At 37.1% G+C, this 246,003-nt stretch overlaps 2 protein-coding genes across 3 annotated transcripts; both read left to right on the top strand.

Annotated features, from left to right (window-relative positions):
• Positions 1–63,787: 63,787 nt before the first annotated feature.
• On the top strand, positions 63,788–155,569 carry ITGAV (integrin subunit alpha V). 2 transcript variants are annotated; one of them, XM_050752499.1, is made up of 30 exons: positions 63,788–64,480; positions 76,073–76,203; positions 96,059–96,150; positions 99,257–99,371; positions 104,568–104,626; positions 107,375–107,420; positions 110,448–110,573; positions 111,433–111,477; positions 112,941–112,984; positions 113,074–113,130; positions 115,520–115,572; positions 116,316–116,518; positions 121,281–121,472; positions 124,236–124,281; positions 126,414–126,521; positions 129,405–129,463; positions 130,976–131,130; positions 133,773–133,910; positions 138,518–138,585; positions 139,239–139,386; positions 139,861–139,953; positions 141,422–141,501; positions 141,874–141,954; positions 142,395–142,500; positions 143,472–143,630; positions 144,687–144,800; positions 150,265–150,378; positions 150,481–150,588; positions 151,489–151,611; positions 151,883–155,569. In XM_050752499.1, the coding sequence occupies exons 1-30, from the start codon at positions 64,296–64,298 to the stop codon at positions 151,976–151,978; spliced, it is 3,144 nt and encodes a 1,047-aa protein (XP_050608456.1). In that variant the 5' UTR covers positions 63,788–64,295; the 3' UTR covers positions 151,979–155,569. The 2 variants fall into 2 exon arrangements, with proteins under 2 accessions (XP_050608456.1, XP_050608455.1); XM_050752498.1 differs by having other exon boundaries at positions 104,565–104,626.
• Positions 155,570–166,127: 10,558 nt separating this feature from the next.
• On the top strand, positions 166,128–238,231 carry FAM171B (family with sequence similarity 171 member B). Its single transcript, XM_050752497.1, has 8 exons — positions 166,128–166,553; positions 212,847–213,080; positions 216,044–216,136; positions 219,634–219,792; positions 223,548–223,718; positions 226,380–226,496; positions 233,426–233,549; positions 233,794–238,231. Exons 1-8 carry the CDS (start codon positions 166,325–166,327, stop codon positions 235,136–235,138), a joined length of 2,472 nt encoding a protein of 823 aa, XP_050608454.1. The 5' UTR covers positions 166,128–166,324; the 3' UTR covers positions 235,139–238,231.
• The last annotated feature ends 7,772 nt before the right edge of the window (positions 238,232–246,003 follow it).

The raw sequence follows: 246,003 nt of genomic DNA, 5'->3' as shown, positions 1-246,003 counted from the left end.
TTGTTTTTTAGTGGCAGGATTTCACTGTGTTCCCCAGGCTGGCCTCGAACTGGGGATAAAGTGATCCACTTCAGCCTTCCAAGAATCTAGGACTAAGGCATGTGCTACAACACCCAGCTTGCCATTGGGATTTTGATAAATAATGCATTGAATCTGTAAATGGCTTTGGATAGTATGGGCATTTTAACAAAATTAAAGTTTTTCAATCCATGAGCATGGATGTCTCTCCATTTTATCTTTTTTGCTTTCTTTTAGCTATATTATATAACTTTGAGTATTCAAGTCTTTCACCTCCTTGATTAAGTTTATTCCTAAGTATTCTATCCCTTTTGATGATACAGCAAATGGGACTTGTTTTTAAATTTCCTCTTTGGACTGGTTATTTTTAGAGTATAGAATTGCAGCTGGCAGGCCGGGCATGGTGGCTCACGCCTGTAATCCCAGCACTTTGGGAGGCCGAGGCAGGCGGATCACCTGAGGTCAGGACTTCAAGACCAACCTGACCAACAGGGATAAACCCCATCTCTACTAAAAACACAAAATTAGCTGGGCGTGGAGGCGCATGCTTGTAATCCCAGCTACTTGGGAGGCTGAGGCAGGAGAATCGCTTGAACCTGGGAGGCAGCGGTTGCGGTGAGCCAAGATCGCACCATTGCACTCCAGCCTGGGCAACAAGAGTGAAACTTCGTCTCAAAAAACAAAAAAAAGAAATGAAATGAAGCTGGCTTTTATATGTTGATTATATATCCTGCAAATTTGCTGAAATTATTAACGGGTCTTTTTGGTGGTATCTTTATGGTTTTCTAAATACAAGAGAATGTCGTCTGTGAATAGAAATAATTTTACTTCTTCCTTTCCAATATGGATGCCTTTTATTTCTTTTTCTTGTCTAACCGCTGTGACTAGAATTTTCGGTACTGTGTTTCACCTATTCCTAGTTTGTTGAGTATTTTTATCATTAAAGGGTATTGAATTTGATCAAAGTTTTTCTCTTTGCTTAAACCCAGGAGTTTGAGGTTACAGTGAGCTGACTGCGTCACTGCACCCCAGCCTGAGTGACAGAGTGATACCCTATCTCACAAGAAAAATTTTTTAAGACTTCTGCATCAATCAAGATGATTGTGTGGTTTTTATTTCTCAGTCTGTTAATGTGTGGTGTATTACACTGATTGATTTTCATATGTTGAATTAACTTTCTGTTTTACACATGCCTATTTGGTTTATACCATTTTTATAAGGAGTGTGTATTCTAAAATACAAAATTATGTTTGTGTAATATTTGCATATATACATGACAAGATTAATATGTTTACTGCCTAAAAATGTATTAAAAGCTTAAAATAAAATGTTTTGTTATATAAAATTTGAAAAATATAGAGAGTATAAAAAAGAAAAGTTACCAAATCGCACAACTCATAAACACAGTTAATATTTTTCCTCCATTGTGATTGGGAATTTTTTTGTTCTACATTATAGTATTACTTTCCTATCTTAAAAACTATATTGAGGGGCCGGGCGCGGTGGCTCAAGCCTGTAATCCCAGCACTTTGGGAGGCCGAGACGGGCGGATCACGAGGTCAGGAGATCAAGACCATCCTGGCTAACACGGTGAAACCCCGTCTCTACTAAAAAATACAAAAAAACTAGCCGGGCGAGGTGGCAGGCGCCTGTAGTCCCAGCTACTCGGGAAAGGAGGCAGGAGAATGGTGTAAACTCGGGCGGCGGAGCTTGCAGTGAGCTGAGATCCGGCCACTGCACTCCAGCTTGGGCGACAGAGCGAGACTCCGTCTCAAAAAAAAAAAAAAAAAAAAAAAAAAAAAAAAAAAAAAACTATATTGAAATCATTTTAATAAGTTGAATGGCAGAAACACTCATGGGACTATGCCTAAATTTCTAAAATATTTATATAGCATGAATATAAGAAATATATATTTAAATTTGCATTTTATTGTAAATATAATTATACAAATGAGATATTATAATTAATTACTGGATATTTAAAGTACTTTGAAGGGTTTTTTAAAATTTGGATTTTGTTAATTATTAAGTTTAGATTTGATTTTCCTTTACTTGGAGCTCAAACCCAATGGAATTGAGGAGAAATAACAGTCACATAAGGAGCAGTAGTAGTGATGATATGGAGGAAGAGGAAGAGGAGAGGAGGAGAGCAATTTATGTCTACTGAGCACTTACTATGTCCCAGGCATCATGCTAAATTCTTTACATGATAATCTCATGTATTCCTCACAATAATCCTATCATCTGAGTACTGTTATACCTATTTTACATAAAATGTAAATGAGGCCCAGAAAAGTTAAGAAGATTACCCAAGGTACAGAGCTAGTAAGCATCTGAAGCAGAATTCAAATCCTGATTTGTCTTAAGAGCTTTGCTAAGGGCATTATTTTATGAGTAGCTCTTTATTCCTAACCTAAACTTTGAATACTGTGGGGCTATTATAATTACCAATATAAAAATCAACATTACTGTGATTTAGTTAGAAGAATATCTGAGTCTATTCAGCAACTCATTTCTGGGCAATGGATCTGCAATATTAATTAATTGAATCAAGGCATAACAGATCCATTCAAAATGGATACTGATCTCTCTGTGTCAAAAAAAGATTGTGAAATGACAGCAGTGAACTTCTAAAGCAGGCCGCTTAGCCATTAAATGAATCCATTTGTTACATTCCTATATGTACTCATTCCTTGTTTCTCAGTGTGACATCCTTACAGCAATCCTTATAACTAGAACTTTTTAATTAGAATGATCAAAGTGCCCCATCAATAATATACTGCCATTATACATAATGTTAATGATGTGAAGCTAACGTGCTTGCTTCACATGGAGAACTTCTTGCTACAGAGAATAATTTACTTGAAATAATTTTAGGAGCAGAGATCAGTATGGAAACTGGCCATGTGGGTGCTGTGTCTGCTTAGCAATGACTCCAGTTTGTTTTTGTTTTTTTCAAACATGGAGGCAAAAAGTAGTCAAATCCCTACAGTTTTGTTCCTTTGTTAAGCATCTCAACTTATTTCCTTCATTTATTCAACAAACTCTTGTGCAGCTACTATATGCCAAGCACTGTGCTGGGTACTGGGGATAACAGGAGAAAAAAAAAATCCTGTCTCCAGGAAGCCCTAGCCTAATGAGGAAGACAGAAAACTAAATGGTTTTAATACTGTGTGATAGAGAGATGCATGTGTGCTATGAGAGCATGTGAGAGGAGCATCTAACCAAAGCAGGAGCAAGATGGAATAATGCTTTCACTAAAACTTGAAGTGCAAGTTAAAATTGCCCAAATGAGTAAGTGAAAGTTGGTGTTTGAGCAGCATTAGCAGAGGTACAGGATGTGAGTGAGCCCAGCTCATGTAAAGGCCCTGAAACTAGTTCAGTATAGTTGGAACATGAAGCTAAGGAGGAGTGGTAAGAGATTTCTGATTTAGTTGAAAACATTCTAGACCTAAGGAAACAATAATTAAGAGTTTCAGAACTCCAAAAGCAAGCTTTCACAGTCAAATAATTATTGCTAAAATTAAAGGAATGTTTTTGTCTTGGCATTCCTCCAAAGTGATCAAATTATTAGATGCTGCTAAGGCTTTTAATGATAAACAAATGTCATGCAGTTTTCCTTTAGATAAAGCTAGAGAGTAAGATAAGAGGTTCTGAGGTGGCTTGCGCAGAGGAATGAAGACTATAGTAAAGCTCATTCCTGAGATATTTCAAGAAATAGCTCACACAACAAAGCTAGTCAGCTCCTGCTTCTTAAAATCCGATAGTGGCTAAGAAGCCCCTGCCACTATTGAGTCCTCACTGTTGCCAGAAATGGTGATCTTTAGCAAAAAATTTCATCAAACCCAAGCAATAACTGAGTTAATTTTATTGACTATTATGCCATCAAAAAGGGCCAGATTTTTAACCCCAAAATGATGTTCTCCTTGCTTATATATCCCACCTTCCCTAGCTTCCTCTGAATCTGAATGAATTACTCATCAATAACTTTCAAATATAATTATTATTAATAATGTCTTGTTTTAATATGCTTATAATTTGATAGGCATTAGCCAAACATAGAACAAAAGTTAGATTTAACTACATTGACCAAGTTCTCTCATATTTATTGACTTAGATAACCCAGAGAAAAGAATTAAACAATACTAATTTACATGATAAATGAAAATTTTAAAACAGAGTAAGCTATACATGTCCAGTATTAACACAGAAAATGGTGTGTGTGTGTATGTGTGTGTGTGAGAGAGAGAGAGAGGCTGTCCTGCTGTCACCAAGGCTGGAGTGGTATGATTACAGCTCACTGCAACCTCAACCCTCAACCTCCTGGGCTCGGGTGATCCTCCCACCTTAGCCTCCCAAGTAGCTGGGACTTACAGGCTTGCACCACCACACCTGGCTAATTTTTGTATTTTTTTGTAGAAACAGCATTTCACCATGTTGTCCAGGTTGGTCTCGAACTCCTGGGTTCAAGTGATCTGCCACCTCGGCCTCCCAAAATGCTGGGATTACAGGTGTGAGCCACCAAACCCAACCTAGAAAAATTATTATTTAATTATTTCATATATTCAACATGAAAATGAAAAAACACGTTTCCAGTGTTTACCTCAATTCCAAATTAGTTTCTATCAACTGTCTAGGTCTTTCGACCATTACCTTAGGCTTTTCTTTCTAAAGAATAGCAAAATAATATTGGAGCTTAATATTTCCCACTAAAGTGGAAGATGTTCCTATAAATATGTTTTAGAGTTGCATGTTTGAAAATGTATCTCAACATATTGTATGTAAGGACAGAGAAACGTTTTTTCTCTCTCTTTATACTCTTCCATGGATGCTGCCCAACTTATGCACAGACCACAAACTGACAAAAGTTGTATGTCCCATAACTGTTAAAGAATGCAATTATGTAGTAGTCATAATTCCTTGCTTATTAGGGTCCCTGAAAATTGCCTCACATTCAGAACAAGCATAGATGCCCCACCCAAACTCCAGAAACCGTACAAGTAAGGCAAGGCTGCCAGAACTGATAAGGGTTTCTTGAACCTGGACACTCAAAAGCCCAAAGTGGATGAGAGAGTATGAAAGTGCAGGCAGAAAGGCCCTTTTGGCCTCAGAAGCAAAAATTCAGTGTGTCATCTTCCTTCTCCTGCAAGAGTATTGTAGTCTTGTTTTCCAAGTGTTTTTCCCATCTATGTACAGACACTGCTGTATGTGTGTATTGAACGGTATGGTTGATTTGGAATTGAATAACCCTTTTCTTGGAAACTTCTAACTGTATGACCTAACACCATGAACAACTTCCTTATTATATGAAAGGATAGCACAGTGACACACTAGTGGCCCCAAATAGAGAGTGACTACTATTGCAAATTGTTGAGAGAGCGGAAACAAAAGGCAAAACATTTATATAGATTACAACATGTTCTTGGCACAGCACAAAAGTTGAATGGAGGTGAGGACAGTCTCAACAACAAATGAATTAAACATTGAATCTAAAAGGAAAACATGACTATCAAACTTAAAGTAACAGAATGTCAACAATAAACCTTGCAGATCAGCTGTCCCAATAAAAAACCAGAATGTTGACTTTTTAAACACATATGTATCCAGAAGAATTATTGGGAAATTATTGTATCCATTTCTAAGTATCTCTAAGTACTGGGAATATGTATTTTGATACAGATTCAAAAAATAATTAATGTGTAAGACAAACTATTTTAGAAGGTATTTAAAGGATATATTTAGGTTGGTTAGGCAAAGGACTGAAAAAGAATACCCTGCCCTTATTTCAATTCTTGCTCTGTGAAGGAGTGGAGCTGGCCAACTTAAATTATTTCTTTGTGCCCAGGATATAACTCATCCCAAGTAGCTTTTGAATTTTCTGGGAGCTCACAAAAGAAGAGGGGTCCCTGAAGGATTTCTAGGGCTATGAAATCGTTTGAGTACACCATGCTCTCTTTGTACACAGTATCCAGCTGAGTTCAAAGTACAAATAGGCACTTAGTAAACAATGTTGACTTGAATGAATTAACTAGATTTTTTTCCCCGTAGCTTAAGGTTAATCTCTCCTGAGACAGCATCACATTGTTTTTCTTGAAATATTTCTAATATGATACAGTTTAAGCCCCAATCTATATCATAATACAGTGAATAATCATAGTTTCTTAGACATACACTATTTCAAAATTCTTTGCCCCCTGAAAAGTAAGTTCAGGGAGACCCTTAAACCTCTCCTTACCCTAGATACTAAATGTCACTGCTTCTGGCAAGAACAGATGGGTTAATGCATTCTATTTATAGTTGATTCATATCCTTCTCCATCATAGAATGGATTCCAGGAAAGAGGCAGGATATTGTAACTGTGTGCAGTAACATTTCATAGTTCTTTAATACATTGGAAGTGCTGATGGAAAATTTCTTCCCTTCCTCATATTTTTGTGAAAGCCTAAGTTGCAAGATTTTAAGCTGGATGGTAAGAACACAGTTACATATTATCACGCTTGACATTTGCAGACTGAAAAGAACTCTTTTTTCGACTTGGTTTCTGGCTTCACTCACTGACTCAATAAACAAGACTTATTTATTGTAGAAAGATTTAAAGACCAAACCCAGCATGGTAAAATGGCAAGAGGATGGGTCTCAGAGTAACACAACCCTAGTCACAAATCCTGACTCTTTCCGCTTAATAGCTGGATGACCGTAACCTTCTGACCATCCTCACCTGTAAAATGAAGCGAAAAAGACTCGCCCTGGGGATGCTGAGTTTTGAAGAAGAAAATGTATATGAAGCACTTAGCACAAAGCCTGAATGTTCATAACTTTCTCCTCCCTTTTCTTTATCTCCTTCCCCTCTCTTCTTTCACTTCTTTTGATGTTGTACAATATAATCATGTTTCCAGAAGAAAAGATTAAGCCATGAATTTCTTTATCCTCTATTTACACAAATTACATGTTTCTTTCTAATATGAATCATTATGCAATTCTACCACATTAAAATAACAACTTATGATTAAAATATACTACTACTAATGATATTTTCAATGTATATCACCTCCCAAGTTTGAAGAACTTGCTAAATATTATAATAAACTCTAAAGGTCATGATTGCCTCCTGTAACTGAATCTATCAATAGGCAAGCCTTGATCTATGCTCAGAGGATCTCATCAAGAAACTGATTTTGTAGTTTTTGCTTAGTGCACAGGCTGCGTTGTCCCCTCATGGCCCTTATGATGCAGGAGAGAGAGGAAAATTCTTTGAGAGAGACACTGGAGAAAGTAAGAGAGGATGAGCAGATATTTGGGCAGATTATCTTGTGGGAAGAACATACTAGAAAGAAGGAAATCAAATGCAAAGGTAATGGAGCAAGGAGTATACTTGATATATTATACACTAATATAATATTTTTGCCATTAAAAGTGATGCCAAAAAGAGCAATTACTTTTGCACCAACCTAATATAACACACTAGTGGCAAATACACTAGCAAGAAGGCTAATATGGCAGAAGCAGAGTGATCACACAGAGTGGTAGGACATGAGATCAGAGAAAGATCAAAAGGCCAGTTAACATAGGGTTTTATAGGGCATTGCATGGATATTGGCTATGGCCCTGCATAAGATTGGAGGATTTTGGAAAAGAAGTCACATGATTTCACATTTTATAAGAATTACTCTGGGTGCCATGTTAAACTGGACCACAGAGAAACAAGAGAAAGCAGGGAGACTTGTTAGTACATTTGCAATAAAACGGGTGGAAAATAGTTATACCTTGGATAAGGATGTAGTAATGAAGTTATTGGAAAGAATTTGAATTCCAAGTATATTTTGAAAGTAGAACCACTAGGATTTTCTCATAGACTAGATGCGGTATACGATAGGAAGCAATAGTAAGGTATGTGAGAAAAGTCTGCAGGAGGGGGAGTTTAAGGGAGGACAATTGGAAGCTTGGTTTTGTACTTGTGACATTTATGGTGCCTATTAGACAGCTTACAAGATTATAGCTGATTATATAAAGTACTTACTCTGTCCCAGACAGTTTTAAGTGCCTAATCAACATTAATTCATTTAATCTTCACTACAGCCAGTAAATGAGGTATTTTGAATTGATGTGTCCTCAGTTCTTAGTAGGATTTAAAAATCACAAGACTGAATGAGATCACCAAGAAAGTAAGTGTAGATGGAGAAAAGAAGACCAAGGACTGAGCTAGAAGCACTCTAATGCTTAGCATTTAGGGACATCAGGGGACACCAACAAAGGAAATCAAGAAAGAGTGGCCCATAATGGAGGAGGTGAATGAGTGTCCGAGGAATCAAGTGAAATAAGTTAATCAGGAAAGATGAAGCATCATGGTGTCAAAGCTACCGATATTTCAAGTAAGATGAGGACTTACTTGAGTATTGCCCACATTTCAGTGGAATAGTGAGGGCAAAAGCCTGGTGGGAACAGACTCAAGAGGGAATGGGAAGAGAGGAAATAAAGACAACTAGTGAGCATAGGCAACTCATGAATTTTTCTGTAAGATGCAGCAGAAAAATGAGATGGTGACTGGAAGGGATATGAGGTCCAGGAAGGCTCTTTGTTTTGTTTTGTTTGTTTCTGGTTTTGTTTTATTTTTAACGACTTTATTTTTCAGATCTGTTCTAGATTCACAGCAAAATTAAGTGGAAGGTACAGAGATTTCTCATATACCTCCCTGCTAAGCCCACATGTGTGCAGCCTTCTCCACTATCAAAACCCTGCACCAGAGTGGCACATACGTTACAATCCATGAACCTGCATCGATACATTATCACCCCAAAGTCTATAGATTATATTAGGGTCCACACTTGGTGTACATTCTATGGGTTTGAACAAATGTATAATTACGGGGGATTTTGAAGGGGTTGTCTGTTTTTGAAACAGGATATTTTTCTTTTACCCACCCTGCAGTGTAGTGGCACAATTGTGGCTCACTGCCACTTTGAACTCTTGAGCTCAAGAGATCCTCCCACCTCAGCCTCCCGAGTAACTGGGACTACAGGCACATGCCACCATGCCCAGATAACTTTTTTTTAATCCATTTTTTGTAAAGATGGGGTCATCTCACTGTGTTGCTGAAGGTGGTCTTAAGCTCCTGGCCTCAAGGGATCCTTCCACCTTGACCTCTCAAAGTACAGGCATGAGCCACCATGCCCGGCCAAGTGTATAATGGCATGTATCCACCATTATAGTATCACACAGAGTAGTTTTACTTCCCTAAGAATTGTCTGTGCTCCTCCTATTTATCCGTCTCTCCCACCTAACTCCTGGCAACCCCTGATCCTTTTATTGTTTTCATAGTTTTGCCTTTCCCAGCATGTCATATACTTGGAATCATAAAGTATGTAACCTTTTTAGATTGGCTTCTTTCACTTAGTAATACGCATATAAGTTTCCTTCATGTCATTTTATAAACTGATAACTCATTTTTTTGGCATTGAATAATACTCCATTGTCTGGATGCACCACAGGTTATTCATCTATTCACCTACTGAGGGACATTGTGGTTCTAATGTCAAAATTCAAAGTTTTGGAAATTATAAATGAAGCTACTATAAACATCCATGTGCAAGTTTCTGTGTGTACGTGAGTTTTTTTGTTTTTTCGTGGTTTTTTTTTTGTTTTGTTTTGTTATGTTTGGTTTGGTTTTTTGAGATGGAGTCTCACTCTGTCACCCAGGCTGTAGCGCAGTGGCGTGATCTCGGCTGACTGCAAGCTCCGCCTCCCGGGTTCACACCATTCTCCTGCCTCAGCCTCCCGCATAAGTTTTTAACTCATTTGAGTAAATACAAAGGAACACAATTGCTGGATCATATGATATGTTTAATTTTATAAGAAATTGCCAAGCTGGCAATTTGTCTTCAAAGTGGATGTACCATTTTGCATTCTCACTAGCAGTGAATGAGAGTTCCTGTTGCTCCACATTCTTGCCAGTATTAGGTGGTGTTAGTGTTTTGAATTTTGGCCACTCTAATAGGTGTATAGTGATAGCTTATTATAATTTGCAGTTTTCTAATAACATATGATGTGGAGCATCTTTTCGTATGCTTATATGCCATTTATATATCTTCTTCAGTGAGTTCTCTGCTCAAGTCTTTGGCCCATATTAAAATTGTGTTGTTTCTGTTGAATTTTCAGGATTGTTTGTAATATTTGGGTCAGGTGTATGGCTCTTGAGTTTAATCCCAGCACTTTGGGAGGCTGAAGTGGGTGGATCACCTGAGATCAGGAGTTCAAGAACAGCCTGGCCAACATGGTGAAACCCCATCTCTACTAAAAATACAAAAATTAGCCAGGCGTGGTGGTGGAGACCTGTAATCCCAGCTACTCAGGAGGCTGAGGCAGCAGAATCACTTGAACCTGGAAGACGGAGGCTACAGTGAGCCCAGATCACACCACTGCACTCCAGGAGCCTGGGCGGCAGAGTGACAGTTTTTTTGTTTTTTTGTTTTTTTCAAAAAAAAAATTGTTTATATATTTTGCTTAATAATCCTTTATCAAATATATCTGCAAACATTTTATCCCAGTCTATGGTTTGTCTTCTCATTCTCTTGACAGTGTATTTCATAAAGCAGAAGATTTTAGTGCAGTCCAGCTTACCATTCTTTTTTCATGGATTGTACCTTTAGTGTTGCATCTAAAAAGTTATTACCATACCCAAGGTAATCTAGGTTTTCTCTTACGTTATCGTCTAAGGCTTTTATAGTTTCACATTTTACGTTTGGTGTATGATCTACTTTGATGTAACTTTTGTGAAGGGTGTAAGGTCAGCGTGTATATATATATATACACACACACACACATATGTATATATATTTGCATATGGCTCTCCAGATATCTTATTTATTAAATAAATTTATCGAACCATTTATTGCACCATTTATTGAAAAGACTATCTTTGCACTATTGTACTGCCTTTGCTCCTTTGTCAAAAACTAGTTGGCAATGTAAAAGTGTGTATGTGGGTCTATTTCTGGACTTTCTCTTCTGTCTCAATGATCTATTTGTCTATTCTTTCACCAGTACCACACTGCCTAGATTACACTAGGTTTGTAGTAAATCTTGAAGTCATTTATAATCAGTGCTCTTTGTTGTTCTCCTTCAATATTGTGTTGGCCATTCTGGGTCTTTTGCCTCTTCATGTAACTCTATGGTCAGTTTATCAATATCCAGAAAATCTTCTGCTGGGATTTTGATTGGCATTGCATTTAACTTATAGATTAAGTTGAGAAGAATTGACATCTTGACATATTGAATCTTCCTGTCTGTGAACATGGAATGTCTATTTAGTTCTTTGATTTCATCAAAGTTTTATAGTTTTCCTCATACAGATCTTTTGCATATTTTGTTAGATGTACTCCTATGTGTTTCATTTTTGGAGTGCCAATATAAATGGTATTGTGTTTTTATTTTACCTATTTTATCTATTTTATCTTTATTTTTATTTTTATTTTGTTGTTGTTATTGTTGTTGCCCATGCTGGAGTGCAGTGATGCGATCTTAGCTTACTGCCACCTCTGCCTCCTGGGTTCAAGCAATTCTCCTGTCCTCAGCCTCCCTAGTAGCTGGGTTTACAGGTGCCTGCCACCTCACCTGGCTAATTTTTTTATTTTAGTAGAGACAGGCTTTCATCATGTTGGCCAGAGTGGTCTCGAACTCCTGACCTCAGGCAATCCACTCACCTTGGCCTCCCAAAGTGCTGGGATTACAGGCATGAGCCACTGTGCCCGGCCGGTATTGTGTTTTTCATTTCAAATTCCACGTATTAATTACTGTTATGTAGGAAAGTAATTGACTTTTACATAATAACCTCGTATCCTGCAACATTGCTATAATTACCTATTAGTTCCAGGAGTAGGGAGGAGGTTTGGTGATTCTTTTGGATTTTCTCCCTAGACATTCATGTCATCTGCAAACAAAGACAGTTTTATTTCTTCCTTTTAATTATAATACTTTTGTTTCCTCTTCCTGTCTTATTGTTTTGTTAGAACCTTCCAGTATGGTACTGAAAAGGAATGGTGAGAGGGGACATCTTTACGTTGTTTCTGATCTTAGTGGGAAAGCTTCAAGTTTCTCACTATTAAGTATGATATTAACTGTAAGTGTTTAATTTGAGGAAGCTCAAATTGAGGATCAATTTGAGGAAGCTCCTCTCTATTGCTTTTTTGCTAAAAGTTTTTGTTTGTTCGTTTGTTTGTTTGTTTTGTTTTGTTTTGAGATGGAATCTCATTCTGTCACCCAGGCTGGAGTGCAGTGGCCTGATCTCCGCTCACTGCAACCTCTGCCTCCCAGGTTCAAGCAATTCTCCTGCCTCAGCCTCCTGAGTAGCTGGGATTACAGGCCTCCACCACCACACCTGGCTAATTTTTGTATGTTTAGTACAGATGGAGTTTCATCATGTTGGTCAGGTTGGTCTCGAACTCCTGACCTCGTGATCCACCCGCCTCGGCCTCCCAAAGTGCTAGGATTACAGGTATGAGCCACAGCGCCCAGCCTTAAAAGTTTTTATTATGAGTGAGTGTTGAATTTTGTCTAATGCTTTTTCAGCATCTACTGATACAATCACATGACTTTTCTTCCTTAGTATGTTTTTATGTAATGGATTATATTAATTGATTTTCAAATGTTGAACCAGCCCTATATTTCTAGGATAAATTCTTTTTGGTTATGGTCTATAATTTCCTTTAATACATTGTTGGATTTGATTTGCTACATAATTGAGCACATTATTACTATTATTATTTTGAACAAACTGTATTTGTTAGATCAATTAAGAATGAGAAAAATAAAAGTTTTAATTTTAACTATACTTATTCCTTCTCGATGTTCTTTTTTTTCTTTTTCTTTTTTCTTTTTTTTTTTTTTTTTTTTTGACATGGAGTCTCACTGTCACCCAGGCTGGAGTGCAATTTTTTGAACTCAGCTCACTCCAACCTCTACCTCCCGGGTTCAAGCGATTTTCCCGCCTCAGCCTCCCAAGTAGCTGGGGTTACAGGCATCTGCCATCATGCCGGGCTAAATTTTGTATTTTTGTAGAGACAGGGTTTCTCCATGTTGGCCAGGCTGGTCTTGAACTCCTGACCTCAGGTGATCCACCTGCCTTGACCTCCCAAAGTGCTGGAATTACAGGCGTGAGTCACCGCACCCAGCTTTCTTGATGTTCTTTTCTTTATTTATATCTCGGCTTCTGACTTATATCATTTTCCTTTTTTTCTAAATAACTTCTTTTAACATTTCTTGCATGGCAGAGCTTCTAGCGACAAATTCCCTCAACTCTGTCTAAGAAAGTATTTCTCCTTCACTTTTGAAAAGTAATTTTGCAGAGTATTCAGTTTTAGGTCAGTGGGGTTTTTTTTTTCTCTCAACACTTTAAATATTTACTCCACTCTGCTTGCATGGTTTTTGGGCAGTCAGATGTAGCTCTTATCTTTGCTCCTCTATAAGTAAGATATTTTTTTCCTCTGGCTTCTTTCAAGACTTCTTTTTAAATTTTTTATTTTCTGCAGTTTGAATATGATATGTCCAGTAGTAGTTTTTTGGTTTTTGCTTCTTTGGTGAATGATGAACTGCAATTCTGCTTCTTTAGATCTCAATAAAAGTGGAGGAAACTCCTTTTAACTTTAGGGAACCCCTTTCATCCAAAAGAACACTGTGGAATTTGATTCAAACCCAAATGAGAAAGAGGCAGACTTTAAACACATAATCTCTCACACTTCAATGATGAAAAGAGAAACATGCCAAGAAAATGACAAACACTTAATGCAAATCAGAAAATTCTGCAACTTTGTTGAAAGTAGTCTCAATTTTTTCTGCTGTAATTGGTTTAGTGTTGCAGGATTGGCTATAATCCCTGCTCAAAATCAGCCTTAGAGCTGTTTTTGTACTACCAGTTTCAGAAGTCTAGAGTTACATGGCGGCTTGCTGCATATCTTAAGTGTTCCGTGTTCACTGGCCACAAAATTACTTCCATATTCTTATTCACAATCTTTTGTCAGAGAAAGTGCAGTTTCAGTGTTTGCTGCTTTTACAGAGTTCCATAAGAGTTTCTCTATTTTCTTATTAATTCATTGACTCTCATATTTGTCAAGAAGATCTTCATTTCCTAAAGTATCATAAGGCTCTCTTTTAGAAAAGGGAGAAAATAATCTTTTTATGAGGCAACAAGGCATTTTTTGGTCATACAAATGAGTAAGTGAAGTCTAGTGCTTAAAAGCATGGCTCTGCAGCCAGACTGTTCAGAATCAGCTCCCACCTTTCTTCACTACCACTAGCTGTGCATCCTTGGAATTTTCTCTTGGTTTCTCCTCTGTAAAATTGGCATAACAGGTTTGGGTGTCAGGATTAAATAAACATATACATTATAAAATTTGTAGGACCATACTTGACAGAATATACACTCAATAAATATTATACGTCACAACTAAGTAAGTAACACATGAATGGATTGTAGTATTTTGTAGTTTTCTTCCTAAGTGTACCTTGCCTTGGGATTCAGCATGACTAAAACACATTTGCATACCCACATCCTTTTTTTCCTTTTTTTTCCTTTATTTCTTGTGTGGGATTTTTTACTTTTTTATTTTATTTTATTTTATTTTATTTATTTATTTATTTATTTTGGCCTTTTCGCAAATAATCCTGGGCTTGTCCCTACAAAAACTAAATGCCCTGGGTTTGTCCCTATAGAAACTGTCTGTTATCTTAAGGATAGTTCAGTGTTTGAGGGGTGAAAAAGACAAAGCAGAGATGTCTCGGGTAAGATCATGAGTTCATATTCTCTGCCATATGTTGGTTGGTTTGTGTTGAGTTAGGGTTGAGTTAGTATGTATAAAGTGCTTAAAACAATGCCTGACTGAAGTGTTTGTTTTCCATTAGGAGAGAGGGAGAGAGAGGAAGAAAGTAGCACAGAATCTGAGAGAGAACTCTCTCCAGTTATCCGAGTCATTACCAAATCCTCCTAACTAGCTTGGGGATGCGTCACCCTTTCTCCAAGTTTCCTGAACACACAACGCTGTCTCCTGATACAGGAGCCCTGTGAATGCTTGTTGTTCTGCCTGGAATGCCCATCGCCAACTCACCCACTCTTTCACCTTTTCACCTTTTTTTTTTTGAGACAGAGTTTTGCTCTGTCGCCCAGACTGGAGTTCAGTGCTGTGATCTCGACTCACTGTAACCTCCGCCTCCCGGGCTCAAGCAATTCTCCTACCTCAACCTCCCAAGTAGCTGGGATTACAGGCATGCACCACCACACCCGTCTAATTTTTGTATTTTTAGTAGAGAGCCTGTTTGACTACGTTGGGCAGGCTGGTCTTGAACTCCTAACCTTAAGTGTTCCACCCGCCTTGGCCTCCTAAAGAGCTGGGATTACAGGTATGAGCCACCACGCCTGGCCTACTCTTTCCTTTTTTTTTTTTTTTTTTTTTTTTTTTTTTTTTTTTTTTGAGACGGAGTCTCTCTCTGTCGCCCAGGCTGGAGTGCAGTGGCCGATCTTGGTTCACTGCAAGCTCCGCCTCCCGGGTTCACACCATTCTCCTGCCTCAGCCTCCTGAGTAGCTGGAACTACAGGCACCCGCCACCACGCCCGACTAGTTTTTTTGTATTTTTAGTAGAGACGGGGTTTCACCATGTTAGCCAGGATGGTCTCGATCTGCTGACCTCGTGATCCACCCGCCTCAGCCTCCCAAAGTGCTGGGATTACAGGCGTGAGCCACAGTGACCGGTCTACTCTTTCACTGTTTAACCCCTGCTCCTCCTTCAAATCTTAGCACAGACATTGGTCCTTCCTGAGAGAAGGTTTTCTCTGACTCCTAAGTCCTTTGTTGTAAGGACGCTTCGTAGTACTTAACTTTGTCTGAGATTGTGTTTATGGTTATTTGGTTAGTCTGTCTACTTGTGGTTAGTCTCACACATGCTAACCAATCTGTAAATATTTATTAAATAATAACTCAATATTTGTCTCATACTCACAATTTGAACATTTTCTTCTTCTCCCTAACTTCTTCACCGTGAATGTCTGAACAGTGACTTAAAGAAGTAGCCGCAGGAGAAAAGAGTTGGGGGCTATTTCATCATGTGGCTACATCACCTCATGGTCACATCATTTCATGGCTGTATAACTAGGGCAAACGCGAAAAAGGCATATATCTTTTCTTTTCTTTTTTTTTTTTTTTTTTTTGAGACAGAATCTCGCTCTGTCGCCCAGGCTGGAGTGCAATGGCCGGATCTCAGCTCACTGCAAGCTCCACCTCCCGGGTTCACGCCATTCTCCTGCCACAGCCTCCCGAGTAGCTGGGACTACAGGCGCCCGCCACCATGCCTGGCTAATTTTTTGTATTTTTAGTAGAGACAGGGTTTCACCGTGTTAGCCAGGATGATCTTGATCTCCTGACCTTGTGATCCGCCCGCCTCGGCCTCCCAAAGTGCTGGGATTATAGGCATGAGCCACCGTGCCCGGCCTTTTTTTTTTTTTTTTAATTTGAGACAGAGTTTTGCTCTTGTTGCCCAGGCTGGAGTTCAGTGGCGCAATCTCGGCTCACTGCAACTGCCGCCTCTCCGGTTCAAGCGATTCTCCTGCCTCAGCCTCCCAAGTAGCTGGGATTACAGGCATGCACCACTACCCCTGGGTAATTTTGTATTTTTAGTAAAGACAGGGTTTCACTATGTTGAACAGGCTAGTCTTGAACTCCTGACCTCAGGTAATCCACCTGCCTTGGCCTCCTACAGTGCTGGGATTACAGGCGTGAGTTACCACGCCTGGCCATAAATCTCCTTTTAAAAAGTGTAGGATACAAGAGTTGGAAGTGTTCTTACAGACTCTGTAGTCCAAATTCTTTGGTATTGACAACACAGGAAAATTCATCATTTAGTGTTTGGGTTTGAGGACTTTATCCAGTCACCTTCTAAGCAACAACTCCATATACAAATAAAAAATGTGTTTTAAACTATAAGAGCTTAAATGTGACTCATCAACATCTGCTTTCATTAAATATTTTTCCCTCAGAGACTAAAACCACTTACAAAGTTAGAATAATACTTGTAACTTAACACATGGCAAAGGACAAGTCTTTTATGCCACTTTCTTTGTAATTCTCTCATTTTAAATCTTAAATGACTTTCCTCATCACAGGACTTTTGTGAAGAATGTTTGAAAGGATCTGTTGACTCATAGCTGCAGAACTGCTTAAGTTTGCTTTGATAAGGGAATAATCAAACGCACATCTAATTTAAGTGGAAAACTACTATATTTTGATATTGTAACCTCAATATTAGAGGATTAAAAGAATTCCAGGCTGATGGGAGAAAACTCAAAAGTTTATTTTGGTCATCTTTGTTTTTAATCTCCCTTCTTTCTTCCTAAAACAGAGAAATTTTGCCTCCTCACTGCCCAGAGCCTTCCATAATAGTTCTTCAAATAGCAGGGCCCTATACTGTTTTTCATACTTTGCTTACTTTATCTGTACATCTCATTCCTGCTCTGTTCTTTCTCTACTCAGTTAAAATTTAAAAAGGAAAAACATTTCATTAAAGAACATAATCGTTGTTAATGTGTTAATAGGTTTCAACAACATAATAATACTCTTCACCAAGTTAAAATCTCACATTCCAGAAAGTCCCTCAGGAATGACTAATCTGGGGGATTCCAGTCATGGCATCAGACTCATGGGTTGAAGTATATTTTAGCAGTTCAGGCTTTCTCTCTTTATTCTTTAAATGACACTGTATAAAGAGCTTCCTGTAATTGACTTTGGGCAAAGTAGACTCTGGAAATCAAACAACCAGTTACTGCCAGTTAAACAGCCTAAGAATCCAAGAGGACAAAAAGTTTTGTGCAAATTAAAAGTTGTTTCCTACTTGCAAATTAAAACTTGTTTCCCTTGTTGGAGACATCTTCAACAAAGCTAAAGCAAAGGATAGATGAAAATAGCAATCAAAGGATTAATATTCAGACTATATGAGGAATTTCTACAAATTAAGAAAACATAAGCAATCCAGTAGAAAAACAAGCAAAAGTGATGAAGAGGAAATTCATTAAAAATTAAATGCAACTGATCCACAAACATTTGAAAAGATACTCAGCCTCATTTGTAACCAGAAAAATGCACATTGAAAAAACAATGAGACATGGTTTTTTGTGTACCAGATTAGCAAATATTTAAAAGTTTGATATTATCAAAATATGAGTAGGAAGTAAGGGAATCCTTAGAATTTTTTAATATACTGCTAGTGAGAGTGTAAAGTGATAATTCCATTTGTAAGTATCTGCAATGTTTAAAATGTGTGCTCTTTGGAAGCAATTCTATATCTTCCTATTCATCCTAGAAAAATACTTCACATATGTATAATGAAGCATTTCTAAGGGTGCTAACTGCAGCATCATTTGTATAACAAAATATGGAATAATACTTCTCTGCTGCCTTATTCTCCAAACTGAAATCAATAGGTGCTAGCACCCTCACCTTCTAGAGGGATCTACTAATGATCCCCAAAACTTGTTCCCCAAGGATATCTAAAACTGCAGGCATAATAAGAAGAGCATGACAGAACATAGCCCAAGAGGACCAGCAAACAAGCAGAGAAATAATCTGAGTCTTTCAGGATAGCATTAAGCCAATGGCACTAAACTTTGGAGCCATTCTACTCCATTCTACCTAAAACGAATTTCCTTTTTTAAGGTCGTCAATGTCTGTTGCAGGCATTTTTATTAGGTTTCTAGCCTTCTTTACCCAGTCATCCACTAACCTCTAAACCTGATACCTTCTTCATAGACTTTTATGCCCCACTCACAGTCTTTCTCTGCACCTTAACCCATGTCACTCTCCCATGGATAAACACTGACATATGAATCATGAAGATACTGAAAGTAACACTAAATAATAAAAACTATACTTCCAGCCCTTATTAGGTGTCACATGTGAGATGCTTTACATATATTATCCCATTTAATCCTCACATCAGTTCTAAAAGCCGGGAAATAATATGACCTTCATTGTATGGATGAGAATCAGACATGGAAAAGTTTAGGAACTTGCACAGAGTCACCCAACTAGAAAGTGGTAGAGCTGGGATTCTGACTGCAAAGCTGATGTCTGTAAACACTGGGTCATATTCCTACACAGTCTTTCCTCACTGTTTTCTGGACTTCCTGAAGCAGACCTCCACCTGTAGGCAAGACCTACCCAGATTTACTTGATGTGGTTTCACTTCCAAGATTTTGATCTTTGGAAATCCACAGTCTGACTTCAACCTCAAATCCTCCGTTTCTTCATCATCACTGAACTTGTTTTTAATCCTACTGGTGTTTGCTTGTGTCTTGAACTCTCTCTTTTCTTCAGTTTATCCTCCCTTCTCTGAGTTTATTTTTAATGTAAATAATATGCTTATTCCTGACAGTAATACACTCTTCACCGCCTCACAGCATCCCTTGCCATTTTTCTTTTCTCTCATTCCTGTCTTAGCATTTTCAAGTTCAATATAAAGAAAATATGCTTTCTCTACTGTCACTTTCTGGACATTTAACACTCTTAGGGAAAATGAATATGCTGGGTCTACAGCAATTTAATATGTCTAATTTTAGCTAAGCTCTCATTACTGCCCAGAAATTATTATATTCAGGTACAGTCAACTCTCAACCTTCCATGTGGCCCTCCTGTCCTTCAGCTCCCACCCAATTTCTGGTTATTTCTCAAAATATACCAATCACTTTCTCATTTCCCAGTAAGATTCAAGATATCAGATGTAGACTTTGTGCAGCTTCATTCTCTCCATCTCAGTATCTCTTGGTAATTTTAGTCTGTTCACCCCTTTCCTTTGCTCATGCCTCTAATGATGATGGAAGTCCTCCCTTTATGAGGTTCAACCTGGGCTCTATTCCTATTCTTCTTCACTTCCTTTAAGATCTTATGCACCAAGGGCCTCTCTTGATGGTGTTTTAATTTGCTCTCTGTTTGAGTTTCTAAAAATATTCCCTCTCCTTATAAAGATCCTTCCTTTGACTTGCTGCCCTCTCAAGTTGCTGCCCTCTCAAGTTACTGCCCTGTGTTATTTCTTCTCTTCTTTGGAAAACATATTTAAAAAGTAGGCTACCATCATAGCTTCCATTTTTTCCTACCACCCACTCATTCCTCAGATCCTTGGAATTTTAACTCCACCCTTGGTTCTCTTTCTAAAACTATTCTCTCAAAGGTCACCAATTACCCCATAATTGGCAAAGCCTACATTTTTTCTCAGGCCTTTGTGTACCACTCAGCATTGTTGAACATTCCCCTGTTTCTTGTAATTTCTTCCTTCCTTGGTACTATGACTGGTATCATTCTGGATCCACTTCTGGATCACCAGTCTTTCCTTATGTGTCCTTTCCTGTCTTCTCTTCCTTCTTCCATCTGCAAAGCACAGATACCTAGTAAGGCTCATCAGTGCACCTTTCTCCCTATACTTGCTCAGGATTCTTAAGTATCTATATGCATACCATTCTAAATATACCTAAGGTTGTGTGCAGGGGCTCATGTCTGTAATCCCAGCACTTTGGAAGGCCCAGGTGTGTGATTCACTTAAGCCCAGCAGTTTAAGACCAGCCTGGGAATACACACTGAGACCCTGCAACTACAAAAAATAAATTAAATTCATTTAAACTAAATTTGAAATATAGATATAATTAAATATATATATATATACTTAAAACCCAGATACCCCTAAGTTCCTGAAATGCATAGAAAACTACCCTCTATATATCTTCAGTTTATATTTTAAAATAGCTATATCTAGCTATCTAATATCCAGTTTTCTAAGTGAGATAGGTACTGACAAAATTCTTTAAAGAACCCATAGTGAATAGAGAGGTGACAGTGAATTATCTATCTAATATAATTGGTGTTGTTGTAGTAGTAGTAGTAGTAGTAGTACTAGTACTAGTAGTAATTATAGCAATGATAGCTAACATGTATTGAATCTTGGAATATATGTCAGCCATCAGGCTAAATGCTTTATATTTAAGAATTTATTAAGTCTTCACAACAACTTTATGTGGGAGTTACTAGTACTAGCCTTTTAAGAGATTATATACACAGATTTCTCACAAATCATTACAACTACCATTACAGTAGTTATTCTTATTATCCTCATTTTGAAGATGAGCAAACCAATGTTTATAGAGATTAAATATCACACAGCTAAGTGATGGAGACAGTATTTGAACCTGTGTCAGTAAGGATGATGACGATGGTCATAGTTACCATTTCTTAGCACCTACCACATTCCAGGACTGTGCAAGGTAAGTACATGTGTTATCTAACCTTCAGAAATCTATGAGGTTTTCCTTCTGACATAGTAGGAAACTCAGGCTAAGAAAGGTTAAAAAAATGTTCTAGGTTATAGAGCAAATAAATTGCAGAATTTGTGGGGTGGATATTAAAAATGGCAAAAAGAAATTATTTGCAATTCTTGCCACAAAGAGTTAGTCTATTTCTCCACCACTAGAAGGATAGAATGGAGCCAGAAGTGTCTAGAGTTATTCATTTGAATGTCCCATTGGCATTTCAAGCTCAATATCCAAGTCTGAACTAACTGTCTTATCACTTGTGTTGGTTAAGTTTATATGTCAACCTGACTGGCCATAGGATGTGCAGAGGAGGCATTACTTCTGGATGTGTCTGTGAAAGAGTTTCCAGATTAAATTACCATTTGAATCAGTAGACTCAGTAAAGTAGATTGCCCTTCCCAATACAGCTGTGCATCATCCAATCCACTGAGCATCTGAATAGAACAAAATGTGGAGGAAGGAGGAATTTTCCCTTTTGCTTCCTGCCTGTCTGCTTGAGCTGGACAAGTCATCTCATGTTCTCTGGTCCTTGGACTGGAATTTACACCATCAACTCTCCTGGTTCTCAGACTTCCAGACTTGGAATGAATTATACCACCAGTTTTCCTGGGTCTTCAGTTTGTGGACCTTCTCAGCCTCCGTAATTATGTATGTATACGTGTGTGAGAAAGAAGTAGCAGACAAATGTCTGTAAACAGATAGACACATATCCTACTGGTTGTGTTGTTTCTCTGGAGAACACTGACTAATATATTCCCCTAAAGTAAATCTATTTTATGTGCTTTATTCTGATATATCATGGTTTAGAATTAGGGAACTGAATCTCGACACCAATTACTCTCATCCCCCAACCTTTTAATTAAATCTGTGTTATATACCATTCCCTGGTTAATATCCATTAAATGCAACCCTAAAGTTAGTTCTCTGTTCAAAATCTTTCTGTGACTTTCCATTACCTCCCTCCCCTAACATACATACTCATGCTTTTCTGCCTTCGTGGCATTGCACTTTGCTTCTCCCACCCCATATTAAATGTTATCTGTTTTAGTCTGTTCTGTGCTGCTATAACAATACCACAAACTGAGTCATGTATAATGAATATAACTTTATTGGATCATGGTTGCAGAGGCTGGGAAGTCCTAGATTCAAGGACTGGCATCTTGAGAGGACTTTCTTGCTGTATCATCCCTTGGCAGAAAGGCAAAGAGAGGGCCAAAAAGACCAAGAGGGGGTTGAACTTACTTTTATAATAAGCCCACACTTCCAGGATAATGACGTTAATTCATTCCTGAGGTCAGATCCCTCGTGACCTAATTGCTTTCAAAGGTCCCACCTCTCAATACTGCTGCACTGGGGTTTAAGTTTCCAACACGTAAACTTTGGGGGACACATTCAAACCATAGCATCATCTCTTCCATGAGATTTTTTCTTTTTTCAAATTGATACCTAATAGATGTACATACTTTCAAGGTATATATGATATTTAGATACATTCATATAATTTGTAATAATTGAATGAGGGTAATTGGGATATCCATTACCTTAAACCTCTATCTTCTCTTTATGCTGGGAAAATTCAAATTATTATCTGCTAGCTATTTTGAAATATACAATAGATTATTGTTGACTATCGCCACTCTACTTATTTATCAAACACTAGGTCTTATTTTTTCAATCTACCTGTACTTTTTTCTTTTTTCTTGAAACAGGGTCTCACTCTGTCACCCAGGTAATGGCAAAATCATGGCTCACTGCAGCCTCAACCTCCTGGGCTCAAGGGATCCTCCTGCCTCAGCCTCCCAAAACAACTGGGACTATATTCATGCACCACCATGCCTCACTAATTTTTTTTCTAACTCTTTGTAGAGATGGGGTCTCACTATGTTGACCAAGCTGGTCCTGAACTCCTGGCCTCAAGGGATCCTCCCTGTTTGGCCACCCAAAGTGCTGAGATTACAGGAGTGAGCTACCACACCCAACCACTACTGTAATTTCGTACCCATTAATCAACCTCTCTTTATCCCCTCATTAGTTTTTCTTGATGCCACTGCATGGCAGTCATGTCTTCTCTCTTTGAATTTTTCATAACACTTTGTTTTGCTTTTCTTGTTTTAATTACTCATCTTGTGTTATAGGTATTTATGAAAAGTCATCATACATTTTACCAGATATCAACCTCTATAACCAAGAGATGGTGTCTTAGTCATTAATGTCATTAGTCATTAGTCATTAGTCATTAGTGTATTATCTGTAGTAACCTCTCAGAACCTTACACACATAGGTTTTGAAAATTTGGAAACCCAATTAATAAAATATTATTTTTCTTCTAAACCCAACTGAGGAAAACATATTGAAGTCAGATTTATAGAGAAATATCAGCTTTATTACTGATTAAAAAAAAAACTCAATTGGAAAATGTGATTAAATGACTTGATATTGTAACTCTAAAATAGTAGGCTTATCATCTACCCTGTCATGGAAGAGCTAGACAGGCCAAAGTCTTCCCCAAGGGCTGGGCCTGACTGCCTAGTGGAGACCTAGACCAGAATGTACCTGGTCAGCACAATGACAGATCCACTGACCACACAGCCCAGTTCCTTTTCCCAAACCCACCAATCAAATAAGTCACCCCTCTTTCAGAAGAGAAGTGAGTGACAGGGAAGAGAGATCTGAGGTATTGATCCAGCTGAATTCTCTCCATATAGAAACATGAGGATTGGCCTTGATGAAGATGGTGAAAGCTGAAAGGACAGCCTATCTTCAGCTAACAGCCGACCACATTTATGGAACAAGGAATAGATAAAAAGTGATTTAATCTAGAGGTATACATTAATATAATAATGATGAGCGTGATGGTGCAACATAATTTTACAGTGAGTTAGGGCATCTTTCTAAGCCTTTTCATTGTATTAACTCAATTATCACCCCTATAATGACGGAGCATGTACTATATTATTATATCTTCACTTTACAGCAAAATAAACTTTGATAAAGAGTTTAAAATTTATCCAAGTTCACACAGCTAGTAAGTGTGAATTCAAAAACAGTCTTCCTCTAGAGCCACTGTAAGCTGAAAAATATTAATGATTCTTTTCAAATGTCTGTGCTGTGTAAACCTCCCCAGCCCACACACCACTTACCTGCCCTCAGCAATTTCAATAACTCAAGGTTTCTCTTTGTCATAAATAGGTTATTATTGCTTTGAAAGTTTTCAAATGAAGAATGTCTGTTATTGTGTGATCAAACCTTAGACAGTTGCATCATTAATGAAAACCCCAGATTGCTTTCCAGAATCTAGATAGCCTTCTGAAAGTAACAAATAGTATCCTCTGGTTCTATTTTCATTGACTGTTTTCCATCATAAAATGTGTATTTATTTTATGTGATAAAATTATCTTGTCTACAGATGCCTCTCTCATTCACCAACCCATGTAGTATTGGTTTTATTTTCTAAAAAGTTCAATTTACTACTAAGACACTTTGCTTAGCTAAGAAAACACGGTAGAGGCTGTGTGGAATGAAGGTATTAACACAGGAATTTAAAAAATCCCTTGATGATTACATTCCGGCCTGGAAGACTGAAATGATTGTCTCTTAGGACACACTGAATCAGCACTAATCAAAAGCGATGTGTTATGAAAAGAAATAGGTACATGCGATAGTCAGTTATCGGGGGTGGTTGCTAAGTACGTTAGCTGCCACCAGTACAAAGCTCCAGAAATCCACCCTCACGCGTGTCTAACACCAGATAATAAATGCCCCCAGCACTGGTGCAAGTCGAGGATATGTGATTACATGCACTTTAGAAATCCCAGAGTACCCTGACTAGGGTAGGGTAGAGTAGGGGAAGCAGGATAAGGTGGGGAGAGAAACACACACAGATATTTTTATAGTGCCACAGTCATTCAGTTGCATTTTGATAGCTACTTTAATGAAAAGTTTAAATTATCTTTGGAATTTGGATAAAATCTGGGCAGAATCCAATATGCCTTGCTACACTTTAAGAGTCTCTCCTCAGCCACAGCCAGGGCCTTGGACACCCCATAAGAAGTCAGGAATTTCACTTAGCTGCTCAGGGAATGTCTCTTTGTCTGCCGTCAACCCTTCATCCCTGGTTCCATTCACTTTATTTTGGCAAATGCAGTGTCATTATTATTCATGAGTAACAAGGGACCTACATAAAATAATTATAATTTCTACCTTCATTAAAGCTGCAGTATTAAAAAGAAGGATAATACATTTTTCTTTATAGTACTTATATAGTACTTAGTGCACAGTAATTGTTATACAGATATTAGTAACAATAATAATAATAATGTTTCCTATTTTACTTGCCCAGAATTAGCCTCTTTGCTTATTTATCTTAAACTCATGCCTTGGCTGAACTCTGGTTTTTGCCCCCTTGGCACTTTCTTGTATCCCCCATGTTTTTCAGATAGCTGGCCAATTTTTGTCATTTTGTCTGTGTTCTCTCTCCCTGTCACTCACTCACACACACACACACACACACACACACACACACACACACACACACCCCTGCCTTTAGGATCAGAGGTCAGGTTCAGTGCCTCAGATTTAAATAGATACTTCTCAACATTTAAATTGGTGAGTTCACAAGATGAATAAAAGACTTAAATGTAACCCCTAACACTGTAGAAACCCTAGAAGACAACCTAGGCAATACCATTTTGGACATAGGTCCTGGCACAGATTTCATAACAAAGACACCAAAAGCAATTGAAACAAGAACAAAACTTGACAAATGGAATCTAATTAAACTTAAAATCTTCTGCACAGCAAAAGAAACTACCAATAGAGTAAGCAGACAATCTACAGAATGGGAGAAAATGTGTGCAAACTATGCATCTGACAGTCCAATATCAAGCATCTATAAGAAACTTAAAATTTACAAGCAAAAAAAAAACAACCCTATTAAAAAGTGGGCAAAGGCCATGAACAGACATTTTGCAAAAGAAGACATACATGCAACCAACAAGCATATGAAAAAAAAAAAAGCTCAACATCACTGATCACTAGAGAAATGCAAATCAAAACCACAATGAGGTACCATCTCACAACAGTGGAAAGGCTTTTATTTAAAAGTTAAAAAATAACAGATGCTGGCAAGGTTTTGGAGAAAAGGGAACACTTATACACTGCCAGTGGGAGTATAAATTAGTTCAATCATTGTGGAAGACTGTGGCGATTCCTCAAATACCAAAAGACAGAAATGCCCTTTGACCCATCAATGCCATTACTAGGTATACACCCAAGATACATACATCATTCTACCACAAAGATACATGCATGTGAATGTTCACTGCAACACTATTCACAATAGCCAAGGCATGGAACCAACCTAAATGCCCATCAATGAGAGATTGGATAAGGAAAATGTGGTACATATACACCATGGAATCCTATGCAGCCACAAAAAAGAATGAGATCATGTCTTTTGCAGGAACATAGATGGAACTGGAGGCCATTATCCTCAGCAAAATAATGGAGGAACAGAAACCTAAATACTGCATGTTCTCACTTACAAGTGGGAACTAAATGATTAGAACACATTGACACAAGGAGGGAAACAGCAGGCACTGCTGGGGGTTGCTCCTTGAAAGAAGGAGAGTATCAGAAAAAAAATAAATAACTATCGGGTACTGGGCTTAGTACCTGGGTGACAAAATAATCTGTACAGCAAACCCCATGACACAAGTTTACCTATATAACAAACCTACATGTACATCCCTGAACTTAAAATAAAAGTTTAAAAAATAAATTTAGTGGAATTTTGTTTTTGTAACACAGATTAATTTCATAAAGATTAGATAATGATCTATCACCACAGAATGTTTTAGGTTTGTAAAATTATGCTATTGATTTGAACTATTCATTTTTGCATAATTTTTAAAGGTAGATAAATCATCACTAGCATAACTGATAAAATTTTTTCCCTTGCATATGATTTTATTCCTATGTTCAAAGATTTTATTTACAAGCTAATATAAAACATTTAAACTTAAAAAATAAAAACTGAAAGTAAAAAAAATTTTCCTGTTCTGGAAACATTGTCTGTGTTCAAAAGTATAATACCATAGGCCTATCTGCTAAAAACACACTGGTAAACAGTCAAACTTAATTACTTGAAATTTTGTTTCCATGTAAAATGTAAGTGTTGAATGAGCAATTGCTCTGTTGAGGGATTATATACATGTTTCCAGTCAGCAGGATGTTGTTCAAACTATGTTTCTAAAGAACATGAGTTATGATGATTTCACACTTGCCAAAAAGAATTATAATTCCTGTTTGAAAGCTACTGGAAGCTCAAATGTTTCTGACTGTGTCAGATCTGACTGGAAACAGAGCCCTTAAGTGAATGAATCATTGAACAAAATCACTTATTCATACTGACATTTCATGAGGAACCCAGCTAGACCCTTGCCTTACAGCAGCTTGCAGTATAATGAGGAGCTAGGACAAATGCATATGTAAAGATGAACGCTAAAAATCAGCCTGGGTTATGTACCAAATAAATAGCACAGCCCAGTACTGCTGAGATATCTAAACTGGAGTGTGGAACAATTACCAGCACCTTTTTACCCATAAGGGAATTTCACACCTAATGGCAAAGCAAGGATATGTTTTCTCAAGATTCCCACTATGTAATGTAGCAGCATTTCAGTGATGCCTGCAACACATGGCAAGATAAAATAATGAGAAGTGGAGTAAACTTATCCAATATCTGTACAACTCATGCTTGGGAATTAACTCCCTATACACTCTCAGTCTATGCAGATAATTTCCTAAGCAGCTAATTCCACTTCTAGCTCTGAAGCATGTTATGTGATACAGATGTGGCCAGAGTATCATTTTATATGGTGCCCATTATTAACTCACAAGCAGGTCAATCATAGTAATGAGACTGTCACACTGTGTTAGAGGCATCAAAGTAACAGACTCCTTTCCTGCTGGACTCGAACCAGAAAGATTGTGAAGATGAGGCTTGTGCAGCTCTCTCATCACCACAAGGAGTCTTAGAATGAAGCCTTAGCATATCTCACACAGATCGTAATATGGAGATTAAACTTGAGTCAAGAGATAGAAGCCAAGCCCTTCCTGCTTCTGCATTTTTCAGTTATGTAAGCCAAGAAATTTCTTTCTTAAGGTTGTTTGTGTTCGAGGGGTTTTTGTTTTTGTGATTTGTTTTTGTCTCACATAACTTGTAAGTGTGGTAAATTTTATCTTAGGCAAACAGAGGCCAACTCAGGAGTTCAACATTAAGGAATTTCCCTTTCTCTCCAATCATTGAATCAATGCTCTCTCTTCTCAAGAACCCATGAGTCAGGTGCCTGCAGCCTCACTGGCAAAAAAGATCAGTGTGCCTGCCTTAATGGAACTTACACTGTTAAAGTATATATTATACAAAGAAGTGTTAATTTCCAATTGAGATAAGTGTTTCAAAAGAGAGATGGATGGTCCTATCTATAAGGACCTGAGACAGGAGAAATAGCCCAGTGAGGGAGGCCAGGGCAGCTTTCCTTTAAGGGTAGACCTGAAGGAGTGTAGACATTTCCTAGATGAGGAGGGGCCCTGTGAGAGAAGAGGATACAGCAAAGTTGAGGTTCTAGAGAAGGACAGTGTGGCTGTGACACAGGCATCGAGGTTTGTAGGATCGTGTAGGACCTCAAAAACTATGTTTAGGATTTCAACATTTTAAGAATGAAATGGAATTAATTTGATTTCTGTTTTAAAGAAATAGGTCTCATTTATGTCCCTGTTTCTGATCTTACTGTAACACCTCTGAAGCAAAGCATGTGTTTCTTTCAACAAAGATTATCCAGTTCTTCATTCTATAATATATTGGATATAATATATATATCATATAATATTCTATAATATGATATATTCTACACCCGATAATATATTGATGTAATATATATTATATATAGGGGTGTGTGGGTGTGTGTGTGTATATATATATATCTCCTGCAAAATAATTTAACAGAAAGAAAGAAAGAAAAGGGTGGGGGAGAGGGAGGGAGGGAGAAAGGAAGGGAAGAAGGAATGGAGGAAGGGAGGGAGGGAGGGAGGAAGGAAGGAAGGAAGGTAAGAAGGAAGGAAGGAAGGAAGGAAGGAAGGAAGGAAGGAAGGAAGGAAGGAAGGAAGGAAGGAAGGAAGGAAGGAAGGGGAAAAGAAAGAAGGGAGGAAGGAGAAAAGATATATGTTTCAAGAAGAGTTGTTTACACTTTCAGTCCCTACATTTGTCTCCATCCAGACACTCCCCTACATTATTTCCTTTCTCATTCTCAACTTCTCAACTCCTTCATGTCCTCTACCTTGAACGCCCACACTCCCCCACAACCAACCCACACACACTGCCTAAGTCTGCCCTTCCTTACCCTTTGTTGTGCTCTGAGTCATTCCTCAACTCTAGGTCCTGATGGAAACATACATATCTTTGTCTTACTCCTCAGGCCTTATTTGATTTTATAATCATTATAGTTGTGATCACACTGTATAAATGTGACAAAAACTGCCAGCTGCCTAGCTAATGTCCACTGGTTCCTTCTTTCTAAGTATTATAATCGTGATTGTATTTGATTTATTAAGGTGAATCCTCTCAAACCCTTCTGCCACCTTCTCAACTAAGATTGTGGAATATTCTGTTTCTTTTTTGTTATTCCTACAATGTTCACAGCATCTTCATCAGGAGTAGGTTCCATCTCAAGAAACCATTTTCTTTCCTCATTCATAAGAAGCAACTCCTCATCCATTCAAGTTTTATCATGAGATTGCAATATTTCAGTCGTATCTTTATGCCTCATTTCAAATTTCTTCTATGTTTACCACATCTGCAGTTACTTCCTCTACTGAAGTCTTGAACCCCTCAAAGTCATACATGAAGGCTGGAATCAACCTCTTCCAAAATGCTGTTAATGTTGCTCTCCTCCCATGAATCATGAAGGTTGTTAATGGCATCTAGAATGGTGACTCCTTTCCAGAAGGTTTTCAATTTGCTTTATCCAGATCCATTAGAGGAATCACTACTTATGGCAGCTATAGCCTTACAAAATGTATTTCTTAAATAATAAGACTTGAAAGTAAAAATTACTCCTTGATCCATGGATTACAGAATGTATGTTGTGTCAGCAGGCATAAAAATAACATTCATCTCCTTGTACATCTCCATCAGAGCCCTTGGGTGACTGATTGCCTGGTCGAAGAGCAGTAATCTTTTGAAAGATACCTTCCCTTCTGAGCAGTATGTGTTAACAGTAGGCTTTAAATATTTGGTAAACCATGCTGTAAACAGATGTCCTGTCATCCAGGCTTTGTCCCTCCATTTATAGAGCACAGGCAGAGTAGATTTAACATAATTTTTAAGGGCCCTGGGATTTTTGAAATGGTAAATGAGCATCAGCTTCAACTTGAAGTCACTAGCCGCAATCACACCTACAAGACAGTCAGTTAGTTCTTTGAATCCAGTAATTAATTTCTTCTCTTTAGATAATAGCTATAATAATAATAAGTCCTAGATAGCATCTTCTTCCAATATAAGGCTGTTTCTTCTGCATGGAAAATCTGTTGTTTAGTGTGGCCACCTTCCTCAATGATCTTAGCTAGATCTTCTGGAGAACTTGCCGCAGCTTCTACACCAGCACTTGCTGTTTCACCTTGCACTTTATGTTATGGAGATGGCTTCTTTCCTTAAACCTCATGAACCAGCCTGTGCTAGCTTCAAATTTTCTTCTGCAGTTTCCTCACTTCTCTCAGCCTTCATATAATTGAAGAGAGTTAATACCTTCTTCTGTATTAGACTTGGCTTAAGGAAATATTATGGCTGTTTGGTCTTCCATCCAGATGACAAAAACTTTCTCAATATCAGCAATAAGGCTGTTTCACTTTATCATTTATGTGTTCACTGGAGTGGCACTTCTTATTTTCTCCGATAACGTTTCCTTTGCATTTACAACTTGGCTAACTGTTCAGCAAGAGTCCTAGTTTTCGGCCTATCTCAGCTTTTGATATGCCTCCCTCACTAAGCTTAATCATGTCTACCTTTTGATTTAAAGTGAAAGACATGGGAATCTAACTGTCACTTGAACACTTAAAGGCCACTGTAGGGTTATTAATTGGCCTGATTTCAATATTGTAGTGTCTCAGGAAATAGGGATGCCCTAGCGGAGGGAGAGAGGTGGGGGAATGGCCAGTTGGTGGAGTAGTCAGAACACACACAGTGTTATATGGTCAGGGTTCTTAGTCCCTCTAAACATTTATGATAGTACCATCAAAGATCACTTATATGGGCAGGGTTCTTAGTGCCTCTAAACAATTATGATAGTAGCATCAAAGATCACCGATCACAGATCATCATAACTGGTATAATAACAATGGAAGTGTTTGAAATATTGCGAGAATATTGTGAAATGAACACATGCTGTTGGAAAAGTAGCACTGATAGACTTGCTTGATGCAGGATTACCACAAACCTTCAATTTGTAAAAAATGCAATATATGCGAAGTACAATAAATGAAGCCCAATAAGATGAGATATGCCTACACAACATCAGGTATTCCCCCTAAGAATTTGTGTGGTGTGTTTTATTTACTTGGATAAATTTTGCTTGGGTGTCTTAGGTACCTGAAGTTTCTGGACTTCCAGGTATTTAACTCTAGGCTTCATCCTTTGCAGGGTGCTTTCACTGTTGCCATATTTTGGAAGTCCATATCCCACTTTTCCTACTTGTTCAAAACTACTTCTCAGGGGCTATCCCCATTTCACACTCTACTTTGCCTTGTTTCCAGATGAAATTCCTGAAGTATTTAAGCTGCGTGTCCTATTAGGCCATCATTTATATTCCATACTTTGAAAGCTCCTTCCCCTACTCCCTAAGTATGACTCAACTTTGATTCTGGGCTTTGGATAACTGGTCTTCAGTAGACTAAGTTTATAATATCCAAATGTAGCTTCTGATATCTGTTCCTTTATTTTGGAAACTAAAAACTGGCCCTAATTAACAACGAATCTTGCTAGCTTTTTACTAACTCTCCTCCATCTCTTAGTGATTAGTTTTGCTTATTATCAATTTGTCACCTTTACAAGGTGAGGCATATGGGTAGTTCCTAACCCTCCAGGTCTCTCCAGTTTGCTAAGAGCCAACCATGACGAGCAGAATTGCTGTTACATCTAGTAGAGAGATCATTGCCAAGTTAATTTGGTGAGTCGGAGCAGACTCAACAAATTGTTGATCTAATAAAATATTAACAACTGTGTTAATTGTTATATTAATAACCCTACAGTGGCCTTTAAGTGTTCAAGTGACAGTGATAGCATCCACACAATGAAGGCTGACATTTATTATGCAGTTAATTATGTGCTTGACATGTCCCTAAGCATTTAAATCTGTATCTTATTTATCCGTACCAAAACTGTGTGTGGCACATGCCATCATATTCTGTATTTCATATATGCAGAGATAAGAAAATGGTTCTGGGGGTGTGGTGGCCTAAACTAATAAAGAACCCTTCCTACCATTACTTAGAACTGTTAAACAAAATAAAATAAATTATACTGCAAATACCAAGGTGAGCTTGCAAAAAATAATGGGAAACTTCCAGGTATTAAGAAGAAATAGGCATTAACATTTAGGGATTTGGACTTTAAAACTCAAAAGAAACAAGGGACAAGTTAAAGATTTGAAGGTGAGACCTCTCTATAAACCAAGTCTCACAAAGGCCCCCACTGTCAGTGAAAGGAGAACTAGAAAAAGTCTGCGTATGGGTCCCCAGAAGGGAGCAAGGAAACATCTCTGCCTGGACAATTGGGTTGTGGAGCAGTGATGATCAGGGATGCCTGGTAGAAACAAATGAAAGAGCATTCTGAAGAGCACTTCTATATATAAGGCAACAGGAAGTTCTTATAAGAGAAGCAAAACCCTGATGAATTCTAAGACACACAAGGAAATAATGTGTCGTAAGCCAGAGCCAGCAGATACTGTAACTGGGGGAAATTAGTACATCCAAGAATGCAGAAAACAGAATAATATGAAATAAGTTATGAAATAAATATTTTGAAAATAAGTAAACACATGAAAGAAGGAAGAGAAACATATGGAACATAATCACAATGAAAAAAGAGCAGGTGGATTTTAAAAAGGATAGAATAACTGAAAAGGAAAACCATAGTCACTGAAAGGTTGAATAACTTGCTTGAAGTCATTCAATCAGAAAGTCACAGAACTAGAGCTCAAAACTCAGCTTTGTCAGTCACATGCTGTATATTCTGAATATTAATACACACGATCTTCCTATTGATCAAAATCTAGGCTGGGGGTAGTGGCTCACGCCTGTAATCCCAGCACTTTGGGAGGCTGAGGTGGGAGACTACTTGAGCCCAGGATTTCAAGACCAGTCTGGGCAACATGGATCTCATCTCTACAAAACTTTTAAAAACCTAACCAGGCTTTGTGGCACATATCTGTGATCCCAGCTACTCCAGAGGCTGAGGTGGGAGGAATGTTTGAGCCAGGAGGTTGAAGCTGCAGTGAGCTGTATTTGTACCACTGCACTCCAGCCTGGGCAACAGAGTGAGACTCTGTCTCAAAATATAAAAATAAATAAATAAATAAATAAATAAATAATAAAATAAAACCTGAACTAATGAATTCCATAGGAAAACGTCACCCTTTTGATGTGGTGAAGTCTCTTTGGAGTGAGCATATTACTAAAAATCACATGTTGAGGTAAAATAAAAAAAAATCCTTACTTTTCTATGGGAAATTAACAAGTTATAACAAAAAAAAGTGTTGAAATTGGTAAAGTCAACAGAAAGATGTTTTGCAAATTATTAATTGAACAGATCCATCAGTGGCTGTGACAATGAATGGCACATGTCTTGCTTTTCAATTAAACTTCTGATCTATTTGTCATTTGTTGTGTATGGTTATTTGCATGACTGGAGTAGGAGTCTGGGTTGGAGATGGATCATTGAGACATGCAGGTGATGTTTAAGAAGAGAACTGAAGGTATTTACTGCTTTAAAAAATGGGGATCCTAGGCTGGGCGCGATGGCTCACACCTGTAATCCTAGCATTTTGGGAGGCCAAGGCAGGCAGATCACCTGAGGTCAGGAGCTTGAGACCAGCCTGACCAACATGGTGAAACCTCATCTCTACTAAAAATACAAAATTAGCTGGGCATGGTGGCTCATGCCTGTAATCCCAGCTACTCGGGAGGCTGAGGCAGGAGAATCATTTGAACCCAGGATAGGGAGGTTGCAGTGAGCTGAGATGGCACCACTGCACTCCAGCCTGGGTAACGAGAGTGAAACTCGATCTCAAAAATAAATAAATAAATAAATAAATAAATAAATAAATAAATAAATAAATAAGTAAAATGGGATCCTGCTCCAGTTAGCTCTCTTTTTTTTTGTAAGTATTCTACCAATTTTGACAAACAGGCAATTTATAGATGATTACTGCAAACCGAACAATGATGGAGAATGAGAAAGCATTTGGTCAGGTTTATTGTTCCATAGTATTGTCAATAACCACACCACAGAAACACCATTACTTTGGGCCAAATTCATGTCATGGAGCTAGATTTTTAATTTCAAAAATTTTTTATGAGGTTTGCTATATTGGACATTTAATAAGTTTATCATTTTCAAATAATATAGTTTCCAGTGCAAGGACCTATAAAGACTGTTATTAATGACAAATTTGTTGTTTTGCCCGTCTCACAGATGAGCATCATTGCTCAAGTACTTATCTCTTTGTCCACAGAATCTCCATGTTTTTAATGCCTCATGTTGTTCTTTCCACACTTTTCATTATGTCCCCTTATGGGTCTTCCATAATGTATTCAAAATGTTACTGAACACAGAAGAATAAAATATGGGAATTACGTGATTGATGCCAGGCAGTAAGACGTGATCAAATAAGTGTGCTATATCTCTAAGTGTTTCCTGGCTACAGGGCCGATTGTGTCTCTTCTCCTCCAAATATGATACAGCATTCAAAGAGGTCATTATTAGAACTGAATTATCTCAGTGCTGTGTATGGAAACTTAGATTTTGAAAAAAGATAGCTTAATTGTGACATGTGCAGACTAAAGAGCCCTAGGGCCTTGAATAAACATCAGTTGTAGCCAGGCAATAGTTACCACAGCCCTTGGGCGAGATCCAGTACTGTGCTGGCTTCAGGTATGACCCAGCACACACATAGCAGTGATGGCCACAGGAATGATTGTGTTACCCCTCCCCTGGTTCCAGGAAGTTCAGCCCAGAGAGACTGTTTTTTTAGGGGAAAGTAAGGGAGGTGAACAAGGGTCTCTGTCTGGTAATTAAAAGAATTCTCATGGATTTTACCCAAGACCACTAAGACAGTATTTTTGCAAGCTTACAAGAGTTACGGTGTTACTAGCTTTGGAGTGTGCCCTAATGCACATATGGCCGCAGTGACTAAAGACTTACATTACAACATTCAATTCCCTGTGAATACTTCAAAATCCTTCACAAGAAAGACAGGAGCAAATAAGCTCAGACTGCGAAGATTAGAATAAATACCTAACTCTTCAATGCTCACAACTGAGGAACATCCACAAGCATCGAGACCATACAGGAAAACATGACCTCACCAAACAAACTAAACAAGGCAGCAGTGACAAATCCCAGAGAAACAGAAATATGTGATCTTTCACACAGAGAATTCAAAATAGGTGTTTTGAGGAAGCTCAGCGAAACTCAAGATAACACAGAGAAGGAATTCAGAGTTCTAGCAGATAAATTTAACCAAGAGATTGGAATAACTTAAAAAAATGAACCAGAAATTCTGAAGCTGAAAAATTCAGTTGACAAGAATGCATCAACTGTTGAGGTCAGTCTTTCAACAGTGGAATTGATCAAGCAAAAGAGAGAATTAGTGAGCTTGAAGACAGGCTATTTGAAAATACAGTTAGAGTCCTGGCTAACACAGTGAAACCCCGTCTCTACTAAAAATACAAAAAAAAAAAAAAAAATTAGCCGGGCATGGTGGTGGGCACCTGTAGTCCCAGCTACTTGGGAGGCTGACACAGGAGAATGGCATGAACCTGGGAGGTGGAACTTGCAGTGAGCCGAGATTGCGCCACTGCACTCCGGCCTGGGCGACAAAGTGAGACTGTCTCCAAAAAAAAAAAAAGAAAGAAAAGAAAATACAGTCAGAGGAGACAATAGAATAAAGAATAAAAAAGAATGAAGCAGGCCTAGAGGATCAAGAAAATAGCCTCTAAAGTGCAAATGTAAAAGATATTAGCCTTAGAGAGGAGGTAGAGAGAAACTGGAGTAGAAAGTTTATTAAAATAAATAAGAAGAGGGAACATTCTGAACCTAGAGAAAGACATCAATATTCAAGTACCTGAAGGTTGTAGAACATGAAACAGATTTAACCTACATAGGACTATCTTAAGAAAATTAATAATGATACTCTCAAAGGTCAAGGATAAAGAAAGGATTTTAGACGGGGCAAGGTGGCTCATGCCTGTAATCCAGCACGTTGGGAGGCCAAAGCGGGTGGATCACCTGAGGTCAGGAGTTTGAGACCAGCCTGGTCAACATGGTGAAATCCCATCTCTGCTAAAAATACAAAAAATTAGCTGGGTATGGTGGCAGGTGCCTGTAATCCCAGCCACTTGAGAGACTGAGGCAGGAAAATCACTTGAACCAGGGAGGCAGAGGTTGCAGTGAACCAAGATCACACCACTGCACTCCAGCCTGAGTAACAAGAGTGAAACCTCATCTCAAAAAAAAAAAAAAAAAAAAAAACCACAAAAACACAAAAACAAACAAACAAACAAACAAAAAACCACAAGGATTTTAAAAGCAGCAAGAGAAAAGAATCAAATAACATACCAAAAAACTCCAATACTTGTGGCAACACACTTCTCAGTGAAAACCTTACAGGCCAGGAGAGAGTGGCATGACATATTAAAAGTGCTGAAGGAAAAAAAAAAAAAAACTTTTATTCTAGATTATTATATCCAGCAAAAATATGCTTCAGACATAAAGGAGAAATAAAGACTTTCACAGACAAACAAAAGCTGAGGGATTTTCTCAACACCAGACCTATCCTATAAGAAAAGCTAAAGAGAGTTCTTCAATCTGAAAGAAAAAGAGAAAAAGACATTAGCAACCAATAAGAAATCATCTGAAGATACAACACTCACTGATAACAGTAAGCCTACAGACAAATACAGAATATATAACACTGTAATTGTGATATATAAACTGCTCATATCTTGTGTAGGAAGACTCAAATATCAACCTATAAAATATAATAACTACAAAAACAGTTAAATACATAGATAACATAATAAGATGTAAAGAGAAAAAACAAAAAGTTTAAAAATGGGAGGACAAAGGTAAAGTGTTTTCTCTTTGCTTGTTATTTTGTTTGTTTATACAATCAAGGTTAAGTTGTCAACAGTTAAAATAATGGGTTATAAGACATTTGCAAGCCTCATGATAACCTCAAATCAAAAAACATACAACAAATACCAAGCAAGAAATTAAAATGTACCAACAGAGAAACTCACCTTCGCCAAAAGGAAGATGGGAAAGAGCAAAAGATGGAAGAAGAGAAGACCACAAAACAACTGAATAACAAATAACAAAATGGCAACAGTAAGGTCTTACTTATCAATAATACATTTAATATACATGGACTACACTCTCCAGTCACAAGATATAGAGTGGCTGAATGGATGAAAAAACAAAACTCAATGATCTGTTGCCAAAAGAAACGTACTCCACCTATAAAAACATAATAGATTGAAAATAAAGGGATGGAAACAGATATTCCATGCAAATGGAAACCAAAAAAGAGCAGGAGTCACTGAATTTATATAAGACAAAATAGATTTCATGATAAAGGCCACAAAAAATAAAAAGAGACAAGGTATTATAATAATGATAAAGGGGTTGATTCAGCGAGAGAATATAACAATTGTAAATATATATGCACCCAACACTGGAGCACCCAGATATATAAAGCTCATATTATTAGAGCTTAAGAGAGAGAGACGACGCCCATACAATAATAGCTGAAGACCTCAACACCTCACTTTAACATTGGACAGATCATCCAGACAGAAAATCAACAAAGAATCATTGGACTTAATCTGCACTGTAGACCAAATGGACCTAATAGATATTTACAGAACATTTCATCCAACGGCTGCAGAATACACATTTTTCTCCTGAACATATGGATCATCCTCAAGGATAGACCATACTTTAAGTCACAAAACAGGTCTTAAAAAATTTAAAAAAGTGAAATTATATCAAACATTTTATATCACAATGAAATAAAACTAGAAGCCCACAACAATATTTGGTAAACTATACAAACACATGGAAATTAAACAACATGCTTCCAAATGATCAGCGGGTCAGTGAAGAAATTAAGAAGGAAATTTAAAAATTTCTTGAAGGCTGGGCAACATACTGAGGCCTCATCTCTACTAAAATAAAATAAATTAGGTGGGCATGCTGGTTTGTTCCTGCAGTCCCAGCTACTCGGGAGGCTGGGAAGGGAGGATTACTTGAGCTCAGGAGAGTGAGACCACAGTGAACCATAATCTTGCCACTTATTGCATTCCAGCATGGGCAAGATCCTGTCTCAATTTTTTTTTCCTTGAAAAAATGATAATGGTAACAGAGCATACAAAAACCTATGGGATACAGTGAAAGCAGTACTAAGAGGAAAGTTTATAGCTATAAGCACCCACATCAATAAAGCAGAAAAATGTCAAATAACCTCATTATACATCTTTAAGAATGAAAAATGCAAGAGCAAACCAAACCCTAAAAGTAGAAGAAAAATAATAGTAAAGATCAGAGCAGAAATAAATGAAATTGAAATGAAGAAAACAATAGAAAATACCAATGAAGTGAACAGTTGGTTTTTTGAAAAGATAAACAAAGTTGACAAACCTTTAGCCAGACTAAGAAAAAGAGAGAGAAGACCCAAATACATAAATTCAGAGAAGAAAAAGAAGATATTACAACTAATACTGCAGAAATTCAAAGAATCATTAGAACCTACTATGAACAACTATATGCCAATGAAATGGAAAACCTAAAAGAAATGGATAAATTTCTAGACACACACAACCTACCAATATTGAACCACAAAGAAATCCAAAACCTGCACAAAACGATAACAAGTAATGAGATTGAAGCTGTAATAAAAGTTTCCTAGCAAAGAAAAGTCCAGGATTCAGTGGCTTCACTGTTGAATTTTATCAAACATTTAAAGAAGAACTAATACCGATACTACTCAAACTATCCTGAAATATAGAGGAGGAGGGAATATTTCCAAATTCATTTATGAGGTCAATGTTACCATGATACCAAAACCAAACACACAACCAAAAAAGGAAACTTGCAAGCTAATATCTTTATGAACATTAATGCAAAAATCCTCAGAAAATACTAGCAAACTGAATTCAACAACACATTAAAAAAAGATGGTTCATCATGACCAAATGGGATTTATTCCAGGGATCCAAGGATGGTTCGACATATACAAATCAATCAATGTGACACATTATATCAACAGAATGAAGGGCAAAAATCACATGATCATTTCAATTGATGCTGAAAAAGCATTTGATAAAATTCAACTTCTCTTCATGATAAAAACCCTCAAAAAACTGGTTATAGAAGAAGATACTTCAACACAAAAAGCTGTATATGACAGACCCACAACTAATATTATACTAATTGGGGAAAAAATTAAAAGCTTTTCCTCTAAAATCTGGAACAAGAAAAGAGTGCTTACTGTCATCATTGTTATTCAAAACTGGAAGTCCTAACTGGAACAATCAGAAAAGAGAAAGATATAAAGGGCATCCAAATTGGAAAGCAAGAAGTCAAATTATCCTTGTTTGTAGATGATATGATCTTTACATTTGGAAAAACCTAAAGACTCCACCGAAAACTGTTAGAATTGATAAACAAATTTAGGAAAGTTGCAGGGCACAAAATCAACATACCAAAATCAGTAGCATTTCTATATGCCAACAGAAAACATTCTGAAGAACAAATCAAGAAAATAATCTCATTTACAATAGCTACAAATAAAATAAAATACCTAAGAATAAACTTAACCAAAGAAGTTAAAGATTTCTACAATAAAAACTATAAAACATTGACATAAGAAATTGAAGAGGACCCATAAAAATTGGAAATATATTCCACATTCATGAATTGGAAGAATCAATGTTATGAAAATGTCCATACTACCTAAAGCAATCTATAGATTTAGTGCAATCCCTATCAAAATACCAATGATAGTCTTCATAAAAATAGAAAAAAATCATTCTAAAATTTATATGGAACCACAAAAGACCCAGAATAGCCAAAGCCATCCTGAGCAAAAAAAAAAAAAAAAAAAAAAACCCGGAGGAATCACATTACCTGGCTTCAAATTATATTACATAGCAACCCAAACAGCATAAGACTGATGTAGTAGCAGACATACAGACCAATAGAACAGGATAGAGAAAATGAACCCGGAAATAAGTCCATTCATCTACACTGATCTCATTTTCAACAAAGGTACCAAGAACATACATTGGGGAAAGGACAGTCTCTTCAGTAAATGGTGCTGGAAAAACTGTATATCCTTATACAGAAGAATTAAATTAGACCCCTATTTCTCACCATATAAAAATCAAATCCAAATGGATTAACGATTTAAATCTTTTTTTTTTTTTTTTTTTTTTTGAGAGAGCATCTCACTCTGTCACCCAGGGTGGAGTGCAGTGGCCCGATCTCGACTCACTGAAACTTCCACCTCTGGGTTCAAGTGATTCTCCTGTCTCAGCCTCCTGAGTAGCTGAATCACAGGTGCCCGCCACCATGCTTGGCTAATTTTTTTTGTATTTTTAGTAGAGATGGTGTTTCACCATATTGGCCAGGCTGGTTTCAAACTCCTGACCACAAATGATCCACCTGCCTTGGCCTCGCGAAGTGCTGGGATTACAGGCATGAGCCACCACGCCCGGCCTAAAGACTTAAATCTAAGACCTCAAACTATAAAACCACTAAAAGAAAACACTGGGGAGAGTCTCCAGGACATCGGTCTGGGCAAAGATTTTTTGAGTACTACTCCCAAAATATAGGCAACTAAAGCACAACTGGGCAAGTGGGATCACATCAAGTTGAAAAGCTTCTGCACAGCAAAGGACAGAATAAAGTGAAGAGAAAACACACAGAATGGGAAAAAATATTTGCAAACTACTCATCGTTCCAGGAATTAATAACCAGAATATATAAGGAGCTCAAACAACTCTGTAGGGAAAAAATCTAATAACTCCGTTAAAAATAGACAAAACATCTAAATAGACATTTCTCAAAAGAAGACATACAAATGGCAAACAGGTATATAAAAAGGTGCTCAATATCTTTAATCATCAGAGAAATGAAAAGCAAAACTACAATGAGATATCATTTCACCACAGTTAAAATGGCTTTTATCCAAAAGACAGGCAATGATGAAGGCCGATGAGGATGTGGAGAAAAAGGACACTTGTACACTGTTGGTAGGGGTGAAAATTAACACGGCCACTATGGAGAACAGTTTAGAGGTTCCTCAGAAAACTAAAAATAAAATATCATATGATCCAGCAATTTCACTACTACCTATATACACAGAAGAAAGCAAATATATTGAAGATATATCTGCACTCCCATGTTTATTGAAACACTATTCACAATAGCCAAGATTTGGAAGCAACCTAAGTGTCCATCAATAGATAAGCAGATAAAGAAAATGAGGCACATACACAATGGAGTACTATCCAGCCGTAATAAAGAATAAGATCCCGTCATTTGCAGCAACATGAATAGAACTGGAGGACATTATGTTAAGTGAACTAATCCAGGCACAGAAAGACAAATTTTGCATGTTTCCATTGATTTGTGGGAGCTAAAAATTAAAACAATTGAACTCATGGAGATAGATTGATGGTTACCAGAGTCTGGGAAGGATAGCGTGTATGGTGGGGGTAGTGGGGATGGTTAATGGGTACAAAAATATAGTTAGAATTAATAAGGTCTAGTATTCGATAACACAAGAGGGTCACTAAATTCCACAATAATTTATTATACATTTTTAAATAACTATAGGAGAGTATAATTGGAATGATTATAATACATGGAAATGAGAGATGATTGAGGGGATAAATACCCTATTTGTCCTGATGTGATTATTACATATTGTATGCCTATATCAAAATATCTCACATATCACATAAGCATATACATCTACTATGTACTCATGAAAATTGAAAATTAAAAAAAATTTTAAATAAATGTGAGAAAAAAATTACGTGATGTCTTCTTTTGAGAAGTGTCTGTTCATGTCATTTACCCACTTTTTAATGGGTTTTTTTTTTCTTGAAAATTTGATTAAGTTACTTGTAGATTCTGGATATTAGAACTTTGTCAGATGGATAGATTGCAAAAATTTTCTCCCACTCTGTAGGTTGCCTGTTCATTCTGATGATAGTTTCTTTTGCTGCACAGAAGCTCTTTAGTTTAATTAGATCCCATTTGTCAATTTTTGCTTTTGTTGCAATTGCTTTGGGTGATCTCATCATGAAATCTTTGCCCATTCCTATGTCCTGAATGGCATTGCCTAGATTTTCTTCTAGGGTTTTTAGAAACAAAACTCAACATCACTGATGATTAGAGAAATGCAAATCAAAACCAAATAAGATACTATCCCATGCCATCAGAATGGTAATTATTAAAAAGTCAGGAAATAACAGATGCTGGCAAGGTTGTGGAGAAAAGGGGACACTTATACACTGTTGGTGGGAGTGTAAATTAGTTCAACCATAGTGGAAGACGGTGTGGTGATTCCTCAGAGATCTAGAACCAGAAATACTATTTGACTCAGCAGTCCCATTACGGGGTATATAACCAAAGGAACAGAAATCATTCTATTACAAAGATACATGCATGTGTATGCTCATTGCAGCACTATTCACAATTGCAATGACATGAAATCAACCCAAATGCCCATCAATGATAGACTGGATAAAGAAAATATGGTACATATACACCATGGAATACTATGCAGCCATAAAAAGGAACAAGATCATGTCCTTTGCAGGAACATGGATGGAGCTGGAAGTCATTATCCTCAGCAAACTAACTCAGGAACAGAAAACCAAACACCACATGTTCTTGCTTATATGTGGGAAATAAGCAATGATAACATATGTACCCAAGGAAGGGAACAACAAACACTGGGGCCTCTCAGGGGGTGGGGTGGGGGGAGGGAGAGCATTAGGAAAAATAGCTAATGGATGCTGGGCTTAATACCTAGGTGATGGGTTGGTAGGTGCAGCAAACCACCATGGCACGCGTTTACCTATATAACAATCCTGCACGTCCTGCACAGGTACCCCCAAAACTTAAAAATTAAAATAAAAAAAAAAAAGAAAATAACCACGAAACTAGGATTTTAAATGATCTTATACAGCAAATGAAACCTGTGGTCTCATGTTTTCTGCTTTTGTGTTTTCACTGTCTAATTTAGTTTTTCTTTTTGTGAAGCCCATGTCCAGGAAAATTTAAGAACACTAACTAAAAGTGGGCCATCTATTTATCCAGGCTGTGCTCAGCAATAGCGCTGAGCTGATCATTTACTCAAGCAGCTCTGGAAAAGGGTCTCTGCCGATACAGTCACTCAACAAGAGAAAGCAGTTTGGTCATCCTTTCAGGCCATAATTATATTCTAGTTCAGTGAGCAGTGGTAATTAATTGTACTTTGTGCCCAATGTTAAAGCAAACAAACAAACACAATGGGGAAGTGCAGTGTTGGGTAAATGCCACAGGCATCCTTGGAATTTAAGCTAGTTTCTTTGAATGGTGTAAAGGAAGTTAATGTCTCACCTTCTCCCAGAATAAAAGCAGGTTTTAATAGGCAGCAGACCTATAACAGCACTTTCACCCCACCCCCAAGGGAGACTTTAAATTTGATAGCTTTTGATAACAAAACAGAAGCTTTACAAAATAAAGCATTAGCATTGTTTACATTCTCTCAAAACCTATACAAAGCTTCTCCTAGGTAAGTACTTTGGAAGAAAGGCAAATAAATGGAAATAGGTACAGATTTTTTTTTTTTTTAAACTCTAAGTGAGAAGATTGTCAAAGGAGATTTAACCCACACAGTTCCATACTGATGTGGCTAGGAAAAAATGTACAAACCATTGAGGATACATTGAGTGTGGAATCATAGACTAAACGGCTAGAATAAACTATTTAATTTGTTTTGTTGTTGTTGTTGTTGTTGTTTTTTGAGACAGGGTCTGACTTTGTCACCCAGGCTGGAGTGCAGTGGCACAGTTACAGCTCACTACAGCCACGACCTTCTGGGCTCAAGCAATCCTCTCACTTCAGCCTCCAGAGTAGCTGGGACTACAGGCGTGTACCACCATGGCTGGCTAATTTTTGTATTTTCTGTAGAGAAGGGTTTTCGCCATGTTTCCCCAGGCTAGTCTTGAACTCCTGGGCTTAAGCAAACAGCCCATCTTAGTCTTCCAGAGAGCTGGGATTACAGGCATGAGTCACTGAGCCTGGCCAGAAACTAATTTATCTTTATTTCTTGACGGAGAAACTGAATTCAAGGAATGTATGAGAACCTGCCTAGGATTAGTCAGTGGCAGAGTTAGGATCCGACCTTTAGCCTGTGAAATTGTGTCAACAGCTCTTTCTACAACATAATAACACCTCACAGGAGTGAATGAGGAGTAATTGTTTTATACTCTAGAAGCCCTAGAACAGAATTCAATGGCAGCTAATGTTCTGTTCTCTTCAGGATTAAATTTTTTATTTCTTCCTTAATTCCAACATTTTCATGCAGCTAGTAGAAATAGGACTGCAAAGTCTTTTTGTTTTGTTCTTGTTGTGTTGTTTAAAGTAGTCTAGACTGCAAACATTGGCATATTACCGGCATGATTTTTGACACATCTGCATGTCAACTCTACCATGTACTTTTTTTAAAAAGTATATACATGTGAACTTTATTTAAAGAGGACATATATTCATGCCTAAATAAACAAGCCAAAATCATTTGCCATAAATATAAAATAATCTTAGAAATGAACAGAAAATAATGTTACTCTTGCCTACCAGAACTTCTCAGCCTAAGGCCTGCCTTTCTTTGTTAAAAGATTAGCAAATATGAGTAGAGTTGCCAACGCAAGTTAGCACCAATCTGAGCCTTTTTTTTTTTTTCTTGAGACGAAGTTTTCACTCTTATTGCCCAGGCTGGAGTGCAATGGCATGATCTTGGCTCACTGCACCCTCCACCTCCCAGGTTCAAGTGATTCTCCTGTCTTGGCCTCCCAAGTAGCTGGGATTAGAGGCATGCGCCTCCACACCTGGCTAATTTTGTATTTTTAGTAGAGACGGGGTTTCTCCATGTTGGTCAAGCTGGTGTCAAACTCCCAACCTCAGGTGTTCCACCCACTTTGGCCTCCCAAAGTGCTAGGATTAAAGGCGTGAGCCACCGTGCCCGGCCCAATCTGAGCCTTTTGTAGTAATCAGAAAGACTAAAAGAATATGAAAGGGGAATAAAATTCTTACTGTGATTAACCTTTATGTAATATCAAGCTTGTGTAACACTTCAAATAACATTTTTAATCAGCTTGGAGAAAACTACTATAGTTAATGCATTTATCAACATTAATATCTAAAATCAGGGTCCTTTAGAATCCTGTTATTCTCCAAGAGAACTATAAAAGGCAATACAGCATAGTGGAGGCCCTAGATATATTCAAATGTACAGCAGCTAAGCTCTCTAACTCAATTTGTTTGGATTCACATCCTGTCTTTACCACCTGATTACCAGTGTGACCATGGGCAACTCATTATTCTCTAACCCTTATTTTCTAAAATGGGGGTTGTTTTCAAGATTTAAAGGTCTAATTGCATATAAAAATTTACAATGTTGAATAAACATTAGTTTAGTTATTGTTCTGTCACCATATTGTACACTGTTCCGAGTTTTAAGAAACTGCGTATAATGGGCATGGTGGCATGCGCCTGCAGTCCCAGCTGCTACTCCAGAGGCTGAGATGGGAGATTCGCTTGAGCCTGGAAGGTTGAGGCTGCAGTGAGCAGTGATTGTGTCACTGCACTCCAGCCTGGACAACAAAGCAAGACTCTGTCTCAAAATGAAATGAAATGAAATGAAATGGAAACTGTGTATGAGCCTCCCATGACGGCAGGAAAGGTAAGCTACTATTATTTAGAACAAAAACATTTTTAGGCAGCTGACTTTGTGTGAAGGTTAACTTTTCCTCCTCATTGTGGGAGGCTCATGTTGCATAAGAGATGCATTCCACTTTGCCCTAGCTCACCTCCAAGCCAAAAATTTTCCAAAAGGGCACACTACAGAAAGGACCCATAGTTAAATGTTTGCAAAACAATTTGCCACCCACCCTCTTCTGAGTCACCTCTTCAAGCTGGCAACCTTTCAACCTGCTGATGTTGCCACCCAGTATCAGGGGCATGTGTGGACTCCTTAAGGTTTTTTCCCAAGGCATGGTAGCAGCTGCTGGAGTTGGTGAGGGGGACAGGTCAAGTAAAAGACCTGGTCACAGATTCTAGATGGTTAGGACACTAAAGTAGAAGACTGGCCGACCGCAGTGGCTCACGCCTGTAATCCCAGCACTCTGGGAGGCCAAAGCAAGTGGATCACTTGAGGCCAGGAGTTCGAGATCAGCCTGGCCAATGTGGTAAAACGCCATCTCCACAAAAATACAAAAATTATCCAGGCATGGTGGTGTGCGTGCACACACACACACACCCCAAACAATGTAGAAACTTAAAAAAAAAAAAAGTACAGGACTGAGCGGAGAAGAGATAGAGGGAGCAGGCTAGGCACACATGAATAAAGAGAATATATGATGAATGAAGTGGACAAAGAAAAACCAAGATAAATAAAAAAGAAAAGAAAGAGAAAGAGTCCATGGGACAGCACTCCAGCATAAAGTACAAGGTACCCTAAAGGCATTTCTCAGTCTAAACAAGACTACAAAAAGAAGATTGTGATTTAGGGAAGATGGTAAAAAAATGGATGGCACCAAAGTGACAATAATTAGAGGAAAAATGAGGAAGGTGTTTGGTTAAGAAACAAGGCTTCTATAGACATTTCTTTTTATATTTTGTGTAAGTATGTGTTATGTATATGTTATGTTCATATCAGTAGCTTTGAAAGCATACTTTTATGTTATCGACATGTCTTTATGTGAAAAACGACAAGACTTAAAGATTTGATTTTCATCCGTAAACCACATTCCTTGACTCTAGTCAAGCCTCCCAGAGTAACAGACAATAAAAACTAGTCTTTTCCAAGCCAGTCTAACTCTGAGGTGGTGGCTATTAGGTTTCTATTAGAAACATTAAGAAAAATAAATGATTTTAGAATCATGGAAAAAGTACTTTCCAACAATCTTGGTGCCACAGATATAAAATTTTTGAATTTGGAAAATATTTAGTGAGAGATATTTATTATAACAGTTGAAATAATAAAAATCTATTGCTTTCTTGCCACTGAGCTTAAGCAAAGAAAAAAAAAACTATTGCTTTTCTCAATTGCTTAGAAAGCATAACTGAAAGTGGACACACTGAAAAGACTGCAGTGGAGATCCTTCAATTTCAGCCTCTGGAGATTATAGTTACTTACCCCATAAATATATATATCTACTATGTATCCATGAAAGTTAAAAATAAAAAAAAATTAAAACAAAGATTACAGTTACTATGTAACAACCAGAGTTCTTTTTTTTTTTTTTTAAGTGATTGCCTTCCACTAAGGATATAAAGATAAATATTAACCAGTGTTGCAGTGAACTGGTTGGCCAAAGATAGCAGGTCTTAACATTGGTTGTGCATAGGAAACAACTGAGGTGCTTAAAAAAAAAAAATACTGACACCTGGCTCCCACTCCCAGAGATTTGGATTTTAATAGGTGAGATGCAGCCTGGGCATCAAGAGTTTTAAAAGCTCCCCAGATTTTTCTAATATACAGCAAAATTTGAGAAACACTAAAAACCTTGCTACTGACCAGTATGGTCCATGGACCAGCAGCATTGCTATTACCTGAGAGCTTTTTACAGATGCAGAATATCAGGCCTCACGTCGGGCTGATGAATTAGAATCTGGATTTTTCCAAGGTTCTCATGTGGTTTGGTTTATATGTACATGACTGTCTGAGAAGCACTGCTCTAAGGAATTCTTGTCACTAATCATTTTTTCTTTCTCAGATGTTAGATAGTAATTCCCTAGTTAATAAAAGATGAAAGAAAAATAACTCAAATTTCATTCTCTAAAACTCAGGAAAAAAAGACTTTCATCTGTGACATTCTGTAGCATGATAAAAGGTGATTGCTGTGAGTTGAGATCCATATATGTAGGGTTGCCAGATAAAATATAGGATAGTCAATTAAATGTGAATTTCAGACAAGTGATTTTTTTTATTTTTAGTGAAAGTATGTTCCAAATATTGCACAGGGCATATGTATACTAAAAAAAAACTATTCATTGTTGATTTGAAATACAAATTTAACTGGACATCCTGTGTTTTCATCTGCTAAATTTGGCAACCCTACATATATTCCCAGGAGCCTCTCTTTGCTCTCTAGGCTCTCTTAGTTAAAAAAAAAAAAAAAAAAGGAAATGATACCATAAATGGCCAAGTGACTGCCCCCTAAGCTGTCTAGACTGATTGCCTGTAATGTTGTTTCTCATCCAGCCCAGACACAGGACTCTGACTTAGGGAAGCCAGGCTGGTGACTCATCTAAGTGGGAAATTTACTTGCTGACTCAGGAGGACATAGTTCTTGGCAAACTTTTGCCTTAGTATAAACCAAAATGGAAAAAAATATATAAGCAAATGTTAAATACAGGAGAATGAATTCAAACACTTTAACTGGAGGCAGAAGGCAAATTAATCGCATATTTTCTTTCAGTTGATTAAATGAGATATTCGTGGTTTCCTCTTTTACCAGAGCTTATCCTAAAAAGGGATTTTTGAAAACAGCAAAAGGTTTTATTTAAATATGAAAATGGTAGAGAGAATAAAGATGGACTGAAGTCAGTTAGGTATAGAGCATAAAGTTCATTGCTCACTTTAGGAGAAAGACTGAGATAGCTGACTTGCCCATGGTTGCACTCAGGGTTTGGCATTTTTCTTAAGAATTAACTGCTAGTTGGCCGGGCGCGGTGGCTCAAGCCTGTAATCCCAGCACTTTGGGAGGCCGAGACGGGCGGATCACGAGGTCAGGAGATCGAGAGAGGATCCCGGCTAACACGGTGAAACCCCGTCTCTACTAAAAAATACAAAAAAAAAAAATAGCCGGGCGAGGTGGCGGGCGCCTGTAGTCCCAGCTACTCGGGAGGCTGAGGCTGAGGCAGGAGAATGGCGTAAACCCGGGAGGCGGAGCTTGCAGTGAGCTGAGATCCGGCCACTGCACTCCAGCCTGGGTGACAGAGCAAGACTCCATCTCAAAAAAAAAAAAAAAAAAAAAAAAAAAAAAAAAGAATTAACTGCTAGTTAAGTCCTCTCAGAGGCCACTTTCCAAGAATAAGTTTTAAATCAGTTTTCTCAATATTCCATGTAACTTGTGTATTCACGAGCAAATTCTTGGAGCAGAGATGTAGGTGTGGCTTGGGTGGAAGCTCTCCCTTTGCAAGCCTGGTAGAAGAGGAAACTAAATTTACTTAACCAGTTCTGATTGTTTTCATATTTGAAAAGGTTTTGATGGGAAAAACCTGAATAAAATAATTGTGGATATGTGCAATTCTGTTGTATTAATAATTTTTTTCTTAAATAAGCCCATAGTTGTTTTTCAGTAGGTCCAAAATGGAAGTTAGATACCAACTCTTTTTTTTTTTTTCTTTTGAGCTTCTGAATCTTTTCGACTGAAGTTGGACCCTTATATTTAATGACTATTAGCTATGATATTAACAATCCTGGTTTTAGGACTAGAAAGCAAAACAACCTGTTTCCAGCAAGTACAGATAGAAATTATCATTTCAAAGCAAAGCCCATAAAAAACATACTATAGAAGTTTCATAAACACAACAGTCCCTGCAGACATGATGGAGAAGGGACTAAGTATTAAGAACTATGGTGTACAGGAAAAATAAATACAGTCACAAAATGCTTTGTGACTGAATCTATCAAGAAATGAAACCTATTTTTTCTCTGCTTTGAACTTGGTCTGGCCATCTCACTTGCTCTGGCCCAACAAAATGTGGCAGAAATGATGTTGCACAAGCAAGCCTAGGCCTCAGGAAAGCTTGCAGCTTCCACCTTTGCTGTCTTGGAGCATTGCCCTGAGGAGCTTCAGCTGACTGGAGGATGAGAGGTCACAAGAAGAACTGAGATGCTCTGCTGCTAACAGCCAGCAGCATTGCCAAATACATGTATGAGGCCATTTTGGACCTTCCAGTCTAGCCATACCTTTACCAGAATGATGCTGTTTGAGTGAGCCCAGGAGATGCCAAAACAGAAACTACTAGTGAACCTACACAGAATCATGAGAAATAAGAAATCGTTGTCTAAAGCTACTGGGGTTGTCAGGGGGAAGAGTTGCTATGTAGCAATAGGTAACTAAAAAGATGGAATGCTGAAATTTCACTAAGTTTAGTTTCACTAAAACTCCCCAAAAGAAGTTCTTAAAAAAAAAAAAAAAATCAGGTCTCATCATCTCCACCCCAGAAATCCTGATTTGGCTAGGCCTGGCATCCCACTTTTAGTACAAAGACCCCGGATGGCAGTGGTCCTCAGACCGCCTTTTGAGATACACCCCCTAGCAAGATTTTCTTCAGCACAGGGGAGGCTTGAGGTAGGTGGCCATATAGCTGTGTATTGCTCCTGCAAATGATGCCACTGGAGCACGTGCACATTTGTATCATCGTCATCATACGCAGTGTCCCAGGTACCAACAGAGCATTTTTGTTTATATATATCTAATTATAAAATGGAAATTGAAAAGATTATTTCTATTCTTCCTCACGTATCTAATATGGATTATTGGAGAGGGGGTTGAATGGGAGCAAAATAGCACCGTCCCCTGCGGAAATGGGCTTGGTGGAGACTTTGACTGATATGGGTTAAAGTCTTGATATGGGCTACACAGCAAAAAATGCAGCTGAGATGAGGCAGAAGTGGGATAAAAAGTGTGCAGATGTTTTTGAGCATTATGAAAGGGAGAGGAGAATAGGGAAGGTAGATGCTCAGGGAGGTTTATTTGAGTGGAGAACCATATAAATTGTAGGTGAATATGCTGAAACCACTATAAAAAAATGAAAATGAATGTGCCTGAGGGAAATGACTGAGTCTTTTATTTATTTGTATGCTCTCATCATAGCTACAGCATAATAGGTGTATCATAAAACAAAGGTGGTGTGAAGTGTTGAAAGCTGTAGTTTTCAGGTGTACTTGACGGTGGTCCTCTGGCAGCGTCTGGGTCCTGCTTTTTCTTAGTCTTATATATGTAAATTCAGTTGGTGTGCCATTTGAAGGGTTCCGCTGCTAAGAAACGTTTGAAAACCAATGAGTTAAAGCATGAAGGAAATGCTATTTAATTGAAGAGAAGGATTGATTATTAGACAAGTGATATTGACATTTCTGAGATGGCTGCTTTTCAGTGGCAGGTGAAAGATTCAAATGTAATCTTCCTGGGGTTCTCTTTTACCCTCAGGAGGTGAGGAGAACCCAAGAAAACTCAATAGTAGCCACTTCCCAAGGACATTTAGGGAGATCAACCTGCATTTCTTTTGCTACAGTGAAAGTGAAAGAACTTGTGGTGAAAACACACATTTCTAGTATAGTAACAGAACTTCTACTCAGAATTTTTTTAAAAAGTTATTTGTGACATTTTAGTTGCTGAAATAAAGAGTATGATGAAATCATAGATACGTACAGATAGTTGGCATAGTAGATCCCTTCTGACTCTTCTGAGCCTGAACTCACCAAAGAAATATTTTGAACTCTGATACTCATTAAATAAGGATTGTTTTCCCTTTTTCTTGGGAAAAAGGTGAAATCAACTGTTATTTGTAGGTATCACACAAATATATGTATGTTTTTGTCTAGAATAGAAATTATATATGTTGTAGTAAAAGAAAATATATAACATTTCATAATTACCGTGAGAATCCTTTTTGTTTATAAATTATGCCTACATGTAATTTAATGTATCCGTATTCCTCAGGATTGACTAGGCGGTATTATAGTATCAAACTAACACAGAGATCTTGGCAGCTTAATGCAATAAAAGCTGTATTTCACTCTATTGCATGTGAGACACATTTAGTAAAAATATATAATGGAAACATCAGGCATTTAATTTCACTCCATACACCAGGCAGCATGAGTATAAAATAATACAAATGCTTTCTAGCAAATGAAATTTCTCTAAAAATAATGGTAAATTTTGTTGTCAAGGCTAAAATACATTGTCTCCAAATACAGTACCAACCAAGGTGTAGCAAGGTTTACAGTTTTCAAATCATCCCAACCACAGAAGTAGGGTTAACTGAGGAAATGGCTTGTTAGCTGACATAGTTCCCACAATATCTGAAGATAAATGTATAATTTATAATACAAAAAGTTTTAAGCCAACATTGTATTTTAACCACAAAAATATTATGCCAATGATTACATAATTTTCATACTTGGTTTAAAACTAACAAAAGCAGATTTAATTAACAGTAAGAAGGGCTAAGGTAATATTTTTCAAGTTTCATAATCAGGATAACTGATTAATATTGAAACAAAAAAGTGGGGGCACATGTGGGAATTATTTTCCTCTTACATAAGTACCAAGAGTTATATGTGGAAAACTCCTTGAGGACAGGACATGTTACTTACGAGTCTGCAGTAGCCAAATGTTGTATTTGTATGCCTGGTTACATCTCTATCTTTGTGGAACTGCCCTTCCTCCATCTTAAGTAATAACAACATTCATCGACCACAGTGCTGTGCCACATTCTTCCCACAGGAGTTATCACCTGACCTGTAGCCAACCATAGTATCTCACTCTCTGAATACAGTGATTGGTTCAGGGGTGAGCAGTTATTATAAACACAGTCAATATAAATCATTCCCTTGAGTTGAGATACTTACTTGAGAAGAGGGAAGCTTTATCATCTATGGATTGCTAAACTAGGACATATAACTATTTTCCCTGGTCAATTGTACAGCCTGATGCAGTCGGAGAGGGTAAGGCTAACATAAAGAAGAAAGCAGAGCTGGAAAAAGAATTGTGTTGTGTTTGAAGTCAGAACCAAAGCTGCACTTCTGGGTTATGTGAATCAATCCAGTCTCTTTTTCACTTTAGCTAATGTGAATTAGGATATTGTCACTTGTAATTGAAAGAGTCCTGACAAATACTTCATTTCATTCCTTTTTTTTTTTTTAAAGAGAGAGGGTCTCACTCTGTTGCCCAGGCTGGAGTGCAGTGACATGATCATAGCTCACTGCATCTTCAAACTCTTGGGCTCCTGCTTAAGTCTCCTGAGTAGCTAGGACTACAGGCATGGGGCACCACTTCTGACTAACATTTTTTTATTTTTTGTAGAGACTGAGTCTCGTTGTGTTGCCCAGGCTGGTCTTCAGCTCCTGGCCTCTAGCAGTCCACCTGCCTCAGCCTCTTCATTCTTGAAAGTGCTGTAGGATGTACCACAATATGCCATAGCATCTTGTATGTAGCACTGAGTCAGTAAAGGTTTTATAATTCAATAAGCATTGGTAAATCTATCTTCTGGCATCCTCAAAAGGTATTCTTGGTGATCATGGCATAATTTTGTCAAAATAATTATCATTATCTACTTGCTTCTCTAACTCAGTTCCAAGAGGAAAAAATTTTCTCTCTCTTTTTTTTTTTGGTTAAAAGTTCTGCTTCCTATATGTAACACTGGATTTTCAAAGTATTGGCTGAATTCTTAACTAATGTGCCCATGTGAAATACCATTTAAAAATACATATATACATCAAGCTATGTTCACTTTTTTACCTATGCATTTTTCATTTTTATATGATTTATTTTTCAAATGTTTGTTATGCCATTTTTGGTAGTCAAGAAAGATTTCCTATTGGATATAATATGTAAGTAATTATAAGATTCTCAGACATGTTTATAAAATCTTATTTAACTCATATTGTTTATGGTGATAATACAATAGAAAGATAAATCCCTTTCAAGAGACCTGCATTCTAGTCCCTGTAACACCTTTTATTGCTTTTATGACAATGGCCAAGTCCTCTCTGAGGCATCTTTTTCTCGTAACAATATATACTTATATAGCATATGTAGTCATATGAGAAAGAAAATTGTATTTCAAACTCAGGAACGAGATCCTTTTTAGAGTAAGAACATTTTAAATTTAGTTTTTCATTCAAAATTTTGAGACTTGCAATGTATATCCCAAACATGGTCTGAAAAAAATAGGGCAAAACAAAGAGAAGTCTTAGTTGCTCAGTATGAAATCTGAGAAAGATTGAGACATGACCTTGGCCCAGAAGGAAGACACAGGGGCCTAGGAATGAGGACAAGGGGAAAAAAAGAAGGTCTGATGGCAAGGAGTGCACACAACACAATGGCAGGCCAGGAGGCTGAGAAGGAGACACAGTCAACGCAATGTTCCCATGGTAGGAATGGCTGAGGGCTGTAAATATGTCTACTATTCAACTGTAAGTGGTTAGCTGGTCTCCACTGCATTACTCTCAAATACTACCCTCCACCATCACTGTCAGACTTTCTACAGAATTCTGCTACATGCAACCACCATGCATTCAGATTCCTTTGTGGAATAAATGTAAAAGGGGCGATATTCCATTTTTCAGTTTGGATGAAGTATGTGCAAGGTTGAGTAAATAAACCAGATGCAGAAGGTGAGGTACCAGTGAGATTGGGAACTTAATGTTGGCTTAAGCCCCTTTGAGAATTCTTGGAACACTGGCAAGAATCCTGGCAACAGTGGGCATTATGTACAGCCCACATGCAATCTCACATGTGCAAGTAACATCACATTATTCACATTAAAATCAATCTGATCTGACTCAGGGTCCTTATTATTCCTGCACGACCCCATATATTTTTGTGGGTTTGCTCCTTCCAAGCAGAGAAATATCTGCTGAATCTGGAAGTCCCTGCATTTAGGGTTTGGTGTCCATAGCCTGGTACCTTGCTATCACATTTGACAGTGAGACATGAGTCCCAAAGGAGAAGAGATATTGAAGGCAGTGAAAGGGAAAAGCAAGGTCAAAAATGTTGATACCAGAGCAGCTTTTTTTTTTTTTTTCCACTGCACTTGGCACACTAAGTCTATGATGATTAAATTAATGAATAAATGAATTCCTAATATTAAAGACAGAAAAATTTGGTTGAGAGCAGAGCAGTAATGGAGAAAAAGTTTTACCATTTATTTTTGCAGCTATGGCAGTATAAAGTTAGAAGAGACTTTAGAATCTATGAAATCTGATTCTTTAACCTCTGCATCAATACCATCTATAACTATGCTATCCAGTTTGGGAGCCATTAGATACATGTGGCAATGAAAATATTTTTTAAGTTGAAATTTAATTTTTCCATCATACTAGTCAATTTTAAGAGCTCAAGAGCCATAATGGGTAATGCAAGTATTCAGACAATATAGATATGGAATATTTTCATCATTTCAGAAAGCTATAGTAGACAACACATATTTATTACATCTCCTTATCAAATGATCATCTAGCCTTAGTTTTCATATGTCTTAACAAGTGTTCTTTATTATTGCATTTCAGGCCAGTCATATTGTTAGGTTGTCCTTGAAGTTTCTTCCATATATTTATCCTAGATATTTTAGACGTATGAACAAGATTTATTCTGTATAGAGAGTACTTCACTAAAGTACAGCTTAGAAATTCTTGTTAACAATAGGTAGTCTAAACTGAAATAGTTAGAACAACTAGATAGAATAAGAAAGTTTCCTAAGGACTCTCTTATAACTAAAGAATACAATTAATTCATGTAACCATCTCCATACTGGCAATTTAGTCAAAACTTAGAAGAAAAGAAATCCAATGGTAGAACCCTTTATGCTTCACAAAATGCTGAAATGCATAAAACCTTTAATTTTTTTGTTTCTATGTGCTAAATCTAATGCTATTTTGCAATTAAGAGTTCTGTATCTAACATCTTAGTGAATATCATCGTTTTCTATTAAATCCAAATATATCCATAAAGACTGAAAGGTGAAAATCTTTCACTAGTTTTCAAGTTTTAGAGGAAGTAAGGGTGGATATTTTAGAAAACCTCCCAGAAGGAACAAAATTAGTGATGGCACCAGACCATCTGAAAATTAGAGTATTGCTCACAATGACTTAATTCATACTTGTTTTATTAATGTCAACAATTAGAAGAGCTTCCATGGGGCATATAAACTTTTAAAGACCCTAAACAGTGAGCTGACACATCTTTCTGTACATAATAATAACCTTGTATCATCAAAAAAAACTACCTGACAATGTTTCTCTTTTAGCTACTCCTCTCTTTTAGAGTGGTCAGTATATTTAGAATAATTTTTGTCCAAATAGCTTAAGAATAAAGATTTTTGGCACTCAAAATTTAAATCTCTGTTTGAGGAATTAAGGTGAGTATATCAGTTAAGATTAGGTTAGTCAAGGTATAACTGAAAATCCAAGTCATAACAGCTTAACAAAGATAAAGGTATATTTTTCCATTGCATAATACAGGTTTACAGTTCGAAACCAGTATGATGGCTCCATGGTTACCAGAAACACAAACTTTCTGTTCCATAATTCTTAGGTCATGACCTATATTACCAAGTAGGGCTTCATGTTCACAATGTGGCTGCTGCAGCTCCGACTATCACATCCATGTCTTAGGCAGCAGCTACACAGAAACTGAAGCACAAAAAAGGTTCCTTGTGATAGTTAAGATAGCTCCCCTAAAAGAAATTCCCTATAAGCTCCACCTGACAACTTCTACTGGCATATCTTGTTCATCTGTAGGAAGCTGGAAATGGTTTCTTTTTTTCTAGCTAGAGCACTGTTGCCACCACACAGTATAGGGATTTTATTACCAAACAAGAAGCAGACAATGAATATTGGATAGCTAGCTAGCAGTCTCTGTCTGAATAAGTGAATTATCCTTTCTTTGTGCTAAACTTACATTGTTGCACAGGCCATACTGTATATACTTACTTACATTGAAAACAGAATTGTGTAGCAATAGAGAGCATAGGATGTAATTAGGATGATCCTATGTTCCAGTTTGCCCTGGAAAGTTCCAGTGTATAGCTGTTGTATCAATATAATTATTATTAGTGTTTCTATTAGTCTCTAAAGCGCCTCAGTTCAACAATAAATTGCATGGTCACCTTAGCTATTATAAACTGGCTAGATCATCTCTAATACTTCCTAGCTCTGTGACCTTAGCAAATTACTTTTATAAACTCACTGTATTAGTTATCTATTGCTGAATAACAAATTTTACACCCCAATTATATTGGCTCAAAACAACAAACATTATCTCAGTTTCCATGGGTCAGTAATTAAAGAGCTACTTAGACGGATGGTCCTGGCTCAGGGTCTCACTTGAGATTTATAGGCTGGCAGGAGTTGCTATCATCTAAGGGCCTAATTGGGAAGCAGAATCCAGTCTGAAAATTATTTGTTCACATTGCGGTTGGGAGGAGGCCTCAGGTCCTCACCATGTGGGCTTCTCCATAAGGCAGCTTGTGTGTCCTCACAACATGGCACCTGGCTTCCCCTCCAAGAGAGAACAAAAGGAAGCTTCAGTGCCTTTTATGCCCTAGTCAACAAACTCCCACAGTCACTTTCTCTTTATTCTCTTCACTAAAAGCAGTTCACTAAGTCCAGCTCACACTCCAGGGGGGACTATAGGCACATGGCAACATGTCTGGGTAATTTTTTTATTTTTTGTAGAGATGGGGATTTGTCATATTGACCAGGCTGGTCTCAAACTCCTTGGCTCAAGCGATCTGCACACCTTGGCCTCCCAAAGGGCTGGATTACAGGTGTGAGCCAATGAACCTGGTCATGATTTCTATTTTGGTGCTTTGAATCTCAGTTTTATATATCTTCTATCATAGATTGTACCAACTCTGAAAGATAAGTATGAAAAAGGAGGCTTATGGAAATAGGACCACAAGGAAGGTGCTCAATAAATGTATAACTCCAGGAGGAAATATGACTTGATATTTACAATGTAAGTTTGACTCTAGTAGAAACAATAAGTTTTAATATATATTTATGACATATATATGTATATGTATACATATATGTATGGAGAGATAGCAAGAGACAGACAGAGTATTGCTCTATTGCCCAGACTAGAGTGCAGTGGTGTGATTGCAGTTCACTACAACCTCAAGCTTCTGGGCTCAAGTGATCCTCCTGCCTCAGCCTCCCAAGTTTGTAGAAATCGGGTCTCGTTATGTTGCCCTGGTTGGTCTCAAACGTCTGACCTCATTCCATCCTCTTGCCATGGCTTCCTAGAGTGTTGTGATTACAGGCATGATCTTCCTTGCTTGGCCAATGTATGTTTTCTTAATCTACTCATTAACTTTCTCTTCATACTTGAGTTTATATAGTAATGTCATTGAGTTCTTGCTATGCTGCCCAGGCTGGTCTCAATCTCCTGGGCTCAGGTGATCCTCCCACTTCAACCTTGCAAAGAACTGGAAATATGTTAGTTATTATTAAGTCTCTGGACAATGGAATTAATTCCTAAGGTCCTGTAAGCTCCAAGAATACAAAGACAATAAGGTATGGTTCCCAATGAGTCTTCCTAGGAGACATGGATTCTGATATGCTGCCTAGGTTGGTCCCAATCTCCTGGGCTCAGGTGATTCTCCCACTTCAGCCTTGCAAAACAGTGGGGATATGTTAGTTATTAAGTTCCTGGACAACGGAATTAATTCCTAAGGTCTGTAAGCTCCAAGGATACAAAGACAATCGGGTGTGGTTCCTAAGAGAAGTCTTTCTAGGGGACAGGATGATGCCTAATACAAGCAATGAAAGAAGAGTAGGAAACAGCCACTTTGAGGACATTGTGTATGTTTGTATATAACAGAAGGATGGGAGCTTGTGGAAAATGTTTGCAGGGAGAACTAATGTTGCCCAGGAAGATGGAGCCCTTTGAGCAAAGATGGCACTCTGGAGAAATGTTAAGTAATTTAATATGGCTAAGGCTCCTTTGTGAGGTGGGAGGTGGTAAGAAGTGAGAGTTGAGAGCATGACAATGCATAAGATCACCCTGAGGAGAAATGCAGTGAGTCAAGAACTGAGACTTGGGGAATCCTAACATTGAAGGGGTAGTTTAGGAAACATGGCCCAGAAAGGTGACACGTTTACTGCCTACCTTCTCTTCTTTCCCATTCACCCAAAGAGCAGAAGTGCTGGCCAGAATCTTTTCTGTTAGAGATCAGATAGGAAAGGGCAGCACTGGGAGTGGAGGTTATGGGGGTGAAAAGAGAACAAGTCAATCTCCCTAATAAACAGCCAAGAGAGGAGAGACAGGAGTGAGTTAGACAAAAACAGCAACAAAAATTCTAGGGCAGGGTTTAGTGGGTTAAAGCCTCCAGAGAAATGGAGAGTAGAAGAAGCAGATTTCTGAAGTTCCCATGGGTTATGATCTGAATCTCCTTTGAGGTTCTTTGAGAGAGATAAAATTTGAAATTCCTCTTAAATTATGGACTAAGTTCCTTTGTTTGCAGAGACAGAGCTGCGTGAAGCCCTGGTTTGATTACGGTTATTGAAGGACCTGTTGGATAGGCACTAGGGGAACTAAGAGAGTGTAATAATAGTCATAAAAATTTACAGCAGGAGAATTGCTTGAACCCAAGAGGCCGAGGTTGCAGTGAGCTGAGATGGCATCACTGCACTCCAGTCTGATGACAGAGTGAGACTCCGTCTCAAAAAAAAAAAAAAAAAAAAAAAAATTTGCTATTGCTACCATGGTAAACTATTAGTCGTAAAAGTATTAATGGCAACAATAACTTTTGTTGTTGAGATAGACATAGTATTATTTCCCTTTCCCTTTCACAGATAAGAAAACCGAGGCACAGACTGGTTGATTGATTTGCCCAGGGTCACACAACTGGTAGTTGGCAAAGCCAGGAATGGAACCCAGGCGCTTTATTTTACAGAAACCACTGGAATCAATATTTTTACTAAAGTATAGGGTAGTAGAGGATAAAATTCAAAGTACAAATTCTTTTTACTATCCAATATTTTATTTTCTAAGAAAAGGATTATATTCAATGAATACTTAATGTATACACAGAAGTTCTCCTTTTAAGTTGGAAAACTGTTATAATGTAGTTTAAAGAGTAGTGTCATGGGGTGGGGGAGGGGCATCACCATTCTTTCATAGACTAAAACATTCTTTTCTCTCTCCCATGCACATAGCACCAGGTGGAATGTGGATTTTGAATCAGCATTAGCTGAATTGACATGTTCTACAATACAATTTGCAGGGCACTGTGTGAGTGGCTGCTCAAGTATGGTCACACAAAGACATGCCTGCATTTATAACCCCAAGTTTCTAAAGCCACTGGGTTAGTCTGCTTCATAGTTTCCTAATTGAAATGTATGTTTCCTTTTTTTTGTTGTTAGACAAAGTCTCACTCTGTCACCCAGGCTGGAGTGCAGTGGCCCACAATACCACAATATCTTAGCTCACTGCAACCTCCACCTCCTAGGTTCAAGCGATTCTCCTGCCTCAGTCTCCTGAGTAGCTGAGATTACAGGCACACACCAGTACACCTGGCTTTTTTTTTTTTTTTTTCCTGAGACAGAGTCTCATTCTGTCATCCAAGCTAAAGTGCAGTGGCGTGATCTTGGCTCACTGCAACCTCCACTCCCCAGGTTCAAGTGACTCTCCTGCCTCAGCCTCCTGAGTAGCTGCGATTACAGGTGTCTGTCACTGCACCCAGCTAATTTTTGTATTTTTAGTAGAGACAGGGTTTCACCATCTTGGCCAGGCTGGTCTTGAACCCCTGACCTCGTGATCCACCCACTTCGGCCTCCCAAAGTGCTGGGATTACAGGTGTGAGTAAGCCACCGCGCCTGGCTAATTTTTGTATTTTTAGTAGAGATGTGGTGTCACTGTGTTGGCCAAGCTGGTCTTGATCTCCTGACCTCAGGTGATCCACCTACCTTGACCTCCCAAAATGCTGGGATTACAGGCATGAGCTATAGTCCATGGCCTGTTTGCCTTTTTAAAAAAAACAAATTCCTTGATTTTCAAGACTGCTCATTCAAAATAAACTCATAAAGAATGGCTCAAGAATAAGTGCTTTCAGTAATTTGTAGACCTATTTGGGGGTGTGTTGTTCACTCAAGTTTTGGTGGGTGTACATGTGTCGTCATTTTGTTGGCTTCTTCCTTTCCCTGGTCCTCTCACATTTCTTCACTCCACCCTGGTCTGTTGGACCCCTGTCCTGGAATCAGAAGTTGAGGAGTGGGAGACTTACTGGATCTAGCCAGAGTTTAAACTCTTCTGTCTTCCTCACCTGGATGGATTTCCAGGTAGACTGGTTCTCATGTTTTTAAGACATAAAAGACCCTTTGGGTTTATGCATACATATCCGTAGCCTCTTTGGTGTATTAGGAAAGAAGGTGAGAAATAAGCTCACCTTACACATATTTGCATTTATGTGTAAGGATTTGTGTCGGATTTCCTCTCTCAATCAGTAATTTAGGCAGATGCTAGACCATGCCTTGTAAAACATGCCAAAGGTTTTGCTGCATATCTTTTAGTCAAATTAAAAAATGGAAATATTTAATACTTTTTTTTTTTTTTTTTTTTTTTTGAGATGGAATCTCACTCTATGGCCTGGGCTGGAGTGCAGTGGCACCATCTCAGCTCACTGCAGCCTCTGCCTCCTGGGTTCAAGCAATTCTCCTGCCTCAGTCTCCTGAGTAGCTGGGACTGCAGGCACATGCTGCCACCCTTGGCTAATTTTTTGTATTTTAGTAGAGATGGGGTTTCACCGTGTTGCCCAGGCTGGTCTCGAACTCCTGAGCTCAGGCAATTCGCCTGCTTCAGCCTCCCAAAGTGCTAGGACTACAGGCATGAGCCACCACGCCCGGCCTTTTTTTTTTTTTTTTTTTTAAACACAGGGTCTTGTTCTGTCACTCAGGCTGGAGTGCAGTGGCAGGCTCATGACTCATTGTAACCTGGAACTCCTGGGCCTAAGCGATCTATCTACCTGCCTTACCCCCGGCATAGCTAAGACTACAGTCATGCACCACACTCCCAGCTAATTTTTAAATTTTTGTGGAAATGAGGTCTCCCTATGTTCCCCTGGAACTCCTGGTCTCAAACAATCCTCCTGCCTCAGTCTCCCAAAGTGCTGAGATTACCAGCATGAGCACCTGGACCTGGTCCAATAAATATTATAAATTCAAATTAGGCATTTCACTTCCATCCTTTTACAGGATTATTTGATAGTTATTAATGTATATTGTGATTGAGTTTTAATAGTTACTTTGGGAAAACAGAAATTACTGTTCCAGTACTTACTTGTAAGTTGTTAAAGTCCACACAATGCACTTAACCTTTATCTTGTTCAACAGATTCTGTAGCACATGAAACACTTGAAATATGTAAGAGTCACTTCTCTGGGCACTTTGCTGATTTCGTCTGCTATTTATTCACTGATTCGACATTTTATTGATCCATTACTATCTGCTTGGCAAGGTGCTAGAAAATAGGAATACTAAGAAAAAGGTTAAGGCTCCTGTCCTCAAGGCCCTCTCTCAGTCCAGTTTGGTCAAGGCTTGATGGAACACAGCAGTGGCAAACAAGCACGAGGGGCCTTATTTCACCGGTGTGCAGTCCTTTTCCAGCTCTGAAATTATGTCTATCCAAACATCCTAAATCAACAAATCAGTTTTTCTAAATCATACAAGGGCAGCTAACAAACTGGGAATAAGGCTTCGATTATTCTGACTTGATTCAAAGCGATCACTGCCAATTCTTTGCCCTGCCAATCCTTTCTTTGATTACTAAGTTAAGCTTTACACACCTGCAAGAGGCTATGGTGGCTTTCTGGAAATCTGTAATTAAGTTCAGTGTTTGTGGGATGGAGTGTAATTAACGACCATTAATTACAAAGTTTCGTTCGTGAGAGCCTGCCAGACTAAGTAGCAGAAACACGAGAAGCTGATAAAAAGCTTTCCTCATTTTTAAACAAAAGTCGCACGGGACAAGGGAACGTGGACTGCCCTTGCTTCTCCCGTGGACGCGGGTGGATTGGGACGCTGGACCGTGTGTCCCCGCCCCCGCCCCCACGCCTCCTCCAGTGCTCAGCCTGAGGCCTTCGTCCAGGAGCGCTGCCGCTGACCCAGGCTCAGGAGCTGGGGACCCCGGCACAGACTCCCGGATCTCGGGACAGGCGGCGACTGCACTCACGGAAGTGCGCTGAGCTCTCCCCTGTGGAAGGGCGCCTCTCCTCCCCCACTTCCTCCTCCAGCTCCGCGGCACAGCCTCCCGGGCCGGCTCCTCCTCCTCCCAGGTCTCCTCCCAGTGCAGCCGCTGCTCTCAGGCCCGAGGTGCGGCGCTCACCCCGGCAGTCCCCAGCCTCAGAAGCGGCGGAGCCGGAGGGAAGCCAGGGGCCGTCTGCGCTGCTGTCCCCGCTCCGCGCGCTCTGCGCCCCTTGTCCCTGGCGGTCGCTCCGAAGCTCAGCCCTCCTGCCTGCCCCGGAGCTGTCCCGGGCTAGCCGAGAGCGGCCGGCAAGTTTGGGCGCGCGCAGGCGGCGGGCCGCTGGCACTGGGCGCCTCGGTGGGGCGGGGGGAGGTGGCCACCGCTCCCGGCTCGGCGTCCCGCGCGCTCTCCCACGATGGCTTCTCCGCCGCGGCGACGGCTGCGCCTCGGTCCCCGCGGCCTCCCGCTTCTTCTCTCGGGACTCCTGCTACCTCTGTGCCGCGCCTTCAACCTAGACGTGGACAGTCCTGCCGAGTACTCTGGCCCCGAGGGAAGTTACTTCGGCTTCGCCGTGGATTTCTTCGTGCCCAGCGCGTCTTCGTAAGTGGCCGCACTTGGAACCGGAGCCGGCCCCCTCCCCCACCGCGCGCACCCACCCAGCCCCTTTCTCCATTGGGATTGATTTCCGAGAGATCCCGGCGTCTGTCTGTCTCACCCATCCTACCCCTCAGAGTGGTTTATGTCCTGGGTGGAGGAAATATTTGGGGAAATGAACTCCCCTTGGTACCCATCACCCAGTTACATCCCGCTCCTCACCTCTTAAAATTGGTTAGGGGCAGCGGGAGAGTTTTAAAGCAGACCTGTGCTTAAAAATCGGGGAAAGTGGGAAGTCAACAAAGGCTGGTCTTGCCGGACTCCCCACCTCCTGTGCCAGCGTCGAGGATTTGGTCAATATCATCCCCGAACTTCTTTTTCTCCTGTACCAGTTAGGCTTCTTGGTAGCCTTTTTCTGCTTTACAGGCTTAACGCCCGTCCTTTTCAGTCTCCCTAAACAAGCCCTCCCCCACTCTTTCCGCCTCTGTCTGATTCTGTTTCTCTTCACTCCTTTTGCAGACATTCTGATGACTTAAAATGACCATACTGTCCTATTGAATTCATTGTGTCTTATCTCTGGGACTGTCAGACATTTGCACATTTGAGGTTGAACAGATGAATTGAATGTGTCATCTGTTCTTTTTATAGTGATTCACTATTTAGGTCATTGTTCAGAAGGAACAAGGGTGTTTGCTGAGTTTTCACTCACTGCAGGTCATTTGAATATTGCAGTATTTCATAATTCAGTTATGTTTTCAAGTTGCCAACGTTTCGCGTTGCAAGGGCCGTCAGGATTTGTAACAGTTATTGTCATTATTGTGTTAGAAATTGTCTCTCACTTTACTGAATGCTGACATCATTCTCACCACCCCACCCCCATGGTAGCGTTAGGAGTACTGTTTTAATGAGTGTTCACTGTTTTTTTTTTGTTTTTTGTTTTTTAAATGATGTTTAAATATTGTTTTCAAGAGAGAAACTGTTCTTAGAGTGCCTTCTAAACGCTTAGACATTGTAACAACATCTTTTTGTTAGCATATTTTCTGTATAAGATGTCCCTTTGGGGTGAAGTGGAGGATAATTTTGACGGTTAGTACGTGGATAGAACCATCTTCCACTACATACATGCCTAATTTGAGGGTGGTCTTAACGTTTTTCTGTGACTGGTTTAGAACATTCAGCAGAATTTAGTCTGAGTGTTTTTCTGAATGTTACTGAGTATCATTCATTTTGGTAACAACCTTCGCAGCAATACAGATTGGATGCAGTTAGTGGAAACTTTGTTAGTGGAGACATTATTTTATGTAGCAAGCTTAGTTTTATTTGTTGTTAGCAGTTACAGTGCTTTCTGTGAGACCTGGTGCACAGATTTTCCAACATGATAAAAATAATCATTATTTAGGCAACATTTACCAATTTCACATTCCATTTAGTCATTTTAGTCAGCGTTATCTTTTTAGTTATTATTTTTAACCACAGGGGTGTATACCAAACGTTATCTTTAAACATTTTTGTTTTCAGATACTTTCAAGTGTATGCCTTTATGAGACAGAACATTTTAGTTGCTCCCAAGGGTTCAATTTTAGATTTAATTTGTACAGAAATTCTAATGATTTTGAAAATATATGTCTTCGGTCAAAAATTAGCATTTAAATACTTAATACAAAAATTAACCAGACATGGTGGTGCACACCTGGAATCCCAGCTCTGCGGGAGGCTGAGATGAGAGGATTGCTTGGAAAGTGGAGGTTGCAGCGAATGGAGATTGTGCCACTACACTCCGGCCTGGGCGGCAGAAAGAGACTGTCTGAGAAACAAAAACAAACAAAAACAAAACACAAAACAACAAAAAACTTTAAAGTTAATGGCAGTGTTTTACAAATGTTACTGTTAATTCTTCAGCAATGCTCTAAGTTTAGTGTAAGATAAATGAGAGGCTGATAAACTTCAAGTGTTGTTTTTTTTTTTTTCCTTTGGAAAATGCAGTAATGTTGAAATATTCATGATATTTGCTACTGCTGATTACAAGCCAGGGTGACTAATCTTTGGCCACTCATTGTAATCAGTGACTATGTTATGACCTCACAGGTTTACATGACTTCACTCATAGACCTTTAATGATAAGGAGAAATTGAACTTGGGTTTGGTTTCATATAATATTTTGAAATATTCATCAGCAACTTTGTTACTGATAGACTAGAGAGGCTCTAGGTATAGGTAACTTAAAAAATGGAAACCAACCTTGAGTTTTTTTTTTTTTCTTTTTTTTTTTAAATGAAATGTGTATGAACAGAGGTTTTTACTCACTGAGCTTTTCAGATTTAACAAAAATTTATGTAAAATTATGCTGAATTTTCTAAAAGGGCATTTTAAATTTAACAAGCGTTGGAATCCAAGGTACATGGGATGCCATTTCCAATATTACCAGTTGCATTTATTGTTATTTGGTATTACCATCAACTTTTAAAAGAAGAAAAGCCACATAATGAAAAAGTATTTGTCAATTAAAGAGCACCTTTCTTCTGAGGGGAGAAGGATTCATGAGGAGCAGTGGTTATGACGTCCACTCCTGTTGCTTTTTCCAGTTTTGGTGTCCACATACCTTGGGGAAGCTGTAGAATTATTTTCTGCCTAATTTTTCTCTTGATAGAAAATTATTATTGAATTATCTACATAGTTTTGTTGTGAAAGTTAATGAGTATTTATTTAAGGGAAGGACAAATAAAGTACTAAGCAAAATGTTAAGGCTCCCCTCAAAAAATCACTCCAGAAATGAGTCGTGTTTGAAGTAAAAATTCCCAAAAATAGTGATTTTCAAAATTATGAAAAATAAAGCATTTGCATTCTGTTTTTTTTTTTTTTCCCTGTAAGCATTTATGCTGTGTTTGTAAAACTAAAATTTAAAGACTGTATGCAGGCCAATAATTAAAGTCATACTTTTCTTGTGGAGACTAATTGGAAAAATTAAAAATTACATCCTAGGTTTAATTATAATGATGACATCTTATTTTGGTAAACATGTTTTATAATTTGCTAAGCACTTGTATCTCATTTCATTCTATAGCCCACACCACCAGCGGGGAAGTAAGGGGAAGCAGATACACTCATTCTTACAGATCAGGAGGAAACGGAGGCAGAAGAGTTTGCAGTCTAGTTATTTGAGTAGGTTGGTGTGAGTAGAGGGTAAGAAAGGGAGGGATCCGAAGACGGTGTAAAATTCAAATCCCACTTTTAAAAATTCAGATATTGAATTTTTAAAGAAAATAACAACAATTTTAAAATTCTTCAAATATATGTCATACAGTTCTTATTTTATGTATTTCTTTATTTTAAAATAATGCTATGATGAATAACACTGGATTCTTGCCTTTTCCCCCATTAAACACCAATGGAGGCTTATCTTACAGTTGACAATGTGTAGATGTGTGTGTCTTACAAGCAGAAGGTCCTTCAATGGTTCTCAGTCCTAACTTCATGTTTGCAATATCTGAAAGCCTTTTAAGTAAAACTCCTGCCCTGGCTGTATCTTAAATCTAAAAGTAGATCTCTGACTTGATATTCCAGTGGCCTGGCCTGTAAATCATTTTTCATTGACTAGCCTGTCTTAACTCAATTTAACTAAGAAGGAACTCTTCACCAAGAGATGTCAGTTGCACCTCTGTTTCTATTAATGGTGGCATCATTTCCTCTGTAACCTTGGAAATAATTTCATATTCCTCCCTCTCATGTTCTATTTTTCTGTGTCTCTCCTACTTCACTACCTTAATATCAGTCAGTGATTAGTCAGCAGGCAGAAGCTCCTAGAAATTCTTCCTTTTAAAGGTTTTCTTGATTCCATCTCTGCTTTCTACTCCTTATTTCAGTATAGTTATGACAAGTGTAGTCCATGGCACTCAGGTCCTCCCCAATCCCTCTGCCCATCATTTGGCTCTTAAACCTGCAGAACATCTTGTCTGTTTCTATTTGTTTTATCTTTCTGTAACATCCTTTTTCATCCTGGTATTCTGTTGCAAAAATTTTCATAATAAAGCTTCCGTTGCCAGCAAGAAAGTCCAAACTGCTTAACGTGGATTAAGGTCACTTGCAATCTGTCCCAACCTGTGTGTATTTTTAAAACTTCATGTACCATTTCTACTCTTACCATTTTAACTGTTTTCACAACACTTTACAAAATGATGCCAGCTCATTTTTTATAAACTTCAGAGTAGCTCTGACTATATTGGTTGATTTTTCTCATCATAAATAATATAAATGTATACTAGGGGACATAAAATTAGACTATAATTTTATTTTTTAGAAAGCAATTCCTATATTGATTACTTCTGATTAAGGACATAACAATGTTTTATAGAGCATTATGAAAGACAAGGGAAAATATATGGAAATTGTAGTTACTGCTTCTGTTTTACATCATGTAGTTGTTAACTGGCATTTTTGTTTTTCTTTTGATTCAAAAAAGCGTTCTTTAAAAAATGAAAAGCAAATCTGAAACTGGAATTGTAGCTTTGAAATAACATTCAGTACTATTTCATACACATTTATTTCTGTATACATGTATGATAGTTTTTCAGAAGTTCCTTTTGGTGAAGGCTCATTGATCAACTCAGAGTCAGCTAAATATATTAAACATGCTTTATCTTAGAAAGGTCAGTGCTGAAAGCAGACAAACAAGTTAGTTTATTTGGAGGGTTTGAAAAATGGACTTGTCATTGTTTGGCAGGTTGCCCCTTCTTGGTTGTCAAGATCACATTCCCTGAATCAACTGCCCTTCAAGTACACTTTGGATAGGGAGTACATCCAAAGGCCATCCTCCCGATTGGTTCCTCTGAGCCTCTTGTCTGTCTCCCGCTCACTTCCTCCTCTGATACCTCTCCCTCCCTATCTCTCTCTCTTTTCTTGTTTTCTATCTCTTGTCCTTCTTTTCTTTTTCTTTTCCTCTATCTCTTTTCCTCCTTTCCATCCATCTTTCTGTCCCCTCTCCCAAACTCAATCCTTTATATTTTAGCACTTCTTGGCGTGGATGTAAACCTTAATTTTGAAGTCCCAGAGAGTTATTTAATGGCAATGTTTCCAGTCATTAAAAAAAATGTAGAGGATGGGGATTCTGATGATGTTCTTGGACACGCTTTTTGGAGGGAAATGGAGTCTATCAGGAGAGAGTTGCAGGCATAAGAAATTAAGTCACTCAGCTTCAGATTTACACTGCTCATCAGTGAAAACTCTTGTCAACCTTGCCTCACCCTGTGTATTCTCCCCACCTCTCCACTATTGATAAGAAATGTTTAAGCCAATTTTTCTACCCTTCTTTCTCTTTTTCTCCTTCCTTTGAGTTAATCACTTGACCATTAATGGCCCTTTGAAAAAACTGAGGAAAGAAAAGCCCTTTTAAAGACAGAATTTAAGTTTTACATTTTCTACTCTTTTAGGGAATAACTTATTAATGACATCAATTGTTTTCAGGACCAAGATGATAATTAAATACCATCCTCTTGTATTTTCCTGGTATTTCAGATATTCTAAGTTTGCATTTATTTATTATCACCTTCAGAAAATTTGTTTTTAAAGTAATTATAGTGGGCATTGTTGTCTCCATTCAATAGAAAAGGGAACAGAGATTCAAAGTTACTCCTTCAGTTGATTTGCAGTGTCTGTAAATTTTAATTCCAAACTGTTTCCATTAGATAGTGCTGCTTAGATCACAAACTTTTTTTTTTTTCTGGTCTGTCAGTTTTCTTACCCTAATTAAGCTGTTGTACACATTCATTAGTCATTCTTAGATGAAATTCAAGTAACAATTATTTTTATAGAGTATTTTATTAACTTTGTTTTTTGTAGCGTGTGTTCCTTTTTTTTTTGAGGTGGAGTCTCACTCTGTTGCCCAGGCTGGAGTGCAGTGGCACAATCTTGGCTTGCTGCAACCTCTGCCTCCTGGATTCAAGCTATTTCTGGCTAATTTTTGTATTTTTGTTAGAGATGGAGTTTCACCATGTTGGCCAGGCTGGTTTTGAACTCCTGACCTCAAGTGATCCGCCTGACTGGGCCTCCCAAAGTACTAGGATTACAGGTGTGAGCTACTGTGCTTGGCCTGTGTTGCTTTTTATTCCTTAGTTTTTTTATATAGCATCTTTTATCACCTTGAATCCAGTTTTCTATGCAAATATTTGTTTTTCACTATGCAACTTCCTCGTAAGACTTTAACATATGTCTAAGATAATTTTGCTTTCTCCATCTCTTCATTGTTCTCTTTAAAAAACGTAAATATCTTAATGATAAGTTTCATATCGAGATGGCATTTTGGATGAAAAACTTCATTCCTCTGCTTTTTTCCCTCACAAATTTAGCATGTAAATATTGACACATTCCTTTTATATTATTCTGCCATTTCTGTGGCATTTCACCAGTGTGCAAGTCTGCACATGAAGGTATGCTTAGGAAAACTTAATGAACATCCATATTTGTACACCTGAGTACCATCATTTCGTGCCTAAAATGTGCAAATAGCCTGATGAAAAGCAACAGGCTTGTTCCTGGTCTTATCCAAGGAACTCAAACTATGTGCTGCCAGTAGAGTGCTGTTTTCATTCAGAGAACTCTCCTACCGGGCTCTTTTTCTCTGTCTTTGTTGAAGGCCTTCTAATAACTTTCCAACTCTCTCTGTCTTATAGTGCCAAGTAAAGAAAGTATCTGAAACCCAAAATTAAGTAGAGATGTTACATAAGGAAATTGTTTTAAGGGTAATTTAAATAATTGGATGTTTAATAGAAGATGCTTTCTGCATTTTTGAGGGGTTCAGACATAGTGGAAATGACTTATTTATATATGGCTACTTTAAGATTGAGACATAGCTATTGAATTGACTTTGCTACACCACTGTCCATTTAAACTTTTCTTGAGTTCTTATGTGGCAGGCTCAAAAGATGAATTAGAGTACCCTGCATTCAAAGAGGCAATTTATCATAAGATAGGCAGAATAGTTTTGACCAAAAAATTATAAAAGATATTGTAAGACAGGGATCCCCAGCCCTCGGGCCATGGACGAGTACTGGCCCACAGCCTGTTAGGGACCATGCTGCACAGCAGGAAAGTGAGCATTACCACCTGAGCTCTGCCTCCTGTCAGATCAGCGGTGGCATTAGATTCTCATAGGAGCAAACACTATTGTGTGAACCCTGTTGTGAAGTGTGCATGCAAGGGATCTAGGTTACATGCTTCTTATGAGAATCTAATGCCTGATGACCTGAGTTGGACAGTTTTATCCTGAAAGCATCCCCCTCTATGTCTGGGGAAGAAAAAGTTGGGAACCACTGCTGTAAGGTACTATTTGAAGACAATCCAGAAGTGATTTTTGCTTGTAGGTTTCCAGGCAAAGCCTGAGAACCAGTTTTCCTGTCCTGACCTAGAACCTGGTATTATCCACAACACTTAAGAACGTGTACATACCTGTGCTTATGTTACTCTCCTTAGGACTACTGTGGCAATGACCCAAGCAAGCACTATTCAAGATATTGACCCTGAAAAGCAAACTTATCTGAACTGTTCTTTTGCTCTAGTATGCACTCAAAAATCATTTAATTCTGATGAAAAGGGGTAGTTGTGTGATTTTGGGGTCAAATTTTAAACCTGTTAAAAAATTGTGTATGTAATAAATTTACATATTATAGTTTACACACACACACACACACACACACACAAAGTTTCACTGTGTTAGCCAGCTCTGCTCTAGATAAAGAACCAATGGGGTTTTGATGACGAGCTGCTCTCTTAGTTATGGGAGGTAGGGACTCTCTTACTTGTAGCCTTTTTTTTTTTTTTTTTTTTTTTTTTTTGAGACAGAGTTTTCCTCTGTTGCCCAGGCTGCTGGACTGCAGTGGTGCCATCTTGGCTCACTGCAACTTCCACCTCCTGGGTTCAAGCGATTCTCCTGCCTCAGCCTCCTTAGTAGCTGGGATTACAGGCTCATGCCACCATGCCTGGCTAATTTTTTTAAATTTTTAGTAGAGATGGGGTTTTGCCACGTTGGTCTCGAACTCCTGACCTCAAGTGATCCGCCTGCCTCAGCCGCCCAAAGTGTTGGGATTACAGGCGTGAGCCACTGTGCCCAACCTCTTTTTTTCTTATAAAAGATTTTTGCTGAATGAAAACTAAGTTCATTTTCTACCCGGAATCATTTTGCTGTGATAGGAGAGAGCCAACATTGGTCTTTTACTGATGCCAAATATGACTGCATGAAGCTCTATTAAACAGGGCGTGGTTTGGTTGGGAGTTACATCTTTATTTTGAATTTGTGGATTTTTAAGTGTCAGAAAACGGGATTCTTTGTAACCCTGCAATTCGTACAGCCAGCTTTTGTCTAGTGTAGATGAGATTTGGCAGCTACTATCCAGAATAACAAATTGATTTTAAGAGTTCAAATGAATGCATTCCATATTTAAGATGTACATTTGTTCTAATTTCACAAAAAGGTGAAAAGCAATTGTAAATGTTTCCTTTGCCAGGATAATTTAAGTGACTTAGTATTTAATGAAATAAAATTGTTATGGTGATAGCATTTTAGGATTGTTTTTGTCTACCCGTATCCTGTTTTACCTGGCTGAATTCCCCCATCTGTGTTCTGATACAGCATACTGTCAGACAGGGTTTCAGACTACAATTGGATAACTCACAGATATCTCAAACAAACATATTGATAATAGAATTCATGGTTTTTCTGTAAATACTTATTTTATTTTATTTCTTGAGACAGGGACTCGCCGTTTCACCCAGGCTGTTTGCTTACTTTCTAGCACTTGTAATCACAGCTCACTTCAGCCTCAATGTCGGGGACTCAAGCCGTCCTCCTGTCTCAGGACCCCAGCTCCACCCCCAAAGTTGGGACCACAGGTGCATGCCACCACACCCAGTGAATTATTTTATTCTTTGTAGAGATGAGGGTCTTACTATGTTGCCTAGGCTAGTCTTGAACTCCTGTAAGTACTTAATCTGCCTTCTGCTTCTCTGCTCTCTAGGCTTTTCTCCCATCAATGCACGCAAGAAGGAAACCTAGGTGGCATTCTTAAATGTCTTTTCTCTCATATTCAGGCCTCCAGCTATTGCTGTTCTACTCCAGATGTTTTTTTACATCTGTCATCTGTCTCTCCACCCACCCTCCTACTGCAGATCACGCTCATCTGCTCCCTGAGTTGTGGTCAGCCCTTTGCTTTCTTTGTTCCATTTTTTTCTCCCTCTCCCTTAATGCTTTCCCCATAAGGCATAAAATTTAGTTTTCTTTAGTAGATGATTTCATTCTTCTCCTTAAAAAACTCGATGTCTTCAAATGAACCTTGGATAAAACAAAGTTTAACCATGGCCAAAAGGCCCTGTTTGACTTAGCTATTGCCAGGTTCCTTGACCTTATCTTGTGCCACTCCTGGCTTGCCCTCTCCTTCAGCCATACATTTCTTCGTAGCTCCTGAAGGTTCTTTCTTGCCCGGGTCTTTCTACTTCTGCCTTGCGTATTCCTTCCATCTTTTCATTCCACTTCCCTCATCCCCAGTCCCCACTCCCCTCCATCCTCAATACACAAATGCTCCTAGGCACCCTCCTTCTGATCCTGTGCATCTTAATGTTGTGGTGAGTTCCTTAGAAATAACTTCTCAGTCTACTTTATCTAAAAGAGGACTTTCTTCCCCATTCTTTAAAGACGATTTCCTTAGAGAGACTTCCCTTTACCTAGAGAAAATCTTTCCCCTCTCATCCTTGGAGATAACTGCTCTGTCTAAAGAAGATCCCCCCTCCCTATTCCCAAAAATCTCTCTCAGCTAATTTTTTGCTTACGTGGTAGGACTTGTAATAGTAATTTGTTGGCAGTTTCTTGTCTTTGCCTCTAAGAGAATTTAAGATAATTCCTCCATTAAGAGCAGGAACCAGCTGAGCACAGTGGCTCACGCCTGTAATCCCAGCTCTTTGGGAGGCCCAGGCAGGCAGAGGTCAGGAGTTCGAGACCAGCCTGACCACAATATGGTGAAACCCCGTCTCTACTAAAAATATAAAAATTAGGCAGGCGTGGTGGTGGGTGCCTGTAATCCCAGCTACTCAGGAGACTGAGGCAGGAGAATCGCTTGAACCAGGGAGGCGGAGGATACAGTGAGCCAAGATCATGCCATTGCATTCTAGCGTGGGTGAAAAGAGCAAGACTGTCTCAAAAAAACAAACAAATGAAAAATAAAAATAAAAAAAAAAAACAAAACCAGGAACCAAGGTTGTTTTATTCATCTGGTATCTCTAGTGCTCGGGACCTTGCTTTATGTAGAAGAAACACTCAATTCATGTGTTTTATGAAGGAATAGAAAACAACAAAAGAAAAGATCTCTTTAGAATTAAAAATTTTACTCCTGATTATTGTGTCTTTGGTTTATTTTACCTTAACGACAAAGAAATTGAATAGTGGTCCTAATCTTTGACCAAGAATTGATTTGATTAATCTTGCGATAAGAAATTTTTAAATTAAATAGTTAGCTATTAAAAAAATTAAGCCTCGGCAATGTAGTGAGACCCCACCCCTACAAAAAATGTTTTAAAAAATTAGCTGAGCATGGTGGCATATGCCTGTAGTTCTACCTACTCAGGAGGCTGAGGCAGGAGGATTGCTTGAACCAGGAGTTGGAGGTTGGAGTTGAGCTGAGTTATGATTGTGCCATTGCACTCCAGCCTAGGTGACAGAGCAAGACCTTGTCTCTTAAAAAAAAAAAAAAAGTAGAATAAAATAAAAATTACAGCAGTATTTTTAATGCAAGATAATTTTTTCTAAATGGAAAAATAATATTTATAATTATACTTAGGAATAATTTATTTAGACTATATTTATATTTTTTGCTCAACATTCAGGATATAGAAAATGCATAGCAATTCTCACACGCTCACGCACACACACACACACGCACACACCAGAACACCAAAACAAAACTTTCCTGCCTGTAGGGAGCATACATTTTTAACAGCTTTACTGAGATATTTGACATACAATAAACTGTACATATTTAAAGTGTATGATTGACCTGCATAAATTCCTAAATGAATGTAACCCTGAACTTGCCTTATAAAGTTATTAGGAAAATAAACGATATCAAATTATGTATGCATGCAAGAGAATACCAAATGAATAATGGAGATTATGCTCTCCATGAATAGCAAATGGTTTTTTTTTTGGTTTTTTTTTTTTTTTTTTGAGATGGAGTCTGGCTCTGTCGCCCAGGCTGGAGTGCAGTGGCGGGATCTCAGCTCACTGCAAGCTCCGCCTCCCGGGTTCACGCCATTCTCCTGCCTCAGCCTCCTGAGTAGCTGGGACTACAGGCGCCCGCCACCTCACCCAGATAGTTTTTTGTATTTTTTAGTAGAGATGGGGTTTCACCGTGTTAGCCAGGATGGTCTCGATCTCCTGACCTCGTGATCTGACCGTCTCGGCCTCCCAAAGTGCTGGGATTACAGGCTTGAGCCACCGCGCCCAGCCAGCAAATGGTTTTAAAAAAGATTTGTTGGTAAGAGAATGGTTGCTCCTCATAAATCAGAAGATATTGCTCACGCTTTATTTCATTTAAACTTTTGTCTACCCCTTTTGTATTTTAGCCGCATGTTTCTTCTCGTGGGAGCTCCCAAAGCAAACACGACCCAGCCTGGGATTGTGGAAGGAGGGCAAGTCCTCAAATGTGACTGGTCTTCTACCCGCCGGTGCCAGCCAATTGAATTTGATGCAACAGGTAAATATTGATGCACAATTTTCTTTTCATTGATTTCATTTGATTTTTTTCTAGCAATTGGTTTAAATGTAGCCATTTAATACAATAATATCTATACGCACCTCAGACCCACAGGGAAAATTATGTAAAGACAAACGATTTATTACATGATTTTTTCCTACAATTTTTTTGGTAGATGAAAGTATTAAAATTACATTGTATTTCCTTTGGTTCAGATGTCTTCTGCCATAAACTGATAGTATCAACCCACAGAAATTTGGGATGAATCTATTAAGATTTTTTTTTACTTTTTCTGAGAATCGGGAGCTCATAGGCACAGAAAGACTTTTTTGCTGCTTCTCTGTCAACCAAAGTGAAGCATGATTCAGTGATTATTATAGAAGACCAAATCTCAGATCATGAATATATCCAAGCCTTGGGCTGTGCTATAAAAAGCAGTTGAGGAGGCCAGGCGTGGTGGCTCACGCCTGTAATCCCAGCACTTCGGGAGGCTGAGGCGGGGGGATCACAAGGTCAGGAGTTCCAGACCAGCCTCAGCAACATGTTGAAACCCTGTCTCTACTAAAAATACAAGAATTAGCTGGGTGTGGTGCACGTCTGTAATCCCAGCTACTCAGGAGGCTGAGGTAAGAGAATCTCTTGAACCTGGGAGGTGGAAGTTACAGTGAGCTGAGATCACGCCACTGCACTCCAGCCTGGACGACAGAGGGAGACTCCATCTCAAGAAAAAAAAAAAAAAGCAGTTGAGGAATCTTTTGCATTCAAGTAGACTTAGGTGCCGTAAACAACACTTATCAAGGCTTTGTTGGGAAAATTATATGTTATGGTTCTGATAACAGGAGAATTTTATCTTAGGGACAAATTTCAGTGTCAGGATTGTGGGAGCAAGGAGAAAAATAGCATGCGGAAGATGAGAAATAAGTTTTACATTTTTACCAGTGAAATAAAATATGCAGAATTCTGTACACATTTATATTGGTATATTTATTTATATTTGTGAAATCTTAGATAATCATTAAGGAAATAGTGTGACATTCTTCTAGCATAATAGTCTTACAAAATTTTTTATTGATTCTGATTTGCTGGCTTTGACAGAGTGCTTTAAGATAAACCTACACAAAATTAATCCCTTTTTCCATATTGTTATTTCCTGCCAGTACTAAAATATATTGATTCTGGGAAATATGTCAGTGAAACAGGAATCATGATGTGGACTGTTCCATTTGACATTGTGATCAGTGCCAAAATGATTGTTAGTCATTAAGCCAGCTGTTAATGGGAACCAGATCACATGCACATGTTTTTGGGTTTTTTTTTTTTCCATTTAAAATTATCTACATTAAACTCTGTTGTATTTTTCCATATATGGCTAATACTTGGAAAACTCCAAGAGTTTGTAAAAAGGCTCAATTTTACCATAAATGGAGAAATACCTGTGACTCAGAATATGATGGTTTTAGGGCATTTATTGTCTAACAAAATATGAGAACTAATGAAACGAAACCACAGTTTAGATTTTGATAGGTCGAACTGTTCAGATGTTTCTATACTTAACACCATAGGTTTTTGTATATTGCAGGATAATTTATTGCTTCAGATAATTTTTTGTTTATTGAAAATAATATGTGCACATGGTAAAACAAATTTTAAACAGTCTCAAAGCATGTACAATGAAACATTCACTCACATCAGTCTTCTCAGAGACAATCACTTTTTTTTTTTTTTTTTTTTTTTTTTGAGATAGAGTCTCGCTCTGTCACTTGGGCTGGAGTGCAGTGGTGTGATCATGGCTCATTGCAGCCTCCGCCTCCCAGGCTCAAGTGATCTTCCCACCTCAGCCCCACAAGCAGTTGGGACTACAGAGGTGTGCCACCAGCCCGGCTAGTTTTTATGTATTTTTTTTTAAAGAGATGGGGTTTTGCCATATTGCCCAGGCTGGTCTCAAAACATCTGGGCTCAAGCAGTCTGCCCCCCTCAGCCTCCCGAAGTGCTGAGACTACAGGTGTGGCCTACTGTGCTCAGCCTGAGGCAATCACTCTTAACAATTTCATTTATCCTTCTAGAATTTTCTTATGTCTATATATGTATGCATCCTTGAAGGAAAGGCAACTCAAAAATCTGATGCCTCCCCGCACTGTTCTAACAGTAGAAATCTCTTGTAGATCTTTCCTTATCGGTATATGAATTTACCTCATATTTTGTAAATCACTGATACTATTATATTGTATATGTGTACCTTGTTTGCTTAAATTATATGTTCTACTAGTGGATACTTCGATTATTTCCAGTCTTTTATTATGAACACTGCTGTAGTGAAAATGTTATACACAAGTATTTGTACAAATATGTGAATATATCTGTATGATAAAGGAGATCTTTGGATATATATATTTAAAGTTTTGTTAGGTATTATAAACTTTCCCTCACAGAAGTTTACACCCCTCCAGTTATGTTTTGAAACCCATGGCAACCTCATTTATTACCGTATTTTTAAATCTTTGTCAGTTTTGTAGGAGGAAATAGTGTCTGTTATGGTAATTTGCATTTCTTTAATTACTAGTAAGACTGAATGTCTTCATATTTGTTGGTAAGCCTTTAGTATCCCTTTTCCTGTGAGCTACTTTTAGTATATTTGTACATATTTTCTATTAATTTGTGATTTCAATAAATGAATCTCAGTTTATGGCACTCCATCCTTTCAGTGTTTAGTCCAGAATCTGGAGCCATGTTTGACATTGCATCTTTCAGTAGGTCAAAATGTAACTGTTTCTTATCAGTCCACTGCTAATATCCTGGTCCAAGCTCCATTGTCTCCCATCTGGACTATTGTCCTAGATTTTTTAATTAAGGCACTGCCAGCAACGAGATGGCACATTTAAATTGGGGTAATTTGACTATTTACAGAGGACTGTGCAGGTACCTGGGGATTGATTGTATATCAGCACTAGTTAAAATGTGGCCTCTAGGCCTGAAGACAGTGGTTACCAGAATCTGAAAACAGAATACTAGGTATAGAGAGCCACGTGACAGGAGCTATGGCTTTTTTCAGAGGGCAAGAGCCAGCCCCAAATGACCAGGGGATTAAAACAATGAGCTCACTCCGCTTCCTCCCTTTGATTCTCTGTGCTGTTCTGTGCCTCATAAACAGTAGACACTTTCCCACCTCACCCTTACCTGGGCTGTGTTTCCTGCCGGGACATTCTTTCCCTAAATGTTCACTGAGTATCTGCTTCACCATCATTTTGAGAATGGCTCAAATATGATCTTCTCAGTGATGCCCTGACCATCTTACTTAAAATTGCAACTCCCCCTTCTCACCTTGTACTTCCATCCTCTTCTCTATGTTTCCCAGTAGTGCTTACATTGTTATATGTTATTTATTTATTTTTAGTGACTGTCTCTTTCCCTCAATTAGAATGTAAGTTCCATGAGGACAGTTTTTTATCTTTGTTCATTGCTGAAACTCCAGGGCCTAGAACATTGTCTGGTGCCCGGCACAAGTTAGTGCCTAATAAATTGAAGAGATGAATGTACGATAAGAAGTTTTTGTATAGTAAGGAAATAAATAAAGTCCTTTAGTTGTCATAGATGTACATACATATATAAAATATATTTATATGTATAATACATATATTCTTATGTATATGTATATCTTTTGTCCCTGTTTATGATATTTTTGTAATCCTTTTGTATAACTTCTGAGACCTCCCCAGTGGAAAAGAAATTAAGACTTAATTTTTTTACGTTAGTATTTTTATTCAAATAGTGTTTATTTGAATGTAAGAGGACAACATAGATTTAAATAACCCAGTCAAGAAAATGTATATCTAAAACAGCCACATTAAACCATATTGTATTGAGTTTCAAGGAAGAAATGCTTATAGCTTATAGCATCCTGCTAAACTTTCTTTATGTCTCTCTCCCAAGTACTCTTCATCCCATCCTAGACCAAACATATAAGCATCTCTACAATACAAATGTCTTTTCTCTTTTTTATTATTCAAGGGAGACAGAGGCTGAGCAGATATGTGGGGTTTCTGAAGGCAACCTCCCTGCGGCTCAAACTCTGGTTCTGCCAGTTACCAGCTGTTGATGTTATACAGGTTACTATTAGGTTACCCTCTTCTCCCTAGTAGAGTATTCTCATCAACCTGCTCCATAGGTGTGGATTACACCAAATGAGTTAATTTACATATAAGTGAAGACTTTTTAAGTGCTTAGGACAGGGATTGGCATACTGAAATGGCTCAGTAAACATGAGCTGTTTCAAGTTCCTATTCCTCCCTTTTGCCTTCTTAGAGACCCTCCCTATTCCTTCATTTGCTTCTGTATCCCTGCTGCATTCTCCCTTTTCCTTTCTTCCCCAATTTTGAAGTATCTTTAAAGTGTTTTTACCTGAAAAACTAATCAAAAACTGTTTTCCCTTGGAGATGTATCTTTTCTTAGTCATATCTTTCTCTTTTCTTTCCTTTACATCCATGATTTTTGAATACATATTGTGTCTTCATCACTTTCCATGCTTCAACCCAATAGAATCACTGTTGGGTTGTGGCACCGACCCAACCCAGCAGTGATTCTAGCTGCGATTGTTAGCAGCAGCCTATTTGCTGGCTTCAGTGGATGGTTATGGTCCCTCATCTCTTTGGACTGCTCTTTTACAATCACCCCATTGGCCATTCCCTCCTTAAAGTTTCTGCTGTTTGTCTGCTTGACATGATCACATTCTTTTATCCCTCCTAAACTTCTTGATACTATTGTGGGCTTTCCTCTTTGACTCTTTTTCATCTCTCCATTATTTGTTATACCTCATGGTGTCATGAAAAGGAATAGGCCTTGTAGTTAAACAGACATGGGCTCAAATCTAGCCTCTGTCATTTTTTTCTAACATTACCTTGGGAAAATTACCTGCCATTCTCTGTTGTAGAGTACATTCCAGGGGTGATCATGAAGAGTATAAATTGGTTAGTTTATTTACTTTCTTGTGTTTCTGAGCCCAGAACAGATTTTAATGCTTAAAAGTGCCCTGTCCTCATGTTTTTAATATTTGGGAAATAATTTACTTTATGAAATAGTCTCAAGAAAATTAGCTGTAATTGTATGATGTGGGAGACATTACAACACTTTGTCGTTATTCACATTTTTTTAAACTTCTGGGAAGAACTTTGGTATGCCCATGTGACTTTTTCTGGCCCATAAAACATGAGCAGAATTGTGTCATTTCTGGGTGGCAGGGTTTAAGAGCTGGGGCATTATTCTGCCCCTTCCCAGATGGCATAGTGAGTAGTGATAGTTTAAATGGTAGAACTTCTGTCAACCTGAGGCCTGTAGTAAGGAAGACATAAAGATTAGACTCTTACTCATATGTGTGTGTACAAAAAAAAACTATTGTTATTTTTAACTACTTGAGATTTGGGGGATGCTTGTTACCATAGCATCATGGAAACTAAACTGAATAACACATATAGGGATATTAAAATGGAATATTATCAATAATCAGCTGCTGGATAATGGTTATTAAAACCACTTTCTATTCTGCATGCCAGTTTGGTCTTCCTTTAAGTTTCTAGTCTGACTTACTGAGTATCTGAGTGACTAAATGACTAGGTATCATTGCTTATGCTAAAAATGGCCCCAGATGTTAAGTTGCATTTGGATTGGGAGAAAGTATAAATAGACTAAGTACCTGATAGGGGTATCATAGCTTTGGGGTTCCTTGAGTATAGTGATTTAAAACTGGCATGTGTTTTGTGGCGACTCTGGAAGCTATGGCTATAGAGTTGTTGCAAAAGATGTCATTTCTGTGGGGACAAGAGGATTTGAAGCCCGAATGACTCCTGTGTCTACCAGGTTTTGTTTCTTCAAATCTGAGCCGTCACCTGGCAGGGCAAAGAGAAGTACTCTGGACAGCTGGGTGGACAGCTGTATAGGAAAGTTCATGTAAGGATTCTCACCAAAGAGGTATGTCTGGTTCTGTCCTGCTGGAAAGCTGTGGTTCTGTCTTATATCCTTGTAAATAGACTGGTGCTGCATATGGCCTTTGGTAGTTTTCTGAGTCTGAAAGTTTAATTGAGACTTAAGAAGCCCCAGATGATTGTTACATCAACATTTGAAGTTTGTAACTATATGAAATATTCTAGGCTAGTTGCTGTATAGTCTGTTTCTCCTTTGAAAAAACAGAATAGTAACTATATTCCTTCCTACAAAAAAGAACAAACCTCAGCTAGCTCTAGAATCACAATAAACAATTTTACGGTAAAGTGCTTGGAGATACTCTAAATGCTTGGCATTAAGTAATATTTTGTAAAATGGTCCTTTCCTCTCCCATTTGCCTTTTAGGTCAGGTTCTGCCATATTGGTAGTCTCAGTGCACTGAGTACAGTTTCCTTTCTTTATTAAGCTGAATTTTTTGTTGATTTTTTTTTTCTTACTGATGTTATAGTATGTTTGTTTCCCTGAGTAGACTATAAGCTATCTAAAGGCAGGGAACACATTTATTTCCACTCACCATTTATTCCATTTCCCCATGGTGGGTTGCCTGTGTGTGTGTTGCATGCAAGTTTTGGACTCTTCATGAAAAGTAATAGAAATAGACTCTAGCTACATTTAACAGAACAAGAATTTATTGGAAGGATATTGATAACTTCACAGTTATCTGAAAAAATAGGCAGGAACCAAGAGAAGCTAACAAAAGAACAACTGGTGGATTTTATTGTTGCTGGAACTGCTGTTGCTGAATGTGGAATAGCACCATGAGAATAATTTCTTAACCATCATGCCACTTTGCATCATTTGCTAGAGTTTTAAAACTTTTATAGTAGTGTCTATTTGGGTGAGTCCAAGTCTCATATCTGTGAAAGACCTGGAAAGCCTGTCTTATCTTTCACAACTAAGAAGATTAAGAAGATTATGAGCTGTAGAGGGAACTAAAAGGTATAGGATTAAGAGGGTGCCTTTTTCTCCTTTTGACTGGAAAACGGTAATGGGAAAGAAACATCCTTTGCAAATAACCCTGTTTATCTGTTGGGCTAATTAGTAATTCATGAACTGATTTTACTTTGTGTTTACCTGTGAGGTCCCTGGATATTATATAGTATATAATTATCTATTTATATACTAGATAAAGGTCATTTAACTGTTAAAAGTTGCTTGTCACATGCATTAAGACATGCACTAGTAACTAATTAAGAAAATCTGGATTTTGCTTTTAAGGTATTATAACACAACTTTTTTAGCTTTGGACAGATGGACACTTTTGATGTGCTTTCTTTCCTATCCTGTAGCATGATTTTGGTGGTTTGAGTTGGGGATAAGAGAGAGGCTTTCAAAAATATATTTGAGAGACTAGTCTAAAAGTTATTTTACTGTAATTCTGAACAGCAGATGCAAATAGATTCATACCAAAATAAAGGAGGCATAACTGGAAAGTATCTAACTTTGCCTGGGGACTTTGAAGAAGGCTTCCTAGATTAGTTGGTGACATTTGAGCTAGCTAACGAAAAATGAGATGAAATTCCTTAGATGTCAAAGAGGGTTACAGCTTGAGAAAACAGTATGTGTATGCTTAGTAAAAGGAGTTAGTGACTGAAAATCAAGTAATTCCATGTGTCCTACATGTATGTATATGTATGTGGGCATAAGGGTTATATGTGTGTGGTGGTGGGGTTATGGTGTTGAGGGCATGATGAGGAATAAAACTGGAAATAGCTGAGGAAAGATATAAATGAGTTTTTAAAAATATACTCTAAAGGTCTAGCCAAATAAATTTACCTTTAAATCTTAATGCACATAGAGTATTATATTAGAGATAGAAGGATCTAGAGCTCCATAGGGACATCTTGAATTTCTGGTTCCTTGTAAATTTCACATGAACACTGCAGATGAACTAATACGTTCAGTACCCATTTTATTAATTTTCCTAGTCACTTTTTTGGTAAAATGATAGAAGTTACATGAAATAATGAATATTATCATATACATATATTCAAAATATTATAGACATGACTTAAAAAAATGTGGAGTTTCATGATACGAAGTTTAATTTAGTAGAAGGTGCAATCCAGGATGGAAAAGTTACTTGCTGCTTTGATTTTTGAATAATGTCTGTGCTTTAGTGAGCCTTCAGGAGCTAAAGGAAACCTTAGTCCAAAATTTAGATTTGCAAAATTTATTTCCAAAATGTGCTACCCTGTTAGTTTTCTTTCAAGATCTTCACTCTGGCTTGTCATCTTTATTTTTCTTTTTCTGCCGTATTTGCTTGATAGAATATATAAACAAAGCCACAACTAAGATGTTTTAAAAATTTTCTTATTTTATATGTTTATGCAATGATTGAAATATTACAACTTGCTTTGGAAATAGCAGTTGCCCTCTTGGATTTTTAAACCTTTTCATCCAGTGACTCTTCATAATTTATAGATTTTTAAATAGGGTCTTCATAATGACGGAATAGGTTTTTCCCCCTAAATTGAAAGAATAATGTGAACTTTGATATGTTATAGAATTAGTGAAAATGAAACAGTTATTTGGGGGTATGATTTCTTTGTTTTAGTCTAAGATGATTGATACGTGGAAAACTCACAAGTGGATGTGGAAAAGCAGAACTGAAGAAAAGATTAATTGCATGATTTAGTTTAGGGATTAATGATCTATGTATTTTCAGTAGTAAAGTTATTCCAAACTGTAATAGATTGCTATGCAAAACAATATTGAGACTATTCATGTAGCAAGCCTAGACTGTTCATGTAGTCTGTTATCTGTTTTGCCTTCATGGCCACATTAGTTTCCTGTTGCTATTGTCATAAGTTACCAAAGATAACAAATTTGTTATCTTTAGTTCTGGAGGTCAGATGTCCAAAATGGATTCACCGGGCTAAATCAAGGTGAGAAACTGTTTCCTCTCCATTTCCAGCTGGTAGAGCCATTCGTATTCTTTGTCTTGTGGTTCCTTCCCTTATCTTCAAAGCCAGCAATAGCTACTGGGTTCGTTCTCATGCTGTATTACTTGAACATTGACCCTACTGCCCCCCACCCCCGCAACCCTTGTGATTTTAATGGGTCCACCCAGATAATCCAGACTTACTTCTTATTTCAAGGTCCTTAATTTGATCACTTCTGCAAAGTCCTTTTTGCCTTGTAAGGTCACATATTTATGTGTCAGTTTCTGGGAATTAGAAGTTGAATATCTCAGGGATATTATTCTGCCTACCACGGTGCCCTTTTATGTATTTTCTTTTTAAATTATTTGTTTTCTTTTTTCTTTAAAAAAGAGAGATGGGGTCTTCCTATGTTAGACCAGCCTGGTCTCAAACTCCTGGCCTCAAGCGATCCTCCATCTCAGCCTCCCAAAGTGCTAGGATTACAGCTGTAAGCCACAACTGATATTGGTTATACTGCAAGCTATGCTAAGACAAGAACCATGCTTATGTAAGTAGGCATTGCTGTCTCTCTTGTTCTTTTTCCCTTGGCAGCTTTGGTTATAAAGAATTCAAACTAGATTTAGAAGATGTAGGCTCAGATTCAGACTCTGATGCCTATTAACTATGACCCTGGGCAAGCACCATCCGCAATTTCCTCATTTGTCAAATAAGCATAATACCTACCTCTCAGGGTTGCCATGTAGATCAAATGAGATAATATTAGTCAAGCATGGTGGCCTGGTGGCTCATGCCTGTAATCCCAGCACTTCGGGAGGCGGAGGCAGGAGGATTGCTTGAGTCCAGGAGTTTGAGACCAGCCTGGGCAACATAATGAGACCCCATATCTGATTTTTTTTTTTTTTTTTTTAAAAACAATGTCTATGAAGGTATTAGGTTGGTGCAAAAGTAATTGCCATTCTTGTCATTACTTTCAATACTTTGTAAACAAGAAAGCATTATACAGGTGAAGAAAGGATTGTTTGTGTTGTGCCCATACTAGAACTGTAGGGAACTAAATAAGTATGGAAAAGGAAAGAAATAAAGATAATTGTGGATATTTCTTAAATTGATTATAGCTTGGTTTGCATTTTAACTTCTGTTATTGTGACATTTGAGAAAATCCTCTTATAACATGTTTTCCTTTTCTAGGGAAGCAGATGTTACTGATAGACTGATCCTTGGCCATGTTTCTTAGTAATGTGTGTGTGTGTGTGTTTTTTTCTCCCAAAAAGATAGACTGCTAATGTGCTTTGAGAAAAGAAACCATGTTTCACCACCGTATGAAAGTCTTTTTGCTTAGAAATGCAGGCTTACCTACCTATTTGTTAAGTATGTTTTTTTTGTGGTGGTGGTTGTTTTTTATTTGTTTGTTTTTTTAAAGGAGAAGCTCCTACCTTTATATTCCAAATACAGCGAATGGATGTCAGCTACCACTAACTATTTCTGTCATACCGAAGGGCATAGGTCAGATTACTATTTTTCCTGCCCAAAACAGCTTGCTGTAATGCTTGCCATTTGTTCCTAGAAGGGCCTGGCCGTAGGTTGAGAGTAAACCTTGGCTATGCCAGTTCTATGGTCAAGAAAAATGCTGTGGAATATTTTCTGGGTATAACTAGGTTTTTAAAACATTTAGCTGTTTTCTAGCTTGTGCAGTACAATTTCCATCTAGTTGCAATTAAAACACTCAGGCAGACCCTAAACTAACCTCCTTTAAGTTTTACTTCCTCCTATTGGTGAATTTTCTGTCTTCCAGAGTTGTGTCTAGGTATTTCTACAGTTGCAGCTGTCCTGTACTCTAAAAAGTTAAAAAGAAAAGTAGTTTCCCTTCCCTTGTTAATACAAAACAAATTTATACCAAGGAATTTTTAAAAATAAAAATATTTCTCCTGATAAAATCTGTTATTCCGTTACAGAATTACACAGAGAGCTGGTAAGCACTTTAGAAATCTTGTAGTCGAATTCATTTATTACTAATTGACTCTCAGTCATACAGTTAGTCAGTATTTTAATGTTTTCAGCGTTTTACTGAAACCAAACTCACAAGCTCTTTTAAAGTCTCTTCCTTTCCCTGCTCACTTTGACCTGATTCAACCCGTTCTTTAGGACTTAACATAGGATTGGCTTTTTTTTTTTTTTTAATTCCCAGTAAAGAGTTTTTGTCTTAAAATGTTAGATGCTTTCAGGATCATTTCCTTCTCATGACTAGAAGGAAACAAACCAGCATTGATAAAGCAGTGAGTGTTTTCAAAAGGCCTGTATTCTTTGTGCTGCACTCCAGCAGGACCGTCGGAATTGCTCATGGAAGAAGAGGGAGATTTTGATTCTTTATTGGCTGTGGTAGTAATAACTGACTAACTCAATGAATACCAATCCCAGTGAAATGAGCTTCATTCCTGTTTTCTTCTGGTTCTGCTTTTCTGACTCTTTTTGTTTATGTTTGGGAAACAGCTGTGTCTTATTTTATGTAAAAGATGTTTCTGGATGGTTTTGTATAAATTAGTAACACTTTGACATGTCCATGGATTATGGCTGCAGAACTCAGTTTTGTGTACATATAAATGATTTATTTTTCAAACACTTTGGATTTGGGGACCTTGGTCTCTTGGCCATTTTAAGTCAGTACAGGTAAGCTTCAAGAGACATTTGAAGACACTTTGGAAGTTTATAAAGCAAATTGTCCTTTCATTATTAGTACTGTTCTAATATCTTATCACTACCTATTGTCTGTCAGAGTTTCTTAAATAAATTAACAAACTGTATTTCCTTACTAAATCAACGAAATCATTAACCACCATTTTAGTCTTCAGTAGTTATCTAGAATTTTTATTTTTTAATTAGTTATTTTATGCAATATTCTACTCTAATAGTTTGATTCTATAACATAGAATAGAGGTTCCTAGGAACGTTAATGCTTAAAAAAAGAAGGAAGAGGTTCCTAGGAACGTTAATGCTTAAAGAAAGAAGAGCTTGTGTAATTAAAATTTTTTCTTTAATTTTATGAACTAAAACTCCTTTACATGTGTGAGATGAAAATGTAAACATAAAGTTAATTAAGAGGGGATGTAGGAGCGTCAAACTAAGCTTTTGTATATGAGGATTGAAGGATACTTATCCACACTACTTTTTTTGAAAACCTTTAAAACATTTTATAAATAATGCACATCCATTGATGAAAATATGAGAAAACCAGACCTACTTAAATCCCACCACTCAGGAAGCCAGTGGCCATAGGATATACTTTTGTGTGTGTATTTGTGCATGTGCCTTATGGCCTGTGTATATTCTGTGTGTGTGTGTTTCTGTGTGTAAATATGCAAAATACATAAAGTTATTATTTACTCTGTCTCCTATTCTGTTGGACATTCTGTTGTTTTATAACAAACCTTTGACGTGCTTATTAGTCTTAGTTTGTATTACCAAATTTTTTTAGTTAATTTTTTAAAAATGTAGAAGTCATAGCAGTGTATGTTTCAGGATTTCTGATACATCTTTGCCAAATAGGACAATACTGACACAAGCAATATTTGAACCAAATTTAATACTATCTTCCTTTGCCTGACAGGTGAAACATATGTCTTATTTTAATATTCATTTCTGTTATTTCTGGTAAGCTTGAGTCTTTTTTCATAGGCTTATTAGCTCTTTCTGGGTTTTTAAATTTTGTTTTCTATTATCCATTTTCATTCTTGATCTATTATATTATTCATTTTTATTCTTGGTCTATTACTCTCCTGACACATCTATTTTTAATTAATTTTGAAAAAGTCATTTCATGCGCGCGCGCGCGCGCTCACACACACACACACACACACACATTTCTGTTCAATGCCACAGGTACTTTTTCTCCTGACAAATTTGTCATTTTTAAAAACAGCTTTATTGAGATATAATTTACCATAACATTGACGTGTTTTAAGTGTTTAATTCAATGAATTTTTACTATATTTATAGAGTTTTATAGCTATTACTACAGCCTAATTCCACAGCATCTCCATTACCTTAAAAAGAAATGTGTCCAACATCAGTCTGTCCCCATTTGTACCTCCTGCCCTAAGCAGCTATTAATTTACTTTCTGTGTCTACATATTTTGGTTTTGAATATTTTATATAAACGGAATTATGTGATACATAGATATTCATATTATAGCATGTATCAGTGCTACATTCCGTTTTTATGCCTAACAGTATTCAACTGAATGAATAAACATTTTGTTTACACCAGTAGATGCACATTTGAGTGTTTTCTGCTTCTTGGCTATTATGAATAATGCTACTCTGAACATTCATGTGCAAATCTATCCTTTCTCTTGGATAGATGTCTAGGAGTGGAATTGCTGCGTCATATGGTAATCTACATTTACCTTTTTTAAAAATTGTGAAACTATTTTCAAAAGTGGGTGTACCATTTTACATTTCTATTAGAAATGTATGAGGGTTTCAGTGTCTCCATATCTGTATGGACACTCATATTCTGTCTTTTTTATATTATAATAACCATCCTAATGAATGTGAAGCCATATTTTATTGTGGTTTTGATTTGCATTTACCTGATGATGAATAATGTTGAACATCTTTTCTTGTGCTTACTGGCTGTTATTTCTTCTTTGGAGAAACATCTATTCAAATTCTTTGCTTAGTTTTAATTTGGTTGTTTGTCTTACTGAGTTGTAGGAGTTTTTTTTTTTTTTTCATATTATTTAGGATACAATTTTTTTAATCCAGTATTTGATAAGCAAGTAATTTCCCCAATTTTGAGAGTTGTCTTTTTACTTTTTAAATGGTGTTTTTGAAGCACAAAATTTTTAAATTTTAATTGGCTGATATATCTACTGTTTTATCACTATGCGGTTGGTTTTCTAAATCATTGCCTAACCCGAGTTCATGAAGATTTATTTCCTTGTTTTATTTTAAGAGTTATATAGTTTTAGCTCTTACATTTAAAAATGCCTGTGATCTGTGTTGAGTTAATTTTCTGGTACGGTTTGAGGTATGGTTCCAAATTAATTTTTTTGTATATGGGTATCTAGTTGTCCCAGCACCATTTGTTGAAAAGACTATTTCTTTGCCACTGAATTTGCTTGGCATTGGCATCTTTGTCAAAAATCAGTTGACTGTGAATGTAAAGGTGCCTTTGATGTACTATTTATGTACTACTAAAAATACTAAAAGTGTCACCATTATAAATACATCACCATTGACTATTGTACACATTCAGATTTTAGGCATGCTAGTATCTGAATATTTGCAGCTCTGAATCAATGGAATACATTATTTCAAAATAGCATTGAGTTACAAATAAATGCATGATAACAGTAGTTGTCTGACCTCCAAATCATTTTCTCTCAAATTTCTCTTATGGTACTTATGGCTCTCTGAAAATATTTTATATAATTATGTATTGCTTTTCTCCTTCAAAAGCAAAGACTTATCTGTCTCATTTAATGCTATATTACTAGCATAGAGACATAGGAGGTACCCATGATTTATCATTTATTTAAATAAATAAATGAATAATCAAAGAGATTTCCACTAACCTGTCCATTTTTACATAATAAATAAGCATGCTTTATTGGGAGATTTTTTTCCTAGCAAATTTGTTACAGGAAGTACAACTAAGCAAGTGATGTTTAAAGTAAAAAGCTGCTTAAGAAAGTCTGTGAATTGTCTATGAATGCAGGGTGGTATTGTTTTAATAGCCTTTTTTTTCTTTTTACTTTTTTTGTTCATTTGTTTTAGCAAAAAGTAAGTTAAGGACCTGAATTATTTCATTATTCATACAAGTCATAGTAATGAATAGGAGCCAAGTGACTAAAACCGCATTTAGCTTCAAAATGGAAGTTTACTCTCTTGCTTTTCTAATGCTTTAGCATTCTTGTTCACTTTGGCCTTTTCACAAAAAGGTGACATAATCTTGTTCCAAGGGATGTTCTTTTGGTATGAAAAGAAGAAACAAAACATTTTGCTTAGGGTAAGAAGGTAATTGTATCTTAAAAATAAGCACTGCCCATAATTGTCCAGCAAGTCGAATGCCGAATGTGTTGACAGTGCCTTTGGAAACACCAGGGAAAAGAGTTGGCTGCTAATAAGGAGTAGAGTCAAAAGCTACGGCAATCTGCTTTTCTCATTTGCTTCTGTCCTCAAGCATGCAGTCATGGGAGTTTGATAAAATGCAAATGACAAGTTTGAAAACCTGGCAAAACAGACATGAAATTTTCCAGTCTCTAGTGATTTACTTGCTTATTAATTTCAAGTTTCTCTAGCAAAATTTTCCTCTGTATTTTTGAAAGTGGTAGGACAGAGCTGTATGTTAATTTACATAATACAGAGCAATTTCTTCTGAACTTTATTAGAGAGATTTAAAGATTATTAAATAAATGATATTTAAGATTTATTTAAATACTTTTATTTATTTAGATAATTAAATAAAATTATTTTATTGTGTGAGATACTCTTTTTTCTTTTTTATTTATCTGGGTGAACAGAGCTAATCTTCCAATGGCTTTTGTGATTATGGACAGAAATCTTGGTACTCTTGGCTGTTGCCTGCGAAAGCATTTCTTCCAGCCTTTGAGTTTCTGTGGTTGTCTGTGTCCTGTTTCCTTTTCAAGTGTGTCAGCATAGTCCAGGCCATCTGAGGAGGTTCAACATCATTCTAAATGCTGACTTCAGGGCTGTGATTCAGAATATTTACTTCACTCATGTGCCTCAGGATAGCTGCCAGTTTCAGCCAGGTCATGAATGAACTTCTTGTCTGTTTGTCTGGAGAGCAGGCTTTCTTTTGCTTTCTCTTCACCCACTCTGTTTACACTTCCTCTGGGTGAAGCTTCTATGTAATGTTGAGTCAAGGATTTTAAGACTTGGTCTCCAGAAAAACAATTTTGATTAGTAAAGAAAAACTTCCTAATGAGCAAACTTCTTAAAAAGATGGTAACATGAGGTTGTAACTGTGTTGCAGCTGAAGGCATTGAAAGCAGTGGATGATGTTTTTCTTTTTGAAGACCATGGACTGAGTTTTGGGTGCCAATGTATGCCAGTGCATTATATCCAGTTATACTGGACTACTTTGGTTTCCAAAAAGATATGTCAAATTCGTACTGATTTTGCATGAATTTTCTAGCTTAAGCTAACCCTGATGTCCTCAAAGACAGATATCCATAACTGTTATGGCAAGGGATGCTTTTGATACTTTTTTAAAGAAATAGGAAACAGAACATGGTAGCTATGCAGGCCTATGCTGCTTGACAGTGCCCAGCAGCATCTTGTGCCACCGTATACAAGTTTAAAGAGAAGTAACATTTGTTAAGAAAAACATTCATGGAGGTAAATTTTCAAAGTGGTAGGGAGAGATTGGATAACCATTAATAAAGAATAAGTTTCACTTTTCAGGAATATAATAATTGAGAAAAAATACTTAACATAGAAGGCAACTCAAAAATCCCATAAAGCCCATTCTTAGCATGGCATAAACGCTCTTGACAAAAGTGGGAATGTAAATTACTACAGCTACTATGGAGTACAGTACGGAGGTTCTTCTAAAACTACAAATGAAATACCATATCATCTGGCAATCCCACTACTAGGTATTTATCCAAAGGAAAGGAAATCAGTATGTCAAACAGACATCTGTGTCCCGTGTTTATTGGAAGCACTGTACACAATCACCAAGATATGAAATCAGTTCAGGTGTTTAACAACAGATGAATAGATAAAACATGGTGTGTACATATATATGTGTGTGTGTATACATTATTTTATATATATATATAAAATGTATATATATTCCTGTCTGTGTTCAGGAATATGTATATACAGTGGAAAAATGTAGTGTGTGTGTGTGTGTGTGTGTGTGTGTGTGTGTGTGTGTGTGTTTTCAGCCATGAAAAGAATGAAGTCCTGTCATTTATGGCAACATGCATGAAACGGGAGGGTATTATGTTAAGTGAAATAAGCCAGGAACAGAAAATTAAACACTGTGTGTTTTCACTCATCGGTGGAAGCTAAGAAAAAGTTGATGTCATAGAAGTAAAATGTAGAAGATACTAGAGGCTGGGAAAGGTAGGGAGAATGGCGGCAAAATTACAACTGGATAGGAGGAGTAAGTTCTAGTGTTTTCTACCACTGTAGGATTATTATAGTTAAAAATAATGTATTATCTAATTTCAAATAGGTAGAAGGAAGGAATCGAATGTTCCCAACACAAAAAAGTACTAAATATTCAAGATGATGAACTTGCTGATAACACTGACCTGATAAGTATAGATTATATGTATTGAAACATCACTTTGTACCCCTTGAATATGTAAAATTATTATGTATCGATTAAGAAAAAAAGGCTCTTGGCCAGGCAAGGTGGCTCATGCCTGCAATTCCAGCACTTTGGGAGACTGAGGTGGGCAGATCACCTGAGGTCACGAGTTGAAGACCAGCCTGGCCGACATGGTGAAACGTTGTCTCTACTGAGAGTACAAAAAATTAGCTGGGCGTGGTGGCGGGCGCCTGTAATCCCAGCTACTCAGCAGGCTGAGGCAGGAGAATGGCTTGTACCCAGGAGGCGGAGGTTGCAGTGAGCTGAGATTGCACCACTATACTCCAGCGTGGGTGACAGAGCAAGACTCTATCTCAAAAAAAAAAGTAAAAGAAGAAAAGGCTCTTGATAACCACTGCCTTCCTGATCATTCTCTGTAGTTACAGTGAACAACTCACAATTATCTTAAAAAATTCAAGATTATCCACTCTTCTGTGGATAATCTTGAAAAAAAAAGATTTTCTTTCGGCTCAGAAAACATTTCCTCACTTGTACTGTGTGCCCTCGCTTTCCTATAACTCTCTACGGGTTCCTGTACTATTTTCTACCATAATTGCTTGCTCCTATGATTATCTCTTGTGTTAAATAAATGTTTCCATAAGAGGCAGACTACCATTTCATCATGGGTTAGCATAATGAATAGAGAAACACACCTAAATTTTCAGTTAGGATTTGCATCCAGAGTGTAGGGAATAAAGTTTCTAGGCAAGAGGACCTCAGACCTAAATGCCTGCAGGTGGGAATAAGCATGACTTGTTTCAGAGACTGGGGATGAGGGATAAAAGTATTATTTCACATGAAAATAAGTGTATCAGCCAGGCATGGTGGCTCACACCTGTAATCTCAGCAGTTTGGGAGGCTGAGGCAGGTTGACCTTGAGCTCAGGTGGTCAAGACTAGCCTGGACAACATGATGAAACCCTGTTTCTACAGAAAGAACAAAAATTAGCCAGGCATGGCGGCATGCATCTGTAGACCCAGCTTCTCTAGAGGCTGAAGTGGGAGGATCGCTTGAGCGTAGGAGGTTGAGGCTGCAGTGAGCTGTGATCACACTACTGCCCTCCAAAAATAGAAATATTCCTAAATTTGAAATTGAGGGAGATGTAGGGGATTGATTAAATAAAGTATTCTGTGGCTATATAATAGGATACTACACAACAATGAAAATGATATTATAGATCTGCCTTTATAAGTGGCTTATTATGGGTTATAATAAGTTTAATGTTATCTTAAATATTGACTTAATATCTATTTTACATATAAAAACATGCATATATTCATGAAACAAGTCTTTAGGATAGATGGTAATGTGTTAACAGTGGTCATTTTTTTATAGTGGGGTTGTGGTATTTACATTTATCTTTATATATGGCTTTGTTTTATGTTTTGGTTTGTTTTGTAATGAATAAGACTTTTATAGTTAGAGTAAATACAATAAAGTGTTAAAAAGGTGAGAAGGTACCATTGGTCTTGTACATATATTTTGTACTTATTGATTACTATGTCTTAAATATTATTTTGAAAATTTTCAAACCTGTAAAAATTTGAATTTCATTAATACAATGAACAATACACTGTTCACCTAGTTTCACCCATTGTTGCAGACATTGTTACACTTAACCCCTAAATACTTCAGCATGTATCGCCTATAAACTAGGACATTTTCTTATGTAACTACAATATAGTCATCACATATTAGAAACAAATCATTATTATGAATAATGTAATATTAATAGTAACAATGTAATTGTTGCTGAATTATACATTATTACTGTTATCTAGTTCACAATTCACATTTCCACATTTATCCCAATAAAGTCCTTGTAACTTTGAAAAAACTTATTTGGACATAAAATTCAATCAGAGATCACATCTTACATTTGGTTGCCATGCCTTAGTGGTCTCTTTTAATCTAGAAGCGTTTCCTACTCATTTTGTCTTCCACGATATTGACATTTTTGAGTACTATCCCAGGTGTGCTGTAGGCAAGTATACTTGTATTGTTAAGAGTATAGTGATGTTTGGTCTATCCCAATGCATCATTTTGTTTTTGACACTGGAGTTTTAGTGTACAGAAATAATTTTCTCAATAGTGAGGACTGAAGTAATGAAAATAAGTGTTTGATTGTATTGTGCCATATTGAACTCTTTTTTCTACCAACCAAATCAAGTTTCCTGGATTCTAATTCTTGCATTGTTATGTCACAGGCACAGGTCTCAGTCTTGTCTTTTATAGCATTTTACACAAAAGTGTTTCATACCATTTAATTTTCATAAATATCTTTATGCCCCACAGAAAGAACTTCTGGGAATAGATGATCATATGTATTTGTTTAATGGTTAATTATCTAACAGTTGAGCAACTGGAAAACTATTTACAATTGCTTTTTCAATCGTGTATTATGATACTTAATGGGACTAATAATAATACTGAGGCACTTCTGGGTTATCGTGTATTCTATGTTTCTGATTAGTTGAAAGTCTCTAATGTGTATAAAGTGTATATGAGAAAAATAACCAGTGGAGTATTTGATTAATCAAAGGTGTACTATTTCTCAACCTGGCTGGATAAAAATAAACTGTTTTATTAAGAACAGTATATTTTGGGTCTTACTACTCACAATATTCTTTTTTAGGCAATAGAGATTATGCCAAGGATGATCCATTGGAATTTAAGTCCCACCAGTGGTTTGGAGCATCTGTGAGGTCGAAACAAGATAAAATTTTGGTAAGTCTTCTGGATATTTACTCACAGGTGAGTTTAGTCAGTTTATGTAGAGACACAGGAGGTTTTATATTTTCAGGCTGATAGTAGAATTCAGTATGCTCAAGGGTGCAGGGTATAACAACATAAGACAGCTCTGATCAAAGGCCACTGTGTCCAAAGAGGCCATCTCTCTTGCCCTTCTTCAACAGGCTTTCACTTCTTTTCACCCTCATTCCTACTTTGTTTTACCTGCCCCACTTGATAGTTCCTATCAGTTTATTTCCACCCAGCCAAGTATAGGAATAGTGTGGCTTTGGTTAACAAATGCTTTACTACTTCCTCTCTTTCTCTCTCCTTTTTTTTTTTATCCCCCCCCCTCCCCCTGCGAGATGGAGTCTTGCTCTGTCGCCCAGGCTGGAGTGTAGTGGTGCTATCTCGGCTCACTGCAACCTCCGCCTCCCAGGGTCAAGCATTTCTCCTGCTGCAGCCTCCCAAGTAGCTGGGATTACAGGCATCTGCCACCACGCCTGACTAATTTTTGTATTTTTAGTAGAGACAACGTTTCGCCATGTTGACCAGGCTGGTCTCTAACTCCTGACCTCAGGTGATCTGCCCACCTCGGCCTCCCAAAGTGCTGGGATTACAGGCGTGAGCCACCGAGCCCGGCCACTTCCTCTCTTTGAAAATACAACATGATGTTGAAGTGGGATACAGAACAAAGAAAAAGAAGTAACAACCTTCCTTCACCTCATCTCCCCCTATGCCGCTGTCCATTCCTCTGCTCCTCTTCTCAAACACTTTCTGAAATGTTTTCTATGGTAGCCATCCCAGTTCTTTACTTCACATTCCCTTTCCTATGTCACCATTGACTTTCAGGTCACTGAAATCCACTAGCATTTATACATATGTACATACATACATACCATTATGTTTTGTTTTCTCTGCTGGTATTTATTTTTATCTTTCTTGCACTCTCAGCATTATTCAGAATGGTCAACATCCCTTTTTTTTTTACTAAATTTTTCTTCTCTTGGTTTCTGTGAACTGTATTTTCCTGGTTTTTCTCCTATCTTAAGGCTGCTCTTTGGTAGTCTCCTCTAATGGCTCCTCTTCCATTCAATTTCCAAATATTGGGGTGTCCTTGATCTCTATTTAGCTTCCTTTGCTTCTTCTAACTACAACTTTTACCTAGAGGTTCCTAGTCTCTCCTATGGCTGTAAGTATAATCCCCAAATCTATATCTCTAGCTTTTAATTCTCCCTGGACCCTTTAAGTCATATTTCCAGACTAGCTATTTGGCTTCCAAATGAACGTGGCCAAAATAGGACTCTTGTTTCCTTCCATGAAAGAAGAAAAACAAATAAACTATTTTTTGTATATATATATATTTCCCAGTTTATTAGGAGGCCTGGCTTTCCGCCCTATTCACTAGTGAGCACTCACAATCTGTCTCAAAAATATATCTCACATTTATCAGTAGATCTACATGTCCAGTATTTCTACCCTGCAACAAGCCACCATCATTACCTCCTTGGACCAATGCAATGGCTCTTCTCATCCTGCTGCTGCTTCTCTTACCCTAACTGCAAGAAGGACCAGAGTGAACCAGAGCATTTTACCTTGATTAAAACAGTCAAGTGGCTTTCTGTCACTGTCTGAATAAGTATGAAAAGCTCATACTGTCTTAAAAACATCTCCAAAAACAAGTCACTGGCTATGTCTTTGGTCTCCTCTCACTCCATCTTACATACTAAAGCCAGGCTTGTCTTTATCTCTTCCACATTCCAAATCATTTCAGTTAGTACCTTAGTGTTTGTGTTCCCTCTGCTTGTATTAGTTGTCTTTATGATTTCTACTTGGCTGGCCCTTTGTCATTCAGATTTCAGCTTTCATTTAATTTCCTCAGAGACCGCTCCACCTATTTTAATTATTTACATAGTATTTATTATTGCCTTTATTTTTTCATCTAATTATGCTGCATAGGGAAGGATTTACTTAGGAGGTGAAGTTTCAGCAGACTTTAAAGGATGTGCCACATTTCAGCAATTGGAGGTGAAGGATTGGGTTAAGAGTGGAGATATTCTAGGCAGAAAGAAATGCAAAGACGCAGGAGTAAGCAAAAGGAGCAGGCTACCCACTCTGGAACATCAAGTACATGTAGAGAAGTAGCTGCTATGACCTACTTTCACTGTTTTCAGGGTACATATAGAATAAGTCAGTGCTGATGTTCTGCGGTGCTTATGTTAGCACTTTGCTTCAAAAAGTGTTACAGAAAACCAATTAAACCTTTTTCACTAAATGAATTGTTACACATTTGGTAGATTACTATGCTGTTAAAGCATTCATTACTCTGCTACTATACGTGGTATTTCAATCTAGAATGCTGAAAACAAAAAGGTCAGTTTTTTTGGAAAGTAAATAAAGTAAATACTGCACATTCTTTTGCTCTCTTAATAAATTATTTGCTGTATAATTTAGGGGATATATTCCATATGCATGAGTGTTACTTTGTTCAAAACCTAATTTGGTCTCTACCTTTAGCATAGCATATTACATCAAGAAATATACTACCTGAAATAACAATTTTTCTAACTATTTTGAAAAAAAATTTGGACCACAAATATGGCCTTCGAAATAATGTGAGACAAAGACTTCTTTTAAATTCTTTATTTACCACTATGATAAGGAATTTAAGGTATAGGATAGGTTTGATTAATTTCTATGAATGCTTTGCAAGTTGGCCAGGTGTGGTGGGTGTGTTAGCTCACAACTAGCACGTTGGGAGGCTGAGGCAGGAGGATTGCTTGAGTTCAGTTAGAGACCAGCCTGGGAAACATAGTGAGACCCTGTTTCTACAAAAAATTTTAGAAAATTAGCCAGGCATGGTGGCATTCACATGTGGTCCCATGCCGCATGCTACTCAAGAGGGTAAGGCCAATTACTTGAGCTCAGGGGTTCAAGGCTGCAGTAAGCCATGATCATGTCAATGCACTCCAGCCTGGGCAACAGACTGAGACCCCATCTCAAAAAAAGAGAAAGTGGTGTTATATTCTGAAGTAGTATAGAGCATCTGAAACACTAAATTTTTAGAAAATCTTTATGTCATGGACTAAACCTTTGATTTTAGGCCTGTGCCCCATTGTACCATTGGAGGACTGAGTTGAAACAGGAGCGAGAGCCTGTTGGAACATGCTTTCTTCAAGATGGAACAAAGACTGTTGAGTATGCTCCATGCAGATCACGTATGTACAGGATATTGTACCAGCCTTTAAGAAGAGGGGTGGGAAGCCTAGTTTGTTAAAAATATGTGTGTGTGTGTGTGTATGTGTGATTAAAACATATAGACATATTACGAGAACAAAATGAAAACAATCCTACTAAGGTAAAGAGATTACAAATGTGAAGTAAACAGGTTTACTTTTTCTAAGAACTCATTTTCATCTTCCTTCATTCGTATATGATTTTAAGAACCTGTATTTTTGATGACTAATAGTCAAAAGATGCTCAGTTGAGCTTCTCTAATAGAGAAGATGTGGACCCTACAACTAAAGATTCAGTATCTCTAGGTCAGGCCTGGGTACCTGAATTTTTAACAGACTCTGCAAGGCAATTCTGATAGATACCAAAGTTTGAGAACTCCTGCTTTATACTAATAATGATGTTGAAAGTAAAAAATATTATGTCTTAAAGAGCCAAAGTTTATATAGGAAGATGAACATTGAACTCAGGAGTCTTGACTCTGAATTTTCCTGCTCTTAATCAGAGTTTCTTTGTTAACCTGCTACCAAGCCCACCCCCTTTTGGTGATCCAGAGGATTTTATGCTCTTTGCTAATATTACTTGAAATTTCAAAAGGAATTAATATCATGACTAAAGATGACTTGAAGCAATTATAATTTTGATTATGCTTTTCCAAAATCTGTACATCCTCTTATCTTTGGAGATTCCAATCCTTTTGTGCCCCGCTACCCTTTGCTGAATTAGCTACTACTTTAGATCTTCCTTGTACCAGAAGCATAAAAATAGATTACTGAAATGTAGTATAGTGTTTATGCCTAGAGCCCTTAGGCCATTATTTTTTGTGTTCCACTGGTCACCACATAGTTTATTAGAGAAAATTAGTAACAAATGCACAACATGTAAGACTCTTACTCCTATATTTGTTTTGTCCATGTTAGGTGACATGTGATACCAGGTCAAAGGGACTGTTTTGTCCTTCAAATTCTAAGTAGTTAAACCTACAGGAAACTGCAGATTATTTCAATAAACACTTATTTTCTTAGCCCAACACTTTGATCCTACCTATTATAAGTGGGAAGTGAACATTAAAAGAGTGATACCTGCCCAAATCCGTATTGTTTGTTAGGAAAGAGAAAAAATTAGGTTAGAAAGCATACACTGCACAGGATGAGGGAAATTGAGGCTTTATCCTCAGGGCTTGGATGCCATCTGTACCGCCATCTTTATGTTGGTATTTTGGTTATGGTACTGTCATCTTTGGTAGTATGTAGAGAATCTGAAGATTAAATTTGTATTTTTAATTTCTTTATTGCAAAAATGTTCCTATTTGAGAAGATAATTTAATAGCTATGAAGAATGAGTTAACCATTGTATGCCAGGTTTGTTACTTATTACTTATATGATGTACACACACACACAATACACCCTTATTTTAATTTGATGCATGTGGGAACTGAGATTCACATAGTTGAAGCAATTTTATTTCCATATCTCATGGGGTTGAGAGTAGGGATATTCTGGGCAGAAAGAGGTGCAAAGAAACAGCAGTAAACAAAAGGAGCAAGCCACCCACTCTGGAGCATCAAGTACGTGTAGAGAAGTAGCTGCTCTGACTGACTTTCACTATTTTCAGGGTACATATAGAATAGGTCAGTGTTGAAGTTCTGAATGGTCAAATGAGGATTTAAACCTAAGTTTGTCTATTCCAAAAGAACCTTTCCTCTACATTATTCACAATAGAAAATGTTTTCCATTTCAGTTGCTTCTGTATTAAGCACAGCTTTTCTATAAAGAATACCTACTGCTTTCATGACCTAGGTTTGAATAATTCCTGATATGTAAGAATACATGGAAATCTCCTGAAAACATGCATTCTAACGATGATTCCCTTGTTCACAGAATGCGCTTATTTGGTTTAGGCACAGAAAGTATAAAGTCATTTAAAGCTATATTCTCTAAGGTATCCAAATCGGGTCAATGAACTGTGGCTTGTGGGCCTCTTTTTGTGAATAAAGTTTTATTGGAATACAGCCACACCCATTTGTTGATGTGTTATCTATAATGATCTAGTAGAGTTCTGAGAGTTGAGTTGCTACACTATGAGCCTAAAATATTTACTGTTCGGCTTTTTACAGGAAAAGTTTGCTGAACCCTGATCTAAATAATAAAACCTGAAATCTTAGGGGAAGCTTAAAGAACAATCTCAAAAAACAAAAAAGCAAAGTGCATGCCTTTGTTTCTAATAGGCCTGGCGCTTTCAGTAACCCTTGATTATTGTACATGCTTTTTGATTCAACCTTTGAAATATTAAACCACCTATAATAGGCCTAAATTATGAAGGGCATCTTGTTCAGAGAAGAAGACTTAGGAGTGGAAGTCAGAACCTGGGTTATATTCTGATTTTCTGCTGACAGTCCACCTATAGCTGTGGGTAATTCACCTAACCACTCTGGGCCTTTGTTTCATCATTGGTAAAACACCAATTCACACAAAAAACTTCAGAGATATAAATTTAGTGTTTTTTTAAATCTGTTTCATACTTCAGTAAATTATGCAAACCAATAATTGGTTTTATGAGGTGGTGTCAGTTTTGTGGGACTACATTGCTAACTTCTTAGTAACTTTGCTTGTCTTGGTGGCAGATTGTGGGTTGTTTTGTTTATTTGTTTGCTTTTGGGTTTTTTCTTTTTGTTTGTTTGTTTTGGTGGTTTGGGTAGTTGGTTTGTTCTGTTTTTAACCTGACTTATGTGGACATCCTGGATAAGGAATTTCACTGTCTGTTACTAACTTACCTTATTACTGATTACATTTGCTTTCAGCTTTTTCATAACTGCATGATAAAACCTCGACTCTTAGGAAAAGCATAAAAAACAACCTCAAAAAACAAAAAGCCAAGTTACTTAGGGAAATTAAGTAACTACACCATGGCCAACCAGCTAGTAAATAAGAGTATAGACCTGACCCCACACGTGTCTACACCACTACACTGCACTGTCTGAAATCAACAATATGCTTATCATTTCCTGAGCAATGACAAAGGACATTATGCAGTAGATCAGATGTTCTTCTGTTCTAAATTGCCTAGCCACGAATCATATGATGCGAATACCCTTTCAACTCCATGATCAGACTGAATCTTCTGTTCCTTCTGTCTGCCTTCTGATGCTAATATTATTTGAACATAGATTTTTCTCAGTAATGATTTCTAGTTGGCTTTTCCTTTCCCTTTGTCATTACTCAGGGATTGATAAAGATATTATTAAGACAGTGCAGTGTAGTGGTATAGGCACTTCTGGATTCAAGTCTCACTCTCTTATTTACTAGTTGGTTGGCCATGGTCAAGTTACCTAATTTCCCTAAGCATCAGTTCCATTATCTGTACAAATTATTGAGTAATAATAGTATCTCTCACAGGATTGGTGTAAAGACTTAAAAAAGATAATGTCATGTAAAATGCTTTAGCATAATACCTGACTCAGAGTAAAGGCTTAATAAACCCTAGCTGATCTTACTATCAGAATCAATAATATTACTATTTGTAATGTCATTACCAGACCTAACAAGTGGGAGAAGTGTTAACCATCTGTAGGAATAAGTACCAGAGCCTGCACCAAAATAGTTTATATTCAACATGAAGTCTTTAAATTGGCAAAAGCACTCAGTTTAATATATACCTGTTAAGAAAATTTTAAGGGACAGTCATGCTTTTTAACTGGATATTCTGGGAAACCAAATAAAGCAGATAATTGTACAGTATGATAATCAAAAAAAGGATGTCTTTATAAATAGCTTGAAATAGTTCCCCAGATGCAACTTGAATAAAGGAAATAAATAGCTGACTTGCTCTAACTTGAGGTTAGAGCAGAATTCCTTAGTCTGATTCACTGGATGCTGGAAACCCCAGCCCCACATTTTCCCACTCCCTTTTGGTTAGAAAAATTTACATTGGTTTAGCATTATACTCTTGAGGCTATTTAAAAAAAAAAAAAAAAAAACTTTAAAAAAATTTAGATATTAAATATGTAATCTTTGGGCAGTTTCCAGGTTTTAAAAATGGGTTCAAAATTTCTGATGGGATTATTTGGCAGAAGTCCTTAGAAGTTTGTCCTTATGACTGAAAACAGATATTTTTGGTTCCTGTATTTGGGTGGCAAATAAAGTAACAGTACAACTTTTTAATGTATTTGTAACATTGGCCACAGTAAATCTTTGATAACTGAAGGATAGTGTTTTCCATTGTTCTCTGTTATCCTCAAAGTAAAATAAGGGGGAAGTGTTCAGATTCATCCTTACATGTGTTCTAGGTACTGTATTGCTCATGATTAAAATTAATTTAAATTAATTGGCTAATTGCTCAGAATTAGTCCCTTTCTGTGAGAACTACTAAAAAGGGAACAACTACACGAGAGCAAAACTATTGAGCCTACTATGGTTGGAAAATACCCGAAAGTGTCATGAAAAGATGGTTACTTTAATTAGATCTCCATACTAAACGTGTGAGGAGAGCTTTATATTTTACTTTTTGAAGAGCATTAAGTTCTGGTCTGTCCATTTCCTGAAATTCTGAGCTATGTTATTCATCTTTGTTGTTGGCTATAATGTATAGGAATGTATGTATCTCTTTGCTGCTATTAATAACAACAAAGGTCTTAGGGTAATAGGAAGAAAGGAATTTCAGATCAGAACTTTTAACTTGCAGATCACAACTTGTTAGTGTTTTATGGAATCAGTGGAGTAGGTCACAACCGCAATAGTTTTTCTAAAAAAATAGAATGAAATAAAATAGAAAATGTTAGAGTGTATTCTATGCAATAATACAAATACTGTTTCGTAAGATTTTAAATTGTCTCTATATGTTTTATACACACAATGTGTGTTGGGTTGTGATATAAATTATAATCTTTTTGTGGATTGTGGATAAAAAAAGGGTTTGAAATTTATCATTTTAGTTGGTTTCTTTGTTCTCTGGTGACTGGTTCAGGTATTTAATCTTTGTTTCCATATCTGAGTAAATGGTGCTGATAAACATGCATACTCACTCTCTTGGAATGTGGTAATAACTAAGTGCCCGAGTGAATGACCACTCTCAGAAAATAGTACATTATCTTATGATTCTAGTGATACCAGGTTTTCTCATGTTTTGTTTTGTGTTCTTTGTTTTGGGTTTGTGTATATTTCCAATCTTTTTATTTTAGAAGATATTGATGCTGATGGACAGGGATTTTGTCAAGGAGGATTCAGCATTGATTTTACTAAAGTAAGTTCTCATTTAAGACTGAAAGAGATTCAGACCTACCTTACTGACTAAACTGTGGTTAAAAATAAACTGGTCGCTCAGCTCCTTTACAGCTGTTACCTCTTTAATGAAAACAGTTAATAAAACGATCCATTCATTTTGACATTCTTTGTCTTATATTATTCCCTCCCTAGTAAACATTGCTTATTTGAAATAGGGAGACATCCCCCATCACTCTGGGAATGGAGGAAAGTAGACAATCTCCTCAGTAAATGATAGGTAACTATTATGACTTAATATTAACATTTCCAGTTATATGAATTTATAGCATATTAAAGTTCTATATTTTTAATTAAAATTGTTTTTCTTACAAAAGCTGTTAATGAGAGCTTTATTACAAAATTAGAGTTACATAAAAGCTGGGAAACACGCATGTTTGCCATCTATTATGTGCCTATAGGCACTAAGTGAAGCTGACTTCACTTATGTAATGTGTAATAATTGTAAGAAATCTCATAGGCAGGGCTCTATGTATTTTTAACTAAATTAATATTCTCTTCAGAATTAATATTTTTAATCTATTTTTTGAAAATAAGAATTCCATTTAAATGTTCAAAGGTAAATTTTCTGAAGTACTTTTCTTTATTTACTTTTCTTTTGTGTGTGTATTTATTTTGGTGGTGGGGAAGTATGCACATTTTGAATATCAAATTGAGAGTATTCTTTCTAGAGAAATCTAAAAAATATGTTGATTGATTGTGTGTAGCCCTTCCTTAGAAAGCTCATATGTAGGCTTTCTTAGAAATGTGAGCAAAGAGAAGTGCCTTAAATGTATGAAAACAACTGAAATTGAAATAATATGATGCATAAGAACTAATAAAGCATTTTTCTTATTTTAAAAATTTGTAGGCTGGGTGCAGTGGCTCATGCCAGTAGTCCCAGCACTTTGGGAGGCTGAGGTAGGAGGATCACTTGAGCCCAGGAGACCAGCCTGAGCAACATAGTGGGACACCATCTCCACAAAGAATTAAAAATTAGCCAGGCATGGTGACATGTGCTTGTGGTCCCAGCTCTTTGGGAGGCTAAGGCATGAAGATTGCTTGAACTGCAGTGAGTGAGGCTGCATTGAGCCATGTTCATGACACAGCATTCCAGCCTGAGCAACAGAGCAAGACCTCGTCTCAATTTTTAAAAACAAATTGGCCGGGCGCGGTGGCTCAAGCCTGTAATCCTAGCACTTTGGGAGGCCGAGACGGGCGGATCACAAGGTCAGCAGATCGAGACCATCCTGGTTAACACGGTGAAACCCTGTCTCTACTAAAAAATACAAAAAACTAGCCGGGCGAGGTGGCAGGCGCCTGTAGTCCCAGCTACTCGGGAGGCTGAGCCAGGAGAATGGTGTAAACCCGGGAGGCGGAGCTTGCAGTGAGCTGAGATCTGGCCACTGCACTCCAGCCTGGGCGACAGAGCTAGACTCCGTCTCAAAAAAAAAAAAACAAATTATATTTTATCTGTATTTGTATTTTATTAATTTTTTTCTAGACTAGGTACTGATAATTATAGTTAACTCTCCTAACTAGGTAATTTGTTTTTAATACTCTAAATTTCATACTATATTACTCAAAATTCAGAATGTAAGTAAGCCAGAGATAAAGTATATTAATAAATATTAGGTTTAAACTTGTATGATACATTTCCAAATAGGTATTATATATTTTTAAAATATATAATGTCCATCTTTTCTGTATTTATGCCTATACAACCATAACCCCAAAAGTACTTTCATACTGTGAAAGTCATTGCTAAATTAGGTGTTCACCTTCTTAAACACATTTCTGAGAAAAGGGTGTCTTTTTAGGGCTGATGACTTAGAAGTGTCTTTTACATAGCCAAGGCAAAAGATAGTCTGTTGAAAACTTGGAAGGGCTATATGTACATTTGGAGGGGAAAAAAATGTATCTTACCTCCAGCAAGAAGAGATTTCTAAAATATTGTGCTCAAACACAATATACCTAGAATTAGACACTTTTAGTTAGTTAAATGTAAGAAATGCTAGGCAAGCATAATTTGTATATGTATAATACACCCTGAAAATTTTATTCTCAACTTCACTCTTGTTTAGATCTGAGACACTAAAAGTATTTCCTTTAGCAGAAAATTCTTCAGTGATTATAGAAAGAAAATTTGCTATATATAGTCACAAATTTAATATACAAAATTAAGAAGTGACTTTAAAAAATTGTAACCTGATAATACATTGCATTAGTACCTCATTTCAAATATGTGAAGCAGCCAAGATCCACAAGAAGTTGTATATTTTCATATATTAAATGAATACATTATAACTTTTCTTTTAAATTTTGTTTCAGAAAAGATACAGTGAAAACCACTGAAACTGAGTTAGATGAATTTGAGATTTATGATTTTGTTTGCCTTAATATAGATTAGATAGATAGATAGATAGACAGACAGACAGACAGACAGATAGACAGGTACATATAAGACTCAACACTTTAAGAGGCTGAGCTGGGAAGATTGCTTAAAGCCAGGAGTTTGAGAACAGCCTGGGTGAGGGAAGACCTTGTTTATACGAAGAAGAAAAAAAAAAAAAGCATCTTAATTACCCTGGTAATGATATAAAGATACATTACTGAATTGGTCAGTCATATATACAAATACATATATATCTTATGTTTTTCATTGATTTCTATCATTTGAGAGATACTTGTTCTTTAAATATATACCTTTTTGTTGTGTGATTTCATCTAGGCTGACAGAGTACTTCTTGGTGGTCCTGGTAGCTTTTATTGGCAAGGTAGGTTAATATTTTTTAAATTACAATTATTGACTATGTGTCACTGATTCACCTGGCTTATTGTATGCCTATGACATTTTACAAATTATTTTAAAGAAAGAAATGGAAATAACAATTAAAGTATATAAACACTCCATTTTACACAGTGTTTTTTAAAAGAATATAACATATATAATATATATTAAATGTGTGTATATTCCTAGAAGAAAATAAACTAAATATTTAAAGAGTAAATACATACTTTTGTGTTAAATATATTTTAAAAGTAAATATATATAGTAATTTTAAGTAATTTATTTTTATTGTGTGTGATATATACTTCTTCATATCTATACTCTAGGGGCCATGATACAATCATTAGGCAGTGTGCAAAACCAATCTGTATAGGCCAACTGTGGCATTCTAAAATTTGCAGGTTTTGAAAGTATTTTGAAGTTGCTCGTTAGGATATTTAAGTGATTATTTTCTTATTACTGATATTGAGAATGATCTCTAGGTGTTGGGGACGTCCTAAAAATTGAAGATCTTTTCTGGGTGCCCTGGCTCATGCCTGTAATGCCAGCACTTTGGGAAGCTGAGGCGGAAGGCTCGCTTGAAGCCAGGAGTTCACAACCAGCCTGGGCAGCAAAGTGAGACCCTGTCTCTGCCAAAAAAATAAAACATAAAAAAATAAAGCCAGGTGTGGTGGCCCACGCCTGTAATCCCCGCACTTTGGGAGACCAAGGTAGGCGATCACCTGAGGTCAGGAGTTAGAGACCACCCTGGCCAACATGGTGAAACCCCGTCTCTACTAAAAATACACACATTAGCTGGACATGGTGGTGTGGGCCTGTAATCCCAGCTACTCAGGAGGCTGAGGCAAGAGAATCACTTGAACCCAGGAGGAGGAAGTTGTAGTGAGGCAAGATCATACCACTGTACTCCAGTCTGGGCAACAGAGAGACACTCTGTCTCAAAAAATATATATAAAATAAAATTAGAGAACCTTATTAGGTTTTTAAAAAATGTTAAACTGGCATTGATATAAAGATACATTATTATATTATTCTTCAGTCATTCTGGGAGGCCTAATTAAATTGTCATTCGAACATATGTACAACAGATTATTGCTGACAGTTTGAAAATAGATAACTAAATATTTGCTTTCTTTGTGTATCATTAGAGATATACTGTTATTTATCTCATTAATATATTGACATGTTTAGTTTCTGCTAAAAAGTACTATTTATAAGTTGAACTATTTTGTATTAGCATTCTGTTATTCAAGCATTGTCAGTGTTTGGAAGAATTAGAAATCCTTTGACTATATTGATTTGAAAGTTTCAAATTTTACTCTTGTATTCTACACTATGCTTTCCTGAATTGCTTCTTTGTAGAAAAACTGATGCTTGCTTTTGTCTTGTGGAGAGGGAAGCTAAAGAAGGAGATTTGCTGGAGGATGACAGGATGGAAGGAGAATAAGAAGGAATGAAAAATAGGAATAAGTAAAATGTTGAAAGAGAAGGCAAAGGAGGGAATAAAAAAAGAGAAAATTCAGGCATCACAGACAGGGATCAGAATGTGATCCCTGTCTCTTTCTAAAACATAGCAAAACTGAAAAATTGGAATTTCTATGGATTATACATCTATTGGGAAATAAAATGATTTTAAAAAATTATAATTGAGTTTTACTGTTTTACAACAAAAATAGCAGTTCTAAAGTACATATGAGAAAATAGGGGATATTAATACTTTTTAGTTAGGTATAGAAATACAGATTTATTTTTCTTCTTTATTGCTGACTATGTCATTCAGTGGAGGGGAAGGAAGTATCTGATGCGGATGCCTGGGAACCAAAACTGTCAAGGAAACTAAATTTTGTGATTCTCAGTTAGGACTACTTGTTAACTCTGTCTTTTTAAGAGATATAGCTGTGAACATGTATGAATTTTTTTTTAATGCCATAGGTATTGCATAAATAAGAATAATATAAATAGGAATGTGCAATAATTAGGACAGTAATAAATTAGGACAGAGAAGTACTATTAATATATTTATTAAAATTTTATTACAAGTTTTATGTAATATATAGCTAGCAGACTCAGTGAATTGGCAGATAGTATTTTGTTTTAATAACATTAAAATCAGCAGATGTCACCCTGGATAAGTACGTTAGAATGAATTTTTCCACAGATCTCAGAATTGTAGTTGTTAGAATGAGGAAAAGAATAATGTTTTATTCAGAAGATATAATGAATTTTCCTCTGTTCTTCGACTCAGGAAATGTTTATTGAATTTCATATGTTCTTGGTACTGCTTAAGCCCAGATGATAAAGTAGTGATAAAGACAGAGAAAGTGTTTCTGTCCTGTAGATTCAATCTCTGTGACTGAACAGATGGGAACAGGACTGAAAATGTTAGCTGTTACACATTTCTTTCTAAAACAGCAGGAATGATAAGAGATTATGGTATCCATATTGTGGAGATAACATTTAATAAACCAGCTATCCTTTCTTGGCATGGAGGGCAAGCTGATTTTTGTGTAGTCATCTAGATTTCTTGTCTGCTTAATAACAAGGTTGTGAACAAAGGTGAACTCTCCATTCAGGTTGTTTCCTAAAGATGTTTAAATTACTAGTTAAAAAGATATCAATTGAAGCAGTCATTCTGATGATAAAGGTAACAGTATTGTGTCAGTAAATTTTTCATGTTTTAATGGATTAGTTGGGTGATAGCCTTTGATTTCATTTTTCCATATATTTAACATTGCTTTCTAGTGGTTTAAGACAAATCCTGTTTTCTTAAATTTTTATTAACAGAGACTGATTTTAAGTACTGGCTTAAACAGAAATAATTTTAAGTTAAGAATATCCATTTTCAAATTGAGTATGATCAAGGAGAATTATGTAAGGCTAATAATTAGAAGCACTAATATCTAATATTGTTTTCTTTCATGCAGGTACATTATCTGCATCATAAAATCATAAAGATCCCATTCGAAGCTTATTTATTTTATATATATATACACATCTATGTACTTCTTTTTAGGTCAGCTTATTTCGGATCAAGTGGCAGAAATCGTATCTAAATATGACCCCAATGTTTACAGCATCAAGTATAATAACCAATTAGCAACTCGGACTGCACAAGCTATTTTTGATGACAGTTATTTGGGTAGGTAAAACCAAAATTTACTCATTTTTGGAATTGTGGTATATTTGCTTTTATCTGCTTATGGTCTTCTAAGCAGAAAAATATTTTATGTGAAATAGATTAGGATTTTTTAAAACATACAGAATATACAATTTCAAATTGTTAATGAGTACTTTGGTTATGTTACATTTCAGTAATTGAAATTGAAGAGAGCGATTATTTGTGCAGTAATAATAATAATAGCTAGCTTTTAAGATATGCTTACTGTGTTCTGGGCATTCCTCAAGGTGACTTGATTTGTATTCGCTCATTTAATCCTCACAAGTCAAGCATATTGTATTATTCTCATTTTGTAGGTGAAAACACCAAGGCACTGAGATGCAAAATAACTTGCCCAAAGTCATTCGCTTGTAACTTGCTGTTCAGAGATTCAAATGGAGGCATTCTAACTCCTGAAGTTTTATTCATGATGTTAAATAAAAGTTTTGGCCTTTAGGACTTATTAACATGTGTTCTCTCTTTAAATTTCTTTCTAATATATTAAAACAAGTCATATATGACAGAAATAGTACTTGCTGAGAGAATTTATTTGTTGCTTCTTTTTGATGAATTGTAAATTTGCCATTTTTAACAGACTCCTTTGTAAAGTTAATAAGACAATTGTAGTTTTATAATAACAATAGCCTATTTGAGTATTTAACTGAGTTGTTTCATTTAAAATTTATGTGTCATATACATATGAACCTGTTATGACTAGGGGACAAAATATTACATAATTAAAGGAGTTTCTTGAAAATATTTTCAAGGAATGCTTACTCAACAAGCCTGCTGAAGATAACTTCCTTGTCCTGACGCTTCTCCCCTTTGGTTTCCTGTTTAGGTTACTCTGTGGCTGTCGGAGATTTCAATGGTGATGGCATAGATGGTATGAAGTTCTCGAACTATAATCTTTAAAAAAATTAGATTAAGCATTTGAAACATGTGGCATTGAAATTTTTGAACAGTTTGAGCGGCTGGGTGCTGTGGCTCAAGCCTGTAATCTCAGCACTTTGGGAGGCCAAGGCGAGTGGATCCCTTGAGCCCTGGAGCTCGAGAATAGTCTGGACAACATGGCAAAATCCAGCCTCTAGAAAAAATACAAAAATTAGCTGGGCACGGTGACGCATACCAGTGTCCAGATATTCAGGAGGCTGAGGTGGGAGGATCGCCAGAGCCCAGGGACGTTGAAGCTGCCATGAGCTGTGATTGCGCCTGCCACTGCACTCCAGCCTGGGTGACAGAGCCGAGACCCTGTCTCAAAAAAAAAAAAAAAAAGAAAACTTTAAGCAGTTTGAGCGGCTGGGTGCTGTGGCTCAAGCCTGTAATCTCAGCACTTTGGGAGGCCAAGGCGAGTGAATCCCTTGAGCCCTAGAATTCGAGAACAGTCTGGACAACATGGCAAAATCAAGCCTCTGGAAAAAATACAAAAATTAACTGGGGGCAGCGATGCACACCAGTGTCCAGATACTCAGGAGGCTGAGGTGGGAGGATCGCCAGAGCCCAAGGAGGTTGAAGCCGCCATGAACTGTGATTGCACCTGCCATTGCACTCCAGCCTGGGTGACAGAGCCGAGACCCTGTCTCAAAAAAAAGAAAAAAAGAAAATTTTAAGCAGTTTTAAACCATTGTTATGGAATATAACAGAAGAAATGAGAGAGATGTTGGCACACTGGCGAGAGTCCAGGCTAGGTCTCTGCTAAACTTCTTCTAGTGGCTGCTGAAATTGAGATGGCTACACTTGGCTTCAGTGCCTTTCCTTTCTGCTTCTTTTTAGCCCCCAACACTGTTAGTGATTTCTTTAGCGTTTTCCTCCTTGCCTTCAGCAAATTCATTCCGCTGGGAGAGGCTTAGTTTCTTCTTTCGTTAGGCATCCTTTGTTACCTTCTGGGCCATCTCTGTACCGTTATTATCCCATCCTCTCATTGTCCATCCATCTTCCTTCAGAGCTCCATTTCGGAATCACAGACTTTACCAGATTTTGATCACATTTCTGTGCCACAGCCATATTTACCCCACTTCAGTTTGCTCTGTATTATTTTTCATTACTGTACATTTAGTTTTTCTTCGTTCTTAGGTTACTTTATCTTGTCTATTCTTGTTTAACAGTATTACAAATGACTTGAAGGCTTATTTGCATATGTTTGAGAGCCTTCAAGAATTTGTATTTGGTAAATTTTGATTTTATAGTTTAAATATGCTGGGCTATTTATTACAGAGTACCAGTTTTTCTAAATTGATTGTTTGTTTTGAACTGAAGTAGTAAAACTGAAAGCTTGCTGACATAGTCACTTCTTGTCTGCAACTTCCAGTGTTGTCTTAAAAAAATGAATAATTTGTTTTTTTGTTTCAGACTTTGTTTCAGGAGTTCCAAGAGCAGCAAGGACTTTGGGAATGGTAGGACAGTTAAAAGGTATTTTTTTTTAAAATCTCTAAGTTATCTTCTATTTTACTAGATTTCATATATTTCTGTTTTTCCTTCACAGGTTTATATTTATGATGGGAAGAACATGTCCTCCATATACAATTTTACTGGCGATCAGGTATGCTTCCAGAATATGATCGCCCTCTCCCACTATAAAGGCCGTATGTACTCATTGGAGTAGATTTGTGAAATATAAAAGTGTAAAAGTGAACTATAATCTCATCAAATAGATAATTCATCCAACTCTTATCATTTTGGTCAAACTATTATCATTTCTCTTTTGAGTGTGTGTGTGTGTGTATAAACAAAAATTGGTTTACTCTGTATTTTTCATTTTGTCTTGCCTTTTTCACTCAATATTTTATTATCAGAGTTTCCTAATGTCTTAAAACTTTCTTTGGCAGTATCAGAATGATTTAATGATTCCATAACATTCAATATTCTACATATAAGATGGGCTTTACATATTTCATCTTTGCTTTAGCCAAAGTAATTTGGATATTTTGGCTTGTTTTTGTCTGCCTTTTTGTTTTTTTAGGAAATACAAAATCACATACACACAAAACCACAAAGACTTTCTTTTTCTTTACTGGTAACATTAAATTCTTTTCTAAGGATGATCTATACCTTATAATTTTATTAGATGCAACAGAAAGCATGGCACAGGTGTGTATTATAGATATTACAAGTGAACTTCATTTGTACTACATGAAATAAGATATTTCTCAGCTAAAAAATGCTAGTGCTTTTTAAGTATTAGACATTCTCTGCGAGTTCAGGCATTTTATAATATTCTCTGTTGTATGTCTCAGATAATTATACCATAAGTTGGTAATGATGAAGAAAAATTTAAACAGTAGGTAGAGAAAAATCTTTCTCAAAGCTTGCAGATCTGGGATCCAAGCCTTTTTGTTCAGTTGAGATTGTTGGGCTTTGGGATAGGATTGATAGGATGACTGACTAGACTCATGGTCCGCAGAAACCTCTTCCCATTTCTGTGGCAGTCAGGATTGAGGCACAACCTGGGGAGCCCTGCAGTTGACAGGCAGTTAGGGTTGCTGCAGGGGTGTTCCCTTTGTTCAGTTGTGGCTTCTCCAGCTCAAGCAGCTTCTCCTGTCTGGTGACCATGTATGAGTCTGGATCCTACTGCATGCAGTCAGTGATACTTGCTTTATTCTTCTTCTACTATTGGGAAGTGGGGGTGACTAGAGAGGAGTGGGAAAGTTGGCTTTTATATGGGTACAAACCTGGGTTTTCCATGCTCGGTCTGTTATTGCATTGGATAAGGTATTTGCTGCTGAAAATTTGGTTCCTTATTTATAAAAATAGGGATGCTGGCAACTTCCTCATGGGACAGTTGTGAGAATCAAAAGAAAACATTTGAATCATAGTGCCCGGGACAAAATGTGTCTCAGTAAATGCCATCCTTTCTTTACACTTCCAAGCCAAACACTGTAGGTCACTAAGGCCCATGAATATTATTCTGTTACACTCTAGTCAGCACATCAACCTTGTACCCCAAGCACAGTATGTTTTATTTCACCAGCTTTGATCTTGTCATTTAAAACAGAACACACCTTTCATTTTCCCAATTACACTGTATCAACCCAAAATAGATAATGTAGGAATCTCCCTTATCATTCTCTCTTGATATCTGAGCCAATCAAATTTGAGAAGCATTGCTAACTTTCCTTGTTTGGTTTGTTGACTCATTTTTCACCTTACTTTGTATTTAATCTGTCATCTCTTTTAGTTTTGTTTTGCACTTTGAGCTCTCTTTAGAGCTTTCCTTTTTCACATTTATTTACAGCTAAGCTGCTCACCCTATGAAAGCCAATGGTGTCCTGTGGTAGGGAAAAGGACATTTCTGCTCCCTGTGCATTATAAGCTCATAATAAACCCAAACACATTTGTACTGTGTGTAATTCAAAAGCAAAACCATGTGGCAAGTAATCGATAGAGGTATGACACAAAAATGAGCTCCTTTCAATATCTTTCCAAATAGTAATTTTTAAACAGTAGTAGTAGTTTCACATAGGGGAGCCAATTATTATCTATTATGAATAATTATTTATTAACCTCATGACATAGGCATCCATATAAAACTTGTTGGGTTCAATCACAACATTTGTCTGTGACTATGTATCTTTGTTAGTGTGCTTGTGTCTGGTATGTTTTGGGAAATGGAGAGAAAGGGAGATAATAGTGTAGGCCTAGGAAGGAGAATTGATAGTCCTTAGACTTAAATGTCATATGTCAACAACACTGGAATGATATACATGTAATATATTGTGTCCTAGGAATATATTGTATCTAGGAAAACAACAAGCCTCATTACCTGATTGTCATTGTGTTGGTAGAATAAACAAAAGACAAGACATTTAGATTGAAGCACTATATGCAGAGAAAAAAAATAACCCTTTCTATTTGGTACATATCTTACAAATGTTAATTGTCTAAACTAATTGAATGAAATATAAACATTTCATTTTCATCTTTTCATCCAGATGGCTGCATATTTCGGGTTTTCTGTAGCTGCCACTGACATTAATGGAGATGAGTAAGTTTAAAAAAATGTTTCCAGAAAGTTATCTTCTCATGTTTATGAATACTTTACTGAAACTAAACATTTTTTTCTGCTGTTTTTGTATTCCTTTTCTGCTAATCTTTCTGTTTAAGGAAACAATTTGAAGCAACCTTAATCATGAATTCTAGAAAACCTCTGTGTTTGTGGCCGGGTGTGGTGGCTCATGCCTGTAATCCCAGCACTTTGGGAGGCCAGGGTGGGCGGATCACAAGGTCAGGAGATCGAGACCATCCTGGCTAACAGTGAAACCCCGTCTGTACTAGGAATACAAAAATTTAGCCGGGCGTGGTGGCGGGCGCCTGTAGTCCCAGCTACTCTGGAGGCTGAGGCAGGAGAATGGCATGAACCCAAGAGGCGGAGTTTGCAGTGAGCCGAGCTCATGCCACTGCACTCCAGCCTGGGAGACAGAATGAGATCCGTCTCAAAAATAAAATAAAATAAAATAAAATAGAAAAAAAAAAGAAAACCTCTATGTATGTTCTGTGTTTTTCAGTAGCTTTTATAACATGAACAAATAATTGTATGAATTACTCATAGTTTCTTAAAAGAATTAAAGGAAGGTTTGAATTTGAAATGGGTGCTCTGGTAATCATTTTGTGTTTCACTGTGGGTGTGAGAGATGCAGAAAGAGGAAAAGTGAGTTGTAATAAGAAAGAAAATGCCTACTAAGATATGAAATGTGATCTTGCTTTGGTGAGAAGATTCTGTTCTTTTAGTTATGCAGATGTGTTTATTGGAGCACCTCTCTTCATGGATCGTGGCTCTGATGGCAAACTCCAGGAGGTGGGGCAGGTCTCAGTGTCTCTACAGAGAGCTTCAGGAGACTTCCAGACAACAAAGCTGAATGGGTTTGAGGTCTTTGCACGGTTTGGCAGTGCCATCGCTCCTTTGGGAGATCTGGACCAGGATGGTTTCAATGGTAAGATCAAAGTTTAGCAGCTGCAGGTCCCTGATTATCTGTGTCCACCTGGAAAAGTCCTGTAACTCCATCTGTAGGAGTCTACACAAGCAAATCTCCTTCCTGGAAAGGTGGATTGTGTGTCAGTGAGTAACACACCAAATTCAAAGACAGATTGCTATTTTTCTTTAAAAATCAGAGCAAAGATTTCAAAAATTGACTCTCATGAGTTATTATTCACTCAGCCTCCAATTAGAAGGTCAGAATGATTACTTTCTGAAATGAACCTTCATTCCCCTGGCACCTCCTGCTAGCTGGTGGCTTCATGTGTTTCTGCATCCTGCTTAGCAGCAGTGCCCTCTTCTGTTCATTTGGCTACAAGTGTTAAAAAAATGCTTCTAGGCACATTGTCAAGGCAATGCTGACTAATGCATACCTCAAAGAGATGATTTCCCATTAATAATTTTAAAGCCATAACTTTGTTGTAGCTGTCCAAAATGTTCTGAGGGATGTTATATCTCCCTTCATGGTGGCATATTGAAAGTATAAGCCTATTCTTTTATAATAGTACCATTTTAATAGTTGTCGATATCTTTAAAAAGGAAAGTTTGCTTTTACTTTAGAACTCTTCAGAAACATGAAATATTGGTCACAAATTACCAAGAATTTTTTTAAAAAATCTATTAAAAACCTTTCTAGAGATCACAGAATGGATAGTTGAACTAGTTTGTGTAATCAACAGGATAGTAAGCATATGCCTCCTTAAAACTTAAAGGAAAGGTATACATTAAGAAGAAAACTTTAAAAATACAAATGACTTGTTGTATGTCTCAAATAATAGTGGAAAGGTAAATGTTGTTTGCCCTCAAGATTTTACACCTGTCTTGTGGGTAGGTGATATCATTTACTAGAAGTGTCATCTGGAAGATTAACCCTAGATGTTTCTTTCTTTTTTTTTATTTTTTATTATTTTTTTTATTTTTGAGGCAGCATCTCACTGTCACCCAGGCTACAATGCAGTGGTGCAATCAGGGCTCACTGCAGCTTCGACCTCCCAGGGTCAAGAGATCCTCCCACTTCGGCCTCCTGAGTAGCTGGGACTACAGGCTCCTACCACCATGCCCTGCTAATTTTTTTGATTTTTAGTAGAGCTCAGGTCTTGCCATATTACCCAGGCTGGTCTCTAACTCCTGAGCTCAAGTGATCCTCCTGCCTCAGCTGCACGAAGTGCTGGAATTACAGATGTGAGCCACTGTGCCTGGCCAACCATAGAAGTTTCGGTGGTATGGAACATCTACTCAGAGGTACATTTGCTACCTAAAATAGAGGCTTGAAGATTTTTACCGCCAAGAGAACTTAGCATAAATCAAATGGAGCTATGGTATGAAGTTCATAATAAAATGTGAAAAGAACACTAAAAAACAGACCAAATCATTACTTAATCATAACAAAAACTACATAGGAAACACAGGGCTAAGTCTGAGATTCCACCATGAATAAAGTTAATGAATTCTTTGCTATGTAGCTGAGCCTCTGTCGCCCAGGTTTTCTGGGAAGCCTGGTCATGTTTGCTGTCACCTTGTCTTGATGTTATTCCAGTTACTTTAAAGAAAGTTTTCTCATTATTATGATCTATCCAACATCTCTTCCAGCTTTCTAAGTTTTTGTTATAATGTATTGTCTGTCAGTACAACAAATATAGACAACAGCTTAAAAAATGTGAAGTTTTACAATGATTTTACAAAGGGGTAAAATATAGATAGATACCATAGAGGATGATTATGGTCTCCCAGGGTTTCTCCTTGGGTCTTACTGTACCAAATAGTAGATTGTGAATGATAATGTCTTTAGTGAAAAATTATCTGAGCTGTATTTATGTATAGTATTTAATACATATGTGTAAATATAGCTACATTATGCATATATATGTTCAATTAGTTATAAGTTAGATCTTTTGTTGTTGTTCATACATGAAGACATTAAGTGTCATTGCTCCTGTATTCCTATATTCCTCTCCACCTGCCCGCACCCTAGGCATCATCAAGAGGGATTTTGAAAACAAAACAATAAAGTTATGTTCCAAAATTTTATATAGCCCAAAGGTAATTATGTGCAGTTTTGATCAGTACTCTTCCAGGAAAAGCAGAGGAAATAAAGAAAAACAGGAAAGAGCAACTAAAATGATCAAAGGAAGAAACTGATTGTGTGAAGGTATAGGATCTTCCAGACTCGACAGATGATAGTGAAGAGAGAAGATGATTAACATGTATAAAATAATGAAGGGTTTAGAAAGTTACAGATAATTTTTATTAAACAGTCACTCAACATTGGAGCCATCTTTTGTTGGAAAATTATATTTTAATGAATACTTTATATTTTTATTATTTATTGAGACAGGGTCTTCCTCTGTCACCCAAGCTGTCACGTACCAGTGCAGTGGTACGATCATAGCTCACTGCAGACTTGACCTCCCAGGCTCAAGCAGTTCTCTTACCTCACCATCCCAAGTAGCTGGGACTACTAGTGTGCACCTCCTTGCATGGCTAATTTTTGTATTTTTTGTAGAAATGGGGCTTTGCCATGTTGCCAAAGCTGGTCTCAAACTCCTGGGCTTAAGCAATCTGCCTGCCTCGGCCTCCAAACGTGATAGGATTAAAACATGAGCTACCGTGGCCAGCCTATTTTAATAAATACTTTATTAATGCATATGTCAGTATAGAAGTTATGCTTATCTTTGTTTTTGTTTGTTTGTTTGTTTTGTTTTTTTAGACAGAGTCTTACTCTGTCACTAGGCTGGAGTGCAGTAGCACCATCTCGGCTCACTGCAACCTCCACCTCCCGGGTTCAAGCAATTCCCTTGCCTAAGCCTCCTGAGTAGCTGGGACTACAGGCACCAACCACCACGCTTGGCTAATTTTTGTATTTTTAGTAGACATGGAGTTTCACCATGTTGGCCAGGATGGTCTTGATCTCTTGACCTTGTGACCCACCTGCCTTGGCCTCCCAAAGTGCTAGGATTACAGGCGTGAGCCACTGCACCCGGCCAACTTACCTTTTAAGGGTTAAAAAAGGATAAAAAGAATACTTTTACGTAACTAAGGTACTCATTTTTAAGGATAACAAATTCTTAGTTGGTATTTACTGCAGGCCAGGCACTCTTCTAGGTGGTAAAAATGAGTATAAATCAGTCTACTCATGTCTTTAAGAAACTCAGCATCCAATGGGGACAGCATATATGTGTTAAAAAAAAAAAAAGCACCTCAGTGTGATCATCAGTGTTTGAGATCCCAGGCTTAATGGTCTCATAAAGGATGAGTTATCAAGGTATTATCAATGTTTCAGGGGAGCCATGAGACAGTGAGGCATGGCTTATTAAGGAGCTGTGAGACAGCTCATGTACATTAAGGAAATTGAGGCAATTTGTTATGGCTGGTACTTAGAGTCTGTGATAGGCAAGATACGACATGTCCTTGGTCTCATGAAGCTTATGTTCTATAGCTTACTTATTTTGTGTGGTCATTGAATAAGTAAACAATGGGGAAATCCAGATAGTGATAAAGATGGTGGATTTTTTTACAAGGCAAGGTAATATAATAAGAGTTTTGGGATAGAGAGTGTGATAGAGAAAGTAGGGGGTTGAGGGGGTGGCGCACTGCTGCATAGGGTAGCTAGGGAATAGCTTGCTGACAGAATGACATCTGATCTAATGTCAATGACATTGATCTATCATTGGGACAAATAGAAGGAATAGAGTTGTAAAAGCACTGGAGCAAAAGCTGTTAAGGCAGAGAGAACAGCAAATATAAGTCCATAGTTGGCAACTAGCTTGGGGTGTTTAAGAAACAGAAAAAAAGGCCAGGATTGCTGGGAAGAGTAAATAAGGGTAAAAAACTGGATGGTGTGGGGGTGGGGATGGGGAGAAGAATGAGATTTGCATACTAAATAATGGGAATACCAGGTAGGGTTTAGAACTTACTCTAAATGCTTTGGGAACTAATTGAAGGATTTTAAGAAGGGGATGGGTGTGACATGATATGGTGAATGTTTGGCCCTTTAGAAGAGAAAGTTACAGAGGCAAGGGTAGAAGTGGGAGGCCTCTTAAAAGGCTGTTTAAAAGCAAAATACGGCAATGACTTGTCTAGGGTGGCAGCAGCAGCAGAGAGAAGTGGGCAGATTGGTAATATATTTTAGAAGTAGAAAAGATCATTTGGTGTTTGGGGTTTTTTAAAGATTTAAAATGTTATTCATTTATCTTATTTCAGTGTAAGTTGAGCAAGATCAAGATGAAGTCACAACTTTCAAATTTCTGAGCAGATTGGCTTCTGTTCAGAAAAAACAATACCATCCGTAAATAAATTAACTAGAATTTTGAGAGTGAAAATAAACTTTAGATGAATCTTTTGATGTGCCCTTCTCCCATCCCCTACCTCCTAGTTTTAACGAGGAAGCATTTGTGGTCCAGAAAGTTTAAGTGATTTGTTTAAGGTCAGAGCCAGATCATCTGGCTCTAAATTAATGTCTTTTCTGTACAGTTTTGCTTGAGTTTCCTTGAATTAGATTATTGCTTGTGGATAAGGAGTACCCTACTGAACTTCAAATTAATATTTATCATGATAAATGGGTTCTATAAATATTAAGATCTGTACAAATAATTACAAGTACTGAAACATTTTTCTCTTCATCCTTGTCCTCTTCCCCCTCTTCTCTCGTTCCTTCCTCATTCTTCCCTTTCTTTTCCTCCTGCTTCTGTCATGCTCCTTCCCCCTCCTCTTTTTCCCCACAGATATTGCAATTGCTGCTCCATATGGGGGTGAAGATAAAAAAGGAATTGTTTATATCTTCAATGGAAGATCAACTGGCTTGAACGCAGTCCCATCTCAAATCCTTGAAGGGCAGTGGGCTGCTCGAAGCATGCCACCAAGCTTTGGCTATTCAATGAAAGGAGCCACAGATATAGACAAAAATGGATATCCAGGTGCTGTCTTATCAACACATAGAGCCCTTAGATTTTTCAGTCCTAATAGCAAATAGTATTAGTTACTGTTCTTGATTTATATTATAAATTATTGCAATTCAGTATTTCATGTGTTGATCAAACCTCTAAAATATTCAAGGCATCATTCCCATCACCTAAGAGGATATGAATAAAAGTCAGCTGTCTTTCCTGGGAGTGTATACAGTACACTCTGAGTTTCTCCTGTAGTCTTTAATGAAATGTCAGAGAAAAGTATTACAGAAGCTATAAACAAAAGCTAAATGCTCATGCTAAGCTGTTTTAATGTTACCTATCTTTTTTATTGTTTTAATTATGTAGAATTTATGTACTTGACTAATAGTTGTGATTTTTTTTTTTTTTTTTTTTTTTTTAATGGACAAGGTATGGCTCTGTTGCCCAGGCTGGAGTACAGTGGCACAATCTTGGCTCATTACAGCCTCCACCTTCTGGGCTGAAGCCATCCTCCCACCTCAGCCTCCTGAGTAGCTGGGACTACAGGCACACACCACCATGCCTGGCTACTTTTTGTATGGTTTGCAAAGAGTGGTTTTTGCCATGTTGCCCAGGCTGGTCTCAAACTCATGAGCTCAAGTGATCCACCTGCTGTGGCCTCCCAAAGTGCTGGGAATTAATACATGAGTTAATTTAAGCTCATTTTTGTAGCTCATTATTATACCATTTCTGAATGTAAAAAGAGACTGAGAAAGGCAGTTTGCCCAAGTTGCCCCCTACATGGGTCCAATAGAGCAAGCAAGACCTTTTTCTGGTTCTTACACACTTTGAAGCATTATAAATGTATCTAGGATCAAAGTATATCTTTTCTTTAAATGAAATACAGTGTAGAAAATTTAGATGACCTTTGTGTTGAAACACTTAATACGAGCTCAATATACAAGTATGTTGGTCTGTTTCCAGAAATAAGACATGAAGTTGATTCTCATAAATTAATATTATTTTAGAGTTTTTTTGTTATAAATGCAATATATTTATTATAGAACTTTTAGAAAATACATCAAAGCATATCTTTTCGATTTTTTTTTTACTATGCAGTCACACACATTTTTTTAAAAAGGAAATCATGGTTTTATATGCTGTTTATGGTGTGTTTTATTCAACGTTTCAGGAACATTTCTTTATTACTCTTCTAAAACATGAATTTTGTTTCCCTTTGTAACAAATAGCTGTATCGTATCTTATTTACCTTATTTTGTGGCATTTTTATCTTTCTTTATAATTCTTTTGCATATCTCTGATTATGTCATTAGGACAAAATTCAAGAATCACTGTGTCAAGTGTGTGCACTTCTTTTTTTAAGGATGTTGATACACATGGTCAAGTTACCATCCCACTCCCTCCACAGGAAGGTTTTTGTCAACTTTTTAAAGCACTCACCAGCAGTCAATGAGTCATTGTTTTCCCACACTTGTGCCTCTTTTAAAATAATTTTAAACTGTATAACAGGTGGACTGGGTATTTTAACTAACAGTTTGTGATTCTAGAAATAAGGCATGCGTTTGATTCTTTTTTTGTTTTTGAAACTAAGTCTCGCTCTGTCACCCAGGCTGGAGTGCAGTGGTGTGATCTCTGCTCACTGTAAACTTCACCGCCCAGGTTCAAGCGATTCTTCTGCCTCAGCCTCCTGAGTAGCTGGGATTACAGGCAGGTGCCACCACACCTGGCTAATTTTTGTATTTTTAGTAGTGATGGAGTTTCACCTTGTTGATCAGGCTGGTCTTAGTCAGGCTGGTCTCAAACTCCTGACCTCGTGATCTGCCTGCCTCAGCCTCCCAAAGTGCTGGGATTACAGGCATGATCCACCATGCCCGGCCATGAGGTTGGTTCTTCACTATACACAAATAAAAATGATTATTTTTACTAATAATCTAATGTATAGTTAAGAATCAACCTCATGTTGTTATTTGTGTATGTACATATTTACTTCTGTGAATTTCCTTTTTGTGTCTTTTTTTCTTCTTTGCTACTGGGATGGTATTTTGTTTTTCTTTCATTCATTCATTTTTTTAAAATTTTCACAGTAACTTAAATGTTACGAATATTAACTCCTTAACGCTTGTATGTATTTTCTAGTTTGTCACATTTGCATTTTGAGCTTAAAGTTTTAAACTTTTATGTAATCAAATCTCTCTGTTTTTATGTTTTTTTTCATGTGCTTTTCTGTTTAGAAAAGACTTCCTCAAATTTAGCTTGGGTATAGATAGAGCTATGAGCTGTGAGATAGAGCTCTCATTTTTCTTTTCCTGAACTGTGAACCAGTTGAACCAGTGGCATATGAAAACTAATGTGTTTCATTCTTGCTGATTTGAGTGCTGCTATCGTATTTTATATTTATATGTATATACATATATATTATATATAGGAAATAGAAAAGAAATTTTATAATAAGATTGTAAAATCCACAGGCATCTATAAAGCTTTTTCCTTTGGCAGTATGTATGTTTGGCAGGTGTATGCTTATCGTTGCTACTTTTTACTAAATATTCATTTAAAAGATTTATCTCCACCTAGATGAAAGTCTACTTTATAATAAGCATTTTCCACTGATGGTAGTTTGTTTACAGTTTTCATATATTTTATCCTTTTATATGATATCTTACAACCTCTTAATGAATAGTTTTGAGAATATGTTCAAGCCTTTTTATGTTCATTGAAAATTTTATAGAATGGTATATACATTTTAAAAACTATTATCATTATTAACATGTTTTTCCATTCTTTCTTAAGACTTAATTGTAGGAGCTTTTGGTGTAGATCGAGCTATCTTATACAGGTGAGCATTTTCTGTATCCTGTAATATAGGAATGTTCTGAATTATTTGAACGTTTTTTAACTGTCAGTGTTTGAATTTTAGTTTAATTTTCTTGAAATAATGATAAAATTTGTTCTTTCTATTCATGATTTGCTGCAGGCAAATAGTATTATTTTTATTGATACGTAATAATTGCACATATTTATGGGGTACATGTGATATTTTGATACATTCATACAATGTAATGATCAAATCAGAGTAATTAGGATATTCATCATCTCAAATATTTATCATTTATTTGTGTTGGAAACATTCAGAATCCTCTCTTCTAGCCTCTCTTGTAGCTATTTTGATTTTTTCTTTTCTTTGGAGACAGAGTTTCGTTGCAATGGGACCATCTCGGCTCCCTGGAACCTCTGTGCCCTGGGTTCAAGCCATTCTCATGCCTCGACCTCCCAAGTAGCTGGGGTTATAGGCACATGCCACCACACCGGCTAATTTTTGTAATTTTAGTAGAGACAGGGTTTTGCCCTGTTGGCCAAACTGGTCCTGAACTCCTAGCCTGAAGTGATCCACTCACCTCAGCCTCCCAAAGTGCTGTGATTACTGTCATGAGCCACTATGCCCAGCCAGCTATTTTGAAATGTACAATAAATTATTGTTAACTATAGCCAATCTGTGGTGCTATTGAACACTGGAACGTCTGTCTTTTTTTTTTTTTTTTGCCCAGTCTGGAGTACAGTGGTGCAATCTTGGCTCAATGCAACCTTCGCCTCCCAGGTGCTAGTGATTCTCGTGCCTCAGCTTCCCGAGGAGCTGGGACTACAGGCATGCGCCACAACACCTGGCTAATTTTGTGTATTTTTGGTAGAGACAGGGTCTTGCCATGTTGCCTGGGCTGGTCTTGACCTCCTAGCCTCAAGTGATCCACCCGCCTCAGCCTCCCAAAGTGCTGGGATTACAGGTGTGAGCCACTTTGCTCGCCCGTTCTTTGTCTTTTAAATTATGTTCAAAGGTATTCTCCTGTAGATTTAATCTCTCTAAAAATTGTCTGGGTTTACATTTTCCTATAAGAAGCAGGAAATTAACCTCATGCTTATGTCTTGGTATTCTCTGACCACAAGGTTAGTATCTAATGAAACCCGAAATGAATATTTTTACTAGAGCAATATGTATGAATTTATATATTTCTATTTCCCAATTTCTTATATATCCCCAGTTATTCTCTGTATTTCATCAGTTCCTCAGAATATCAGTTGGCATCCCAGGTAGTTAAGATGTTTACATATCTATGATCTGAGTTTATACATGGCAGGAATACTAACATTAGTGCTGTGTAGAGTTTGTGATGGGTCAATTTAATTGTATACTATACAATAACTGTATACTATAGTAATTGTAACTATACAATACTTAACAGATTTCAGAGATTTATCATTTTGAGACAGGCACATTGATTGACTTGAGCCAGCTGTATCTTTGTATAGGATTTCAACCTGTGTATCTGAACTCAGGAAAACTGTATTTATTTTAATTTATTGTTTTTAGTTTTTTAAATTGCTGTTAATTACATAATGTATGTGGTAAAAATGCAAACAGTACAAGAAGGGTATATAAAAAAATGTTTTCCCTCACACCAGCTAATAATTTATTTGTTTCTTCTATTAGAAATATTCTATGCATTAAAAAATCATATTATGTATGTATGTATGTTTATCCGTAGACATCCTTTGTACATTTTGGGGTTTTTTTTTTTTTTTTCTCTCTCACTAAAACTATATGTTGGTTATGTCTTAGAGGTCATTGCGCTCATTTTCTCCATGGTAGTGCAGTGAATTTGGTAGATATCTCACAACTTATTTAGCCATCCTGCTTTAGTGACTGAATTCATATAGGTCAGCCATTGTCCCACTTTGCCTGGAACTGAGCGATTTCTCAGGATGCAGGAGTTTCTGTGCTAAAATTAGGACAGTTCTGGGCAACTGAGACATTTGATCACCTACAGTTATGTTGTTCCTGTTCCTTTTACTATTACAGACAATACTTTTAGTAGACATTGTACTATATATGTAGTGAATATGAACCAAAAATATTTCGATCAACCTAACTTTATAAATAACTTTTTTCTTCATCTTCTTTTTTTCCCCCACTAGGGCCCGACCAGTTATCACTGTAAATGCTGGTCTTGAAGTGTACCCTAGCATTTTAAATCAAGACAATAAAACCTGCTCACTGCCTGGAACAGCTCTCAAAGTTTCCTGGTAAGGGTATTTGTTTAATAATAGTTATTATTGTGATTATTGTTCAAGCATTGTAAGAACAATTGAAAAGTGAAGGTGGTAGGGCTGAAATATTGCTAAAACAGTTTCTGTGAGTATACTGTTTTTTCTATTCTTTTTTATTTGAAGCAAGGTCTGCCTCTGTTGCCCTGACCGGAGTGCAGTGGCACAACCACAGCTCTCTGTAGCCTTGACCTCCCAGGCTTAAGTGATCCTTCCACCTTGGCCTCTCTAGTAGCTGGTACTACAGGCGTGTGGCACCATACCCAGCTAATGTTTTAAATTTTTTGTAGAGATGGGGTCTCCCTATATTGCTCAGATTGGTCTCGAAGACTGCTGTGCTCAAGCAGTCATCCTGCCTCAGTCTCCTAAAGTGTTAGGATTATAGGCGTGAGCCATTGCACCTGGCCTTATACTCTATTTTCATGTTATAAATTGGATTATAGAAATAGTGCTCCAAAAAAGAGCTGTAAAAATACTCTGTAAATTAGTATGAAATTAATTTTTAAAGAATTATGCATGATCAATGAATATTTTCAAAAAGAAAGAAAAGCTAATAAGATCTCAGTTCATTTATATGTAATTCCAAACAGGCCCATGAACAATTAAATTTTTAAAAGATATCTTGTTTTTCAGATTTAATATCTGTGAACAGCAGCTGTTTGAAAAAAATTATTTTGCTCTAGTATATTTTCTGCTTATTCCTTTACTAATTTCCAAAGAAAAATATAATATTTTTTCATAAGTTAAATGTCTGAATTCTTCTCTACTCCATTCTTTCTCTCATCTTTGTCATTTGTATGCTACTTCAGTAATTTTTGCTCTATTTTCATTTTATATATATATATATATATTTTTTTTTTTTTTTGAGATGGAGTCTCGCTCTGTCACCCAGGCTGGAGTGCAGTGGCCGGATCTCAGCTCACTGCAAGCTCCGCCTCCCGGGTTCACGCCATTCTCCTGCCTCAGCCTCCCAAGTAGCTGGGGCTACAGGCGCCCACCACCTCGCCTGGCTAGTTTTTTGTATTTTTTTAGTATAGACGGGGTTTCACCGTGTTAGCCATGATGGTCTCGATCTCCTGACCTCATGATCTGCCCGTCTTGGCCTCCCAAAGTGCTGGGATTACAGGCTTGAGCCACCGCGCCCGGCCCATTATAGATATTTTTTAAGTTGTCTCATGCTTTACCTCATAGTATTTAAAAGCAAAATGTAGAAACGAGTATCTTTCTCATACATATCAATATAAATATAAAACTAATGAAAAATCTTGACCCATATACTACCAAAATCACCATGAGTAGTCACTCATGAGTTCCCACTTTGGGAAACACTATTTATGTTCCTTACTTACACAGAAAAGTTGCAGAGAACTTATGATCAAGGAGGAAATGATTGGTACCTAGAGAAATTTTACTTCAAAAGAGCCAATTAAAGATATTTTTCCTGAATTTGCTTTTTAATATTTTTGAATTATAGTTATTACAGTTTTGAAATTTTCATTTCTTTAATTGGATTACATTAAAAATTCAGTAATATTTGCTCTTCATTTTTATTGATTGGCAGTGAAGTTGTTTTCAAGATTTTGCTGTAAGTTTTTCTGCTTTTCTACCCTGCATACCTCTGTGAAGTTGCCAATAATCTGCTTCTAATTATGTTAGTAATTCAGAGGCTTCAAATGCACTAACTAGAGCAGTAACATCATATGATTTTTGAGTATGGCACATAGTAAGAAATAACATTTTGCATTATAAACACATAAAAGTTATTAAATCAAGCATTTCAGAAAATCATACTTACCTTCGATACCTAAATCAGTTTTATTTATTAAAAATTTTTTCTTGCCGGGCGCAGTGGCTCATGCCTGTAATCGCAGCACTTTGGGAGGCCGAGACGGGCGGATCACGAGGTCAGGAGATTGAGACCATCCTGGCTAACACTGTGAAACCCCGTCTCTACTAAAAATACAAAAAATTAGCCGGGTGCCGTGGTGGGCGCCTGTACTCCCAGCTACATGGGAGACTGAGGCAGGAGAATGGCGTGAACCCAGGAGGCGGAGCTTGCAGTGAGTCGAGATCGCGCCACTGAGTCTCAAAAAAAAAAAAAAATTTTCTTAAGATGCTGAACACAACTCATTCAACCGATTTCAAAACCTGCTACTAAATGTGAAGAACACTGCTGTAAAGAAGATTGCTAATTAAAGAAAGCTTTGGTGGGTCTTTTTATCAACAGGACAATTTTTAAAATCTAAACTGTCGGCCAGGCACTGTAGCTCACGCCTGTAATCCCAGTAGTTTGGGAGACCCAGGCTGGCAAATCACCTGAGGTCAGGAGTTTGAGACCAGCCTGGCTAATGTGGTGAAACCCCATCTCTACTAAAAATACAAAAATTAGCCGGGTGTGGTGGTGCATGCCTGTAATCCTAGCTACTCGCGAGGCATAGGCAGGAGAATTGCTTGAACTCATGAGGCAGAGGTTGCAGTGAACTGAGATCGTGCCACTGCACTCCAGCCTGGGCAACAGAGTGAGACTCTGTCTCAAAATAAATAAATAAATAAATAAAAATCTGAACTGTCATTTCCCGCCTTTAGATTTATCAACAGGTTCTATAAGCTTGAGAGGAAGTTAGGACATTCTTTCTCTTTTTCTCATCAAGGTACCATGAAAGGAAGTGTGCTTAAATTACTGAAGGATGAGTTAGGTTAGTGTATAGAGTTTCATGTTTTTAGAATAATATTAAGACATGAAGAAAGATGTAAGGCTTCACAATACAAACTATGTATTAGAAAATATTAGATGTGGATGATAATAAAAAATATGTCTAAACTGGATTATAGGATTTATGTATGTTTTTTATTTTTCCACAGCTTTAATGTTAGGTTCTGCTTAAAGGCAGATGGCAAAGGAGTACTTCCCAGAAAGCTTAGTAAGTGTTCTATGAAAAATCATATTATTTTAATGATACTGCATACACAGCACGTAAAAAATATTTTAGAATATTCAAATAGTTACTCGAGTTGTTACAATTTTTTATTTGAATGTTTATGTTTAAAGGCATTTAAGATTTCAACATAATTATTATATTCTTTGGTAACTCTTAAGCTAATTCAAAACTAATACACTTATTTATGGACATTATGAGCTAAATAGCCCACAAAATGGGAAACATGACCTTTGTAAGGTTAAGCAGTTACAAATGTGAGGTAATGAACTCTGGGGAGGCATGAATGTTATTGTTTGTAAGTAGATGATCTGCTGAGAAGTCTGTGTTTTATGTCTTGGGGCAGCCCCCAGCAATCTCAGGAGTAGAGGTGGTTTAGAAATAGTGAGAAGGAGGAGAAAAAGTTTTGGTCATGCAGTTTAATTCACACAGCAAACTCTACTCTTCTTTTCCTAAAATGGTTGATGTGGTCCTGAGAGCAAGATAGTAGTGTTAAATAATTATTGCAAAGGTTTGTCAGTATGTTAATGGCAAGTGGTAAAGAATAATAAAGCAGAGAAGAAACTGAAACCGTTGGGTGTGTGTTTGTGTGTAAAAGTTTACACAGGGCAGCCAAGCAAGGTCTCCCTAGGAGACAACTTTTCAGTAGAGACCTGACGGAAATGAGGGAGCTTTGGGATGTGTGGAGGAGTGTTTGACACAGAGGAACTAGCAGTTTCAGCAGGCCTGAAGCAGGAGAAATGCTCAGTGGTTGAGAAACAGCATGGAGGACAATGTGGCCAAGTAGAGCAGAACATGAAGCAAAATAACCCCGGGTGTTCACCCAAATTTGAAATGGTCAACTTTTAGAGAAACTAGTAACGTGACTTCTGGTTTTAAAGATTTGCACTCTCTTAAGAAACTACTTAAAGAACTGAATCTTACAAGGCAGTAATCCTAATTGCTACATACTTGTTTTACAATGATTCTTGATGTATTTAACTCTGTTTGATCACTTGCTTCCTGAAGGCATATTCATCTGACAATTTGATATGATAGCTTCACTGGAAGCAGGAGTTTCAAGTGGGGCAAACTGTTCATTCATCATAGTGTTTAATATGATGGTATGAGTACATATGAGCAAATACTTCTTAATCAAAATCAGCAAGACTCTTGCTACTTGAATTTATGGTGGAAGTCTTAATTCACATGTTTCATCCTCTGGATTTCCTCCTCTCAGCTTAAATTAAACGATAGCATTTCTCCTGTCTGATAATTGGCTTACTACTATCATTTTTGGGGGAATTATTTATGACATTACTTAGGGAAATAATTATTATTAAATTTTTTTCAGAATTAATATGTTATAGTCTCATTATAATGTAACGACATTTTTAATTAATTAGAAACAATTTACTTCTTAAGGAATAAAGATCTCTGTTTACATGAAAACTCTAGAGTAGAATAGATAGGTGTCCATAAAGAATATGTTGGTTATAAATCCTTTGGTTTACGTAGATTTCCAGGTGGAACTTCTTTTGGATAAACTCAAGCAAAAGGGAGCAATTCGACGAGCACTGTTTCTCTACAGCAGGTCCCCAAGTCACTCCAAGAACATGACTATTTCAAGGGGGGGACTGATGCAGTGTGAGGAATTGATAGCGTATCTGCGGGTAAGAGATAACTTTTCTGCTAGCTTGTTTTTCCTTTTCAGTCATTAGTTTTTCTTTTTTATCTAAATGATTTTCACTTTCTGTAAATTAGTGTTAGATCAAAAGGAAAAACAGAAAAATATACAAAGGAAATTTAGCTTTGTAAAGTGTCAAACCTGAATGATGAACTACTACTTCTGGCAGATTGGATATTACAAATGGCCTTTCCACAACAATACTACTGAACAAATTATGAAAAACATATTTGTTAAATGCAACTGGACTTTCAAGACAGTAAAAGAAATCATCAGGGTCCAAAAAAATAATCAATCAACTAAAAAACTCCAGTTGCAAAAATCTGAATTGTGGAGTATAAGCAAATATATGAGCCAGAGTTGCTGGCAAAGGATGAAGCTGAAGGAGAGGGCAGGTGGTAATTGCAGACACCAGCACAGGAATTCCAACATATGTATAAGGCTGAGTGTTCTTACGACAGAGGTGTGTCCTGATTCCAGCAAGAGCCAAATGTAAAACCTTGCTGAAGGGGGGCTATCCAGTATGGGCCCCAGGATTTCCACAGGTTAAATTTGATGAAATATGAATTCATTAAAACACACACACACACACACACACACACACACACACACAAAGAAGCCACTAGAAGAAGCATCAGATTTTAGACCCGCAAAGGCCAGTTACAGAGTACAAATTTGTATAAAATGTTTAAAGAAAGAAAGGGGCTGGGCACAGTGGCTCAAGCTTATAATCCTGGCACTTTGGGAGGCCAAAGCAGGAAGATCCCTTGAGGCCAAGAGTTTGAGACCAGCCTGGGTGAGACTCTATTTTATTTAAAGGAAAAAAACAAAACAAGACAAAAACATCAGAAAATATTTAGACAACAACATAATTAATGAACTTGATTTAACAGACTTATATAGAATCTACACCTAATAATTAAAGAATATAAAAACTGACCATGCATAGGCCATAAAGGAAGTCTAAACAAATTTGAAAAAGTAATTTTATAGAATACATGCCATTACAGTGCAGTTGTTAGAAATCCATAACAAAAAGAACAACTGGGAATTGGGAAGTAGGATTTTTAAATAACTTATGGGTCAAAAACAAGATCATAATGGAAATTTACTTGCAACTATATTACAATGAAAATATAACATATCAAAATGTATAGGCTATCACAACAGTAGAATACAAAGATAAATGTGTAGCCTTAAATGCTATTTAATTTAAATGAAAGTTAAGAAAAAATGAAAGTAAGAAGAAAACACCACAAAATTAAGAATTGAAGTGGGGCATTACAGATAAGGGAGGAATTAACAGAATATTATGAATAACCTTGGGCTAGTACATAGGAAAACTTAGACAAAACATGAAAATTCTTAGTAAAACAATGCAACTCTCATAAGAAGAAACAGAAAACCTGAATAATCCTCTGAACACTTAACAAATAGAATTGGCAGTTAATCTTTACAAAACAACAAAGCCCAGATAGTTTTATAGGCAGTATCTACCAAACATTCAAGAATAAGATTTCTCAATTTTATATAGCTCTTTGAAAGAATAAAAAACCAAAATATTTCAAAGTCAATCTGTGAAACTAGTGTAATTGTTTCCTGGACTGGTCAAAAATAGTACCAGAAGGGAGAATTTCATTCTAATGTTACAATAGATGTAAGATTACTAAGACATTATAAGCAAATAAGTCTTAGCAGTTTGTAAAAAAAGATACATAAACCAAGTTGGGCTTATTGTTTATCCTAGACTGGGTTAATATTAAGTCTAAAAATGTAATTTGCCACATGAATAGATTAAAGAAGAAACGTGACTGTCTTAAGTACAAAAAAGGTTTGAGATTAAATTTTAAAAACTTCATGATTTAAGAAGCAAGACAAATATCCCAAGTTATGGCTATGAAGAAATAGAATCTTACATTTAAACAAAGTCTGCGAATACCTATTAATTGGTCAAGATGTGAATTAAGAATTCTTATACATTGCTGACGGCAGTGTGAATTGTTTTGAAGACTTTGGAAGATGATGTGTTACTATGGAGCTGACAAATATACTTGTCTCTATGTGTAAGAATAATCACAGCAATTTCTGTAATAGCAAAAACATAACCCATAAACAATAAAAATAGCCTTCGACAGAATGGATAAATGAATTGTGGTATATTTACATGACGAAATAGTACTCAACAGTACAAAATTAACGTAGGCTACATGCAATAGAATGGATGGATCTTAATGAGAGTGTAGGACAGAAAGGAAGTCACAGAAGCCTACGTGTGATCCTATTGAGAAGGAATGCAGAGGGAGGAAGAGAAAGAAGTATTTGGGTAGCTTAAGCAGTATCAATAATGTTCTTATTATGTTGGGTGTGTGTGAGTGCTCATGTTAACATGTCTCGTACTTTCGTGTGAATCAAATAGTACATTGTAAAACAAAAATTGAGTAAACGTTCTCACTTGATAAGGATAATCTTTTGGATATTCTATTTCTACATAAGTATAATTTTCCAGAGAATTTTGTTAGAATTGAAGGCTGAGGGATGAATACAGCTGGCTTTGTAATGTGCACTTACGGATTTCTCCAGATAATTTAGGTTGATGTTATCATTAATTCAAAGCCTTTCCATTTCTAGGATGAATCTGAATTTAGAGACAAACTCACTCCAATTACCATTTTTATGGAATATTGGTTGGATTATAGAACAGCTGCTGATACAACAGGCTTGCAACCCATTCTTAACCAGTTCACGCCTGCTAACATTAGTCGACAGGTACTGTACTCAATTTACCACTAATGTGATATTTTGTGATTTTTCCTTACAATTCATGTTATTAAATATTAGAGAAAATTTCCTTTATTATGTTGATAGATGTTTAGTCAAAGTCAGAAGGTTAGGAATCTGAATTTTCTATTTTTTTTTCTTTTTTCTTTTTATTTTTTTGGGAATCTGAATTTTCAAGTCAGAGATATTTAAAGCCACTTAACATAGATATACAGAGAAAGACAGGATCACATTTCATATACGTGAAATAGGAAAATAATTCAAGGAGAACAGCAATGTGCCAGTTTGTTTACATATTTTAGTATTTCGCTAAAGATATTTGATGTCTATGTTATCTTTGATATTTTAATCTTAAAAAGTGCATATATAGTAAATAAATAATTCTTTTCAGAAAACCAAAGAAAGCAACAAAATTTGATAGGTGGTATTCTAGTTTTAGAAAATCTTATGTATAATGTATTTAAATATTGTTAATTCTAATTACTATTTCTCCTTTTTAAATTACATGTTCATGTTTTTACATTAATATTTCTTCTTTCATAGAACTCTTTGCCCTAAATTTAGGTTGTCATTTTTTTTTTTTTTTTTTTTTTGTCTTTCTAAGATCCCATAAGCTCTTTTTTTTTGGTTTGTTTTCTGGTTTTGTAATTTGAGATTACTATATGTGACGGTAACAAAAGGCAAATTAAAATATTTTTAAAAGTCTTTTCTAATTTTTATATTTTAACAATTTCATTCTGTACATTAATAATCATGGTATATGTGCCATTTTCTAGTATTCATTAACACAGAACTTATAACCATACTTCTGTGTTTATATTATTTACATTTTTTATTTTTATTGAATGTACAATATTATGTTGATTAATAGTTTAATAATGACCACCTGAGCCTCTTAATGTCTGTCATTCAGTATTATACTTTCTTTAAAAGTTAATTGTTACTTGTCCCTTTATATAATATGCTTTCATATATGGGTTATGGTTATTTTCTGTTTATAGTTTTATAATTTTTTAGAAATCTTTTATTATCATTGTTATCACTACTTCTGATTAGTTTTCCAAACTCCCCATCCAATCTCTTTAATGCCAACACCGTGTTAAAACTGGCTAATCAAGTAGGCTAACTTTTGAAACCTCTTGGAGGGCAAAAATAACTGCAGTAATATGTGACTTCCTTTTCTTCCTACCTATTCTCATTCTTCATTGTTTGAAAAAAATTTTTTTTGGTCTTCTCTGTGTCCTACATTTGTTCCATCAGTGACATATTAATTTTTAGGTATGTTTCTTTCTGCATGCTTAGCTTTGTTATTCACTCTTGTTTTTATGTTAATTACTCCACCATTGTTATCATTTGCTTTTCTCTAAAATGGATCCTTCATTTCGCTGGTTACATTACAAGCTCTTCTCTGCACTCTCTTTTTGCTGTCAAATAGAAATATAAAGTTTTAATTGTAATTTTAAATTTGTAATTTTTAATTTGCTGGTTAGCAACATTTTTTAAAAGGTAGAAAACGTATAGGTGAAATTTATTTAAAAAATATATCTGTATTAGTTTACTAGGGTTGTCATAACAAAGTACCACAGAATGGGTGGCTTAAACAACAGAAATTTATTCTCTCCTAATTTTGGAGCCTAGAAGTCTGAGATCAAGAGTCAGCAGGGCTCATTTCTTCTGAGGCCTCTCTTCTTGGCTTGTAGATGGTCACCAGTCACCTTCTTGTGTCTTCACATGGTCTTCCTTTCATGTGTGTGTCTGTGTCCTAATCTCTTTTTAAGCATCAGTCATTGGATTAGGGTCCACCCTAAAGACATTTTAACTTAATAATCTCTTGAAAGACTATATCGCCAAATACAGTTCCATTCTGAGATACTGGGGATTAAGGCTTCAACATATATATTTTGGGGGGACACAGTTCAGCCCTTAACAATATTTAAAATATTGTCATTTTTACATGGAATCGCTTAAAAATTATCAGTGGAATATTTTGCATTCTATTTCTTACTGTCTTCAAAATCCAGAGTGTGTTATACACTTTTAACACATCTAAATTCAAATACTTAGGTTTTATTAGAAATTTTTTTTGTATTTAGAATTCATGTAATTAACAGTTGAAAAAGTAGATTCAAATAAGTACTTAAGTTGTTCTAAAGATACTAAAAGTTTTGCAGTAAGACAATTAAGCGTCAGCTTTTAACATTAAATTAATTAAAATTAAATAAAATTTAAAAATCAGTTGCTCAGTAACATCAAGCCCATTTCAAGTGCTCAGAAGCCACATGAGGCTTGCAAGTAGCTACTATATTGGACAGTGCAGTTCTAGTGTTTCCCTTTCTGCTCCCTGATCCTTTGGTGTTAGAGATTTAGTGTTTTCTGCAGAAAGAGTTGGGTTTTTTTTCTCTCATTTTTTTGATTCAAATACACATTAAGTCCTTTTTTTTTTTTTTTTTTTTTGAGGCGAAGTCTTGCTCTGTTGCCAGGCTGGAGTGCAGTGGCTCAATTTTGGCTCGCTGCAACCTCCGCCTCCCGTGTTCAGGCGATTCCCCTGCCTCAGCCTCCTGAGTAGCTGGGACTACAGGCACCCACCACCACACCCAGCTAATTTTTTGTATTTTAGTAGAGACGGGATTTCACCATGTTGACCAGGACAGTCTTGATCTCCTGACCTCATGATCCACCTGGCTTGGCCTCCCAAAGTGCTGAGATTACAGGCATGAGCCACCATGCCCGGCCTCAAATACATATTAATTTCTTACTTTGTGCAAGATATAATATATATAACTGTAGAGATTTGGTTGTCTGAGCATGGAAGACATTGCTTTTCCATTTCTGAAACTATCTTTCCTGACAGCATATTTTAATACTATGGCTGCTTCAATGCCAGCTAAATCCTTTTCTTCCCCTACAGAGTGATGTTAGCCAAGTATCTCTATATTACAGTTTCATTAATATTTTATACATATGTCTCATTGCAAACTTAAGATACTCATCTAACATTCTAACTGGGCATGTTATACATACATACCTTATCACTAGTTAATTTGTTATCTGCAAAGTCCACACTTTCTTCCTGATATAATCTAATCAAGCCTTGATTTATATTTGGCATGATGTAAAGAATCACCATATAGTTCTTCTAATGGTCCTTTTTGAAAAAGGCTTATAGCAACTGCATATATCTAGGTAAATGAATTAATTCACATATATTTTTGTGTTTCCTTCAAATTAAAACGACAGTTAAGAATCTCTATCCAATGTACAGCCACTTGCAAGCCTCATGTGGCTTCTGAGCACTTGAAATGGGCTTGGTGTCACTGAGGAACTGATTTTAAAATTTTATTTAATTTTAATTAATTTAATGTTAAAAGCTGATGCTTAATTCTCTTACTGCAAAACTTTTAGTATCTTTAGAACAACTTGAGTATTTGAATCTACTTTTTCAACTGTGAATTATATGAATTCTAAATACAAAAAAATTTCTAATAAAACTTAAGTATTTGAATTCAGATGTGCTGAAAGTATATAATACATTCTGGATTTTGAAGACAGTAAGAAATAGAATGCAAAATATTCCACTGATAATTTTTAAGCGATTCTATGTAAAAATGACAATATTTTAAATATTGCTAAGGGCTGAACTGTGTTCCCCCAAAATGTGTATGTTGAAGCCTTAATTCCAGACATTCCTTGTTACTTGGAAGTGTACAATCATCATCAATCATCATCCGTTTTTTGAGGGACTCCGTTTTTCTTTTCCTTTAAATCTTTTTCTCTCTTCTTTTTGTCTACTTCTGTGCTTGAAGCAAAAATGGCCTCATCTTTATTTTCCATTCTTCTCTTAATTTTTATGTTTCTTCTTTCACATCCTACCCAGCTCCTCTGCTTTTTTCCCAGTGTTTCTCTCTTTTGGGTTTTTCCATTTTGCTCTAGCTGGAACATTCTTCTGGCCAGATCTAGAAGGGAAAAAAGTTCAGGTCTTTGCTTTTTTTCACCTACCCTGATTGGCTAGCTATAATGCTTCAAGCTCCTTTTCCTTCATCTTTTTCCAAATGACCATGCAATGCTGGACTCATTTTATCTAGTCTCTTTTGCCCCTTGGTCTCTCTGCCTGTCTGCTGAATACGTACAGCTCCTTATTCTTTTATCTTCTGCAGCCCTATTTCCATGATATTGGTGGAGGCACAGTCCATAATGAGAAACTCTAGAAGGGAGTCTGTTTTGCCCGACATCTCACAACTTAGCTAGCAGCAGAGTAAAAATGAACCCTCATTTCTTGACTATTACTTTCTCTTTTACACCAGTCCTCATTCAAAGATGATAACAGCTTAATTTGAGATAGAACTGAAAGGTTCCAAGGAACTGTGTTATATCCTATGAATCTTTTTCTTCTTTCTCATTCTTGACTGGCTACACTGACCTGTTTAAAAATAAGTGGCCATGGTCTCTTTTGCATTAAGGTATACAAACAAGCTGATGAGTACATGAAAATATGTACATGTGTACATACGTGTATAACCACATAGATATTGATAAACACTGCTTATGCCGCCTGCATTGGTATTTTTCATGTAGAAAAATAAAATGTATTTTTCTAGGCTCACATTCTACTTGACTGTGGTGAAGACAATGTCTGTAAACCCAAACTGGAAGTTTTTGTAGATAGGTAAGTTTTGCTTGAAATAATAAATAATGTAGTAAGAAATTTAAATGGAAGGGTACATTTTTCTATTCAAAGGACTAACATATTTTAACGAGAATTAGTTATACTGGAGGGTAATGCGTGAGTTTCTATAATACTAAAGCTATCAATATTGAGCTTCTAAAGAAAATATCTACTGTGTTTTCACTAGTTGCCTAGGTTGACAGGCATTCAACTTTGGGTAATATCACAAAGTAATATTGTATAATTTTAAAGATACATTTCATTGCAAATATACTTTGAACTCAAGGAATATCCTTACCATTTTGTATGGTATATGAATTATAAAGAATATTGTGAGAATTATGACACATGATTAATTTAGCTTTTAGAAAAATATTGGGGAATTACAAAGTACATATAATTCACTTCAGTAATAGATATGAATGATAGTGATCTATTAGTGGCATCAATGTTTATTTTTACTGAGAGAACATTGGATTTGCACCCAGTGTGCTATTTGCTGTTTTCTATCAAGCTGTGAAGTAGTCTTAAAATATCTTGAGACACTGTTGAACGTGTTGGTGCTGTGTATTTAACTCTTGTTTCTTTGAACAGTCACACTTTCCCCATCTAGTCTTTTTTTCTCAGTCTGGATTTGTATTGTTAACTTGTAGTGATCAAAAGAAGATCTATATTGGGGATGACAACCCTCTGACATTGATTGTTAAGGCTCAGAATCAAGGAGAAGGTGCCTATGAAGCTGAGCTCATCGTTTCCATTCCACTGCAGGCTGATTTCATCGGGGTTGTCCGAAACAGTGAAGTAAGCAGACTGCCTCTTTAAAAATCGAAATGCACTCACAGATCTTATTAACATTAATGAGTTGCTCCCCTATTTAGTGAAGCACAAGCTTAGCTATTCTACCTAAGGCTAAATTGCTAGACAATGGAGTGCCTCTCTTACATAATTCCTTTTAAGCCTAATACTTTGCATAATGCATTGATATGACATTTTTAGAATTGCAAGCTAAGTGCCTGGAAATGAGGTTAGATAGATAAAGTGTCTAAGCCTGTCCATCAAATTATTTATCAGAGGCTTTATGGTTATGTATGGTAGCCCTCTAGGGATCTTTTAGAAACACTTCTGCATTTCCATGTGGCAATTGTACCCAATTCTGGCTTTTTCCTTACCTCCTGGTTTGCTCAACTAGATTTATTTGCTTAGGACAAGAAACTGAAATATCCAACTGCATGATATTTTATTTCCTTTTGTATCCTTTTTCTTTGTCTATCAAAGGCCTTAGCAAGACTTTCCTGTGCATTTAAGACAGAAAACCAAACTCGCCAGGTGGTATGTGACCTTGGAAACCCAATGAAGGCTGGAACTCAAGTAAGACAATTTAATTAAACAGATTTTTTTCTCCCCAGCAAATAGAAAAGCATATTGTTCTCTGGGCTCATAGTAATTTTTAAAAATAAGCGCTTCAAAACAATGTCCTTAAATTGGTTTCGATATAACAGTTAAATGATTAGCAGAGTTTTGCTTAGTTTTAACTAAGATACGAAACAATTGGTTGTGCTCTTACGTGGTTTGCAATCAGCTGCTCTGTACGCCTCCTTCACTTTAGTAAATGGATGAGAACATGGTTTAAACTAAGGACTGAAATAATAATTTTGCTCTTTTCACTGATGCCTTAATGGATCCTGAAAAGCTACTCTGGCAACTACTAAGACTGTCAATCCTAGGTGAGCTAGATTCCATCACAGGCCCCACACAGAGGATCAAAGCAAAGGTTAGTTGAATAAGGCTCCCCTTCAGATGGTAGAGTAGGGTGCCCAGGAGCTTGAAAAGCAGCAGCCAATGGCTCACTTTCCAAATCCTCTAAAAAGTAAACAAAATATACCTTGTAGAATTCCTAGTAGCAAGGACAAAATGGCAGTATATGCTGTGTGACTTATTCAATAGAATTTAATTAATGACATATTGATACGGGTACTTTGAAGATATGTAGTAATATAGTTGTAAGTATTCCATGTTTCTTTAGTATGTCTTCTATTACAAGTCATTATTATTTCTAGATGTACGGTATCTTAGGGAAGAGAACTTGAAAAAATTACCCTAAGTTCAATTTTTCACATGTATTACATGTTTTATTAACAATGAGCATGCCTTTTATTTTCTCATATCCTCATTCTCTCTAGCTTTCTGGTTATTATATAGTTTCTGCTTATGCCAAGTAGCCAACTCCAGACTTTGTGGAGTGGGAGGCAGTATCCAGGAAGTACTGTTTTTATGTGTCATTGATCCCCAAGAAGCCTTTTTTGTACCTGGTGGTTCAGTTGTTTTATTTAAAATCTACCAATTTTCTGCTGCAGGAGTTAGGATATTTGGTGTTGGGAGTGTTATGAGAAGTGTATGGAGAAATTCTGGTTGTGGCCCTACTCATGCCTTCTTTAGCCAGGTTCTCTTACTCTAGTAAATCATCCATTTCTTCTTTTCTGGGCTATGAACACAGCACATACTTTGGTTGTTAGCTTCCTGTTATCAAATCATTGCACCTAGTTGCTAGACTTTCACTGGATCAACAAACATTTACTTTTGCATTTTTTAGAGAGATAGTATTATAAGGAGGTATAATTATGATTAATAATTGTTAAATAGGCTGTCTTATGGATTGGCCCAGGTATATTAAGTAAAACAGATTTGATAGAAAATAAGATTTAATTATCTTTGTTCAGTTTTATTGTAAGCTCAGAAAAACCCCATTTTAGAACATTATTTTTTATTTAGACATTGGATTTGAAATTTTGCTAATTAGACATTGACTAACATTACTATCTTTTCCTCTCTCCTTCAGCTCTTAGCTGGTCTTCGTTTCAGTGTGCACCAGCAGTCAGAGATGGATACTTCTGTGAAATTTGACTTACAAATCCAAAGGTATGAAAACAACTTATATTCACTTATAACTATCAAATAAATATTATTTGTTGTAAATATACTATGTAATATATTTTAAATATAGAATAGCACAGATTAAATTTTATTGCTTGATTATAGCATTTTAAAATCAATATTTACGTTATAAGAATAACTTTATTGTCAAGTTTGAGTTTGTAAAACAAAATTTAAAATCCAGAAATAAAACGTTCATCTTCTTGGAATTAAATGTTAGTGAAAATAACTATTTTGAGGTATAAGCTTTACACTTGTTTCTTTTGTTAATTTTTAGTTTCATTGGATTTGCCTCTTGTATGTTTTTGGTGGTTATGTCTAATTCAGTTTTAAGTATTTTTTTTTTTTCTTTTTCAGCTCAAATCTGTTTGACAAAGTAAGCCCAGTTGTATCTCACAAAGTTGACCTTGCTGTTTTAGCTGCAGTTGAGATAAGAGGGTCAGTATGAATACTTAGTTGAGTATCTCATTCTCACGATTGCTTTTTAAAGGTAACTATCAGGCCTTAGCCTCTTCTGGACAGTAGACACTACATGTTTAGTGGTGGTTTTACTAGGGCATTAGCTCCTGTAGAAATAAAATCCTAGGTATGTTCCAAATCCCCAATACTGGGTGATCCTCAAAAGGAACAAAACATGGCAACAACATGCACAAAATAAGTTTATTGAACTTTTACACAAATTATCAATTCACCTGTTACATGTACATTTCATAAGAGCAGTTTTTGTGCATGTGTGTGTTCATTAGTTTTCTCTTGAAGTATTTTTAAAAATTAGATCTAATTTTATTCACTTGAGTAATGAATACAGGGCACTTTTGAAAATGGACTGACTATATCATTTTGATATTCATGGTAGGTTTTCTTTGGTCATTGTTTAGAGTCTCGAGTCCTGATCATATCTTTCTTCCGATTCCAAACTGGGAGCACAAGGAGAACCCTGAGACTGAAGAAGACGTTGGGCCAGTTGTTCAGCACATCTATGAGGTTTGCAGTTGTTGGATTTTACCCAAACCTAGTGAACGAGCCAACGAAGAGAGGAACAACTAAGCTACTTAAAAAAAAAATTCTATGTAATTTTTATGTAAACTACATTGGTTAATTATGTGTCAGAGATTTGTTTGAATATTTTCCTTTTTCATAAATTCATTTTTATTTGACAAATAGCTTTGTTTAAATAAAGCAGTTTATATAATTTGTTGTTTAAAATCAATTGTTCTACTTGAATAAAAGAAATAAGTCACTGGTACTTTCTCATGGGCATTTTGTAGTTCTGGCTAAAAATGAAAATACCTATGGCAAATAATCAAAACTGTATTTCTATAGAAGAAAATTTTCTTTGTCATCCTTCATTAATAATTTTTAAATATTTCACCTTTTGTTTATACATATATATATATATATATATTTTTTTTTTTTTTTTTTTTTTTTTTTTTTGAGGTGGAGTCTTTCTCTGTTGCCCAGGCTAGAGTGCAGTGGCCCGATCTCAGCTCACTGCAAGCTCTGCCTCCTGGGTTCAGACAGTTCTCCTGCCTCAGCTTCCCGAGTTGCTGGGATTACACGTGTGCACCACCATGCCTGGCTAATTTTTGTATTTTTAGTGGAGACAGGGTTTCACCGACGGGGTTTCACCATGTTGACCAGGCTGGTCATGAACTCCTGACCTCAAGGGATCTGCCCGCCTCGGCCTCCCAAAGTGCTGGGATTACAGATGTGAGCCACTGTGCCCAACCTTGTTTATATTTTTATCCTGACACATATTACTCTGTGTTAGAGACAAATGTTGAGTTTGATAATTTTTGCATAAAAATAGCCACATTGTAATTAGAGGTTAACTGTGGAAACTGTGCTGTTGTTCAAAACCTATTGCTAACATGATTTCTAAAGTTGATGTAGGGGAAGGATTATGGAACAGATTTTTGCCCAAGGTGTAGATACATTTTCTTTTTTCTCGTTAGCTGAGAAACAATGGTCCAAGTTCATTCAGCAAGGCAATGCTCCATCTTCAGTGGCCTTATAAATACAACAATAATACTCTGTTGTATATCCTTCATTATGATATTGATGGACCAATGAACTGCACTTCAGATATGGAGATCAACCCTTTGAGAATTAAGGTAATGTGCTTTATAGCAGCTCTTCATTATAATGATATTTCATTGCCTTCTTTCTAAACCTATAAAGGAAATTCATAAAATAAAACAACTATTTTAATATAGAACCCACTCTGCAAAAAATTGTTTAGTTCATAAGCAGTACACTCAGGATAAGTTCATTTGTGTAATGGGTAAGAATTAATTCTGTGACATCCTAGTGAACCGTATCTTCATGGAGTGCTTACTGAGCCTCATGAGATGTCCTTCAGGGACTCAGTTTGACCTTGGCTCCATCACATTGTTGTTTGTTCAGGGCGTAATATCACATCAAGGGTGTTTTGTTGCTAAAATTGCTACCTTGGGATAAGCTTTACCATTTTACTCATGATTCTTTTGACTTTTGGATATAGTCATCTCCATAGATTTTTACTAGAAACAATTATACAGTATGGTCTAAGGAAAGGTAAAGAAACAAAATAAAAAATATACCCATGATTGACATCACAAATGTACTGTGGAATTTCAGGCCATTTCTGTGTGTTACTTCGAGGTAAGCAAGGGCTGAAAATAATGGTTAGGGAGAGCTAACCTTTTTGGTACATAATAAAGACTAATCTTTATTTTCTGTCCTTACTGCTCACCATATACAGAGTGGTAAATATTCTATCATACTAAATTTTCATTCACTATTTTTTTTTTTTTTCCGAGACGGAGTCTCGCTGTGTCTGCCAGGCTGGAGTGCAGTGGCGCGATCTCGGCTCACTGCAAGCTTCGCCTCCTGGGTTCACGCCATTCTCCTGCCTCAGCCTCCTGAGTAGCTGGGACTACAGGTGCCCACTACCGCGCCCGGCTAATTTTTTGTATTTTTAGTAGAGACGGGGTTTCACCGTGGTCTCGATCTCCTGACCTTGTGATCTGCCCGCCTCGGCCTCCCAAAGTACTGGGATTACAGGCGTGAGTCACCGCGCCCGGCTCATTCACTATTTTTTATTCGTATCTAAGAGTTTATATCAAAATGCTGATATAAAATGTTTTTCATTATCATTTACCACCATTTTGTTAATGTGATTGCATTAGATTTCATCTTTGCAAGCAACTGAAAAGAATGACACAGTTGCTGGGCAAGGTGAGCGGGACCATCTCATCACTAAGCGGGATCTTGCCCTCAGTGAAGGAGATATTCACACTTTGGTAAGTGCCATTTCAAGTATGTGCACTATAGACATTTAAAAATATGTGACTATAGAACTGACGCCAAAGAACATTTCAAAAATAACAACAGCTGTGCTTGAACAACTACATTTATTTTTATACCATGCATTCCTCTTACTTTCCTTTTTCCTAGTCAGATTAATGCCATATTTTCTTCAAATGATCTATTTTTGTAGATGGCTAATAGAACTAGTTTATGTCCCAACTTAATTTTCCTACTCTAGTTCTTTAACTGTCCTCTTTCTTGGCCTCCTCCTAATCTCTGAGGCTTTAGTACGATACTAAAAAATCCAGAAGGTCCCAACAGAAATACATTGGAATAATAATTAGCATTTGATTAACCTTTGTTGAGTTAGCCTATATAATGGCTATAATGTTTTTAAAGGCGATTGCTTTTTTTTTTTCTTTTAATCAACAAATCTCCAAATCTCTAGTAGAGAACCTGATATAGTGTTTTTTGTTTGTTTGTTTTTTGAGACAGAGCCTCACTTTATCACCCAGGCTGGAGTGCAATGACACAAACACAGCTCACTGAGGCCTTGACCTCCCAGGCTCAAGCAATCCTTCCCTCTCAGTCCCCCAAATAGCTGGGACTACAGGCGCTCACCACCATGCCCAGCTAATTTTTGTATTTTTTGTTGAGATGAGGTTTCACCATATTGCCCAGGCTGGTCTCGAATTCCTGAGCTCAAGCAATCTGCCCACATCAGCCTTCTAAAGTGCTGGGATGACAGGCATGAACCACCAGGCCCAGCACTGCTTGTGTTTAATAGTGATCACTGGTTACTTTTACAACACCAAATTCTGTGGTTCTTGTTAGTTCTCATCCAGTTCAACTGCCTAGTGACTTTCGTTCACTTAATCACTTCCTTCTATTGACTCTCATGGCTGTAAATACCATCTGGTATAGATGCCTTTGATTTATATTTCCAGTGTGATCTTCTGCATTGAACTTCAGATTCCAATATCCAACTGCTTACTAGAAACTGCTTTTAAATATCTAATAGGAATCTCAAACTTAATTCTCAATATATACCCTTGGGTTTTCCCAAGTCTGCTCTTTCCATAAAGTTCTTAGTTAATTTTAGTAAATATCAGCTACATTCTCTAACACCTGGACCTCATGCTTGACCCCTCTCTTTATCTCAAATCTCACGTCTTGTATTTCAACAAATTGTATCAATATTTACTTTCAAAATGCCTAGAATCTGGCCCCTTCTCACTAGTTTCATCACTAACACAACCTAACCCAGGCTACTTTCCCTTCTCAATTGTACTATTGCCAAACTCCTGGTTGGCCTCTGTATTTCTGCCTTTCTCCCCACTATACTTTGTATGCCATAGAAGCCACGGTGATCATTTTAAATACAGGTCAGGTTGTGTCACTCCAGTGCCTTCCCGTCTAACTCAATGAGAAAGCAAGAGGCTACAATGACCTTTAAGCCCAACATTAACAGGCCCTTCCTGCCTCTCTGCTTGCATCTCCTCTCCTTACTATTCTGTTTCTCAAATTTTCCACCTTGCTCTTCATTGAGCAGATAGCCCCAAGCATGTTTATTCCTCAATGCTTTGTAATTGCTCTTCCATCTGCCTGAAATTCTTTGTCCAGATATCCTTGTAGCTTATTTTCCCATATCCTTCTCATGTCCTTAAAAGTAAACTTATGTCAGAGGAATTCCCTGACCAACCCATGGGAAATAGAAACTGCCTTCTACCTCCCAACCCCACTTTTGATCTTGCACTTTCTGTCCTCTTTCAGAATCTGCTTTTTCAAATTGAGACAAAGCTTATATAAAATTAACTGTTTTAATGATTTTAAAGTGTATAATTTGGTGTTTTTCAGTATAATTACAACATTGAACCACCATTACCACTATAATTGTAAACATTTTTGTCACCCCAAAAAGAAATGCTATACCCATTAAGCAGTTTATCCATTCTCCCCTATCATCAGCCCCTGGTGACCACTAACCTGCATTCCTACTGATTTGCCTATTCTGGACATTTCATAAATGTAGTATCATACAACATGTGGCCTTTTGTGTCTAGCCTTCTTTCACATAGCATGTTTTCAAGATCTATGTTGTGGCATGCCTTAGTACTTCATTTTTATGCCTGAATAATACTCCATTGTGTGGACATACCACCTTTTGTTTATCCATTCATCAGTTGATCAACATTTCGATTATTTCTACTTTTTGTGTATTTTGAATAGTGTTGCTATGAACATTCGTGCATAAATTTCCATGTAAAGATGTTTTTCAGTTTTATTGAGAATAAACATAAGAGTGTAATTGCTAGGTCATATGGAAACTCTATGCTTAACTTTTTGAGGAACTGCCAAACTATTTTCCAAAGTTGCTGCAGCATTTTACAGTCCCAGCCAGCAATATATGAGGGTCCTATTCTCTCCACATCTTTGTCAACACTTATTATTTTCTGGTTTTGTTTGTTTTAAAATTTTTATAATCAGGATATCCTGGTTGGTGTGAAGAGGTAACTCATTGTGGTTTTGATATGCATTTCCCTATTGACTGATGATATTCAGCATCTTTTCATTTGTATATCTTTTTTAGACAAATACCTATTCAAGTTTTTTGCCCATTTTTAAATTGAGTTGTTTGCCTTTTATTGTTGAGTTGTAAAGAGTTCTGTATATATTCTGGATACTACCTTCATTAGATTTATGATTACGCAGGTTTTGTTTCATTCTGTGTGAATTGTCTTTTTAATTTCTTGATGGTGTCCTTTAATGCCCAAAAATTTTTAAATCTGAAGTTCAATTTATCTATGTCTTCTTTTGTTGCTTGTATTTTTGTTGTCATATTTTTGAAACCATTGCCCAATACAGGCCATGAAGATTTATACCTAGGCTTTTTTGGTTTTATAAGTTTTACACTTACAGCTCTTACATTTACATCCCTGATTCATTTGGAGTTAATTTTTGTGTATGGTGTGAGGTAGGGGTCCAGATTTATTCTTTTGTATGTGGCTATCCGTTTGTCTCAGCATCATTTGTTGAAGAAATTATTCTTTCCCCTTAAATGGTCTTGGCAGTCTTGTTGGAGATGAATTGATTATAAATATATGGGTTTATTTATAGATGTTCAATTCTATTCAGTTGACCTATATGTATATCCTTAATACAAGTATTGTTTTGATTACTGTAGCTCTGGAGTTCAGGTTTTGAAATAGGGAAATATGAATACATTTTCTTGCTTTTAAGATTATTTTGGTTATTTAGAGTCCCTTGTGATTCCTTATGGATTTTAGGATCAGCTTGTCCATTTCTGCAAACAAGGTAGTTGGAATTTTGGTAGCAATTTTCTTGAGCCTGTTTCAATTTGGGGAGTATCTTAACATTACATATTTCAGTTCATGAACATGGTATGTCTTTCTTTTTATTTATTCTACAATTTTTTCAACAATATTTTGTCATTTTTAGTGTACTTGTCTTGCACATCCTTGGTTACATGATTTCTGTGTATTCTTTTCAATGCTCTTTTATTTTATTATTATTTATTATTATTTTTGAGATGGAGTTTTTGCTCTTGTTGTCCAGGCTGGAGTCCAATGGCATGATCTCGACTCACTGCAACCTCCGCCTCCCAGGCTCAAGCAGTTCTTCTGCCTCAGCCTACCGAGTAGCTGGGATTACAGGCGCTCGCCACCAGGCCTGGCTAATTTTTTGTATTTTTTAGTAGAGATGGGTTTCACCATGTTGGTCAGTCTGGTCTCGAACTCCTGACCTCAGGTGATCCACTCACCTTGGCGTCCCAAAGTTCTGGAATTACAGGTATGAGCCACCGCATCCAGCCTATTTTTATTTTTATTTTTTAGAGACAGGGTCTTATTCTGTCACCTATGCTGGAGGACAGTGGCATAGTTATAGCTTACTGCAACCTCGAACTCTTGGGCTCAAGCAATCCTCCTGCCTCAGCCTCCTGAGTAGCTAGGACTATAAGTGCACCCACCACCCCTGGCTAATTTTTAAATTTCATTTTTGTAGAGATAGGATCTCACTATGTTGCTTAGACTGGTCTTGAACTACTGGCCTCAAATGACCTTCCCACCTTGGTTTCCGAAAGTGTTGGAGTTACAGGTGTGAGCCACTGCTCTTGACCTCAATGCTGTTTTCTTAATTTCATTTTTGGATTTCTTATTGATAGTATACTGAAATATGACTTATATTTGCATATTGATCTTGTGTTCTGTACCTTTTCTGTACTTGTTTTTTTAGCTTAAATTGTATTAATATGGATTATTTAGTGTTTTCTATATGTAAGATCCCGTCATCTACAAAGAGATAGCTTTACTTTGTCATTTCTAATCTGGATACCTTTTACTTTTATTTTTATTTTTATTTTTTTGATAAAGAGTCTAGCTCTGTCACCCAGGCTGGAGTGCAGTGGCATGATCTCAGCTTACTGCAACTTCTGCCTCCCAGGTTCAAGTGATTCTCCTGCCTCAGCCTCCCAAGTAGCTGGGATTACAGGTGCCCACCGTCACACCTGGCTAATTTTTGTATTTTGAGTAGAGGTGGGGTTTCACCATGTTGGCCATGCTGGTCTCGAACTCCTGACCTGCAGTGATATGCCTGCTTCAGCCTCTCAAAGTGCTTGGATTACAGGAGTGAGCCACCGTACCTGGCCTTAATTTTTCTTAATTGCACTGGCTAGAACATTCTGTACAATATTGAGTAGAAATGGCTTGATTTCTATTGTCTTATTTGTGACCTTAGGGAGAAAGAAGTATGAAGTATGATGTTAGCTGTGAGCTTTTTATCAATGCCCTTTATCAGGTCAAGGAAACTCTTTTCTATTCCTGATCATCAGCAAATGGTATCACTACTGGGCGGCATTGTCATGGGTGTGTACATGTGATATGTCTAATACAGTATATAGAAGCATATAGAAGGTATTGAATATTTATTTCTTTTGCCTGCCAACCTTGAAGTTACTGATTAAAACATTAAATGCGTCAGAGGCCATCAGCATGTGATTTGATTTTTGTAGGCCTTCCATGGAATACCCATTAAAAATTCTGTTTTCTTTTCCACGGGGATGTTGAGATCTGGTTTTTATATCTTACAAATATCACCATGTTCTGAGTTTGCCTAAAGAATATTGAGTTCTAGTCATAGAATGAATCTTTTAATATTATGGATCTTATCCTTCTATAACAAATCACATTAAAACCAACCCTTTCATTTACAAGGAACTACATGTGTGGCAAAAGAAGAGAAAAGAAAAGAAACATACCAACCCCTTCACAGTAAAAAGCATTCATAGACTCAACTATTAGCCTATCTATTTACAAGACAAAAGAATCTGGATAATCTCTTTGAACATCACACAAAAAGAAAAAAAAAATGGTGAATTTTCAAATGTTGAAGAGATGATAGAATGACCTTTGCTTATAAGTGAAGGATTTGTTTTGGCAGGGTTGTGGAGTCGCTCAGTGCTTGAAGATTGTCTGCCAAGTTGGAAGATTAGACAGAGGAAAGAGTGCAATCTTGTACGTAAAGTCATTACTGTGGACTGAGACCTTTATGAATGTAAGTAGACAGGTGCAGCATTTAGCAAACATACCCAGTGTTTTCAAAGAAATATAAAAGGCCTAATATCTGGAAAATCATCTAATTGTTATTTCCAAACAGAAGGAAAATCAGAATCATTCCTATTCTCTGAAGTCATCTGCTTCATTTAATGTCATAGAGTTTCCTTATAAAAATCTTCCAATTGAGGATATCACCAACTCCACATTGGTAAGTCATTGGTTTAGGTGAATACAGTAAATGTACTCAATTCAAACGCTGTACATGTTTTTATTTGTTTTTAAAAAAATGACAGCTTAACTCTTTTGATAATTTAAACTGATGAAATTACATGATAGTATTATAACCTAGTTTAATATTATCATTTTACTCCCCTACCTTGGAATGATTAAAGCTAGACCTTTCAGTTTAGCATCTTGTCCAGTGTAAGAAATTTCTTAGTATATACTACATTATATTGGGGAAATTTTAGGAATTTTCCTTTACAAAGTTAGAAAGTTGGAAATTAACTGCAACAAGTGAGGCATTTTGGAGATATTTAAGGAGTAAAAATGGGATCAGCACGTGATAAACTGGATTGGATTATTTAAAAATCATTTCAAGCTGGGTGTGGTGCCTCACACCTGTAATCCCAGCACTTTGGGAGGCTGAGACAGGTGGATCATTTGAGGCCAGGAGTTCAAGACCAGCCTGGCCAACACGGTGAAACCCCTTCACTACGAAAAATACAGAAAAATTAGCTGGGTATGGTGGTGCATGCCTGTAATTCCAGCTACTGGGGAGGCTGAAGCATGAGAATCACTTGAACTCGGAAGGTGGAGGTTGCAGTGAGCCGAGTTCATGCCCCTGCATTCCAGCTTGGGCTACATACAGGGCAAGACTGTCTAAAAAAAGATTGCGTTTCAGATGCAATCAGAAGTCAACCTGTCATTGGGAGTTTCATGTGTGTATGCGCATGCTCTTGATACCAAATGTGAAATCACTAAATTATCATATGCAGGAAAAGAATATACTGTGAATTCCATTAAAATAAAATATAATATTTTCTCAGATATTTGTTGATTAAGTCAATGCACTGTTTTTAAAACTAATATCTTTATTCCTCGATAGGTTACCACTAATGTCACCTGGGGCATTCAGCCAGCACCCATGCCTGTGCCTGTGTGGGTGATCATTTTAGCAGTTCTTGCAGGATTGTTGCTACTGGCTGTTTTGGTATTTGTAATGTACAGGGTAAGTAACGAACTTAGAAAGAGACAAAGAAGGAGAGAGAGAAAACAGAAGAAAAGGGAAAGGGCAGAAGGAAAAGAAGAATGAAAAGTAAGGGAAGGAAGAAAGGGACCTGTAATGAATGATGCTTGATGAGCATTACTTATTATTTGAGGGAAGATAAATTCTGTGAAATACAATTTGAATTTTCTTAGTGGCAATATAGTCACTCAGAAAATACTTTTCGTATTCTACACTGATGTGACAGTAATAACGGTTTTTCTTCAACTGACAGATGGGGTTTTTTAAACGGGTCCGGCCACCTCAAGAGGAACAAGAAAGGGAACAACTTCAACCTCATGAAAATGGTGAAGGAAACTCAGAAACTTAACTGCAGTTTTTAAGTTATGCTACATCTTGACCCACTAGAATTAGCAACTTTATTATAGATTTAAACTTTCTTCATGAGGAGTAAAAATCCAAGGCTTTACTGCTGATAGTGCTAATTGGCATTCACCACGAAATGAGCATTTGTCAACCTTCTCCTGATAAATAAGTTCAGACATACATTTAATAACATAGAGTGACTTGTGTTTTTAGGTATTTAAATAATAAAATTTCAAGGGATAGTTTTTATTCAATGTATATAAGATAGATAGTGCCTGATTTACTACTTTATATAAAATAGTACCTCCTTCAGTTACTGTTTCTGATTTAATGTATTGAATTTCATTTTTTGTTGTTGTTGTTGTTTTAAAGCAGTCCAAATTTGGACCTCAGCAATTATGTCTTTTGTATAGGTACTTAATGTTAATACATTTTACACTACAGTTTACTTTTCAGGATACTAAAGACTTTATAACTGCATGAACTTAGATTTAGATTTTTTTAATCCCTTATATCGTGGAACTTTATAAACACATACATGATACCATCAAAATTCTTGCTTTTAATAACAAAGGTACAATATTTTGTTTTAATATGAAAATTGGGTAGATCCTATAACACTTTTGTTTATATTAAATCCACAATATTTTATTACATTTTAACTTGTATAAATTTTATGTCAAATCCTTCAAGCCAACCTATACTAAAAATTAGTTCCATAATCACAAATGCCTCTTTTGTGTAATTGTTTAATTTCAACTGAATATCATAATGCTTAAAGCCATATGGAGTTGGAAATTATTTTCAAAGCATATTTATTCCATTGTTTTAGTCTGGCTATTTACAGTATAAAAAAAGCATTTTTATTAAAATACTATGTAGTTCTTTGAGATAGTTGCTTATGCTTATAGTAAGTAGTACATTCTTAGAGTAGAGCAGAGTTTTTAGTTAGTATTAATTTATTTTCCCCCATTCATGTATTTTTCCTTATATTTCCAAAACTGTTACTGAGAATGGGTCAATATCAATGAGGAATCCTTACAGTTGACAGGAACCTGGACCCCTTACCCCAACTTTATGAGTAATGCTTGGAATAAAAACTCTTAAGATGACTCACTGATTTACTTCTAGCAATAGCATAATGTTACAGGAATATTACCCCTGTTTAAGCAAGGTAATGTGTAAAATCAGTCTTAGCTATCAGAATAACTTCTAAAAAAATTTTTATAAGCAGTTCAAGTTATTGAAAACCTTTTAAAGCTTTCTGAAGTTTGTTAGTATAAATTAATTTTCTAGAATTTTTAATAAAAGCCACATAGGTAGAAAGTTGTAGTTTTATATGGCTCTGTAGAGTAGTGAACCTTCTAGAGGAATATATGATTTATTCACAGTTCCTCAAGGCCTGGGGATGCTGATCAATTATACCTATTTTTGTGCAATTACATCATGTTGTGCATTAGAAATAGAGAGTTTAATAGCTCTTTAACAGCTGTCCTCATTAGGTAATGATAAATATTTCCCTTAAATAATTGACTATTTTGCTGTGTTTTAAAAATAATTGAAATTTACCTTGCCATATCTCATAATTTCCTGCAGAAATGACTGAGCTAATCTTAAGAAAATATTCATAAAATAGGAGCACATTTAGTTGAGGTATACAAGGTAGGACTGTAGACAAGACTCTATTTAGCTTTAGTGAATTTCAAAAGTAATGGGTCTTGAAGTATAGATTTGTATTAGTAGCTTGAAAAAGCTTAATCACATGCAGTAAATATTTTTATTACCAATAAATTTAAATTTTTTTAAGAAAAATATTTTTATCCTAGGGCCAAGTGTTGCCTGCCACCAATCAGTAAGTTAGTCTATAACAAATTTTACCTTAACAGTTTTACCACCTAATAACAGTCATTTCTGAAAATATGTTGGATAGAAAGTCACTCTTTGACAAATGTGTTAGGATTTGCTTTTGTGCCATCTATTCATTTTATGGCATCTATCTTGAAAATAATCTTGTATTGGATATTGAAAGATGCTGTAATTTGGAAATTAACATAATTTCTTAAATTACCTTTATGAAATATAGTTTTGTATAATAGCATAGATTTTCCTTCAAAAAATGAACATTTATATATCTACAAAAATATGGAAAAGTGTAATTTGAAAGCCTACTTTCTGAAGAAAATGTTGGGATTCTTTTTATCATGATTAAATATCAAAAACTTGCCCTATGAAAACTTTAAATTTCTAAAACATTTGAAATACTACTGTATTTGTGATTTATTGAGAATAAAAATCCATTTTGAAGTATAAAATTCTTACGATCTGATTCAGTTTTAAGAAAGCATATAAATGAACTAGAAGATATTGAAAACATTTGACATTGTTAAGAAATATACCGATTTTGATTTTTATATAGGTATTTATTTCAAAATTGATATTTTGAGAAAAATACATGTGAATCATTTTTTCTCTTTCTTTCTCTTTTCCCTTAATGATTATCACTGTAATTCTGAATCTGAAAGGTAAAACAATTAGTCAAAATATTATTGCCATCATTCTACCTGTGTTATTAAACTACTTATTCGTAGTTAATTCTCATTAACACTTACGTTTCCATAAAGAAAACTCAAGTGTTAGTAAAAGAGACTTTACTGGCTTAAGAGGGCTGTGAAAGATTTTTGATAGTGAATCATGACCCTAAGGGAGAGATTTGTGTGATAAAAGCATTGTATATATAATAGATTAGTGATTTTTGTAAGGCAAACAGAATTCCTAAGTTGGTAGAACTTCCTAAGTTGCAAAACGTAATGATGAGCTTGGTGGAGAAGAATGAGTTGTTCTTGGAATACCTGTGTACAGCCACTACCCATCTCAGTATCACCTTGTTTGTATTCTTGGATAGCTAGTATATATAGTAGTTTGATGACTAATTTAAAGAAAAACACCTAAAATTTGAAACATGATTGTAGGATCAAAAAAGGTAGATGAAATTACTTAATACTCAGTGTTTCGGAGATTATTCCTTTTAGTTTGTTGGTTGACTGGTTTGAGCAATAGAAATATGCAGCATGCAATATATGCTTATATTTCATTGTAATTTCTGATATGTAATGAACTTCTTGGGAGAGGTACTGAATCTTTGATGTTTTTTGTCATTTTTCTCAAGTGCAATATAACAATGTAACCAAATCTAGATAATCTCAAAGTTGTCATTAATGTACTAAGCCTAATATAAACAAATATTTGTATTATTTTTGTTAGCAGGAAAGAGCGATTAAGTGAGGTTATTTACCCCTAAATGGTCCATTCTGCATTGTATTTCAGGCTGGAAATGAATTATTCTTTACTAGTTTTGAAACACTTTGAAATATCCTGAGGTAACTTGGAAGCTGTGTAGTGTATCAAATTAATTTGCTACCTAATAACATAGAAAGTAAATATGTTTGTGGTCACCCACATTGGGTGAGACAGAAAATGAATCTGTTCTAAAATTTGTAATTTGCTAACTTGATTTGAGTTAGTGAAAACTGGTACAGTGTTCCGCTTGATTTCCAACATGTAACTTGTGACTGTACAATAAACATAAGCATATGGTGCCACTTTTGTGTATGGGGTTTATCCTTTCTGTGATGTGTTTTTGTTTTTTAATTACATGAGCTAGCAATTATGAGATAAAAGGATGACCTCAGAGAGGTAACTTTCTCTAAAACTTCAAGTCTTGAATGTCAATTATTTGAGGAAAAGAAACACAAAAAGAGCCAAATGTACCACATTAAAAGCCATCCTTAGAAAGGCAAATATGTATCTGCCTGAAATACAAGAATTATTTTATTTCTAAACAAACATTTCTAAATTCATTATGCTAACCTTTATTATTTTTACATTATCAGAATCCTTTTAAAATGCACGTTTACATCTTTCTTTTATAATTTTTAATTATAGTGTATATATGCCATTGCATATATGCAATTGCAGTATACATATGCAATTCTAGTATGAAAATACCTATTTTCATAAATGAAAAGTACCAAGAAGAAAATTAAGTTTTGAGATGCTTGGGAAATTACACTGAAGTAGCATAATACACCACCATAAATTCCTATGGAAATGAAATAAGAGTATTGCCAGCATCCAGAAGCCCCCTTCTGTCTCTTTCTAATCATATCTCACCCCTGCCCTGCAAAAGTAACCACTGTCCTTGCTTCTAACATTATATGCTTAGTTAGATGTGATAGTTCCCCTGGACCAGCAAGTCATAACTACCCCTATCCTGACCACTATACTTGATATTTTGGCTGTAATTAAGATGTAAAATGTACAGCACCTACACATGGAAGTATTTTGAGTGTGAGAATTAGAAAATGGGCAGAGCCTTTCTGTCCTGCCTGACTTACTAGTTGCTCTTAAGGATCAAATGAGATAACACAAATGAAATGATTTTATTTTTTTGAGATGGGTTCTTACCATGTTGTCCAGGCTGGTCTCAAACTCCTGAGCTCAAGTGATCCACCTGCCTTGGCCTCCCAGAGTTTTGGGATTACAGGTGTGAGCCACCACATCCTGCCTGAAATCATTTTGAAAACTGTTCAAACCACTTGAGTTCAAAGCTCTTCCCAGTCACTTGCAAGTTTACCCTCTGTGGGAGTATCTTGGTCCACAGAGGGTCAATTTGTGGGGATTTTGTGAAAATGCCAGAAAAGGGGTTATCAAAGGCATATGTTAAGTGCTTATCCAGTAAGTCTCATCCATCATTCACTTGATTGGTCCAAGAAGAAAATTTTGAACCATGGAATTCTCTTTTCCCAGATTAATTTTAAACATTCTTTGAACCTTATCATGGTGATAAATCATTAATGAAGAAAGCCATTATAGAGAGTTGTATTAGTCTGTTTCACACTGCTATAAAGAACTGCCTGAAACTGGGTAATTTATAAAGGAGAGAGGTTTAATTGACTCACAGTTCAGCATGGCTGGGGAGGCCTCCAGAAACATAATCATGGCTAAAGGCAAAGGGGAAACAAGGCACCTTCTTCACAAGGCAGCGTGAAGGAGAATGAATGCAGGAGGAACTACCAAACACTTATAAACCATTGGATCTCGTGAGAACTCACTATTAAGAGAACAGCATGGGGGAAACTGCCCCCCTGATTCAATTACCTCCATCTGGTCTCTTCCTTGACATGTGGGGATTATGGGAATTACAATTTGAGACGAGATTTTGGGTGGGGACACAGCCAAACCATATGAAGAAACATTTTTGAACAGGCCTGAAATATGATAAAATTCAACCACCAGCAGCCATGTTGGCAAAAAGTGACAGAACTGTATGCATTTTAGAAAGAGAAATTATACTACTTATTTCTAGGAAGTAGCTTTCTTTGTTTTTTGCTTTGGTGATATGTCTATTTATTATGAATAATTTATATCATAACAGCTAATATTATAGATACTATATTGATACCCATTTTACTGATTTGAAAATCAGCTCAGAGAGTGATTAAGCTCTCACACTAGCATGTGGTAGAGATTTATGCCCCCGGGTTGTTCTTTCTTAATGTGTTCTACAGTAGTGTCTTTCCTTGCACAAACCACCTAGACCCTCCATACCTTTTTATTATACCCTTTATAATAGACATCATGATATCTACCTCATTATGTAGCGTTATCTTTGGAAATATTAAATATATGCAAAGTACTTACATATATTAGTATATTAACATATTAGAAGATAGAATGATGGCTGGCAATATTTTCATACTACTGCCAAAAAGAGGTGATAAGGGCTTAAATAAACCAGGCTAGTAACAATTGGGAATAGAAAGGAGACATTTAGGATAATGTATGATGTAGAATCCATAGGTTTCTGGGTTAGGTGATTGGCTGGACTAAGAATTGAGACAGGAAATAGGAACAAAGGGGCAGAGATTTAGGGAAGAGCAGAGAGTTTAGGAGCGGAAAAGGTACATTACATTTGAGGTACTTATGGCATATCTAGATGGAAATTTCCAGCAGGTTCTTGTAAACATAAGCCTTGGTATTCAGGAGAAAGATCAAAGCCAGAGAAATAATATAGGTATTAGTAGAAGTTAATGGATGAGATTGGATGAGACGGTTCAGGAGACATGTGTAAAGTAAGGAGACAGGAAGAAGGCAGTGCACTGAATTTTTACATTTAAAAGGAGGATGGGATGGCCAGGAGCCGCGAGGATTGGCTATAGAAGTAAAAAGAAAGTCAAGAAAGACTGTGACACAAGACCATAGGGAAATGAAGTAAGATGAATGAAGAAGAGTAGGTTATTGGTGACCTTACAGAGAGCCATTTCAGTGGCGTGGTCAAGCACTAAACCCAGATTCCAGTGGGTCAAGCAATGGATAGGCATTATGCTTGGCTTGGCTTAGAAAGGAAGAGAAAGGGCTGTAGTTTGAGGTGAAAGCAAAAGTAGGAAAGTTCATTTTACAGATGGAAAATACTTGAGCAGTTTTATACATTAAGGGACAAAATAAATTTTAAATGAAATGATGTGGATAAGGAAAGGAAAGCAGATCTAGAACATATTGGGAGAAGGAGGGTCAGAATTAGCATCAAGAGATGAGGTAGAACAATCCCAGGGAGTATTTGGGATCAGGAGCAAAATCACAAGTTGAAAACAGTGGCCTGATGTTTTGTTTGGCCTCAAAGTATTTTAAAAATAAATGAACTAGTTGGCACCATTAATGTATTATGAATACCCCAAAGACAGATATTCTGAATTCTAAGAGCTGCAGTATTCTTGAGGATAGGAGCCTGTGTTCTTGCTTGGATACAACGTTGGAACCGAGCAAGGTCTGCACTAAGATGGTCAAGCAATTTTGGGGTTACCATAAATCCTAGAGAGACTTCTGTTTATTTCATGAGACTAAGTTCTCATTACTCATTTGCCTAGCCATTGTAGGAATTTGAGTTTGTAACTCCTGATGAAGAGCCTGCTGAAATCATGAATGGGTCAGAATTACCTGCTGAGTTTACCATACCAAACACTCTTTGGCTAGGTTATACCCCAAATACCCTTTGCATTTGTTCAGTCTGTTACTTGTACATAAGCTAGATCTAAAAACAAGGCAACCAGCTGGGCACAGCGGCTCATGTCTGTAATCTTGACATTTTGGGAGGCCAAGGTAGGAGGTTTGCTTGAGGCCAGGAGTTCTAGACCAGTCTGGGCAAGACAGACCCCCCATCTCTACAAAAAAATTTTTTTTTAATTAAAAACTTTCTTGTAAACAAAGCAACTTGATGACAGGTATCATAATACTTTGATATGCTTGATTAGAAAAAAAGATTATAAATAATTTTAGTGACCAAGAACAGAACCATAGGCATTTAAAGTTTAATAGAGGTTTCTAATTTCAATAATGGCAGGATAGCTTTGTCAGGTAACAATGATAAATTCTGAACAAAATACAGTGGAAAACAATCCTTTGAAGACATTGAAGTTACTGAAAGCAGGCAGAAATTGAAGGGGATTTAACTGTTAAAGAAGGCAGCTACACTTTCCCCTGAAGTTATTCCCTATGGTGCGGATAGAATACAACAGAAAGCTGTCTTTCTTTCCTGGAATGATGAGACTGCCACTATGGCTAGAAATTGAGGAGAAAATTCCACGAAAGGAAGCAGCCACAGCGTGGGAGGTGGGAAATATTTCCCTCAAATCCTTGGCTGAACCCAGCACTGAGTGAGGCTATAAGGGGCCCAGAGGAAAACAACAGAGGGAGAGCTGAAAGAACAGGGCAGTTATTCCAGCTACTACTATCCACTGCACGAGAAACAAGAGATGGAAGTTCAAGTCTTACTCAGTTACAGGGCTTGGAAAAACCTATCTTTCCATTGAAACCCCATTGGATCTATGCCTTAGGAATAAATAGTACATCCAAAGATTAATTAATTCACCCTAGGATGAAGGGCAAAGCCAAAACAGGCCCACCCTACCAAATCATAAAACCAAGCTTCCCCAAGTTTATGATACACTTGTAATTTAACTGACTGCTGGTAAAGATTTACTTTCAGGGGAAGATGACACAACTTAGAGACTCTGCAATGTATCATTCACAATGTTGTGGAGGGGAGAAGGGTGGGGAAGAATGGGAAGAAATGGGAAAATGTGAGAAAATATAACCCAGAGTTTTGAGAAAAATCAGTCAATAGAAACAGACCCACAAACAATTTAGCAGACATGACTTTAATTTTGTTATTTTTATATTTAAAAACATTTTATCTTTCAGTTTGTTTTTATTTCAATAGCTTTTGGTGTACAAGTGGTTTTTGGTTACATGGATGAATTGTAAAGTGGCAAGGTCTGAGATATGAGTGTACACTTCACCCGAGCAGTGTACATCATACCCAATGTGTAGTTTGCTATCCCTCACTCCCTCTCACCCTCCCCACTTCTGAATCTCCAGGGTCCATTCTGTATGCCTTTGTGTACCCATAGCTGACATGACTTTAAATAACTATGATGAAAATCCTCAAAAGTCTATAGGAAAACATGAATATTACGGATGAAGTGATGGGCATTTCAGGAAAGATTGGGAAACCAATTAAATACACTTGAATGAATATTTTAGGATTAAAAGTAATATCTGAAATCAGAAATCCATTGGAGGGGGGATCAAAATAGAGTGGGGTAACATAGAATAAAAGATCAATGAATTTAGATCAACAGAATTTATCCAAACTGAAGCACAGAGCAGAAAAAAAAGAAAAAATAATTAATAGCCTCAATGACTCATGGTACAACCTAACTAGGTGGAAAAACAGTCTCAGAGAAAGAATGGGGCAGACAAATTATTTGAAGTCAAAAATTCCAAATTTGATTAAAAAAATAGCAACCTACAATTCTGGAAGCTCAGTGAACCCTAAACAGGACAACTTTGAGGCACATCAAGGTCAAACTCCTAAAAGTCATAAGTTAGAAGAAGTTTGACTCCACCTCTTAATGTTAACAATGCCCAGAGAATTCATTACTTGGCCAAGGCAGTTACTAGCAGGATTGGGACTAATGCTTACACATTCAAATTCCTGGTCCAGGATGCTTTCTGCTGTGCAACATTACCTAGATTACTAAACATAGCTCATAAAATAGAATTGCTGTTATCTAGTGAATACGTTGCAATGCCTGAATATCAATTGGTGCAACAACAATATTTTTCCAAGTAATGTTTTATTCACTCTCTAAAGTGTTCTGACTTTCCTAGAAAGTTATTTGGCTATGGTCCCTTTCATACCATTTCCTTGTCAACCCCATTTTCCTGAAGCATGACAAATATATAATCAGTTTTAATAAAAGTAGTATTTAGGTTTCGACTTTGGTCATTACATAGTAATTTACCTTCACATTATTTAAAAATGCCTACTTTGTTTCAAAGTAATTAATCTCAAAGTTATTTTACTTCCTTTCTCAGATATTAGGTGTTAAAATGGAGTCTTTAGGGGTTACTTTTTAGTTAATCCTGTATTCAGAATATTAATTAGTTACCACTAAGTTATTCAAAAAGTGTCAACTGATCTACATTATTATTAGTAGTTTTCAATTTGGAGAATTATGCTCTTCACCAGAGTAATAGAAATTATTTTCGATCTTGTGTATGGTACATGGTAAATTTTTCATAGAAAATTCTGGTGGCTTATACTTTTTTTCATCTTTGAACAATGCAGATAAAGTTGTTTTTGAGATTATAAGTGACATAAACATCTTTAAAATTCAGGGATATTATCACCTCTTCTGGAGACAAATCAGTAATTTTGAATTTTTCAGTATACTTTAGTGAGGAAACAAAAAGGAAAAAAAGTATTAAATAAGTAAATTTCCTATTTTGTAATACCAATTTTGACTTTCTGACTTGCACCTTGACTATTAAACCAGAACCAACCACTTCACCACCATGTGGTGCTAAATTACCAGCACAAACTGAACCAGAAAGGTCTTCTCTCAATCATTCCACAAGTATTTAATGATTCCCAACAAACAGAGATGACATACTAGTAATTAATTTTACTTTATTTCCAATGGACAGCCCTAGCCTTTCAAGGGAACCCTAAAGCAGCTGCAGTATAGCAGTGATTCAATGACAGAACTGAGAATCTGGTTTATTTACCATACAGAAATAATCCCATCTTCTCACTTTTAATTCTCCAAATCCAGCTCTTCTCCCTACCAATTCTCTATCCTCTCCTAGTTGCATGCAGTCTTGTCACTGGATAAACTTCATTACTTTATCATGTATTGAATGATAAATTAGTTTTACATTGCTGACAAATCCTTTTAAGGCACTTTGGATTTTAAAGTCCAACTATGTGTAAGGTAACATATTCACAGCTTCTATGAATTACCTCATGTACATCTTTGGGGGGTATTTTTATGTCTACTGAAATGAGGTCAATTGTCCCATAGAACTGATATTTATGGTTTATTTTTAATAAACATAGAAATTGACCCTACCAGTCTTAAAACTTGAAAAATTTACATTTGTGTTATCTGAGTTCCTTTCTCAGGAAAGCACCAGCAGGCCTCCCAGAGAGTATCAAGGAACTGAAACGTAACAGATCATGGCATCCGGACAATGAGATCTCAGACCTCTTACTTGTCATAATTGCCTAACCAACCACCTGCTTCCTGTTGACCATCTTCTCTTCCTTATTCTTCCCTAATCCCCATTTTCCAACACATAGTTCCATTTCTTCCCTGCTATATAACCCTTAATTTTAGTCTAGTTTTTGAGGAACTGCCAAATTGTTTTCCACAGCAGCTGCACCAGTTTACATTTCCACTAGCAATGTGTGAGGGTTCCAATTTCTCCACATCCTTGCCAACACGTGTTTTCCATTAAAAAAAATTATAGCCATCCTAATGAGTGTAAAGTTGTATTTCATTGTGATTGATTTGCATTTTCCTAATGACTGTTGATGTTCAGCATTTTTTCATGTGCTTATTGGCCATTTTTATATCTTCTTTGAAAATAATGACTATTCAAGTCCTTGGCCCATTTTAAATATTGTTGTGTTGTTTGTTATTTTGTTTTAAGTTGTAAGAGTTCCTTACAACTTAACATAGAATGAACATAGAATGACTTGGCACTCTGATTGTGTGGCAAGGGTCTTTGAGAACTTCCACTTAAACTAAACCTGCAAATTATAGTGGTGTATCATAATTGTGGTTTATGACTTCCGACTCTAGGATGTGGTTGAATACTCAAAGAAAAATTCTTGGCCCTACATCAAAAGATTCGTGAACGAATATATATTTATTTATCTCGGGTAAAATAGGTGGTTTAAGATATATTTAGGATGTATTGACTTTGGTCTCTTGATTAATGTTTTTCATTTGCCAAGTACTAGCCCCAATTGCATCGGATAATATGGCTTTTTATATTGCACAGAAATTAAGGATAAACTACACAAATAATGAAGCACTTAAAAACCATTTAAATACTCTTGATTGACAACACTTATCTCTTGAAACAGTCCATAGTAGTGAAAGAGTTGAGGTCCACCCTCTACTGGGGTCCATGACCCACTGGCTTTGCCTCCAGAAGATCTGCTTCTACTATATTAAAAATAACTTGGCTCCCCCAAGGCAGGATGACAGAAATCCTGGCAGCATTCCTTTCCTTCTCATCCACCAGTCAGGTTTTTGGAGCCATTTCCATTTTCTCCTTTCTTCTCTCCAGGAGCAGAGGTAACTTGGAAGAGATTGCAATAAAAACAGCTTGATGAGACTAATGGAAGCTTGCTGCCTTCAGCTCTGGAGCCCCTCTCTAAGGGCTCCTGCCTCACACAGACCAGGGAAATAAAGTCCTGATGGAAGAATGATGCTTAGTGTGAGTGGCCTCACTTTAGTGTCTATTTTCCCCAAAATTATGTGGTCCACATACCATATTTTTGTTTAAAAATCACTAAAAAAGCAATACAAAATCACAGCAGAAGTCTCAAACGGTGCAGAAAGGTAAAGTCACATACTGTAAATGTAGCCTCTGGCAAGACACGGAGCCTCTCTGATCTCCGGTGTTTCCATTTGCTATAGGATAATGAGAGCTAATTTGTAGAGATGATCCGAAGATATAATGAGATAATATATGCAAAATGCCTATTGTTATTTTATTTATGGTTATTGTGTCAGTCCATTTTCTTTATGTCAGCCCAGTGACATAAAGAAAAGCGGTTTACTTTGGGTCAGTTCTGCTGGCTGTACGATGGAACTGTGGTGCCGGCACCTGCTCTGGTGAGACCTTAGGAAGCTTACAATCATGGTGGATGGTGAAAGGGAGCCAGAGTGTCACATGATAGGAGAGGGAGCAAGCGAGAGAGAGAAGGGAGTTGCCACACTTTTAAACAACCAGATCTCTTGTGAGCTCAGAGCAGGAACTCAGTCATTACCATGAGGAGCGCACCAAGCCATTCATGAGGAATTCTCTCCTATGAACCAAAGACCTCCCACTAGGCCCCACCTCCACCGTTGGAGGTCACATTTCAATATGAAATTTGGAAGGGACAAAATATCTAAACCATTAGTTATATATACACTATTTTCATCTGCTTAACCAAAAAATACTTTTCCAGTACTGAGAAGTTTGTTGTTTTCCAGCATATTGAAAACACTGGGAGGGACAAGGTAAGAATGATGAGGGTGGAAAAGGACAATGAATGACCATGGTAAATGGGGTGATGTCACAGCAGATGACATTTATATTGCACTATGAGATGTCCCACAGGTACTCCAAATACAAAGAGACCACAACTGAACAAGCCAGGGCTCATTACTCTAGGCCAGTTAACGTTGATAAGGTCATAAGCAGCCACTTAAGATCTCAATTTGTCAATTTAGTGTTCACACTAGGCACATCTCCTCCTCTTCCCAATTAACCGTATCTGTTTATTGTAGTCTTATATACTGTGTCTCCTACTCTTTTCCTTTTCTGTTTCAATGACCTTTGGCATCTCCTCATGGGTTTTGGCAAACACCTCTAAACTGGCATCTTCTCTTCCAATTTATCCCCCTTTAATCCATCTGCCATACTGAGAGCAAAGTGATTCTTCTAAAATGCACAACTGGTAGCAAGTTTCTTCCCTCATTAATTTCTTTCATTATCATCTACAGTGTAAATTTCAATTTATGTATACAGCATCTAAGTTTATTCCAGAGGTTAACAAATGTTAAGTCCTTAAGCACGCAGTAAGTACTACAGAAATCCTTGTTATTACTATTATTTTTTAATGACCTGGTCTCCACTCGGCTCTTCAATCTAAAACACTGTCATTCTTCCATTAGAATAATTGTTCACACTTTTCCAAGCCCACTGTGCTTACACACCTCTGGGTTTCACACACACACACTTCCACATTCCTGATTTCTCCCATGTGGAAGTCTTACTCTTTTTTATATTCTACCTCCCCTGGTGTTTCATAACCCCTACATACACGAGATATTTTCTTCCAATTCTAAGACCTCTGGACTTGTAATGCTTTTCTGTTTGTAGCACCACATTGGGTTCTAATTTGTTTCTGTGTTCCTCTCCCCTAATAGATGATGAGCTCCTGGAATGCAGGGATTGTATTTTACTTATTCCAAACACCTGAGGAAATGCTGGCACATGGTAAGCAACTAGTATTTAGTAAGTTTTTTTTTTTTTTTTTAACAAATGAAAAGGGTAGGCTAGAATTAGACAAAATGTAATTAAGAATATTTTATGATATGGAAAGAAATTCCCACTAGGGTAGAGAAAAGAAGTTTAGTCAAAATCTGGCGCGCTGCAGTTTAACTTCAAGCTAACCAGTGATGGCGGTGGTGCAGCAAAGCCTATTTGGTTGAGATCCTGGCCTTTTGATCCGTTGGTGCCACGTTATGTGCTGGATGGGAGTAATCAATATACCACCTTTTCTGCTACTTTGGGCTCAGGTGGAGGGAATTTTATTCCACTCTCTGCAAATCTTCCCCGTGCCTCAGTGGGAAGTGGAGACTGAGCGTCTACCAGCTCCCAGAAGGCCTCCCCTTTCTGTTTCCCCTAGGGCCCTCCACCCGGGCTGCAGCCCCAGCATTCGCGTCTTCTCGGAGCAGCCCGGCCCCAGGTGGCTGCGGGGCGCAGGGCCGCGGGCCTGGGCTCGCCCCTCCCCGCGCGTCACATGCGCAAGGATGCAAACTCCCCTTCCCTCCTCCTCCGCCCCCTCCGCCTCCCGGGCCTCTTCCTCCTCCCGGTGAGGGAGTGCTTGGCAGACTGCGCGAGGGGGAGCGAGCGAGCGGGCGCTGCCGGGAGCCCGCAGCCCTGGCGCCCGCCGCCGCCCGGAGCCCCGCAATATGCCGCCGCGGCCCTCTGGCTCTCGGCCATGGCTAGGCTCTGCCGGCGTGTCCCTTGCACCCTGCTTCTCGGCCTGGCAGCGGTGCTGCTGAAGGCGCGGCTGGTCCCCGCGGCCGCCCGAGCGGAACTCAGCCGCTCGGACCTCAGCCTCATTCAACAGCAGCAGCAGCAGCAGCAGCAACAGCAAAAGCAGCTGGAGGAGGCTGAGGAGGAGAGGCCAGAGGTGCCTGGGGCGACGTCCACCTTGACGGTTCCAGGTAGGTCCTGGCTGCCCAGCCCGGCGTTTCAGTTTTGGCCGGCGATCTCTTAGGGCCTCGCCGGCTTCTTCGCCCCTTCCCTAGCCATTCCCATCCGCGTTCCTGTCACCATCCCTCCCGATCTCTCGCCCCAGACTGGCTACACAGCCTTTGGTCCCTTGATCTGGTGTAGGGAATCTGCTCTTCGGGTAATGAGCTTTCTGGGCAGCTCAGAGCACTGCAGTGGGTTGGAGAGGGGTCGGGAAGGCTGGGGGTGGGTGACTGCCTGGATTGATTTTCTTTTCCCTCCCTTCTGCCTGAATTCTACCCTCCGCCGTGGGAATGACTGCACACACACACACACACACACACACACACACACACACACACAGGTTCTTAAATCCCTTAAGCATTTTGTTCTCTATCCTTTTCTCTCCTAGAGATTGAGAAATCTTGCCATGGACACCCACACATCCCTTTTCACCATTTCTCCATGCCTGCTATATTTAAATTTAGCCATGAAGAGAGAAATCTTGATTTTTTTATTTATTTCTCTTTCTCCTTACCCCAGGAAGGGTTTAAGGGTTCATCTTATTGCAAAGAATGCTTTTAGTACAATAAGATGAAGCAAAACAAAATAGGAGTTTGTAATTGAAGGAAAGGGAAAAGGAGAGGGGGATTCATATGGTGAAGTCTGGAGTGGTATTAGTACAGCAAAAGCCTATCCCTGGAGAGGGAAATCTCCTTACTTGTCAGTAGAACTTAAATGAGGCAGATTCTTGACACTGTTCAATGAAAGTGCAGAAATACGGCTGTGGTATAGGTGGCTGTAACAGTTCTGCAGTTTCTCCCTCTACCCCCATTACAGCTCCATCGGTAAGCAAATAGCTGGATTATCCATGTATATTGCATCTCCCTATCCCCCAACCCACTTCGCTTCCTGGCTGTAGATTCTGTCTGCTGTTTGGAAAGAAAAAAAGCCTCCAATTTTCTGGCACGAGGGCTTAGATTTTGTGAAACCAAAGTGAATTTTATTATGACGTTTGTTTTTGTTTTAAAATCCTGCCTGGTAACACTATATGAGTGCTGAAAATGAGATTTTAAAGAGTGGAATCAGCATCACGTTTTGTATTGCTTGCTCATCATCAAAAAGCAGTACACAGGCATGCCAGCTGCGATTCATGACACAGCCAGGATGATTTAATTTATCAGAGTGCTCTGAGCATAGGATGAAATCACCAAAGTGTGCAGGAAAGCATGTGTTTCTGACACCCTCTGAAACCAATTAGTAACACTCAAGTGTGGCTAAAAGTCTTGAAAGGTATAGTGTATGGTGGTTTTCCTACCCAGCTTTTAATAACTGAAAGTGATAACGTGGTTTGGGTGAGGCTACTGTTAGACATGCCATTCGCTGAACTTAAGGAAATTGGATATATCAGATTGATTGGCCTCATTAATAGAGATATTTCATAAATTCACTATGAAGCAGAAGTCTGGGAGAGTGTTGGTGGGTTTTATGGTTTGCAGTATATTTTTATTTCAATGTACCTTTCAGGAATGTTAAATGAGTTTTGACTACTGTAATACATACATGTTGTGATTAGGGTTATGAATAACTGCAATAATATGAAACCTGAATCAAGCATGCAAATTAAAATGTTTGCTTTCTGATATTTGTGAGGGAATATTCTGAAAAAGATGATTGTCTGGGAAAGTAGCAGTTTTTGTTTTATTTACTTACTAGATTGAATAAAGGAACCACACTATTCAATAGATCAAACTAGAACCTGAAAAGTAACTTATGATGATTCTTCTTCCTCAAAAACTCTAATTACCCAAGCCAGTGGCAAACAAGGGAGCAATTCAATTGACTGCTGTTTTAGTTACTGGAATATTGAGTCTTATAATGCAACACAGCTTATAGACAAATGAAGTTAACATATTCCTTTGAATGCATTGTGATCTCTCCATTGAACTGGTCTTCCTATTTCAACCTTTGTTTTCCTACTGTCTGTTCTCCTCACACAGCTAGGGATCTTAAAAAAAAAAAAAAATTAAATAGGATAATTTCTGCTCACAGTCCTCCAATGGCTTCTCATCTCTCTCATACTAGATGCCCAGATCGTGAAAATGGCCTACCAATGTCTAGATCCTTTGTATCCTCCTTTTCTCCCATCTCCTACCAATGTCTAGATCCTTTGTATCCTCCTTTTCTCCCGTCTCCTTTAGCCCTTACCCTAACTCACTCCACTGTAGCCACACTAGTTCTATTTTCTTTAGCTTGCAAGTGGACCCAAGTGTGTGGCCTTTGCGCTTGCCATTTTCTCTGCCTGGAATTCTGGAACTTCACATTTTTCAGATTTGCTCAAGTGTCTCAGTAACTGAGAGACCTTTTCCTGACCAGGTGTTTAAAATAGTAATCTGCGCATCCTTTTTGCTCTTACGGGGATTCATTCTCCTCCATGGTACTCATTATTCTCAGCTGTTCTAATAAGCCTGTTTTCCCTTGATAGAACATAAGCTCTGTGAAAGCGTGGACTTTGTTTTGTTCACTGCTATATTTCTAATATCTCGAAGAGCACCTGGTTTGTACCCATAGACATTCAACCATTTGTTGAATGGATGAATGAATGAATGAATTCACTTTCTCAGTATTCTTCTTCATTGGAGAAACTCTCCATTGGAGTTTAGCAGGGGATTTATAAAAATAAATGTTATGTAGTAAAATTTGTAAGTAGAAGTTGTAAAGTATATAAATTTTGGATCCTTAATTTTAGTTAATATCAGTGTTTATCTTATGCTGACTACAGAAAACTGATTGATACCAGTACTTGGGCCTACTTATTAGGTTCTATCAAGAATTTTCGGGTTTTTTTTTCTGAGACACGGTTGAGTGCAGTGGCGTGATCGTGGCTCAACTCAGTCTTAACCTCCTGGGCACAGCCTCCTGAATAGCTGAACTACAGGTTCATGCCACTGCGCCCAGCTAATTTTTAATTTTTTTATTTTTTGTAGAGATAGGGTCCTGCTTTTTTGCCCAGGCTAGTCTCACACTCTGGAACTCTGGGCTCAAGCAATCCTCCCACCTCGGCCTCCCAAAATGTTGGGTTTACAAGCATGAACCCTAATTCTTTACCTGAGTATACTTAATCCTCTTATGACCCAGGAGGATTTTAACATATTATATACCTTTAAATAGCTGTGATTGAGCTTGAGTTCATTCTTTACCTCTGTATGATGCTTCTGATTCTTTGGACGTACCATTTGAAAAACTGTAGGACTTTTCTCAGGCAAAATTTAGAAAATGAATATGACACATGAAATGACTATGACTAAGCCTTATCTGTCCATAGTAGAGAAATTCACCATTGCCCTTGCTTAGTATTCTCTGGATTTTATTATTCTAAAAATTTATGCCTCTTTATATTTCTGAGAAACAAGAAAGCAAGATGAAACCAAAAAACTTAAATGTGAAAAATTTTTTAAAAATCAGCAAATAAAAGTACATTTCCATTTTCTCATTAACTTACAAAAACACCATCTTCTGAGAGCAGTGAAAATAAAGACTAAGGTTGGTATCCATCAAATCAATTGTTTTCTCCAGTGTATACAACAGCTCTTATTTCTCCATCTGTACCCGTATTTGTTAGAAATAAATATTTGAGGGTGCTGAGAAGAATTAATTTGGGGGCTAGTGGTAGTTGGTACAACCGTATTATACTCATTCTGATAGCCCATTAGATGGGAGGCATGCTGGGGTTGAGGGCGAGAGGAGCTGGGGAAAAATAATGAGCTCCGTTTAAAATTCTCCATGTGAAGCAGAGACACAGGGGATCTCTAGGGATTATAGAAATGTCTTTTCGGTACAGAGAAAGCTTCTTGAGAGGCATATTTTCATGGTATGATAATTTTTGATTGCATATTTCAGTGATATCTATTTTTAAATTTTTTATTTTGCAAGATGTTAAATATATAGAAAGTAAACAGGATAGTGTAATAAAAGCCTATACCTGTCACCCAACTTTAACAGTAGTCAAAATTCTGCCATTGTTTTTTCACCCATACTTCTACCTGTTTCCACTATGTGGGATTTGTTTTTAATTTTTAATTTTTATGGGAACATAGTAGGTGTATATACTTATGGGCTACATGAGATATTTTGATACAGGCATAAAATGAATAATTATCACATCAGGGTAAATGAGGTGTTTATCACCTCAAACATTTATCATTTTTGTTGTAAACATTCCAATTACACTTTCAGTTATGTTAAAATATACAATAAGTTATTGTTTACTACAGTTACCCTGTTGTGCTATCAAGTAGTAGATCTTATTCATTCTGACTATATTTTTATACTCATTAACCATCCCCACTTTTTCTCCCCTCCCAATACCCTTCCCAGCCTCTGATAACCATCGTTCTAATCTCTATCTCCATGAGTTTAATGGTTTTACATTTTAGTTCCCACAAATGAGTAAGAATATGCAAAGTTGGTCTGTGCCTGGCTTATTTCACTTAATGTTCTCCTGTTCCATTCATGTTGCTGCAAATGAGAGGATCTGATCCTTTTTAATGGTTGAATAGTACTCCATTGTGTATATGTATCACGTTTTCTTTATCCATTATCTGTTAATGGACACTTAGGTTGCTAATTCAAATCTTGGCGATTGTGAATAGTGCTGCAATAAACATGGCAGTACAGATATCTCTTCAATATACTGATTTGCTTTCTTTGGGGTATATACCTAACAGCGGTATTGCTGGATCATATGGTACCTCTATTTTTAATTTTTTGAGGAACCTCCTACTATTTTCTATAGTGGTTGTACTAATTTACATTCCCACCAGTGGTGTACAAGGGTTTCTTTTTCTCCACATCCTCATCGGCATTTCTTATTGCCTGTCTTTGGATAAAAGCCATTTTAACTGGGATGAGATGAGCTATCATTGTAGTTTTGATTTGCATTTCTCTGATGATCAGTGGTGTTGAGCACCTTTTCATATACCTGTTTGCCATTTGTATGTTTTCTTTTGGGAAATGTCTATGTACATCTTTTGCCTAATTTTAAATAGGATTATTGGATTTTTTGCATATTGAATTGTTTGAGTTCCTTATATATTCTGGTTATGAATCCTTTGTCAGATGGATAGTTGGCAGATATTTTCTCCCATTCTGTGGGTTATCTCTTCACTTTGTTAATTGTTTCCTTTGCTCTGCAGACGCTTTTGATGTGATCTCATTTATCTATTTTTGCTTTGGTTGCCTGTGCTTGTAGGGTATTACTCAATAAATCTTGGTGCAGACCAATGTCCTGGAAAATTTCCCCAGTGTTTTTTTGTGGTAGCTTCGTAGTTTGGGGTCTTAGATTTAAATCTTTAATCCATTTTGATTTGATTTTTGTATATGGTGAGGGATAGGGGTCTAGTTTTATTCTTCTGCATAAGGATATCCAGTTTTCCCAGCACTATTTATCGAATAGACTGTCCTTTCACTAATGTATGTTCTTGGCAACTTGGTTGAAAATGAGTTCACTGTGGATGAATAGATTTATTTTTGGGTTCTCTATTCTGTTCCATTGGTCTCTGTGTCTGTTTTTATGCCAGTTACAATGCTGTTTTGGTTACTATGGCTCTGCAGTATAATTTCAAGTCTGGCAATGTGAGTTCTCCAGTTTTTTTTTTTTTTTTTTTTTTTTTTTTTTTTTTTAAAGCTCAGGATGGCTTTGGCTATTTGGAGCTTTTTGTAGTTCTACATAAATTTTAGGTTTTTTTTTTTTTTTCTATTTCTGTGAAGTATGCCATTGGTATTTTGAGAGAGATTCCATTGAATCTGTAAACTGCTTTGGGTAGTATGGACTGGGTTTATTTTTTTTTCTTAATAGGTCCTTTTAGAGGTAAAATGTACATATATGAATTGTACATATTTTACTGTACACTCTTGACAAATAGATATACCCATGTAAACATCACCCTATTGAGATATAGATGTTTATATCACCTTAGAAAGTTTCCTCATAGCCCCTTCCTAGAGAATTCCTGTCCCTCACCTGGCGATGTCTGCTATGTTGGTTTTGTTTTCATCATAGATTAATTCTGCATTTTATAGAACTTCACAAAATGGAATCAAATAGCATGTGTCCAGCTTCTTTAGCTTAGTATAATTTCCATAGATTTTATTCATTTTGTAGCACATTTAGTAGTTTATTCCTTTTTATTGCTGAATAGTATTCCATTGTATGAATTACCACAGATCAGTTGATTGATTTTTCTGTTGATGGGTATTTGGGTTGTTTCCAGTTTTAGCTATTCTGAATGAAGCTGCTACATTCTTATACAAATCTTTGTGTGTACATGTTTTCATATCTGTTGGATAAATGCCTAGGAGTGGAATTGCTTGGCCAACTGATATACTTTTGAAGTGAAAAATGTTTTTGTTCCCCAATATTCTATGTAGGTGGAACTTACCTCTCTTAAGATGATTACTTTAAAAATAATGAAATGTATTGTATAGTATTACTGTATGCTTTTTCTTAAAATAACTTAATTTAAACTTCTTTTTAACTTTTTTTTTTTTTTTTTTTTTTAAATACAGACTCTTGCTCTGTTGCCCAGACTGGAGTGTAGTGGTGCAATCTCAGATGCACTGCAACCTCCGCCTCCCAGGTTCAAGTGATTCTCCTGCCTTAACCTCTTAAGTAGCTGGGATTACAGGTGCCTGCCACCATGCCCGGCTAATTTTTGTATTTTTTTTTTAGTAGAGACGGGGTTTCGCCATGTTGACCAAGCTGTTCTTGAACTCCTGACCTCAGGTGATCTGCCCACCTCAGCCTCCCAAAATGCTGGGATTACAGATGTGGGCTACTGTACCTGGCTAACTTTATTTTTTAATTATATATATTATAACAACAGGATATTTTAATAGGCTTATACATAGTGAAATAATTACTATAGTCAAGCAAATTAACATATCCATCCTCTCACATAGTTACCTTTTTTGGTGTGATAACACCAAAACCTACTCTCACCAAATTTCCAGTATACAGTACAGTATTCTAACTATAGTCTTCATGCTGTACCTTAGGTCTTTAGACTTACTCATCTTACATATCTGCTACTTTGTACTTTTTGTCCTACATCTCACCATTTTCTCCTGCCCTTGGTAGCCACTTAAATCTCCCATCCATGAAAGCACTTATTTACTTACTTTTTTCTTTTCAAGGAATTTGAAAAATCAACAGGAAAAGTGGAATTCAAAATAACCAAGTAATCATGCCTCAAAGGCCATATTCCCAGATGGGGTAATTATTATTTCTTTCCAGGATTTTAATACCAAAAGGAGTTATTTCTTGGTGTTGATAACACATATGTTATTGTGTTGAATTTGAGTCCAGTTTGTTTTAGTAGCAGCTTTATAGTGTTCTTAATGTGAGTAAGTAGAAACTGTACCAATTATTTTTCTGTAATAAAGCTCTTCCCCCAAGTATATAAATATTGAACTTGATTCTCTTTCAATGTCTGTCTGACTAGGTTAGCTCTGGTATTGTTGTCATTCATTTACTTGGCTTAGTGTAATGTTTCTTAATTTCCTTTTGTCCAAGTTGCCTTAGCTAGGAAATTGATACACTATTTTCCATTTGCTGTTGGTAAAGTTTGCTTTGAAATACTTATCTGGAAGAGTCTAAAACCATGAAAGATATGTGTGGTAGTAAAATGCAGTCCTGCATTATTGAACAACAAGGACATTTTCTGAAATATGCGTCATTAGGTGACTGTCATTCTGTGAACATCATAGGGTGTACTTACACAAACCTAAATGGTATAGCCGACTACACACCTAGACTATATGTTATAGCCTATCACTCCTAGGCAACAAATCTGTACAGCATGTGACTCTACTGAATACTGTAGGCACTTGTAACACAATTTTAAGTACTTGTGCATCTAAACATAGAAAAGGCAAAGTAAAAATGGTATTATACTCTTATGGGACCACCACTGTCATATATGTAGTCTGTTGACCAAAATATTAATTGCTATATAACTGTGTAAGCGTAAGAAAATAGCTCTGTTTGCTTTGAAGATTCTGTTTGGAGATGCCTCTTTAATTGGCCTTTTGCATCAGCACAATTCACATGTCCAAGACATATCAGATTCTGTGCCATTTAATTTTTTTTTCTTTTATGATGGTTCGTGTCATAATGACTAGGCTGTATTTTTACATTCTTGTTAATAATGCCTGTGAATATAAGGCCAATTTATTTGGGCCTAAAATGAGTGAGTGATTGAGAGTGCCATTTCCTGTAGGGCAGCGAGTGTCAGGGAAATGGTAATCACTTTCCATCATTATTAATGTGTCAAATATGCCTCAGGGACTTAGTGAACCAGAATTATAGCATGCCTCAGTCATGTATTACTCTTCAAACCTTGAGCTGATAATGCCAAAGTTCTCCACATTAAGGTTCTATATCTTACACAGAAAGTAAGATTTAAAATTAATTTTATTTATATGTGACATTTCAATTTCTATTTAATATGCTTTTTTTTTTCCTCAAGCAGATTTCTATATCATAACAATTTAGGGAATAATATAACATTTAAGTTAATATTTCATTTGCCAGTATAATCACTTTTTGTACTTAGTTCAGTTTTGTTCCTGTTCAGTAAAGAAATATCATTTATAAATTATATATATATAGACACAGGATCTCACTCTGTCCCCCAGGCTGGAGTGCAGTGGTACAGTCTCAGCTCACTGCAACCTCCGCCTCCTGGGTTCAAGCGATTATCGTGTCTCAGCCTCCCAAGTAGCTGGGATTACAGGCGTGAGCCACTGTGCCCAGCCAAATTACATATTTTTAATTTACTTGTTGGCTCTGCTGAGATGTAGAACATTTACTTGGCTAAACCAACAGCAATTCGTATATGTGGATCCATATGCTAGCTGGTCTTTACGTAAGCAGTTGACCAGTCAACTGGTAGAAATGTTCAGCTTCAACTCATAGCTCATGCTGTGAGGACCCTGGGCACCAAAGACATTATAAAATTCCATATCCTTTGTCCTTTCTGAAATAAAATAAAACCAGTGTTCATGCTTTTATTCCCACTGACCTATTCCTCTGCTTTTTATAATAGGAACATGACACAAACAGAAACAGGATGGATAGACAGGTGATTTGTTTTTCTTAATGGATTAACTATAACCAGGAGTTAGAGACAGCAGATGTCCTGGGGTTTGTGACTCATTCCACCCTTGCCTCCTTTCCTGTGTTTTGGGAAAGGGTAAAAATTAAGATGTCAAATTATGGCTCAGTATAATTAAATGAATTAAGTTTATTTAAAACTTGAAACATGCTGCTAATGTTCTTTGACATTTGCATGAGTGGGGTTTGTTTATAAATGTCTGGGTGACTGAAACAAGATTACCAGAAAAATATCCATTTACTGTAAGAATGAAATAGATGAAGAACATGCTTTTGTGTAAGGGGAAAAATATCACCAAAATAATGGGCATAGTAGACTTTATTTAACTATTTAAGTAAAATGAACCATTCATGGATCAGTGATAAGGGTGTGTCATGCAAGGGATTATGGTTAATTTGGTTTGTACACCTGAAGTTAAAAAACCCATCTACTTATTTATATTTAAATGAACTGGTACTTTCAAAGTATTTGTATTTAAAGACAAATAACTTCTCTTCATAAAATAAGTACTTCCTGAAGTATATTTTTCAATATATTTGTGCTGTTTAATTCTGGAAGTTTAGCAGAAAAGCTATGACTTAATACTTCTAAAAATTTCACTTTCTTTATATTAATCAGATTTTGACTATAAACATTATTTTTATAGTATTGTATGAAACAGCTAATCTGATCTAATGCTATTTACAATAAAGCAATGCCTAATATTAATTAAAATATGTAATAATTTTTTTAAAAAAACACAAAAGTATTCCCTTCCCAGATTATACTCATATCTATGCTTTATAATAAACTTTCTTGGAATCATATGCTCTTAGAACTAGAATGAGGTAGAAATGACCTTCTTTTATGTTCTTTGCTCTGGCAGTGTTTGAAAAGTGTAAGACACGAGCTAGAAACCCTTAAAAGACATTCTTTTAAGGTAGACACCCTTAAAAGAAATTGTGGTAACACTGGCAGTTACAAAGTCTGATAAAACTGTTAAGGATAATTTGCTAATTTCCTTCATAGCAAGTATGACAAGGGTTGAGCTTGTTCATAACCTAAAACTTTCACTACCAACTGCTTCAAGTTTGTGAATCAGAGGAGTCAAAAGAATGTGTATTTTAAAATTGCTTCTGTACCGTAGTATACTATTTCAAATAGGAGAGAAGTCTATGCACCGATAAAGCTTGGCAAATGTAGGATGTAAAGATGTTGGAAGTGAAGACTTTGGAGGCTCAAGAGACGAGGGAGGGAGTCAGGCAAGTCAACAGTCCGTGGAGCAGGAAGGGCCTCCCAAGTAGTGAATCCTTTTCCCCCCATGTATATGTAAAGGACTCTCATTCCTTTATACTTTATTGATGCAGGACAGGCAAGCCCCAAAGTGGGGCTTAGCCTGCAAAGGTTCTTGGCCTCACCCAGGAAAGAATTCAGTGGTGAGTCAGTGGTAGAGTAGAAGACAGCAGCTTGATTAAACCATCAGTGTTATGGCTCCTATGGTGTTACAACTTCGTGACTGCTCCTGCAGCACAGGGCTACCCCATAGGCAGAGAGTAGCAGCTCTGGGCAGTTTTGTAGTCATATTTATACTTACTTTTAACTACATATACGTTAAAGGATGGTTTATGCAGAGATTTCTAGGGAAGGGTAGTAGCTTTTGGGTTATTGGGTCATTGCTGTGGAAAGGGGTGGTAACTCCGGGTTGTTGCCATGGCACACTGGTGAGCATGTCTTATGGAAAGCTGCTTCTGCCCTGTCCCTGTTTTAGCTCGTTCTCTGTTTGGGGTGTCCAAGTCCTGCCTTCTACCTCATGGCAACGCAGAGGTTCTAGGGAGCCAATAGAAGGGCGTAGGGGGTTCCTGGGAACCCTGAAATTAATTAGACAATCTGCCATTATCGAGTGTTCAATGTGCTTTGAGATTTTCAAAGGCATCTCTGACCCCTGAAAGGGGTCAGAAAACCTACCATGGTTAATTAAGCCTTTGTAAGTGGACTCAATAAGAGAACAAAGGTAACATTCAAACTCAAATAACATTTAGACTCAAAAAACATTGTGTTTTCTTAACATGTGAAGATTTTTTTGTTGTTGTTATTGTGCAGATATGATGGGTGAAATTAGCAAGCATGACAGCCGTATAAACAATCCAACCAGAAGGCTCTAAACCCTTAAAAGATTCGTGATTGCTTAGAATGCACGTATCTCGGTCACTTCTTTCAGCCTTAGTTTCTCCCTTCTGTTGGTGCAATGGCTGCCAATATGTAATAAATATCTTCTGATAAATCGCATGACTTGGAATTGATTCATATCTAGGTTTTGTTATATAATAAACAGGTGGGATACCTTATACCTGAAAAAACCCTTCGTTCAGAATCTGTTGGCAGTCAATCCAGAAGCTCTGCATTTGGCTCATGGCTCTTCCACTGAAAGATAGTCACTGAGATTGAGTTAATCTTAATATGGGCTCTGATGATTTTCCAGTCATCTAATCCCTCCAGGCCTGATTATAAACCTCAATCAGTTTTAGCAGATGAGGGCTTACCCTGGTTGTTAGTAATTCCCGAAGAAGGCATTTATAAAAACCTAAACCTTTTCCTCTCTCCTGAGATAAGTATTAATCTTTGGTCTCTAAGCTGTTTTGGGGTCAAAATGGTAATTTCAGTCTACAGTGATTTAAATCTGTAATTTAACTTGCTGTTTTTATCACCAATGCTGTTCCAGGCTTTTGGAATTAATATCATCTCTAAACTCAGTGAAACCCATATTTTTCTTTTTTTGATTCACACTTCTCATGGTATCATTAATAACTGATTACATTGGAAACGCAAGAGACTATGAAGAGTGAATGGCAGAGAGAATTTCTGTACTTTGAGGACTAGCTCTATCTTACAGAATTTATCTTTCACTTTGAAATCCAAAAGGAGAAATTTGTATCTCAGCACATTCTGATGTTCCAAAGATAAATAATAGCATGTGTTGAGCTTGGAAAGCTGCAGCTTTAGAGAACAATCTAGGGCATAGAACTGAAGGTGAAAAAGATATAGACACCCCTTGACAAATCGCAGTCCTGTTGTGGTGATTGTGCTTTCTGTATATAAGGACTGGCTTAAAGATCAGGACGCTATGCAGGGATGGTACATGGGCCCATCATGGCTCTAACAACCTTGGCCCAATTTACTCCCCTTTCTTCTTTATCAATACTCCTTATCAATAGTATAGTAGAAAGTCTATAACTCAAATAATTTGCTCTCTAATTATATTATATTGAAAATTATATATTAATATTATAATCATAACACATTTGAAACTATAATATGCATGTCATTAAAATATCCTTACATTCTAAAACATGAAAGTAGAAACAAAATTTATTTTTCTGTTTAACATTCTCTGACTCTCTTCTCATCCTCCTCACCCCCAGGTGATCATATCCACTCCAGTTGCTTTAAATATCATCTATATGCTAAGACTCCCCAGAGCTCACTCCTGAATATATCTACCAATTATTTTGATATCTTTATATGGCTATATCACAGGTATCACAGTTTAATAATAAACCTAGACTCTTGATTTCCTACCATGCTAGCCAAAATAAATATTTCCTTCCTTATGGTTACTAAAAACCAATGAAGTGCTCCAGCAGCCAGAGAGAGTGGTGCTGTGCTTGCTACCAGCTCTACACTCCTCTTCATCTATCAGCAAATCCATTTAGGAGTCTACTTTCTAAATATATTCCTCCTCTGTTAATTTTTCCCCATGTTTACTGCCTCTGTTCTAGCTCAGGTTACTCTTAGCACTAGCTCATATTAGCACATCAACCGGCCTCCTTATGTCCATTCTTGATGCTCTGAAATCCAGACTCCCCAGAAAAGCCTTGGGGATTGTTCCCTACCCTGCCCTCCTATTCTGATTACTATAATGATTATTTTTAAGTACACATTAGTTACATTGAGAACCAAGTCAAAAATCGTAATGTGACCTGTAAGGCTTTGCATGATTCACTACTGCAGTCTCAACTCCAGCTTCTTTCCCACTTCATCACTGCTCCAGTTCTCTGTACCTCGGGAGTGACAGGTTTTGTGCCTCAGTGCCTTAACACAGGTTGTTTCTCTGGTTTTTAACACTACCCACGGCCGGGCGCGGTGGCTCAAGCCTGTAATCCCAGCACTTTGGGAGGCCGAGACGGGTGGATCACGAGGTCAGGAGATCGAGACCATCCTGGTGAACACAGTGAAACCCCGTCTCTACTAAAACTACAAAAAACTAGCCGGGCGAGGTGGCAGGCGCCTGTAGTCCCAGCTACTCGGGAGGCTGAGCCAGGAGAATGGCGTGAACCCGGGAGGCAGAGCTTGCAGTGAGCTGAGATCAGGCCACTGCACTCCAGCCTGGGCGACAGAGCGAGACTCCGTCTCAAAAAAAAAAAAAAAAAAAAAAAAAAACACTACCCACATCCAACACAGGCACTGCCCATCCCCCACCCCAATTACCTGGATAATTACATTCAAACTTCAGATATTAGCTTAAATACCACTTTTTTTTTTTTTTTTTTTTTTTTTTTAAAGTTTTTCATTGACTTTCCTGTCTGAGCTAGGTTCCTCTGTTATGCACTCTCAGAGGCACCTCCTACTTGTGAAAGGTCTGTAATTAATTGGTGGCTAGGCATCTGTTCCGTATTTCCATATTTATCTTTTCCTTTAGTTTGGAAGCCAGATCAGGCCAGGTGCAATAATTGCTTTGCTTGGGGCTATATCCCTGTATAAATATGTATTGAATGAATAAATTAAGGTCTCCATATAGATGATTATTTGGGTAATTGAATATGTTCTTTCATTCACATGCTTGAGCTGGCTTCTCCAGATTATATAAGAAAAGGATCTTATGTGGGGAAAAGACTGTAGGACCTTAGGACTGAAGTGGTCAAAGTATACAGGTTTTGGATGAAGAGCAATACCTGCTTTGAAAAGCAAAATTTGGCATTTATGCAAATTCAACACATCATGTGCCAGTATATCTATGGGGTTGGTGAGAATATACAAGATTCCTACAAGACTGATTTCACTATTTTTTTTCTTTTTAAGCAAAACTCATTGAATGTCTATTTGCCAGGCACCATGCATGGTGCCAAATATATAGAAATAAAATACATTGTCACTGCTTGCAGAGAATAGTCAGTTGGGACATAGATAAGAAGACCACACATAATAATAGTGTGATGAGTATATTTGAAGTATGTATAGGCTACTGTGGAAACAGGTTTGGGGGAAAGTAATTTGGCCTGAGTTTCCCAGAAGAAAGCACACTTAAAGTGAGTCTCAAAATTATGTAGAAAGGAAGAAAAAGGAAACTATTTTAATTTTTGTCTAAGATCTATTTTATCTTTCTGTGACAATAATAAAGTGCAGACTTAAGCTCTGACATATTAACAATTATATTAAGTATCAATGATCCAAATATAGCACTTAAATTAGAGATTGGAAGACTGGACAAAAACTAACCAACCAAAAGAAATATAACCCAACAATACGTTGTCTAAAGGAAGCTACTTCAAATATCATGATATACTTAGGCTGAAAGCAAAAGGATGGAAAAAGGTACACTATGTATATTAAGCTGTTCTTGCACGGCTATAACTACTTGAGACTTAGTAATTTTTAAGGAATTGGCTTATGGTTGTACAGGCTGTACAGGAAACATAGAAGCATCTGCTTCTGAGGAAGCCTCTGGGAGCATCCTGTCATGGTAGAAGGCAAAGAGAGAGCAGGCGCTTCACATAGAGGAAGAATGACCGAGAGAAAGTGGGAGGTGCCACTTTTAAGCGACCAGATCTTGCCAGTACTGACTATGGCAAGGACAGCACCAAGGGCATGGTGGTAAACCATTCGTGGGAAATCTGCCCCCATGATCCTGTCACCTCCCACCAGGCCCCAGTTCCAACACAGGATTACATTTCAACATGAGATTTGGGCGGGGACACACATCCAAACTTCATCAAGTAGTCTCTAGAATTTTCCATTTTATTTCCTATTTTTAGGGCTTATTCTGGATTAGAAAAGAAAACTAAATGTAGCTTCTTCCCTAGTACCCACATTTCTTGAAGAAACCAGACTGGTAATGCATCTTCCTTTCTTAAATAAGGAAACTGAATTCAGAATTCAAACATAAACCCCATTTCTGTCAATTTATTGGGATCTACTGTGAATTAGCAATTGGTACTTTTTGCCTTTACATTGATATATAATAGAAATACTTTCCCCTGCCACAAAAACAGTGGGAGTGTCACCATCTTGACCAGATTGTGCTGTTTTCTGAACATGTCACTCCTCAACATGAAAACAACACCACAGACCAGTTGTGTGTTGATATCTCCTATAACCTCTCTTCCCCACCTGCGCCAGCCTGCTGGCCATTTCCCCCAATGCATCATGAAACAACTTCTTTTATTTCCCTTTCAGTGACTTCAAATTTCATTTCCACACCCCACCACGGCAGTGAGTGATTTAAAATATATTTTGTTAATTATCGTGGTTGCAATATCTAAATTGAGACTTTAAAAAATATAATTGCGCATAGCAGTTGCCTGGGCTTCTGTTAAATTGGAAAGTTCATGAAAACTAATACATATCAAGAATTTTTAATATTCATGAAATTTTCTTTTTTTCAGGTTAGCCTAGAGATGCACTCATAGCAAGAGGCCACTTAGCTAGAAATTATCGAAGCAGAAGAAAGGGCATATATTTATTTTAAGCTATATGCATTGATGTATTTTGTGGATACAATTGAAGTTTGTTCTTATCACATAAAGCACCTGTCATGCAGTTTTTGCATTTTTAAAAATCTCTGAAATTCTGTAACTGTTCCAGGCTGAGGGAACTGAGACGCCGAGACAGGTGGCTTAAGAGGAGAAGCATATGGGCTGACTATGGCTGTTCTCCCTCGGGCTCTAGCCCAGTGTTCTCAGGGTACTTGTGTGGTGTGTTGTCTTTTTTGGCTTTTAGAGACTAAGCGGGAGTTTATACCACTTGCACCACCATTCAGAGTGTGAATTGTGAAAAGGCAACGTATAAATCTGTTTAACGAAAGATACTGTCTTAACCCAACAGATTTGCTTCCTCTTTAGACCTTATTTATTTCCACCATTTCTCTACTCATCCAACTTGGAGGGCATGGAATCTTCATTGATTCTGTCTTTTCCCTCTTTGTAAGTGTCCAATGACAGTGTTTTTAGTATTTGTCCCTGCTGTTTGATTTTTATGGCCACTTTCCCCGTCTAGGCCCCAACACCGTCTGTCTGGATGATTGCATCTGTTAGGGTTCCTCATTTTTGCTTCCCTGTAACTCAGACCATACCCTTGCTGCATGCATCTTGCTGAAACATTGTTGTCTTTCCTAAATTTTCATTTTATTGTCATATAAAGTTGAAGTTTCCATGAGGCTTCTATCTGCCTCCAATTGTTTATAATGAATACTTTGAAATATACTGAAACATTGAATTTGGGTAATGAAAATCCATATGCCCTCCACCAAGATACAACAGTTGTTAAAATTTCATATTTGCTCTATTACTGTCTTTCCACATGCACACACACACACACACACACACAATTGCAGAACCAATTGAAGCTTACTTATATACACCGGGAGTTTTCATCTCTAAAAGCTTCAGGATACCTTTCTTAAGATCTAGATAATTTTCAGTGTGCAAGTCATACTTTTAAAAAAATGGTAATGGTAAAACAATTATTAAAAACTTTTAAATAAGCGATGTAAAAATGAAAAAGTATAGAATTTCAAGTAATGAATGAATAAATGAATCTTATAGACTGTTCTGTGGCAAAAAGAAGGTTTACTTTGGCCTGTTTTATTTGTGCAAATAGCATACTTTATTTATACTAATATATGTGCACCAGATTGTGGTAAGTCCAAGTGTTGTAAGAAAGTAATAATTTAGCTACATACTCTCTTCTAGGCTTTCCATTTATTTTGTTCTTTATTTCCCACCAACCTGGGGTCATTTCCCATTGGTCAACTCTACTCTTTGGCTGTAACTTTTATGGTGAATGTAGATAGCATTGGCTGTCTGGTACTTCTTCCCAACTTTATTCTGATTATAACACCATCATCCTTCCATATTTGATGATGGAAATGGTAAGATGTAAAAACTGGGAATTGTCATCTGCCACAGTCCCCACCCTGTGGAGAAAGCCAGCCAGGCTGTTAATGGAGATGAAGCCAGTACACAGAAATGGAGTTCCTGGTTCCAGTCATTCCTAAGATCTGGATGGATAGTTAACTTTCCCTGGCCTGCTTATATAACCCTTCCTTGTATTCCATGACTTAATAAATTCTTTTTTTTTTTCTTTTTTTTGGCCTCAGCAAATTCTGGTTGTATTTCCATAACTTTAAAGCAAAAGTCTTAACTGACTCTATATGTTATTTCTTACACTAAGCCCTAACTTCAAGCAAATTTTTAATCTGTTGACACTTTTCTCTCATTGACACTGCCCTACCTCTTTTATATTCCAAACTCCAGCAGAAACCAACTTAGCTGTGCTTTCTCCATGAGGCTTTTCTGGTCCATGATTATCTTTATCTAACTGTATCACTTATAATCTCTATTTGGTGAGTCAATATTTGATAATATGTCTTTTTAAATTAGTTTCTAATTGTTTCTGGTGTGTTTATCTTGTCTTTCTCTTGAGCTTATGAATTTCTTTAGGGCATTGGTACTGTATTCACTCATTTTATGTCCCAGAATGCCTTGTGCTCAGTAAGTGCTCTATAAAAGCATGTTGGTTCATAATATGTTATGAATATATATATATATATATATAAAGGGAAGTATCCAAGGAATTAAGTATCTTTTGTTATTTATGTATTTGCTTCTAAAATGCTCAGGATAATTTAAATAATATTTACTTGACTTGTTATTATCTTCCTTTTTTTGCTAATTTTCCTAGAGTTTTGTAATATTAAGTGCATTGCTATGAAACATAATCTCTCATTCTACCTTTTTCTTTGTGCCCCTAGTATGTCCCAACGTATGTTTAAATGGGACTAATGGATAGTTGTCTTTCTCCTTGTGAGAGTAAGCTCCATGGACTGTATCTGTTCTTCCGCTGTATCCTCATGCCTCTCACAGTGCTAGACACATAATAGGTATTCCAACATTCTTTTTTATTAGAAAGTATTTAAGATGTATGAGTTTGGGGTAAATGCTGATGGTGTTAATATGAATGGGAATATGTTGACTTGAGTAATACCATAAAATGCTTTGAGTTGGAGAACTGTCAATCATATTAATATACTGAAGTACAATTCTTAAACCTGGGGCATTTTTTAGAGTCACTTTCTTTCCCTGTTCTGTACTTTTGTTTCTTTCCATTTCTGCCTTTGTTTTTGTCTCTTATTAGCACTGAGTTTTGTTACTTTTTGGTCCGTGATGATAACCTCATGCCGTCTCACTCCCACTCACATCCTTTTTCTCACTTTCATTTATTTGTTCACTTCACAGTACTAATTTAAATGTCCTTGGATTCTGTCTTCCCAACATGAATCCTTTTTTTTCTCCTCAAAATACTGCCCAAGGGCCTCTGACTTATAAAAACACGTTTCTAAATCTATATTGCAAACAAGTACATTTAATTAATCAGTCTTCAATAATTATCAAATGAAAGTTCTATTTTCACAAATAGCATAACAAATGAGGGCAATCAACTGCTTTTTGGCACTTAAAAAAGCTGGGTGGCCGGGCACGGTGGCACACGCCTGTAATCCCAGCACTTTGGGAGGCCGAGGCGGGCGTATCACGAGGTCAGGAGATAAAGACCATCCTGGCTAACAAGGTGAAACCTGGTCTCTGCTAAAAATACAAAAAATTAACTGGGCGTGGTGGCGGGCGCCTGTAGCCCCAGCTAGTCGGGAGGCTGAGGCAGGACAAAGGCGGGAACCCGGGAGGCGGAGCTTGCCGTGAGCCGAGATCGCGCCACTGCACTCCAGCCTGGACGACACAGCAAGACTCCGTCTAAAAAAACAAAAACTGACCAGCTCAACGTTCATGTTGGACAAGAAAGACCTTGGTGAGTCTGAGTCTTGAAGGAAGGCCTGTGCGGCTGCCCTGGAGAGCATGAAGTGAGAGGGTAGTGGTCTGAGGGGTGGTTAAGGGAAATGGGGCTCAGGGATGGTCAGGGTTCTGTGCACTCACACGGGCATCTGCCATTCATGTAACCAGCAGGACTCATTCTAGGGCTGCATGGTTTGGTGACTAGAGCATGGGCTTTAGTGTGGTGGCAACTGTAGTTTAAAATCTGTTCTTCCCCTTCTGGGGGATGATCTTGGGCAAACTCATTAAACTTCCTCTGGGATAGAATTACATCCTTTAGAGTTATTGTAAGTATTAGAGATAATATGTGTAAAATACCTAATTCAACAGATACTTATCAATAATTATTAGAGATTACTTTTAGTAAATTAAATCATAAGTATAAACCTTTTATTTCATTGATTTATATACTATTAGTAAGGGTTGAATAGGTAGGGAGAGAGAAAAGGTATATACCCATTTTATAACTTTCTAATAAATGAGGCCAGATTTGTTTTTTAATGAAAACAAATTGTGCTTCCTGTAAATTCACTTTTAAAAGTACATATGTTTCTGTAGTAAGAAGTATTAAAGCATATTGTGGAATAAAATTACTGTTTTTCTTTTAAAACAACCTAGAAACAATATTGTCTTTGGAACATTACCTAAAGCAAGAAAGCAAGAAAAATATATTTGAAGCCAAAATTCAGTGAGGTATTCATCTGAGCTTTGACTTTTCACTATTGTTGACGCCTTTTGTTTTGAATTCAAACAGTAGTTTTTATTCTTCTTCTGTTCAGAAAATCTTAACATGAGCTAGAATATTCCCAGCATACTAAGAAGCCAACAAATACTGGCTGTGGTACTGTGGAAAACCTTTTATTGAAAAGATAATGTTCTTCTTTATGCGAAAAACAAGAGTATTTTTCTTTTTCCTTTGCTGGCCTTGGCATTGTGGCATTGTGTTGGACAGTATCATTTGTCCATTAAAATGGTGACTTTGAACAGTCTTTTTAGAATTCTGCGGAGCAGATGAAATCTTTTTTTTTTTTAATACCTCAACGGAGTAGTAAATTGTGTTTCTCTCTAGTATTGCAGTTACCACTCCACAACAGAGAAGGGCATTAACATCATAATGGAGGCAGCAGACTGATTAATATATTGATTAGATCTGGAAGATAGTGTTCTGTGAAATTTGAGGCTGGTTGAGTTCTCAAATTGGTAGGGCATTTCCATCTAAATAGTTAAAAATTTTTCTAATGTTAACAATATTCACAAGTAAAACAACATTTTATGTGACTTTTGTTAAAAGATGAGATGAAAGAAACTACACATTAAGAGAAAAGTGTCTGGAAATTTTACTATTTATTCTGTGTCTACAAGTAGGAAGCAGAAGAAAGTCATGAATTATAAAGACCAAACAGGATCCACCAGGAGTTTGCTAAAAATTACTAGTCATGATATAAATTGTGTCCAAATTAAAGTAATACATCAAATGAAAGTTTAGAATTGGTGGGACAAAAATAAATCAGAGTGTTATTTAGGAATTATTTTTAGTCCACTTTGGTTGTAACTGAAAATAAAGGATTCAGTCACATTAAAATGATGTTTTTCTCTGTGCTTTCAGAGCCCGGCTAATGGCAGGAAGGCATCACCCCTGGACTTGTATTGAGTTCACAGTAATTGCTTCCTGAATAGTTATGCCGATCGGTTAGGTGGAACTGATTGACAAGTATGGCAAGGGCTAATAAGGCAACCATGTCTAGATAGCCAGCTAAATAAAAGATTTGAAGATTGCTCAGTTCTTAACCCAAAGCAGTTTGTGTTATTCTCTCAGGCTTTGTCAGAAGAGCAAGAATTAGAAAAATTTACTTCAGAGGTGGTAATTCCTTAAAGTCTGTAACATCCAGTAATTAAAACAACATGATATGCTGAACTGCAAAATGGAAAATTATTCAATAGTCAAATAGAGAGATGGGCATAGAGTACAACTCTCACATTCAGTACAAGGGCAGGTAAACATTTACTATGCCCAGAATCTCTTTGGCTTGCTTTTCAAAGGAACTGAGGGGTGTGTGTGTGTGTGTGTGTGTGTGTGTGTATGTGTGTGTGTGTGTGTGTGTGTGTTGTTTGTTTGAGACTTGAGTTTTGCTCTGTCAACCAGGCTGAAGTGTAAGTGGCACAATCACAGCTCACTGCAGCCTCGACCTCCTGCACCCAAGCCATCCTCCTCTTACCTCAGCCTCCCAAGTAGCTGGGACTACAGGCACATGCTACCACGCCTGGCTAATTTTTAAATTTTTGTGGAGACAGGGACTCATTACGTTGCCTAGGCTGGTCTTGAACTCCTGGGCTCAAGCAGTCCTCAGGCCTCCCCCTTACAGAATGCTAGGATTACAAGCATGAGTCACCATACCTAGCTGGGACTGATTTGGTTTCAAGGTACTGTTTATAGGCAGAGAGGACATAAACATAAAAATATAAGGCAGGCCGTCATAATATGCTCTGTTAACATTTAGAAGTGCTGTGGGAACTCAGGGAAGGAGAGACAAACTTTCATTTATAAAGGGACTGATTTCCCAACAATTTACTATGTAATTACCTGCTTTTTGATCAGCGTATTTTGATCGCCTACATAAAAGAGGGTGGCTGGAAAGTAATAGAAGTTTTCTTTGCTATTTGTCTCTAGATAGAAGTGTAGCTAGTAGAACTTAAGCAGGAAATAGGAACTAAGATTGCAGTTTGTATTTTTATATTCACATGTTCAGCATAGTAATGAATTCTTCCACTTTTGTTTTTCTTAAATTTTTAAATCCTTAAGATTTCAAACATAGAAGCAAAGTCCGTATGTAATGGATCCCCATGTGCTCACCACTGAGATTAATCAAATATTAGCTTTTTGCTCTGTTTGCTTCAAATTTTGTCTCTCCCTCTTTTTAAAATCAAAACTTTAAATTTGAATTGTTTTTTTGGAGATAATGTTGATCTGTCTCTCAGGCTGGAGGGCTCACTGCAGCCTCAAACTCCTGGGGTCAAGGGATCTTCCCACCTCAGCATCCCCAGTAGCTGGGACTGCAGGTGTGCACCACCACACCCAGCTGATTTTTAAATTTTTTTGTAGAGAGAGGGTATCACTAAATTGCCCAGGCCGGTCTTGAAATCCTGGTTTTAAGGGATCATCCTGCCTCAGCCTCCCAAAGCACGGGGATTACGGGTGTAAGCCACCTTGCCTGGCCTCTCTCTCCTTTGAGAAATAAAAATCAAAGATAGAATCAATCCTCATTTTCATCCCTTTTCCTTCCTTACCCAGAATTAATCACTGTCTTGAATTGGTGTCAATCATTTTCTGTTTAAAAAACTGTAATAGATGTATACACATATTATACATATGCTTTTGCAGTTTTCTTCACTTAACATCATGTTTGAAGGACTTTCCTTATTGATATATTTGCATCTCATTAACTTACTATAATTACTGCATAACATTCCATTGTATAAATAAGTCACACTGATGGACAGGTAGGCTTTATCTTTGGCTTTGTAGTATGCTGGTGCAATGATCTGTTTAGTAGGTATCTCCTTTTAGAGGCAAATAACAATTTATATAGAGTTCATACAAAGAAATGGAATTGCTGAATTATATGGTATGTACACTTTCAACATTTCTAGGTCTGTTTAAGTTCCCCTCAAAAGTAGTTGTACAGTTTGCATTTTTGTGGTTAATAATGCAATATTTTTCATGTTCTTCCTCTTCTATTTTTCTTTTCTGAGAGTTTGTTGTTGTTGTTGTACTTACTGTAGTAATACTTCAGGACCAGTTGCTGTTCTAAGCACATTGACTATATTATTTTATGCAATCCTCTTATAACCCTGTGAGGTATGTCTGTTAGGTGCTGTCGTTGTCCTCATTTCATAGAACAAAATTCAGGCAGACAGTGTAACTTGGCACGATGACATGGGTAGTGAGAGATGGAGCTGGGGTTAGAACCCTGGCTGTTTAGCTCTTAAAATAGACTATACAGCCTCTCTGGGAAAAGAGCCCATTCTTACTCATGAAGGCAGAACACATTTTTGAAAAATAGCGGTGGTACTTAAAACAATTACTCTTCTTATAAAAAATGTGAAGAAGAGAACATGAGTAAAAATAAATACAATAAAAATAAATATTTAGAACCTTAGTTTATGGTAATCTCCTAGCCCAAGAAATTGTACGAAGAATTTTCATGTATTTATGATGCATGCTTTTCTTTGTTGGGGGTGCAGTTGAGATGGGAGTAAGGAGAGATCCATACATAAATAAGATTCTCAAAGGGATTAAAGAATTACTGTTCTGGTATTAAGAGGAGAGATCTTTTACATGGAGTTCCATCATTGAATCACCAAGATAAAAAAAAAAAAGGTTCATTTATTTTTCTTTCCAAGAGGACCGTATATGAGTCTACTGTAATGGATGCTTCTGATCAGATGCCCCTCCCGCTTCTCTGCCTCCTCCTCTCTTGCATTCCATGCTGTAGTCAGGCTTTCCTCTCTGCAGTTTCTGCCAGCTGCTATCTTAGGCCTCAGTGGTTTTTCTCTCTCTGCCTGGAAGTCTCTTCTGTCTGGATAGCTTCTGCTCGCTAAGGTGAGGAGAGACTTTCTGGTGTCACCTTTCACTTCTATCAGGAATCTTTCTGGACCCAGTCCGGGCTTTGTGTCCTGCTATGTTTCCAAATCCCATGATTTATTACTGCACGCTTTCTTCACGCTCAGTTGTCATGACATATGGATTTGTCTGCAGCCTCCTGCTAGACTTTCCAGTCCTATGGAGTATGGTCTATTGCTATTTTGCTGTTTGGCTGATAGTGCCTATCACCTTGACTGACAATTATTAGGTGCTCAATAAATGTTATTATAAATAAATGACTATTATTTCTGTTCATCTGGTTATCGAAACTCAAAAATCACAGTATCGTTTAAATTTTTCCCCATCTCAATATTGTGTCATTTGCCAAATCTGAAATGCTTTTGCTTCTGATCCTCCTTTGTTACCGCCTCTGCTCTAATTTTGATTTTCTTTTCTTGCTCCTAAACTATTTCAATAGCTATATCCAGTTTCTGACTGTCTAAGGCCATTTTACAAATTGCTCCTAGAGAGGTCTTTCTATACCAGAAAGGTCTTGTCACACACAGCTCCACCTTCCTTACATCAGCAGCGGAATGAAATCCAGTCGCCTCCATTGTTCCCAGGCTTTTTTCTTGCTACAGCTGACTGTCATTCCCTTAACATGCCTTAAAAACAAAACAAAACAAAAAGACAACACTTTTGCTCCTTTTCTCACACTATTCCTTCTTTCTGATGTGCCCTTGACTCAACTCTAGGTTTTCAAATCTACTCTTTCAAATTCAGTCTCAATTATTTCCTACTTGAAAATATCCCATATTCCCTCATTTAGAATCCATATTTCCCTCTTCTCTATCCCTATAATACTTTGTTTGTATAATTTTGTATGCCTTTCCCATTAGATTTTGAATTAATTCAGGCTTGAAATTGGGGAATATTAAATATACTTACATAAACATCTAACACAGCTAGCTACTAACTCAAAGAAGGTGTTGAATAAATAGAAGCTGTTATGCCATATACTTCTACTGGACCTGGCATTTTACTTAATTCCTGGTCAGTATTCATGTTTACTGAGGCAAATTTAATTGATATCTTAATTTTTTAAAAATGCTGAGATGCTACCTACAGACGTTTTTCGTATGAAATGTGTATTGCACATGTGTTGTGTCATGTCTGCTTTTTCTTTTAAGACATTTCAATTTAATATATATTTTCTTTATTTTGCTTAAAATTTCCAAGCCTTCCTGGCAATACAGTTGCCATCTACTAATGCTGTAGACTGTATCTCATTCATGCTGTGCTATTCATGCTGTGCTATTCTTTAAGGCACTCAGTGTTCTTATAGCACCTGAATTTGTATTTACTGGTCAGTATTCCCTTCAGATGTTAAATTACAGGGAAAACCCTACAATTTACTAAAGTGTCAGAGAAACTTTGGAGAAAATGCTCCATCTAATTCTGTTTAAATCTAACCACTTTCCCCACTCCCCCAGCATGGTGTGTCTCATCTGCTTAAATGAAATGCTGACAGAAGATTTCAAACCCTTTCTGAAAGACATGCTGAAGCATGTCTCTTGCAGTTTCTGAGTTCCATTTTTTTCTTCATTGATCTAAACATACTTTGCGCATTGATAGAACAAGGAAAGAAAGGTTTCCGTAAAAGGGAAAAATGGATATTTCATTTTTTCCCACTTTATTTCACTGTAAATAAATTATGTGAGTTCACCAATGGAATCCCAAAACAACAAAATAATATATATTGGACTGTTGTTGCTATCAGGCTATTGTTTGTGTGTTTAATTTTCTTTATAAGAAGCTCTCTTAACCTATCAAGAGACTGTTGTGAGGAAAAAAAAATAACAATCTTGGGAATGAAAGCTAAGTTAAAGGAAAATATAATGATTTCAAAGCATACTGAGCATTCATTTCCCTGTTAACTCCCTGCGGAGACAGGAGGAGTCACATTGATATATTGACTACAGTAAAATAATGTAGGAATACTCTCCTGTTTACAGTATAAATTGGCATCACATTCTGGAAAGCATTTTAGCAATGCACATCAAGAAGCTATGAACAGTTCACAGCTTTGACCTATTATTTCTCCTCCCCAGGAAGCAATTGTAAATTCAGACAAAGGTATATGAAAATAGATTTTGATTAAAGCATTGTTTGCAAATGTGAAAAATTAGGTCTAAACATATAGTAATAAGAAAATAGTTAATAATAACCCATAGGATTTTCTTAAATAAGAAACAAGATAATTTTAGAAATATTTAGTACCATGGTTGTATGTTTCAATATAATCTTAACTGAAAAACACAGCATATAATATTCTTTTCTTTTTTTGAGATGGAGTCTCGCTCTGAAATGCAATGGTGCAATCTCCGGTCACTGCAACCTCTACCTCCTGGGTTCAAGCGATTCTCCTGACTCAGCCTCCTGAGTAGCTGGAATTACAGACACCTGCCACTATACCCGGCTAATTTTTGTATTTTTAGTGGAGATGGGATTTCACCATGTTGGCCAGGCTGGTCTCGAACTCCTGACTTCAGGTGATCTGCCCACCTCGGCCTCCCAAAGTGCTGAGATTGCAGGCGTGAGCCACCACGCCTGGCCATAATATTCTTTATTGTCTAATTTTCTTTTTCCCCTCCTGCTTAATACATGTGCACTGTAGTTGTCATGTCATACATTTTGGTGAGTCACATAGTATCCCCTCTCCAGAATGACTCCTACTGATATAGTCAATATTAACAATTTGGTGAGTTTCTTTAATACATTACTGTGCTTATACAAATGTAGACATAAGTAATCACAATATGATCTGAATTTTATAGGTCTGCTTTTTTCAGTATGCTTTTAAAAATGCTGGATGGAAATCAAGTGACCTCTGAAAAACGGGATTAGGAAATATTTTTATTTTTCTCTATAGTTTTTCATATTTTCCAAATTTTCTATGTACATCATGTAAAAAAAAAAAAGAAAACAAACAAAACCCCTCTAATTAAACACATTAAATGTACCCAAACCCTGAGTTAAGCAGACATTTCTAATATGGGAAGGATGCAGAAATAAATGAGCAGAAAATGGCAGATAACAGTAATTTGTTTAAAAAAATTAATAATAACTATCAGCAGATCTGGCAGCCATCAAAAGTCAGCTTTCATTTTTGTCAGTATCCTACCTCTCTGATATTCTGGGGTGCTTGTGCCTCTAGGGGTATGCATCAGGATTTGGGAGTAAGTCATAAAATATCAATGATATTGAAGATAAGTAATTTCAATTCTTATTGTTATAGTAAGAGAAACAGAACAATTAAATATGAACCGAAGAAGATGGCTTTAGGTCATATCCTCATATCCTCATATCCCTATCCCTTCAGGATATTACCTGTTTATCATTTTAGGTCACATCTTGGCTGTGTACTAGTAATCATCTGAAACCTTTTAAAAATGTGCTTCTCTAGACTCCATCTGCAGTGATTTTAACTTAATTAGGACTGGGGTGGGGCCTGGGAAGGTAGCAAAAGTTTAGTCTCCTAGGTAAGTCTAATGTATAGCCAGGGTTGAGAACTGCTGTTCTGGGCCAAGAGAGTTAAGCATTCTAGAGAAGGTTAACAATAGTAACACATTATGAAAATTGATAATCTTGAGGTTTTATAAGATTCTCATTCAACATTTCATTGACTCAAGCAATCAAGCAATCAGTCATGCTTTCAGAAAATAAAAGTGTATTTAGAATACTAAATGTTTTTTTCAAACAAAACATGTTTTCTAGAATGTTCTTACTAAGACAATAAAGTGAACAAGCACCTGTTAGATGTACACTAAGAGTTCATAAATGACTGATTTCTTGCTTAACATTGTTAGCCAGAATAATTTAATTTTACAATTCTCTAAACTCTCACTTTACCTGTAATTTTCTTGGTACTGTCACTCTTTCCTACTGACTTGTATACATATTAAAGGCAGCTAATTTATTTGTGTCTCTCTCAGTGCCGAGTACAGATCTTGCATATAGTAGGTGCTTAATAAAAGTACGTAGCATTAAGACTGCACAAAACAAAGGCTCCAAAACTTTCTTGGTTCACAGTCCCCTCAGTGTCTCAGTAGTTGTTTGGTAACCAGACTGTGTAATGTCTAACTTAGTAGTCATTTGAAAAAAAAACATATTTGCTAATTGCTTAATGGGATATGTGTGGGCAACTTTGCCAACATTGGAATAAGACTGAAAATTTCCACCTTCATTTCCTGCTCAAATTTATTTTCATGAAGTATTTACTTTCTATCAGAGCAGTCACTGAAAACACAGCTTTACAAAGAACCATGTCATTTGATTGAACATCGTATGATCTAATGCTGAAATTGTAAATTCCCTGGAGTTTGTGGTATCTAACAGATGTTAGTATCATTGTGCTTGCATGGAAAATTTAAAATATCTTCTGGCACCCTATGAGTTCGTTGTATCACCTTTGGTAGCTTTAAGCATAGTTTGGGACCTGCCCCAAATCTCAGGCTTTTGATGATTTTCTGTTCTAGGTATGACACAGAATTGATTTACTAAATTTTTGTTCATTATGTTGTTTATTTTAGATGTGAATTGACAAGCCTGTATACATTCTAACAAAAGATAGATCACACTGTTTCTTTTCAGCATTAAAGATATGGAACCACTAAAAATAGGTGCTTAAAAAAAAGGGACTTAACTAGATTCAAGGCACTGTGGTCATATATGCTTTACAGCACCATTTTTTTTTTATTCTGTGATCAACTGTTTCACATTTTAATGTTTTTAAAACTTGAATGCATGATATACCAGTGATCAAGTTTTGAATGCATGATACGCCATGCATTCATACAGCGAATGAATGTTTACCGTGCAGTAAAGAAAACTTCTTTGCTGCAGGATGGAGAGGACTGGGTTGTCTGGTTGCACAGGGCATAGATAGAGATGATGGCCTTTGGGCTGTGCTAGACAGTTCTCTTGGCAGGAAGTGGAGGCCACTGGCCATCCCAGTTGGTACAGACAGTTAACCCTATCTTAAAGCTCATTCTATTGAGAAGTGTTAACATAGACTCCAATAATGAGTTCCGTCTTACCCCATTTCCCCTGGCTCAGAGTTGTGCAGCTCAAAATGGTAATCATGTTTTACAATTATTTGGTGTTTGGGGATATTGCATCCTTTTGGGGAACTTTGGGGGAATAATTTTTTGTGGGCATTTTCAGTTTTGGACAATAAATCCTTTTCAGGGTATTAATTATATAAATAGCAATAGCCTGATTCTCCTTTTGGCCTGGAGATGATACAGTCGTCTCCAGACTTCATTCATCAATTATACTAAATTGGGAATACTTAGGGGCATTGAGTCATTAAGCTGCAAAGGAGGCTAGGGTACTCTGTATCCAATTCAAGTAATTCACACTTAATTCATCCCCAAGGGGGTATTGTACCCTAGCAAATGGATCTAACCAGATTTCCATTGTTACATTCATGAGAGGGAACATTCAGTAATTGTTGATTCCCCAAAGGTCCTTTTGTCTCTCTCATATAGATTATCAATAATTTGAAACACCTGGAGGATGAACAATACTGTTAAGAGTCCCAACAAATGGCTCTTTTAAATAATAATTTATTATAAATAGTCTGTGTGAAATAGATTTTGTAATTCTACATTCAAAAATTTGTTTTCTCAAGTGAGACTTTCCCCCTTATGTCTTTTTTTTAAATTATTTTCAACTGTATTATTCTCATTTTTATTGCCAACTTCAATTTTGGTTCTAGTATTTTTCCAATTAATTACTTAAAGTTGGGTAACAGATAAATGATGAATTTAATCTTCATATGTTTGTTTTTCTAAGGCAGAGCAACAATGGTGGTCCTAATCTTGCATTTAAATCCTTTTTTAACATCAAAAGAATTAGTATATTTATTGAAGAAGTTGCTGAAGGAAAAAACGGTAAAGAATTAAAGAATTTGTACTTTGTTTAAAGTACAAAACTTACAAATGTTCTGTGCCAGAAATGATTGCTTACCCATCTTCTTGTCCCACCCTCTACTTCAAGGCCTTCTACCTCATTTCACATATTTGCATCTCTCCTTGCAATTATTAAGTGGTTTTGAGCCAGTAGTCCCATGTACTGGTACAAGAGTAAGGAATTCATTCATTAATTCAAGTATTCATTCATTCAAAAATAAGTATTGATATTTGAGGATATAGTAAATAAAATGAGAATGTCAATGACCTTACAGAGTTAACATTCTAGTTGGGGAAACAGAAAATGAACCTAGTGAAAAAGTTATATATGTGTTAAGAAGGTAGTATGGAAAAATATTATGGAAAGAATAGATCAAAGTTGAGAAGTGGGTTAGCACAGCAGGTTTGGTTGCTCTGTCCTTGCTTGTCATGAAGCCTGGAGCTATGATTGTCCTTGGCCGGCTTCTGGGAATGTGGCCCTCAGAGTGTTCTTTATTTTACTGATTGATTATGATATTTTATATACCTGGAGCAATGGGGTATGCTGTTCCAGCTTGTCAAGACTTCAGGATCATTTAGCAAGATCATGATATACACTTGATATTTATGCTGGGGGTCCTGTGTTTCTGCTGCCCTCGCTAGTTATGTTACAGGAATGTGTCCACATGACCAATGCCTTGACAGCTTTGGACCCTAAGACTCTATTGGCCTTCCCTATGCAGAGACACTGCCTGTGTCCCTGCAGCTAACAGCTAGAAGAAATACGTTTTTCATGTTGTTTTACTCTTCATCCTTTTCTATAATAAAGCATAGTGCAAGGACATTTGATTCCTTTTGGTGAATCACCAACCTTAAGGTGGTCTTGGGACCACCGAAACACAGGAAAGTCAGATTGGGAGGAGAGGAGTCATGAAAAGTGTCATTTTGACAAAGATTTCTAGAAAGTGAGGCAGTAAGCCATTTGGATTTCAGGGAGAAGACAATTCTAGGAAGGAATTACCTATGCAAAGACCCGGAGGTGACAGCATGCCTGGAGTGTTCAAGAAAGTGTCAGGAGGCCATTGTGGATCAGAATGGATGAAGATAAAGAAGGGGAAATGAGCTGAGAGATGCAGTGGGCTCAGAAAAGGACATTGAGAGCAGAGGATGATGTCACTTAGCATATGCTTGCCGAATGAATTGCTAAATTCACATCTTTCCTCTAAGGAGGAATATCTTCTTATGTTTCATCAGTTCATGTATTTCTATCTTTGGCAGAACCTTTACATATTCTTCTTAACCTCTTTGTTCTTTCCTCGTTAAGAATTTATGCTGAGTAGGCCGGGCGCTGTGGCTCACGCCTGTAATCCCAGAACTTTGGGAGGCCAAGGCGGGTGGATAACGAGGTCAGGAGATCGAGACCATCCTGGCTAACACGGTGAAACCCTGTCTCTACTAAAAATACAAAAAATTATCCGGGCATGGTGGTGGGCACCTGTAGTCCCAGCTACTTGGGAGGCTGAGGCAGGAGAATGGTGTGAACCTGGGAGGCGGAGCTTGCAGTGAGGCGAGATCACACCACTGCACTCCAGCCTGGGCGAGAGAGACTCCATCTCAAAAAAAAAAAAAAAAAAATTTTGCTGAGTAACCTCACGAAAAAAATTTACTTTCTCTGTCTTCTTTTCATCTATTATGCCAAACATGACCCTGATCTTAGGCGATAACTCAGTTTGTGCTGTATCGATTCAAAGGAAGGGGAAATCAGTCACACCATGCCTCAGCGCAGAGGGTATATCTGAGCTGGGTCTTAAGGATAAGTATCTGTGATTGAATTCCCAGGTTCAGGGAGCTGTGCTATTCACTCCTTCCCCTCACACCCCATTTTCAAAACTCAATTCTGATTTTGTCTTCACAGAGGAGCACTCTCACGTTAGTCTGAGTTAGGTGCTCAGTACTTACATGGCAGTGGTGACCAGTGCTTTTTCAAACACTTAAAATTATCTCGAGCTTTCCTCACTGGGCTGAAGCCTCTCTGTCTCTCTCTACCTAGTGCCATCACATAAAGTATCCTTAATAAATCTTGAATAAATGTCTGAGTTAGTGAATAAATGCTTGTGATTCTAAGGAAGGATGAAAAATTGGGAGGAAAAAACAAGTCAGGATGATAAATGCCTGTGGAGTGAGTTTGAACAATCTGTTTTAGGAGCTTGGGTCAGATTGATTGATTTCCATTGAGGAAAAAGGGTCCTTTAGGTAGGCAAGAAGGACCGGAGTCTGAATAGTAATGACTCAGCTCTCTCATTTGTTCTCTGTTGAGTTGTCTATTGTGTGTTAGTTCTTAAGTTATAAAGGTCCTTTTTATGTTATCCATTTCATTAGCTCTGGCGAATCACACTTATTTAAGCCTTCAGTCCTAATGGATAAAAAATGTATTTTATTTGCTCCATAACATTTTATACCTTTGGAGATCATGTCTTTATCTTATTAATTTCTTCTTAGAATTGACATTTTCTCTGTAATAAATATTAGTTTACTGCAAGTAAATTTGTTTTTGATTCAAACACGCACATATTTTTTTCTTTTTCTTTTAAACCTCAAAGCCAAATAAGAGTTTGGATCCAATCTGGGGCTTAAGCAACGGAAAGGAGGCTTTTCTATTTTACTGATTTTTTTTTTTTTAATTCAGCACCCTGTTGTTTCTTTAAAAGAAGGAGGCTTGTGTGTCCATATTTGAAATGCTGCAGAGAGTGAACTGATTAAACCCTTTCTATCCCACTTTTCAGAATGCCTAATAATATGGTCCTTTTTCTTTATAAGCTCCTTCGTTGTCCTCAACTCTTTTCTGAACTTTCAGCCCTCATTCCAATTAAACAGGGAAATTGTGCTAGTACCCTGGGAGAAAGACTCATAAAACTACTTTGTTGATACTGTTTTATAGTAGTAAAAATAAAATGTTTAATTTACTCTTTGCCAGGATATAGTTCCCTTATATTATTTAGGAAGTTTTGCTACTCCCTAGTATCATTCTTCAGTCAAAATTGTTTTTTTCTAGTCAAAAATTCCAGGTTAAAGATTCTTATGAAAAAAAAAATGGTATTACTTTCTGAAAGGAAGAGGAATCTTGTTATTTAGTTCTTGCTGTAATTATTTTAGTAATGTAAAATATTTTTCACTGTCAAGTGTGGGATTAAGCTTAAAATTTTGTACCCAATACTGGGGCTGGAAAGCTGGCTATAATTTCTGGTGGCCCCTGCCGAAATCCTGCAATTATCATTCCTTTTTTCAGGTGCCTGGCCACTTCTGATCTCTTTCTCCTTTTTCTACCTCTCTCCCTTCATTCCTTTTCTCTCTGCAACTCCTCTTCTTCTGTCTCTTCCCCCGCACTCCTCTTTCATTTAGTAAGTATCCACACACTAACTCTTATTTAGCTCAAGCTTTAGTATGACTCATGACTGAGTTGGAAACAATAGGGGCTGTCAAGAACCTGCCTTTTGCAGAGAGAAGATGCACAGAAAAGGCAAACATGCCAGAATATATAATGTGTCATTAATCTGGTCAGTACAGAAGAGGAGATCCCATCTGCTTGGGCTGAGGGGACATTTATTTGAAAAGGGGACATTTGACCATACTTTGAAGGATAGGTTAGGATTTTTACAGGTAGAGATTTTTAAAAGGGTATTTCAGGTGGAAGAAAGAGATGAATAATTACACTGTAGCAGGAAAGTGGGTTGTCTTGGTTAGTGACCAATGACTGTTTATGAGACAGTATAGTACCGGGTTCTGCAAACTTTTTCTGTAGAGTGCCAGATAGCATTGTAGCAAACTTTGCCATCGTAGCAAGTGTAGCCACAGGTAATGTATAAATGAAATAGCATGACCGTGTTCCAGTAAAACTTTATGTACAAAATCAGAGTGGGTCAGAGTTGGCAGGCAGGCTGTAATTTGCCTATATCTGATATGAGTATGATGAGTGGGGAAAAAAGACTAGAAAGGGAGGTAGGTGGTGGTCAGATCTCAGAGAATTTTGAATGCTTGCCTAAAGTGTTAGAAAACAGTTGATATTATGTTTAGTGAAACCATGATGGTTATGTTTCTACTAATGATTTAAATACCTAGACATTTAAATTTGGAATTAAATTAAATTTGGAACCAGATTTCTTCAGGTATTTGTATACCTACCTCAAAACTAAGAGTTCTTGGTAACTGAATATTTTGTGTGAAAATGGTGGGTAGAGAGCAAACTAGGCCTCTGAATGACCCCAAGAAGCCTGATTTGGGAGGTAAGCAGAAACCTGGTATCTTTTGGGTCCCTACCACAGTATCTCCACAGAAGTAGATCAAAAAGTCAGATCATGAAAAATAGGTGAGAATTCATGGGCAAGTCCTCAGATGATCTGGACTCAAAATGTTGACATTCTTCCTGTTTAAAAAAAAATGATAGTGTAAACTGATATCGAAGTAGATATTAGTGTCATTATTTTTTGATACAGGAATTTTTATACATATTTTAAATTAATTTCTACATAATTTCTAGAAGATTGTGTTTGATACTATAGGAAATTCTTTTGTCTGTTTCAGTACTCCTTTTCTACCTCCTTTATTGTAATATCAGAAATTCTGTGTTTTTCCTCACGTGTTGTTTCCCCTCAGAATTATACATCAAGGAAAGTCTGTTTTCTATTGCTTTCTGTATCCCCAGTCCCCATCTTGTGCATGTCTGAGCAAAAATAGGTAATCAGTAAACATTTGTTGAATGAATTCATGTAAATGAACATTTCTATTGTTTCCAACCATTTTATTCCCTATGTTTTTGTGTTCTCCATTTTTCCTAGTTCTCAGGATACATAAACCTCAATAAAGTTTTTTGAATTTATCTCATTAAAATCTTGTTTTAAAAATTTGACCTATAGTCAGTTTATAAAATCTTTTTATTTTAGCAATGTATTCCTATAGGAGATAAAGTTGTAGCATATGAAATGAAATTATTATAGATACTTGCTTTTGAAACATAATGGAAATGAAGTAGGTGAGTTTTTGTACTGGATAAATCTGAAAATGAGGTAGCTTCTCCATGTGTATAGTTGTAACCTACATAATGGTGACAACATAATAGGATGATGTCAGAGTCTCTTGAAAAGAAGTGGGATTGTGATATTTTCAGCCTACCTACATAAAAATGTAAACGTCACCCAAATATATATAGTTAGCAGTATTTTTTAAGCCCTTTTGGACTTTTAGTTACCTATTTGTATTCTATAGGAAGACCGTAATATAATATTGGTTCTAATATTTTTTTCTAGAATATTCCTTTATACCTATTTATTATTATTTGAATTTTAGTGATTCTCACTACTTAACGATGCTTGAAACCATCTGCTAAATAGTTAAATCTTCTCCAGCAACCTCAGGACCTAGCTCACTGATATGTATTTTATTTTTACTTGTTTCTCTCAACATTTAGATTATGTTTTCTAAGGGTGCAGTTGAATCATTTAATATTGAACCATTTTAAAACAAATAGTGATATGTGGAAAAGATGATTATGTGGGCGAGACATAATGATTATAATTAAGTGACAGAGAAAATAAATATACTCATTGAAAGCTAAACAATTACACTGGAGAAGGGTAGGTAGACAAAAGCACCTCCAGCTGAAAATCATATATTTATTAATGGAATCTGCCCTGTCTAAATGCCAAAGTATTTTATTTATTTATTTTTATTTTTTTGGAGGAGAGAACTGGTAGAGGATTACTAGGGATATATATTGCTTCTGGCTGACTATGCTGCTTGCTTGATCAAGCTGTTTACATAATAGAAATCAGAAGCATCCTGTTATCAGAAGTCATAAGCAGCTAATTCTTTGTAACTTTTCCTTTTACTTGAAGTAAAAAAGAGTTGTTCATGCCTCATTAATTACTTTGACCAGGCTTTCAGCTGAGGTTTTTTTTTTTTTGTTGTTCGTTTGTTTTTAAATGCTGCTTTTGCTGTGGCTTGTGCTGAGGTGAGAGACAAACCAAGTCTGAGGATGGGGAAAAGAGTCTCAGAGAGTCAGTCAATGATAATTTCCTTCTGAGCATTGGTTGTGAGAAAATAAGTTAGTAAATATGATGAAAACCAAATCCCTAATGCTTTTCAGTAAGAGTTAATGTGGAACGTGGGACTTGGAGTCAGAGGGACTTGCCTGTGAATCCTGGCTATAACCTTATGAGCTGTGCAGCTTTTCGTTTTTTTGTTTGCTTGTTTGTTTGTTTGTTTGGAGACAGAATCTCTCTCTGTAGCCAGGCTGGAGTGCAGTGGCGCGATCTCAGTTCACTGCAACCTCTGCCTCCCGGGTTCAAGCAATTCTCCTGTCTCAGTCTCCTGAGTAGCTGGGACTACAGGCACGTGCCACCACACCTAGCTAATTTTTGTATTTTTAATAGAGATAGAGTTTCACCATGTTGGCCAGGATGGTCTCAATCTCTTGACCTCGTGATCCACCTGCCTCGGCCTCCCAGGGTGCTGGGATTACAGGCGTGAGCCACCGCAATTTCCTTGCTTTAAAGTTGGGAAATGTCTTACAGGTGTGTGTTAGGATGAAATTGGATAATATGTGTAAAGTTTCCAGCACTGGGCTGGATATGTGTGTGTGTCACACAACTAAACATGTATGTATGTATAAAACCTGTGATTTATGATGTCAGCTCTAACTAAGTGGGATTAAGGAGGAAACAACTGCAAGTCGGTTGTTTCCATTTTGAGCTAGAGAGGACCCCGTTGGTTAGGCCTGTATTATGCACTGAGTCCACTAAGCACTTTAAGATATAGATATAGGCGATCTCATCAGAGAGGGGATTGTGATTTGGATCATCAAGACTTGACCTTTGCAAATCTGTTTTTTTCTAAATATGATATTTTCTCATCAGATTTATATTAACATTATTGCATGTGAAAAAATAAAATCATCCATTCTGGATTAGAACACGTTTTAGAAAACATTTTATAAATCAAATCCAGCTTCAGAATGTCAGGAGGGTTTTAGTGTGTCTTAATTTGGCAACTGTACTTTTACAAGGATGAAACAGATGGAATATGCAGTTTTTTTTCTTTTGCGAATTTAGCTTAAGATCCTACCACACATTGGGATTTGTCTGTAAATCCAAAGGCTCTCAGACTCTCTGAAATTGATCTTTTAAACAAATGAATTAATAAAAATTCCCTATTGAATATGCTGTTGAAGGAGCCACTGTAGGTACATTTGGTTTGAACAAGATCTCTTATTGAATTTGAATAGAGAATCCTAATTCCCTTATGAGTTAGTTATGTTCAGTTTGTCTCTCCTATGGTTTATCATGCTTTTGGTACTCAACAGTATCCTTAATTCCTTCACATTCTATAACAGGTATCTATGTCTATAAAATAGTGGCCTGGTAAATATTATCCTTTATTTACAGTTGTACATATTTAATGTGCTTACTTAAGGAGCAAGCAACAGAAACAAACTCTGGCTACAAGAAATGAAAGGACTTTCTAGGAAAGATTATTATGTAGTTCACAGATCAGCTGGAAGGGCTGCACAGCCCAGCTTCTGGAAGGAGAGGGACTAGGGAAGCACTAGAAAGCACAATGGTAAGGCCTCATAGACTTTCCAAGGTAATTCATTTCCAGCAACCATTAGCATCCCTGTAACTGTATTCATATTTTGAGGTCCAGATAGAATCTGTCTGGCCTATACTAGTTGGGTGCTTTATGCTGGTGGCTCAGTAAATTTTGACTGAAGGATTAGGGACTGGGTGGCTGGGGGAATTATTTCAAATTGAGCAGCAGCTACTTTTTCTCTACACATACAGTTTTTTAATACTATCCAAGTACCTATCCAAGTACATTTGGTTTAGAAGCCCATCATGTCATATATATCAGGGGTCTGAAACCCCTTGGACACGGACAGATAAAGATACTGAGACCTATCAGGAACTGGGCCTCACAGCAGAAAGTGAGCAGCGGGTGAGTCAGTGAAGCTTCATCTGTGTTTACTGCCACTCCCCATCACTCACATTACCGCCTGGGCTCCGCCTCTTGTCAGATCAGTGGCAGCATTACTTTCTCATAGGAGCATGAACCCTATTTTGAACTGAGCATGTGAGGGATCTAGGTTGCATGCTCCTTATAAAAATCTAATTCCTGATGATCTGTCACTCTCTCCCATCACCCCGAGATGGGACCATCTAGATACAAGAAAACAAGCTCAGGGCTCCCACTGAGGGGAGTTGTATAATTATTTCATCATATATTACAATGTAATAATAATAAAGTACACAATAAATGTAATACATTTGAATCATCCTGAAACTATCCCCCTAACCTGGTCCATGGAAAAATTGTCTTCTCTGAAACCAGAGCCTGGTGCCAAAAAGGTTGGGAGCCACTGATATATCTTACTATTATAACCTTTTTTTTTTTTTTTTAAACCCAAGTGTTATATTTTCCATTTGAGTTTGAGGACATGGTTTGGCATGAGTATGTGTGTATATGGCCAGGCGATGCTTTTTCTTTTTAATTGATGTTAAATAAGAATTTAAATTCTCAATGATGATTGCAATCATATATTACTTGAGTTAATTTAGTAGTGTCACCCCAAGCCCCACTGTTCCATAGTTCAAAGATGGCTTTGGAGTCCTCCGTGGTGTTGGCAGTGGTGAATCCATATGGGTCTGCAGCCACCTCAGTTCTTGCCTTCTCAGAAGAAAGAATTCAACCGAGGGATGTAAGGCAGAGAGAGAGCAAGGGAGGTTTTAGAGCAGGCAGGAAAGTTTATTAAAAGGTTTTAGAGCAGGAACAAAAGTAAAGTGCACCTGGAAGAGGGTCAAGCAGGCAACTTGAGATTCAAGTGCACGGTTTGACTTTTGACTTGGGGTCTTACATATTGGCAGCTTCCAGGGTTGCTTTACTTCCTCTGATTCTTCCTGTGGAGTGGGCTGTCTGCATGTGCAGTGGCCTGCTAGCACTTGGGAGTGGCTGCATGTGCAGTGTGTTTACTGAACTTGTACACATGCTCACTTGAGGCATTTTCCCTCACCAGTCAAGCGTTCCTAGAGGAAGGTCATATTTCAGTTAAACTCTGCTATTTTACCTCTTAGTGCACCTGCTTGGGCCCACTCACCCAACTCCTGAGATCTCATCAGGAAGCTACTGATCACCAGTTTTAGATTTTCTATCTACTGGGAGACTGCCCTTCCCTGGTGCTGGCTGTGACCAATTATTATTATGGAGAGACAATTTAACAACTGCATCACCATTTCCTGATGTTTGCCTGACATTCCTGGTGAGGGTGGGTCCTCTCCTGCCTTGCTCATGTCTGACTACCAACTGTAACAGTGGGTGTATTTAAAGACTGGCGTGGCCTCTTACCATCTGTGAGACTTTGGTCAATTTCCATGACCTATCTGAATCTTCATTTTTTAAAATGAATAAAATGGATTTGATGTTATGTATTTTACAAAGGTATATTGAGATTTTTGCGGTCTGTACATATAAGACTTGGGATATAACTGACCAATGGGTTCTTCTTGCCTACTTCCCAGATACAGCCGATTTATCAAGGCAGGGGAATTGCAATAAAGAAAGAGTTTAGTTCACACAGAGCCAGCTGAACAGAAGACCAGTTTATTTATTACTAAAATCAGTCTCCCCCAAGAATTTGGAGGTTTTTCAAAGGTTGTTTTGTCACAGGATCCTTGGGGTATCACTTTGCCAGCCACAAACCTTTGTGGCTGGTGGTTTCTTTGCTCGAGTTTTGCTCAGGCCCACTGGGCTCATCCTTCCCACTTGGCCCAGCAGGCTGCACTCAGCTCACACTACTGGCCTGGATCTCATGCCTGCCAAGGGTGAGCCAGGCACAGAGCAGTGAGGGGTGCGTGAGTGAGTGAACAGCCACTGCACACAGTCAGACATACCAACTGTGACAGGGCAGGCAGCTCCAGGTGCTGGCATGGGTGCTGGCTCCCTGCAAGGCTGTGGCTGGACCAGGTGTACCTCAAATGGCTTCCACTACAGGCACCAGGGAACACAGTGGCATCTGGAAGCTTGGAGGCTACAGGAACCACAGAGCCTCAAAGAGGGTGTCTCAGACTTGACTCAGGGAGCTCCTAGGTCTGGGCTTCCTGAAGGACCGCAGCTATTCTCTTTCCTTCTTGTTACCTGCAATGTGGTGAGTGGAGGGGCATATGTCAACCCTGTATGTGTTACAGCTCTTTCAGTCCCAACCATTCAGTGGGGCCTGGGTTCTTATCCCACATCCAGGAAAAATGAAGTGCACAGACAACTGGAGGGTGAGCAAGGTGAAGAGGTGCTTTATTGAGCAAAAGTACAGCTCTCAGGAGACTGCAGGATGGGTGTTATCAGTGTAGGTATAAATGATACCCTGACGTGGGTAGCTCCTTTCCACAGGCAGGACATCTCGATGAGGACAGCCCTCAGCAGAGAGGAGACCCAGAGTGGGTAGCTCCTATCCAGAGGCAGGTTGTCCCAATGTCTATAACCCTCAGCAGAGAGGAGACCCAGAGCGGGTAGGTAGCTCTTATCCACAGGCAGGTTATCCTGATGAATACAGCTCTCAGTGGAGGGAAGACCTGGAGTGGGTAGATTCTGTCTTCAGTTAGGTCATCTTAATGATTGTGCAGCCGTCAGTGGAGAGAGGATACCTGGAGTGGGTAGCTCCTATCCATAAGCAGGTCACCCTAACATCTCTGCGGCCCTCAAGTCAGAGGCAATCCAGAGTGAATAGCTCCTATCCGCAGGCACATCATCCTGTCCTCTGCCTGAGTCTGGCTGAGTCCAGGGTTTTTATGAGCTTCAGAGTAGAGGAAGTATATGCTGATTGGTCCATGAGTGGGCCAGGAAATGCACCGTAAGTTCTCATTCTGGTCTGTGGAACTGGCAGCCTGGCCTCCATGCTTCAGACCATCCCTGGCCTGAAGGTGGGGCTTCACCAGGGACCCACCCATTCCTGCCCAGGAACCTGACTCCTGCCACCATCGATCATGTTGTCCATGGTGCGCAGGTTGTTTGTGCTGAGGGGTACCCACAATCCCGCGTGGAGCCACCCTCAGCCTCTGCTGTTTCCCTCCTGTAGCCTTCAGTGCCCAAAGTCTGGAGGAGGCCTAGGTGGCAGGGGGCTGGCCTATCAGTGCTGCCCCAAGTGTGTGCACATTCAGCTGGGTTGCAAAAGTGCCTGTGCTTGGCCACAACTTTGCTTTGCCCCAGAGCTGGCACTGGGAGCAGGGAGAAGCCAGACAGTGGAAGCAGACACTTTCAAGCCTGTGAGGGAAGGGAGCTTCCTGGGACCCTGAGAGCAGAGAGATGCTGGGGTCTGCAGCTGCAGCTGTGCCCAGGAGTGTGGGCTCCTGCCCCACCAACTCGGTAGGGGCAGGGCTCCCTCTGGCCCTGTGGATTGTGCAGCCCCAGCTGTGCCTCCCCTGCTGCAGCTGGCATCCTCACAGTGGCTGCTCCACATGGGCTGTCACTGCTATCAGTTTGGGGGAAGCAGGGGGCGGGGTGGCAGTGGCTAGGCAGTGGGTGCTTTCTGCTGATTGGTTGGGTCAGAGATGAAATCATAGGGAGTCAAAGCTGTCCTCTTGAGCTGAGTTGCTTCTGGATGCTGCCACAGGAGTGGTGGAGCCATCAATTCAGACATTAAAAAACCTGAAAAGATATCTCAAATGGCCAGTCCTTAGGTTCTACAATAGTGATGTTATTTGCAGGAGTAATTGGGGAAGTTGCATACCTTGTGACCTCCAGAAGAATGGCTGGCATTCTACACCTTAGAATTCAGGCTCCTCACATCCTCCTAACCCGATTATCTCACTAACTTTACAAAGGCAGTTACATTTTTGAGTAAGGGTGATTATTATTTAAACTATAAACTAAATATCTCACAGTGCTAGCCCGCCTTAGCCCAGGAATAATTAAGGTAGCTTGAAGGCTACAGGCAAGAGGAAGGGTTTGGTTAGATCAGATCTCCCCAACTGTTATAATTGTCTGTTATAATTTTTATAAAGGTAATCTGAGGCACATATATTTATTCTTTACCTTCATTTTTTGATTTTAAGTTGTTACAAACATATTTGTTTTATAACAAAATACTATTAATGGGCTGAATTTATGATACAATGGAAAAATAGTTTGAGGAACGGCTTAAGACCCAAAGCTTATTTGGTCTTTTATTACTGAATGTTCTTCAATTTATCTCTTAAAAGTAATGATACTAATGACTACTCAAAGTAATTTGACCCCTCACAAGGTTTTCTATTATTATTAATAATGCAAAGCAGATGTGTGGATAAACTTTACTTATCTCTATATCACCTTGGAATCTCTTCCTCATATTTATATTTGAATATATATGAGATTGTTGTTCAGGAAATTGTTTCAGACAGACTAGTGGACCTCATTTTAAGGTATGACTTGATATAATCTTCTCTTTGCTATTCTCAATCAATTCTTCCCATCTCCACACTCTAAACTGAGATGATAATTGCTTTTAAGAGAGTAACCAGGCAGATGTAGGGCAATGGTTTACAAGATAAGCTTTGATGAGAGGTGTCCTGAGTTTATGTCCTGTTTCCTCCATTTACTGAGGGTTAGCCATGGTTCATTTTCAAACTTGCAACTCTCAGTTACCAATATGTATAAAATAAAACAACAATATCTCTTCAATGAGGTTTTTTTGAAGAGTAAGTACAATAATGTACTTAGAAACTAACACAATGCATGGCTCATTACCCCCAGCACATTTTAGTTCTTATTATGGTTAAAATTTTCATAATATATTTCATAAACATATACCGAAACATGTTTATATCTGTGTGTGTGTGTGTGTGTGTGTGTGTGTGTGTGTGAGAGAGAGAGAGAGAGAGAGAGAGAATGGTGTTTGGATAACATTTAACCTTTTAGACTCTGGAAGGGATCAGAGCTTTTTGTTTGTTTGTTTGTTTTTTGTTTGGTGGATTGAACCTTCCCTAGGACTGGGTGATTATTGCAAAAGTTATATTTGTATTTGAAATGTCGTTATGATCCAGAAGCAATTTAAGGTCCAGTTTAACAAAGAACGGACAAGGTATAACTATTTTGATAGCAATATTGAGGCTCCGTCAACATTGACTAGAATTTTTTATCTGGTGTGCTGTTCTTGATACAAATTTTGAGTAAAAATAGGTTTATGCAAATGCATTGCAGCATAATCAATCTTTGTATTTCTTATCAGTGTACTCTAATGTTTGTGAAGTGCTCTCTAATCGTGGAATAATAATTTTTATTACCAATCACATTAAGTGATACACAAGCTTTGTACTGGACACATTATTTCATTTTATTATCTCAAAGTAGCTATTTTCCTGATTTTACATATGAGCAAGTGGACTTTGGGAGCTAACTTACCCAACGTCACATGTCTAGGGAATGGCAGAGGTGGATAGTGACTGACTCCAGAACCCATTTTACAGGGAAGAGAAAGCATCTTTCACAGAGTTGTGATACATGCTTACAAAAGCACTTTCATGGTGGTACAAACTTTCTTGGGCAGACGTTATCAAGATCTGTACTTAAGGAGTAAGACTAGAGGTTTAAGTAAAAAACAGACTTTAGTTTTCATTTTCCTCAAGATATGTTGGTTTCTTTTCTTTCTCTTTTTTTAGGATATGGGGTCATGCTGTGTTGCCCAGGCTGCAGTGCAATGGTGAGATCATGGCTCACTGCCGCCTTGACCTCCTGGCTAAATGATCCTCCCATCTCACCCTCCCAAGTAGCTGGCACATGCCAGTACACCCAGCTAATTTTGATTTTTTTGTAGAGATAGCATCTCACTATGTTGCCTAGGCTGGTCTCGAACTCGTGGCCTCAAGCAATCCTCCTGCCTCAGCCTCCTAAAATGCGGGGATTACAGGCATGAGCCATTGTGCTCATCTTGTTTTATTATATACCTAATGGATAATGCTTTTTGATATTTTGGAGAAGGATTTTTGATATTTTGTATATTTGGCACTGAAAAACATCTTCTGCTTTCCAGACAGCGGAAATAAATAAAAGAGCTAGCCATGCAGTAGTGGCATTTTATTCTGAGAACTTTGACTACATTTGGAATGTGTTAAATCTGTATAACTTGATAGTGTTACAAGATTCCTACGGTGCTGCTTTGACAACCAGAAATCTCTGCAGCTGACTCTGTCTGCATGTTGCTCAGCCCAGCAGGCTGTGCTCGGCTCACGCCTGCTCAGATCCTGCACTGGCTCCACACTCAGCCTGTGGCTGGACTGGGCATGCCACAAGTGGCTTCTGTGTTGGGTGCTGGCATCTAGACTAGGGGAACATGAGATGCCATGAATTCAGAGATGCCAGTGATCATGGGGCCCCAAAGGATGTTACAACTGTGGCTTGAGGGGGTCCCAAGGTCTGAGCTTCCAGAAATGTTGCAGCTCTCCACTTCCATAGCTTGGTGAGCGGGAGCATGTTACAGCTACTTTATTCCCACTATCCACAGCCCATTGGGCAGACGTCAAGGTTACAGCTTGTTTGTTTCTGCTGCCCACAGTCTGGTGAGTTCTGGGTTCTTGTCCCATGCCCAAGAAGAATAAAGTACACAGACACTGGAGAATAAGTAGGGCAGAGAAGAATTGTATTGAGCAACAAAAGGAAAGCTGTCAGTGAAGAGGGGACCCTGAAAGCAGGGTAGCCATCTGTGAGTCTGAGTCTGGAGTTTTTGTGGGCTTAGAATGGGGAAGTACATGCTAGTCCCTGGGTCATCTTGGAAAAAGCACCATTCAGTTGGTGAAAAGCCATCATCCAAAAGGAACCAATCAAGAGAGAGAGGGTAAGACAAAGATAGTAGTTCTCACTCTGGTCGTGGACACTGTCCAGAACTGGCAGTTCAGTTTTCCGGTTTCAGGCTTTCTTTGGCTTGAAGGTTGGCACTGAAAGGGGACCCATTTCTGACTGTCTAGGAATTTGTCTGTCTCTTGTTGCTATTGATAGCATTAGAGTTAGTGAAACACAATAAAAATGTATTTTCCTTAAGAGAGAACCTCAATCTTCCCATTATTAACTGCTGTCCTTTCTTCTCCTTTTTTAATTGATAGGAAAAAAATGGAGTAATATTGTGCCTTAATAACAAATACAGCCATGTATAACTTAACAATGGCAAGACACTATGAGAAATGCATTGTTAGGTGATTTTGTTTTGTGAACATCATAATGTACTTATACAAACCTAGATGGTATAGCCTACTACACACCTAGGTTATATGGTATAGCCTATTGCTCCTAAGCTATAAGCCTGTACAGCATGTTACTCTACTGAATACTGCAGGCAATTATAACACAATGTTAAGTGTCAGTGCATCTAAACTTAGCATAGAAAAGGCACAACAAAAAGACCATACAAAAGATTTTTTTAAAAAATAGTATACTTGTAAAGGGCACTTACCATGATGGAGCTTGCAGGACTGGAAGTTGCTATGAGTGAGTGTGAGTGAATGTGAAGCCCTAGGACATTACCGTATACTACTGTAGACTATGCAAACACTCCACAGTGGTATGCTTAGGCTATATTAAATTTAGAAAAACATATTTTTCTTCAATAAGTTAACCTTAGCTTACTATAACTTCATAAACAAAAAAATTTAAACTTTTTGATTCTTTTGTAATAACACTTAGCTTAAAAGAAGCACATTGTACAGATGTACAAATTTTTTTTCTATCCTTATTTGATAAGATCTTTTTCTATTTTTAAAATTTTTTACTTTTTACTTTTTAAGCTTTTTTTGTTAAAAACTAAGACACAAATATAAACATTAGCCCAGGCTTACACAGGGCAGGATCATCAATATTATTGTTTTCCACCTCCACATCTTGTCCCACTGGAAGGTCTTCAGGGGCAGCAGCATGCATGGAACTGTCATCTCCTAAGATAACGATGCCTTTATTTTTTTGGAATACCTCCTGAGTCTTTTTTACAATTAACTTTTATTTTTGTGTGTAGAAGGACTGCGTTGTAAAATAATGATTAAACAGTATAGTAAATTCATAAACCAGTAATGTAGTCATCGATTATCAAGTTTTATATGCTGTACCTAATTATATATGCTATACTTTCATACAACTGGCAGCACAGGTTTGTTTACACCAGCATCACCACTAACACGTGAGTAATGCATTGCAGTGCAACACTATGATGGCTATGATGTCACTAGGCAATGGGAATTTTTTAGCTCCATCATAATCTTCTTGAAGATTATATATGTGGTCCATCATTGACTGAAATGTTGTTATGGAGCACTTTACTGTATTAAAATTTATTTCATTTTAGGAAGAATAATGAATTCTTCATTATTATATGTATTTATGTGTAGTTCCTAAGTTTAACAACAGTTTTGTACTGTTATTTAGATATGTTGAATGACACTTAAAGACTGACATATGCATTATAGGATACAACACGCTGCAATTTCTACCTTTTTCTTTCCAGTGTCTGTATTTATGCTGAAAGTTCAGGTGAATGACATCATCAGTCGTCAGTACCTGAGCCAAGCAGTTGTAGAAGTGTTTGTAAACTACACGAAGACAAATTCCACAGTAACAAAAAGCAATGGAGCAGTCCTGATAAAAGTACCCTACAAATTAGGACTTAGTTTAACTATTATTGCTTACAAAGATGGCTACGTGTTGACCCCTCTGCCTTGGAAAACCAGAAGAATGCCAAGTAAGCACTTAAACACTATTTTTGTTTTGTTTTGTTTTTGCTAAATATAAATGAATTTTTTTCTCTGTTTGGGGAATATCTTGTTCTGGTAAGCTGAAAATGAGAAAGCTTAAGTCAGTATAAAGAGGTTAGAAGGGAGTGCCACTTTGAAGAAAACATTGTCTTGGTCTTTTCAGGCTGCTATAATGAAATACTCTAAGCTGGGTAGCTTGTAAAGAAGAGGAATTTATTTCTTGTAGTTCTGGTGTCTGGGAAGTCTAAGATCAAGGTGCCAGCAGATTCGGTGTCTGGTGAGGGCTTTTTTGTTTATAGATGATATCTTCGGTATCCTCACATAGTAGAATGGGCAAACAAGTTCTCTTGGGCCTGTTTTAGTTCAGGGTGTTATGTCCCAACAGGTAAACTATCTGAAACCTCCCTAACATATTATAGATTTCATTCATTTTTTAAAATTGGCAAAAATAATCTTTAAAGAATAAATGTGCAAAGATACATGGGAATCTTGTAAAAATACATCTCCTAGGGGCGATTTGCCATTACAGACAACTAAAATATTATATATCTACAAAATTAACAGTGAGTGATATTGTGCTATAAGTTGTATTATGGTGCAAATTGGACACAGTATTTATAAAAATGTTATCTATAATAAGATGCCATTAGAAATCATTGAGAAAAGGTTGGATAGTCATTAAATGATAGATATATTTTGGTTAACTATTTGGAATAAATTAATTGAATCCATATGTGAAAATATATTGCTTAGATCGATCAAATGTGTAAAATAATTATATTAAATAAGAAAATAAACTATCTGACCTTTCAGTTAGGATGGTCTGTTTAAATTTAAAACCAATAAAAGGTGCCATAAGCTATATATGAACATATTATTTTAATAAACTCCTGTATGTCATAAACATAAAAAGCAACTAAGGTTGGAAATATATTTGGAACAATAAGGCATAATGTCCTTAATATGTAAAGAATTCATACAAATCAATATGAAAATGCCAAGACCCTGACTAAATAAGGTAAATGGACAAAATCATGGCCTATCAATTTTCAAAACAGGAAATACAAATGGTTAGTAAATATGACAACATGCTTTAATAATCTAAGATCAGTACACCAAAGAAATACACACTTCTTAGATTTTTTTTACCTTAAAAAAGTTGTTAAATGATTATCTTTAATATTGTCAAACAAGATAGGATCAGCATTCTCAAACATTCTCGGTAGAAGTACAAACTGGCAAAATTACCTCGGTAAAAATTTTTGAAATGTTTGTGTCAAAGTCTTCAAAATCTTCATAAACTTTGACCCAGTATTCCACTTTATGAATCTGCACAAATAAATGCATGTTAAAATATTAAATACAGTGGACAGACGTTCATGCACCAGGAAGTTGATGCAATATTTTTGTAATAGTGAATTGGAAACATTCTAAATCTATGGGATTAATGCAGTAAATAAGTAAATCTTGATACCTTAATAAATGAAATATGTGTGTTAAAAATGTTACAAAAAGTACGTTTTGAGAGAAATACGTTATTAAATGAAAAAGGCAGGGTAACAGTATTCTGTATACAATATCATAATTCACTATTTTAAAAAATCACAGGAATACCCAACAAAGAGCTATAATAAAATATTATTAATGATTGTTCCTGTGGTGGTATTGCAATGATCATCACTTTCATCTTATTTTCTGTGTTCCTCAAGTTTTTCACAGTAGGTATTACATCCCGTTTATAATAGGAAACAATTTTCATGGGAAAAGAAATCTAAATGTGTTTGAGGTTCAGATTCTCTTCATGTTTAATAGACGTGTGACTGAGAAAGTATCCAAATATGGGTTAATGTCTTACTTAAAATCACCTTGACGTTCAAACTGTGACCCTCCCACCTCTCCAATTTAATCCATTAATCAGTCTAAATGTTAATATATTCTGAAATTGAAATTACATTTTTATTTGGTAGTTCTCTTTTCCTATGGAAGGAGAAAAGTATATTTCATTTTACTTCCATACATCATTGTATACTTTTTGTATTTTACTTTTCTCCATATTTTCTTTAAATTCTTTGAAATATCTCAAAATAATAAAAGTATTTCCATGCAACTATGTTTTCTCTTAAGAGATTTGAGGATGCCATCCTATTTCTATTTTAAATACACAGCATAGAGGAAAGATATCAAACGAGAACTTGTGCTTTGGGAACTCCTCAAAACTGATTTTTCTTTTGAAGGATTGATAAGTTTGATTTGATCTTGCTTGTAAAATGGTCTTTTGTGCCAGCTTCTTGCTCCAATCTTGAAATAATATCTTTCAGGTAATCTGCACTTAACTCATCCCAACAGGTAGTTCAGCTGCCTACACTTGTAGGCAGGTTTACCTCCATCCTGCATTACTACTAAAGGTTGACTTTGAATCATTTTGTGCGTTAAATTGTTTCCTTCTCTGCCAGCTCAGGATCGTTTTGGCAAACCACACCGTGTGCAGAAGAGCACTGTGCTCTTATGTGAGAAGGTAAAAATGAAAAGTGGATATAGTTTTAGTCTAGAGAAGCTTGAATCATGGAGCCAAAAAAATTTTTTTTAATATTAATAACAAGTAACAATTAGAGAAAATATATCGGGGGGTTATTCAAGCATTTAACTTGATCATTTATATCTGGGGTTACAGAACATCATTCATCACCTTTGTATAGACTACTACTATCACATGGAACAGATTAGTAAAATAAATAGTGTTAACCAATGTTTTCTTCTTACTTTATTGTGACCTTTTTCCTCCATCATATTTTATATTCATTCTTCCTTTGTTTTGAATTGCTCTTCCCATCAAGCAGTTGTTCCCCGCGACACACACACTTTTTGAGACTTGCTGTTATGAAACTATATTTGTCCTAGTTTTTTCCCCCTCACGTTAAGTACAATATTCTAACTGTGCTATATTTCACAGTATATTCATCAGTTACACTTTCACTGTTCCCGCAAAGTCAAGCAAATATATGGCTATTTGAAGACACTGTTTTAATTACTGGAAAATTAGCTGGTAAGTACCATACTTCTAAGTAAACACTTAAAGTTATTGTTGTATAGCTGCACTTCTTCACCAAGAATCAGTGTGAATTATAACTTGAGAAAATCTAAATTGTTCAGTATGATTAGTACTGACTATAAGTTGATCTGAATTGATACTTATTTTACTGTCAAATGAATGGTGTGGCTTTTTTGTGTAACAGGAATCATTTTTTCCGTTACTATTTTAGCCCCTCAAATAGGCACATTGTAGAGAACTTCTGTTCTTCTTTCCAAGTCACATTTCTTACTGGGGCTTCCATGGTGGGAGAAATTGAGGAAAGGGCAGGACATATTGCTCAGGCCTTTGGGGCTAATTTGCAGATTGCCTCCTTCCTGCCTCCCGCATTAAATTTGTCGCTTTCGTGGGAGGTGCCTAAGACTTGGTAGTAAAGTATCTGCTCTGTAGATGTGATTTGCCTCACTTGTGTATCCCAAGGGGAAGAATGCAGAAATCATATTTTGGGTACTGATTCAAACTGTGTCCTCCAATTCTGCTTTACTAGCCATGAAGATGATCATTTCATCCTAACTTCCCGCAACCCGTAGAAACCTCAGAATTCTGTGACTCTTTGATTGCATATTTTAGGAAACCTCTATAAATGACAACAATTTACCTGTTTGTTTTGTATTGGTAAATTTATGTTTAGGTCTAAAGTGTAATAGGAATGACTGATAAAGTGAGAAAGCCCTCAAGGTAGAGTCCAGTAAGAGCGTCATGGTAAAAAGAACTCTCTGTGAAAGTTCTTTTCGTATTTAGATGCTGTCTTATCTATTCCTAAAGTATAAAACCAGAAAATTTATTATTTGGGAAGAAAATAAACTAGGGCTTGCTGAATCTTGAAGCAATTTACTGAGTGAGGCTGTAGAATCTCTTACTTATGAAATACCAAGACATTTGCCAGATTTTTTTTTTTCCTTTGGGATGGAGTTTCGCTTGAGTTGCCCAGGCTTGAGTACAATGACGTGATCTCGGCTCACCATAACCTCTGCCTCCCGGGTTCAAGTGATTCTCTTGCCTCAGCTTCCCAAGTAGCTGGTATTACAGGCATGTGCTACCACACCCAGCTAATTTTGTATTTTTAGTAGAGACGGGGTTTCTCCATGTTGGTCAGGATGGTCTTGAACTCCTGTCCTCTGGTAAACCACTCGACTCAGCCTCCCAAAATGCTAGGATTACAGTCATGAGCCACTGTGCCTGGCCAGCTTTTGTTTGTTTGTTTGTTTTTGAGACAGCTGGCTCTGTCACCCAGGCTGGAGTATAGTGGTGCAATCTTGACTTGCTGCAACCTCCACCTCCTGGACTCAAGTGATCCTTCCACCTCAGCCTCCCAAGTAGCTGACACCACAGGCATGTACCACCACGCCTGGCTAATTTTTATGTTTTTCATAGAGATGGGGTTTCACCATGTTGGCCAGGCTGGTCTCAAACTCCTGACCTCAAGTGATCCGCCCATCTTAGCCTCCCAAAGTGCTGGGAGCTGCCATGCCTGGCCTTGCCAGAATTTTGAGCTAGTGACTTTTGCTGTGTATGGCAGAATGGTAGATGTGGAGCCTTGTGTGAAAGAATGGAAAGTAAATAAGAACCACAAGTATACAGAGAGGCTATGTTTAATGCTGTTGGGGCGTTAATGAAATTAGCTTCTTCACAGTTCCTCTTCAGTGTTTGCTTTGATGCATCTCTACCCCTTACTGGCATCTTCAAACCCCATTAAAAAATCATAGTTTCTGCTGGAATGCATGAAATGGATCTGTGTGACCATGTCCCGTACCAATCCTTTGCCACTGTGCCAAGCAATGGTAAGCACTCATTTGTCTGGAAAGTACTGGCCATGCCTTGGCAGGTTTCTGTGAGAACACTGTGAGTCCTCTTGAATTCTCAAATCCCTTCCTTTTACTGTCTCATTTTCCTAAAAGGTGACCCATTCATAAGGCCAGGCAGGAAAGTATGAATGTTTCATAATGATGTTAAATCTTTCTGTGAAAAATATATATCCTTACTGCTAAACTTCCATAAAATGTTTCATTAGGTTTGTACAGTGGAAATTAAGCCTGTGTGTTTATGTATTTATGGCCAAAGGAGAAATTAGAACATTTAGGAATGTAAAAACCTGACAGAAGCTCAGCTAGACATTTTGCTTAGTGTGCATGTATTCAGTTGTAAGAAATGTGGTCTTCAAAATAATTAAGCCACATATTAAAAGAGCAAGTCGTAGGTAGTACCTGTGAGTGATCAGACGGCTTTAGATTGTATCCTCAACAACCAAACAAAAGCATATAATTATGTTACTTTTCTTAACTATTTTCCAGGTATTACTTTTTCTAGCTTCACACACACAAAAACTACAAACTGAGAAGTCTTACATTGTTTCATTTATCATTTATTGTCATGCAGCTCTTTAAAAACTGATGTCTTTTCTATTCTAATAATTTAATTGATTACTTCTGTCTTCATCGGTGACCTTACTAAAGTTCAAAGCAAAAGCTGATGTTTCTGATAATTTTCAGTGTAAGAGTTGATCTTTGAATTATTAAATTCAAAATCTGTTGATTACAGAAATATCAATATTGTCACTGAATTCTCACTTGATAAATAATGTTAGAAGATACTGAGATATTTATACTTAGGAAAAATTCAGTTACTGAGATATTTATAAATTGAGTACCTGGAATTTGAAAGACTTTTAATGCGTGGTTAGTTAACTGATAGAGAAGCTTACCGACTTAAGTATGTGGCTGAATATCATCAGAGACACTTTTCTTTTGCAAGTTACTGAAAACCCAGTTTAATCTAGCTTAAGCCCAAAAGAAGCATTTATTTATTTCTCTTATAGATGGTAACTGTAGGAATAGGACAAACTTTAGACATGGCTCGATCAGGACTTCAGTAGAAATAACTGAAAACTGGTTCTCAGTTTCTCAACTCTCCACTCTTTGAATGCTGCCTCGATTTTTAAACAAGCTTTCATTTTTTATTGCAAGATGGCTGTTACAACTCCTGGATGTATACCTGCTCACATAAAATACAGTCCAAGCAAAACACACATTACATCTCATTAACTGTGCTTGGGACAGGGCCCATCATTGAACAAATCACTGTGGCCAAGAGAATAAGATGCTTTTAATTGGTTTCAGCACATTCTGGCATGCACCATCAACTCCACTACTGTTACAGAAATGAGACCCCAAATGAAACACATGGGCTAAAAATGGTCAGTGTAGGGTTCCCCAGAGTGGAAAGAAAAGGGTGAGGAAATTCTGGGCAGCAGAATCAATCAGTTACAAAGGTGCGTTGTGTCATCTAAAGAAAGGAAAATTTCTTAGTTCTGCATTTAAAATAATTACATGAGAAGATGCTAATGATATTTAGCAATAATTATAATTGCTTCTTTTAAAGTAAAACATCCTGACCAATGCTGCTATGGTCAACATGCCTTTATCTCTTTGTTAATAAGGTTTCCTTTATTCCAGATGCCAAATCTCAACCAAGTGTTCAGTTTTCAAAAGCCTTAATTAAACTTCCTGACAACCATCATATAAGCAACGTTACCGGCTATCTTACAGTTCTACAACAGTTTTTGAAAGTGGACAATTTTCTGCATACAACTGGAATTACTCTCAATAAACCAGGTATTATCTTTTTGCATAATATAGTTAGAAACATTAGTACACAAATCTTTCATCAAATATTTAGCTATTTAGATAGCTATTAAATATTCAATATTTAAGCTATGGATAATACACATCACTTGAGACATAAATCTAGTTATTAAAATGTATATAATAATTCCCTTTATCCAATTAAATATATATTATTCCATGAAAGAAAAACTCTGCATACATTATTTCAAATGCATGGAAATTTTGATTTCTTCTAAATTTATTAAATTTTATTTGATCCAAAGCAGGTAAGGTACAGAAAATAGTTATGATTATTGTATAGCTTTGAAAATTTAATACATTTAAAAATTAGAATTCAGTTTGTATTTTTTTCATAATTCTACCTATTCATTTTTAACCAACTGATGAGAAGTGTCAATAATTGAGATATAAAAAAGTTTATAGATTGGAGTAAGCTATTGTAAATATTTGCTATTCTCTGTATAAAATATAAATGCTGAAAATATATGTATTTCAGAGTCAACAGCACTCATTTCTATAAGGCTGTCATAATATAAAAGTTAGGGGAACAATGGAATTTTACATTTAAAAATACATTCATAAATAAACCCCTTAAAAACATCATTTCCCTCTGTATATCCATACTTGTTCCGCCATTTTTTTCTTTTGAGATAGGGTCTTGCTCTGTTTCCCAAGCTGGAGTGCAGTGGCATGATTTTGGTTCACTGCAGCCTTAACCACCCAGGTTCAAGTGATCTTCCTACCTAAGCCTCCCAAGTAGCTAGGACTACAGGCGTGCACCACCACACCCAGCCAATTTTTTTATTTTTTGTAGAGATGGGGTTTCGCCATGTTGCCTTGGCTGGTCTTAACTCCTCTGCTCAACAATCCACCCACCTCAGCCTCCCAACGTGCTGGAATCACAGGCCTGTTCTACCATTTTTACCACTCATTGTAACCTAACTGAAAATCCACTGTTTAAAATAACCTCAAACAGTCTATAATTCTGATAGTTTCATCTTTTTTTCCAGATATTTTGTTTCATTTGAGGAACAGCCAGCAATGAGTGATAACAGGAAATAAGTATTTTGGTTAGATAGTTTTGTTTTGTTTTGTTTTGCTTGCTGTAGTTGATGCTATCAGTGCCCCAGCCAGGTGACACTCATTCTTCTGTTACAAACCTGCTTTTCCTACTGCACACATCTGTGACTGCCTGAGGGCATTCCTTGGTTCCAGGAAGCACACTTGACCATCACATGGGGCAAGCTGTCAACTAATGACACATAAGAGCTGGTGTGGCTAGGACAACTCTGAGCCAGTGTATGTCCCCAGTGGAACTGAGCTGGAGTTACCACAGTGATAACCTGCTTGTTAACATATCCTGTGTTGGCTCCCTTCCTTCCTTCTGAATTATGCTTCTCTTAGTGATAGGTGCTTCCTGGGCTTACCTACAAAATAAACTATTTGCACTCAAATTATTATCTCAGGGTCTGCTTCTTGAGGAAGCCAAACTAAGACATCTGCCAAGATTTTCCAGATGTAACCTACAGCATGCTGTAAATAAAAACATTTACTAGAATGGTATCTGTACACACTATCACAAATGAAGCTCATGGCTCTGAAGTGTGTTCATGGCCAAGACTCATTAGGTCCAGTGGAAAAGGGTCACAATGAACTCTGTCCCCCAACACTGCTTTTGAGATTATTCATTAAAAGTTTGGATTATCCTGAGAATGCTGCTCTCATTTAAAAAGTTCTAGAGCAGTGCTGCCAAATGGAAATACTCTTCTCTGTCCAACATGTGGCTGTTGTGCTCTTGAAACATGACCAGTGCACTGAGGAACTTAATTTAAATAGCCACATGCAGCTAGTGGTCACTCTATTAAGATTACACAGTTCTAGAGTTCAGTGAGGATACGAATGTTCTTTCATAAAAGTTTTGTTCTCCTTCTCATTTTTTTTATCAGTCTTTTTCCCCTTGCACCATGCTTTTCTCCTCCGAGTTGGCTTTATCTCAAATGCTGGTGTGTCTGTGTCAACAGTTTGTAAAGCCACTGACTGCACAGAGCTGAAGGGTGGGGTTGAGGCAGGTACTTCAGAAAGCCAGCCAACTGGTTTTACTGAATAGTTTGATGTAGTTACTTAACAATTTATACAACATTTGATTTGTGCTTGCAGTGGATGACTTACTAGCAATACCAGCCTATAAAATATATATGGCACTGCTTTGCTCATTTAATATTAGTCCTTCAGGTAATTTACTACAGTTAATTCTTATATTTAATTGAAAATTTTCAATAAGCCACTACTTGCCCTGTCTGATGGTTGAAGCCATTCCAGATGATAAGTAGTCATGATAATGAGTACTCTTTCTGTGGCTGCCAAGGCCCTCCACTCTTGCCTGTCTCCCGTGCTGCCCTCTAGCCCTGTGGCCACCTTTCTTTCCTGCACCTGCCAAGATCACTTCTAATTTGGAGGCTTTGGACTTGTTTATTCTGCCTGGAAAGTTCTTGGAGGTCCTTCCCATTTGGCTGCAGCCCAGATGTGCCCTCCTCAGACAGGAGGCCTTTTTTGACCACCTAATTATGTTCCTTTTCTAGATTATCATGCACTTACATTTGGATGGGGGAAAAAACTGATGAGGAGTAAATACATGGGGGGGAAAAGGATATTTGATAGGAATTATGAAGAAAGTATTGCAGACAATATCAGAAATTATGTATTTACTGTGTCTTTGGGGCCCATATGAGTGCATGGTGCTGGTAGGGACTCTGTAAATATTTGTTAAATGAATGAACAAAATTCTAGTTTTGAAGCCAAAGATTCAAAAGTGTAGACCAAAAGCAAATAGATAAAAAGTATACTTTCACCATCTATTTGTAGAAATACTGTAATTTAAAAATCTGTAATTTTATTCTTCATAAATATTCTGGTATATATTATAACTTTGTTTGGCATTGCTAATATTTCAAAAGCAAAAGAAAGGCACTTTCTGCTCCCTCTCTCTGCCCAGAGTGTAACAGATATCTGTAGATAGTTCCTGATATTTAAGAAGCCTTACTATAAATTGTATAATTAAATCTTTAAAACCTTAGGCAAAACAATATAACCAATTCTGTTATCTCCCTTTCTCCTACTTTTCAAGCTTGGAAGTCTAGTATTAGATTTAAAATCTAAGTTTATATTCTTTCAATTGTATGAATAATCAAGTATATTAAGACATAATTTTTATCAAGTAATATTACAGTGATTTTGTTTCATGTTTAATTGCCTAAACCTATCCATTAAAAATTATACTTTTAATCTGAATGCTTTTTATGTAAGAAGTGCAGCTGGATCTGTGGGTTCTAGCACTCCTTGAAACAGATGGTCTTGGAAAAGAGAGGGCCAGATATTTCAAATCCACATCTGCATTGATGGTGTATGATGGAGCCTTTATTTGAGTGTGGTTCTGTATGAGATGGGGTTTTTTTGGTTGTTGCTTTTTAGATTTATAAAAATATTGAATTGGATTCTAGTGCCCTTGTATCAGATGACTTAGATAACTTAGGTTCATATTGATTTATGTTACATTGCATAGCCTATATTTAGACAATATTTTAAAATTACATTTTAAAAATCCTTAATGTGTATTCAGTATCTATTTGATATTAAAATAGATAACCCTTGGTGAAATAGAGGAACTACTTATTTTAGACCCATAATAATTAGGTAACTACCACTTCTGTTTATATATGATTTTAATAAACTGTCCTCTTTTATAGGTTTTGAAAACATTGAATTGACCCCTCTTGCTGCAATATGTGTGAAAATATATTCTGGAGGAAAAGAACTAAAAGTCAATGGCTCTATTCAGATTTCTCTTCCTCTTCTACGTCTGAATGATGTAAGTGCAGGGGATCGCATACCTGCTTGGACATTTGATATGAACACAGGTATGTGAGCTAGCTTAAAATATTCTGAATATTTTGCATATTTGTCAATTGACTAGCTGACTGTTTTATCTTAGAACTTGATACAGCTCTAGTTTTTCAGTAACATCACAAATGTATTTGTTAGTGACCAAAATTGACCTCACTTTAATATAATACAACTATTGGGGAAATGATGGGAATACACATGTCAAAAAATAGCATTATTTATTCATTCCATTACCTTTTTGTAGCACCACCATTCTGAGGTAGAAATAATTTTTTAAAATTATCTCTGTTCTTAGAAGTTTGCTTTTGTTTTGATAAGCTCATAATACCTATCTAAGAGCATGGTTTAAGGCAATTGGGAAATGTATGCTAGTTTCATGAAAAAAAATAACATTATGTTATTAAGAGATAGAAAGAGTAATTGTTTTTCCAAAGAAACCCCTTAGATACTAGTTTTGTTCTCTGGGTTTTGCCTCCTAAATAGCAGCTGGAAATATATGTATATTTTCATCCTCAGCTTCCTTTTGTTTTGTTCATGGGTTCCCATGTAAATAAGGTAGGAGTGTAAGTTACCAAAAAAAGAAAGAAAAGAAAAAGGAAAATGATCAGCCCACAGCTGAAAAGTTTAGAGGTAGGACTTCCTTGGGTGAGTCATGTACAGTCTAGTTAGTTTCACAGGGCTTGGGCTTGGTTTCTCTCCTCCCCGACTCCCATCTGTTTGCTCTGTATTAGCACCTTTCTAGGATAGGATTTCCCTTCAGAGTGACAAGAAGGCTGTAGGTGCTCTAATGTTATACTTTGCCAGGTTGAAGGCCAGTGCAGAGATTTTCTTAGGAGCTATATATAGCAGAAGCCCTTGGACTCACTGTAGTTGTAGAGTGGAGTTTGCATGCCCATCTTAGAACCTGTCTTTGTGACCTGCAAATTGAATGCACAGATTTATTTAGACTTCAAGTCACGTGTTGAAGCTGGGGTAGAACCCTATACTGATCATGTTGACGGAGAATAGGGCACAATAGATCCTCAAAGGAGACTTGAAATGGGATTTCATGTGGGTAATAAGACCCCCAAAACACATATGTTTTCACTATAGAATATAAGCAGTAATGTATCTATGTTTTAAAGAAAGAGTGGAAACTATATAACCATGATAGTATGCTACTGAAATCATTAGATTAAAAACTCTAAGATTTGGAGTCTAGTCTGTTTACCAGCAGTACTATTTGGAATAAGTCATTTAACTTATTTGGGCCTCAGTTTCCTGATTTGTTGAATGAGGAAGCTGTGTTAAGGCACTTAAAAAAAGAATATCTGTTGTTTGAGTCCCTGGTTGCTGATTGTTCTTTCTGGCCAAGGCATTTATCTCTAATGTACCTTTCAGTGGCAACATTTTTTGAATTGATTTATCACTGATGTAACACTTGTGGACTGTTTAAAAGCAATAGATTAAATTATTCTCATCATTTTCAAGTTTCTCTACCTTATTAAAATACTTTTTTACATGTTGTAGATAATTCCCTATAATAAATCAATAAACCATAATACAAATATACACCAAACTCAAATAGCTTTGTTATGCTATTTATAAATAAAACTTCATAAGAGGTATAGGTTTTACTGAATTCTTTTTTCTTCTGACAGCAAATTTTACTGGATGAGGTAACATTTATTGAAAGTTTAGAAGATCTAGTTCTATAAGAACAATACCAACAGTACTAGACGAAAACAATATTTAGTAAAAAATTAAGGCCATAAAATAGTATATTTAATCAGAATATCAGAACACGTGATACAAGCTATCTTAATATGCAGTTTAAATAGAATCTGGAGAGTCATGATTTTTCTAAGTATGTCTATGTCCTTAGTTTATTTTATTATTATTATTTTCTTTTTTTGAGACAGAGTCTTGCTCTGTCACCCAGGCTGGAGTGCAGTAGCACACTCTCAGCTCACTGCAGCCTCCACCTCCCAGGCTCAAGCGATTCTCCTGCCTCAGCCTCCTGAGTATGTGGGATTACAGGCATGCACCACCACGCCTGGCTAATTTTTTGTGTTTTTTTTAAATAACTATTTTGTTTTAATATAAAATGACAATTTTTTTGGAATGACAATTCTTAATTTGTATGCCAAAAACATGTATTAATATCAAGAAATGTGAAAATTTAGTACTTTTTAATTTTAAAACTCACCAAATTAATAGATGAGTTTTTCACGAATTCCGTGATTAAGGCTTTGTGATCCAGTTTTTTGAAGGTCTGATTCTAAGGTGAGTTTATTTCAGTACCTATTACAATAATAGGTGTCGTAATTGATAATTTTTGTGTTTTTAATGGAGACGGGGTTTCACCATGTTGGCCAGACTGGTCTTGAACACCTGACCTTGTGATCCACATGCCTTGGCCTCCCAAAGTTCTGGGATTACCGGCTTGAGCCACTGCACCTGGCCATCCTTAGTTTATTTACAGTGTTTTTTGGTCATGACAAATGATCCAAATTATTCTATTACAGTATATACCATATTATAATATGATGTGATATTTATTAGCCTATGATAATATATTGCCACAGTTTTCATAATCTTTGAAAAAGTCCCATAACGTATTCTATGCATGACCATCAGTTCTTAAGATATATAACTGTAACTAACTGGTATTTTTTACATACCTTCCTTTTTAGGTGCTTGGGTAAATCATGGTCGGGGAATGGTCAAGGAACATAACAGTCATTTAATCTGGACATATGATGCACCACATTTGGGCTACTGGATAGCAGCTCCACTTCCAGGAACTAGAGGTATTGTAAAAAATGAAAGTAATTAAAACATATAATCCAAATAGTCTTGCTGGAATTGATAGCAGCAGACCTCAGTTTTATTCTAAGCACTGCCACTTACAAGCTGTATGACAATGGGATGGAACTTGATCTCAGCATTTTTTTTTTCATGTGTATAAGGTCTCTTATAGTTATATCTGATGAATCTGTGAAGAGTGAAGTTTGTTCAAATCAAGTATTTTCTTAGTCTACTTTTTTTTAATGAATAAATTCTGTCCAAATCAGAGCTTTTGGTTGCAAGCAACAGAAAAATACTTTGAGTAATTTAAAAATATGCTATATTAGAAGGATGTAGGGAGTTCACAGGAACCCAGGGAAGGCTGAAGAACCACATGCTGAAAGGCAGGACTCCTTGCCGTGCCAGATGGCCTAGTTAGCAGCCTGCTTGACAACCTTTGCCAGGTTGCTGCTGTGTGGTGGCTGGCTCCAACCCTTTCCAGCCCTTTCCAGTATTTTCCTTATACTATTCCTGGTCATTCTAGGGCTGAAGAATGATCATCCCATTGGCCCACTTTTGGGTCATGAGCACACATGTTACTTGGTGGGGATTGAGGAGGAGAGGAAGGGCTCTTGGAAGTCTGCAGACACCATCATTCAAGAAAAGACTGAGGATGTATTAAATCAAGCTTGTTCAACCCCCAGCCCACAGGCTGTATGCAACCTAGGACAGCTTTGAATGAGACCCAATACAAATTTGTAAACTTCCTAAAAACATTGAGTTTTTTTGTGATTTTTTTTTTTTTTGAGCTCATGAGCTATCATTAATGTATTTTATGTGTGGCCCAAGGCAGCTAAAAGATTGGACACCCCCGTACTAAATGAAAATTGGTCTGACATTTTGAACAGAAGGAAGATGGAGGCTGGGGAGCAAAACCATGAATTGTCCCCTAGGGAAGATCTGTTCATATTCTAGGAAGAATGAGAATTTTATTTCCTTATATTTAACATGTTGTCAAATTATCTAGGTAATTTGTACCTCAGGAAACCCTACATTGATCTCAAGTTGTGTACATTCCTCAAAATATTCAAACATTGCATATTTTAGCCATTAAATTTTGAAAAAAAGAAAAATTCTCTAACCTGCAGTAGTCTAGACTGGTTGCACTGTCAGCCTGCTACCCTGGGCCTTTTGGGTATGTGTTGGCATAAATCAAATTGCTTCTTGGCTTTCCCTGCCACCAGCTTTCATGAGTCAATTATGATAGCTTATATTCCTTTATTTTTGTAGGTTTGTGTTTTTACAGATTAAAAACAAAGCAAAAGTTTAGTGTTATTTTAGTGAAGATTTTAGAGTGAAAGTTGAATACATGATTGAAGATTATGATATACATGCATTAGAGATAATTCTTTTGGTTTATCAAGTGTTTTGGCTCACAGCTGAGGGGTAGTTGCTACCTGGGTATTTCATACTGATTAGGAATAGTCCTAGTACTTACCCTGATCCAGAACATGGATGGCATTTTACATATGTTTATCTGCAGCATTTTGTCATCTAACATTATTATAACTATCTATTATTTTGAAGGCTATCGGTTTTCTCTAATTTTTAAAATCAAGTTTGATTGTTATTTTCATTCTGTGTTGGCAAGTTTGAATTTTCTTTTTTGATTGGGTCTTGCTATGTTGCCTGCTCAGGCTGGGCTCAAACTCTGGATCTTCCCACTTCAGCCTCTTGAGAAGCTGGGACTAGGTAGCCATATATAATCACGAGAAATGTTCTTTTTATTTCTATTTGAACTTAGTGCTTACAAGATTATTTATTCAGAAACCAGAGGGTGGTTACTTTTGCTTTTCATGATGCAAAATATCATACAATCTTGCCAGCTGTCTGGCCTTATCCCATTCTATATTTGCAACTATAATGAAATATCGATGAAAAACTAATTTCATACAACTCATTTCATTTTTAATAAAAATAACCTATGGAGCATTTCAGTTTTATAGAGAAATGTACTTACACTAAAAATATATCTAAAATAACTGAATTACGTAAGATAGCTTTATGAATTACAAAAGCCAAAATTATTTTCTAAAACCACGTGGAAGTTCTGTTCCAGATTATTTATTGGAAAAGATGTTGTTTGGATGAGTACGAAAATAAAAGTAGGGGCTTCTTGTTTAGTTTGAATTAGAGATCTTCTAGTGATGCTTTTGAAGAATTTATTCTGCAAGCATATCAATCAAAGGAATACTACATTAGAAATATGGATAACTTGATGATAGCCCTTACTTTGTCTGTAATTAACTGAGTGAGCTTGAAATAGGTACTTACCCAACTGAGCATTAGTTTTCTTGTTTCTAAATTGGGAGAGTTGGATATTGTGTTAGTCTGCTCAGGCTGCCATAACAAAATAACTGCAGAGTAGTAACTGGCTATTAACAGAAATTTATGTTCTCACAGTCTGGAGGCTACTGTCCAAGGTCAAGGTGCTGTCAGGGTTGGTGAGGTCTCTTCCTGGCTTCTACATGGCCATTTTCTCAAGGTGTCTTCACATGGTCTTTCCACACACCAACCAATTCTCCAATTTTCAGTGGACGTTGATTATATCCTATAATTCAATTCAGTCCTGACATTGTCTACTTACAGTTAGCATCAGACCCCTCAGGTTAAAGGTTTAATCCCATAGGACTGCCCCCATTTCAGGTGCCCATTGCAAGCAGCAGGTTCTCAGATTTGGCTTCAAATGGGGGGGTTTGCACAATTCTCTCCTCAGGTTTGATTATTTGCTGTGATAGCTCACAGAAATCAGGGGAACACTTACTTACACTTAACAGCTTGTAATAAAGGAAACGATAAAGGATACGGATGAAGAGCAGATGAAAAGGTACATAGGGCAATGGTCCTGTGTACAGGAGCTTTTTCCCCCAGAGTTGGGGTATATCACCCTTCTGGCCCGTGGATGTGTTTATCAACCTAGAGGCTTTACACACCCTACACTTGAGGGATGTTGATGAAGGCTTCCTCGTGCAGGCATGATCAATTATTAACTTAATCTCCAGCCATTCTCCTTCCCGGAGTATGAGGGGTGGTGCTGAAAGCTACAAGCTTCTAAGCATGGCTTGTTGGTCACCAGCCCCCAGGCATGAGCCCGCCCAGAGTCAAGTTAGAACAAAAGATACTCCCAACACCCAGAAAATTCCAAGGGATTTAGGAGCTCTATGTTAGGAAACAGGGTCAAAGACCACATAATAGAACAAAAGACACTCCTGGAACCCCTGTTGCTCAGGAAATTCCAAGTGTTTTAGAAGCTCTGTGCCAGAAACTAGGGACAGAGACCAAATATATATATGTTGATTATGACACAATTCCTAATGTCCCTAAACATTTTAAGATATATAAAATCTCAAAATTGTGCCTATGATGAGCTAGTGTTTGCAGAGCTTCTTTAGTTATAAATGTGGTTAATTTGTTTTTTAAAGTTTAAATAGAATTCTAGAATTCCTTGGAAAAATATTAAGTGCAAGAGATTAATTTTTCAGATTGGTGTAGGAGAGTAGGTGGTTGAGTACAGTTTAATAAGCAAGTGTTTTAAATGTGCATTTTAAATATACTTGAATGAAAAAAAATGCTTTTCTACCTAACTCCTTTTAGACATGCATGCACACAGACAGATGCATTCTCTTGCTACTGCCATACGTATAGGATTTGGGGCAAACTCAATATGTCAACATCCTGTTTCCAAATGTGAGTTTTGTTGGATTCCTGTGGAGTTGTTAGCATTATTCCATTCTGGAAACAAACTCATTTATGCCCAGTTATAATCAAACCAAACCTCCATACAAATCTACAGATAGCAGAAAGTTACTCTCATTTCTTGTTTGACAAAATTTCATATCGTACAGTGTTGTGTTTGTCTATTAAATAAGATAGATCAGTCACCATCTGTGAAATCATGGCCAATAGTAGAGTGCCCGTTTTAATATAACCTTAAAGCTTCATTCAAGAATAGTGTGGTATAGCTAAAACTGAGCGCTTATCATGAGCCAAGCACTGGTCTGTGTTTCACAAGTATTTACTCATATCTAACCCATGTGAACTGCTGAGGATTAAATAACTGTTACTCCTCTACAGATAGGGGAAGTAGATACAAAAGAAATGAAACTTTCCCAAGACTGAATAAAAATAAATGGTGAGGTGAGAGTTCCAATGCAGACACTTTGGCTGTAAAGTCTACATGCATAACTGCAATACTGTTTCTCCAAATCTTTAGTGCAAAATTTGAAAGATAAAATTAAAGAGGTGGTGGTCCCTCAAATTCTTCAGTGTCCTCAGTGCAGGTGGGAGCCTCATTCTGGATGTTTTCTCATGGTAAAGATGACCAGAAACCAGTTGCCCCACCACTCACTCTTCTTACCCTATCTCCCTGAATACATATTAGAATATAATTGGTACTGATAAGTAGACTTATTATATACCTTTTTGAGCTTTGTGATATTGAAGTCTTTGTGATATTGAAGCAGATTACCTCAAGATTAGCTGCCCAATAGCATTCATCTTTATCATGTTTTTAAATGTTTTATCTTTGTGGGTACATAATAGGTATTTATATTTCTCAGGTACATGAGCTATTTTAATACAGGCATACAATGCATAATAATCATGCATAATAATCACATCAACATAAATGGGGTATTTATCACCTCAAGCATTTATTTGTTATAAATGTTTTAATTATACTCTTTATTTTTAAATGTACAATTATTGTCTGTATTCACTCTGTTGTACCATCAAAATACTAGATCTTACTCATTCTAATTAACTAACCATCCCTACTCTCCCCTAACCCCACACTACCCTTCCTAGCCTCTGGTAAACCATCATTCTACCCTCAATTTCCAGTTGTTTTAGTGTTTAGCTCCCACAGATGAATGAGAACATGCAAAGTCTATTTTTCTGTGCCTACCTTATTTCACTTAACACAATGTCCTAAACTCCCTTTCATGTTGTTGCAGATGACAGGATCACATCCTTTTTTATGGTTGAATAGTACTCCATTGTGTATATATGCCACATTTCCTTTATCCATTCATCTGTTGATAGACACTTAGGTCATTTTCAAATCTTGGCTACTGTGAACAGTGCTGCAATGAATATGGGAGTGCTGATATCTCTTTGATATACTGAGTTCCTTTCTTTTGGGTATATAGCAGTGGGGTTGATGAGTCATATGGTAGCTCTATTTTTTTGGGGGAACATCCTAATTGTTCTCCATAGTGACTATATTAATTTACATTCTCACCAACAGTGTAGGAGGGTTCCCTTTTCTCTACATCCTCACCAGCATTCATTATTGCCTGTCTTTTGGATAAAAGTCATGTGAACTGGGTGGGATAAGATGATCTTATGGTAGTTTTGATTTGCAGTTCTCTGATCAAATATGTCGAGCTTCTTTTCATATACCTGTTTGCCATTTGTTTGTCTTTTTTTGAGAAGTGTTCTATTCAAGTCTTCTGGTCATTTTTTAATGGGATTATTAGAATTTTTCCTGTTGAATTGAGTTCCTTATATATTCTGGTTATTATTTTCTCCCATTCTGTGGGTTGTCTCTTCTCTTTGTTGATTGTTTTGCTCTACAGAAGCTTTTGATGTTATCCCATTTTTGCTTTGGTCACCTGTACTTGCAGGATATTACTCAATAAATCTTTGCCCAGATTTATTGGAGAGTTTCCTCAGTGTTTTCTTTTGGTGATTTCGTAATTTGAGGTCTTAGATTTAAGTCTTTAATCTATTTTGATTTGATTTTTGTATATGGTAAGAGATAAGAGTCTAGTTTCGTTCTTCTGCATAAGGATATCCAGTTTTCCCAGCACTGTGTATTGAAGAGACTGTCCTTTCCCCAGTATGTGTTCTTGGCATCTTTGTTGAAAATGAGTTCACTATAGATGTATGGATTTATTTATAGGTTCTCTGTTCTGTTCCATTGGTCTTAATATGTGTGTTTTTACCACTAGCATTCATTTTTATGTTGAAATCATCCTAGTCAGCTTTTACTGCAGTAAAGCTTATCACAATGCCATTCCTTACGTATGTTCTCATAGCAGGAGGATAGTGGGTCAGTTGTGCTCCATTTACTCTAGAGCCCAGGTAGAAGGAGATGCAACTCTTAATCCTTCAAGTCTTAGAATTTTTGGATTCTATTTCTTTATACCCCTGCTTGCTTTGGTAAATCCTTTTTTTTGAATTTGTCTTTAAAATTTTTAAAGATTAAATAAAATAGTAAATACAGCTGATAATCAACATTCTATCTTAAAATCTCTTTGTACAAAGCTCAAATTAGTTAAAAATATTTTCTCCCAGTTTATTTTACCAATTTTTTTGTTACTTGGATCACCAGTTTTACTGCCTGTTGAAACAGTTTTCTCACTGCCTGGCCTGGAAGCCAATGTCGTATGTTTTAAGCTTTCTATAGCAGCATCTCAGCATCTTCTGTCATAGCCATTGCTGCAGTAACAAACAACCCTGCTGTCTCGGTGGCTAACGATATCAAACACTTATTTGCTACTTACATTTCATGAGTGTTTCAGGTTGTCTGCTACACTGTTGGACTTGGCTTCATTCAGTTCAACAGATACTCTCATTCTAGACGCCAGGTTGAAGGAATGAAAACTCTCTGGGATATGCTATTCACATATTAGAAGGCTTGAGCAAGAGGGCAGAGCCATACCATGCAAACTTATTTAATATGCTCACATTTCATTGGTTAAAGCGAGTCAGTCAATGAAGCCAACGGATAGGGAAGGTTTACTTCACCCATAGGGAAATCTGTCATAGGAGGGGAGCAAACAAATAAAAGTGTGTAACCTATTCAATGTGCCTCACCCAGCATGTGACATAGTTGAGAATTTGATCTAAAATAACATTTTCTCTTTGTTTATATTGAACCATGTAGGTTCAGGTATAAATGAAGATTCCAAGGACATAACTGCCTACCATACAGTATTTCTTACAGCCATATTAGGAGGAACAATAGTCATTGTCATTGGATTTTTTGCTGTACTACTTTGTTATTGCAGGTAAGAAAATATTAATGGCTATAAACAGAAATTATCAAGGTATGGTATCATTTCAGTGTATTCTGTACATTGAAAAGTTTATTTGTAGAAATAAATTTAATTTTACAATATATCTTTATTTTTAATCTGCATATCTCACAATAGCATTGCACATATATGATGTGTAGATTGTGGAGTGATTTTTAAAAAATGAACCATTTGTGTCATAACTTTTAAATATTTTTTGCCTTCTCTTCTACTCTAGGGATAAGTGTGGTACTCCACAGAAAAGAGAAAGAAATATCACTAAACTTGAGGTCCTCAAGAGAGACCAGACAACTTCAACAACACACATAAATCATATCAGTACAGTTAAAGTTGCATTAAAAGCTGAGGACAAGTCACAGTTATTCAATGCCAAAAACTCCTCATATAGTCCTCAGAAAAAGGAACCATCAAAGGCAGAAACAGAAGAAAGAGTTTCCATGGTAAAAACTCGGGACGATTTTAAAATCTACAATGAAGATGTTGCATTTCTATCAGTCAATCAAAATAATTACTCAAGAAACCCAACACAGTCTTTGGAGCCCAGTGTAGGGTCCAAACAACCTAAACATATTAACAACAATCTATCTTCATCTCTAGGTGATGCTCAAGATGAAAAGAGGTATCTCACAGGTAATGAGGAGGCTTATGGGCGTTCCCATATTCCTGAACAGCTTATGCATATTTACAGCCAGCCCATTGCCATTCTTCAAACATCTGACCTTTTCTCCACGCCAGAACAGCTACATACTGCTAAGTCAGCTACTTTGCCAAGAAAGGGACAGTTAGTCTATGGCCAACTGATGGAACCAGTAAATCGAGAGAACTTTACGCAGACCTTGCCCAAAATGCCAATTCATTCTCATGCACAGCCCCCAGATGCCAGGGAAGAGGATATCATACTTGAAGGTCAACAGAGCTTGCCATCCCAAGCTTCAGATTGGAGCCGATATTCAAGCAGTTTACTGGAATCCGTCTCTGTTCCTGGAACACTAAATGAGGCTGTTGTAATGACTCCATTTTCATCAGAACTTCAAGGAATTTCAGAACAGACGCTCCTGGAGCTGTCCAAAGGAAAGCCCTCCCCGCATCCCAGAGCCTGGTTTGTGTCTCTTGATGGAAAGCCAGTTGCGCAAGTGAGGCACTCCTTTATAGACCTGAAAAAGGGCAAGAGAACCCAGAGCAATGACACCAGTCTGGACTCTGGGGTGGACTTGAATGAGCTTCACTCAAGTAGAAAGCTCGAGAGGGAGAAAACATTCATCAAAAGCATGCATCAGCCCAAGATCCTTTACTTAGAAGATTTAGACCTAAGCAGCAGTGAGAGTGGAACCACCGTCTGTTCCCCTGAGGACCCAACTTTAAGGCACATCCTAGATGGAGGGAGTGGAGTGATTATGGAGCACCCTGGGGAAGAGTCCCTAGGAAGGAAAAGCACTGTTGAAGATTTTGAAGCTAATACATCCCCCACTAAAAGAAGGGGCAGACCACCACTAGCCAAAAGAGATAGCAAGACTAACATCTGGAAGAAGCGAGAGGAACGCCCACTGATTCCCATAAATTAACTCCAAAAGGGATTGTGTGTCTGCTGTCTCGTGCCGTTTATTCTTGCTTCTTGTTGTAAATTGCAGTATGAACTTAAGAAGTTGAGACTGAGCAATCTCATGGTTCTTGGACATGTCTCAAGCAGAGTAAATGGTAATTCAGTAATCAGAGAGAAAGATACCAAGGAATGCTTTTTCTGGCCTATTCATTTATTTTTGGGTAATGAATTACAGTATCCAAGTTTTCAAAATGTAAAATAGCATCAAGATGTTAGTTTTCTGAAAATGTTGCTCGGCCAGCCAGTTTGGCCTTGACTCTCTTAAGAATAAACAGTGAAATATATACTCCTCAAGTTGCCTCCAAAAATGTTGCCTCTGCCATGGTGACTACCCCATGGAACATTTAGAAACAAAACTGACTTCAGGCATCATATTCTTTTAAATGTTACTATTACGTCCTCTTCTGCCTATACTTAAAAATAACTTGATAAATGACTTGGACTGATGTTACTCTGGAGTTATCTCAAAGAAAATGTTGTTTGGTCTTTAAACAGCATGCGTATTGTATCATCCCAAACGTAAATCCTACGTTTATATAATATGAGCAAGAAGCTACTTGGTCATTAGAGAGGGAGACACCAGCTCTTTGGTTGTTTTTGGATATAACTTCACAAAATAAGTAAGGTATTAATTTGTAATTTAGAAATTTGGCAATTTTTATTTAAAAATTAATTATTTTTTCTTCCCCTCAACAATGAAGCAAGCTTAGCTGTCAAGGAAAACTTTTTACAAATCTGAAAAAATAATCTATGACTTTGATTTAAGGCTCACTGATACTTTTAGGCTAAATTGGTTTTAATATATTTCTTCTACTCTAAAAACCTGAACTCAGTCACTTAAAGGCTATGAAATTTTAAAAAATGATGTGAAAGTTTCTTTTGAACACTAAAATAAAATATGTGGAGATAAAAATAAACATTGATTTATTTTTCTTAAATGTTGATGAGAAGAAAAAGAAATGCCATTTTTTCTGAGGCTCAAAAATACCTTCAGTATAGTAGTTGTATCTCCAGATATTGATTTGCTTAAAAAATGTTTAAGAAAAACAGTTTCAATTTCAGGGGGAAAGTAAAAGCTTTTCCCTAAGTTACTTATAGCCTTTGCAACTTCTTTTTTCAGTTTTGTAAGTAATATATCTATATTCTTTTCATCATAGCAAGCATTCAATGTGAACAACTTTTTAATTAACTCAATTACCATTCATACATCCTAAAAATAAAAAGCTCATTATTCATTAAAATCAACTGATCCCATTTTTCTTAAAATTTCCCTGAAGGCAAATGTCTGAAGCACCTTTCCCTTGTGGGGGTAAAAATCCTAAATTGCTTTGTTTTTCATTCCCTGCTATTCAACATGGGAGCAACATAGAGACCGTCAACAAGTTCAGTGAACCAAAATAGCCCATTTGCTTCAGTAAAATTATAGCTAGATGTGCAATTTTTTCCTGCAACTTCTGCAACATCTAACCTGTCAAATAACCTTCCTACCATTCTGTGTTAACCCAAAGAACATAAAGACCCTAGGTAAATATTTGCTATATATTACTCCAATCCATAGAAGAAATAAATGTTTTGGGTAATACATAGGCTTCCTTTTCTTTTTTTTTTTTTTAAGTGATAAGGCTTATAACAATTAGAGAAGGCTTCTTATTGGTCTTACACAGAAAGATACATCAAAAGCAGCACGAATGAAAATGATTTGGAAAAGGTTAAAGTTAGTGCTCTGCTGAAGTGCCTTTGATATAGACTTGCATTATTAGAAGGATATAACATCTTTTTTAAGTGTGCATTTTCTTTCAGTTAACCAAATTAAACAGATGTGCAGTTTTATTAAAAATATAGACCTAGTGTTTCATGTTGGAACAATAAATTTTGCATGTGAGTAGTATTTCTTGTTTTTTGAATACAGTATATATTGATGATAAATTATGTTGGAATGAAGTCAGAAACTATATAGCAAAACTTTATATTTTAAGTGTTTATTTTTCCCACCTTTAAATAAAAATGTTTCATCTCAGCTTGGTAATGAAATACACATATTGGTGTAAGGGTATACCATTCAGGTATGCCACTTATTTTATTCATTTTTGTGTAAGGGAAATGAGATGATGTATCCCAAGGGCTTTTCTAGAACTACTTGTTTGATTTCAGAATAAAACATTATTATTTTTACACTGCACATGCTGTTCGCAATTGGTAATTATAGGCAATTTATCTTTTCTAATGATCAAAAGAGTGTGACTTCTCATTTGTGAGTAGTTCACAAATTTCCTGTTAAAAAGCTGAAGCCATCTACCTTTTCTTAACCCAAGTGATAATAAACAATATTCACAACTTTCTTAAATTTTTAAATTGAAAACTAAGGTTTTTTTCAAATATAAACCTAGATGATTTTGGTCACAAATTGTTAACATTTGTCGATCCATTGTATATACTTTGGATATATATTAAAGGCAAAACTATCTCTCGACTAACTGATGGATTCATTTACTAAAGCACAGCTATATGTATTTTTGAATACATATTATGATCTTGAGACTTTATAAATCAATTTTTATGACTTTATGCAGTTGTATAGGGATTATGCCCTTTTATAATACATAGTATACCACAAAGATCACAAATGTTGAGGAATGAAAGCACTTCTTTGCTTTGGCAATCATTTTCAGGCCACTATGTGTTTGAATCCTCTGGTATTGATATGTATTATAGGGTTTTAGAGATCTGTGGGTCAAATGATGTCCCTCAAAACTTCCCAGAAAGGTGAAGCTCAAAGTCACACATTCATTTATAAGGCGCATGAGTTTCTCATTTTCCCATGTACCAGCATTGTAAAGGAATTCAGCTGTATTAATTTCTATTTCAGATCTAGAATTGACATTTTGCCTTCTTATTTCCAGGTGTTTCTATTTTTTGTATTCTTTCAGAGAAATCTCATATTTCGGTGTATTTATTGCTGTTACTACTATATTTACTGCTGAAAATTGTAACAACCTGAAGATTTGTAAAATGTTAAACATAGTTCATCAAAAATAATAAAATAAATCTAAAATGTGCTTGATGCATTGTTTAATTTTTGGTAAACTAGAAAACATTCCTCCCTACATTGCCATTTAATCTAATAAATATTCAATTATTACTTATTACATCTCCTACAGTAAAATAACCCCTTTTGTTTATATAATGAACTTGATATTTCTTTATACTTCATGTCTCCAAAGTTCCCATTTTTACTGTTAGAGCTGAGTGTAGACAAATTGTTTTCCATCCACTGAGGAGACTTAAGACAATCTGATCGAATCTAAAATAAATTACAAATCCCAAAACACCTAAGGGAGAAAATGATACAGTAAACCCTCAACCCCTTTTAAAAATATTCTTTGAACTCTAAACCTGAATCTAAATGATAACATAAAGGCTGTTTATATTTAAAGAGTTAGCTCTCCAATAACCTATCTGCTTAATCAGTTGAACAATATTTAAGTTCAGGCAGTTTGTATTTGGGGACTTTAGAATACTTTGTAGAATTATCTTGACTGCCATGTTTTTAGACATTTCCTGTAACTTTTATAAATGAATATGGTACTAAAAATAGCTTGGGTCAGTCCTAATGGGAATTGGACTCTGAATCCACTCACCAATAGAGATTGTAATTTCCAGCACTGTCTTTATGATAAATAGTTTCACTCGGATCCCTGCATGTGCTAGCCAAGCTATGGCTACCTTTGTTAGGGAGCCTGGTCTCCATCTAAGAGAGTCTTAGTCTTATCAGCAATGATACAGCCCCTGGAGGAGCCATAGGGGACCCTAACTCACATGGTACTGGTTTGTAACAAAACATAGAAACAGCTGCCAAACAGACGATGTTCACAAACTGATCATCACATTCTCATCTCAGAAGAGAAACTAATATGGGAAGACTGAGATGTAAGAACTGTAAGAAAAGTAGTTGGATGGAATTAAGAGACATTTTAACAAGTTTATCAAAAGCGATTCACCTTTCGGTACTTAATAACTGGCAGATAATCAGGGATCCTTTCCTTGAAGTAAATGTTGGAGAAATATTTAAACTACACCACAGTGTTTCTTTATCTAGGCCCCATGAAATCACCTTGTGGACCTCTTTTTATAGGTGGATTTCTTAATAGATGGATACACAATGAGACAGCTTACTTAGTAAGTTCTCTCTAAATCAACTGGAGGGCTAATTTCTTCTGAGAAAACTGCCCTATTTTCTTAGTTTTGAATTTGTTTGCTCCATCAAAATAAATATTCTTTCTTTGACTTGTCTTTATCTTTTCATTTTGAGCCTCAGTTTGAGGACTGTAGATTTCTGCCTATTAAGATTTTTAAAACATAACATCTTCAGAGTTTGACTAGAAGAAAATAGGCTAGAAGTTAACCACAATTTGCCATATTAAATGCTGAAAAGCTAATAATCTCAATGACAAATTATGGAAAAACATTTTCATCAAGTATATGATGGTACATGTCTTAGAAAAAAATAACTATTTTCTTTCCAAAAAAGGTAAGCTTAAGGATTACATTTTAAAACTACCTGTGATGTTTGTTAAAATATTGCAATAACACATTTCTGCACTTTGTTAGCTATAGTAGATGAATAGCTTCCTATTTCTTTTGGGAAAGTTTACAGGATGATGTAAACTCACAGATTATTTTTTAAAAAGAAAGTTCACATCTTTAGAAGCATATGCTATTTTATCCCCCTAGGTAACAAAACCTTTCTTCGTTGAAACTATATTTCCTGGTTTTCAAGTCTACCCCTGCTATGGTTCTGAATGGTATTCCACAGTCTTGCAAGAGTACCACATTTTTCCTACGAGTTGATTTTTTTCTGTTCTTCAGGTTGATTAGGGGTTTCATAATTCATATGTTGACTAGTTCTAATCCTTGTAGACCTTATTAAAACACTAGACTAACTGCAGACAGTCTGATTCAAAACAAATAAGATAATTACATTCCCAAGAGTCTCTGGACTTATTACACTTGAACAGCTTAGTTAGAGACCTTTTCTAAATACTATACTGAAAGGGTAATAGTGGCTACTAAGCAATGTAGAGTAAGTATCTCAGAATTTTTATTTTACATATCTCCATATTTCAGTCCAATAATGTAGATTATTTTTTCGTAGAAAAATACTTTAAAAAATTAACTTAAAATATTAGCTACTCAGTATCCAAAATTTTATAATAAAGACTATTGCAAAACCCTGATTTCTGATTTAGGTAATTTCTGAAAGGTTTGTGTCCATAAAATACAAAAAAACATACTTTTGCAAATATTTTCTCATTGTTACTTTTAAAAATTTAGTATTTCTTAGTTTTAAAAGAGTTGCTTGTCATTATTCCATGGATTATTTAACAAAACACTATTGATGTGAATATTGACCATTGAAGAGGATGTTAATAAGTAGACGAGATCTATAATTAAGGATTTTACCAATTATTTCTAGGGAGTGCTTATACTTATAAAAGGAAGGGAAAAATTATTTCTCTGAATAAGTTTTTTTTCTTAATGTTTAAATGACAAGAAAATAATATTGAAAGTGAATTTCATGATAACAATCTTTAACACATACCTGTTTTCTGAAATTCTGGTTTCTCAAAAAGTAATCCTTGCTACTGTTCTATCATTTTCTTTTTTCATAATGAGACATAAGAGCAAGCTGTCATGAATTAGTGATAAGAGAACTATATTTACTCTTCTTGAAATTGGGACCTTTCCTGCCTTTTTCTTTTTTTAAGTCAGGGTGAGATTTGATACTATTAAAATTAGCCTTAGTAAGAAACTAATCTGAATCAGGAAATTTCAAAAATTCCATCTGCCCCAAGATGAGCTCATTTCATTTCTAAAGCAAATACTGCCTGATTGTGTGTACTAAATTGTTATGTTGATATCTTGCTTATGTCTGTCTTCTTAGACCGCAAGATCCTTATGGACACAAACCATGCTTTATAATTCCTCCAATTCTTAACAGTACCTTTGTTATAGTATGTACTCAAAAAATAGTGATTAATGGAGTAATGAATTAGATGAATGATAATGAATTTTTTTTTTCAGTGGAATAATTGGAAGTGTTTTGAGAAAGGGAGAGAGTGACATCAGCAAGATGGTAAAATAGGAGCTCCCCTGCTTGTATCCTCTCAAGCAACAAAGGCAAAAGTGCCTTTGTGGGAGCTCTGGAATTCAGATAGGAGTTTGTGAAACCCTACTGGAGCTCAAGACCTAGTGAGGCCATTCTAGAGGGTAGAACTGTGCCCATGTAGAAATCTCACAGGCTATGGTCCCAGTTCCAGACCTGGAAATGGCCCTGTCATCCTCAGAACTCAGTTGCAGCCATGTTTGGCCTTGATCCTCCTACCACAATCACCCACCAAGGAACCCAGGTAAAGTCATGCCATTTATGCCTTGAGTGACTGGCCTGCTGACTTTGTTTCTTCCTGTGGACCCTGAAATGGCTAAGAGACTTGTCTTCAGCTCTGTCAGCTGCAGACTGCAAGCAGTCCTGCCCCATGAGGTCCCCAGGGGGAGACATGCTTGTCTGAGTTCCTGGAGGCAGACCTGTCAAACTTAGTCTCAGCTGTGGAACCTGAAGCAGCCCTGCAACTGTTTTAAGTCCCTCTCATCTATGGGCTGGGGCCAACACTGCCTGTCCAGAGAACTACCCAGTGACCCAGGGGGAGCCTTCCCAGAAACCCACAGGAAGCCACACCAGTCTGTGCACCTGGTGATGGGCTAGTTGTCTGAGTGAACTTGAAGACAGAAAAGTTGAAATTACCCAATTGTAGGAAGAAAAAGAATGAAGGAAGCATAAGAGACTTATGGGACACCATCAAATACAAATATATTATTAATTATGGGAGTTTCTGAAAGAAGAGAGAAAGTTAAAGAACACTTATTTAAATAAATAGTAGCTGAAAACTTCCCAAATATTGAGAGGATTATAGACAACCAGATTCATGGAGCTCAAAAACCCCTAAGCAAGATTGACCCTGTATTAGGCTGTTCATACATTGCTATAAAGAAATACTTGAGACTGTGTAACTTATAAAGAAAATAGACTTAATTGGCTAATGGTTCTGCACGTTTTACAGGAAGCATGGGGCTGGCATCTGCTCAGCTTCTGGTGAAGCTCCTCAAGGAACTTTCAATCATGCCAGAAGGTGAAGGGGGAACAGGCCTGTCACATGATGAAAGTAGGAGAAAGAAAGAGAGAGAGAGAGAGAGAAAGAAAGAAAATGGAGCAGGGGTGGCGTGCCACATACTTTTAAGTGACCAGACCTTGTGAGAACTCACTATCATGAAAACAGCACTAAGCCACAAGGGATTCACCTCCATGATCCAAACTCCTCCCACTAGTCTAAGAATTACAATTCGACATGAGATTTAGGCAGGGACAAATATGCAAACTCTATCAGACCCAATGAAAAATATTCTGAGACGTATTATGATCAAATGTTCAAAAATCAAAGACAGCATCTTGACAGCACCAAGAGAAAAGTGTCTTATTACACACAAGGAACCTTCATAAGACTATCAGCAGACTTTTCAACGAAACCCTTGTAAGGGAAGTGAGAGAACATATTCAAAGTGCAAAAAGAAAAAACAAACTATCAACAAGTAATAGTATACATGGCAAAGCTGTCCTTCACATATGAAGGACAGAGAGACGTTCCCTGACAAAGAAAACCTGAGAGAAGTCATCACCAGTAGACCTGCCTTACCAGAAATAATGAAGTTCTTAGAGTTGAAACAAAAGGATGTTAAATAGCAACACGAAAACATATGAAAGTACAAATGTTTCTCAACTTATAATGGGGCAACATCCTAATAAACCCATCATAAAGTCACAAAATTATAAGTCAAACCAATGTAAGTTGGGGACCATCTGTACAAAATTCACTGGTAAAGGTAAATATTTAGTCAAATCCAGTATACTCTAATACTGTAATAATGGTGTGTAAATGACTTTTGACTCTATACAAAAGTTAAAAGACCAAAGTATTAAAAATAACTATAGCTACAATTTGCTGATAAATAAAGTAGAAAGATATACAATATAACATCAATAGCCTGAAAGGCGGTGAGGAGAGAAGTAGAAGTGTGGGTTTTGTATGCTATTGAACTTAAGTTTTCAGTTCAAAATAGAATGTTATAACAATAAGATGTTTCATATAAGTCCCGTGGTGAACACAAAGAAAAAATAAACCTCTAGTGAATACACAAAGATTTAAAAAAAAAGTCAAAGCATGCACTCTAAAAATTTAACAAATTACAAAGGAGGAAGAAAAGAACGGTATAATGGAAAAAAGGAATGATGAAACAATTAGTAAACAAAATGGCAAAAGTTCTTACATATCGATTATTACTTTACATGCAAATGAATGTATTTTCCAATCAAAAGACACAGTGTTTAAATGGATTAAAAAATATGATCTCAGTTGGAAAGAAATGGCAGATAGGAGACAGGACTAACTTCCAATTCCCACTCAGAGCAGCGTGTGGAGGCTCACACTGTGAACTTTTGCTCCAAGAATTAGTGCAGTAACATACCAAGAAAATCAGAGACTCCACAGGCCCTTTGAAGGAAGCGGCTTGCTGTTGCAGGTTCTGTGAGACAGCCAAAAGAATGTGAGTATTCAAAGTGTAAAAGAGGGAACATCCACCCCCAAACACACATCCTCCCTGGGAAACCTGAAGGTCCAGATCACAGGAGAAGGATCTGACGTTACCCGGAGCTGAGACAAATTTAGAGAGCTGAGCAAAATATGGGGGTAGAGGAAGCACAGGGAGGGGTCCTGTGGGCCCTCTCAGTCCCCAGGGAAGCCATTTCTGACTTTATCTCATAGGGGTCCTTGCTGGCAGTGGAAATGGGGAAAGATGAGGGGAAAGGAAACATTCAGCTGAACTTTGTAACAATTTCAACTGAAGGTGAAGTTTCCTGGATAGAAACTGGGGGAGGGAGTGACCTGGAGTACAGATATGAACATAGAAGCTGCAGAAGCTGGGGAGGCCTGAAACCTGAAAGCCTTGTTTACTTTCTCAGAAGGCAGGCTTGTAGCCTGGGGCAAGTTCTCAGCCCTGCTCACTGGCTGCCTGGAAATAAACTCAGTGTGGTTAGGGGGACACAGTGGGAGCGAGACCAGCTTTTCCAGCTGTATGGGAGCTGGGTAAGGCCTGTCACTGCTGGCTTTCCCCCACTTCTCTGGTGACCTGTATGATGTGGCAGAGGCAGCCATAATCTCCCTGGTAATGTAACTTCATCAGCCTGAGAACCATGCCCCCACCCCCCACAACAGCTGAAGCATGCCCTGCCCAAGGAGAGTCTGAGCTCAGACACACCAGACCCCACCCCTACTTGATGGTCTTTCTCTACCTGCTCTGGTAGCTAAAGACAAAGGACATAATTTCTTGGAAGCTCTGTGGCCCACCCACCACCTGAGACACCCAAATACTTATCCAGGTGACCTTAGGGCAAGCTTATATACTCCCTGTAATACTGCAGCTGATACTCCCTTGAAAGCACCACCTCCTGGCCAGAGGCCAACCAACACAAAACCAGCACACTAAGCAAAAATACAACCAAGGACTCTCACAGAGTCCACTTCACACCCCTGCTACACGCATTGGAACAGGTTCTGGTATCCATGACTGAGAGACCTGAAGATGGATCACATCACAGGACTCTTTGCAGACACTCCACAGAACCAGCCCAGAGCCTAGTAGCTCTGCTGTGTGGCTGGATCCAGAAGAGAAATAACAATCACTCTAGTTGAGCTCTCAGCCCCATCCCTAGGGGAATGCGGAGAGCACCACATCCCCATAAGACAAAAGAATCTGAACAGCAGCTCTTGAGCACCATATCTTCCCTCTGACATAGTCTACCCAAATGAGAAGAAACCAGAAAAACAATTCTGGTTTATGAATTGATGGAAAAACAAGGTTATTTAACACCCCCAAAAGATTACAATAACTCACCAGCAATGGATCCAAACTGAAAAGAAATCTCTGAATTGCCAGAATAATTCAGAAGGTTGATTTTTAAGCTACTCAAGAAGGCACCAGAGAAAGGTGAATACAAACTTAAAGAAACTTTAATGTCACAGGATATGAATAGAAAAATAGATAAACAGCATAAATAAAAAACAGTCACTTCTGGAAATGAAGGACATACTTAGAGAAATGCAAAATCCACTGGAAAGTCTCAGCAATAGAATTGAACAAGCAGAAAAAAGAACAGAAAAAAGAGCTATTACAACTAAAGACACAGAAATAAAGAGGTTAATAAGAAGACTATTACCAATTATACACCAACTAATTGGATAACCTAGAAGGAATGGATACGTTTCTAGATACATACAATCTAAGACTGAATTATGAAGTAGAAAGCCTTGAAGACAAGGCTTTTGAATTAACCCAACCCAATAAGGACAAAGATAAAAATTAAAACATGAGCAAAACCTTCAGGAAGTTTGAGATTATGTTAAAAGAACAAACCTAAGAATAATCACTGCTCCTGAGGAGAAATCTAAAAGTTTGGTCAACATATTTGAAGGAATAATCATTCTACTATGGAAAACAGTGTGGAGATTGCTTAAAGAACTAAAAGTAGAACTACCATTTGATCCAGCAATCCCATTCCTGGATGTCTACCCAGAGGAAAAGAAGGTATTATACAAAACATATACTTGCAAATGCATGTTTATAGCAGCACAATTCACAATTGCAAATATATGAAACCAGCCTAAATGCTCATCAATGAATGGATAAATTGTGGTGTATATACGTATTAGTTCCTTTTCACAC

The sequence above is a fragment of the Macaca thibetana genome, chromosome 12, assembly GCF_024542745.1.
Source record: "Macaca thibetana thibetana isolate TM-01 chromosome 12, ASM2454274v1, whole genome shotgun sequence".
Taxonomy (NCBI): domain Eukaryota; kingdom Metazoa; phylum Chordata; class Mammalia; order Primates; family Cercopithecidae; genus Macaca; species Macaca thibetana.
The sequence above is the reverse complement of the archived record's forward strand: the minus strand, read 5'-3'. Positions and strand labels throughout refer to the sequence as shown.

Coding starts and splice junctions, on each gene's coding strand:
- ITGAV (XM_050752498.1), top strand. CDS start 64,296: ATGGCTTCTCCGCCGCGGCGACGGCTGCGCCTCGGTCCCCGCGGCCTC. Junction 64,481..76,072: donor TTCGTGCCCAGCGCGTCTTC/GTAAGTGGCCGC, acceptor TTTGTATTTTAG/CCGCATGTTTCTTCTCGTGG. Junction 110,574..111,432: donor TTTTGATGACAGTTATTTGG/GTAGGTAAAACC, acceptor TTTCCTGTTTAG/GTTACTCTGTGGCTGTCGGA.
- FAM171B (XM_050752497.1), top strand. CDS start 166,325: ATGGCTAGGCTCTGCCGGCGTGTCCCTTGCACCCTGCTTCTCGGCCTG. Junction 213,081..216,043: donor GAAAACCAGAAGAATGCCAA/GTAAGCACTTAA, acceptor TATATTTCACAG/TATATTCATCAGTTACACTT. Junction 216,137..219,633: donor AATTACTGGAAAATTAGCTG/GTAAGTACCATA, acceptor CCTTTATTCCAG/ATGCCAAATCTCAACCAAGT.